Source organism: Callospermophilus lateralis, chromosome 10 (assembly GCF_048772815.1).
Source record: "Callospermophilus lateralis isolate mCalLat2 chromosome 10, mCalLat2.hap1, whole genome shotgun sequence".
In the NCBI taxonomy this organism is placed as follows: domain Eukaryota; kingdom Metazoa; phylum Chordata; class Mammalia; order Rodentia; family Sciuridae; genus Callospermophilus; species Callospermophilus lateralis.
In genome coordinates, this window is record NC_135314.1 from 11,756,482 (window position 1) to 11,997,120 (window position 240,639).

Here is a 240,639-nt window from a genome sequence, read left to right on the forward strand (position 1 = left end):
GTTCTCAAGGTCTCATCAATCTCTCACTCACGGTGAGCCCCCTGTAAGCATCTGTTAAGTGTCAGTCACCCACAAGGAGGGACTATGATGAGTTAGTAGAAACCACATATTTTAATTTATTTTAGGAATTCTCAGCCTCAAGAATCTATGGAAATCTCTTGGGAAGTTTTTTTAAAAAAAAAATCTTGCTGTTTGGGTTCCAACCCTGGAGATTCCAAATTAATTGGTCTGGAATATGACCTGGGTTTTGTTTTCATTCTGTTTTGTTTTTAAAGCTCCCCAGTGAATCTCACATGCAGCCAAACTGAGAACCACTGCTTTAGCTGTTAGCAGACTTGTATGGATTCAGCTGAACCATATAAAACAGGCCTACAAAAGTGGCAGCTCCATATGGTTAAACTCAATATTTCTCTTGAAGCTTTGCTTCTCTTGAATTCGTTTCTGTGTTTGGTTATTGAAATAAAAACACCTGCACACAAATAAAGCCCAGGCCGTCCTGATTTAAGATGCCGGATGAGACGGATCTAAAGAACAGCTGGTCCCAGGTGAGGAGAAACTGCCTTTGAGGATGGCGCTGGCCCTCATGGAGGTCTTGAGAGGCTTGCGCCCCAGTTTGGGCCAAATCGCAAAACTATTCCATGTCTGAGAGCAAATAGGAGATGCTGATATGAAGGCTTCTCAATTCAACTTCTCTTAGAGGAAAGGCTTAACTGGATTCATGGGTAAAATTCTCTGCTTACATGAAAATGAGTGCTCTACAAATCATCACTTCCCCATTGTTAACTGGAACTCAGCTCCAGCAGGGCCCCTGAAGAACCGCTGAAGAGGAAGGAGAAAGGATGACGAAGGAGGGCCAAGACCTAAAATAAGCCACAGGGGAGAAATCAAGCTTCATGCTTCACCTTCTCTCTACGGTTCAGGTCTTGCTTGGGAGGATGCGAAGTGCGAGAACCATCCAGGAGAACGACCTCACTTTGAACACCAACTCCAAGTTCAGGAGGCACAGTCCCTACCTACCCTGAAGCTCAAAAATCGATCATGCACACTCACAGGATTCACTGGAAGCTGTGATACGCGTGTTTATTGGCTACTACAGGGAAAGGGTGCACATGAGACTTAGCCTAGGGAAGAGGTCAGAATCCAGGAGTGTTCCAAATGTGGGACATCACTGTCCCCTCTTCTTGGGAGTCAAGGCAGCATTACTCCCCCAGCCCTGATGTGGGACAGTATTCAGGAGTATTGCCAATGAGGACTCTTCCCTGAACATCAGCATCCAGAGTTGATTTGGGGGCTCCATCACTTAAACATGGTGGGCCACCCTGTATGGCTAACCTCAGACTCCAGTTCGTCCACGGGTTATCTAATATGGGATGAACCCCAAAACCCAAATCGCCACCCTAAATCATGACTTTGGTAAAGCTCAAAACTCTAGGCAAACAAAGATATTCCATAAAATGAAATCCCAAGGACTTAGAGATCACTTCCCAGAAGCCAGTGGCAAAAGTCAGATCTCTCTTTAGGCAAGGTTGAAATTTCACTACACCGTAGTTGAGATTTCCTTCTCCCGTCACAGAAACCCCATCTACTTCTCTTCACTTGGTCTTGTCAGTGCAGGCTAACTCAATCCCTCAACCCCTGTGTCTTTTTTAGGTCAGATTCTGTTATAGTCTGTATCTGGAATGTCCCCCAAAGACCCTGTGTTAAAGCCTTGGTCCTCAGCTTGGTTCTGTTGGAAAGTGATAGAAATTTTAAGGGGTGGGGGCTACAGGGAGATCTTTTGATTACTGGGGCTGTGCCCTTGAAGGGGATAGTGGGGCCCCTCCCGTTCCTCTTCCTTTTTTTGCATCCTGGTCATGAGGTCAATGGCTTTGCTCCACCCCATCCTCCCTGTTATCATGTGCTGCCCGACCACAGGCCCCAAAACACTGGGGGTCAAGTTACCATGGACTGAACCCTCCAAAACCATGAGCCAAATGTCTCTTTATGAGTTGATTGTCTTACATATTTGTTGCTAATAAAGATGCCACCTCCAAATTCTAATCTTAGTAAGTCCTGAATCTGTGGGCCCGTGGATGTGAGCAGAGGCTGGAAAGAATTGAAATTTTTGCACCTTGCAAAACCTCCCATGTATGTGATGTCTAGATGCCTTAATCTTAGGAATTTGTCACCTAAAGTGAAGGTCACCATCAGGTATAACATGAATTTGTCCAATACTTGAAGGATATTCGTTTCTGCAATAGAAGACAAGGAAGAAAATGAGTTGTGTGAAATTGATAAAAGGGAAGTACAGAGAGTAAGTTAGCAAGTAGCTTTTGAGAGATGAGCAGAAGTCATGAGAAATGTTAAGCACAGACAAGAGGTTGGCAGCTGTCTTAGTCTGTTTTCTGATGCTATTAACACAATACCACAAAACAGGAAAGTTATAAAGAAAAGAGGTTGGTCTACAGTCAAGGAGCCACATCTGGGGACGGCCTTCTTGGTGGCAGAGTCCAAGGTGGTGTTGGGCATCACAGCAAGGGTCAGGGAGCAGAGAGAGAGAGAGAGAATCTGGCCACACTGACTTTTATAGCAGGCTCATTCTCAAGATAACCATTAATCCATGGAACAAGTTAATTGCATAATGGATCATTCTATTCATGAGGGACAGTACTAATCATGGCTCAAAAGTCCCACCTGGATCTACTTCTTAATAGCTCATAATGGGGATTAAATTTCAACATGACAGGGTTGGAGGTAGAGCTCCATGGTAAAGCACATGCTTAGCAAGTGTAAAGTCATGGGTTGAATCCCCAGCACCAAAGAAATAATAAATTCAACGTGACTGTGGGAGTGTACTAACCATAGTGGCAACCTGTATGAGATGTATATAGTTAAATAAAATGAACTAGCAAGAAAAAATGGACTATCTACTTCTATATTGAAAGGAACAGAAAGACCAAGTTACAAGTCACGTATCATGCCACCTCCCAGCTGATGGTTTGCCATCCTTATGTTGGGCACCCATTGGTGGAGCTCAGTATGGCACATTTTGGATCCATTCTGAATCCCATGTGCTTTGCCCAAGAAATGCAGATAAAATCTTCAGTTGTTCAGTCAGCTAGTTGGCAGATTACTACTTTTCCCTTAATAATTCCCCTTCATTTTGTTTGTTTGTTTGTTTGTTCTAGGGATCAAAATCCAGGGATGGTCTACCACTTGCTGAGCCACATTTAAACATTTTTAAAGTTAAAAAAAATTATTATAAAAGTTTATTTTGTTTTTGAGACAGGGTTTCACTAAATTTCCCAGGCTGTTCTCAAAATTGCAATCCTCCTGCCTCAGCCTTCTGAACCCCTGGGTCTACAGGCCTGTGCCACCATGTTCCTCTAGTCCCCGTAATACTAAAATGACCCTAGGAGAGAGTGAAGGAAATAGATGTGGAATGAAGGTCCTTGGAGCATTGTAAATGACCTCACCAAATCATTCCAGGAATGGGGATCAAAACCAATAGCGCAAGCCCTTGGGAGGGTTTTAAACAACTGGGGGAAGTTATCTCTGCTTGAGCCAATAAGACACTCATAACTCTCTGGTGGACCTGAAGATGTAAAGGATTCTGATTTCAGGTTTGTTTTCTTATGATTGTGAAATAACACTTTTTTTTTTTTTTAAAGAGAGAGTGAGAGAGGGAGGGAGAGAGAAAGAATTTTAATATTCATTTTTTAGTTATCGGCGGACACAACATCCTTGTTTGTATGTGGTGCTGAGGATCGAACCCGGGCCGCACGCATGCCAGGCGAGCGCGCTACCACTTGAGCCACATCCCCAGCCCTAAGTAACACTGTTATACCAACAAAAGTTGCAGGTATTTGTAAAATTAATAAAAGCACAATAGTTAGGATTTGACAAAATCATGACCCAACACAGTCTTGTGAGATGACAACCCCTTGCTTTGCCTTCCATCATTTGGAGGTTTCCTGTGGAGAAACCAGAGTTGACAACTAGCACTGTTTTGCCTAAGGAAATTATCCAGTCCCTGGACTCTCTCTCTCGGACTCCACCAACCCCACACCCCAACCCTGACCTGCTGTCGGCGTGTCCTCCACATTCTGAACAATAGGACCAATAAGCTCTCAGAACCCGGGTTCCTTTCTTGCTAGCACCTTTTCTTCTCTCCCCAACAGAGAAAATTGGGATTTGGAGGTACAGCTCAGAGTCTGGTTCCCCATGAAATGAAGTTGAAATGGCATCATTAAGACATATCCAGAAGGGAATGTTCACATGACCTCATTACCGACTCTTGTTGAAGGACAGATTTTATTCTGCATGCTGGAAGGGATTTCCTATTCCCTCTCTTCCTCAGGCTCCTCTGACTCCACTAGGAAAGACATGTCAGTCAACGCTTGAAGCTTCTGTGTGGCAGAACACCATAAGGCATTTCCTTGTGCTTTGGACTGTCTGTATTCTACCTCCAGAAGTGATAGCTCTGTAAGACGTCGGGGTACAGGAGGGGTGAGGGCCACCCTTCCATAGATCTCATAGAAATGGAGCAATAGTTCTGAACACGAAGAGAGGAAAATTCCTGCATTGTCATCATTTGGGTTTTCCCAACCATTTTCTGGGCAGAATTAGTGCAGGATGGTTTCTAGAATTTCACTGGTCAACAGTATCATGACAGGCAGTGAAGTTTACCCAAACTTGCAAACCACAGAGCAGGACCATGTGAAACAGAAACCCTGGCCAAACCTCTCAGCTTGGGCTTCTTTTATAAACTGTGGTGGTATATTTTGCCTCAAGCCTTTGAAACTTACAAGCTGGGGTTTGTGGCCCGCACGGAGGTCCAAAAACACTGACTTGCCTTGAAATTCCCGACTGTGTCCGCCCAGGAGCTGTTCTGGCACCACATGGACAGGGACAGGCTGGGCGTCAGAGCTTCCTGCCTGCAGGTGACGGTGTCTGGCACCTGCCTCTCATTCATAGTCCCTGAGCTTTGCCATCATGGTTCCTCCAGGAATGTCCCCACCAGGGACTCTGAGAGGGCAATACCCAGGACACCCCACCACTCACCCTTCTGACTGTGAACCCACTGCGGTCAGCAGCCCAAGAGAGGTCGGACTGGTGGAAAAGCCCTGGGAGCCTGGAGACTCCTGAGCCCCTCCCAGGTGAGGGTACCCCATCATCCGTGTCAGTAGTGACAGTAACCCCATCTACAGCGCTACCCAGGAGGGCTGCCTTCTAGGATCCCGCATCTGGCTAATGTGTCTGTGGCCACAGGCACTGGTCACAGCCACTTTCAGTGCTAAAAGACAGAAAATCCCTCCGGCAAACTGAGACAAGGTGGTCATCCTACCCAGGTGTCCCTGAGACCTCCATCGTTCTTCCTGTAAAACCTCAGGTGTCAATACCTGGAGCCCTCCTTTCACCAGGGCAGGGCCAGTGCTCTTTGCATCATCTCCAAAGAACACCCATCAGCCCTGGGCTGCAGGCTGCCCCAGCAGATGTGAACTCCCAGGACTATTAGTTCCAGGCTCTTGAAGGTGAGCCAGGTCCAAAGCAGGCTTCAGAAGAGGGTCCCAGGTAGAGGCAGGTGGAGGGAAAGCACACAGGAGCTGGGCAAGCACACACCGATCAGGAAAGGGAACTCGGGGATCTGGGCAGAGCACCAGGGTGTCCCCTGGGGCTATTATCCTCTCATTTTGCAGACAGTGAGGTGCAGAGAGAGTAAGTTGCCGAAGGGTAAAGAGTTTTCATTTTGCACACCCTGACTTCAAACATCTGGCCTCAGAACTGTGAAAGAAGAAACCCCTGCTGCTCTGGACCCCCCCAGCGTGTGGTGCTGAGTTACAGCCCCAGGGACCTGACAGAAGGGATCTGGGACTGGGGGTTGGAGGGTGTGGCTATGAGGTCCCTGGGCAGCTGGGGTGTCCTGAGGTCCAACCCAGTCCCTACTGGCACAACTCTCCCATCATCCATGGTTAGCTTGAGCCTCATTCCCTAAGCAAACCCCAAATTGCTATCTTCCTTTTTGAGCCTCAAGAACACATAATAGAAACCAGGGCTCCCTCTCGTCTCCTTTCCTGGCACTGCCGAGTCTGGCGGCTTATTGTGTCAACAAGCTAAAGGAGACTTGTGTTCCCAGCACTCCAGGAAGTCTCTGCACCATCCCAGGTCAGGCTTGCGAGTTGCCCAGGACACAGTAAACCCCGTGACATGCTGGGCTCCCAACCCAGTTCAGTGAATGCCACTAGGCCATTTTAGGGACTCCTCTCTGGTCGCCATGACATCATTGTTAGGAGGGAAGCCATGGTCCCTCTGGGAATATGAGGCTACCAGATAAATAGTACTCCTGGAGAGGTTTTAGTGTCAGGGCCAAATGCTTTTGTTATGTATATATGTCTTGTTTAGCAAGTAAAGATGGGGGCAACAAGGATCGCATGTGCAAATATGCCTTTTTAAAAGTCTTGAAATAAGGATATTCTTGATGTCTGTTATACGATATTTGCATAAGAAGTTACCCCTGGGCACACCTATAATGATGGTTGTTATTTTAAAAAAGTAACAAGTGTTGGTGAGGATATGAATGAATTTGGAATTCTTGTACATTGCTAGTGGAGATATAAAATGGTGCAACTGTTGTGGAAAACGCTAGGTTCATGCCTGTAGTCCCCGCCAAGGTTGAGGCAGGAGGATTACAAATTCAAGACCAAGTCTGGGCAACTCAGCAATACCGTGCGTCAAAACAAAATGAAGGGGAAAAAAATGGCTCAGGATGTAGATCAGCAGTAGAGTGCTTGGCCACCAAGGGTAAGGTCCTGGGTTCAATCCCAGTACTCTAATAAATAAATAAATAAATGTGGGGGGAGCTGGGATGTAGCTCAAAGGTAGAGCAACCCTTGTTCAAGCCCCAGTAGAGTGGATTAAAAACCAATCAACCAACCAACCAAACCCAAGCAAACAAACTAACCCCTAACAATTACCAGATGATCCCGCATTTCTGCTTCTAGGTACATGATGAAGAGAAATAAAAGCAGGGATGCAGACATGTATTTGCACATCAAAATTCATAACAGTGTTATTCACAAAAACCAAAAGATGGAAGCAGCCCAAGAGTCCATCAACAGATGAATGGGTAAACAAATGCAGTATATCTATATGGTGGGCTATTATTCTGCTATAAAAAGGCAGGCTGGCGTGTGCGAGGCCCTGGATTCAATCCACAGCACTGAAGGAGGGAAGAAAAATGAATGAAATGTTGATGCAGGCCACAACATGGGGTGGATCTGGAAGACATTCCTGATATTATGCTAAGTATAATAAACCAGTCACAAGAGGACAAACCCCACATGGTTCCACTGACACAAGATGTCTTGAGTGGCCAGTTCACAGAGACAGAAGGTAAAATGGTGGTTGCCAGGGCCTGGTGGGAGGGAGCTTGGCCAGTTGTTTGAGTTTTGCAAGATGAAGAGTTCTATACCTGCATGGAGGTAACGGTTGTACAACAAAAGGGAATGTCATAACCTAAAAATGGTTGAAATGGCACATTTTATGTTATACATATACAGATACAATTTTAAAAAAAAACTCAAAAATGGGGAATCTGGGGAATGGTACATGGGAATTTGCTGTACTCATTTTGTAATTGGAATTTGAGTCTAAAATTATTCCAAGATAAAATTAAAAAACAAACGGAGGGAAAAAAAACGGAGGAACTATACAAAGGGGTAAAAAATGTATTTATAAACACACTAGAAAAAATTAGGAGAATACTCTAAATGTTTTAGTTCATGGGGTTTGGGGTACCTTTTTTTTCTTCTTCTACTTTTCTGAGGACTTGCAGAATAAGTCCTATTACCACAATGGGGTGGGAGTGAGGGCTTACTTTCCTACAGTTCCCTGTACTTTTCTTGTAACATATAGACAGTGATTTGGACAGTGATCCTAAGCCTGACTCCCTAGCAACATGGAGGAAGAGTCCGCAGCCTTCCTTATCAGGACTGTCCCACTTGTGCATGTCAAGAGGTGAGTTGTTGCTTCTCTGGCCTTCCCGGGAGGCAGGACATGAGACTGGCAAACAATTAGCTGTGCCCTTTCCTCTCTGAACCAGCAAATTCTTTAGCAATGTTGGTACATATCTAGCCCAGCCATAGGACAGAGCTTAAAACCAAAAACAGGTGTCTAGTTATGCAGTATCTAGCAAATATTTGCAAAGCACCTAATATGCTCCAGGCACAGCTAGACACTGGGAATGCAATATGAGAAAGATATTCCTAAACTCGCAAAGCACATAACGGGGGGTGAGGCTGCTCTCCTTACAAGAACACCAGTGCTATTGGATTAGGGCCCCACCCTCAAGAACTCATTAAGTCTTGATTGCCTGCTCAAAGAACCCGTTTCTGAATATAGTTACATGGGAGATTAGGACTTCTACAGAGAAAGGGAATTCTGTGTCTTCTACATAGAATTCAGGCCATAACAGATGGGAGTCCAGCGAAAGAAATGAAAAAAATGTCCATTACATTTGGCAATGAGGAAGTTTCTAGTGATGCTCGAGAATAATTTCAATGAAGTGATAGAAGAAGAATCCAGAATGCAACATTACAAGATGAACCGGACAACATTAAGAAATGGAGGTAGCGATTTTGATTTCAATAAGCTTCAATTCAACATTTCCAGTAAGTTTGGGTAGGTAAAGATGACAAGGGAAGAACAGAGTAGATTCTAGCCAACCGTGTTGGGTCAGGCTAGGGTAGTACTGGATTAGCTTATATCCTTTATGAAGGCTCATGAAATACAACTTGGTAGAGGTTTCTGGGGTGTCTCCTTGATGGATCACATGCAGTCCATCTAAGGACAGAATAAATATTTCTAACTCTTTGTACCACGACTGTTTGTCCCATCCACTGCAGTGACTTTCTGTGCCCCCAAAGGGGTATTCTACGAGGCTTGTGGAAATCAAAGACTGATCTGAAGAGGAATTGTGCAGAGGCTAGACAGGGGGCATGTGGCTTCACACCTCTGTAAAAATGAGAGCTATTTCAAGAGCAAAGGCTCTCCAATTTTATATAAACTAAAACACTGGGAACCAAGATATGTGACATGTTAAAATGGAATATTTGGAGAAAACGCCAAGAATAGACGGCCAAGACAAGCGTGATGGTGGCTGTCACAGAAAGTTTAAGAAAGGAAGGATAGGGCTATCAGTGAAGCACAAAGGACCTTCCCTGTCACTCACAAGAGCAGGGGAGATGTTGAAAAGTTCAGCCTGTGGGACGGTGAGTTTCACGCTTGGAGGCTGATATGTTACATTTAGATGGAAGAAAACTTGAACACCAGGGAAATGTCTGTGAACATTTGCCAAAGATTTTGAATGATGAACTTCAACCAAGAAGCCTTGGCATTTGCTCTGGTTCTTTGAGGGAGATTTAAATATAAAAATAAATAAATAAATAAATAAATAAATAAATAAATAAATAAAAAGCACACGCATTTTTGAGGAAAAAAAATAGTCACTGATCATGGAACATGGTGTTTCTATTATAACCCAGAAAAAAAGCTTCATGATTGGTAGCAGAAAACTTCCACATTGAGACTTAGAAAAAAAGTACCCATTTCAAAACCGAAAGTGCAGAGAATGCTAATTTGTTTTCTTAACATCAGTGACATTGTTCATGCTCAGTTCATTTCACAAAAGCTAGAGCTGATCAGATTATTTTATGCATAAATACTAAAGTGATTAGTAAATGTTAAGTACCTTTCAAAGAACTCCTGCTATGATTCCTTTCTCAGGAATGAGAATACATTGGCCTGCCACTAACTTTCTGTCACACAATTTTTGGTGAAATAAATGATTTAAAGCACTCAATCACCAGTCTATTTTGCCAGATACAGTTCCAAATGACCTGCAGTCATTACTAGGTATTTTAAATGCACCCACAAAGGAATGGGATTTGCAACTACTGGTAAATGTCAAAAGAACATGGTGGACTAGAATTCTTTGGAGAAATGGTTGGTTCCAGGGCCGGGGCAAGGAAAATATTAGATGAGCCTGGAGCATCTGGTAGTTTTAGGAGTTAAGGAAGTGCTCAAAAAGCAAAGGGGAGGAAAGCGTGTCATAGGGACCCTTAGACAGCTGGAAAGAGAGGCTCACATGCTGAGTGATATCATGCACCTGCCCCATACTCCCCGGTATTATATCCTTTATGAAGGCTCATGAAATACAACTTGGTAGAGGTTGTGTGATGTGGCATTCCTTACAAACGCGCACAGCTCCAGTCTACTCATGATGACGATAACAGACAACCCCAGGCGGGGGACATCCAATAAACAGAACACAAGCCAGTTCTTCTCAAGACCCTCAGGAAAAACAGTACAAGACCCACCGACTGTCCCAGACCACAAAACATAGGAAGAAGACATGACAATCAACTGCAATGGGGTGTCCTGGATTAGATCCCGGGGCAGGAAAATCTCATGACATTCAAATAAAGTCTGGAGTTGCGTGCACACTAATGCCCAATGTCATTTGTTTGTTTGTTTGTTTTTGACAAATGTTACCATGGTTGGGTGAGATGTCAACAATGGAGGAAACTGGGGGAGAGGTATTCAAGAACTCTTTGAACTTTCTGCAACTTTTCTGTAAAACTAAAATTATTCCAAAATAAAAAGTTCATTTAAAAAAAAAGGTGAATTCTGTGTCAGCTTTCCACTAGTATAGCACCTGAGAGCATCAACTTATGAAGAGAAAACAGTTATTCGTGGCTCACAGTTTTGGGGGTTTCAGTCCATGACTGATTGATCCTGTGGCTTTGGGCCTGTGGAAGCAGATCATGATGGGATTGTGAGCTGAGTAAACCTTTCTCCTTGTGACTGGGAAGCTAAAGAGGAAGAGGAAGGGACCAGCACATCCCACAGACCCCCTTTAGGTCAAGGGATAACCCCCCAATGACCTAAAGATTTTCCACTAGGCCCCATCTGCTAAAACTTTCACGACCTCCCAGTGGTGCCAAGGCTGGGGACCAAGCCTTTACCTAGAGGTCTTTGGGGCCATTCAAGATCCAAACCACAGCAAACTCCAAGGTCAAAACAGAATCCCACAAGAGCATTTTGAAAGATGGTAGTAGCAGGAAAACAGGAGCTCAGTCTCAAGGGGATGAACTCAACTCTAATTCCTGTTCTTGTGCTGTTGTTGTGCGATTGGTCCTTCAAGAAAAAGGGGACTTTGTAACTCCTTAATACCAATCAAGGCTGAGAACTCAGATTTCTGACTCTACACAACAGCATAATGTGGCCGCACAGTGCAATAAGTAGAATTTCCATAGCACTCTCCTGTACTAGAAAGTTGAGCCTGGTATAAACTATTTAATTCTCACTTATACTCTTTCTCCAATCCCCACGTGGCAGAGGGGTCCTGATTTGATGTCTTCCACTGCACGATGCTAAATGGCAACAGTGGAAAGAGAGTGGGTGTCAGGCCTTCCATCTGGAGGTTATAGGAAGACCTTTGCTAGCCTTTCATCTTTGGAAAGAGGGTGGTGGAAGAACTGAGAGGAAATATGAATGGCCTAGATATGGGGGTGATTTGGGAAATATGAATGGGCTAGATTTGGGTCAGATGGAATCTGTGATGCTCTTCACCATATGAAGGGGCTCAGAAGAGAGTCTCTGGGGAAATGAGATCACTGGTCTTAGACATACTGCCTTCAATGTGGACTTTCTAATAAACGTGCCTAATGCCGCAGGGTCCATTCTGTTTTGAAGATACAGTTTTGGGGTCAGCAACGTGTTGATAATCTGGGCTTTGCAAAGGAATCACAAATAACCTTAAGATTTTATAAACCCTCGGTATAGCACTTCCACAGTTAAGTGACCCTCAGTTGTTTCTCTGTTCATTTCTAAAAGTCTGTCAGGAGATCATCAGACCCTGAACTCCAGCGTTCGCCTTCCCTGGCCTGCCAAACCCTCTGCGTGGTCACATGTGGATTCTTCTCCCATTTCAAAAGACCCTAAAGTTTCCACCCAAAAGACCACTTCCTAAAATCTACTCCCTGGACATCTCAAGACTTCACTGAGTTAAATCCCCCACCATGCCCAAGGTGCCATGCCAGGTCCCAACCTGGGTAACTTTCCGACTTGGTGACAGTAGAAGGGCCCTTTACCACTGGGAGTGGGTTGAATAGTGTCTCCCCCAAAATTCATGTCCATCAGAAAGTGGCCTTGTTTGGACACAGTGTCACCGCAGATGCAATTAGTAAAGATGAGGTCATACTGGAGGAGGGTGGCCAATGTCCATCGATGAGTGTCATTAGACACACACCGGGGAAAACGCAGCGTGAAGATGGAGGCAGAGAAAGCCAAGCACCACTGGGAACCACAGAAGCAGGAAGTAGAGAGGAAGGAAGCTCCCCCAGGAACCCCAGAGACAGGGTGGCCCTGCTGGCATTTTGCTTTCAGACTTCTGGTCCCTAGAACGCAGGGGAATAAATTTCTGTGTTAAGCCACCAAGTTTATGGTGATTTGTTAGGGCAGACCCAGGACACAAATACAAGGGAGACATCCTGCCACTCCTGGAGGCACTAAATACACATGCAGACAACAGCCAGGCCATATAATGTGACACGGGGACTCTGATCCTTAGCCCTGCAGCCCTGAGCCAAACCTTTGCAGCAGTTGTCCTGGAACAGTCAGGACTTGGTCAAGGACCATCAGCTTCCCTAAGTTTTACCCTCCTGCTTTCCAATCAGAAAGAAGCCAAATAAGTTCCCCAAACTAGTCACACACAATGTCCTGCTTCTGGCCAGGTTGCCTCTAGGCTCCTCCTGTCAGCAGCCCCCCCTCAGAGCACACTCTTCCTCTACACAATGACACTGGGACAATGATACAGGCTTTACCATCCACAGCTGCCACACTCCTTCCGTCTGCCCTCGTGTCTCCGCCAAATGCAGGTGACGGTGACGGTGGCCGACTCCCTTGCACAGTCAGGTCTGAGTGAACTCCTGTCTGTTCTCAGGGGATGGGGCTTCATTATTTCTACACCTGGGGTTTGTGGGTGTGTTACGTTGCCAGGGCCGCTCTAGTTAAATACTACAGATGAGGTGGCTTAAATGACAAATTTTTTTTCTCACTGTTCTGAGGATGAGAAGTCCAAGATCCAGACGTTGCTGGTCGGGTTCCTTCTGAGTCTCTCTCCTTGGCGGGCAGATGGCAGCCTTCTCACTGGGTCTTCACATGGGCCCTATTCTCTGACCTTGAATCCCTCATGTGGATCTCTGTCCATCCAAATTTCCTGTCATAGGGATGCCAGTTGGGCTACTTTAGGACCTACCCTAAGGGCCTCATTTTAATTTAGTCACATCTTTAAAGGACCTACCTCTAAACAAAGTCAGAAGCAGGAGGGGATGGGGTTTCAATATGAATTTGGGGAGACAAACTTCAGGCTAGAAACAGTGGGAAGTGACTAGGTCAGTTTGGGTAAGAGGGCGTTGCGTGAATGCCGTCTGGATTGGTTCCATGCCTCCTCGTGAAAACTCATTGTCCAGCTGATGTGGACGCAGGTGGTCCGTGCACAGACAGCTGGGAGCTTGGGCTGACAAGACTGAAATTGAGGATGACACACTCTTTCAAAGTCAGTTTCCTTTTGCTTTACCGTGGAGCTTGGGTCTCCAGACACCAGCCTGATGAACAACTTGGTATGTGGAGGGAGTGGCAAGGTGACAGTTCTGGCTTATCTGATGGTCAGCCTCATCTGGCCAAATCCCTATAGGCTCATCAAAGGAAAACAATCAAATGGATATACATGCGCTTAATAGAAGCTTTACCATACAACTGAGGTCCCTGATTCCTTAATTCTAGGGCAGTGAAGGGACCTATGTTAGAAGGATCTGTAAAGGATCTTAGTACCCAAAGTCAGGCCTTCCTTCTTTAAAAGAAATCACATATTTGAAAACTTATGCTCTGGATTAGGGGAGTATATTCTTTTCCCTTAACTACCCCTCCAGAAATCCACAAATGTAAGCCATATAATTCCTTTTTGACATTTACTCTCAGTCCATTCATGTATCCACCTATCAGTCCATTCATCTACCCAATTATCTATCCATCCACCCATCCAACCATCTCTCCATCTATCACCTACCCAACCATCCCTCCATCCCTCCATCCACCCACTCACCCAACATCCCTCCAGCTGTACACCCACTCAACCATCCCTCTATCCATCCACCCACTCACCCAACCATTCCTCCAGGTAGCCACCCACCCAACCATTCACCCATCCATCCACCTACGGATACATCCATCCATTACCCACCCAACCATCCCACCATCCATTCACCCACCCACCCTTCCATCCACCCATCATCCACCCAACCATTCATCCACTCACCCAACCATTTGTTCATCTATCCACCCACCCAAACATCCATTCACCCACCCACCCACCCACCCATCCATCCATCCATCCACCTACTCATATATCCATCTGACCATCCACCAGGGACTCCTTTAATTCTAGGTTCTCCTGGGTTAGTAAGAGGAAAACTGAGCTTGCAGGCAGATGTTGCCATCAACAAACCATGAATTTTTCAGTGTATCATTTCTCCATTCAAGGCCTCAAATGCAGCCTCAGTAAATGAGGGCAGTTGCACCTGGCCCCTGCTTCTTCAAATTATTCCCCCAAAGTTCCAAAGCAGATAGGATGGTGAGGGTTGTACTCACAAAACTCACACTGATTTTACACCAGTATGTGTGACCCATTAGCTTTAAGGCAAATGGTTTTGTGGTTAAATTAGCAGAGTTACAAAAATCATGCCAAGGAGCTGCACTGGGCTTCTCCAAACTCCTGGGGACCTAGGCCCAGAGGCGAGTAAATTCCAAAGTCCCTGTGATTCTCCGACCTGGGCCAGACTCATGTAATTGAAGTGGCCGTGGGTGGGAGGGACATTGAATAGGCTATTTGGAACGCTGTGACTCAGATGACACAATTCATCTTTCAGCAGAGGGGGGCGACTGTCCAGCCCGCAGCCCCACGTCACACAGTTGAGAGTAAGTCACACAGTTGTGAGTAATGGTCATAAGTCTGGGAGTATCATTGGGCTCCACATCCACCCTAGGTTTCCCCTGGTTCCCCAGGACGCTCCCTTTTCATATGCAAATGAGCCATTTTGTTGTTGTTTTCTTTTCTTTCTTTCTTTTTTTTAAGAATCCATTCTCAAAAGAGGAAATGGGCTTGAGGTGAAAAAGAACTCAAAAAAACTGAACTGTATGGACAAGGCAGGAATGAATCTGAGAGTGTGAACTCAGTGGCAAAGGCAGACTCGTGAACCCTCCTGAAGCCTTGCCATGCCAGCGGATGGCTGGAAATCCACCTCTGTGGTCTGAGTGTGTTCCCTAGTGGGTATGTTGAAGTTTAGTTTCACTGTGAGGCATTAGGAGTGGGGGAAGCTTAATCCAACTATGGTATTTAGAGATGGGATCCTTAGGAGGTGACTTAAACTAGATAAGGCCATTGGGGTGCAGCCCCATGGGTGACTACTCTTGGTTTTATAGAAAGAGAGGCCAAGGATGTAGGAACACATGCACACTCCCTGTCTCTCACCACGTGATGCCTTGTGCCACCTTGACACTCTGCCAACAAGAAGCTTGTTTTGGCCTTGGGCCAGAACCCTGAGCTAAATAAATTTCTTTTCTTTATAAAGTTAACCCACCTTAGGTATTTCATTATAGTAATGAAAAACAGACCAATACATCTACCCAAAGCAACACAAGGAGGAGTGTTAAAGAGATAAGCCAGGCTCTCTGCCCACCTCCACTTTCACTTAAGTCAAATCATTTTGCCAAACTCCTGACCTGTTCATTACTATTATTAACAGACCCTTCTGAGAGTCCAGAGAGCCAGCCCATGGTCCCAGACACAACAAAAAGAGTTTTATTTCTCTCTGTCTCCAAGTGGTGAATTCCTAAAGTGATCATTTGTTCTGTGTGTTCACTGTGAGTCCTAGACAGAATTTGCTAAGTGGAGAAAATATGACACTCTACAGAGTTCTTGTGAAGATTAAATCAGGGTTAGCAAATCATAGCCTGGGAGTTGTAGAAGTCTGCTGTGGTCTGTTTTAATATGTCTACCAAAGATAAGAATGGATTTCACATTTTTAAGTGGCTGTAATACAAAAACTAAACTGGAAAAAAAAAAAACCAAACAGGGATATGCAACAGTCTGCTTGGTGATCCTCTAGTCACTAACTGGTTCTCTGCAGAAGAAGTTTGCAGATCTCGGGGTCAAAGGAGGAAATATTCTTGAAAATAACTGGCACACTAAGCTTAGCACTCAGGGAACAAAAATAAAAAGTCACTCCCCAAATAGGAAACTTTCTAAGAGTAATTTAGTTGTCAGAAAAGGATAAATGTATTCAGCAGATCAAACTTCTAAGGTATGTGGACTGTGTAAATATTACTCTTTGGCCTCCCCCCAGGACAGCCTGCTAGGGCTGCCATGACAAAATACCAGAGTCTGGGCGGCTTGGACAACAGAAATGTACTTTCTCACGGTTCTGGAGGCTGCCAATCACATCGGGTGCTGGCAGAGAGTCTCCCGAGGCCTCTCTCCTCAGTTGGCAGACGGCTGGCTGCCTTCCCCCTCTGCCCCACTGGTCTCTCCAGCGCCCTCTTAAATCCTCTTAATGCACACTGCTCAGATCAGATTAGGTTCCCCCCAAACAGCCTCACTTTAACGTGGCTGTTTAAATGCCCCATCTCCAAATACAGTGACGTTCTGAGGTCCTGGGAGATAGGACTTCAATGTATAAACCTGGGGAGGACACAACTCAGCCCAAAACACGCCCCTTAAACGAGACATTACAATTTCCCAACGCTAATCCCCTTATTTAGGAAAAGCGGCACCCACCAAGAGATGCTATAAATGGTGTCTCCGTGGGGCAAGGCCAGTCTAGTTGTAGGGTACCTTTAAATGTCAGGTATTTGTACCTTCCCTAAAGTGACAGAAGTATTATCTGTATCCCAAATAGCCATTTGCTTTCCCCATTTCCTAGCCCCTTGCTCAATGAGCTGAGAGGAAGTGATAGGCCCCTCACAGAGCACTCAAGGGCTGGTGGGAAACTCCCCAACTCTCCCTTTCTTGCTATAGCAGCCATAGGAGCTTCATTTTAAGTGGCTGGCGCCACAAACCGGAAGCCGCCAGGATCCCTGAGTCACCACATGGAAGGGGGCTGCTTTGGAGTCAGTGAGCCTCATAAAAACTTCAGTAGGAAATAAATCTTCCTTGGGAAGGTCACAGAGATTCGGGGTTAAATATGTCACCCAAGTGAAGCCTGGTTGCCAGAGGGGAGGAGAGAAATGAAGGGGTCACGGTCGTGGGAAGGAGACCTGCCACGAATCCATCACCCGTTTCAGACAAGAAGCCTTGTTCCGGTGATAGGATGGCAATCTACCCTTCTCCAGCTGACTGCGGCCACAGGGCTAGGAAAAAACGAATTTTTGTCACCAGATAGAGTTTAAATATAAGATAAAGCCTTTGCTTTCAAAATAGCTTTCAGGTCATTTTCTGAGTAAGGAATGCAAGCAGCCGAGGCCCTCGAATCGGAGCTATTAATTTTTTCACCAATAGGTAACAGTTTCCTGGCATTGTCCTTTCCACAATGTGCCATGTTGTCAGCGTGAACCAGTCTACTCCAGTTGATCCCCAAGGCTGCTCCACATCAAGCTATTCTATGCCCCCAGATGTGGGTCCCCAAATGCCTTATCATCTGAACACCAGCTCCGATGTGGATACTTGGTGGGGGGTGCAAAGCCTGAGATGCTCCTCACCTTCTCTCAAAGACCTCTGCTCCACCTCCCCAACTCCCCCTTCCTGGATGCCCACAGGCAGCAAATCCCAGGCATAACCGTGCGTTGTGGAAACACATCCGCAGAAAAGAAGAACAAATATGTGCCCCATTTGTCTTTGGAACCAGATGTCTGAAAAGCTCCCTTGACAAAAAAGCTGCCACAAATAATACACTCATTTACTACTCAGGAAACACGCTCCTTTCATTGAAAAGTGATGACATTAAATTGAACCAGCTCCCAGTACTGCTCTGAATGATTCTGACTGTGCCTATGGCACACGAAGGATCCTACAAAGAAAACAAACAAAATAACAGATTTCCAGACCCACCCCCCCCCTAAAAAATACATCAGTCTTGTGTCCTTTCTGAATTTGTCTAGCTTTGTGATATGGCTGTATGCAAAATGTTTTATCGATTTCACCCAGTGAAACCCAATAGACTTAGAATGGCTAAAGTAGTAACAAGCTATCAAGAGGCTGCTGCTTTCCTGGGAGCTCTATCAAGGAAGACAGAGTCCAGTAAGAAAGCTATTTCCAGCTTCGATACCTGGTGATGGAGGGTGGAAAGAGTGGGATGTTCAAGAATCTTCACAATTAGGACAGTTATTCTCAAATTGTGCAGAATCACAAGAAGCTGCACAATTTTGCACATAACTTAAAAATGAGGACTGGATCCTTGTAGAACCTCAGAAATTCTGTTGGAATGACAGCTTCATCTGCTGTCAACTTTACCCTCTAAACATAGTGGCCACATATAAATTTCTCTGTTCTTTGAGAGAGGAATATATGTTCCAGACCAGCTCTGATGCTAGCTCACTTGGGAACTCTGGGTGTCTTAAAACTACTGGAGGCCCTCTCCACTTTCTAAACATGCTATCCACTAAGCCTCATTTCATCACTGTAAAAGGGGTACGAGGCTTAAGCAAGCTGGTACGTATGAAAAATGTCTTGCGCACAGTTAGGAATGAAGCAATGATTGGGACAATCCACCCAGCTAATCTAGAACCCCCTCAATCCCATCCCGTCATTCCCCACCCCAACCTTGAGCCAGGCCTGAAGGAAGGACAATATCCAGAAGCAATATTCACAGACATCATTCTGCAAGTGCTGTTTTCTGAGTCTCCATGGGAAATCTTGACCCCTCAACACTGTAAAATGCGGATTCATCCTGAGCTGCCATTTGCAGTGTGTCAGTGACAGAGGCTTTTGTAGACATACCTGGTGCAGGTGAAATGTGGCTGGAACACTGAAGTAGAAAATGCCCAGGATGATTCTGTTCTTTACAATCTTCTTATTTTAAGATGTATGAGCAAATAAAGAAGCCGTCATAGTGAGGAAAAAATGTATTTCACAGTCATTATAAAAGTACATATACTTAACAATGGTGACATAAACTTACTTATGACCAAATCATACAATTACAATGGACTTTTCCTCCAAGACTTTGTGACCAGTTGACAGTTCAGTCATTCCCATCAGTAGCTACTGAAATCACAGGCACAGACTGAGGGGGGACAGTCATGGGTCAAACAGACAACACACTTTGTACTTACCAAAGGGATAGTCAAGTTTTCCATATAAATATAATAAAATAATAAAGAATTTAACATTTCTTCTTTCACTTGGTTTCATAGATTTGCCGGGTGCTCACACACACACCAAAAAAATACAGCTATTCCCTTTCCTCTCACTGGGTTCAGAGTAAACCTGAGTTCAGAGTCCAAGTTACCAGCGGCAACGCGATTCAGCTAGCGGTAGACATCTGCGGCCTTTCTTGAAGTGCGAGAAGAATGAGAATCGTGTTTCTCACACACTAACAACGACACAAAAGCACACACACGTGCGAGGAAAGTAAAATGCAAGAAAGAGACATAGGGGCTACAACAAGTTCACAACACACAGGTCGGTGTCCCGCCATCTTGCAGAGCAAAGCGGTTGCAGCTGGAAGCCATCTTTAAAAAAGGATCCTTCACCATCAGAAAGTCCACTTTTCATGTCAGATGGCTGGAGGTTCTGCCAGATGATTCTTTTCTTCTCTCCACTTATAAAGTTCTATTTTCAATGTGAAGTTTGGAACCTGAAGCACATAAAGGGATAACACCAGCAGCCAGGATCCTGACCTCTTCCTAACACGCCCTAGAGCTGGGGGGAGCCCCACGAGAGGGATTAGGCAGCCCTGGGTCTTGCCTAGGTCTGCCCAGACTGGGGCATCTCAGTGGCTTCCAGCAACAGCCAATGTCTGTTTTCTCCTTGCTCAGTAAGAGTCACGAGGGGCCAAAGGAAGTCTCCACCAGGAAACAAGAAAATGGTACAGGTCAATCTCACCACTCTCTGGCTCAGGGTTAGCTGCAGGAAAATGAAGGCTGGCTCTGCGACTCTCAAGGGACTGGCCTATCTTGGAATCACTGGAATCAATGGACTGAGATGACTACCAGGAGGTGGCCAAGCAGTGGTCGATGGTCACTTTTCGCACTAGTCGAAAGTCAGAGACTCTAGGCTGTTCTGTAACCCTGTCTTCTAAACTAACTGCTACTCAGCCTGGGCTGACTTTCCCTTACAATTCTGCCCACGACTGAGTCCCCTGCCAAGTGCCAGGACCCAGTTCCCACGTGGAGACAGCTTCCATCAGGCTCCAGCTGGACATGGTCAGACAACACCGGGGGGGGGGGGGGGGGCACAAAATGCACACACACAGGGACGGCACAGTCACGAGACGGGAAACGCGTCTTTGGTTTGATCCTTGGCAAAAGGTGTGAAAACACAACACGAACTGACACCCTGTTGGAGGGATGCTGCTTCCCTCAAGGAAGAAGCTGTCCTGTGTGTGAGCGGGCTCCTGAAAGCCCCTTCGCAGCTCACAGCAAACCAGCTCAGCTCTAACCCGCACAAGTTTTCTGGGCAACCTAAAAACTGGTACCTTCTTGTTGAATTCTGCCACCACATCCTTTCTCTGTCTCTAAAGAACCAACTGTCACCGTGTTCTACGCCTTCCGGAAGGATCAAGGTTCTGTGGATGCGAGGGGATGAAGACAGGCTGGCTGGGTCCTGCCCCCCCTTGCAGGCCATCGCAGTCCCACACCACAGAAGACACCGCCCCAGCCAGCCTTCCACGCTGAATCCTCTCATGAAGACACATTAACTTGGTGGAACTGCTTGTCATCTCCCCATCTGGGCTTTTAAAAATTAGGCAATATTGACTTATCAACATGATATAAAGAAAAATCTCTTTGGACAAGATCATTCAACCATGAGAAAATTTTGACCAAATAAAATATTAAAACCTGCTTAAAAACTCTGCTTGGGAATGAGTGTTTCTGTCAGTCTTTTCCTTCTAGGTTCCATCCTTATCTGAGGCTCTGCCCCGTCTTCCTCTGAGGTTCCTAGGGCCCAGTGCTCCTGGTCACAGCTTCTGCTAGGTTGTAGGGATTGGATGCTAGGAACAGGTTCTGGATGAATGACCTTGTGACACTGGTCCCCGTGAGACTGTGACCCACAGCTGAACAGAGAGCAATCCACTGGGAGGCATGCACGTAGCACAGAGTGAAGAGAGATCTGGTAACAGTCTTTAGATCTGAGTGGCCCAGAAGGTCAGAGTGTGGTTTTCGCCCCGGGTCCCAGCAGGGGTTCACAGAGGAGGCTTGGTGAGTGGGCGGGAGGAAGGAGGGTCCGAGACTGGAATTGGAACGGGCTGCCTCTGTAGCTGACCCTCCCAGGGATTTCTCGCACCCCGGGGGGTCCCTAAGCAAGGCTGGGTGGTGCAGGCTTTGGGTCTGTGGATTTCGGCTGATCCACAGGTGAGACACTGCAGGGCAGAGCGGATGAGGCCGTGGAGGACGCTTCTGCGAGGTCCTGGTTCAGACGTGTGGAGCCCTGTTCCATTGCTTTCCTTACAGAGGCTCAGAATCTCACGGACCCGGGTTAACACTGGCCCTTGACCCCGTCAGCCATGTCAAAAGAAAGACTCGTGGGGGCTGAGGGCTGCAGCGGGGGCATGCTGGCCTCCAGGGGCCTCTCTGCACAAGGCTGCAGGCTCTGGTGCCGCTTCCTCAGCATCTGTCCAATGCCCATCATGGGGAACCTGCCCCGGCTCTTCACACAGTTGGGGCTCCCCAGAGGCTGAGTGTGACCGTTGCTGGGAACTGGAGGTGGGGAATACACGCCCTCCTCCTTGGGTGGGTTGTTCTTATCTTCATGAGCAAAGGAGACCAGAGTGTGATGCAAAGGAGTCTGCAGAGGTGACGTGCTGGCAGACAGCAGCCCTGGGGACAGAGCCCTCTCACTGGAATTCCTGCGAGCCAGGCTCACAGGTGAGTTCAGAATCCTATAGTGATGGGAAGGGGACAGCAGTTCTATGTGGTCCTCACGGTCCACAGACTCGAAGGAGCGCACCATGTCCAGCATCAGGGGATCTTCCTTTGGCGGGATGCTGGCGCTCCCAGGCCCTTGCTGATGGGGCTCCGGCTTCTTTAAAATCCTGGGGGTTCTGGGGGGTGGGATGGGGATGAACTCCATGGAGGAGGAAGCCACACAATTGGAATCAGTGGTTTTGCGGAAAATGTTTCGACAGCCGAAGGAATCTGCACACCCAGAAAACAAAACCATTAAGACAGCCACAGAGACGCGGCCCCTCGCCCGCCTGCACTGCCCCCCAGTCTGGCTGAGACGCTGAGTGCGTGGGGGGCAGGAGGAAGCAGGAAGCAAAGGACTCAGCCTCGGCATCTGATCGTCCCACAGAGGCCGTGACAGTCCTTCTAGGAGGCAGGAAACAGACGGTTGGTGACGGAGGCCCCAGCTTAACACCTTGCTCCCCTTTTGGTGGCTTAAAATTCTAGACCCTGTCAAAGGGCCTCTGAATAAAAAAGGTGCACCAGCCTGACGGGACAAGCCTGCAACTTGTGGAAACACAGGAGGCGTGGCTCACTGAGCACCACAAACCTGGTCCTCAGACACTGACACGGGAAGGACGATTTCCCTCTGTATATTTTTAGAAACTTTATCATGTAGAAAATATACAGCAGAAAATGTATCATCTCAGCCACCTTTTAGATACAGTTCAGTAAGGTTAAGGAAGGACACTCGCATTGTTGTGCCACCAATCCCCATGCGCCATTTTCACCTTGCAGATCTAATCCTCTGTGCCCAGGGTGAACGGGGACTCCCATTCTCTCCTCCACCCCTGGTAACCATCCTACCATCTGCCTCTGCACACCTGACCACTCAGGAATCTCCTGTGCGGAGCATCTGTTCCCCTGTGACTGGCTCACTCCACTCAGCCTCATGTCCTCAGGGGCCACCCACGCTGCAGCATGTGTCAGGACTTCCCTCCTCCACGGCTCCCTCATGGCTCTGATCCCCACGAAGCCTCAGCCCATTCTGAACGGGGTAGTTCATCCACCAGCCAGTCCCCGCATTTTCCATCTCAAGTGGGCACAGGCTATGCCAGAGAAGAGAGGGAACCCTCACCCCCCAGAGCTGGAGCCGAGGGAAATAAAGCCAAGTTCCTGCTCCGTGTTAGCGCCTCTCTTCTACGTGACCGTCTGCAGGCTCTGCGAGGCCTAGCTGCAGGTGCCAGCTGCTGCCCACGGGGAGGACGTGGGGAGCAGCGGAGGGCACTGTATTCCTCCTTGCCTCCCATAAATAAACCCACAGACACCAAAATAAATCTCCTCCTAGATGCACGCGGCCCTGAGGCCCGTCAGCAGGAAGGAGTCAGGTTTTGTTCATCACGGAGGCCTCCAGTGCTACCAGCTGGCCCGAGAACACGGCCTCCCTGCAAGGCGTGCTGCCGCTCTGCACCAAGAAGGCAGGCGGCTTTGGGCGGAGCCAGGACAGTGGCTGCTGTCATCCATGAGTCCCACTACTGCCCAGCAAGCCATCTGAGTTGACCTCAGCTGGCTATGGCCCTCGCTGGATTTTGGTTTCTTCACATTTGAAACAAAAGGATTCGACAGTGTGACCTCTATACCCTCTTGGTGACAAGAACCTCTCCTTTCCCTCATGGCTGGGAGTCAGGAGGCCCCTGGCTCCTGTGTCCCTGCTCTTAGCATCTCCCAGTGTGTTAAGCCCACACCTGGTGAGCTCTCCTACTTCCTCCCACGCCCATCCTAAAGGTTGCAGACCCACATTTATTATTTATCTGCAATGGGCTGGATTCCGAATCAAGCAGAGGCCTACACGTGTATCTCACTTTATCTACCTGGTAGCTCTAACAGGTGGGAGCTGTTACAGGGAAGGGCACCAGTGAGGATCCAGGGTCTGTGAGCAGCAGAGCTGGGCTCTGAACTCGGGTCCGAGCATCCTACCTCTACCAGGAGCCCAGACTTGGTCACACTGCCATGCCTCCCTGGGGCCACTTTTCTGATAGAGGTTCCAACAAAACCATGTCCCAGTCTAGGCTTCCGCCCACCACTCTCTGCTCCATCTCTGTTCTTGCACCCTGATCTCTGCTCCTGCAGCCCAGTCTCTTCTGCAATACTATGCACCATCCCTGGCTCCAGACACCATGTGTTCTCCACAGCCCCTCTTCTGACCAGCATTCCTATTCCTACACCCCATTCTCTACTCCTTAATACCTTATAGCCTCACCTCTCGTCCCACAGAACCATACATCCCAATCTCCACTCCTAGAATACCTTGACCCTAATCTCTGCCCCTGTAGCCCCATGTACCCCGCTCTCTGTGCCCACGATACCACACCCTCAGACATCTGCTCTCACAATACCATACCCCAGCCTCTGCTCCTGCAATACCATTTGCCCCAATCTCTGTTTCTATATTGGCCCAAACCCTGTTCTCCCAATCCTTCCTGTACGGGTGGCTAATCCCCCACGGCTTGGCCCTCGACAGTTCTCCCGTGGCCTCAAACATGGGACAGCTGCTTTCCCAAGGGCACAATAATCATCTCTGTCCTGGGCCTGCACCGCCACCCCGTGAGGGGAGCACTGGGGACCCACAGCTCCACATGAGTGCCGAGAGGGGCCCCAGCCGAGCTACCTTTGTCGGGGAAGCCAGACTTGGAAGCCTTGCGGTCCTTGAGCAGCGCCTTGGTGTTCTGGATCTGCGTGATGAGCGAGGCGGAAGGCTGTCTGTACGAGGGCGGGTTCTTGTCCATCTTCTTGGCAAATGGCCGGTGAAGAAAATCCCCTCGTTTTTCTTGCTCTTTGGGCTTTTTGTCCTTCAAATCAGAAGCAAACGCACATGCTCAGACGCACAATGGGATTCCTCTTTGGAAAACCAACCAAGGAGACTGGAGACTCTCCAGCTCTTCCCGCTGTGTGCTCTCAAGCGCATGTTGAATGGGGGAAGGACTGAGGCCCAGGACCAGCGGATACCGGGGCCAGCGTCCCTCCGCCTGGGCAACAAAGGCCCTCGCCTGTCTCCAGCTCCCTGGTGTCCCAGCGAGGGTGGGGCCCCACTTAGGAGGCCTGTTACCGACACAAGCTGAAGGAGCCAGAGCGAAGCAGGTCAGGACTTGTGGGAACCTCCCGTCTGCATTTAAAGTGGCGCCCGGGGATTCTGCACACAGGGGCAGCTTTGCAGGTTGAGGTACACTGCTTCCATCTTAATACCAGGTCCTGTTTATTCATCAAGCCAAGGAGGCCCTCAGGACAACGGGGCAACCATGCAGCCTCATGGGGTCCTGGGGCGGGGGGCTCTGGCCCTTTGCGCCCTCAAGCCTATGAGCACTTGCTTGAGAATCTAAAACTTGCGTGTGCATCACCAGTTTTTGCTCTCCATTTTACCCATATGCAACTAGATTATCATCCTTCCGATGGGAGAGAATTTGACTACTTGATGTATCTTTAGCTCCACAACCGCGGCCATAAAACTAGGCACTTAGAGAAAGCATAATAAATAGTTATTGAAATTTTTTTGAAAAAGGTCAGCAGAGGCTGAGCTGATTAAAATTAATCAAGTTCAAGTTTCTGGGAAGGATGATGCCACTAAGAAGAAGCCTGATGTTTACTGTTAAACACACAGTGGCATCCCTGACCTCGCCCCGGGTGAGGGAAAAAGACATATTGCCACGTTTTTGCCTCCAACTTCAAGAGCATTTGCAATTCAAGAGAGCTCATCTATTTTTCATTTCTGTTACTGAAAAGCTTCTCAAGGAAACTTCTGCACTTTTATAAAAGTGCCTTTCCAATACGGACTTTTAGCGCCTTTGCAGAGCAGGGCTCATTACATCAAGTTTTTCGTGGGAAAGAACAGCAGGGGACAAAGGCAAGTGGGGACGTGGAACCTTCAGAGCCCCTTGGAGGGACAGGAGATCCCTAAGGATCTAACCCTTAGCCAAAGTTGCTTGTCCCCAATGGAGGGGCAAGGTGGGACCAAAGGAGAGCTGAAACTTCTTCAGCACCGTAACTGTCACCACCAGCCTTGGATGGGGACACACACACACAGCCGTGTGCTGCACCAATGAGCAGACTGTTAGCCCCTTTAGAAACAAGGAAATGGCCTGGGTGGCTAAATGATTCACCAAGAGCAGGCTGAACACGGAGATTGCTAAAACCCTGAAGTGGGCGCGGTGATGGCCTCACTCCACACAGCCTGCAAGTCCTGGGGTGGGTCGGGCGATGCCAGGGTGCAGAGAAAGCCGCATGCAGCGGTGCACAGAGGCAGGCAGCCAGCTCCCGAGAGCCACACGCATGCCGGGAGAGGCATGTGCTCTGGGTCTCCATCTGGTGCTATGGTTTGAATGTCCCCTCCATACCCATGCTCAAATTTAATTGCCACTGTTCTCAGTAGTAAGAGGTGGGACCTTTAAAAGGTGACCCGGTCAGAGGCACTATCCTCCTGCCTGGATTACAGTTGTGACTGCAGGAGTGGGTTAATTATGGCTGCAGCAGGTTAGTTAACCTGCGAGTGGGTTAGTTATCACAGGAGTGGCGTCTGTCGCAGGAGTGGGCTCCTAATGAAGGATGAGTGCATTCAGCTGTTTTCCTCTTGTCTCTCGGAAACACTTCCTAATCACGTGACGCCCTCCACGCGGCACAGTGTGGCGCAGAGGCCCTCACCAGATGCTGGACCAAGCTCTGAGACCCCAACCTCCAGAAATGTAAGGAATACATCTCTGTTCTTTAACAACGACCAAGTCTCAGGTATTCTGTCATAGCAGCAGAAAATGGATTAAGATACGGGGGAAGCTACCAAGGGGACCATCGCAATTTTTAATTGTTTTCTGCTCCTTTGTTTCCATGAAACAAGCGCAGGCCTCCTCTAAGACAGAGGAGAACAACCTTTCACACACACATCCCTGCCCAGGATCCAAGGGGACACGACTGGTCCGACCTGAAAAGTCGGGCAGAACTTCTTCCTTTTGCTCTGCTCTCTCTGTTTTTATACGAAACGCAGCATTTCTACTTTAAGAAGGAAAAAAACCCAAATGTACTTTTGTGATATGTTTTTGAAACAATACTTGATAGAAGAGATCCAACTACATTCACCCTTTTGGGGACTGTTTGTTAAAATGATCAGCAAAGCCTCCCTCAAGCTGTTCTGTGTCCCCACGACTAAGAGCTGCTGGCGGTGACAGGGGTCCACTTCAGCTCCTTTCCAACCCTCCTGGGGTCTCCTCAATCACAGCATTTATGGGGTCAGCATCGCCATCCGGATCGAGTTCAGTAGCACCGAGAGGCATCCAAGGCGTGAGAGTTTGCTGTGGAGGGAGACCAAGGTTGGCCTGGGAGACCAAAGTTCTCCTGTAACCAAGGGATGTGTGACCACAAGCAGAAAGACCTCTACAGCAGCAGAAGGAAGGGCAACTTCACTGCTGGACAGAAAACGGCTAAGGCCACTCTTGCTGCACTTGACCCCAGGACCCTGGCATGTCCTCTCCAAACCCCCGGAACATCCTACCCCAGGCTAAACAAAATCAGTGATTTCATGGTCACTGGTTTCTAGGAAAAAGTGAGGAAGAATTCACTGCTGACCACTCCCCGAGGGGGACAAACCCTGCATCAGCCCACGCAGAAGGGTCAACTGCCCAGAGTCAACGTGTTTGTTTATAACCAGCTGAGCCCACTGCCCTCCGAGCAGGTTACCAAATGCAACGAGCGCCCAATTATACCTTTGCATCTGCATGGCCTACTTTCTCCTGAAGAAACTTCCTGGGGAGCAGGATGCTAAACTGCCTTATGTAACAGGAAAAGATCTTTAGAGGGACTAATTACACTCCCCCTTTCACATGCATGCTCCCTACCCAGCAGTGCTGCAGCCTGGGGTGACCTGGCTTCCCTCCATTCTCCCTGGACTTGCTCCCCAGCACCCACGTGGGCCTGGGGGCCGGCAAAGGGCTTCAAGCTCTTGGCTCTGAGAACATCTTCTTTGCACCCCCATGGCAGATCAGAGAAGCCCCAGATGCAAGCCACACACAATACAGCTTCTCACTTTCTAGACACTGTTTGCACCCTCTAGAAATGTGCATGGACATCTACGAAACTGAATGATTGGGAAATATGGGCCCATAAAGGATCATCTGTCCCTGACTCCTTTAGTGTCTTGTATTATTTCATGGGGGAAAGGAAATGGGGGTGATGGTCCCCTGGGCTTCTAGAGGAAGACCTGTGTGGGCTCAAGCGGCCAGTGAGAGGAGGAGGCCCAGTCCTCCGCCTCTGAGGTCTGAGCTCCAGAGAGGTGGCCCCCCTTGGACTCTTCCCCTACAGCTGTGCCACTGGGGGCGTGACAGCCATTTTGTAATGACTCCAGGTTCCGGGAACTCCCAGGATCCCCGCCATGGCGGCAGCTGGGCGGTCTGGAAATCTAGAACCTATCCCTGGTCCTCTCTATAATCTGCTGGGTGACCCTGGGGCAAGTCACTTCACCTTGAAGGAAGTGTTTCCCGGTCTGCAACAGAATGTGTGGTCCCGCCCCGCTCGGTGAGAATAAGAATCCCGCTACCCCTGCTTCACTGTCTGAGCAGCAAAGGCACCGACTTGACTTACAAAGGATGGATGCCCTCACCCCAGGCTGGGGAGGAGCTGCTGCCCGGGAAACTGAAAACAGGCTACGACAGCGCTTCTGGCAGCAGCGCCCTGTGGGTTGAAGCCGGCCAAAGCTGCCTTCCTGAGTGACTAGGGTCCAGCTCACCAGGGGCTTTTCTGGAGCTTTCTGTCGGACAGCCTCAACCAGCTGTTGGGAGCAACAGAACCAGGTGTGACCACTACCACCTGGGATGGCCCAGGGGCCCACGTGGCATTGGCTGGTTGGTTTTGGTTCCTTGCTGCCCATCACATAATGGAAAGCATGGTTTTGCCACAGGGAAAAAAAAAAGCAAGAGTGAATTCATAAAAGGGACTTGGGGCATAAATCAGGCCACGGAGCCAGGAAACGCTGGACGGTTGCAAACCCCACTCCATATACAGTAAACAGGCATGAACAGCTGGGTGTGTGGTCATGCAAGACAATGAAACTATCTCAGCTCAGCATAGAAAGCACCCATCTAATCTGAGGGGACTCAGATACACCCACCCACAACAGGTCAATCCAGGATAAGGACAGGCATGCAGAGTGTCTGCTGCCCTGGGCAGAGACCGAGCAATCCGTAGGGACCCTTATGTGATGGTTAATTTCATGTGCTAACTTGGCTAAGTCAAGTTTGGTACCCAGCTATTCAGTCAAATACCAGACTGGATGTTCCTGCGACGGCAGTTTTAAAGATGTGTTAACACTCAAATCAGCAGATATTAAGCAAAGAGATCATCCTCCATAATGTGAGTGGGTCTCATCCAATCAGTTGAAGGTCTTAAGAAAATAAAAAAAAGAGGTCCTCTGGAAAAAGAAATTCTGTTTCTAGATGCCTTGAAACTCAGCACCAACTCTCCTAGGTCTCAGGCCTGTTGACCCGCTCTGCAGATATCAAACTGGCCAGGCCAGAATCACAGGAGTCAACTCCTTAAAATACATCTCAATTTCTCTCTCTCTCCGCCTCCCTCCCTCCCTCTCTCTCCCGCTCCCTCCATCTCTATCTCTATCTCTCTCCCCAAGTGTGTGTGTGTGTGTGTGTGTGTGTGTGTGTGAGAGAGAGAGAGAGAGAGAGAGAGAGAGAGAGAGAGAAGATATGTCTGCCTCTCAGGGGACCTTGACTAATTACTCAGAACCCACCGTGCTCTTACCTGCACAGTATGGAATTCAAGGTCTCTGGCCCAGGTGTCCAGGGAGGCCTGTAAAAAGCAGCATTTTTTCAGGAATTGAAGCAGCTGTATCTGCTATTTATTCCCTAAACCCTCCCCGCTACGACTTCCCCTGTAGCTCTGATTGAATATCATTCATTTCAACGTTTATAGAAAAAAAAAATTTAAATCTCTAAGTCACAGCGGCAGTAGGCAGCAGATGTCCTAATTCACGTGCTGGAAAAATTGTTTAGGTAAACTTTTTTTTTTTTACATTTTTTATACGATTTTTATTAAATTTAGAAATTGTCAAACAGCTCGGGTTTGGATCTTAGCCCTGTCATACTTCATCTGTATGACGTTAGTCAAGTTTCTTTCTTTTTAAAAAAATTTTTTTTTATTAGTTACACATGACAGTACAGTGAGGTCGACTTTTTATTAAAAGCTGAGAAGAGGAACAAAAGAGGGCTCTGAAAAGAGGTAAGCAGCTCGTTTCTTAAACAGCAAAAACACCCCCAGGACTGGTGGCCAGGTCGAGAACCAGAACCCAGCCAGGAGCTGGGAGGGTCTCCCCATGTCTTCTCCCAGCCTCTCTGTCCCCAGAAGGAACTACCAACCTGAGCTCCAACAGCGCAGCTTGTTTGACCTGGTTCCGAACTTTACTTTAAGAAGTTACATAGACTTACGTGAACACGAAGTGAACGTTTAATTATTCACCTTTAAACTTAGAGTGCATGCTGAAAGTTCAATCACGCGCTCTCAAAATCTACATGTCGACGTTCTCACCCCCAGGACCCCAGAATTTGGTCTTATTGGGACATAGGACTTTTATAGAGATAATCAAGCTAAAATGATGCCATCTGAGTCAGGTCCTCATAAGAAGAGGAGGACCCCATGGGAGAGACCATGGTGGCCACGTACGATCCAAGGAATGCCCCAGATGGCCAGCAGGTCTTGGAGCTGGACCGAAGGAGAGAGGCCCAGAGCCGATCCCCCTGACAGCCCTCAGGAGGAACCAACCCAGCCGACACCTTGATCCTGGCCTCCCAGCCTTGATCCTGGCCTCCCAGCCTCTACAACGAGAGGCAATACACTTCCGCCCCGTGGAGGTCTTTGTCACAGCAGCTGGATCGCAATAAGCCCTTCCCCTCCCTCCTGCACAATCTTTCTTCCAAAACCCCAGTGTCGCATGGTAGAGAAGACCTACTTCTGTTTCACGTTTTCTATAAAAGCAACACTTCCTTTTTTTTTTTTTTTTTTTTTTAAACAAGACTGACTTTGGGCTGTACACAGCTTTAACAGCCAGTGGGAAAAGAATGCTGCCTGCAGCCCCACCTCAACCTGAGTTCTGTCCTCCACAGCCCCCTTTTGAGAAAGAGGGTCCCTCAGGCACACACACACACACACGTGTTTTTCAGGTGAAATACGCGTCCCACTTTTACAAATACCATCTCTGCCTTCCACAAGAAGGAGAAACAGAAGGGTAAGTCTTCACATCACAGCACTGGACTCCCAAGGGTGAAGTTTTTTTAAATTCAATTCAGCTCATTTGTCTCCTAGGAGAAAAAGAACTGGAAGGAATAGGAAAGAAGAGGCCATTCTTGTACTCAGGACAGGGACAGAGCCTGATGACAGCCTTGGGGGACATGGACCCTGAGTCACACCCCAGTCACCCGCACACGACCGGCAACTTCTGTCCACCGCGCTCCCTGTCCCCATCCCCAAACCCCCCCATGCAGGGTCACCCCTCCTCCTGGGCCAGCCAATGGCAACTAACTGGTGGGAGCCCGCGGCTGTGCGTGGCTTTACCGGGAAGGCTGGGTCCTCTCAGACCTTCTGAACGCTTTTTCTAACAAGCCCCATTCCACTTTCTAGGCTCCAACCGAGACAAGTTGTGCCGTCTAGTAATAGCCTGTAATCTAATTAGCAGAAGTATCGCTGCCGTTTGGAGAAAACAAATGGATCACAGAAAATTGAAATGCTGTTTGCCCATTAGTGTTCCTATTTAAATCCTAACCGTTCAATATTTCAACAAATGTTTAAAACGTTCAGCATGAGTCTCTGGGCCAAGTGAAATAATCATCAGAGAAAAAGGATCTGAATGAAAGAAGGGGCCATTTCCCATCAGGATTCTGGCACTTTCAGACAAACGCTGGGGCTGAGGATGGCGCCAAGGGCGTCGGCAAGGACACGTAGATTGGACACTTGCTGCAGCTGTTTGCATTGTTATCTGAATTAAACACAAACCAACAGGCCGGGAAGCTTACCAGTTGATTCTGCATCCCCCGGACTCCAGCTTGAGAGCCACACTCAGTGCGGGTGACCAGGAGAGGCCCCACCCTGCCTCAAGACACGGCCTCTGGTGGTGATAATGCCTCATGGGCCACACCTTCCCCCTCACTTCAATCCCCGGGGTGTCCCACCTAAAACCTTCCACCTGCACCAGATGCTGCCCCCAGTCCTATCCATTTCCCAAGACCTGGGACAAGGCTCACTGGATTCTCTGATCTATTCATTTATCGAGTATTTATTGAGCACCTACTAGATGCCAGGCAACATGTAGATGCCAGAGATACTGACCTGATCCTTGTTTTATGGAACTCAGTCCAGAGTGGGACACAGACATTGACCAAATAATCCCCAAACAAATGAAAAACTGCTCATGTGAACAGCCAAATGCAGAATGTGGCATGACAGCGGCCGAGGAGGGTGGACAGAGATCAGGGGACGACAGGGGTCTGTGGGGAGCTGAACTCATGTTGGGGTCTGAGGACACATGGACGCTGGCTGGGAAAGAGGGGTGGGGAGAAACTTCTAGAAGAGGGAACAGTGTGTGCACAGCCCTGGCGGGCAGAGGAAGCACAGCAAGCCTGAAGGGCCAGGGCGGTAGGCACAGAGCAAGCATCAGGGCTGGGCACGCGCAGGGCATGGGGCTGGGACATCAGGCAGAAGCTGACCCACACAGATGGCCCCGCCAAGGGTCCACCTTCCAGGAGAAGGACCCCCTCGGGCTTCAAGAGGGGGTGACATGATTGACATGATGCCAGCAGAGGGTGAAAGCTCACTCTGGCTGCTGGGTGGGTAAGAGGGTGGGGGGCAGCCATCGGGGAACCCAGGGAGGAGACTGCAGCGGGACAGGGCAGAGGCTGGGACCAGGCGGGGGACAGGGACAAGAAAGCAGAGGAGAGACTTAGGAGCCCAATCAGCCGAGGGGCTGGCTCTGGGGATAAGGAAAAGAAGAGAAAGCTTGAAGAAGGACTCTCAGGCTTCTGCCCCATGTCCCTGGGGAGGACAGGGCTGCCGTGAGGATGAGTGAGGACAGCTTGCTTCTGGGCACGCTAGATTTGAATCATCTTCACTCAGGCAAGAGAGGTCACGTGTAGTAGAAACTGGCCAGGGGGCTGGGGCTCGGGTCCCCACACATCCCTGCTGGCCTGCTTTCCGCCTGACGGCCACGTGGGAGCTGGTGGCCCAGCCCCTGCCAGGCAGGACCCACCCTCCAAAAGCTCCTCTCCACCCCATGGTCCTGTGCCCCACAGCTGGTCTCAGATGAAGAGGCATCAGCCCAGGGACAAGGCTTGCCCTGGCCCCGCCTCCGGCCCTGCATGTCCTTCCACCAAGGCCACGCTCGTTCTCTCTGACCCAGAGCCCGAGGCGCACCGTCTCACCACCCCTAACCCACGCCCTCACTCTCCTCCTCCTCCACTTCCACAGGGCTGGCCATCCCCACACCCTAGGACGTTAACTGCCCGGCCAGCTCTGCTCAGGTCTGCACGCCACGGTCTCCCTGGCATGGGTCCCCCCTGCCTCTCCTCCCTGGCCATGCTCCTTCCCTCTGCCCCTCACTCTCTATAGGAAGGGCAGCCATACCATCGCCCCTCGCCTGGCACCTGGGGATGAGCCCTGTCCCAAGCTCCCACCACTTCACACAGGATCATCTCATCCTGGGCACAGCTAGACCCAGTGAACCCCAGGGAGAATCCTTCGCAGGCAGTGTGCGGGACTCGGGGGACCAGGAAAACTTTACGCAGAGAAAGGAATGGGAAGTGGCCGGGGCAAGGAAGAGCCCTTTTTGATGTCTCCTCCCATGAGGGAATTCCTGAGTGTCCCAGGACAGGTTCCTGTGACGGGGACACAGGGGACATGGCAGAGGTTTCAGACAGAGAGAGTGGGAGTGGGTTCCCTGGGAAAAAAACTGAGAAAGAAGAGCCCACTTGACGGAGACAAGAGGGAGGCCCATGCTCCTGGCCTTGGGTCTGGGATCCCCAGGCCCAATCTTACAAATGTGGCGGGGGGGCGGGGGGGGGGGTTGGAGGTTGTAACCTTTTGCCGTGGGACACTAATTTTCACTGTGAAATTAACCGTTGGGGTTTCCCCTCGGGTATGTTCTCCACGGCATCAGGTCACCACAGAGCTGACTGGACAAGCTTGCTGTCCTCCGGAACGTTCCCTGCTCCTCGTCTTGCTCTCTCCTGGCATCCAGCTATATCCTGGGCACCTGTCTTTTTTGTTTGTTTGTTTGTTTTTTCCTTTTGGAGGGACGACAAGGGTTTCCAACCTTGACTGCTCATGGAATCTTTCAGGGAGCTTTAAAATACATTGACCCAAGATGAGATGTAATTTTCTGCAGCGGGGCCCGGGCACCTGGATGTTTAAATGATCCCTGTGACTCTGACATGTGGCCACAGGGAGGACTGCAGCACGCGGCCTGGGCCGTGGTACGCCAGCAAACGAATTCCCAAGGGCTCAGTTGCAAGGTGTCCGTCTCTTGGTACCTCTTGTCCCACAGTAACCAGCTTCCTGTCCACCCTCCCCTCTTCCTCAGAGCGTCCGGACTTGCTTCTGGGCCACTCACCTCATACGGCTCCTTGGGGCCCCTGCACTTCTCGATCTGGTAGAGCTGGGTCTTGTAGCACACACTGTCCTGGACGTCCGATTTCTAGCAGAGGGAAGAAAAGCAGGGCTTAAGTCTGAGAAATGGAAACGCCCATTAAGCAGTCATTCATTTTTAAACACAGAGCTTGTCTGGGACAGTGCCAGAAAGTGTTGGTAAGCCTCGGCAAGGTGCAGTCTCATCCGAGGACGCAGCATGGAGGGGACCGGACCCAGAGTCTGGCAGCTGCTTTTATTATGGGCTCCGAAGCAAAGGGCCGGTGACCCTCCAGTCACTACCCACTGCTGGGCTTGGGTTCTTTCATCTGAGTAACAGCGATTGCTCTAGGCTGGAAAGCAGAAGCCAAACGGGTGAGCGGGCAAAACAACTTGTCTTTTGGAAAGCACTGAATGGAGTCTGAATCTCACTCGTCTGCTTACTTTAGCACAGCATACCCCTCCAAAGGGAAGCCACCGCGATTCATCCTGTGCCTTAAGGAAGAAGATGGATAACTGCACCTAAGATGATAAAGGTGGGATTTTGTCTGGAGACAGAGAAAATGAAGTGACTGATTAACTAATCAATCAATCAATATGAAAGTGGAGAAGGCAGAAGAATGATGGCATGGATCAGGGGTGGGAAGACAATCAAGAGTGCCCTTACAGACTCTCTAGCTTCCTCGTTTTAAAAAGAGGAAGCCAAGAGAAAATAAAGAAAAGGCAAAATAATTAAGGTATCATATTCCACTTTTTAGTTCAGTGGATTAGATTTTAAAAATTATATGTGGATGGTTAGTAATTGGCTGATAAGGTTAGTAACTGGGATGGTGCATACGGTGCAATTAGATTAGCCACCTCTGGAAATCCCTGAGCAGGCCAGCCGTAGTTGTCTGTGGAGATTAATTCACTTTGGATTAAAAACAGCCACTTGCCTACAGTTTGGATTATCAGACCAGGCATGCCCTACAACTGAAGGGTTAAATGTGAAACCAACACAAAAAAAAAATGAAAACCTTCTCCTGTTTGAACTGTCAGCTGAGTTTCCAGGGAATGTTCTCAGCAGACAAAACTATGCCCAGCAACACTTGACACTCCAAGTCTAGACAAAGCAGAGGGACAGAAGCGTAGCAAAAAGCTAAACACCCAAACGAATCAAGAGCTTTCAGCAAAACAGCTTCTTGCTTCAGATGAACCATGTAATTGTTTCACAAGTGCACAAATGACCGAATTTTTTTTTTTTTTATCTGAAAATGTGAAAGTAGCCACAGAAAACTATTTTGAAAATGAACACCTCTCCCGTCTTTCTTGGTAAAGCACTCAAAAAGCAGAATGTTTGGATCTGTTAACTTAGGTAAGCAGCAGTCATCCCATAAAAGATGAAATCATGAACTTTATAATATGGCTAGTTTCATGAAAATACTTCTTGATTTTTGAGTAACACTTGTCTCTTGAAAAAGAAAATCAGTGTGTTAACTCTTCTCTTGCTTGAGAACTATTTGAAAACTTGGCTTCCACCCTCTCTAGCATGGTGGTCTCCAAAGAGTATGACCGAGAGCCCTTAGGAGTGGAAAAAGTATACAGAGGGACGTAGATAATATGCACATTCAGCCATCAATCATAAGCAAGGATCACTGTACTAATATATCATCAGTATTATAAAATATGCAATAGGAATTTAAAAGGATAAGATAAAAGAAATTTGCAGCATATGATTTAGCTTCAGGTCCCGTGTCTTTTAAACTGCTCATGATGAGAATAGAGGAACACTGTGTGGTACAGAGATCTTTTTAATCTCTCCTTATCACCTAGTAAAATCCTAAATATAAAATAATAAACTATGGTATGACCTGTGAAAATTCATGTGCTAAAAGTTTGTTTCCCCACGTGGTCAAGTTAAGAGGTGGTGGAACCTTAAAGAGGCAGGGCCTAGTGCATGATAATTAGGTCACTGGAGACTGTCTCATGGAGTGAAGCAGTACTCTAGGGAGCAGGCTGTTACAAAGTGAGGCCACTCCAAACACTTGGCTTTTATGCATGTGGTCACTTCTCTTTCCTATTCTCTGCCATATTGTGATACAGCCAGGGAGTCCTTACCAGAGACCAAGCAGATGGAGCTGCCTAATCTTGAACATTGAGCTTCCAAAACCATGAACTAAATAAACATCTTTTCTTTATGAAGTACCCAGCCTCGGGTAGTTTGTCACAGCAACAGAAAATGGACTGATACATGCACTAAGTGTCAAAAGTCCTGTTTTTCTGGGTTTGACACCTCTCCTACAGTAGTTTTCCTATGAGTGATGCAACAACACTGAAATGCAACCTCAAACAAAGCCACAAATCTATTCCCAGTGGAATAGATTCTCTGCTTACACAGAGCATATTTTACACCCATAAAACATCATTCTCATTTTGAAATGCCTTTCACTGTAGAGAATGTTTCTTCTCTTTCTTTTGGTGGTTCATCAAAAAAAAAAAAATCTGTGGATAATTCCCTACGGAAGCAAAATCTGAAGCTGAATCAGCTTGGAAACATCTGTACTTTCATCCAACTGTTCAACAAACCTTCTGTACAGCTCCTTCATATATCAAGCCATGTTTTCTAGTCCTCCCAAATCTATCCGCTAATGAGACAAACTGACCCTCTTGCCTTATGGATAGTATTTTGGTCATTTGTGCCATGGCAGGGAGAATATGGATTCCCCAGCTACAGATGGATTTTCATCTTTTGCTCTAATATTCAAAAAGGTTTCTAAACCTTGGAAGAATTTTGTGACATTATTGGGCTATCATGTGACTTTCAATAGCACTGAGAAAGCTCTAAAGGTTTATTCTTACCATCTAGATTCTAAATGGTGTCCCAATAGAGACAACTGCACTCTATTAGATCTCCAGGTGCCACATACACAGGATCAAGGAAATCCTTCATGAAAGCAAATATTCCATCAAATCTTAGATGGGCTTCCTACCAATTCTGAATTTCTTTACTGACCTCCTATTAGATCTGGTCTGCACTAACCCAGCTGAATAGAAGCAGGGGTAGTCTGGTACAGGATCTTTATTGTCTTAGATCCATTTTAGGTGTAGAATTAGTTTAAGTCATTGTCAACTTGGAAAGAGATGATTTAGTCAAAACTAGATGCTGAAGCATGTCAGCTCTTCTTCCCAGGCACAAAATGAACTGCTTGTGGCCAGAATGGTACAGGACACCAAATGCACTTGACATATGACACCAGGCATGAACTTTCTGATACCCAGACTGCACGAAGATACAGGGTCAAGCTAGTGAAGCTCAATTTCATTCTTATTTTCTGGAGAAGTAAGTGTAAGTACAGGCATCCCTCAGTGTCCTCGGGCAGTAGGTTCCAGGACTCCCACCCCCACCCCCAGTGGATACAAAAGCTGCCAATGCTTACGTAAAACAATGTAGAATATGCATTTAACCTATGCACACCCTCTCTTCTACTTTGAATCTCTAGATTACTTGGGGTACCTACAAGATAAATGCTATGTAACTAGTTGTCATACTGTATTGTTTAGGGGGATAATGAAAAGGAAAAAAATTTGTATGTTTTCATTAGAATTTTCTGCCCAGGGTTGGTCAAATCTGCAGAACCCTCCACATACAGAGGGCTGTCAGGGCTTTCTCAAATACCATGCTGTATGGATGAATGCCCAAGAGGGTCCTCTCCCCAACTTTAATGATCAGAGAAGCCCTCAACAGCTCTAATCCGGGGAACCTTATTGGGGCAGAAGAAAAACAGGCAACTGAGAAGTTGAAAGAAAACAGACTGGAACCCCTCACCATTCTGCCCAGGCTTAATTCTGTGGAAGAATCTTGGAAAAACATCTCAGGTTAAAAGCGCTACCTGACAAGCAGGGTTTGCTACCCCTTTGTCCCTCCGTCTAGAAACCCAGCTTTGCATCAGGTGAAGTTAGTAGCTGGGATCAAGTGTCAGCAACTGGGCAACGCTGGACAGAAACAAACCTCCCCCAGGGTCCCACTTACCCCTGACAAATAGCGCTCGAGTTTCTTGTTTAACAGGAAGTAGATGGCCAGGATGTGGCAGGCACGGTTGGACAGCACCGTGTTGATCACGTCACTGTTCTTGTAGCCCAGCTTCTCCGTCATGTGAAGCACCACGCTGGGGCTCAGGTCCTCCAGAGAAATCCTGCGAGGCACAGACACAAGCGGTCACCTCTCCACAGGGTGGCTCACAAACAAGGTGGCCCAGCTGGCCCCAAAGGCCCCCTGTGGACAATCAGGTCTATTCGTTCATTCAACCACCTGACTGTGAAAAATTCCATGCATCCAGGAAAGTGAAGGGAACAGTATGCAGTCAGCCCGCCAGATCCAGGGCTTCCCCACCCGTGAGGTTCAACCAACACAGATGGAAAATATGTTTTAAATTTCTCTGTACTGAACGTGAACCAACGTTTTTCTTCTAATGATTCCCTAAACAAAGGCAATACTGTAACTATTCACATAGCATTTATGTTGTATTTGGTATTATAAGTAATCTATAGGTGTTTCAAATATATAAGAGGATGTGCATAGATTATATACAAAAACTATAGTATTTTACTGTGTGTAGGCATTTGTTGATTTTTTGTTGTCCTGAGGCAGGATCCTAGAACCAGTCCCCCAGATACATAGGGATGACCATAATTGCCTCATGTCATACCATCACCTGGATGTAACAATCACCATTTCACTACACTTGCTTCATTCACTTGTTGTTTTTTTTTTTGCCAAAGTATTTTAAAATTATGGGCACCATAACATTGTATTTTTAAACCCTTCAGTGTATGTCTTTGAACCTCCCCTAGACTATCCCCTATAAAATCACGCTCCCTTAGTATCATCTTAATAATTCCTTAATATCCAAATCACACTCATATTCTCCAACTGCCTCCCAAGTCTCTCTACAAATAGACATTTTCCATAAAGTGTATTCCTTGCCCATGGGTGGAGCCCACACGCAACCTGGTCTTTGGGATGGGAAATAAAGGTATTCAGAAGCTGGCCCACACCACGGTCAGGGGCCAGCAAAGGCTCACAAGTTCACAGCGGGGAACTTGGGGCTCAGCTGGGAAGTGGGGTGCTCTCAGAGGAAGACAAGCCGAAGCTTCATCACAGGCCTATTGTGAAAAACTCATTAAGTCAGAAGGCTTAAGAAATCCTTAATGATTTACTTAATCATTCATTCACTCATCCACCCACCAAATCCCTGTCTCGTGGAGCTGACGGTCCAGTAGGAGAGAGAGAATGTAACTTGATTCAGTCCTCTTGACGGTTCTGTGAGTAGATTCCATCATCAGGCCCATTTTACAGAGAAGAAAACCAAAGCCCACAGCAGTGAAGTAATTTTCCCAGAGTCACTCAACAGCCCCAGAGTTATGACCTGGGCAGCCTGCTGGGTCTGGTGGCTAAACCTCTACACTCACTGCCTCTCAACGACACAAGAATGGCTACAGAGCACAAGAAATCAGGCTGAGGGTCCTAAGGCACTGTGTGCAGGTAGTGCGGGGTGCATCATCCTAAATCTCTGGAGAGACACAAATAGGGCCCTCCGTGAGCAGAAGGCTAAAGCAAATGGCCGGAGAGCCCCATAACTGCCACCAGAGGGTCTGAAGACATTTCTGATGGACCCTCAGAGGAACCCCACAGTGCAACCTATAATTGTAAAAAGCAGGGGCCCCACTTGCCCAGTCCACATGGCCAGCTGGCACAGTGCGGAGGGTAAAACTGCCTCCTGACCATCATTTACCATCTGTAGGTGTGACCCACCTCAGCTCTCCTCTCACTAGATGGGAGTAGGTACTGCCTCATCCCAGACAAAAACAAAAAAACAAAACAAAACAGACCCAAAGAACAATGAAACCCTTCTCCTCACTCCTGTTTGCTATAAAATCACAAACTCTAGGTAATGGCCAGGAAGGAAGCTGAAACGACTAGCTGTAAAAAAAAGATATTAATAACGTTAGTTCAAATATATAAAACTACTTGTGGTTGGCTAAACCACTCAACGCGCAGGGTGAAGATTGTTTGAAAATGCACGGTAGGGGCAGGGGGGTGTGGTCCTGCTCCTGGCCAATCAGATCACAGCGACACCTGCGTGGCTCTGCTCCTGGCCAATCCGACCGCATCCACACTCACACGGTCCCACCCTCTAGTCCAGGGCACGTTCCTGGGAGGTGGTGAGGCGCCACTGCCCGGGGAATGGGGGATAGTGTGGCGAGGGATGTTCTTGGGGCAGATACTCCATGGCTCCCTTTATATCAATGGTCTTCAAAAACAGGAGAAGCCTGCCAAAACAGGCTGTCAACAGTTTCTTGACTGCAAGTAATACATATTTAAAACATTTTCCAATAAATAATGTATATATTTGGCATTCTCCAATATCTGTTATTGAATTTGTATCATCTCTGAATGTTTGGATGACACAGAGAATAGCAAACCGTTCCAGAATGTGAGGCATAATTTAAACTAAGTACATCTCATTAAATCTGGTTTTATACCATTTTGGACTAATCTATATCACCCATCACCTCCTTTCCTCCCACCCATCTCCAGAGCCAAAGGAGAGGTGCGGAGCTGTCCAGGACCCTGTGGGGAGGCAGCAAGAGGCAGCAAGGTGGGCTTAAAAAATGTCTGTGCTAGACCGAAGGGGCAGCCAGGCTCCCCACAAACATGTATGGACTGATTGGCATGAACATTTATTATAAAAAATTCACTTCCAGAGTTATTTTCCTCTTTCCTTTAAGAGATCAATTCAGAAGTCCAAATAACTTTATAGGAGAAGGTTTCACAGAAGAGCGATACAAAACCTGGGACCTTCATTTCCTAAAGGAAAACACTGACAATGTCTAAAATAATCAAATCTGGGGCTAGGAATGTTGGGAAACTGTAAACCATACTTTATAAATAGTCCTTTCTTTAATTGTATGTTCTTTCTCCTTTTATCTATGTGTTAGTAAAACAAGAAAAGTAAGTATCAAAAATATATTTTCGCCTTAAAGATAAACATTTTTCAAAATAAAGACTATAAATAACATGGACCTCCCCCAAACCGTTTGGAATTCTGGCTTCCTGTCTTAAAAATTGAGCACTGATTTGACTCTAGTATAAAATGAGTAATGGGCCTTACATAAACAGAAGACACTGAGCTGTGGGGGCAGGGGGTGGTTTATATATGAGATCTTAACCATGTTTACAACCTACCTAACCAATTACATGTTCCATCTCTGTGTTTCTGACCAAGTTCAAATGAAAAAAAAAAAATTTAAAAATATCAATCTGGCAAAACCCGTATAGGAACTTGAACTTAAGTTTTAATCTACCAAATCCTGTTTACAAATGTGAGAAAGCTCCAAAATAAGACACCACATCATGACCCTCTGTCAACAAAGATGTGGCCAACAAGGAGGAGGCTGGCTGGATTTCTAATACCAACCCCACCCCGTCCACAGCTGAGGAGCTGGTGGATGGATTATGCTCATTTAGGTGGTGATTACATTAGCTTAATGGCTCATCTGGCTGCCACCAATGCCCCCTCCTTTAACAGAAAGCACACCTGAGTGCTGCTATCCATTGGTAATGAGGCCTGGCCCCTCAGCTCTGCTTTCTGTCACGTTAGGGTAATATTTCTGGTGTGTGTTTCAGATACTGGCCCAAATTGAGCAGGTGTTGGAAAACAGCAATCTATTTTCAGGTTCCCTTGGTAACCTAAGTAATCTAGACTTTGTCTAAATTACCGCCCATGAGCCAAATGCTAGAATTCTAGATGGCAACTGTGCAAAACCACCTCCTCCCTGACCACAGCAAGTGTAAATTTGGCCAAGTAGTATGGACAAAGTGGTGTGAAGGGGTCCACCCGCCCCCGCTTCAGTTCTTCTAGACCTACTCAGCATTTCAGCTCTGATAAGACCTGAAGCGTGTTTTCAGAATTTTCTAGGCATTTTGGAACTATGACCACAGAGGACACCTTTTTCCTTCCCTGCCCTGTCAGTCCCCCCTCGATCAGCAATCCTCTGGTCCCCATGCAAGTGTGGTCAAATGTGTAGGCCTCCCTAGGTCTGAAAGAAGAGCAGTTCTCAGACCTGGAAGGAATCGGGCTGGGTGGTCTCCAGGTCTGCTCTAAAGTAGCCGAGGTGAGGGTCCCCTCCCTCCCTTGCTCACATTGGTTAATACTATGTCAGATGAGTAGGAAAAAAAAGTGTCAGGACATGCTTTCTTGTACTTGTTTTCAAAACTGTACTCAGCACCCCAGCATGGAGAAGCCTGAGCCTCACAAAACGCCTCCGAGTGTTCCTGGCTGTGGATCCCTGTCCATAACTCTCCTTAATAGGCCCTCCTCATGGATACTGATAGGTCAAGCCTGACAGGAAGTCCACAGGGAAACCCAGCAGGAAGTGAGTGACCCCTACCCCCTCTTCTTCCTGATCCCCAGTGCATTAAGGTGGAGTCTCAGGTCTGTAAGAAACATCAAGGATAAAGAGGCCTCTGAGGGGTGGTTTGAAGGAAAGTTCCCCAGGAATCTGCCTCATGTTAGCAGGAGAGCTCGGGGGTGGATCAAACAGGCTCACAGGCTCACAGACGCACAGACAGGCACACAAACACACACACACAGACCCAGGCAGGCAGACACACACACACACACACACACACACACACAAATAGACACACGTCACAGTTTGTCTACATGGTCCCTTCAAGGGAACTAAAAAGCAGCACCCCTCAGGGAAGACACAGGCCCTTAAAGAAAGGCCAGGAGAGGGGAGCAACGCCTGGATTTCAGCTCCACTTGCCCCTCTGAACAACCACCCATGCTGGCCCCGTCTTCTTCCTCTTGTGCACCGAAAAGGCGGCTCTGCTTTGAATCCTGTGCGACCTGCTGTCCAGAGGACTACCCAGGGCTTGAAGGACAGGCCCTGCCTCTCCCGAGGAGTCCCTGTGTGTGCACTAAATTACCTGTTGGGGTAGGTGACGTTGCAGGGCACTTTGCCCGTGTAATTCTCATTGAGCCAGCGATTGGCCAGTGCTTGCTGAATATTTGGCCTCTTCACGGGGTCTGGTTCCAGGAGAGAGCGCAGGAAATTGATGGCTCCTGGAAGACATTTGGCAAAGAACATGCTAGTTACAGGCTGAACGCAGATGCAGACACCATGAGCGTCACATCAGGAGACCCACCAGCTCTCCTGTCCCTCCCAGGCCACTGCTGCTGGGATCTTTGTGTCTCCAGGGAGCGCTTTGACTCAATCATTCACAGAGTATGAGTTCCGCCCCACCTCCCCTCTGATAAAACCCCATTCAGAAGATGGGGTTTTATTTTATTTTATTATTATTATTTTTTGGTACCAAAGGTTGAACCTAGAGGCACTTTACCACTTAGCCTCATCCCCAGCCTTTTTTGTATTTTATTTAGAGACAGGGTCTCGCTAAATTACTGAGGCTGGCTTCAAATTCGTGATTCTCCTGCCTCAGCCTCCCAAGCTGCTGGGATTACATGTACACACCACTGTGCCCGACCCAGATAGGGTTTTAAACCCCACTCCTTCTCTCTCTCTCTCTCTCTCTCTCTCTCTCTCTCTCTCTCTCTCTCTCTCTAAAAAGGGATGCAACTTGTACATGACAGCAAGAACCAGTCTGGTTTCCCTAAGTTGTGTGCTTCCCAGCACAACCAGTGGTCTTTTACTGTTGTTTAGAATAAACCAAGAAAGTGTGTATTTACACACTTGAAGGACGAAAGAAAGCAAACAGAAAATGCCTGCTCTCCAGGCCAGTTACTCAACCCTGGAAGGAAGCCAGAGGGACAGGAGAGGCCTAATTAGACCCCAGACTTGGCCTTTACCATGGGGCAGGCATCCAGCTCTCAGAAGCCCAAGGAGGTTCTTTCTGGTCCTTTTTTTTTTTTTAATATTTATTTTTTAGTTATAGGTGGACACAAAATTTTTATTTTTATGCGGTGCTGAGGATCGGTGCCTCACGGGTGGTAGGTGAGCGCTCTACCTCTGAGCCCCAGCCCCAGCCCGGGTCCTTTCTTTTAAACAGTTCTCCACGGCTGCCCACTTCTCCCCAGACTCTCTGAACAGATGACGCAGTACCCGGACTGGACAGAGTTCATGCCCACCAAGTCAAGCTCTTCAGGCTGATGTGACACCAGAGAGCCACATGTGCTGGCTAAAGTGCTAAGTCAACTCTGTAATGGCGACTCGCATCTTAAATTCCTAATTTGTGTACAGAGCCCCAGCAAGCACCATGCTGACCAGGTGGACTCCCTCCTTTTGGTGCATGGGCAGAGTGTATGCCAATGAAGTTTCTCCTTATTTTTTGGCCTCAAGGGTTTGCCGCAGTCACATTAGTCATGCCGAGCATGATGCGTGCGGACAGGATATAAAAAACTGTTGACAAAACTATAAAATCCCAACAACCCCTTTTCCTTCTATCGCAGGCAAAAGTCATCTTTTAAAATGCGCTGGGTCTGCCTTCGCTGAACAGTCACAGAACACCTGCTATCTGCGGAGCTCTAGAGATCAGAAGCTAGTTCATCTCCAAGCAGAGCATTTGCATCCTTTGAGATTATAACAAGGGAGATAACTACATGGCATAAATATATGCACATCAAGGTCACGGACTGCAAAACTGTTCAGCTTGAAAACAGGCGGGGTGTCCACCTGTGGTCAGAGAATGCCAGGGATCACTGCAAAATGATGATTCTCTGACTTGCTTGAGTTCTGGGATTACGATATTTTCTTATTCTATATTTCTTATTTTAGGGAGCATTATTGTAATGTCTTGCAATATAAAAATATTCTTTTATGTAGCCGTGTACATGCTATCCAATTTCCAACATCCCAAATAGTAAGTCCCAGAAAAATAATCTGAATTTACTTGGTCTCCAAATTTTTCTATCTTTTCCTCCAAAGTTATTTTCCAGTTTTCTAGGAGGGCCCCACTTTACAAGGAAAAGTCATAAAAAAAATTCTCATTTCCTTACCAGCTCTATGTTTTCATTTTAATGCTGTTCTTAAAATGTATTAAGGAATATTTAATGCCTGTAATCCCAGTGGCTTGGGAGGCTGAGGCAGGAGGATCACAAGTTCAAAGCCAGCCTCAGCAACAGCAAGGCACTAAGTGACTCAGTGAGACCCTGTCTCTGAATACAAAATAGGATGGGGATGAGGCTCAGCAGTTGAGTGCCCTTGAGTTCAATCCCTGGTATCTCCCCCCAAATAAGGCCATCATGAGGGGCCACCTGTGATACAACAATCAATTCAATGGAACTCTCTCTTGCTAGGTCATGCCCCAGGTGACTCCTCCAGGGAGGGTTCCCAAGTAGCTACCAAGGTCACCAGAAGGTCATGTCCCTTTTAGAATGAAGCAGGTAAGAACATATGTTAGACACCAGAATAATCACGAGGAATGTTTAATGTCCTAAAGGTGACAGCTGGATCTCCAAATAAAATGTTCCTAAAATGTTCTTCGGTGCAAACAGCTCTCTAAAAGAGGAGGTTCCTCTTTTGGGACCTTCCTTCTCCCTTCCTTTAGCACCCCTCCATTGCCCAGTCATCTGGATCTTAACCAGGGGTACCTACTGGTCAAAGGATCAAGATACGGGCTTGATGAAGGGAACCGGGGAGCTGTTGAGTAGGATGATTTCTGAGACGTCTCTGTTGCTTACCCTTCAAAGGACCTGAGCAACCCTCCCAGACGACGGCCGGGCCTTTGCAGAGGGTGATTAACCAGAAAAGCTAAGGATAAACTGGGTGTGCGTGTTTGTTCTATTTTCACAGCCAAGCGCTCTGCATCTTCCCAAACTGCTGATGAGCCCAAGTAATTTTAGTTCAAATCTCTGCTGACGAATTTTATTCCCTTGGACGTCACAGACATTGCATTGCTATCCTAAAAGGACTTTGAGCGCATCCTTCGACCTCTTTGGAGTCTGTGTTAGGTCTTGAATTATCTCTAGGTCTCTGGGGCAAAAGGGATTAAAAATATTCCCCACCGTCCCAGAAAGCCACAGTGAGCCTGGCCTCATGCCACCTCTATCCCTTGTACCCTTCGTCTCTCCATTCAGGCTGGGAGAGTTGGGAAGAACCACAGGGCTCCGTCACCCTCAACACAGCACAAGCCACATGCTGTTGTGGTGTGGAACCCTCTTTCCTTCTGGAGCCGTCACTGTGCCTAGGCAAAGGGCTGCGAGAGGAAGGAAGCCGTCAGACTCAGGACACAAGCGGAGCGGAGCCCCATCTCCAGGGCTGCTGCCCCCTCACCTCCCTGGAGAAGGGATTCTTTGGGTCTGACAGCCAGGTCTTCTTAGAAACCCTAACCAGCACGGGCTCACCCTCACCCATGCCAACACTTCTCCAGCTTCGCTTCGGTGATTCCGTGGCACAGAACCCTCTGACTCTGGAGTGACTCTTGGGCTGTATTGTAAATGGGGTGCAACGATCAAAGAGCAAAGAGGCAAAATTTCTAAGCCGTGAAAGGCAGCCACTGCTCTACCATACACAAGGGCCAATGCGTGGAAAGAGGAAATCATCTAGAAGAGAGAACTGGAAGGGCCCGGAAGCTTGAGTGTCCACTGAGGTGACAGAAATGAGGGGCAGTTTCCATGGACTTGCAAGGGTAACAGTGCTGATTCCACTCAGATTTCAAAACTCCTTTAAGCTGATGCTAAAAAGATGACGAGGACAAAATAGATATGATCATTACAACTGGGAGTGACAGAACTGTCAAATTAATAAAAATGTGTGTTACTGAGGCACGATCAAATTGACGTATTTTCCATCTGGATTGACATTATTCAAAGCATAAAGACCTACAGGCACTAGATACTAGTAAATCTTGGGGAAGGGAGGCATCTTATACTCAGTAAAATAAGGAAATGAAAATAGCACAATACGGTGGCAAAATCTAGAAGCCAGGCAGGCAGATGTAATCGCCCTGAGACTCAGCTTCCTCGTTGGTAAATTGGGAATGGTGGTACTTACCACAGAGGTTGAGTGGGGAAAAAAAAAAAAAGTGAAAAACACCTACGCACGGTTATTCCATAAACAGCGACTACTCTTTTTTAGGGTAAACTGGTCTTCCTGGAAGTTACAGGTACAGGCGAGCTGGGCTGGTTGGAAGGGAGAGGAGATAAACCAGGTGGGGTGCAATGGGTTGGAAAAACAGGGACGATGAGGACAGCAGCTGATGCCCAAAGCCCGAGTCCTTCAGTCCATAAACAATAGATGATGCCCGGGGCTGCCTAGCAGCTGGCGCTGGACCCTTCTGCAAAGGGCCAGTTCCCGGCCCTGAGTAGTCAAATGAATGAGCAGGCTGTCTGCCCAGGCCGCACATGCACTTTAACTCCAGAGGCAGGAGCATAGAGTCCCTGAGCATCAACCGTGGGCAAACCTTACACCTGACACCTGGCCTAGAGGATTAAGCCCTGGTTGAGGAGAGTTCCTTATGTATACCAATAGTTTTAAAAGCAGAAAAGGGAAACCAGACTCCTTAACTGGAAAATCAGATCTAGAAATGCAATTCATGCTTGACAAGTCAAAAAAATAAAGTCCTGTAGAAACATGAGGCTCTTTAACAGGCACGCTCACGAGCTGTGCCCAGGGTCCAAGTAAAAAGCTCTCTGCTCAAAGCAGGAGCCATGTGAAGTCACAAAGTCAGACACCAATTCCAGTGACCCTGAAAGCACTTGGAAAGGTTTCAATATTCCCTCTCTGCAATTACCTCTAGACTGTTTCTTAACATTTCAAAGTGTGCATTTTTTTACTTTTTTAAAGAAAAATTTAATTTTCCCAATTAAAAAAAAAAAAAGATACTTAGAAACCAGCCTTACTAGGTGGGCAAGGGTATTGGGAGGGAAAACATGGCACGTCTCTGAAGCAATGAGACTGATTCTCTTGTGCTCTTAACCCACTTGCCTTTGTGTGGCTGCCCAGCCCAGGACCATGATGAAAGCAGGCTGAACTGCCAGTCCTCCTGCCACAGTCTGTGTGTGTCTCACACTAAGGCACCTGGCAAATTTCTTTGGCTTCCCACCTTCAATACACATGGTACAGTGGCACTGTTCCACCTCATTTCCTAAGTGAAGTTATGTGCCATGCTTTACAAAGCTAAGAGGTTTAAGTGGAAGGGACACACTGTAGGAGATTTCATTGCTGGTGAAATACCTTTGGTGAAACACCTCTTTCCCTGCTTCCCTCTGTGTGGACCAGCAATCTTGGAATGGCAGCTGTTCCACTAGCCTGGGGCTATAGGAGGGCAGAGCCCTTCAATCTTTGATCCAACTCTTAACAGATATATAGCATGAGTGGATATAAACCTTCATGATCTCAAGTCTCTAAGAACAGGAGTGGGAGGTGATTGTTAATGAAGCTTAACCTGGCCTATCCTGACTAATACAGTGAGAAGACAGCAGATCAGCAGTTCTCCAGCTACTCAGGCTCTCAGTGGGATTCAGAGTGAGCACCACCTGCCTTTTCCAGGCATGCAGTGCAAACACATTGCTACTGTACTGTGTTATGGTCAAAGCAAGTTCCAAAACATCTGAGTCACTTCCGAATCGCCCTGAGAGATGGCAACATTCGTTGACTATACAATGCTGCTATAAATGGAGGTTGAAAGAGGGAATACAAAATGGTGCAGCTACTCTGAACATGAGAGTGGCAGTTTTTTTACAAAACTAAACATGTGCTTACTATCTGACTCAAAAATTTCAGTTTTAGGCATTTGCCCCAGAGAAGGGAAATCATAACCACACAAACATCTGCATGTGAATGTTTACAGCAGCTTCCCTCATAACTGCCCCAAACTGTAAATGACCCAATGGTCCTTCAGTGGGTGACTGTTAACAACCTTGATAGATCTATGCCAGGGACACTACTCGGCATCAGAAAGAAACAAGGTCCTGATGCATGCAACAACTTGGATGGACCTCAAAGGAATTATGCTTAGTGAACAAAAAGTCACATATGTATACACATGTACACGCACACATATACACATGCATAAACACACGCACGTGTATGGCATTTTCGAAATGACAAAGTTACAGATATGGAGAACAGGACAGTGGTTGGCAGGGAGAATGGGAGGGAGGATCAGTGACTATAGAGGGAACCCACAGGGGATTCTTGAGATGGAACTGCGCTGTCTCTTCACTGTGGTGGCCATAATATGAACCTACCTCTGTGATGAAATTGCACAGAACTAACAACGCACCAACACGAACATGAAAACCTGTGAAACCTGTGGAATCTGAATAAGGTCGACAGATTTTATCAAGGTTAGTTTCCTGGTAGTGATATCATGCTACCACTATCCAAGGTTCTGCCACTGGAGGAAACTGAATGAAGGCTACTTGAACCTCTCCGTGTTATTCTTACAATTGTGAATCTGGAATAATGCCACAAAGAAAATTATTATTTTTAAATATTCTTATTAGCTATTGATGGACCTTTACTTTATTTATTTATTTACATGCAGGGTTGAGAATCAACCACAGTGCCTCACACCATACATGCTAGGCAAGCACTCTACCACTAAGCCACAAACTCAGCTCACACAAGGAAAAGTATTTTTTAGAAATCTTATTAATAAAAACTATCCCCTTTACTCTCTATCCCCTTATGCTGATTTTATGTTAAAGCACTTACACTACCAAATATTGCAATTTAAATGTCTATGTGTGTGTGTATATGTATGTATATGTATGTATGTATGTATGTTTATTTATTTATTGGCCTTACTCATTGAAATCAGTATAAGTTCAATAAGGGCAGAGACTTTGTTTCTTGTGTTACTGGCACCTAGAACATGCCCAGCTCACAACTGGTGCATAATACATGTTCACACAAAAAAAGTGAATCAATGAAATATGCACTGAATGAATGAATGAGAATTCCCCATGGTGCTTCGCAGCACTTTCCAAATTTCTGAAAGCTGTAAAAGTACACATAATTATTCCTTCACCATTTTGCACATTTTCTACCTCTAAGAGTTAACAGCTCTCAAAGCAGAAATGTTTCTTTTCGAAGACAGAACTGGACCATATCTTCCCAAGGATGGAAGGCCTCCTTTACTAGCTTGCAACCTCCAGGGATTCCACCCTGCCTCACGAAGGTGACAGTGTGGCCTGAGTTCATGATTGCATACAAGAACTCACTTCAGGGCTGGGGTGCAGCTCAGGGCTAGAGCACTCGCCTAGCCTAGACAAGGTCCTGGTTCAAGCCCCTGTATCACACACACACACAAAAAAATTCTTTTTTTTTTTTAATTGGATTTTAATTTATTTTTATTTTTATTTTTTTAAAGGACCTTTGAGAACTCATTTCAGCTTTGATTCCACTGGGCAAGCATAAATTCAAGGTCAGCTTCATGGATGCTTTATAAACTCAAGAAAAAAAAAACACCGAACAGTAGTAAAATAAATGCTATTTTAACCATGGATCACAATTGAATTTCAAAAATTACTTTGAGGCAGGGTGGGGGTTGGGGGTGTCACAACGTCCTCCCAATGAAGCTGTGTTGATTCCAAGGGAACAATCAAAGGATCACCAGAGCCAAGCTTAGGTCAGGAACTTGATATAAACTTTGAACCAAACAAAAGAACAATTTGTCCTAACTCACAGGCTCAGAAACCAAACCTTAATACGAACTGGTTACAGAAATGTGAACCAGCCGAAGTCTGAGAGTGCTTCTCCAACACACCTGATGAGTCAGTCTAATGAAGTCACTGAACCCATCCACATACATTAAGAGCTTTTGAACAGGCTCAAAAACTCCCATAACAAAACAACGTGAATGAAACTAAGAACAGACTGTGGAAAACATAATAGAAATGGGACGATGACAGACCCTCTTCTTCAAGCCAACGTGATGATATGGAGAGTTTTAAAACAACGAAGCCTGCAATTACTTTCCAAGTGGAGAACAGAAGATTCTTTGGATATGGGTGTCTTGTTTAGAAGGAAGGAGTTAGGGCTTTGGAATTCTAACAGAAATGGAGATGATAACAGGTGAGATGAGAATACGGGCTGCTCAGGGAGGGGTACCCCAGCCTTCCCTGGAGACTAAACAGTTCACATTTCTGGGAAGACACTTACACTCCCCAGACAGCCATGACAGCACCCCTGCAAGACAAAATGCCGCTTCACCAATGGACTCCGGCCAGTCAGAACCAAGGTCCTGCAACCCAGAGCTGCAGGTGAGTTACCTGTGGAGAGCTGGGTGGGGAGGGGGTTCATCTCCTTGTCCACCATCTTCTGGTACAAAGCCCTCAGGCTGAACGGCTCCACCGTGAAAGGCAGGGTCCCCGTCAACATGGCGTACATGTTCACACCTCTGAAAAGAGACACCAAAGCGTGAGGCCAGGGCAAGGCCCCAGGTGAGGAGGACAAAGAGGACACAGGCTTAGTCCATGCTTCCATGCTGTTGCTTCCACAGTTCTCCTTCCCGGTCATCTTTCTAGAACCCGCAGCACCACGTCAAAGCACCCACACTGTGGGGCTCTGGGAAGGACAGGACTCCAGAGACGAGCAGGAGCATAAAGAACTTCCAGACCCGCCTCCTCAGGAGGGGAAACCACATCCCACTCTACTCTCTGTCATGAATGGATTGAGCATCCCTAATGGGAACCCCGCCCCAAATTCTCCAAACTCAGAAACTTTACCGAGCCCCAATTTGTCACCCCAAGTGGAAACCCTACCTCTGATCTCATGTGAAAGGTCAACCAGAACACACGTGTGGCATAGTTACCTTCAGTGGACATGAAACATCCATTCAGTGATTCGACTTGGGCCTTATCCCCAACATATCTCATTATGTACATGCAAAGATTCTTAAATCTGGAAAATATGCCAAATCCCCCAGATTCAGGTCTCAAGCATTTCAGAAGTGGTCCTGCCATGATGCAATTGTTCAAGTGTGGTTTACAAGGTGGAATCTACAAGTGGCCGGGCAGACCAAAACATCCAGGGTAAGACCTGCCTGTGAGCACCCAGATCCATGAGCTCACCAGGTTACCAACCAGCCCTTTGAAACCAGGTTAACAATCAGCTCTCGAAAAACCAGGGTGTTGCTCTTCTCTTGAATTTTTCTTTGGTTTCTCACTAGAGGAAACTCCTTTCCACCCCCATTCTTATTTCATTCCTTATTGTGAGACCATGTCACCCAGCCCTGGCCCAAAACCTCAGCTACAGTTAAAACACCTTCGGAGTAGGCCTAACTGCTGATATCCACAGCCAATCTAGAGAACAGCAGCATCTTCTCAGAGGGTTTCTATCTTCCTGATGTGCAAGCCTAATATCATTTTGATGAGATTTCCTGAAGGGGATGAAAAGCCTGCCTGCCAAGAGGTCTCCACCATTCAAAAGCACCCAGGGGAATATGTTTTAAAAACAGGCAATAGGATTGCCAGTCAAAACAAATCCGATGAGACTGATTGAAATTAAGACCCTTGAGGCCTAATTCCACAGAGGCGCCTCTGAATTATGGCATTCCAGATAATGACAGGTACCGGAGCCCACGGGCTCTGACTAGAAATCATTCTCAAATTTCAGACACACAGTAAAAGGCAGTTCCTGCTCTGAACTCACAGCGGAGTGTTCATTCCTCAAATTCCTGCTGGATGCCTCTCTGCCCACACAGGGTTACAGGTACCCGAGAAGGATGTCGCCATCTTGGATTTGGAGTTGGGGAGAAGCAGGCACTTGGATACACAGATAACTAAGCACATCCTTTCAAGTGCACAGGAAATAAGAAAATGCTGAAGTGAGCTGCGTTTGACGGCCACTAGCAGTAGTTCAGTGAAGGGAGAGGAAGGATAGACCCACAGGCACCGGAAGACAGGGAGGCCTCCTGGGTGGTGAGTACTGAGGGTACGAGCTTCTATTTGTAAATATCTCTGGCTGCTTGGAGGTGAAGAGGGGGAGAGGAATGGCATAAATCAAGAAATGGAGATGAGGACAGACAAGGCAGCTATTTACAGCAGCAATGCTCATTGCGGGTTCAACGAATCTCATTGCCCAGGATATGCACAGATGCAAAATGAACACAAATGAGGGCCAACGTGGGGAGTAGCCCTCTCCTGTAAATGGATTAAAGGGGTTCAGAATGGGGAGCAGGAGACTGGCCACAGAGGCAGTGAATCACCATTGATGTCAGAATGAAAACAATGGCACAGAATAGACAGAGGAAGCAAATCAGCAGCATCTAAAGGGGACATGCAAAACCGCCATCATGGAACACCAGCTACGGTGGCCCCAGAGGGACAAAGGAGGAGGGTGAGAGAGCAATTTTGGGGGCGGAGGGAAGGAGCGTTAGGGTTGGAAACACGTTCGAGAACCTACTATACAATGCTGCATTTAAGATAGGTTTGAGATAAAAACCAAACACCTTTACCTTGAAGGATTTTTGGAGATTTTGATAAGAGAAAAAACTTAGCAGAAAAATGCTAAAATTTATAAGTAGGAAGAGGTTTTAATGGACGTAACTCTCTAGCACATCCCAGAAAGTTGATGGGAAGCACTGAACAGCCTCAAGGGCAAGCCCCCACCCTCCCTAAGGCATCCTGATCCACTTGGGACAGCTCTGCAGGAGGAAGGGCTTCCAACCCTAGGCCATGGTCGACATCTCCCATGCTTCATTTCTGGAACAAGATCAGCTGCTCCTCCGTGGTCAGCACTTGACACAAAAGCTGGAATCATGACCTCCCCACCTCAGGCCCTTTGCCTGTGCTTCATGTACCACGGCTTAGAGTCCCATCAAAAACCTGGCTCTCTGCCCTGTAAACACACCAGCTGGTTCATGTACTTAATGAATTTTAAAGTTTTCATGCTATAGAACAAATTCCTAATATGGCAACAGAATTTGATTGAATTGAACTTAAGGGCAAAAAATAAAAATAAAATCGAAATGTTTTTAAAGGGTTCTACCGCTGCTCACTCGTGTGCATCTCGTCTCCAACCTTCACACTAAAGCTGAAGAGGCTGGTGGTACTTAGATCAGTGTCTTATAATGTCCCACCCATACAGTGCTTCTGAAATTGAGGTACACAGGCATGTTCTCTAGGGTTCAACAGTTCTTATTTTGATGATGTACACGCGCACGTACACACAGACACACACACACACACACACACACACACACACACATATAAACATTTTGTAAACCAAAACCAGGGCGCCAACAGGACCATCACATAACCAAGACCCTCCCCTGTACACAGAACTTCAGTGCTGTTTTGGCAAGGCTGTTTAAAGATGCACAATTTTTACCAAGACATATCCCTTTCATGGTCACAGCCTAATGGGAACAGAGCAGAAGTGAGCCTCCTGAGCTTATATCTGTGGAAAAGAAATATATATTCCTGGCAGCTGGAATAGTGCAGCGGTTCCCAAAGGGTGTCCCCCAATTCTGCAGCATCAGCAAGAGCTTGTGGTGTAACCTTCCAGGTGCTTCTGTTGCACACTCAGGTTTGAAAGCCATCGGAAGTTGAAAAGTGGCGGAGAACTGAGGCCAGCAGGAAGACTGCACTCAACAACTCAGCTCCGCGGACCATCCACCACTGCGTTTCATTAGTGTTGCTTATTTGGAAAACTTGGGGGTTCTTTTAGTCCGAGTCATATTTAACTTGTGAATTTTGGTTTGGGCAGAGGAGTGTGATTCTGGATTCATGAACTTGTAAGTAACAATTAAATAAAAATAACTTAAATCGACAGGTGAGGTGATCAAGAACGTTATTCCTTTAAAAAAAGAGTGTGCACTACTCAAGTTTGAAGACCTTTTATGAGCCCTTTTGTCTTTAGGGGTCACATGACTTCCTGTCATGGGTGGAGTGGATCCAACCTGCAGGATGCTGTGGCCAGGGGGCAGGAACCCAGTTGAAGGGGTTGGGGGAGTGTATGGAGCCCACTCTAAAGCTCCATGAAAGTTTCTTTAAGGAGACCTGGAGGTGCCAAACTGCTTTCCTCCTTGTCACTGAATGGCTTCTAAAGATGACTGAAGCTCCAGTCATTGCCTACGACAGTTGTCTTTGCCTCTCCGTTGTCTGGCTTGGGCCACAGATAAAGATGACAGATGCTGTCTTAAAAGATGGCTCCAGGGAGCTCCATGGTCCAACCAGGGTCCAGCAAGTGGTTTCTATAGAAACACTTGATGACCAAATGGACACTAGAATTCCACTTCTCTTAGAGGAGTCAATCATCATATATCCTTAAAAAGAATTTTCTTATCCCAGAGTCTTTCATTTAAAATACGGGAATAACAATGGCACCTACCTCCCAGGTCAAATGGAGGTCAAACAAAGGAAACCACAGAGAGAGAACCAAACGCTGAGCCTGGTAAAAATTAAGTGATCTGTGGCTTCATTTTAGAAAAATCTTTTAAAAAACAACAGGAAACATTATATTTGTGTCCTGTAGCCAAATAATAATGGAAACCTACATTAGTAGTCAGAAAGCTCCAGATGTCAAAAAGGAAACCACCAGACTGGGCATCTGAATTCCTCTCCCCTGGAGTTTCAAACATGTTTCGTGTCTGGATAAAGAGAAATGTAGTCCCTTTGACGTTTGACAAGTGTGCAGAAATACCAAGGGGAAACATGGAACGCAGTTGATAAACCTCTGTAATCCCATAGAATTAGGAGGAGTTTCCAAACATGTTCAGAATTTCCTGACGGGTCTTTGAAATACGGCTCGGGGCTTCCTAGGTTCTCTGTGGCAGACATGGGACTCTTAAGAATTGAAGATAGTTTTGAAGAAAGGAATAATTAGAGACAGGAATGAGGGAGATCAACCAGCTAACACTACTAGCGTGTTTCCAAGCAGAAAGAAATATCGGTGAGTCATTGTTGGATGGGGAAAAAAAACCCAAAGGAGACCGGACAGTGGAACCCTCTGATGTTGAAGGAGGAAGAAAGAGTGAGGTTAAGGGATGAAGGAAGGAAAGGGACCCATGAAGCACAAATGTGGAACATTTGAAGTTAAGTCAGAAGCTAAATGGTGGTCCTAGTGTTTAGTCGAGACACAAAGACATCTCCTGAAGGAAAATCTGGGGTAAAACTGCCATCCCAGAGAGGAAAGACATAGACTCGCTGCTCCCCGGATAAGTCTCCAGAAACTTTACCCAGATGCAAGGGACATAACAACCGGCAGCACTGCACTGGAAGGAACAGATCCCGTGTCCTCACAGGGTACACAGGAAGGAGTCTCACAACCACCCAGAGAGAGCTGGAGTGCAGCTAAGAGAAGCTCCCAGATACGTACACCTTGCTTCTTCCTTGAGTCTTCCGGGAAGGAACCTCCTTGGAAAAATGAGAATACACTCCACCTGAAAGCAGTGTCCTTCCATTCTTCACTATCAATTTTCAATAATACAACTTTCAATTTAAGGTCTTATAAGAAGAAGAGGAACAGATCCATCTCTTTAGATAATCTCACTCTTCAAGCCTGCTCCATAAATGCTCTATGGATTTTCTTGTGAGTTTCAAGACTTGTGTTTCCATTTCTTTCCCCCTTCACCTCTTCTATTTGAAATGCTCATGTGAGCTGCAAAAAGGGAGGGGAGGCTTGGATTTCATAACTTTGAAAGCTCAAAAGCTTTCAAACTTTTTATAACTTTTAAAAGTCAAAAGCCCTGAACTTTCCAAAAGCAGCATAAGTCCCTTTCCACCTCCTTCTCCATCCATCCTTCATTTTGAGGGAGTGTGAAAAAAAAAAAAAAAATCCTTCTACACCTGATTCCTGCTAACAGCTGGTGGTACCTGATAGTACTTTTACCAAGCACTGAGTCTGAGGCCTGAAACAAATTCTCTCACTCTGCATCCTGGGTGTCCAGTTCTTCTGGAGATGGGACACCTGGGAACAAACAAGATGGCGCCTCTCGGTCAATGTATCTACTCAAAGACGTGGGAGACTGGCAGAGATTTTTTTCTCACTCAGCGAAAATAAATTCAGTAAGCGGAGGAGGTGATTTGGGTGTGCCATGCATGACTCTCCATGAGGCACTCTGCCTTCACACGATGCTCCACCCATTCCAGAAACCCCCCAGGATAGCAAAGAGCAGCTCTGATGTATGAAATGTTGCAGTTTCCATTCTTTGGGACAGAATGACAGTCCATTGTCCTTACCCTAAGAGGCTCACAGATGTTCTTAAACAAGCCTTATAATATTCCTAACACAAAGTTGATTTTGATTCTTTTCAACCAAAAAGTATATCTGCATTAATTTTTTTTTAAATTAGCATATATACCATTCTAGAAAAGGATCAATTAGCAACAGTAAAGATTTGATGCACCAGTATGAACATCTTGGTTTTGTGGGTAAAGTCTCAATGGAGATTTTAGATAGTGTATATGTGTGTGTGTGTGTGTGTGTGTGTGTGTGTATTTTAGTTATCCGAAGTAAAGGAAAAAAGTGAGTAATTTTAAGGATATTTTTTATGGTCCTGAAAATAATGGAAAACCTCTAAGGAAGAGCACATTTCCATTTCCCCAGTTAACTCCTGCTTCACCTGAAGTGTTCCAGGGACCCTACGTGTGGGAAAGAGCGTCCCCAGGTTCCCCGGCATAGCAGGCTGGTTTTCCTCCTGAGTCAGTGTTCCACTTAGGTCTTAGAATAAGCCCCTGTCAGCCACTAGAATCTAACACCTCTGTACAGGGGAATTTTGATCTTGGAAGGGAACTCTTCATTCTGTTGTTGCTTCAGAGCAATGAAAAGAGAAGATATTTCATAACCACAGTGTCTAACCCAGGGAGAAAATCGGCTCAAAATTTTTGCTTTTGTCTTAAATAGGCTTTTAAATTAAATTCTCTTTGGGTTTTCCATTTGCAATTCTGTCGGCAAAGCTGTGGGCACCAAATGGTAAGCCTAACCTGTATCTCAGACACAATACCCCAAGGCAGTGGAAAATCAACCTCTTAAAGAGGCTCTGAAGTCCTGATTCTCACCAAGATGAAGCGCACTGGTAGTCGGATGTCCCGTAACCTTCTGGCACACGCTGTACCCTCTACTTGGAAGGCATCCCCTCTCCTTCTCCACCTGGCCAGCTCCACTCATCCCACAGAGGCAGATGACTCCCCTCAGCAGTACACCTGTGTTGGCTCCTCTGCTCCGCCTGACACACTGTATTTGTATACAGTTAAGATTCACAAGCAAGTAGCTACCTCAGATAGCTTGGATGATATTATGGCTTGAATAAATGTCCCCCAAATGTCCATGTGCTAAACATTTGGTCCCCAGGGTGGTATTATTGGGAGGTGACCTTGAGGAGGTACTAATGTCATTGCCGGTACATCCTTGAAGAAGACTGTGAGACTCTGTCCCTTCCTCTTTTCTCTTTGCTCCCTGGCTTATGAAGTCAGCAGTCTTGCTCTGCCACATGCGCCCACAGTAATCTGCTGCATCGCTACTGCCCAAAGCCACAGAGCCCATCAATCATAGCCTGGAGCCTCCAAAAGTGTGAGCCGAAATTAACCTTTCCTCTTTATAAGTTAATGATCTCAGATATTTTGTTATAGTATAAAAAGCTGACTAGCACAGGCTGCTATAACAAAATGCCACAGGTTGGCTGGCTCAAACAACAGACATCTGTTTTCTCATAATTCTGGAAGCTGTAAGCACAAGATCAGGGTACCAGCAAGGTTGGGTTCTGGAAAGAACCCTCTTCCTAGTCTGCTGGATTCTTGTGAGAATGGTCTTCCTAGCTGTCTGTCCCCTCATAAGGCACAGAGAATACAAGCTCTCTGGTGTCTCTTATAAGGACTAATTCCATCATGGCGCCCCACCTCATGACCTCATCTAAACCTAATTAACTATCTAGGGCCCCATCTCCAATATCACCACATTGAGGGTTATGGGTTCAGTATACAAATCGGGAGTAGAGGGTACAACTCAGTTCATAGAAGGTAGATAAGTGTTCACAATGCAGGTGCACACACACACACGCACACACACACACATGCAAAGCTACAGTTTGGGGCCACACCTCAACAAGGAGTGAGGTCTACCTCTCTTCCTGACTTAAAGCCTACTCATGCAACTGGCTTGGCCAAATGGGACATTAGCAAACATGAGAGATTCACCTGGAAAGGTCTCGTGCCCTTGAGTTTGCCCTCTCACATAAATGCAATTCTACATATTTTCTGCTTTCATGTGTGCCTCCACAAACTGGAAAACCACGTGGTATTTTGCCACTTGTCTAGGGCTTTTGCATACACGACTGTATTTCACCAGGACTAAGAATGTGACCTCTTAGAGCTTTTCTGGGCACCCGCAGCTGCACGTCACCTTCTTGGAGGAAAAACAATGCAATAAAGCAGGGTCAGAAATGTCCAGCTGCCCCAGGAGTGACCCCACCATGCCAGGAGCCAGGGTGGGGGGAGGGGAGTGAGCTGCTCCCTTGCTGGAAGCAACAGACCCCAGAGCGTCTAGGTATCCAGGTCTGGTATCATCTCTGTCCCTCTCAGCCGATGCCACCATTCCTTCTAGGTAGTGTCACTGTTTCTGCTTAATGGACAGAGACAGAGAAGGTGGCAAGGGGCCACGTGGGTTGGAAAGAGCCTTCACGGAGGAGCAGGCTGCTTTCTTTTAATCATGGGCCTGAAGCGGAGAAACACAGTGTCTGTGGTTACTAAAAATGAACTCTTTTCCCTGGTCAAGCCACCTGGCAGGAGGAGCAAGAACAAAGTCTGACCTTTCTGCTGCTGGGGCTTTTCATCTCCCGTTGTCTCCCTCCAGACAGATAACTGATTCACTTCCATGTCGCAGTGAGCGGAGGAGACAGAAGTCCCAGGCTGAGCACAAAGCCTGCTGTGCCTCTCGTCGGGAGGCCCAGCCTGGGTGCCTCCTGCGGCCCTTCCTCCTGCTCGCATTCTAGACTTGGGGGAGATGCCTGCTTCACCTGACACGGTCTAGAAAAGGTCCTCTTCCTCAGGCTGAGCCTCTTCAGTCTGAGGATTAGAGACCACACAGCAGGGACCGTCCCCTTAGGTCCCCTGCTCCCTGACCTACCAACTTCTCTTTCTCTTTGGTCATCAGGTCTCTCTGTCCCCAGTCACATGACACCTTTGGAGGCTCTGTTGGAATCTCAGGTTCCCAGAGTCCCATCTCTTTATTTACTCAGGCACAAATTCTCCCCTCCACGGTCTTCTACTGAGCATAAAGAGTTCCCCAACTGTTCCCAAACCGTCCCCTCTGACTGGCGGAGACAGACCTTCATTGTCAAACAGGAAATGACAGGCAGGGACAGGTGTCAAAGAGGAAATGAACGGGGTGAGGAGAGCCCGGGGTCCTCCAGCAGGGCGCTGGAGAGTGTGGCAGCGGGGCTGTTGGATTATGGCTGGAATGCAGGGACAGGTGGGCCATTTGAAGAGCTAGGAACAGCAGATTAGGCACAGGAAAGAGCAGGTGCAAACCCCAGAGGTGGACAAGGTGAAAGGGTGGTGGGAATGTCTGAGGAATCCTGGGTGGAGGGCGAGGTAGGGCTCAGAGAGGCCGGAGAAGCAGGCAGAAGTGAGATGAGGCTTTATGCTCGGAAAGTCACAGCTGGATCTTAAGTAGGACCCAAGTGGCTCGTGCAACCAGAGAGTGAGGCCCGTGAGTGCAGGACCTGGTCTTCTTCTCTCCCCAGCATCTTAACGGATTTAGGTAATGGCCATTCTGGCAGTTTATGCAGAAAAGACTAGAAGGAACAGAGAAGAAAAGCCAGGTTCCAAAGAATCACTGATGACATGTTCCAGAACCTTTCCTAAACACATTCTCAGCAAATACCAAAGAATTATCTCATCGGAGAAGAACAGCAGAGACAGCAGCGGGGAGCACTGACTTGTACACCCTCCATCACTCACATGGACCAGACATCGATTTTGGGGCCGTATTTCTTCCTGGCCAGCAGTTCTGGTGCGGCGTAGGCGGGGCTGCCACACTGCGTGCTGAACGGGTCGGAGTAGCCCAGGATCCCCGCGCAGTTGCTCAAACCAAAGTCTGCAAAGAGGAGAGAATAGAATCGCCTCTGCATTAGCAAAATGTGGACATGGGGTGGGGGCGGGGGGAAATAATTGAATAAATAGCAGGAAAGGAAACAGTCTCTGAGGCTAACGTGTCACTTAGCATCCCACAAGGAAAGCCGGCAGCTGCACACCACAACCTCTGGATAAGGAGACTCAAGGCAAAGGAGCGTCAGGTGGCGGTTCCCTTGCTGAGCTGAACATTTTCCACCCTTCCTACCATAAAATCCAGATACAGTTCACAGCGTGTGGAACCAAAACATATTTCCAACAAGTCTTGCAAATGAGTCATCGGGGAAAGCAGAGGTGTGCTTTCTAGGACTAAGGCAGGAAGCGAGAACAGGCCGAGAGGCTGCAGTCCACGTTCTGGCTTCCGAGGGGCCAAGCCGGGGAAGGCTGGAGGAGGACGGGCTTTCTCTGGCTGGTCATTGGCGTCACCCTCGGTGACATGCGATCCCGCCATTGACGGCTGACTTCAGCAGAATGTTTCATTTCATAAGTCTTTTTGTAAATTCCTCCCTAATGTATGTGGCACCTACAGGGATCTGAAGAGGGGGAAAAAAAATGGAGCCAGCAATTAAGCCAGCGCTCCACGTTGGCTGGGAAAAGGATGCTGTCCAGATGTGATGCAAACTAGACCCAGTGACCTCACGGCATGGCTTTGTTCTTGGATGAGGTGGGGAACTGGGCCGAGCAGAGGCAAGCCCAGGGCATTTGATGCAACTCTGGGTCTATTACGCCTTCTGAGCCTTGTTGACTTTTGATCTTCAAGATAGACAACTGCCAGGTAATTAGAGAGCTGTTAGTGTCATGCCCTCGCCTGATCTTTCCTCAATCTTTGTTTTGATCTCAGAATTAAGATCACAGTTCCTCCTTTGAACTTCAGTCTAAATATTTCGGCCCTACCCCCCCGAGACACAGGACTGCCGGCTGCAGGGCTCCACGAGAGTCTGGCTCCGGGTCTGGAACAAAACCCTGGTACTTTCTCAACTGGCACCGAGTTTCATGCCTGTGTTCCCCCTACATGCCGCAACGTGCCTCCACCGGCAAAGAGGCGGCGATGAAGAAAGCCGTAGGAAAGCTCTGGGAAGGAGACTCCGCACAGGGGAGCCCTCCAAGATCCCCCCACCCTGTGAATCAAGATCCCCCCACCCTGAAAAGTCCCCCGGCTGCCACTGGATTCCGCTGTGCAATGAACCAGCCTTTGTAGAAAGAACCCCACCCAATCAGGGCTCCAAGACTCTGACAGGCCCTGGAGACCATCCCCTGGCTCCCACAGAGGAAGAGCGTACAACAGGAACCGGCCAAGGAACCAACCAGGGAGGCTGCGTGTTTGAACGCTTAGGTCCTTGGTGTCAACTGGCTCCAGTTTGAGTTTTCTGTCCTACCCTCCTCCTGCTGCCTTTCTTGGTTCCCTTGGTCTTTCCACCCACACCCACACCCTGCCCCACTTCCTTTCCAGCAGCCCCAACAACACCAGGAGACACCACAGGCAGAAAAGCCCCTCAGGAGGCACCGAGGGTCCCTGGGTCCCCATCTTAGGAGGAGCGGTCTGTTACAAAAGAGCCTGATAGACCCTGTTTTCAGATCCTGGTGTCCTAGACTATAATACCTCTGAAACAGTAGAAGGGTGTTTTTCATTTTGGTTTTGTTCTTTTATGGTTTTGGTTCAGTTTTGGGTACTGGGGATTGAATCTAGCTAGGGGCACTTTATTCCTGAACGACATCCCCAGCCCTTTTTATTTTTTATTTTGAGATGGGGTTAGTGCGGAAGCTACCCTCAAACTTGCAATTCTCCTGTCTCAGCCTCCAGAGTTACTGGGATTACAGGCATGCAACACCACACCAGGCAAGAAGAGTAAGTATTTTTCTAAGAAGAAAAATCATATCGTGTTTAGCACTGGAGGATTCTTTCATTGCCAAAGGGCATCTACTATAGAAATACCATCACAGAATAAAGATGGTAGTCTTACTGGGGGTGACATTTTAAGGAAAGCTTCATGAACTGTTACATTAAAGGCCCAATCTCATAGGCGACTCAGAAAATCTCTCCCTAAATTTCAGAGATTAAAGCAAAAGCCTGGGTTTCTAATCAGCAGGGTTCCCGGAGCAAAAGGCTGCCTCTTTCATTCAGTTCACTTCTTAACACCCCTGATCTGGGGATATAAAAAAGGGTGGGAAAGACCAGATAAGAGACCAGATCACCCTGCATTGTCCAGGCAAGTTAAAAGTCTGGCTTTATCTTAAGCAGTTTCAAGAAGATAAATTAGCAGAGGGTTTGGGGAGTAGAGGGAAGGAACAGAACCTGCCTTTTAAGTGACTTGTGTTGGTCTGGCTAAAAGTTGATTTAACTAAAATGCATTGCAGAGGAATAGCAAGCGTGTTTCACATTTGTAACTGAAATTATTAAAATTTTACACATATGCCTATAATTAGAATCCTGAAGCTAAAGAGAAGTCCGCCTCCCTCCCGGTAATGTCACCCAGGTCTGCCTCAATTAGATTTGGTAAATACATAAGCCAATTATCACTTGATTTCCTGAGAACTGCAAATTGAATCTCAAAAGAGCACCCGAGTGAATGCTGCTTTGAAATATGTACAAAACTGTTCCGAGCTGTGGCTCCCCATTTTAAGATTAAACTAAACTCACAAACATCAGGCTGCTTTTTTTTTTTTTTTTTTGGAAGGGGAAAAGTCCTGATTACCTCAAATGCTACTCCTGATAATTCTAGTTAATTTGAAACATGGCTTAACTAGATTTATTTAAACCAAATTCTTTCAAAGAAAGAGAAACTTACCAACTACCCAGAGGAAATGATAATAGCTATAATCACCTTTGAAAAACAAGCAGGTAATTCCTGTGAAGGAAAGAGGTTCAAAGAGCTTTCAGACACAAAAAAGGCAGCCGGGGAGACTTTGATCTGCACTGCCCAACCCAGAGGCAAGAAAATCCACCAGACCCTGGGCCTTCTTCCCTCAGGAGGGCGGAAGTGCAGATTGTGCTAAACAGAATGCAATTTCCAGCTGCCCCACCGTCTCTTTCATTTATAGGTGAACATCGGGGCTCTTTAGCTGATCATGGGAGAACTGGGAGCTAATGGAAGAGTTCTAACAGGGAGACCCAGTTTTCAAAGCCTCCTTTCTAGCCATGCTGGAATCCTGGCTTCTAACATCTGGCCATTCTTCCAAGCACTGGGCCTATTTCCTCCTGTTGAGCTGAATTAAGTTTGGCTTAAAGCTTGTGTGCGCATATTTTAAGTTTGGCCTAAAGGCTTCCCGTAGATAGTGAGGTGTAACCTAAAGACTGTAAACAAACTGCAACCTACTCTTCTAAAAGGAGCTGAGTCTTAGCCACTCACACGCCGCCAACTGTTCAAGCCTCCTTCAGGTAAGACAGTTGCGAGCTCTACAACCAATCAGGCTCTCATACCTCACTTCCATTTTCTGCATGTCACTTCCTTTTCTCTAGCTGTAAATACAACCATTTTGGGTTGGGACTGCTGCCCAATCAAACAGATTGCAAAAACAGACAGATGAGATCTGGAAAACCATATTCACTTTATTTTTGTTTATTCCAATGACCTGGAATACATGCTTACGTTCCCATCCAGTGGTTGCCAGCGGAGAGGTGATACCTCTGAAGGATCCGAGTAAAGTGGTTCCTGGTCTCCAAAAAGCAACTCACTAAAATGGGAACTGCCGGCTCTAATTTAGGTACATAATTGCTTCATATTACTGTACAGGTTTCCTCTAAGAGGTTTTATTATCCAGCCAATCTGCAAGCTACTTGTAAATGCATTTGCAATTTACGCTGATTGGTTCTTCCAGAAACATCAGAGCAACCTTCTAATCAATAAAAAGGTCTGTGCTTTTCAACATTGCTTATCCCACGGGGTGGTTTTTTTACATGGTCATCTAGGGCTATTACTTGAGGAGAAGAAAGAGGGGGCAAAGTGAAGGAAAGACACAGAACAAGCAGTGTTCAATTGGGATCTGGAAACTACCCACAGGTAGACTGCTCCTCACTTGGTTCACCAGCCTGGTGTACGTGATGCTCAGCAATGCCCAGTGGAAGTGACTCAATCTTTTACCGTAATCTAAATCCAGCATTTACCAAGCCTGTTTTCTTCACAATCTCTGCTGTTACAATAACTCTGTACTCTCACCTCCACATTTTCCAAAATACAGGTCAGCCTTCCAGAAAACCTTTTTAAACATCTTCTTTCCTCCATTCCTTACCTCCCTCCAGGAGGGTCCTTTGTTTAGGGCTGAGGGTCCCCAAGAGCAGGATCAGAACAATATCCTGCAGACATTTGGCCTTGTCTTATTTCACTGTTTCTGTTTGGTCCTCAGGAAAATTAAATGCAATAATAAAACAACTTAACAAAATGAAAATCCTTAGGATGGTTTATGAATCTGCTAAGAATAGATGCTTTCAAATGCTTTGGGGAAAAAGGATTGGTTTCCTTTTAACTGTCAATCTCCTAATAACGGGTATATCCATCAACCACTATCAATGGTGCTCAATCCCCCAGCCAAGAGGGCTGGAGTCCCTGCAGCCTCTGCCTGCTTCTGTTGGAGCTGGCTGTGATCCCACGGTATCAAAAAAGTCATTTCAGTGATATATTCTGGAGAGTCTTGAGATGATTTTCAACATTTGCTTAACAAAAATCTTAGGTACAAAAATACCAAAATTCACAAAGTTTTATTTATCCTTCTCTTTCCTCTTAACATAAAGCTTTCTCAAGCCATTGGGGTGGGCGAAATTACTTGAGGTGGGAAAAGAGAAAACAGAGGAAAAAAGATGGTGCTAACATCTGGAGGCAAAAGTAAACAAGAGCAGCCACACCAGCAAACCACCTAAATAAACAAACAAACGTGCCTCAACTCTTCTAGAGAAAGAGCAAATTCCCTTGTGGTTCCTGAATTATGAACCAGTGCTGACTCGCACTGTCCTGGAGTCTCCTTGCAATTGGTACAGATTCTAATCACCCATCTGCACGGCCACCACTGTATCATGGGGCTTGGAGGCTTGCATAAAGATTATATCAAAAGAGAAGCAAGTTTCACCTCGGGTTATCTTGGAAATCCCTAGATTTAATGAAAAGTGGAATGAAACATGGCAAAGGCATAGGCTACATTTCTGAGCCAAACTAATTTCAATTTTTTTTTTAATATTTTTTTAGTTGTAGATGGACACAATATCTTTATTTTATTTATTTATTTTTTATGTGATGCTGAGGATCGAACCCAGTGTCTCACACATGCGAGGCAAGCGCTCTGCCACTGAGCTACAACCCCAGCCCCCTTTCAACTGTTTTCAAGATGCTTGCTTATTAATCTGAATAAAAATAACATTCATAAAAGTTCAGCTCCATCTCAATTTCAGAAGAGGCTGAACTTTGAATAATCCAAAGAAACACATGGCCAACAAATACTTATTTGGGACGACGAAATTCATTTTCACAACACAAATTACAGTATTTTTATCTTACTAATTATGTTTAAACTATTATTTAAATGAATCATTGAATTACTATAAAATTAATTTTCATTTTCAAAACTATTATTAAATATTAAACATAAAAGAAGGTAATCTAGAATTCTTGCCTAGGGATTACACATAGAACATGAATAATTTTCAAAGTTGAGCATTCACAACACAACCCTTAAAAGATAATGTTGCTTAAAAAAAAAAAAAAAGCCATACCAATCAGCTTGATATTATTGTCTTCATCTAGAAGCAAATTTTCTATCTTCAAGTCTCTGAAATAAACAAACCACACAATATTTCAGATAAGCATTTGAAATAGTGGAAAGACATTTTGCTTCTGAAGGGCAATGAACTGTTTTAGGGTTCCTTCCAACCAACCCATAAAGCTTTCTGCCAAAACTCACTCACTCAGGTAAATATTTATAAGACATGACACAATTCATTGCCACTGACTATAAAAGCTAAAAAGAAATCATGAAGTTTCCAGAAGTAGGGCCTCAACTAGAACCTGGAAGCTAAATACAACCAGAATGAGTAGAAACCAGAACGCACCATTCCAGACACCATTCCAGACAGGGGCTATCTGAGCAGTTAGGGGAATAAAAACGTGGCCGTGGGTCTGTGACAGTGAGCAATCTTAGCCAGAGGCAGGAATAAATTTGGAGAAGCAGGTACATCATCATCATCATCATCATCACAATAATAAAAAAAAATGATAGAAAGCTGACTGATCAGTATGACAACCGCCCTGATTAGAGCCTAAGTGTCAGGACAAATTGGCAAGTGAAACTAGATTAATATTAATCTATTTAGCAAGTCGATATTATCACGGGGCAGAATAATGGAGTCCAGAGAGATCAGCGCTCTAATCCCTGGTGTTCTGCCTGAGGATATGTCAAACCTGACATGGTCAAAGGCAACTGAGTTTGCAGACAGAATAAAGATTGTTCATCAGAGCTGTGGCCCACACCTGTAATCCCAGCTATTGGGGAAACTGAGGCAGGAGGATTGCAAATTCAAGACCAGCCTCAGCAATTTAGCAAGACCCTGTCTCAAAATTAAAAAATGAAAAGGGGCTGGGGTGTGGCTCAGTGGGTAAGGGCCTCTGGGTTCAATCCTGGTACCAAAAAAAAAAAAAAAAAAAAAAAAAAAAAAATATATATATATATATATATATATATATATATATATATATATATATGTCAATTATAAACTCTGGCACCTTAAACTGTAGCCTACCAACTCAGACACACCCTGAATGTTAATGATGTAAGAATATTTTTCTCTTTCATAACACACATACGCACACATTCTCTTGCCCCATTGTTTTGAAACAGTCCACTCTTGGTCCAGCTTTTGTTTTTACATTTGAATAGTGGCGGGGGGGGGGGGGGACTCCTTTTCTTCATATCTCTGTTGTATCATCATCATGATAAAATGAAAATGGCAGCTGATATGCGGCTTCAGTGTCTAGAAACCAAAGAGAATAGTAACTAGGGCTGTCTGTGGTAAACAGGACAAACGGTGTCCCATTTAATAGGGACAGTTGCTCAGAGGCCGGTCCCAGTACTGCCAGCTTATCCCACTTTAAAAGAGAAGCCAGATTTGTGGATTTGGTTTCAATTTTTAAATCTTGGCAACAAACTCACACTTAAAACAATAACAACACTATGTGAGCCAACCTCGCAGGCAAGATGTGGCCTGCCAAATACCAATTTCCAACCTGCACATGGGTAGAAGCTGAAGTTTTGAAAGGACTTGTGGTTGCCCAGGAAGAGGAGAAAGAATGAGAGAAAAAGGACCAAAACCCACAGGTGACCTGGAGGGCAGGGCCATCCACAGCCAGGGAGGCAGGACAGCAGCTGGCCAGGCTGTTCTGGAAGGAACCATCAAGGGTGGGATTTCAAGACAGGAAGAGGATTTAAGGAGTCAAATGGGGGAAAAAACTAAGCTCTACAAAGTGTCCAATGGATTTGAAATTAGAAGGCTGCCTTGGGTTGGATACGTGGACGAGAGGAAAGATCTCTGTTAAAAATGCCCGGCTCAGGATTATAATGGATTATTCCCATCTAATTGCACTCACAAGTGGAAAGGACTGTCTACTTCACCAGCTTCAAGGAAAACAGTACACAGTGTACATCAAAACCACGGCTGCCTTTAAAAGGTGTCACAAATGTCCAAATACAATGTGACTCAAATATAAAGTGACCCCTATTCCTTCCAATAGGAAGACCTTGCCCCCTAGAATGTGGTGGAGGGTGGGTTGGAAAACAGAGATACATAATTTTAGGAATGGAATGAAATCATCAGAGGACTATTGCTATTATTTATGAAGCTACACCATCATATTCAGATTATTTGCTATTAGCAGAATTTAATTTTCAAAATACTATTTCCATATACCCTCATGTTTCATGAAATAATGTTATTCAGATTTGTCAAGGCAGAATAAAAGTGGCTCCCTGTCACTGGACGATGTTTCTGGTGGAAAGTGGATCTTTCTCTTGACTAGAAGTTTGCAATAAAGCATTTCTGGAGTCTGAGTCTGATACACTTGCTAGAAATCTGATCCCAGTCCTTAAACGGCCACTTAAATTGGATGTAAATGAACCACTCAGGGAAATGTCGTTATAGCAGGGTCTCAAACCATTGCCACTGTGAGGCCCTAACCTCTAGAAGTTGTGATTAAAGTCACCCAGTGCCTCTCTTCCTACCAGATTTCTCGGGTGACATCTAGAGCATCCAAAGTCATCAAAGAATCCAATTAAGGCTGATGTGTCTTCTCCAACTAGTACTGCATAATAAGTTCATGATAAAATAATATGAGAGCTGGACGTGGTGGCTCACGCCTGTAATCCCAGCAATTTGGGAGGTTGAGGCAGGAGGATGGCCTTAGCAACTTAGTAAGGCCCTAAGCAACTCGGTGAGACCCTGACTCCAGTAAAATATTTTAAAAGGGTTGGGGATGTGGCTTGGTGGCTAAAAGCCTCAGGGTTCAATCCCTGGTACCAAATAAATGAATGAATGAATGAATTAATTAATAATATAAGAGGTTCATGAGCAGGCTTCCTCTTTCCCAAAGATAATTAAGACATGATAGAAGCCTGGCTTCTACTCAAACAGTAACTTTAAAACACACACACACACACACACACACACACACACACACACACAAAGTGTCGGCCCAAACTGTAATTCTGTGAAAACTGATTATATAGCAGCAGCCCTGTTTAAGTCTGAAGGGAGACTACAGTATGTTTTGAGTGAAATTTAACCTCTTTGCCTGGGATGAAGAGAAGGCACACTAAGTCACAAGGAAAAATTTGGTTCAAAAGAAACAGGGAGGAGAAAAACATCTTAAAGAGAATAGGTAAACGCAAGTAATTGCCAAGAATAATCAAAGTCAGCTGGGTCATTCTGGGGCGGCAAAAAGTCCAGAGAACCAGAACAATGATCAGAAGAATGGTATGAATGGGAAACTCAAAAGAAGAGATAAGGCAGCAACAACAGGAAAAGCACCCATTTTTAAAATCCAGGAAAGGTCGTAAACCAGAGGAGAATGTATAAAAACATGATTATTAGTCAAAAATGAGAAAAATAAAATCAGTTCAAAGCCACTACCTTCCCACTCGGCTTCCCAAAGTAACCAACCCCAACCCCTAGGAAAAAGTGGAGAGAACAAGCCCGGGTAACCTGGGCACTTACCCAAGTCCCACCGTGTCCAGGAGTCTAAGGTTTCCAATCACCTGTCTGACTGCCTGAGGCTAGTTTATGGGAAAGGGCAATCAGTGGGCGAAACCTGCCCTGGTCAAAGAAGCCCTCCACCTGCCTCCTTGGCTTGCTTTATCTCCACCTCCACGATTACAAATGTTTTTAAAGTAGCTTTTAGAAATTTTTCCCTTTTGTAAGAAATTCATGTGAAGAATGCTGTGGCTACCACCAGATGCCCCTAGGCTGTCCACCGTGGGGCATCCTTAGTGCCTGAAGTTATTACCTGAGTCTCTTCAGCACAGTGGGCCACCCAGACCCTCTGCCCAGCTATTCAACAATGATCAAATGATCCCAAGGGATCACATAATAAGAGACATCTTGAATACAAAAGGAAATTATTCATCATGTTTCGGTGTTAGTGTATTACAATATACCTTTAAAAAATACTAGCAGGACTCTATTATCTAGGAAACTGGCTCCATCAGAAAACCTGCTGCGGTCCAAGTGGAAAGTGTGGTATTTCCTCTAGCTCCATCCCAAGGGCAAAATATTTGGCTCTGTTATGTGTCAGATCTGCTCTGTGGGACAGAAGGCAGGGATGGCAGACTAGTGCACGCTCCGTGATAGGGGCTGGGAGGAGCGCCCATGTCACACCAATCTTCCGATCAACCGCTCTGCAGAGGGGAGAGAGACCTAGGAGGCTCTTCCTTCAGTCTTGCAATCTGAGGAGTCCCTCCCCATGGGAGATGGACGTGAAGCTCAGGGTGAATTTCTAACTGGAAACAAAGGGAAGGGCCCCAGGATGGGTGAAAAATAGCTTTTTCTTGGCCCTACAGGCTTCAAAAGAGGAGCAAGTTTTATTTCACTTAATACAACGTCCTCCAGATTCATGCATATTGCCACCAATGACAGGAGTCCATTCTTCCTGCGGTCGAGTCGTGTCCTGATATGTACATGTACCTTTTCCTTACTCATTCATCTGTTGATGGACGCCTCGGTTGCTTCCCCAGCTGTGGCCAGTGCCACAGTAAACATGGGAGTGCTGGCATCTCCTCGACACGACGCCAGTTAACAATAATTTGCTGCAGATTTCAAAATACCCAGAAGACAGGATTTTGAATGTTCTTACCACAGGAAATGAGAAATGTGGAGGTGATGGATATGGTGGCTACACTCATCTGATCTTTCCACACTGCACATGTGTCCAAACAGCACACTGCACCCCAATAAATAGGTACAATTATGTGCTGATTAAAAATAAATGTAAATAAAGAAAAATGAAGAACTTTGAAAACTTAAAACAAGAAAGGGGGTGGGGCGGGCCACAGGGGAAGGCGGCTTCAGGAGGCGGGTCTGTAGGACAGCACTGGAGGGGACCAGGTGGCATCAGAAAAAGGAAAGTACCAGGGCACACAGAGGGAGAAGCCCCTGGAGCACCCTTTTGGCAAAGCACAGGAGGGAGCCCAGCAGGAAGAGGTGGCCAGACAGTGGACACCAGAACAGAAAAGGCTTCTAGCTCCTCTGCTAATTGGCGGGTTCCGGGGAGAGATGCCCCTAGGAAGACCTAACATTGAGTTGAGGAATGTGGGGGGTCCAGAGATGCAGAGAGGACCCAAGGGCAGAGGGCTCTTCCACACCCACCCAGGCACCACCTAATCTTTGTCCCTTTGTTCTTTTGAAAGAACTAGCACCAACAGGTCACCACTAACCACTGGAAGTTCACCCACAGGCTGGTAGGTGACCTTCCTCTCTCCTCCACCCACCCAGTTCTGCCCACCTTTCTTTAAAGATGGTCATCTCAAAGGTTTGGAGAAAGGCCACCTTGACCTCCAGTGGTTGCCCTCCCCGGGTAGACAGAGGGGTATAAGAGGATTCAGGGAATACTCTTGCTCTAACCAACACCGGGTCCTGGTGGATCGTGCAGGGAGGCACCTGCTCACATCCTGCAGAGCAGAGGCAGCCAGAGCTATGCTGGGGAGGGGAGCAGCTGGGGCAGAGAATGTGCACGTGTCTGCTGGGTACACACCTGAGTGTGTGAGTGCACACAGTAGGTGCAAGCCCACATTCATGTGGGTGTGCATGTCTGTGAGTGTGCATGTGGGGAAGAGCATGAGTGTGCATGTATGTGTGTGAGTGCACACATTTTGTGAATACACACGTGTGCTGCTTGCATACGCGCATGTTGGAATCCCTTGTGGCAGTGTGGCAACACAGTGAATATGGTTTTGTGTGTGTGTGCGCGTGTGTGTGCGTGTTCATCACGCACATTTAGGACAGTGAGATGGGAATGAGGGAGATTTCTCCAGGGCCTTCGCATGCTGTGCCCAACCCAGCTATGAGGGTCAGGCCAGGCCCCCATCAAACAGGAGGCCTAGACTCAGGGACAAGAAGAGCCCAGGGAGCCCCCAAAGTTGATACTCCAGATGAAAGTAAAGAAGTGAGTGACAGAACACCACGGCAGCAGCCAGGACCCCAGGACCAGCGAGAAGACCTGGGGAGCAGAGCATCCCTGGAACCCGGGAGCAGAGCAGAGACGTGGACCAAGACACAGCCGCCTGGGGAGTGAACAGGTCGGCTTAGGCCGCCTCCTCGGCCTGGGCAGCGCACCCACCCCGCGAAGGTCATCCAGACTCCTGAGTCCGACTATTCCTTGAAACTTGGCATCATACCAAGGACCCCATGCGGGGCTGTGGTGGAGGAAAAGGATGTCTGCCTAGGTGTCCTTCCAGGAGGACATGAGCACCAATGGTGACGGACAGACGAGAGGCTGGTGGTCAGGGTTCTAGGATGACATGCACGAGGCCCCGGGCACCCCGGCGGGGGGTGGGGGGGGTGGGATTCTAGGATGAGGTGGGGAGGGAAGTCTCCAGAATCCAGGTACAGAGGGATTAACTTGGCAATACACCAACCGGGCTGGGGGCACAGCCCTCCAGGGGAAGGTCCGACGGGTGGGCCCACCGAGGGCTAGACCAAACACACAGATCACGTTTGGGTGGTGGGGGGCGAGTTTTGCCTGTGCGGAGGCTACAAGATGGATTTTAGTTAAAAGCTAAGAATAAAGCATTCGAGAAAAGCCTGTAACTCCCCAAAGCAGAAGACATTTAGTAGTGAATGAGAGGGATTTTTTAGGTCTTATCTTCAAAAGCACTGTATTACAACCAAGTGATTTGTAAATCTTTTCTTTGTTTACAATATGGTAAATTCTTGTGTTGGTAAAACACAAGAATAATTTGCTAAGCACGGACCTGATTTTATTTATTCAAAGCAAAACCTTTATTTGGTTCCTAAAGTGTTCTAGAAACAAGTTCTGTCTATAAAATCAAAGTGCGAGTCACTAAAGAGATGCCACTCTGTAGACTGTGACCTGAAAAACAAACTAAGTGGCACTAAGTCAGTGAAGAAACGCCCTTGAAATTCCAAGGAGAATATGGAATATCCCGGAAAGAACCTGGGTCTGGCTACCAGAAAGCCTCTATCCCTGTACCAACTCCGACACTGGCTGTATTTATGCGATTTTCCTTCCTTCATTTCACAAAGTCTTACCAGTGCCCGCTGGGCTTGGCCCTGGGCTAAACAACGGGCAGGAGACAACAACCAGGTTAGTACCACCTGAGAGATATTTAGAAGGCAATGGGAGGGTGCCCTGGGGGCACATGGCCAGGGCCCAGCCTGGAGGGCTTCCTGGAGAAGGTGAGCTTGGAGCTGGAACCTGGAAGACAAGCAGAATTCAACCAACGAAGATGGCCAGGTGGGCAGAAGCAGAGGACGACTGTGGGTCCTGGGAGCACCCAGGACGCACAGCAGGAGCTGGATCAATAATATTACAGCGAACCCCACCCTTGCGGAGAGTCTGGGTTTGAGAACCAGCACCTCCAGATGCGTGCTTGCTCTTAGCAGGAGGCCCAGGATCCCAAGCAGCTCCTGGAGGTGAGCAGAAACTATTCCCCTCTCATCTGCCTTCCCCTCCCTCCCTTTGTGGGGAGAGGGGGAGGCTCCTAAAAGTTAAAAGAAAACTCTTAATCCCCTCCCAGCACAGGTCATGCCTGCTCCTTGTCCTCCCAAGTGTGGGGACTTTTTCCAACATTGATGAATGAGTAAGGTCACAGCCCTGGGGGACAGTGGCGCTGACACACACCCAAGCCAGTCACCGGCTCCCTTTGATCAGAGGTCCCTTTCTCCTAGTCCGGAGGCGCCCTGGCTTGTCTCTTCCTGCTTAGGGACAAGGGTATTGTATTACCCTGCAATGTTTTGTCTGTACAGTTTGATTGGACTTTGTCATTTCGAATGAACAGATGAATCTCAAATTAGCTCTTAGCAGAATCAGCGGGTCTTATTGATTCATGGTAAGAGTCAACTCTCTGTATACAATAGGCAAATCATCAGATCTGGGCATCCTGCCGGGAGAGCACGCTGGATGGGAAGGAAAAAAAAATAAACAAACTCTTTATATTGTAAATGTGTAGTATCTCCGGCGGTCCTGAAACTGGAGTGATCCCGTGAAAGTTCCTAAGAGCCTCCCCCCAAGCAAAAGATGCAGACTCCAGACAAGTCCAGGTTCCTGTGAAGCTGGGAATCTGCTTTATGCGGCTTAGTTTCCTTGTTTCCAAGTCTACCTGTAATAGTCACGTGACTTTTAAAGATGTGCTTCTTTTAAACGATATTGAGAACTTCTGGGTAGATAATTAAATATTTAGATTTAATGTCAGAAGAAATGAGGGCTCTGCCAGTATTAGGCTGATTAGGAACTAACAGCACACACAGTATCAGCCTAATCAAGAACTGAGTTTTAAAGCATCCTCTAACACTCAGAACCAAAAGCCCTTTACGTGACTGCATGTACGTAGCCAGAAAAAAAACTCATTCCAAGGGGTTAGGGATGTGGCTTGGTTGGAGAGCATTTGCCTAGCATGCACAAGGCCCTGGGTTCCATCCCTGCCGCTGGAAACAAAAAACAAAACAAAACAAAAAAAATCATTCTAGCTCCTTTTGAATAATCCAATCTATTTGCTCAGAAATTTTCCCACCAGGGACTCCAGGGTTTCTCTGAAATGCTAGGCTCTCTTATTCATTTGAAAAAATCTAACCTCAAAATAATTTATGAAATTCATTCCTCCTCTGCAGCACAAAGAAAATTCCCCATCACTGGAGAAGGCTACAGTTAAAAAAAAAAATACCAGCAGCCAGCCAAATCACAATCTCCGCTAGTCAAGATCTTCAGATGAAGCTACCCATGAAGTATCCTATGAAAACATTTTAATGCAATGTCTCAGCTACCTGATCACCTATGTCCAGGTGCTATACACACATTAACATGATTTCTACAGAGAAAAGCAAAGAAATCCTCCTAAATCTATATTTATCTAGATTCCAATCTCTTCTAACTTTAAAAGATCTGAGCCCTCGCCATTATTGGATTATGAATATATTTCCAAGGAGAGAGAGTAAGAAGGAGAAGCTGGAGATGAAAGAAAAAGCGCCCTGTCTTTGCTATCAAAACATTATTAAATTCATTCCTTTGACATTCTGACAGTAATTGCACTGAGAAGGATTGGATTTTGTTAAAATTACTTTAAAAGGGTTGTTGAGAATTTCCTGCGGGAGAAAACCAGAGTGCAATGCCGGCTTTCACCTGGTTTTGCTTTGCTGTCCTCAACATCCTGAGAAACTCCTCTCTCATCTTATTTTTGACAGCACAAAGCCCTTGGAAAAACACCCCAAGTCCCACCGAAAGCTCTGCCACTTGCCCCCCTGCTCCACCCCGCTTCTATTTTCTGCTGTGACCCACAGAGTCAATATTCCAGGCTGATTCATTCATGAGGTTTCTGGCTTTGTCATCTTAATAAACAAAGACAGTGCCAGGCACCCTCACGACCATCATTTTCCTGATAATGGCAGAGCCGTGACACCACAGGCCACAAGAGGGTATTGTGGGGAAGAGCCAAAAATAGTGTTCTTCACCTCCAGTTTCTGAGTGTTCCCTGCCTCGCTGATGGAAACACAAAGACTTGTAATAAAGCATGATGATACCATGACAGCCTGGGAGACTAAGAATATGTCTGGGGAGAGGGTCTCGCACCTCAGTGAGGAGGAAGTGACTAATGGGAACAGTGCCCAGCCCAGGCTGGCTCTGGGAAAGCCCTGAGCAATGGATATCCCCACAGCGCCCCTGGGTTTAGACTCCCCAGGGCTCCCAAGGAGGAGACAGCCCTCTCCATCTGCAAAGCTCCTACAGAGCTCCTACAGAGAGCTCTATTAAGTAAAGGTCTCTAGCTGCTTTCCTCACTGATCAGAAAATAAATGACTTTTGGACAGAGAGGAGGTACCATTAGATGTTCAATTTTTTTTTTTTTTTTTTTTTTTTTTGGTACTGGGGATTGAACTCAGGGGCACTCAAACACTGAGCCATATCCCCAGCCTTATTTTGTATTTTATTTAGAGACAAGGTCTCACTGAGTTGCTTAGTGCCTCACCAAGGCTGGCTTTGAACTCGTGATCCTCCTGCCTCAGCCTCCTGAGGTGCTGAGATTATAGGAGTGCACCACTGTGCCCGGCTTAGATGTGCACTTTTTTAAAAATACATGTTTCCTCAAAAGGCAAAACTGAGAGTTGTTGTATGGCCCAGCAATTCCACCCTAAGCATGTAATTCTCCAAAAGAAACAAGAGAAGTGAAAACATGTGTTCACCCAAAAACTTGTCCATAAACACTCATCTAAGCATGATTCCTAACAGCCAAAAAAAACTGGAATGACCCAAATGTCTATCAGTTGATGAAGAGATTCACAAACTGTGGTATATCCATATAGCGGCATGTTATTCAGCCATAAAAAGGAAGGAAGTACTGATACTTGATATGACAGAATCTGAAAAACATCATGCTAAGCAAAAGACCTTAATCACAAAAGACCATATATTATATGATTCCATTTATATGAAAAATCCAGAATAGGCCGATCCATAGAGACATAAAGTCAACTAATGGTTGCCAAGAGATGGCACAAGGAAGCATGGGGAGTGTCTAATGGGAACAGGGTTTCTTTGTGGGGGTAATAACTGTGGTAATGATTGAATAACTCTAGATACACTAAAAACGTTGGATTATACACTTTCCTAAAGTGGATCTTAGAGAATGTGAGTTGTATCTCCATTTAAAAATATTCAAATAAGTGTGTGCATGCATACTTCCTGCCATCAGCTGACTTTTTAAATGAGAATTAATTAAACACGATTTTTTTATTTTTATCTGTAATTATTGATTTTTCTCAATAATTACAATTATCATTGTAATTATTGATTATAATTCCATGAAGAAAGAACTGTGCATTCATGGGTGGAGCCAACAGTTTCTTAGAAACTTTTTTAACTTTTTAAAATTTATTTTATTGTCGTACTAAACGTAAGCACCCACCACCAGCAGCACAAGGTCATTTTCATTCGCTTTCTTGGAAGCCTCCTCCCCGGAGGGAACAAGTTGGCTAAGCAAGTTCGATTTTCATAATTATTCACAAGATTGGTTTGATTTATGGGGAACACCCCTTGATTTCGAGGGCAAGTCCATCTGAAAGCAAATAAGACCATGAAAGCCCTTTCCCTAGCTGACAAAACATCTATCACTGAGTTTTCTTTCAGGCCCCTCTACGGTTGGTCTCATGACTCATAAATGACAAGAGCAGCAGCTAACGTTTATACAGTACTAACCGTGCACCGAACACCGTTCAAGCTCTTTCTACATAAGAACTCACTGACCACCACATCAATGGAAAGTGAAGTATTATTATTCTCATTTTACAGATGAAGAGACTGAAGTTCAGAGCGGTTAAGTAATTTGTGCAAGGTCAAACAACCATTCAAAGGCAGCGCCAGGATACAAGAAAAGGTACTCTGACTTTGGACTCTCTTTGAACCCCCATACTGGCATGAACTCAACTCATAAAACAATCCAATGGAAGAAAAATTGCAAAACAGGATGTGGCCGCTTAGCATTTCTTGGAGCGTCCACTCAGCACAGATCCAGCGATCTCAGCCCCTCGGGGACCTTACCTGTGGACTACCCCAGCCCGGTGCAGGTGTTCCACTGCAGAGATGAGCTGCCGGATGTATCTGCGGGCCTCGGACTCCTCCAGCCGCTTCTTCTCGTAGATCTTGTGCATCAGGTTGCCGCCTGGGCACAGCTCCATGACCAGGTAGTAGCTGTTTTCTGTCTCTAAGATATCAAGGAGCTGCGTGATGTTGGGGTGGCGAATCATCTGCTGGATCTGCCCCTCTCGCCGCAGATTTTTGGTGACATAGGTGTCCTTTTTAGCTCTCTTCTTATCGATGACTTTTATGGCCACCTGAGGACAAACCAAGAGCATGGGTGTTAACAGACGCTGCGGGCAAAGGAGACTGCTCGACTACTCTCGCCGGGTCTCTAGGGAAACACAAGCTACTTCTCTGCACCAGGAGAAACACTGGATCCCAAACCATCAGGACTGGGGTCCCACTCATCGGGGGAACACCTGCCTAGCATGCGCAGCCCTGTGATCAATCCCTAGCACATGTGAATTGATTAATTAATTAAATGGCATCAGAGGGAAAAAAGGAGATCATCAGGGGAAAAAAAGATCCATTTATTAAAGGAGAGAAGGGAATTACTTAAGCAAACTCGAACGGTAGCCTGGAAGGATCGGGAAAGGGTTGATGTCGAATTTCGCTGTCTGCAGGGAGGGTATCAGGAGCTAGATACCAACTTCTCCTGGAGCAAAGGTCCCCACTACTTCTCAGGACTCTCCACCATCCCCCCGGGTCTAGTTCCCCCCACTCCAGCCCACTTCAGAAACACCTAACTCTGCCCCCGGTTTCCAGTTCTAGGTGCGGTTAGGCAGCAGCAGGAGGTGCTGCCCAAGGATGCAGCTCTGGCCTCCTGGCCTTCTCTGAGCCCTGCACCCGCAGGCTGTCCCTGGCCTCACCCACTGACCTCTCTCCCTTGATGAGTCACCTAGGGTGAACCCACGCCCAGTCAGGCCCAGCCTCACAGCTCAGCCTCCCGTAGGAAGCTGCTCTGGCGCGGTTTCCCCACCAGGAAGTCGTCCTAAACGGTGGGAGGCAGGGACAGAGGCAAGGAGAAGGACGGGGAGGGAAGACGTCTTTTCTACCCCAACTCCCCTTGTTCCTTTTGGGGTATCACCTCTTCACCCTCCAGGCCCAAGACATCCTGCTGTTCCTCTCCCATGTGACCAGCCACTGACACAATGCCAATTCCTCCATACCCACTTCCTTTCTGTTGAATGGGCACCTTGCCTCCCCGTGCTGGGGTCACTGCATCCAAGGGACCCTCAGGGCCACTGCATCCAAGGAACCCTCAGGGCCACTGCATCTAAGGGATGCCCAGGGCCACTGTGTCTAAGGGAATCCTAGGGCCACTGCATCCAAGGGACAGCCAGGGCCCTTGTGTCCAAAGGACGCCCAGGGTCCCTGTGTCCAAGGGAATCCTAGGGCCACTGTGTCTAAGGGATGCCCAGAGCCCTTGTGTCCAAGGGACCCCCAGGACCATTGTGTCTAGGAATGCCCAGGGCCCTTGTGTCTAAGGGATGCCCAGGGTCTCTGTTCAAGGGACAGCCGGGGCCACTATGTCTAAGAGAACTCTGGGGCCATTGCATCCAGGGATGCCCAGGGTCCCTGTGTCTACTTCATACTTCATACTGCTAAAAGAGTAGGTTTCAAATGTTCTCAACACACACACAAAAAAAATAATAATGAGGAGGAGGAGGATGATGATGATGATGATATGAGGTGAAGGTCATGTTAATGAGCTTGATTGCGGTAACCACTTCACAATGTCTACACATATCAAAGCATCACACGACTCGCAGGAAATATATGCACTTTTACCTGTTAATTAAATCTTGATAAAGCTGTCAAATAGACTTTGAAAAAGAAAATGGAAAAGAAAAAAAGTACAAATCAGAGGCAAACTTTAAGTCAAATAAGCTAATAAAGTTTGGCCATCACCCATCAGCCTGGACTAGCACATCGATGTCCTTCCTCTTTTCGGTGACCCATCCCGGCCTCCTGAACTCACCCTGCCCTCTGCCTCCAAATCAGTGGGCCTGGAACCTGCTTTCAGGCTGAAACACTTCAGGGCTCTCTGCGGCCCCAGGAGCACCCCGCCTCTCCACAGTCAGCACCGTCATGGACCCACTGGGTCTCCAGGTTGTCTGCAGCGGGGGGGTCTCGTGCTCCCCCGGGACACGTCCGTCATTCTCCAGGTCCTCTTGCCACCTGTTTGCCCACTGCCCCGCACACAGACATTTCAAGATGCACAGCACTAGCCACTTTAACACAGGGCCCAGGGGCCCACTCCCCCCACCACAGTACACAATAGGTGACCAACAGCTTGCTAAGGGTTGGATCCAGCAGAGCAAAAACAGCTATAAACAGCTTCGCCTTTTCTCTTCCGGAGAACAAAGTTTCATCTTAATAGGGAACCTCAGGCCCTTAATCCAAAGACCTAAAAACAGCCAAGCCCAAGGACAATCAGCAGAGGGAAACAGACAAGCTACGGAGCCCCTCTCTGCATGCACCACACAGAGGGGCACCTGCAACACCCCAAGTCCCTGAGGCCAACACTTCCAGCCCACAGAAGTTAAAGTCACACTCCAGCCGCAGATGGGCCCCAACTCGCTGCATGAATGCTAGATAAAAGAAGCCTCATAAACTTCACTTCTTCCTGTAGCCCCCGCCCCATACACACACACAAGTATATTTTGCCATCATCTTAGCGGGGTGGAGAGAAAGATGCTGAAGAGTACAATTAAGTTCTGTCTCTGCTTGACTCTGTGTTGCAATGTTTTAAAAATTACACCCCTTGGCAATGAAATCTTACAAAGTACTACGCCAGGCGGGAATACAATCCACCTTTTTTAACAGAGCACACAATTATTGTCAGGGTAATTTATTTAGCTCGTTAATTGCCTGTACTAGGTTGAATAATGGCCATCCAAAGATAGGAAGTGCTAATCCCTGGAATGTATCAGTGGGACTTTATTTGGGAAAAGAGGTCTTGCAGATGCAGGTTTCAGTGAAGGACTTCCAGATAAGATTAAATTGGATTCCCCGGGTGGGTTCTACATGTCCTCACAAGTGTCCGCACAAAATAGAGGCAGAGGGAGACCTTGTACAAACAGAGGAGAAGGCCATTTGAAGACAGAGACAAAGACTGGTGTGGCCACAAGCCCAGAAATGCCAGCTGCCGCCGGAAGCTGAGAGGGCAAAGTCTACGTCCCCCTGAAGTCTCCGCAGGGAGCGTGGTCCTGTGCACATCTTGGTTTTGGCCCAATGCGGTGATTTTGGACTTCCTGACTCCGGACTATGAGAGAGTAACTATGCCACCAAGTTGATGGTAACATGCCACAGCTGTCCCAGGAAACTAACATACCAGGCGGGGGCCCCACCATGATTTGATAGCCAGGTCCCAAGTTCTACTGGTCGAGAGGCCCCCAGGGAAAACCCTGAACTGGCAGCCACTCCCCGGGAGGAGGTGTCACCTAAGCTCCTTCTCCATTGTCAAAAACCAGTTGGGCACCTACTTGTTTCCATCCACCTCTACACTCAGGAGCTGGACACCCGGTGAAAACACAAGGGCACTTTGATGACACAGCACCGCTTATCACCTTCATCTACAACAACTGAAAGTGGGGGGCAGGGGGGATAAGTGGGAAACTAAGGAAAAGGCCACCAATGGCCGGCCAAGGGAGACAGGGAACTTAATTTGACAGCAGTCAGGTGTGCAGGCAACACAGTCCAACACTGATTCTATCAGGGTAAAAGCCCAGAACAAAGAGGGGACTGAAATAGGCTGTGGACAGGAGAGTTTTTAAAAGGAAAAATAAATCTGCTCTCAAATGGCAGTAAAATAAGCAAGTTTAGCATGTTTCAGACAACAGGAGAGAGAACACCTGTGGTTGATGCCAATTCTGCAGATTCCCTGACGTGGTGGGGGACTGTCACGGGCAATGCTGTCTAGGAACTCCAGTCTGGTCTGGTGGGTGTGAGTGTGTGTGTGTACCAAAGGGAGGGGGCTCAGGGCAATGTCTAAGCCTCAATGCCATCCTGTGCACACCTAGCAGAACAATTTCCTGTGAAATTATAACTCTGGCTCTTCAATGGATCCAAGCTACAAAGACTCCCAGAATTCTACAGTGGAATCTGTTTTCAAGATTGCCCCCAAACACCCAAAAAAAACTAAGTAGCAATGTCTTGCATGGCTCTGACATGTGACAGGAGAAAACAACAGATTATTCGCCAACTTCGTTCATTAATTAAGGAATAGGATGTCTCATAATATGGCAACTGTCCACCATGGTGCCCCTTTCTCCATAAAAAAAAAAAAAAAAAAAAGCCTTCCAATGATGAATAAAACCAGCAAAATCAACTTTTAAATAAATTGGCTAAGCTCATAAGGAAGAAATGGAAATCCTCCAAAGCTTAAAAAAAAGAGTAGAACTCCATCACTAGGCAGCAGCCACAGGGTGGAGAAATAAAAGATATGAGAGATGTCACAACCCAGAGGAAGGAAAGGAGCAGAGACGATGGAATGGGAGCATCGCTCTATCAAAGGAGACGAGGAAGAAAGGATGCACAGGGTCCCAATCCACGAGGACAGGGGCCAGAGGAAAACAAACGGCTTCATGCTCCAAGGCTTTGTCACACACTAGGAGAAAAAAATGAGGAACACGCAAAATCCCCGGGAAGCAGAACTGGCACACACTTCCATAAACCAACTGGTCCCCAAGACGATGCACATAAAGCTCTGAGTACAGGGTCTGGCACATGGTAACTGCGCCTTAAATGGATGCCATTATTGTCATTGCTTTTGTACTTTCAATGAATCAAGTGTACAGAAAGTGGAAAGGCATCCAAGCTTGAGTCAGCCGAGGAAAAATGGAACATTTCCTTGACTCACAGTTGTAGCATATGAAACAAGAACCTGAACCACATTCCAGTGTTTTGTTTTGTTTTTTTACTCTGGAGTAAAAGTGCATTTAAATCCCACAACAGTGGTCTCCTATCCGTCCAGTCTCCCATCTTCTTTAAATATTGACTTAACAGAATCCTAGTTAACAGGATTTCAAATTCATCCTTTTGCCCTGGATCACCCTTCCTTGCCTTTAAAATTCATTACTCTGAGCCACACCGAGAATTGTCAATGTGTCCAATCTCCAAAATGAACAGTCAGATGTAAAACGAACCTTCCGTATGACTGAGAGGAAGAAAAGAGTCCTGATCAAAGAGACTCCTTTTTAATATCTCAAAAATACACATGCGTGTTTTACGCATTATACAATGTATGCTGCACTTCAGAAAGCTCATCCTTTCATCAAAGCACTTTTATACCATAATGTTTTAAATAATCAAAATGCACAGGGAATGGGAGGTCCTGCTCAACTGATTTTTTTTTTTCTCTACATGGAAAGGAGCCAAAAAAAGAACTTTCTTTCCAGAACACTTTGGTTTCTTAATGACTAGTGTGTACTAAACTGAAAAGAATCTCCCCCCTTCTTCAACAAACTTTTATTAAACACTTAAGGTACACCCAATCCTGTTCTAGGTAACAAGTATGTGCTAGGAAAACACATGGCTCTTCAGGACCATTTGTGGGGGATGATTCTGATTCTTTGTAGTGGTTCAAGATTACTATTTCTTTTCAAATAAATTGTGTCTCCCTTAAAATGCATATATTGAAGCCCTAACCCCATGTGACTGTATTTGGAGATAGGGCCTTTAAAGAAGCAATTAATGTACATTATGTGCTAAGGGAGGGTCCTAATCCAGCTAGAAGATGGCCACTTGAATGCTAAGGAAAGGAGTCTTAGGAAAAACTAGCCCTTCCAGCACCTGGATCTCAGACACCCAGCCTCCAGGACCACAAGAAAACAAATGCCTGCTGTTTAAGCCACTCAATCTATATGTGTTACCAAGCAGACTGATGGACCATCCAAGCATCTTATGATTCTACAGGATTACCTACAGGAACGGGAACAAGGGGCTGGCCATCACTCACTGAGGGCTGGGGTCAGACGTCATGGTCCCACTCCCGACCTCATCCTGCTGTCCCCACTGCAGCAAGTCCAGGGTGTCCCAGCAAAACAACACGGCGCAACAGCCTGGTTGCTGGGTCTGTCCCAGGCCTCTTCCCTCCTCCCATCAGGGAGGTGCCTGTCCACCTCCTCCACTGCCCTGACTCCCAACACCATCAAACACCTGTCCTGCTCACACCTCTTTCCTGAGCTCCAACATGCCTGTGGCCATGTCCCCCCATGCCTCACAAGGGCCGCAGGAAGGGCATGCTCAGTGGGTCCTACGTGCTGCCCTCCTCAACCCCAACCCCTCCTCTCCTCTACCACCCCATCCCGGGTCGCCCCTGTCCCCTCCACCTCCTAACCACCCCTCTCCTGTTCCTTCCTTACTGCTGCGCAGACTTGGGCTATACCCCTCTATTGTCCTCTGACTCCCACCCACCCCTGCCTGGAATTCCCTTCCACAAGGGCTCCCAACTCCCACTCCTTCTCTCTGGCCTCGGGTTACATGTTGCTTCCCCCTGCAACTCCTCCCCCACTGTCACATCCATCACCCACACGTGACTGTTTGTGACACCCTCCCCTGTACTTTCCAAAAGGCAGGAATTGCATCTGGCCTCCCAGCACCTAGCAGGTCAAGAGCAAAGAGGGAGGGAAGGAATGAATGACCAAGTAGAAAAAGCTACCAGTCCCCCAGGGGGTCAGTGTAAGTTCCTGGACATCTCTACCTTACTTAGGTCCTCAGCTTCCTCGAACACAAGATAGGTAGACCAAAGATTCCCTTCCACCTCTGAAACGCTCAAATGTCAATGCACCTGTGGACATGGATTGAGCTAGTGAGTGAGCGTGATGCAGAGTTTACAGAGCCCCCTCCGAAATACGCCACTTTCTGAGAGAGCTTTACAACCGTGTGGCCCACCCAGCATCCACAATCCTCTTACCCTCTTCTGTTTTTCCCCATCCCTCGCCAGATTATAGTAAGGATTTTTCTCTCACAGCACAGATTTCTCCCCACTCCAGACCCCACCCCACTCCACTCAGACTCTGGGGTCAGGCCTGTTGGATTCAGTCCTTCTTGCCCTTTAAGGCATTTATTCTTTCCCTAGAACACACTTCCAGACTCCCCTTCTGGCACCAGTCCTGGTGATATTCCAAAAGGTGGCTCACCCTCAGATGCCGAGTGCCTGGCCGTGTCAGGACAGAGATGGAGCTCAGTGAACACACTCTGGATGATGACAGAGCCAATGCATACAGGTGACGGGAAGAGGAGAGGAAGGAAGGTGGAGGAAGAGAGGAAGGGTGGAGGGTGGATGGGTGGATGGATGGACAGATGGATGGCTCCACTCCTGCTCTTCCCCAATTATGTGGGTGTCTGATGGGTTCCACACTGGACTTGACAGCAGCCATTGGCTAAATGCCAACTCTAGAAAGTGGATAAGAGGAGCCTGCATGGCTCTGGGTGAGTCTGAGCCGAGAAAGAAAATTTAAGATCGCTGCCAAGTTCAAGCCTTTCAACTGTAGGAAGCAGTTTCTCGCTTCCTAAAGAAGCTGGCTAAGAGCTGGGGGTTAGGGGAGAGCTTACATGGCCCGTGTTAAAGCAGGCTGCCTGGGGACCCAGGGTTCCATGGCCAAGGGACCCTCATTCTTCACCCTTAACCCCTCCTGCCCCTCTAAAGTCCCTCCCACTCCAACGGCTAAATCTGGGTGGAGCTCCTGCCTGATACACTTTCTCCCTCCCAAACTTGTCTGAACCATCTGCCACCTTCTCCAGAGCAGCTAATCTAGGAGGTTCCCCAGATCCCTGAAAACACACCCAAGACTCCCCATTTCTCCCAGAGGAAGAGCCAAAGTCCTGAAGATGCTGTCCGATCCCCTCACTGTTTCTGTCCTCCTCCCCTCCAGCTCTCCCTGATGACCTCCTCACTGGCCCTCGGGTGACACAGGTGCATTGCCACCTGGAGCCTCAGCCACACACTGTCACTCACCTGCAAGACTCTGTGGAAATGTCCCCTCTCAGAGGCTTCCCAGGCCCTACTTCCAACCACATAACCTGCGCTCACAGTCCCCTGGTTCTAGTCTCTTTTCCCAGAGTCACTTAGCACCTCTAAGATCCTTCAGAACTCAATGACCGGATGTGGGGGTCTTTCTGACCCCAGGAAGGAAGGGATGGTCCTGTCCTCTTTACTGATGGTGTTCTTGGCGTCCTGAACAGCACCACACAAGGAATATTTCTTGAATGAATGAAAGAATCCGAGTATACTTGGATTAAAAAAAGATTCTATTAACTAGAACTTGTCTGGGCTGAGTTATATCCCCTACCAAATTTATAGGTGAAACTCCTAACCCTCAACGTGAATGTATTTGAAAAAAGCATCTGAAAAGAACTAAGGTTAAATAAGGTCTTAATTAAGGTCACGTAAGAGTGAGTCCCCCATCCCACAGGACGGGTGACTTTGTAAGAAGAGAGTCACCAGTGGTGTGCACGCAGAGATAAGGCCATGCCGGGACACAGCAAGAAGATGAATACATGCAGGACAAAGAGGGGCCTCGGGAGACAGCAAGCCTGCTGGCATCTTGATCTGGGACTTGAGCCTCCAGACTGTGAGAAAATAAATAAACTCCTGTGGTTTACAACGGCAGAGTCTCTGGTATCTTGTTACGGCAGCCTGAGCAGACTAACAAAGTTATTCGTATAGCTTGCTTAGTAAATCTCATTATAAACAGGAAAATCTGGTTGACGAGGCTGGGTGAAATGGATTGGGCAGGGTGGGCAATAAGGGAAGCCCCCAAAGCCAGGAAGAAAATGTAAGAGACCAAGGGCTCTGCGCTGCAGCCTAAGCCCGAGTTCAGTGTAAAAGGGCTGAAAACTGTGCTAATTAGCGTGACCCGGTGGGACGTTTTGAAAATAAATTGGTTTCACGCCTTCTTCCAAAGAAGATGTGCGCAAATGCATCGGGGTGGAACGTGCCCCTGTGTGGATGATACTTATTTAACAGGAAGCAGAAAATATCCTTTGCTGGCTTCATAATTAATTTCGGTGTTGCTCCGATTCGCAGAGAAACGATGGTAGACAGCAAACACACGGGGCTGTCTGTTATAGGGACCCATTAATTGCTGCTATTTATATAGTCAAGCTCATCTGTTTCTGACCCCTGGCTCCCCACGGGCCACCTTCCTGCTGAGAGCTCAAATCTCTCCTTCTGTAAATGAGGAAGGGAGAAAGTATCCTTTCCCCATTTTTGGAAAAGAAGGGAAAAAAGCTTTCTTCCCCAGTTGCAATCACAGAGCTGATTAGGACCCATCTTGTCCACATTGACATAACCTGGTGCTGGGGAAAGCCGGCTCTCGGGGCAGGGCTGGGAAACCCTCCCACGCCCACCCTGTGGAGTTCTGAGTCGACTTTCCCAGGGACACTCTGGGCCTGCCCGGCTCCAGCTCCAAGTCACTAAACAAATCACCCTGGAAACACATCCTGCTGGTGGGAAACTAGGATTCCGTTCCTGCAGGAGAGGAGAGAATGTGAAAGGGAGCAGGTAGGAGCCCAGTTGACATCCCAGGGAGGTCTGCAGGTCGCTGGAACTCTTACCAGAAAGCCCGCGATGACTCGGATACAACATGTTTCTTCCTTCGTCGTCGTCAACACAGATTTACGATCCAGAAGGAAAAAGTGAGGCCAAGTAAAACCCAAATTGCTTCCCGGTCAGAGTTCACCAAAACTCAGTAATCTCAATGGAAGATGAGGTACTAATTAAAACAGGCAATGCAAACCTTCTTTTTCTTTGGCTTTTGGAATAGCGCAAAAGGCCCAGAAGACAGTAGATTTCAAGCTTCCAGAGACCCTGTGTAATCCACGTTAGGAAGGCTCCACCACGCCTGGTCTCTGAAGCCAACTGATTCATGTATTAGCTAAAAATCAGAACAAATCTCTTAAAATTCCCATTTGCTCCTCCAGCAGCTCTTTCTGCGCCACTTTTTCCCAACTGGGCCCCATTTCTAATTCTCCAAAGTCGGTCAGTGACAAGGGGCTGGAAGCACCTACTTACATACTCTAAAAGCACACAGAGCCAAGGAATCCAAAAGATAAGGGGTTGGTTTTGCATGACTGCCCCCCACCAGCCACAGTGAACTCAGAGAGGCAGCCCCACTGTGTGGGGGACACCCCAAGCCGGCAGCCCACACCCCAGCCCTCCCTACCCACCTGCAGCTCAGGCCTGGCCATCCCCACCTGGTACCTTCGTCCCCTCCCCTCCTCATAGCCTGCCCTCCAGGTAGCCCTCTCCCCTTTCCCTTCCCTCTCAAGCCAAGGCCCCAGCTGGTGCTAGCAAATCTGAAGGCCAGATTCCTTGAGGAGACATAAAGGTCCTTCGTGATCTGGCTCCAGGCCCTCTCCCCTCCCCCTCTACTTTTCTTGTTCTGGAAACAGATTCTGTTCGGATTACCTTATATTCTATCCGTTTTTACTTTACTCCTGTTGCTATTGGTCAAACCCTTATCATTCTTTAATGATATGCTTTTATATGAGTCCCAGAAGACACTCCTTACTTTTCTGTTCATCATGAGTTTTTTTTTTTTTTTTTTTTACTTTTTTACTTCAGTTTTAAAAAAATGCATAACATAAAAGTTACCATCTTCAGCAACTTCACTAGTGTTAACTAGGGCTCACCTTGTTATAACACCACCCCAAATTTCAATGTACCCTGTTATGGTTTAGATATGAGGTGTCCCCCAAAAGCCAACTGTGGGACACACAAGAATGTTCAGAGGTGAAATGATTGGATTCCAAGAGTTTTTAATCTGTGGATTAATCCACCTATTTGGATTAACTGGGTGGTAACTGTAGGCATGTAGGGAGTGGCTGGAGGAGGTAGGTCCTTGGAGGTGCGCCCTTGGGGTATATATTTTTTGCTGGTTTAGAGGAGTGCTCTCTGCTTCCTGCCTGCCATGTCCTGAGCTGTTTTCCTCCTTCACACCCTCCGCCATGATGTTCTGCTTCACCTCCGGCCCAGAACTATGGAGTCAGTTACTGATCAGGAGGAATCACTATCACCTCTGAGCAACCCGACGTTCCTCCATCAGAATGATACATGAGAAGCCCCTGGAGTTCCAGGTACAACATTTGGATTAAGATTGAAATCATGGGGCTGGGGAGATGGCTCAGCGGTAGAGCGCTTGCCTAGCACATGCGGGACCCTGGGTTTGATCCTCAGCACCACATAAAAATAAATAAAATAAAGGTATTGTGTGCAACTACATCTAAAAAATAAAGTATTAAAAAAAAAAAAGATTGAAATCATGGCTAGGCACCGTGGTGCACGCCTATAATATTAGCAACTCAGGAGGCTGAGACAGGAGGATGGCAAGTTCAAAGCCAGCCTCAGCAAAAGCAAGGCACTAAGCAACGCAGTGAGACCCTGCGAGGCTGGACCTATCTCTAAACAAAGTATAAAATAGGGCTGGGAATGTGGCTCAGTGGTAAGTGTTCCTGAGTTTAATCCCCAGTACCAAAAAGAAAAAAGAAAAAAAAAAAAAAAAAAAAATATATATATATATATATATTTTAAAATCATAGCTCAGCCACATGTCCAGTGCTGTCTGATCAAAATATGCCTGCCACATATATAATTTTACATTTTCTAGTAGCCACATAAAAAAGGTAAAGAGAAACAGATGAAGTCAATTAACATATTTTCTGTAACCTAATTTATCCAAAACATGATCATCTCAGCATGTGATTTTATAAGCTCTTTTTCGTACTAGGTCTTTGAAGTTTGATGTGCATTTATATACCTGCAGCAAATTTTTTCCCCCAGTGCTAGGGATCAAACCCAGGACTGTGCACACATTAGGCAAGTGTCCTACAACTGAGCTGCATCCCCAAGCCCACATCTTTTACATTTAGGCACACTCTAAGTTTTCAACAGCCACCTGAGGCAAGAAGTGAATGTAAGTAGAGAGCTAAGTTCTAGCCACATGGCTTTATCCAGATCACTTACCCCCTAAGTGCTGGGACCCAGCACACTACCTGCCTAATACCTCACACTCAACTTAAAAGTCCAGTAAAGCAATGAAGATGTGTTCCATTTTCTTATCATGTGACGTTGCCAATCATACACGTTTGTAGCAAAAATTAAATCATGCCTTTTAGAACCCACCTGCCGTCAGAGTTCCAGTGCTGAGAAATCCCTACCAAGAAACTTCACCTCAATCAAACCTCAGGTTGTTCATCACAACCTGGGGATTAAAAATGGCAGCCAAGGTGAATCACACAAGGCGCTTAGCACACGGGGACCTTCTGACAGCACAGTGGGATCATGATACCGTGGGTATCAGCAGATGGTGCTAAGAGGGAAGGAAGGAAAGAAAGAGAGAGGAGGAGGAAAGGAAGGGAGGTGGTGCTGCGAGGCTGGACCGACAAAAACCTGGAGGAGGGACAGATGTGGTGGCTCCAGAAAAGGAAAGCTGGAATAACAGTTGTGCACTACACTGAGCACAGGAGTCCTTCCCATGGCGCCTGACCCCAGTCCTGAGCCACTGGCTGCCCTTCACAGGAGGTCCTCAGCACACCTCTGCAGGTGCTCCACTATGCCACAGGAACAGGAGAATTCCCTCCCCTCCGCCTAAATCCCACGCTCCGTGTCAGGGCCAGCCTCCCTGCTGTGTTCATCAGAAAAGGAAAACCAGGCCTTTTTTCCACTCAGCTCTGATTTATTCATGTGCCTTTATTGTGTCAGTCTGAATAAAGCAGAATTTGTGTTCCTTGCAGGACTCCATGAATCCTCCGGGCCTCCTTTCCGCTTGATGGGAATTCAGAAGCTCTGCTTCCACGAACAGCAGATAATGGCTCTCAGGAAGAGCATGGAATGCACAAGCAGATAACAAAGGCACTCAGTGGGAGGTGGGCATGTGCTCGCACTTGTGTGTGCACAGGGCAGGGGAGAGGGGGGTGCCCGGAGAATGCCTGAGATCCCGACTCAGGCCCTGATTCCTTCTTCTTCTTTTAACCCAGGTTGCTCTTTCGGTCACTTTCATTAGTATCTCCCATGTATTCGGTGGCTAGGGCCGCCACGACAAAGGTGCACACACTGGGTGGCTAAACGCACAGAAATCCACGGTTCCACAAATCTGAAGGCAGAATGTCTGAGAACAAGACGCCAATGGAGTTGGTTTCTTCTGAGGCCTCTCCTTGGCTTGTAGCATCTTCTCGCCACGCTGTCACGTGGACTTCTGTGTGTGTCTGTCCCAGATTTCCTCTTATGAAGACACCCATCATGGGATCAGGGCCCAATCTCACAACTTCATTTAAATTTACTTAATTCTTTCAAGAGCATATCTCCAAACACAGTCACATCTTGTGGTTCCCAGGGTTAGGACTTCAAGGTATGAATTGGGGGGGGGGGGGGGTGGACACAATTCAGCCCATAACCTCCAGTTAAACTTGTCAATGACTTTAGTGATAAGAAAGGAAGCAACAGATTCTACAGGACAGAAGCCCAAGCACCTACAGAAAGTCATGTGACTTGAGCAAACTCAGCTCCAACGAGTTGTCAAGAAATCTCCAAGCAAACACAACACCCGGGGCTTTTCTGTCCCACGTTTTCCCAGCTTGTGAATCTCAACAAACTTACTATTTTAAGTTATTAATTTTTTCCACAAATAAATGTATCTTTTGTATCTCAACTCTGCACAAGTATGCTTCCAGCTCATCTTTGAAAAAGGAAGCCACCGTCTCTTGATTTGCCTTCATCACATGAGTTTTCCTTTTCTCAGCTGCTTTTAGTGATGCTCAAAGCTTAGGAAACATCAGATAAATGCCCTTTTTACTCTTTACCATACAAAATTTAGTAAAAACATAAAGACACTGAAAGGGACCAAAAGAGTAGACTCCAAAAGGAGATTTCCTTAAAGCAAATCCATGTCGAAAAGAATCTTGGATTTCACATTTGAACATTAAAAGGCAATTCATTGGTATACGGCCATGATTTGAATACTGGACAGACACAAGCTGATAAGAGGAAGAAACAATTTTAACCATTGAAGCAGTTAAAAAAAAAAAAAAAAAAAACAAACTAGTACCAAATCCCATAAAGAGGCCTTTAAAACCCTTTCAGTAAGTTCAGTAAGGAAACCATTGAATGAGAAATGCATAGTCTCCACCCAAAAAAAGCAACCAGATAAGCAATTTTTTTTCAACTGACTTTGTTTAGTTTTCTTAAATGGTAGATGACTTAAGAGTAACATCACCTAAATCAGCTAGCAGAAAACAAAAAGAGGGAAACCAACCATGTTAAACCAATATTGTTCATCCTATTAGACACAATCTGAGAATGTTTTAGGAAGATTAACTTGAAACAGTGCACTTACATTCTCCAAACACCTCTGAATCTCATCTCATTGAACATGCAGAAGAGAACAATCCCTCTGAAAACGTGACCATTTTAGGAAGGACTAGTGCTTTTAGTGATGCTGTTAGTGTTAGATGCTTTTAGTGTTGTTCATTTGTTTGGTTGGTTTTGGGGTTTTTTTTTCCCCAATAATGGGAGGGGCAAGCTTTATCTAATGGAGGTCTGGAAACTCACATAGCGTCACACAAGGCACCATGGCTACTCCGAGACTGAAACACATATAATTCTATCCAAGATATTAATGTTCAGAACTCTTTTTAAAATGTTAGAATTCTAATTCAACATTTAATCAACCACCTCCCTATAAAGGTAATTTTTTTTTTTCAAGAATAAACTAACCTGAGTGGGCAAGAATTAATTTCAACTCAATAGTATTTTCAGTGCTTAGAAAACTTTTTAAAACTATTCCTATGGTTAAAAAACTAGTAAAAAGATATGAAATAAAAACAGACAACAACATGAATATGTATATAGTCAAGTCCGATGAAAGGATCATTTCAAGAAAGCAGACTATCCCAGACTTCAAAGGGATGTTTCCCATTTAAAAGAATGTGATCACCAACTATGAAAACACATTTTAAATTCTGAGATTTCTAAAAAATTCTTAGTGGAGGAATAGCTGTGATTAGAGTTTTTCTTCTCATTCTGTGATCTCCTATCCTACTGGGTCCCACTCTGCGAATTTGGGTCAAGCATCAGTTATCCGTTTCTTTCATCACAATTAGTGGAGCTTTGTTATGTCAAAATAAGGTTGGAAAGATTTTAATGTTGCTTTCATGGGAAATAAGATGTACTGGTTGCAAATCCAACCTCTCCCTCTCCATCAAAGAAATAAAGAAAGAAAAATTAGATACTTTGATTTATAAGGTTTTTTCAAAAAATGGATCAGTAGTATGGATCTCATGATACTGAACACATTTTTATTTTCATCATCGCATAAACAATATAATTAAGCACCATCCATGGTACAGATCAATGAATCAATCAAGCAATAAAACTTAAACTTAGTAAATAGTCCTTCATATCCCTGGATTCCACCTCCAAATAGTAAACCAATTTGAGATAGAAAATACTATGTGTGTTGTGTTGGTGGGGGTGGGGAGGATTCTAGAAAGTTCCAAAAAGCAAAACTTGAATTCTCTTCACACCGAGCACTACAATAAACCCATGAGAATGACATGCAGCCACTCCCTGCTGTGGTCTCCCACCATTGAGTCCCATCCCTGGCCCAGAGTCTCATTCACATCCTCTGTAGTTAAGACTACAGCTGCTCTACACTGAACATGTAGAAACTTTGTTTTCTATGTCTTTATCTCCCAATAATACAGTACAACAATTACTTATAGAGCATTGACATTGTATTAGGTATTTTGAGTAATCTAGAGATGATCTAAAGTATAAGGGAGGGTGTGTGGTGTAGATTATATGCAAATCCTATGCCATTTGACATCAAAGACATGAGCATCCACAGACTTTGGTATCCACTAGGGTCAGAGAGGTCCTAGAACCAATGCTTTATGAATACCGAGGGATGACTGTATTCAAACTGGTCTAACTTATCTGGTGGAGCTGTCAATGGGCATGACATTGATTTGGACACTTCTTTGTCAACCACATAGCATGAAAACAAAAAGAAGCACATTGGGGCCACACTCATCATACCCTGTAAAGCTCAAATTGAGACTGGTCCCACTTAGTAAGCATTTGACAAGCAAGACCCATTTTATATGTCTCATGTCAACTCTGTGCCACCTAATGAAGATTCTAGTACTTTCCCTCTTTGGTTTACACAGAGCAAGAAACTTGCCCTAGGGTCGCCCAGTTGGGACATGACTGGGCCTGAATTTGACTCTCAACGCATGGCCAAGCTGATTCACATCTAGCAGTGTGATCGGATCTGGGTCAGGCCTGAGCTGGACATCCCAGGGGCCCTAGGTCATTGTAGGTAGTTACATCGGATAATTCAGTGTAAGCAGGGAAAAACAGCACTAACTTCAAAAGCATAATTCCCAAACCCATATACACTGCATCCTACGAGATAACCTCTGCTATCTGTTTTAATCACTCGTTATCAGAACTTGGTTTACAGAGGAAGAGACAGCTTGGGTGGGTCAGAGCCCACAGAAAAGGGCAACTGACAAACTTAGATGTTAGCTGAAACAGATGTGTCTGATGCTCAGTCCTTAAGTCTGAGATCCTGAAATTTCCTTCCAAGAGGGCCTGCTGTTCTCGGCTGCTGGAAGAGCAGGCTGACCACTGCCTATACCCTCTGTCCAGGCCTGTCACTCTTGGTCACCAGCCTGGGGCCTCCACATCCAGAACTGCCGGCTATGTACCAGCAGCCAGATATATAATCCCCAGGTTGTCTTCCCAAGGAGCGGAGGATGGGTGGATGGAGATGGTCACCCCGTTCCCCTCACCTCCGAGGGAGTATCCCTCTGACCTGAGGAACTTCAGTAACCTGCACAAATCACCCAGCAGACACTCCCAGATCCTCAGGAGAGCCCTGGCCAGTACTTGCTATGGGTTCAATAGTGTCTCCTGAAAGAGCTCCTGTTGAAGTACAGCCCCCAGAACCTCAGAATGTGACTCTATTTGCAAACAGGGCGACTGCAGACAATTAGTGAAGATGAGGTCATTAGGGCGGAGCCCAATCCAGTATGACTGGTGTCCTTACAAAAAGAGGAAATTTACATGCTGATGCACAGGGAGAACTCTGGGAAGCCTGAAGTTCTGCTGCCATGTCGAGGAACCATGGGAAGCTGGGAGAGGGGCCCAGGATGGATGCTTCCCTGCACCTTCAGAGGCACGTGGCCCTATCACCACCTCCATCTGGGACTTCTAGGCTCCAGAGCTGTGTGACTGTACATTTCTGTTGTTCTAAGCCACCGGCGTCTTGGTGCATTGTTAATGGCAGTGCCTGGAATCTAATACAGCTCTTGAGGATTATGGCAGCTGGTCTGTCCTGAAACCTGTCTGGGAAATTCTTTCCAACCCCTCTGCATCCAGGCCATCAGGAAGTTAAAAAATAAACCACAATAACCCCTGGACTGACTTGGGTACAGGCTGATTAACTTAGGTTGCCCTGTGCACACAGGGCTCAGGAGAGCTTTATTATGAGAGGCAAACTCAAAGAGGAAACCTTTGGACCATGATGAAACCTCAAAAGTGCAGCCAGATCTTCCACATAGATCTTCCTACCCCGAGACTGTCTAAGTAGCCACTGTCGGTGAGAAATCATGACAGGCACAGCACCGTTGTGCTCTGGATCATTGTGGTGGTTTTGCTTGTTTGTTTTAATTACTGAGAGTGGTTTTACCCTAACCAATCCTACAATTTAGTGAGGAAGTCAACAACACTCATTAATGCCCAGATGCCACGAGGAACGCGAGCGGGGATGCAGGAGGCAGAGCAAGGAGACGGACAAAGTGCTCCAGGCTGGGCGGACGGGGGCAGGCTCTGTGGCCCACACGGCATTTCAGCAGACAGGGCTGGAAAGGCACAGCAGAGAGCAGAGGCAGCCATGGGTCCCCACAGAGAACGGAGAACCCAGCTCGCGGGCCCCAAGCCAACGGCGCTGGGGGAGAAACCCTGAAGTAGCACAGGCACTGCCTCGGGAGCCCCGGACACAGGACTCATCCCGACTTTGCTCTGTCGATTATCAGGGAACTGGTCCTGGTTTTCTTAGGAGGACTGTGGAATGACAAAGGTTTGTTCTAGACAAGATGGATTCTGCCATGAGGAACTAGGGGAGAGGGTGAAGGAGAGTAAACCAGACCATGGCAGAGTCACTGAGCAACAGGAGAGAAATCCAAAGAGAGCCAGAGGTGGAACTCCCAGAGGCCTGGGGAGGATGGAGGAAGTGAGACAGTGCGGCCTGGAGAAGCAGAAAATGGCCAAGAGGGAAATGGGGAGATGGAATGCTCAGGGGTAAGGACAACGGATTGGATTCAGAGCATACTGTGGGATGAACTGGGTTCCCCCCAACATATATGACCAAGTCCTAACCCCCAGGACCTCCAAATGTGACCTCACTTGTAAATAGGGTTGCAGATATAATCAGTTAAGAGAGGTCATTTAGGTGGACCCCTAATCTGATGTGGCTGGAGGAGATGCAGAGGAAAGGCCGCGTGCAGATGGAGGCAGAGATAGAGTGACGAGGGTCTCGATCTGCTTTCTGTTGCTGTAATACACTGCGTAATTTAGAAAGGGAAGAAATTCATTTAGCTCGTGGTTCCTAGAGAAATCCAAGAGCAAGGAGCCGGCTTCTGCCTGGCTTCTGGTGAGGGCCTTGTACTATGTCATAACATGGCAGAAAATCAGGAGGGCCAGCAGAGGAGTGCAGAAGACAAACAGAGGGCCGCACCCCACTGCTAACCACCTGGGTCCCCTGTGAACAGCATCATCCATTCATGAGGGCGGAGTCCCATGACTGAACACCTGGAGTCCCACCTCTCAGTACTGTGCATTGGGGACTAATTTTCCAGGATGTGAGTTCCAAGGAACACACGCAAACCACCCCCTGTAGCTAACACCGAAGGCGACCAAAGGCTACATACACAGGCCACCCCTAGAAGCCAGGCAAAAAGCCTCCCTCTAGGTTCAGAGGGGGCGCAGCTTAATTTCCCACTTCTGGCCTTCAAAACGGTGAGCGAACGTCTCCACCATCTCCATGGCCTTAAGCCCAACCATACCCCTCATCTGTTGGACTCTCTCACAGTGGCCCCAGGAAATTAATACAGAATGTAGTGAGGTCATCGCCAGCCTTGACTTTTAAAATCCTTTCCTCCATGGAGCCAAGGACCGAATGAGCTTTTTTCCTCTTATACTTAAATACTTGTTGGGAACCATGCAAGGGGGTGATAACAGGAGCCAATTGGAATCATTAAAACTGATTCCACAATAACATACATTAGAAATGCTCATAACACTAAACCACAAAAGACAAGAGGCTCACCAATGGTATTCTTTTTATTTTTAAATTTTTTTAGTTGTAGATGGACACAAATATTTACTTATTTATTTATTTTATTTTTTTTGTGGTACTGAGGATCGAACCTAGTGCCTCACACGTGCAAGGCAGGCACTCTACCCCTGAGCCCCAGCCCCAGCCCATAAACGGTATTCTTTATGAGGCTCCTCACAAACTATTTAGGCAGGTCAATGGGAAGCTTCATGGATGGTGAAGGCTCCACTTAAATATCAGATCTCTTAGTTTTTACAAAACCTGTCTTTTCTCAAACTTTCCAAATACTTCACTTCAGGCAGAGGCAGTCTGACATTAGTCATCCTCGCCTTACTTCTGGAATACAGGGAACAGAGGGCAACTCAGCTACCTAGGGGTCCAGGCGCAGCTCTTTCCCCAAGTCCAAGGAATATCAATGCCCGGACAGGACAGTTAGGCGGTATCCACAGTTGTACGTCCACAATTCAACCAATCATGGATGGAAAATCTCACATCTGTACTGAATAAGGCCAGATTTTTTTCCTTGTTATTATTCCTTAAAAAATACAACTATTTACAAAGCATTTAAATTGTATTAAAAGCTATCTAGAGATGATTTGAAGTATGTAAAAGGATGAGCACAGGTTATATACAAATGCAACACTATTTTGCTGTATTTAAGGGACTTGAACATGTGCAGACGTTGGTATCTAAGGGGATCTTGGAACTAACCCTCTGCAGATACCAAGGAACAACTGGGTATCTCTGGGCCCTAAGACCCCATCCCTTCCACTGCCCCTGGACTTTGCCTGTCTCTTGCTCTTTGATTTGAGGGGCTGATAATCCTTCTTGGAGATAGTAAGAAAAAACACAGCATAATGCTATGGGTTGAATTGTGTCCCTCATCCAAAAACAGACACAGGGGTCCTACTCTCCACTATCTGTGAATATGCCCTTATTTGGAAATAGGGTCTTTTCAAATGATCTAGTTAAGATGAAGTCATCAGAACAGGCCTTAATCCAATGTAACTGTTATAAAAGGCAGATACAGAAGGCAACATGTCAGAAGGCAACATGAAGACTCAGGCAGAATGCCATGCCAAGCCAAGGAACATCTGAGGCCACCAGAAGCTGGGAGAGAGGCCGGGAGAGACTCTTCCTCCCAATCTTCAGGAGGAGCCAACCATGCAAACCCCTGATCTTAGACTTCTGGACTCCAAACTGGGAGACAATCAATTTCTGTTGTTTAAGCCACACAGTCAGTGGTAGCTGGTTACAGGAACCCCAGAGAATGATCACCCATGACACCATGCTACTGGTAATGACAACTTTATTTAGTGTGAACACTTCAGGAGCCACATAGCATAGCCTTTTAGATTCATGCAAATTCTATGCAAACTAATCACATGTAAATATCCCATAAACAATTAACATCAATGCCTTTATGGGCCATTCTAATAATTTCGTATATCTAAAATGTGTCCCTTAAGAAATTCCAATAAACTTAAAACACTTCTTTTTCCTTTTTCTTTTTCTGATGGTTATAGAAATATGCCAGAGAAATCAAGAAACTACTTCTGGAACTAAATATTTTCAAGGAGGAATTTTGTGCCCCCCATCCCCCTTCCACTTAATCAGACAGCACAGGGCACCACACCACACAGCAAACCAGCAGTCTGCCAGCAAGATCCACTCCTGACTCCAAGGAGGTTGCTTCCGGTACAGGTGTCCTGGGTCTAGACATAATATGGTTCAGTACAAAGCAAAAATGAACGAGCAAGGGCGTGAGAGGCAGACCCCAGGTTCTTTCCCACAGGAAAAAGTCACTGAAGAAGGAAAAGGATCTCACAAGAGGTCTTAATAATTAACTGCAGTTTCCCAGCCTCATTCTGGAAGCCTTCGCCTGAGCATTCAGTACACCCCGAGAATTTGGATTTATAAACGTGGCATTGGCTTGTTTGGTGCTTGCCATCACAAAGCACCAAAGACAGGGTGGTTTATGCAACAGAAATGTATTTCCTCATCCTTCTGGAGATCAGAAGCCCACGATCAAGACATGGACAGCACTGGTTTCTCCTGAGGCCTCTCCTGGGCTTGCAGATGGCCTCCTTCTCCATGTGTCTTCATAGGAACGCTCCACCCCCACTGCCCCCATGTGTGGCCAAATTTCCTCTTCTTACAGGAACAACAGTCATATCAGATTAAGGCCCATACATATGACCTCACTTCATCTTAATTACCTCTTTAAAGACTGTATCTACAAAAAAAAAAAAAAATCACATTCCAAGGTCCTGGGAGGTAGGACTTCAACTTTTGCATTTTAGGGGGACACAATTTAGCAAGGCAAACACCTTGACAAATGCAAGACTTGTTAGGTCTAGGGTGACCCTGGCTCCACCGGGGCCTCCATGTGCATATGCTCAGAATGACAGCGTCTCTGGGGTCACTGCAATAAACTAAGTACCAGCCGAGGAGTCTTTCTAGAAGCGGAAGCCATGCTGAGCAGCTATTTTTAAAAGGTTACTTTTGCCTAGGCACCAGAGAGGCATGGCCCACCCAGCTGTTTGTTATAAATCATAAGTTCCTTTCCTAATGCTGAAATTTTTCCTCTGTCACAGAGAGATGGATGTGCCTCTCAGATTACACACAGAGAAACCCAAAACTGCCACATTCCTTTCCCAGAGAGAAAAAAAAAAAAAATCCCTGTTCAAAGGCTCTGACTTTTCATTCTCTCCATTTGCATGTAATTGTCACAGGTCCCATATTAAATTGTCACACTATTTGCTCATCCAAGAAAGAAATAGCACAGAGGGGGGCCCATGAGCAATCGGCACTTTGAGATTTTTTCTCCCTGAACTTGTAGCCAGGGGTCTCTCAGGCCAGATTGAACAGCTGCTTCAGCTCTTAACACACAGGAAGTCTGAGCCCTGGGCCCTGCATCAGGTTGAGTGATGGCTCCGGAGACAGAAGGTGATAGGTCTTGAGGGTCCAGTGCAGGGCATTTCCCCAAGACCCTAATTGTTATATGTGCCGCAAGATGTCTTGTGTCTCGCTGGTAGCGACTGACACAGACACAGTGAATTTATTTCTCACCCAGATCCTTCATCTTGCTTTTCTCCTTCTCTTCCAAAGCAAGCAGCAAAGCAGACTGCCAAAGACAGACCAGGACCAGTTTTGCAGATTTTTACTTGAGATTTCCTGAAGTCCTGGAGTATTTAATCTGTCACCCTAGTAGGAAACATTTCCTTTTGCACTGTGACAGCATGAGTTCTGTCTGTGATTCATGCCCAGCTCCCATTCTACAAGGCAGGTTCCAATGAGAACACATCTGATTTTTGGACCTATTTATAGAGTCTTTGGTGCTTTAGATGCCAGCACCCATTGGAAAAATACTACTGGGCACAGAAACCCAGACTCCTCTTGGCTTGCCAGCTTCTATGCCTGGAGGAAAGGGCAGATTTTCCTCCTGAAATGGGGCTGCTTGCTAAACCATGCACCATACAACTGGATCCACTCAAAGAAGACGCTTTCTCCAACTGGTCCATCCAGAAGAGGAGACTTCTAATTGGTCCACTTGAGGATATATCTTCTTTTAATTGGCCTATTCAGAAGGGATGCCTTTTTCTAATTGGTCTTCCCAGGGTGATGCCCTTTCTAATTGGTTTGCCTAGGTATAGCTTTACTGATCTGTACCAAAGGTTATCAGCAGCTCCCCAAGAAGAAGGCAATCACGTTTGAATGAAAAATAAATTGTCATCTTGATAGTCAGGGAAAGGTAATATGTTTTGGTACTCTTTTGGTTTTTGTTGTTTCTTTCTGCAGTGCTGGGGATGGAATCCGGGCCCTCGCTCATGCAAAGCATGTGCTGGGCCACTGAGCTACATCCCCAGTCCTGTTTTAGTTTGTTTTAAAACTAGTTATAACTGGGAAATTTCCCAGGAAGGAGAAGCCTGACCTCACAGTCCATTTAGCAAATGGCTTTAGATTAAGAAATAAACTTTAAGATGACCTTTACAGAAACAGAAAGAGTTTCCCAAGAGGGTAGAGGGAATGACACGGAAAAGGATGGAGTCATCAGTGTTTCTCTCTTTTTCCCTTTCCTGCCTTCCTTTCCCTTCCCCTAGGCCTGGGATGCCCTTCCCTCTGCAACAAAGAAGTCTCAGACATGCTTTCTTTCAGTTTGACATTTAATACTTTAAACTCCAGAATTAGTTCTAACTCAAGAAGCATTCCTGTCCCACGGGCAACAGGAAACAATCGCTATCCACATCATACAACAATTGGCAGCCAAATGTAGCTGAAAAGGTTCAGGAATAAAGTAGCCTTGCGGGATGGGAGGCTTGGGGACACGGTAGCAATTGAAACACAGAAAATCTGGCCATCGTAATGCAAGACAAAATTCTCTCCACCCAGTCCCAACCTCTAAAGAGATCTTAGATCACTCAAACTTAGATCACGCGAATCAAAGGTTAGATAACAGCTAGGTACCCCCAAAATCATAAACGTGGAGGAAATCGTACCTCTGAGGACGGTAAAATGTTTTTCTGACTGTGGAGCAAAGAGGCAGCTACCAAAACAAGAACATGGGGAAGGAAGCTGTCCAAACCATACCAATTTGGGAACTCGTGGAGCATCACCTCTAAGTGTATTCTTTCTTCCACTGTGAAAATGACTCTGCCATCCAAGGGCAAGTAGGGCTAAGAAGACAAGGAGGAGGTGAGGCCGCTAAGTGTTCAGTTATCATAGCCTCCCAGCACTATGTCGTCAACCCCAGAAATGTCAGGGACAGCGAGAAGCCAAGAGGCAGAGGGCAGGCTGGTTGGAGGAATAATTTCTAGGAGCCAAAGAAGCTGCCAAGGCAGCTCCATGGCAGAGGCAGACAGGAGGGAAGTGGAATCTGAGGAATGCAGACACCTGGCCCCTCTGGGGGTCCCCAGAAGCCTTCCCGGCCTCAGGGGGGTCATTAAAGCAGAAGGGCCCCATCAGCTTCCTCCCCTTTATCCCGAAAGTGAGACTCCATCACCCCTGATAAACTGCAGATCTGTTTCTTGCTATGTGAAAGAGCCTGATTTACACCTTTAAAATTTAAACATAGCTGTGAGATTAAGAGAATAACCCACTGCCATTTGTTCACTAAAACAATAATGAATGTTTTCAAGCTAACTCTGTGTGTGTGCTTTGTTTTTTAACCAAATACCCACTGAATATCCATAATTAACACCACTGTGAAGATACAGCAACTAAAGTGAAGAGTATTTGAAGTCAAACCTGGTGGGGCATCTCTGTAATCTTAGCCACTGAGGCTGAAGCAGGAGGATTCACAAGCTCTAGGCCAACCTGAGCAACTTAGAGAGACCCTGACTCAAAACAGAAATTAAATAAATAAAGAGTCGGAGGTGCTAAAGTGCCTCCGAGTTCAATCCCCAATGCAAAAAAAAGAGTTTTGAATGCTGTGCCCAAGATTATCCAAATACTAAGGAGCAAAAAGATGGGAACCAAAGCTGTCATCCCTAAAGCCTATATTTTAGTACATGTCACCATTATGCAATAGATTAGAGAACACAGGCAAAAGTCCCTACTCTACTGGTTTAACAGTAACTTCAAAGAATGAAATGCTATCAAAATCAAATTTTTAAAGACTATAAAGGAACATGGGGAAATGTTCTATTATCAGTGAAATAAAGAATACTTGCAATACAATGTGAACAGTGTATTCCAATTTTGGAGCATATGAATTCAAAGGAGGAAAAGGGAAAACCAAGTGATCTACAACGGAATGTGTGATTACGGATGATTTTTATTTTCTTATTTGTGTTCCTGTTTATTTTCCACAAGGAACAGGGATTTAGGGGAGGGGTCCTGTTTAATTCACCAGAAAGAAAAATTAACATTTTTTGTAAGTCATCTAACACAGAGAGGGAGACAATAGTGAAGCAGGATGGGTAAAGCGCACGGCAAGCAAAGAGTAGGTGTAAGGGGTATTTTTAAAAAGCACATTACAATTACCAAATATTAGGCCTCATGGAACAAATATTAGCCCAGGATTCATTTGAATGTGTTAAAAACCTCAACTATTCTAAAATGCACCTGTGACTGAATTGATTAAAGGAATTTTATATTGCTAAATACTTGGTAAAAAATACTTTTTTAAACATTATTTTAAAACATTTAGGTGGCGGGCACTCAGTGGAAGAACGCAGGTGGGGCATATACAAGGCTTTGGGTTCTACCTATACCACAGCAAAGGGAAAAAAAATCACAGTTGATCATAAGAACAACACTGATATATTGGACAATTTATCTGTGCTTAAGTACATATGCTGCTGAATAATAAATCCCTTCAAAATCTGGAAGACATTCTTCATCTGATTATTAGAATTTTAAAAAAAAAATGTTTTTATTCCAAACACTCTTAGGTACTTTATCAGCTGCTTTAATGGCCCTCTATGATTTAAAAAAAAAAAACAATACTTCAACACTCAATTCCTGATCTAAGAAAAAGCATCTCAGAGTAATGAATTAGATAGAAGCACAATAGTCACATAGCACTTGCCCTCCAGAGGGAAATTCAAGTTTTATTACATCAAATTGGCCTTGAAACTGCAACTACTGCTCACAAATGTTAGTTTTTAATAGAATAAAATGTCATCCTATGGGAATGACACATTACAAACCTGCAGAAGTGTTTTCAAAACAAGCTTTCTTTATTCGTATTATTAAATGTAAATGTTCAACGGAGAACTGAGTCATAGACTAGTTTCTCTAATTAAATTTTTAATCTGGAACAAAGAATGCACTTGGAAAGCTAGACTTCTATATCAGAGCAGCAGGAATTCCAATGAATACCCCGATTACATAAGTGATAACACTTATCTTCATCCATTTGGCTTCACTGAAGCAGGGCTCAGATAAAACACTAAAATATTCAGATCCCAGACTCTACAGCCAACTTTCCTAAAGTTTTACTCTCACCCCAGGCACTTCCTCATTCCATTTGTCTCTGATGTCCCCTCTCAGCTCAAATGAGAACTATGCAAAGGCTTGAAAAAGCTGGTCTAGTTCCAGATGGTCTGTATATTAAACTAGGAGACGCACCAGGTATTCTATTTTGCTTTTAATGAACATTCTGTGTCCATTCTTGTAGAGAAGGGTTGAACAAACAGACTCGAAGGGCCTGTGCACTGTGCTACTTAAGACACACACACTTGCACTTAAAGACACACACTTACCACTGAATTCAAAAACCTCTCTCCTATCCTAGGTTTTTCTCCCTCAATGAAAAAGAAAAACTAAATTTAGACTGAACGCTAACTTGAGCAACTCAGTCTCCCCTGCTTCCTTCATTGAGAAAGTCTCCTGCAACAAACTTATGGCATGATAAACTTTGCATGGTATTCTGTAACTTATATTTAATAGTATACATACAAGTGCATATGCATTTGTGCATACATATGCTACACACAGATACCTTTGTGGGTGTGTAGCCAGAGAAATACATATTGGCTCAAGCTCTTCATCTCATAGTAAACACACAGAAGTAAATAAATAGCAGACCAGAACTGCAGGTGCAGGAAAGTGTCTCTCAGTCCCCAGACCATGTGGAGGTTACTGCCTACAACACCCATCCCAGCAGTCATGTCCAGGGCTTTGAGCTTTCATTCATCACTGATTAGTGACCTAATTAGCTGCTTACTAATTCTTTCATTTGGAAACTCTTTGTTAAGACTCCAAATACTCAATCTGGTTTTGCCATTATCTGTTGGTTTTCCTAAAATGTGGGGCTTTCTGTATTAAACTTGAGATAGTCCTGGGCAAATCAGGACACTGGTCAATCTATTCTGCAAAATAAGGACAACAGGACCTACCACAAAAGGCTGTGTGAGGCATATATTGTCTTTTGCAGCCAAACATCCAGGACAAGGCCCAGCAGATGATATGCAACCTATAAATGTTAATCATTATTCTTGTTATCAGTGCTGTTACCGCCTCATGGTCAAAGAAAAGAACATGAGCTCATTTCTTCATGGAAGGTTTTCCTTGGTTCAGTGTTTGGAGATCCTGCTCCAGGAAGATGAATCTGGACTTTCTCCTATCATCCCTCACTGAGACAGCAGACTCTGTGGGGACACTCTGAGCTTGGTGGACACCCATTCTTGCTGCACACAGAGCTCTGGCAAAGAGCAGATGACCAAGAGAAAGGCCTTATGGAACAAAAATGTCCAAACAGGGTCAGGAAGATGGCCTGACAACTTACCCAAAGCCATGAGGTAGGATGTAAGACAATTAGAACACAAGCAGGGGATTATAGCAGAGGTACCACAGGCAGGGGGATCAAAATGGATCCAATGGCTCAGAAAATGGGCAAGAGAAGCAAGCAGGATTATAAAATGTTTTGGCAGGAACTTGGCTTTGGAGACTAATAAACTTATAAAAAAATATATAGTCAAAGAGACAGACGCCAAACCTACATATATCTCCATGGGAAACATCCAAAGAAATGTATGTTTGCAAATAGCAGCTTCTCCCATCTGTTGCAGTGTTGGTACATTTCTCAGGAAAGAGCTGAGAGTCTATTAGCAGTCCTGTGACACTGCAAAATATTTGTCTGCTTCTTGTTGATCACCTGTCACTCAGATCCTCAGGTGCCTACCTTAACAAATCTGCGCAGAAAGCATGGTTATTTCCAGGACAACATTTTCTACAGAGCCCCAGCCAAGCAACCCATTCAACCTCAGGCACTCGTTCCCAGAAGCAGCAAGGAGCAAGAGAAACAGAAAGCGCCTGCAGATCCATAGCCTGCCAATTTGTATATTGCCATCCAGGAGGCTGTACGCATGTCCTGGAAGATGGAAGGTTTTTCTTAGATCCATCCCAAAACTATTTACCATACGCCTTCTCTGTGCCAGGCACTACTCTAGGTACCAGGGATAGAGCAGTGGTCCACGTTCATCAGGTTTACAGTCTAGTGGGGGGATGAACGAAAAGCACATCGACCCAGAAATACATACTGTGTTAGTCAGCTTTTGTGTCGCTGTGACCAAAAATATCTGACGAGAACAACTTAGAGGAGAAAAAGTTTATTTGGGGCTCACGGTTTCAGGGGTCTCAGTCCACAGGCGGCCAGTCCATGGCTCTGGGCCCAAAGGGAGGTAGCACATCATGGGGGAAAGGACCCAGCAGAGGAAAGCTGCTCCCTCAAGGCAGCGAGGAAGCACAGAAAAGGAGGGGGAAGGGGCCACAAGGAAGATGCACCTTTCCAGGGCACTCCCCAATGCCCCCACCTCCTCCAGCCACGCCCCACCCCTCCAGCCACGCCCCACCCCTCCAGCCACGCCCCACCCCTCCAGCCACGCCCCACCCCTCCAGCCACGCCCCACCCCTCCAGCCACGCCCCACCCCTCCAGCCACGCCCCACCCCTCCAGCCACGCCCCACCTGCCTAAAATCACCACCCAGTCCATTCAAACTAGGATGAACTGATTAGGTCACAACTCTCACAATCCAACCATTTCTCCTCTGGATATTCCTGCATTCACACAGGAGCTTTTGGGGGGACAACTCATATCCAAACCATAAAATATACACAGGGTCAAGTGAAGGTAAGAGTCAAATTGTGCCCCCTCAATTCATAAATAGGAATCCTCGCCCTCCATACCTCAGAATGACTTTATTTGGAAACAGAGTCTTTATAGAAGTTACCAAGTTGAAGTGAGGTCATTAGGGTGGGCCCTGATGTAGCAGGACTAGTGTCCTCATACAAGGGGACACTTGTTTCTGCCCGTGTCTTCTCACATTTTCTTCCCTGGAGGCCTGTCTGACTCTGTCATAAGTCACCATTGAGAATCGGAAGAGGTTGGAACCACCCTCCTTCAAGGCTTTCAGAGGATGGGCCCTCCGCCCACAACCTTGACCTTGGACTTCTAACCCCCAGGGAACCCACAGCCTCTGCTGTTGCAGACACCCTGTCTGAGGCAGTTAGTTACAAGCAGCCCAAGCAGCAGTGAGAAACGCTCTGAGGAGAGCAGGGGTGACAGAGGACACGGGCATTTTAGGGACAGCTGTCAGAGTGAGGCCCGGCTGATGCTGATTCCGACCAGCAGACCCAGTGATTTCCCCACCACTGCTGCTCCCCGGAGGACTCTTGGCAGGAAGAACTCAGAGTGCCAAGGCATATTTTAACACGCGTGCGCACGGCTGACTTAGTGCATTCAGTGTCCAAGTCCCATGGTGGTTCTTGCTCCTTAAAAAGTCACTTCCCTCTACATTCCCCCTTTTTCTTTGTCTTTGTCCCTTTGGGATGTTATAGCAAAATACCATAGAGTGAGTGGCTTGGCAATAGCAGAAATTTCTCTCTCACAGTTCTGGATGCTGTGAGGTCCAAGATCAAGGCTTTGGAAGATCTGGTGTCTGTTTCCTGGCTCATAGAAATGGTTTCTTGTTTTGTCCACACACAGTGGAGGGACACTAATTACAGATAGGAAGCAGATCTAATTACCCACCAAAGGCCCCATCTCCAAAGACCATCACATCTCCAAACAACCAAAGCAACAGTCCACCATAAACTGTATTGCCTTTTTCATGAAGAAGTGATGAAACATAGATGCCTCTTTGGCTTATCCCAGCTCGGGTCAAATATGCCAATGTCCACTCTTGATCATGCCTCTCCCCTGAAAGCCAATCATGGCAGGGCTGGGGCAATGATCAGAAATGCTTAGTTTAGGGTCCTGCTTGTACCACCAACCCACTTAACCTGAATATGATCTGCAACTTTAGCCAATGACACTGATGCTAACAAATCAAAGAGACTCAAACCATTGTCCCAGTAACCCACAAACCTCTCTGCAGTCAGTACAGCTGACAATGAAGCAGTAGCTCTTAACATTTGGGAAGCAAGTAATTCCTCATAAATCCTCTCCCCAGAAATATGATTACATGTACAATCTTTAGAGGTTCATGGACACCCAACTCATCAATGGTCCTTTCTAGTTAGTATAATCCTAGGAAGTAACCTCTGCAGATACCAAGAACCACCAAGATACAAAGACAAAGAATAAATGAGGAACAGGGAAAGATGAAGCAGCCTGCAAACCATATCTCTCAAAGAGAACTAATTTCCTTAATATACAAAGAGGCCTGACAAATCACTAAGAAAAAGACCAAACACCCAAGAGAAAAAATGAGGACTAAACATGAAAAGTGAACAGAAATGAAATGTAAATTGCCAAGGACATGTAGAAAATATACTCAATTCCCTTGTAAATAAGAGAAACTATAAACAAGATACCATGTTTAATCTACCACATTGGAAAAGATCAAAAAGTATAAAAATATCCTGTGCTCGCAAAAATGCACAAAAAAAGCAGACACCCCTAAAACAAGTTGTTGGGAGTATAAATTGGGACATCCTCTATGGGAGACAATTTGGCACTATTTATCAGACATATGATTTGGCCTAATACTAAGATATACAGAAAATACCCCTCAGATATACTGAAAATATTTACAAAATAACAAATGGGCATAGATATATATATCAGAGCATAATGTAGAAATAACAACCCCCAAAATGTTTAAAATCTAAATATCCATTAACATGGAATGGTTAAGTCAGTATATTATCTCCATATACTGAATATTATGTAGCATTTAAAAAGAATGAGGCAATTCTGTAGTAGTTCTAGAGAAGATGTATTGCTAAGTTTAAAAAAAAAAAAAAAGTGGTACTGAAGAGCATGTACAGTGTAAAGACACATCTGTCCACACCCACACGTTTACAGATATGCACATGGGCATGTGTGTATATGGAGCACTTCCAGAAGGGTGCATGAGAAACTAGAACTGGGGTCACCTCTGGGGACACAGGACCTGGGAACAGAGGCGCATATATAAGAGGCAGCTATTTCTCACGGAGAGCTCCCGCAAAGACTTTGAATTCCAGACCATGAATCTGTATGACCTACCCAAAACGTCACCAAATGCATCATAAAAACACACACAAAAAATGATCTCAAAACAAAAGGAACCCAGGAATTAGAACTGCGTGCTAGGGCAGAGTGGGCACAGTAAGGCCATAAGAGGACATCAAAGGTGGTTCCGCCCTGAGCCATCTCGGTGTCCATCAGAAGGTTTGAATTGGTATCTAGTTGTCAAAACCCATTTCCCACCACCCCCTCAATGACTTTGGCCCAACTCATGATGAGGGGGAGAAGGGTCCCTCCCACGGAAGGCGATACCATCTCTGAATCAGGCACACAGGTGACAAGTCAGCCAGGCTCTGTTGCCACAAAGTTCTGCAGAGAAAACACACAGAGCAAAGGGAGACTTCAACCTACAAGGACCAAAGAACACAAGTCTCAAACACTGAAACTGACGAGAAAGGAGAGGCCAAGTTTAGATCAGAGTGTGTGGAACGCGGAGCCTGCCCATCAGCCACCTTACTGGAGTAGGAAGTGAGGAAACTGCCCGGCTGTGCTGGAGATGAAGAGCCTGGCTCCACCCAGTCCCTCTCAGCAGGCGGTAGATGACTCCCCCAGCTTCCTACTCTCAGCTGTGAGACCTTCCCAGGAACTGCCCTTAACATCTCTCCTGTCCAGGGTTATGCTGCCTTCTCAGGGCCTGATCCCTGAATTGTAATAGAGGTCCAACTTGGACCAGGGCCAGCTGGGCTCTAGGGCTCACCACGGCATACGCAGAGCTTTGCTCCAGGATGCATGAGCGTATGGCTTCTCCTTCTGCACACTGCTGCTCTGTCCCTTCCACCCCTCCCCCACACCCTCTCCCTCACAGGTATTGGCCCTGCTGTGTACTCCCTGAAAGCACATTCATCTCCTTCCCAAGGTCAGTTTGCCAGGAAGTCACCTGCAACACCATTCTAATGATCTAAGGGGTCGTGGGCTGAGGCTGAACTGTGCTCCCCGCTGGCCCCAAGAGATATCTTCAAGTACCTGTGCATGCGATCTTATTTGCAAATAGGATCTTTGTGCATTTAATCAAGTTAAGATGAGATGATACTAGATGAGGGTAGACCCTAAATCCTATGGCTGGTGTCCTTATAAGGAGATGGATAAGGAAATTTGGAAACAGAGGAGATACCCAGAGGGAAAACCATAGGAGATAACACAGATTGGAGCACTGAAGCTACTAACGAGGGATTCCAAGGACTGCTAACAAGCACCAGAAGCCAGAAGAGGCAAGGAAGGATTCTCCCCTAGAGCAGTTTCAAGGCATTCATTGTGGACTTCTGGCCTCCAGAACTCTGAGTATAAATTTCTGCTGTTTAAACCTCTGTTGGTGAACATTTGTTATAGTCATCCTAGCAAACTAACAAAGAAGAAAGTCAGAGAGTAAATCTACTCAGAGCATCTGTTATGGTTTAGATATGAGGTGTCCCCCAAAAGCCCAGGTATGAGATAATGCAAGAAAGTTTAGAGGTGAAATGATTGGGTTATGAGAATTTTAACCTACCCAGTGCATTAAGTTAGCTAGGTGGTTACTGTAGACAGGTAAGATTTGGCTGGAGGAGGTAGGTCACTAGGGGCATGCCTTTGGGGGTATATATGATGACCCTGGTGAGCAAAGCTCTTGCTGCTTCTTGATTGCCATGTCCTGAGCTGCTTTCCTCCACTACACCCATCCGCCAGAATGTTCTGCCTCACCTCGAGCCCAGAGCAACAGTCGGCCATCTTTGGACTGAGATCTCTGAAACCATGAGCCAAACAAACTTTTCCTCTTCTAACTGTTCTTGTCAAGCCTTTTTGGTCACAGTGACACAAGGCTAACCAAAATAGCATTCCTCTCCTTAGGCAATGCAAGTTGAAACACCAGCAAATTGGTTCTCACCTGCCCAGGGTTGCTGCCAGCATCTAAGGAGAAACTGCAAGGCGCATTCTGAATAAGCCGTAAAACTCAATACCACTGGATGATACAGGAAAGGTGAAAGCTCTCTCCGGTTTGCCAAGGCATCAAACTGCACAGGTAGCATTCAGGCCATGAGTTACTCCCTCCTTCCTCCTAGGACCTTACCAGTCAGTAGCACCCCCATCAGAGAGCATGAAATTCAACGCAGGTCAGCACTTGAAAGTGGCCAGCGCCCTCGCTGAGCAAATGAAGTGTCTGCAGCACTTAGGTAAAACAAGTCTTGTCTACTGGGTTGCAATTAGCCGAGACAGCAAGTCTCTAGGTTTCCATGAATAACCGAGACAGGGTGTATATTCCAAGGGAAATGATACTTCAAGTCAAAACTGCCTTCCTACAGAGAACACTCAGCCTGCCCATCTCTTTGGGTGGGCATGTCTGGCCACTCCCAACCCCTCCTGGGAGGGTAAGCTCTGGGATGGATGATTGCCACGCTGCTCAGGGACAATGGGCAGCATGCACAATTCTCTATTCTTGCAGACCCGAGTCTGATTGTTAGGTACAGGAACCAACTCCTGCAGAGAAAATGTAGGGTTGTACTCCTCTTCGTGGGCACCGTTCTGCACTGTTACACTGACTCGAAGCACCCTTTGAAGTCCCTGGGACCTGTATCAATGAACACTAGGAACCCAGCTCTATGTGCCAATTTCCACCATTCCCAAGTACTTCAAAAAGATGAGGCAGGCAGAAAGTTCAAAAGAATGTGCCCGCAACTGCAGCATGCAATCTGGGAAATTATAGGCACTGCCTTGTCACCCAGGACACACTGAGCAGGTGCTTTTGCAAACGCCTCCTTCTTGCCAAGAAGTCCCTGCTGAGGATTAATAGGAATTTCCAGTTCTCTAAGCATTTCTTGTTCCCAGAGCTATTACCCCTTAAATTTCTAGCACTTAAAAAGAAATACAGGATTTAACACCTGTTTGTTTCAGAAATACTTGCTAAAAACAGATCTGCCAAAAGGCCAACTCTAAAATTAGTCATATTTCCTGCTCCACAAAACATAGTAAATTGTATTTTTAGTAACTCCTTCACTCCAGGTATCTGTCACTGTCATGCTCTATGCCTGATTATTGGCGACTTACTAAGCGCACAATCCTTATTTTTAGCCCCAAATAGATAATGAAGTGATAAATAGGCTTTTTTTTTCTTTATCCAAAGGTTAGAACAAGATATTTAAACATCCTAACAGTCATTATGTACCCAATTTTGTCTCTTAATCTCAAAAGAAGGTAATGAGTGACTCTGGTTGCCCTTATAATGAGTTTTGCCTGCCTTTCAAATCAGCTCTATTCTTGATACACATTTACACTTTGCTCAATAATGCTTGTCTAACTATATTTTATCAATTTTGTCAAATGTGATAATAATCTATTATGGGCCAGAGACTGTGCATTAAGTGTCAGTTACCAATACCAGCGGCAGGAAGCACACGTGCTCCAGGATTTCCCAAGTCCTTACTCCATGTTCCTGCTCTGCAACTTGGTTCTGTCTCAAAGTCATTGAGATACTTTTCAGAATCTAATTCTATGATCATTTTTTCCTCGTCTATACATCAACTCAGTTCAGCCCTGAATAAGAATGTACCAATTAACAATTTCATAAGCTCCAGCGAATATTCATTTTTAAAGCCAGATTTACAGAGGTTACATTAACTCAAAACCAGAGGGGGCAAAATCAGGTCTCAGCCTAAAGCCATCCTTTCTTTTCAAGCAGTAAAAGGGCCATCTAGATTCAAATTACTTCCAAACAAAGGACTTCAGAGGACAGAGCAGGTAACTGTCCTGCAAGCACCAGTAGCAACAGAGGCCTCTGCATAAGATAGGATCAAAGCCTGAAAGAAAGTCAGGAAAAAGTGGTCCCTTTGTCATCCAAACTCACAGTAATTCCAGGCAAAACACAGAGAATTTAACTCACAGCGTTTTGGAAATGTGCTTCACACTAAAAACGCACAAGAACATCACCACCATCACCACCTCCCCAGATGCCTTCGACCACCAGTACTCCAGATTTTGGCAGAAATCACCCAACACAAAGTACACAGTTTGAGATCTCAGCTACGAAACAGGTGAAACCCAGGGCACCCCCTCATCTTTTCTTTCCCTATCCTGTTCCATGAACTGATTTTCCAAGATAAGCCGCCCTGAATCCTTCCATTTGGGGTGGGTGAGGAGGATACATCTATTTCTAAATCATGTTCATGATTTCATTTCCCTTTCCATATAGCCTGTTTCCTTTAAAAAAGAAGTAGAAGCCAGGCACGTGGCGCATGCCTGTAATCCCAGCAGCTCAGAGGCTGAGGCAGGAGGATCGCGAGTTCAAAGCCAGCCTCAGCAAAAGCGAGGCGCCAAGCAACTCAGTGAGACCCTGTCTCTAAATAAAATACAAAATAGGGCTGGGGATGTGCCTCAATGGTTGAGTGTCCCTGCGTTCAATCCCTGGTACCCCTTCCCCCCAGAAAAGGAGAAAAGTACTTTATCTAAAAAGTATGCACCCCAAGAAAGGAGGGAAAAAATAGGGGAAGGGGGTTGCCTTCCAGGTTCCCTTCATATCAAGGTCTGCCACTGATTGATCTGCTCACTTTAGTACAGCTTCCCAGCTGAAGCCTGCTCCTTCTAAAAAGGACTTGTGGTTGCAAACAGCCTGAGGTTGCTTTCACCTTTGTTTTGGTCCGAACATAGTAAGGCAATACCCAAAACAAGAGTGGGAATGGAGACTCATTAACTCTGTGATCCTTCCCAAGCAGAGTCAGGCATGCAAGAGCTCCGTGCCCACACACACACACACACAAAACCACCACACATTTTAATCTCTACAATCTGCTAAACTCCACATCTATTAGTTAAGCATTAAAGGTGCTGAATTTGGGAGATAAATGCTATGAATGACACCATTGTTTCTTTAAAGCCAGCAACAGAGTGTGCTAAAATCCAGATTTCTCCTAATGCTTACTTACAGCCACGGAAGCACTGGTTCTCACGCTGGAGAGAAACAGAACTGGAAAACCAAGTTTTTCAACATAAACATCCCTCCCTGGCCTCTGCCTCCCCACTAGGAACCACTGTCCTTAACTAGATCAAATCAATTGGTCCAGGGAAAAAATTTCACATCCAAATAATACCTCCTCTCATTGCAAAGATGAAGTGAGAATCATCAATTAAGAAAGATAAAATGGGAGGGGGAGGAGCGGAACACTGGGGGTGTCACCCAGCTCCTCATTTGGAACTCATTTGGGCATTCCAGGGGGCCCAGCAATGGGCTCCAGAACCCAATCACTCGGAGCAGCAGAGTAGCGGCTGAGCTCTGAATACATCCCCAGGCAGTTCAGCAAGGCCAAGAGCTTTATGTTATGAAGCAAAAATGTACCGATGAGGAGCAGAGGCACAGCCCAACAAGGGAAAGTGGAGAGGAGCCAGGGAAGCTGTGGGCAGGGCAGGGAGATGAGTGTACTCCCAAAGTGAACTCGTAATGTGTGCCACTACCTGGTTTGCATGGGACTCACCTCTTTTTTGCTACATTTAGAGAGGAAACATCAGGACCAGACAGAATCCTATACGTTCCAAATGAGATAAAATGCTGCCACCCATTTACACAGGGACAGAAGTGAGCTCACCAATTAGCATGACATCCATGTGCCCTGAACAGACCCACCATATGTAAGGAGGACAGCCCACTCAAACCAAGAAGTAAGGTGTTCCTTGCTCCCTTTGGACTAGAATGAAATTCGGAGGGCTTTGGTTTTTTGGTTTTGCTTTTTTATTTTTTTCTTTGAAAATTACTGTAGTGAGTTCATACTGGACCCTCACATTTGCATAGAAGTCCAGAAGCACCTTTTAAAACTCCTCATTCTTACCCCACTCACCCAAAATAAAGGGGTTCCCCCAATCGAAATGGCTACAGAGGTAAAACGCCAATTTACAGGGATGAGTGGGGTGTGCACTCAAATGCAAGGGGCTCCAGGACAAGGTGGGGAGTAGGGAGGGAAACTAAAGGTGAGGAGCGGCCAGGGCAGGAAGGCAGGCAGGGCAGCTTGCCTGGCCACCAGGTTCACAGCAGTCTGGATGGAGGATCCACTTCTGACGCCAGAAGGGTTTGGCTCTCTGGCTACTTGCCCAGTTAGGAAGCCCTGAGCTTCCCTCCTCCCTCCAAGAGGGGCTGCTCCCCTTTAGTGTGAGCAAGGCCCAGCCTGGGGGGAATCTTGAGTCTTAGATGACATAAGCTGGGCAGCCTGGAATAGCTCCAAGTCTGGGACAAGTCCCTGCCTGGCCTCACAGCCAGGGCTGACCCAGCCTCAAAACTAAGTGGTCTCTAGGGTTTCCTCTAGAGTTACACCTGGCCTGGAAAGGGACCACCTCATCCCACTCTGACTTGGCCAGCGAGGTGTCCCTCCGTGTCTTGAGGAGGGCTTCCTTTACTTGCCCCTTTCCTAGAAAGATAAGAACCCAACTCCCAACCTCTAAAGTCTGGAGGGCGTCTGTGTGGATCTATACCTGCAAGAAGCAGGGATGGGAGGGATCCAGGGGTTGAGGGAAGGAAGGAGGAGAGGCAGTGGTCGGGCTGAGAACTGACTGGTGCTCATGGGATGCAGATGGAGAGACGTGCAGGTTGAGGAACAGACTGGTGGAGTGTAGGGAGGGTACGTGAACTCTTCTGTGCACAAAAATCCCCTAGCTGCCCCAGCCCAGAGGTGAAGAGGATATCTGTAGGGTTTCAGCCTTTCCCCAGCTCCTCCCCAGAGCCTAGAAAGGGATCAAACCCTAAGCCACCCCTAAGGCCGGCTAATCGGCCCTTCTGCCTCGCACGCAGGTCCTCTAGCTCTTCTTCTTGCCTCTCCAAGGATCTGTCTCCCCTACCCACAGACAGCGCAGAGTCCCCGAACTCCTGCGCCCTGACCCCCCTGCTCTGGTGTCCGCCAGGTGGCGCCTTTCGAAAAGCAAAAAGAATATGTGGGACCACTTCGCGGTGAGTCGGTCGCCACCCCCCACCCGGCCCCAGGAAAATGACCCCAGACCACCCATCAGTAGGTGCCAGATGACCCCCTACGGAGAGGGCTGAGTGCGCGTTTAGCTCGACCCCTCTTTTGGCCAGAGAGAAAAGCCAGGTGGAGAGGGGGGCGCCTGGCCCGGGACGATGCTTTGGTACTCCCGGTGCCATGCTCTCTGCAGGGTCCGGCCGTCCGCTCCCTCCCGGAGCCCGTAACCCGCGGGCCAGAGGCCGGCGCCCAGGAAGCTCACCTTCTCTCCGGTCAGCACGTGCAGCCCCTCGCGCACCTTGGCGAAGGAGCCCTCGCCCAGCTTCCTGCTGCCGATGAGGTAGTTGCCCACGCGTTTGTGGTGCTGGAAGTCGCGGAGCCGCTCGCGGGGCACGCCGCTCACCCAGGCCGGCAGGAAACTTCCCTCACAGGCCGCCGCCGGCCTGGCCGCCTCCTCCGCGCCGCCGCCACTACCCGGCGCCGCCGGCTCGCCCAGGAGCCCATCTCCCGCCGCCGCCGGCATCCCGCCTGCCCGCAGCCCGCGCCGCTCGGACTAGGCTCCCGCTCGTGCAGCTCCTCCTGCTCCGGCTCCCAAGCTGCCCCAGCTCCTCCCGCCGCCACCCCAACCACGGCCCCGCCCGGCCCGGGTCTCGGTGCCCAGCTCCTGGGGCCGCCGCGCTCACGCCCCCCGCGCCACCGAGAGCCGCGCGCAGACAATAGCGGCCGCCCAGGCGACGGGGCGATCCGGGACCCGCCCCCAAGAAGTTCTTCCTCCGAGGGTCGCCCGGGCTCCTTTCAGGACCCGCGATCCCGCCCCCGATACCGTCCGGGGGGTTGATGACAGTCCCCCTTCTCGGGTTCGCAGGGATCTGCACGCCAGGGAAGAGGTGCGGTCGGTGCCTGGGTCCCGGAGCCCGGGCGCCGCCTCCGCCTCCGCCCTCGCAGCAGCCGTCTGGCCCTCGCAGGCTCGGGTCCGGCTGGCTTGCTCCTAGCCGTGCGCTGGGCAGACGCTCCCGCCCGAGAGGAACTCGCGGCGGGCTGCAAGCGCCCTCTGGAAGGCAGTAGAAGAAAGCCCCATTCAGTTTGAATTTGCAGAAATTTAATCCGGTCGCGGGCGGCGGGAACAGATGCGAGCTCCACTCCGCAGCCTGTGCACTTTCAAATCCCTCGTAGCCCCTCCTTCCCCGCGCGCAACAGCCAAACTCGCCCGGAGCTGGAAAGGGGAGGGGAGGGAGCGGCGAAGTGGGCGGCGGAGCCACCTGAGCGCCAGACTGGGGGACCCTGCGCGGCCTCGGAGACGCGCGCTCCCGGACCGCCCAAGTCAGGCAGTCTCCGTCTCTGCGGCTTACCCAGATTCTGGGTTTGGGTTTTCTGGACCTTTGGGCAGTGAAATACCCCCCACCAGCCGCACCCACCCGGGGCGTGGGGAAAGAAGGGAGGGAGGGAGGGAGAAGCTCCCGAACCCTGTGAACTGTGGATTGGGTTGAGTGCTCAGCTCAGAGCCTGGCGCACGATAGGACCCGCTGGACCCTGGATGGATGGCTAGATGGATGGGTCCAAGAAAGGATGGGGGAGGTGGCAGGACGAGTGCCCCTGTTCACACGCAGACCCGATTGCTGTATTGGAGGAGGAGCAGCCGCCAGCGTAATAGTAGCGGCTGCAACGTAGGAATCAGGGCGGCTGCTGCCTCTGCGTGTACGTTTACACCTTCTTTGCCTCGGGTTGAAATGCTGCCTTTGAGTACAGGTTGAGCTGGACGTGCGCACGCCGCACCTCGGAGCTTTTGTTCTATGAGCGCTGGGGCTATGTTCATCTCGCATAAACAATTGCAGCTGCTCTGACGACGCAGATCTCCTCCTCAGGATCTCCAACATCTTCCTGAACCGAAAAATGAGGAATTCTCTAAGGGAGAAGCTGCAGAGTAGGTAGGAGGGAGGCACTTGTAAAATGCTACCTGTTGAGGTGCCCGCGTTTAATGCAAACTTAACCTCCGATTTGGTCCTAACAAAGTTCCTTTCATTGTTTACTCCTCAGTAAACAAGTATGACATCAGTCCACCTCAGTGCTGGAAAACTGGGGGAGGGGCATACAGCTGTCGTTAATCCAGGCTTGGGGGCTCCCAGACCATCTCAAAAGTAACCCAGAGAAACACCAATTTTCTATTTTAAATAGATATGATTTCGAATATGGTACTTTGAACCACTCGTGCCACATATCACCAACCTTGTTATTATGATGGAGCATTTTGTGGTTTCTGTTGGTTCGCTCGGTTGTTCCCATTTTCCTATATTAAAGATACACTTTAATTTTTTCTCTTGCTGTGCTTAAGGGACTTTTTTTTTTTTTTAAAAATCCCTGGTCTACACCTACAATTTCTGCAGGCTTTCGCGTTTCTAATTTAGTAATCAGATTTTAAGAGGACAAGCAATGTGGGAGAGAGATGGTGACCAGCCAGTGCCGGCAGAGTAGATGCTCAACAAATGTTTAATGAATGAGGAATATGCGGGTTACTTTAGGATCAAAATCATTCTAAATCTTCCATCAGAAAAGGTTTTGGAGTCTCTCCAATGTTGTATTAATTTTGAAAGAATTTAATTTTATGACATAAACTCTTTATGAAAATTTAGAGATTTATTTATTAAAGTTTAAAGGCAAATTTCAGAGATTGTTCATCGAAGTGTCTTTATGGCAAAAGCAAAACAAAACTCCCTGCACATTGTGGAAGACACGATGAAATAGAGATCTTCTTTCCTAAAATGTTTCAATTATCCTTTCAAGGTGGAGGTCAGGAAAGGGGTGAAAAGGAGAGAAAATCCAGGCCTATTAAATATTTTTCAAGCCTGCTGCTTGGGTTTGATTCAAGTTCACTGCTAATTCCATCAACTGGGATGGATGCCAAAGAGAAGTCCAAATCCTACCCTGCCTAGGCTTAGCAACTGCATTTTGAACTACAGGTCCTGATCTCCGAAATGGGCATGTTTAAGAAGGACTGACTCCGGAATTGGTACACAGAACATTGCCTTGCCCTAATATTAGAGATGCAGGAAATATCTGATTGACTAGAACTAGCCCAAACTCAATTCTGGCTTTCTTCACCTTTGGGATCTCTCTGGGCATTACATACCAGCTATCTTCGTGCAGGTTTGGATTTCTCTACTTCCACACCTTTACCCATGCTATACTCACCACCAGTCTGCTGTCTCTGACCCATTCTCACCTGGCACAGGTATTCCCTGTCCCTCCTCTCCAACCAATGAGCTGCAAGAAACTAATCACCCTTTTCTTACTCCATAGCTTGCATTTCACCTGCTTCTCGTGTCTCGCATAGTATTTATTATGAATGTCTTTCTTCACTTTTACAATAATTAAGGGCATGGGGCTATGTGTGATTTTATTTTTATTTGCCCTACAATGCCTAAATCACAGTGCCTGAGACATGGTCATTATTCAATCAATATTTGTTGAATGAATGAAAACAATCATTTACTAACTCTCAAGTGAAGTTTTCTTGCTTGTGGTAGCAAGACCCCATCTATCCTGGGGGAGACATTACTAATAACTCTAAGAGCATCTTTAGTTACGTTGTTGGTTGTCTTTGGGGACCAACAAATATAATCATTTGTCAAAGAAGGGCCAGTCTCCAACTTGAATGAGTTAACCCTTTAAAAAACATGACCAATCAGAGAGGGCCGCAGAACCTGGAAAAGCTGACTCGGTTGACTTGGACCAGCTGCTTCCATCTTCCTCTTCTCCTTCCACATCTCCTTCCATATGGCTGAAGGGCTGTCTGTGTGTTCCCACAGAACGCCAGCTAGAAGACCCAGCTGGAAGCAGTCAGAGACAATTAGAAGTAATCAGGCTGGCACGGCCAGGAAATGAGAGTTGGCTAGAAGGGGTTAGGCTGGCAGAAGCTGCCTGGTAATTGGCTAAGGAACAGACAGAAACCAAAGACAGCAGGCATGAGAAAAAAGCACCCGGATGACATCCTGAGCACTCTGTACGTTCATTCTCCTAAATAAAGCATCCGTCTCATAGAACAGACTCTGGACTCGAACCCATGTCCCCAGAGCTCATGTCCACCATGATTCCTATCGCGAGACCCAGCAGTGGAATGTGCACAGCGCTGAGGCTGAGGAAGATAGGATTCCTCATTCATAAAGTATATGTAGGCAGCCTGTCATGTTGGGGAACAGGCTGTCACCAGTACCCTGCAATGAAGCACTTCTCAAAAATGAATCATGACAACGCATCTCTCTGTGCCTCAGTTTCATTAATCTGCTGAAATATCAGGGGATTGTGGGGATTAAGTGAGATCATGCATCTAAAGTGTTTAGTTCACTTCTTCCATCCATACTACTATCATCGTCACAACACAGAAGTCCCTGAAGAATGTCCCAGAAGTCCCTGTTACTAATAAATTGCAAACATGACCTCCAGGATGGATTTCTTCCTGAATCCAGAGTCCTGTGGCTAAGTTTCTTCATTGTCTGATTTCACGTAGGAACACACACACACACACACACACACACACACACACACCCTACTTCTTGCTCCTGTCCTGGCGCTTCACCCAAGTTCACCAAAAATCTAGCAGTCATCCTTTGCTCCCTCATCCATCAGCAAATCCTACGTCTCATGACTCCACTTGTATCACACTATTCAAGTCACCGTCCTCTCACCTCCTAATCAATGTCCCTTGCTTCCTCCACAACAAGCCAAAACCACCCCTTAAAATTGGGAAACAGATCACATTATCTCCCTGCCCCCTTAACTGTACAGTTGACCCCTGCGGAAAAGATACCCCAATTGCATTATCCTGCTGGGGCCCCTGCCTCCCTCCAGTTTTTCACATTCTGAGAGCAAATCAACCACCCGCCTGCTTCTCCTGAGAGCTACCAAGCGCTTCCCTACTCAGAGCCTTGGGCCTTGCTGCCCGTGTGTTGTTGAGCCTTGGACCTGTGTCTCCATCAGCTCAGGCTTCCATAACAGAATAACTAGACTAGGCAGCCTTAGGATACTGATGCCTTCCTGAGTCATGAGGGTACCATTCTTATGACCTCAACTAATCCTAGTTACCTCCACAAAATCTCACCTCCAAAAACCATCACATTGCAGATTAAGGCTTAAACATATGAATTTGGAGTGTGGGGATACAAATATTGAGTCCATATACTCTGCCAGCAACACAGTTCTTGTACACCTTCTGAAGTTCCTCCCTTCACACAGGTCCTGGTCTCTCCATCAGAAGTTGGGAGACTGTCCTGGGTTTCCTGGTCACCACTCTGTATCCCACACCCTGCTCATTCTGCCATTGCTATTCATCCTTAGGCACTAGAAGAATGCACATCAGCTGTCTATGTATTCACTGTTGCTCCTTCTTGGATTTAAGGTACAAGAAGGCAGGGACTTATATCCCAGCACCTGTGCCTGTGTGGCACATTGTAGATGCTCAGCTCCAGCAAATGTGAAGCGATGCCCATAGCTGCCCCCAAGGAAAGCACCGCTCACCATGGTTGTACCTCCTTTGGTCCCCCAGAGCTGAATGGAATGGCTATTTCAGGAAGAAGAGTGTACCCCCACATTCCACTATAGGGCAGCCTAGGGCTTTAGGACTTCACATCTTGGTGTTTGGTCCCTGACTCCAAATCCCTGGTAGAGGCTATTGAGGAAGAATAAAATCTAGAATATTCTATGGGGAAGACACCATCACACAATCTCCCCTGCATGCATTTCTCCTCTGGAAGCATCAACTCCAACGTCTTCCCCTGGCTCTACAAGGTCCCAGGATCTGCACCCCACTTGCTTCTCTCCCCCATCGTGGTTCTCCCCTCCCCTACCCCACCCACTCTACTCCAGCCACACTGGCTGCTCCCCCAGTGGGTGCATTACATATTCACATCCTTAGAGTATCTTTCCTCCAAATAACTATAGTGCTACTCTCTCACCAATTTCTAGTCTTTACTTGTATGTTACCTTCTCTGTGTGCCTTTTCTCTGACCTTTGCTCTACAATGCAAATATCCCCAGACTTCTCCCCACCCCCTGCACCCCACCTTCCACTTCCCCTTGGTTGCTTTGTTTTTCTTCATGGCACTTACAGCCATCTCACAAATCAGATAGTTTGTTTATTTTGATTATTGTTTGTCTTCTTTTCCAGAATGTCCATGAGGGCTGGGATTTTGGTTATGTGCACCATGCATGGTGCTGACCCCTGGGAGGAATTCAATGCAAAGTTGTGGTGGTTATGAATTTGTAATTCACCACAGTGAATGAGAAGGCAAAAGACAGAAACACAACAAAACTGGGTCCTGCCAGAGAAGTATGCAACCTAAGGGCAAACTGGAAAATAGTATTCATGCCACAAAGGTGCGACTCCATCGCAAGATCTATATTTATAGGAAGTTTGTAGGAAGGGAAGGCTTAGTGTTAGCCCTAAGCTTATTGGTGGTGGCTGGCAGGGTGCTGTCCATTTCTTACTGGGACTGGGCACAGCCTGCAGTAGCTGACCTGGAGAGTCAGCACACCCACCGGGCAACTCTACCATGTGACCCGCAGACCCACTCCCCATTCCCTATTCAGGGAAGGCACCCCAGCTGACCGGATCACAGCAGCCTGCCTAGCACAGATAGACGGATGCGGACAAGAGGCAGGCGCCCCCTGCTGGTAGACTCCTCCACCGCACAGAGAGGCAGGCCCAGGAACCACGAAGCAGGTCTTATGCTCAGATCAGAACCTCGCTCACCAATTGGCCCCACCGCCCTGGGCAGGGTGCTCACCATCTCTGAGCGTCTTCTTTCTTCATCTGGAAAGGGAAGAACTTTCCTGTCATTCTGAAGTCCCAGGATGGTTGCCAGGGACTGAGGCAAATCTATGTAAATATACTATAAAAATAGAAGCTATTTTGGTTATTGTTCTTAGCACAACAGTCTTACATCAGAGTGGAAAGCGTCTACGTCGTAAATCAGAAAATGAAACATTTAACATAAAACAGAGGGGGCTGGGGTTGTGGCTCAGTGGTAGAGCGCTCGCCTCGCATGTGCCAGCTGGGTTTGATCCTCAGCACCACATACAAATAAATAATAAAATAAAGGTATTGTTTTCAACTACAACTAAGAAAAAAAATTAAAGAATAAAAATAAAATAAAACAGACATGGCTGTCCAGCGCCTATTTGGTGGGGGCTTTCTGGTGAGCGTTATGCTTTGTGCCCACAGCCACATGCGTGCCTCCACCCGAATCCCTGACTTTGCAGGTTTTCCCCTTTCAGGCCCATGATCCTCTGGACAAGCCATTTGTTGCTGTTGTTCATTCTGCGTGTGTAGAAAGGTAGAAGGTAGATCTATCTATGATGGATGATTGACAGATGATAAGTGATTGACAAAGAGGTTAATAGATGATTATAGAATCATAGATATAATAGGTGATATATAGACAATTGGTAGATTAGAGAGAGAGACACAGACCAATAGATAGATGACAGATGAAAATAGATGATAAGTATAAAGACAGAAAGTTAGATGGTACTTAGTAGCTATATAGATAGATGGGAAAATAGATAAATAGATGGGTGATGATAAACTAGAACAAGAAGGAAGGAAGAGAGAGAGACTGGGAGGGAGGGCGGGAGTGGGTATTCTGTACCTACACCAGGAAGATGACCCAGTGCACACGGAAGCTCCATCCACAGGGCTTCCCCCACTGTCTTTAAGGCCCACCCCAGTGCAGCTGTAGTGCAGGCACTGTGGCTCTTACCCACACACACCACCCGAGATCCAAGCTCGGGCCTCTTCCACCTCATCAGTGGGTCATCAGTGGCTCTTCCTGGATGCAGCCACAAGACTGAGCTGAGGGACAGCCCCTGGGGCAGCAGTGGCAGGGGCTGGGCAGCCTGGGCTGGCTGCTTGGGCATCTGACTTGGCCCTCGGGTCCTGCTCAGGCCTCACCTTGGCGTCTTTCTGTCTTGGCAGTGGATGCTACTGAGCATTCCCAGCCTCACAACCTGGTGAGTCTGAAGGACCCAGCCCGTACTGAGCAGGAAGAGTGGCTACTTGGTGTTCATTGCCACCTGCTCCCTTTCTACCAGAGGCCAGTGGCAGAACACCGACAGCTCTTCCCTGAAGAGTGTGAGGTTTTCCACTTTAGGTGGCAGGACCTTGCTGCAGAACCTTAGGGATCTGCTCTGATTCTCCCAGTGAGGCTTACAGTAAGCCACACCTGGCAGCTTTTCCATGCCACTGATGTCACTAATTACCCAAGGTCTGCGGAATCGTTTGGCCCAAGCAGCGGGGCTGTTTGCACAATAGCCTGGATCCTCAACAGATCTCTCTCTTCTGCACCTTACCACTGGCAGCCTTCTTCGTATCCCAGTCGATGGGTCAAAAGAGTATTCTCAAATATAAAATAGGTGCTCCCAGAAACGAGGAGACCTACCAATGTTGTGCTTCCTTCTTCATCATGGGAACTGCAAGATGCAATCATTTGTGCTTGACCTTGAAGTGAATGCCCAGCTTGCCTTAGAACACTAGACTCATAGGGCTGAAGTGGCAGGATTCAGAGCCCATGTGTCTCTCTAAAACCTCCAGTCCACTGGCTGCTGCTTGCTCATCCATCCCATTGACGTGAGGCATTGAAACAGGGGACCAGGTGATGTCCTACAGGATGCCCAGTTGGTCTTTGGACTATACATGAGAGAGGGAAGATACTATTATCTGATCTGAGTGATGGCAAACTTAATTTTTCTCCTTTCTGATGATACTAGAAAAGGAAGCATTCACCAGATTGATAGTCACATACCACATATTAAAGTCTGCATTCACCTATTTTAGTCACAGTGCTGCTTTGGCAGTTGTGATTTGGGCTACTTCTATTGGAATTTGCAATTGTCACTGTCATTGTCCTGGATCCAGCGTTTTTTGCAGAGGCCAGACTGCTGAATGACATAGAGATATGCTGGGAATAATCACACCTGTATTCTTCAAGTATTTAAGCGTGGTACTAATCTCTGGCATTTCTCGTGCAATTGTCTTTCAGTTTTAGGGTCTTCCACTTGGCCTTCCCCCCTATAATATCTTTTACTCCAGATAATCAATGCAGCAATTGTAACAGGTACCAGATATGTCCATTCCATTTGTGTATTAATCAGGGTTCTGTAGAGGAACAAAATCATCAGGAAGTATAATTATAAAAAGGGGATTTATTAGGTTGGCTTATGTAACCAGAAGCTGGAGAGTCCACAGTGGCCATCTGCAGGCTGGAGAGCTGGAGGAACTAGTAGCTGCACAGTACAGAAGGCTGAAGCCCCAGAACAAGAGGGATCAATGGTGCTACCCTAGAGTGAGACAGAAGGCTTCTGGAGAATCGCTGGCAGAGTCCACCTTGGAAGAATGAAGAAGCAAGAGTCCAATATCCTCAAATGATCACAGCAGCAATCAAGAACCCGAGAAGAATCAAGCTTGCATCTGCTGCTGCTTCCTTGTTATTCCAACTTTTATTCCACCCAAGCCATCGTCCTATTGGACGGTGCTTCTCATGCTTAGGGAGGGTCTCCATTTCAGTTGGCTATCCCACATGCCAATCACTCCTAGACACACCCTCATTGACACACCCATAAACCTCTTGATCATCAGCATCTCTTAAGCAATCAAGTTGACAATTCAAAATGACCATTACAAATTGTATATTTGGAAACTGTGGGGAAAACCACCCCATGAATCCATAGATTCAGTGGCCTTGACCTGGGTTGAAACTCCATTGATATTCTCACCTTTATCCACCCCCACTTCATCAGGGGATTCATGATGAGGTTTCAGGTCTTTGGGTATCAATTCAGGCCTAATAGTCATTGAAGTGTTTGGGTATTTCCCTATATTAATTATTTATCAATGTATAACAAATTATCTCCAAATATAGGAGCTTCAAATAGCGATAAACATTTATTATCTTCACAGAGTTTCTATGGGTCAGGAATTTGGGAATGACTTTCCTGGGTTGTTCTGCTCAGGGATCTCTCATGAGATTGCTGCCAGTTGAAGTCTTACTGAGGTTCAATGATCCCATTCCAAGGGTTGGCACAGCAACTCCACGCTGGCTGCTGCCAGGAGACCAGAACACTTGAACCGTCGGAAAGGCTGATGTGCATGTCCTTATGAGATGTCCATTGGCCTTTCCCAGATGCACTGATCTTTAAGAAAGAGCAAGGGAGAAGCCATCATGTATTTATGGCTTAGTATTAGAAGGCACAATCCCTTGCTTCCACATTGTCTGTTGGTGACACAGCTCGGCCTTATTTAGCCTGGACAAGGACCACACAGAGGTGTGCAGTCTAGAAGGTTAGAACCACAGATTCCATCTTGAAAGTCAGCTGCCACACACCTTTCTCTTTTGTATTCTCCAAGTGAGTGGCCACAGGTCCCTCTGGGGACAGATTGGCTGGATCTTTACTGTACACGCTGTAATATGGTAAACTCCTGCTTCCTGAAGACCTGGCCTTTCCCTCAGTCACCAGTTGACAGGCTGAAAAACTAGTGTAAGTCTGGAAGTGGAGCAAAGGATCATGGTTTGGTGGTTGGCCAGCTGCCCTCGGCCTCCTGATCATTCATCCTTGACGTCTTCTATTTGCATAAATGAAATGATGTCCTTGTTTGCTTGCCATCTGTCTTGCCCCTCACATCACATTCCACAGGGCTCTGTGGGGAGCCCTCCCCGGCCGCCTCTCCACTTTGGTTTCCCTCACAATAACTGACCTTCTTGGCTTCTGGTAGCCAAGGACTGCACCTGGTCTCTGTTAGTTCACAATCCCATGAAACTTATTGATGCCTAATCCAATAAGCCAATTCTGCAATGGCATGTCCTCCTGCAGCCCTGGAACTGCCACCACAGAGCTTCTCATTGCAGTAGTGTCCTCTCACCAGCACCCTCCTCAGTGCTAAGAAAATGGAAGGTCCTCGGCATGTTTATGTGGAATGTAACTCATTGCTGCTGTAATGTCAATGTTTGTCTCCCCTCCAAAATGCATGTTGAAACCCAGTCCCCAATGCAGCAGCAGTAAGAGGTGGAGCCTGCAGGAGGTGATGACTCTGTGCCCTCGTGGATGGATAAGATCTTTTTATCCTTCTTAAGTCAATCTCTCAGAGATGAGAGCTTTGAGGAAAGAGTAGGAGGGGCTGCCCTCCCCAGGGAAGATGGAGCTTGTGCAAATGGTGAGAAATAGTTCTGGGAGGGAAATGAAGCAAGGAGTCAAGCCCACACCAGAGAAGATGAGTGAGTGCTCCAAGGAAACGTGGACATGAAAAGTAAGATAAATGTGGAAACCAAATCCTCTGTTTAGAGCAAAAGCACACTATTCAAAATACAAACCCATCTCAGAATCAGTAAAGGTATCCACATTTAAGGTCCAACCAACAGACATCAGAATGCATTACAGAAAATTCAGAGTCCCGCCTCGTGTCAAAAATGGAATAAAAGATTTCAATGAGGTCCACCTTAATTAAAATCAAAATTGTAGCTTTTGGTGATGCAGTGTACAGTACAAAAGAAAAAAAGCATAAAAATGAAGTTTGACACCAACCAATGGTGTGTATTTACCTCCAAGAGAAACTGAAGATGGCCAGGCACCTTGGTAAAAGCCACTCGGTGGAAATATGTTCAAAAGAAATAACTTAAGGGCTGGGGTTGTGGCTCAGTGGTAGAGCACTTGCCTAGCATGTGTGAGGCACTGAGTTCGATTCTCAGCACCACATATAAATTAATGAAATAAAGGTCCATCAACAACTAAAAAACAAAATTAAAAAAAAAAGAAATAACTTAATCCTCAGGAAAAAAGGAATGTAGGAAAGAAATGTTTTTGTGAATTGAGATAGTGGACTATTTCCATTTTGATTTGCTTAAGATATCCACGTTCCGGGGCTGGGGATGTGGCTCAAGCCGTAGCGCGCTCGCCTGGCATGCGTGCGGCCCGGGTTCGATCCTCAGCACCACATACAGACAAAGATGTTGTGTCCGCCAAAAACTAAAAAATAAATATTAAAGTTCTCTCTCTTAAAAAAAAAAAAAAAGATATCCACGTTCCTCTGAACTTTCAGAAATTTTAATTAATAATTCAGACATCTAAAGAGCATTTTTTACAATTTCTTTGGACTCTAAGCACTGACATGAACCTGAGCGTGAACACTGGAATTCTTCAGAGCCGGGGGAGATGCTGAGACAGTGTCTCATGCCACCATGACTTATGAATTGAGCCTATTAATAGGAGTCAGATTCTTTCCTAAGGGACTCTGGCCCCACAAAAAGAGAGAGAGGAGGGGGAAAAGGGAGAAAGAGAATAAGAGAGACACTTCTCAGTTCTCTCTGTTGTCCTTCAAAATCCAGATGCCCTACGCACCCTACCAGTCAACCTGACCCATCATGTTCAAAGTGCACAATCCCCGAATAATTGAAGCCCTCAAAATCCTAGTTGAAATGAAGTACAGATACCTTGATATAACAGAAATTTGCTTGCTCTAAGAAAAAAAAAAAGTATTGCCAAATCTGTTGAGTAAACTTGTACATCCTATTGCACATCTGAAAAAAAAATCCAATTGAGTTAAGAAGGATAAAAGGATCTTAAATCACTAGTTATTTCATCTTTTCAAACTTTCAAAGTCTTCATGTGCCAATTTTCATCTTCTTCCAGATCCCAGAGAGAGAGTGCCAATGTCCCCCAGGTGCTAGGGGAGAAAACAAAGAAGCCAGGTTTGAGCCCATGGTCACCGACTCAAGTAGACAAAGCTGTGGCTTGAACAAGATCAAAGCTGTTCCAAAGAATTCCTCACAATGCCAGCTCACTTAACTAATGCAGGAAAGAGACAGGAAAAAGTCAAGAACTTGAAAAGTCAAGAGCAAAGATCTAATGAGTGTTCATTTCAGGCTGCCATCAGTAATAGCAACAGTGTCATTAAAGATGAACCCTGCTCCAAGATGCTGCTACAATACTACAGAAGAAAATCACTATAAATCATGTTTGTTTCTTATTAAATCACTTGAAGCCTTTGGCATTTTGCTCTACTGATATTGACTCTAAAGAGAATAGATAGACATATTAAAGACACGTACATACATAGTTGTTATATGGTTATCTTCCTGAAGTAGCCATCACACTGAAAAGACTAAATATTAAATGCCATGAAACCAAACATGGAATGTGTATTTTTAAGTATGTGGAATTTAAAACAAAAAGTTAGAAATTATACAAAAACCATACATTGTAAATCAGATTTATTATATGTATCATATTATATTGTATTATATCATACCATGCTTCTTTACAAGTTTAGTTAGACTATAAAAATTAGCTTGTGCATCAGTTCAACACCCATCATTAATATAACTAAAGTTGTGCAAAAATGCAAAGACAATGAATTAGTCTGCTTTCTGTTACTATGACAAAATGCCTGAGGCTGAGTTCTGTAACAAAAAGAGGTTTATTTAGCTCACAGTTTGGAGGCTGAACGTTTAAGATCAAGTTACATTAGTTCAATCTCTGGTGAGGGCCTTCTAGCTGTACCACAGAAATGCAGACTACCACACTGGATCCCATGAGAAAGGGAGAAAGTAGTCACATGGTAAGACAGGAAGCAAGACAGATTCAAGGGCTAGGCTCACTTACTGTATAACAACTTTCTCTCAGGGTCACTAACCAGGGTTCAGTGTCCCCAGTGACCTGACTCTCCTCCACTAGGGCTCATGCTTAAAGATTCCACCACCTCAACACTGCTACACTAGAGACTGCGCTTCCAGTACATGAACTCCACTATCCCAGGCCATAGCAAATAGGATGCTCCCTAATAAAACTAAAACCTAAAGGATGCCATTGTATGTAGTATATAGAGATGAAGTATGGCATCCCCGTATTGCTCTAAAACTTGAAATTTTCTCTTTATGTACCTCTAGCCTCCTGATTTTTGTTCAAGCAAGTTTCCAAGTCACGGGTAATGTGCTACAGTCACGACTCTCACTGTGCAATGTTCTCTGCTCCTTGGAACCGAGATGAATTGGTTTGCAGTTGGGATTCAATTACAATGGACACATTTCATTTTTGAATCTGAACATTTTTGCCATGATGTGATATTTTTAGAAAGCCTCCTGATATTTTTCAGAAGCACTCTGATTTTATTGAAATACCAACTATAACAAAGCAAAATCCATAAAGGTGAATATTTAGAATACATTTATTCTTTATTGTTTTAAGGAAAATAAATATAAGATATACAAGGAGAATTTTGTTGAATGTTCAACTTTGGTTCCTCAGAAATGAGAAACTCACACTGTATTAAAAAAATATAAGATTTTATAAATCTTCCTTAACCCAGCAACCTTATTTCTGGGTATTTATCTTTAAAAGAATTCCTTCAAAAGTGTGCAAAGAGCCAGGAGCAGTGGAACACATCTGTAATCCCAGTAGCTCAGGAGGCTGAAACAAGAGGATCACAAGTTCAAAGCCAGCCTCGGCAGCTTAGCAAGACCCTAAGCAACTTAGCAAGCTCTGTTTCCAAATAAAAAATACAAAGGGGCTGGTGATGTGGCTCGGTGATTCAATGCCCCTGCATTCACTTCTTGGTACCAAAAAAAAAAAAAAAAAAGTACAAAGACATGCACACAAATACAACAGGTCCCCTTGTCAATTTCTGAGGTTTCAGGCTCCCATAGTCAATGGCAATCTGAAAATATTAAATGGAAATGATTCAGAATCACCCAGAGCAGTTCATCCTCCTTTTGATGCCTGGTCAGAAAATCAGTCATAGCCTGTCACCAAGCCTATGTCATATTCCTCAATATCACTCATTGTGTAAGCACTGTATCAGCTCAAATCATTCCAGTACAGTAAGGTTTTGAGGGAGGAAGACCACATTCACATAGCTTTTATTATATGGGAGGTGAATCAAAGGGGTGAATCAAAAGAGAGTGTCTTAGTCAGTTTGAGCTGCAGTAACAAAAAAATTCCCAGACTGGGTGCCTTAAACAATATTTATTTCTCACCAGTTCTGGAGGCTAGGATTCCAGGATCAAGCCACTGGCTATTTCAGTGTCTGGTGAGGGTCTCCTTCCTATGGTGGCACCTTTCTCTGCATGTCTTCAAATGGCCCAAGAGATGTCTCCAAACTCCCTTCTAAGGACACTAATTCCACTCCCGAGTGGCCTACACTCATAACCTAATCATGTCCCAAAGCCTTCATCCTATACCATCATGTGGGGTGAGGAGATCAAAATGAGTTTGGGAGGAGACAGTCAGCCTGTTTGGGAGTAATGGGAAAATGGTGACCAGGGGCTCCAAGTTTGGAACTCGGGCAGCCTTATGCACCAGGTGCCCTAAGAGAAGCCGTCCGAAGGAGGAATGGAGTTTTGAACAGGGGACATAGAGGTGAAAGGAGACGAGGTAGACACAGCCAAAAGGCTCTGGGGTTGGGGGTGTAGCTCCATGGTAGAGCCCTCGTCCAGCATGCACGAGGCTTTGGTCACACAAAACTGGAACTCAGAAGAGTGGCTGAAGGTATCCATTTGGACGTTCACAGCTCGGGACCTTGAGGAGACCACCCGGGGACCGGGCATTTAGCAGCAAAGAGGAACACTCAGAATAATCCTTCCAAATGTCCTGCTGTGTGCCTCTAATTTCCAAGTTCTCTGTGGTCATCATATATCACAGTTTGAATCAGGGGAAGGAAAAAAAAAAAAAAAGAAGTCCAAAATGTCATCTAAAAAATGAAAGGACATCACATGGAGGTCCCTTCCCATCGCAAACAGAAGGCACGCTAGGAAGGGAAATGCATGGTGATTCAATGGAAAGAGGCCAAGTTACAAAAGGTGGGGCAGGACTGGAGGAGGCAGGGGAGAGGAAGTGGTGCTGAGGATTGAACCTGGTGCCTCGAACATGCCAGGCGAGTGAGCTACCACTTGAGCCACATTCCCAGCCCCATACAATCTCCACTCTTGTATACGTCCTATCTTTTCATGTGTTCTCACCTTGAGACAACCATTCTCCAATCCTCCATGGTGCCTCCACACAGAATGTGAACCACGGCACCTGCTCTTGTTGGGGAGTCAACTGAAATAGGACCAAAACAGTTTCATTCGTCACTTCCTGCCATGCCCAAGTGTATGGGGATCTGCTATTTGACACAATGGGCACTTAAATTAGAAGGGAAGGGGTTGGGGATACAGCTCAGTTGGTGGAGCGCTTGCCTTGCATGCACAAGGCCCTGAGTTCAATCCCCAGCACCACAAGTAATGATAATAACAACAATAATAAATCAGAAGGGAAAGACCAGCCATTCAATGAATGATGGTGGGACATGCATATATCAACTGACGGCTGAGTAACTCCTGATTTCACACCACTAGTACAGATAAGTACTATCTCTGTCTAGTACAGATAAGTCCATGAGGATCCAAATCATCAGTACTAGGGATGAGACCTGGGGTGCCCTGCCACCGAGCCACACTCCTAGAGCTTCTTCTCTAATTATATGTTTATTTTATTTTGAGACAGGGTCTCTTTAAGTTGTCAGGGCTGGCCTTGAACTTGTGATCCTCCTGCCTTAGCCTCCAAAGTCCTGGGGATTACAGATGTGTGTCACCACTCCCAGCTATTCCCCCAAACATTTTTTAAAAGTATGAACTAGAAATAGAAGGTCATGTGTATATCCTCAGCTTTCTTAGAAGACCAAAATGACTGGGGAATGTGACTCGGTGGTCCAGTGCTTGCCTAGTATGCGCAAGGCCCTGGGTTCAGCCCCAAGGACTGTACGAAGTGGGTGGGGGAGAAAGCAAAAACCACACACACACAAACTGTCCATCTGTGGAGGCCTCGAGAATGTGCCTCATCGTAGACTTCCAAAGACGGGCAAGGAGAGGTACTGAGGAATGGAACTGATCAAATCAGGCTATGTGCACACGTGGATGACGTAGCACAGTCTCACTATGATGTGCAATTATAATGCACCAATTAAAAAACTTAAAATCCCTGCAAACTTAATCCCATTTCACTGCCTGCTTCCTCGAGGACCCACAGGCTTACACGGCCACGAGAGAGGGCCGACGACACAGGCAGCAAACCCGTAATTTAAGACTCCTTTATCGGCAGTCGGTTGGGCAAAGAGGATGATGTCTGGGTTGGAAGGCGCAGCAAGTTTGACCCCCCTGTCACAAGTAATGGCTCAGTTGCTAAAGGTGACCAGTGGTGGCCTGGGAAAAGGTCCAGCGGGAGGGAATGCAATGGCAGGTGTGATGGCGTGGGTGTTTGAAAGAGCAGGGGCAGGAGGAAAACAAGGCCTAGAACGACAGCCAGGTTGGCTGAGTAATGCTGTCCCGCTGACACCCTGTGGAAAGATCATGAAAGACTGATGGCAGATCACCAGCAGTAAATGGCCCAGGATGGGAGCCAGGAGATCTGGATAGGAGCTCACAAAGAGACCCTATCAGCGGCAAAGGAAAAACGAGCCCAGGCCAGCGGTAGACTGACTTCTGTTGCAGGTAGCTCCAGAGATGTTTGAAAGTTCAGCCAACACAGGTGGAGAAAATCTGGATGTAGTCTACCCAGCCTGGAGCATAAACTTGAAGAGGCAAGAAGAGACAGAATGCACATAATATTCCAGGGACTCCTGGATCCAGCCATACCTAAAGCCAAATCCACCTCCAAGCTTTTCAGCTCCGAGAACCAGCATCATTCCCTTTTGCTAAGGTTGGCTTGAGTGGAGTTTTCTTGACTCATGCTGCAGAATCCAACCTCAGCTTTCCCTTCTGTATTGTATTCTTTTTTTTTTTTTTTTTTTTTTTTTTTTTTTGCACAAGAAGCATCTTTCCTTTATGCAACTCAGCTACTCCAAAAATTTCACATGCTTTCTTTCATGCTTTTTGCAGCAAAAGGGGAAATGATGGATTCCCAGAAGGAAGGATTCCACGAGCTGGTCTTGTTTCCATCAAGAAAATCCTCGTGGTAGTCTGGAATCCATTTCATTCCTTCATGCTCTGCGCCCCCTTGGAGGCTTCCCGTTGGCGGGCAATTTGTTTTACATAGGACGGCTCCAGATTACTTTTAAAGCCCCATTTTATACAATCTGGCTCTGGAACTAAGCTCTTCAACTCCTGGGGGGTTTATAGCCTGACTTTCTGCTGATGCGAATTTCTTCTTAATCCTTAGAAGCTCCAGATCTTTTTCCTTCTAACATTTCACAACACATTTCAAACAGGCAGAATAGATACAAGGTTGGAGACCTGGTGGTTGTGCTCTCCTTACCCAAGGGTGGGGAATGTCCAAGGGTAGCTGCGACTTAGGTGTGGCAGTAAAAGTCTTGAGATTATTTTAAGGTCATTTCAGTTCTTTCGGTGCCATAAAAAGCACTCAATCACATATATCTACCCCGAGAGCCTAACTTTATAAAGTTGGACTCAGATAATGCTTTGGGACTTGAGGATTTATTGCTTAGAGATGTTTAATCGACAAATATTTACAAAGTGCTATGGCACTTTGCGTTACTGTTACCAAATATTTGCTGCCCCCTCCCTGTGGAAAGACTATGAATCTCTCTGTGCCGGGGATATCAGGGGAAACCACTTAGCTTATTGATCCAATGAGGAGTCAGTAACAATGACATGTGTAACTCTCAGGCAGAAGTTGTAAGCGCCAGTGTGAAATTCCCCATGTCCTTGTGCCAAGGACAAGCACCGTTCCAGGTAAAGGCTGACTTCCGCGTCTTGAGCCCCCAAGTTCCATAGAACATGAAGTGGAGCCAGAGAAAATGCACAAAGGATTTAGGAGTGTGTTATTCTGTGTTCTTTGTTGCTGCAACAGAAACAGAACCAGGGTATTTATAATGATCTGAAGTGTATTTAGCTCATGGTCCGGAGGCTGGGAAGTTCAAGGTCAAGGTGTTCCATCTGGTGAGGGCCTTTCAGCTTGATCATGCCAGGGTGGAAGAATAGGTGAGCACGTGCAAAAGAACAAAGTGCAGCGGTCCACATCTGTAATCCCAGCTATTCAGGAGGCTGAGGCAGGAGGATCGCAAGTTGGAGGCCGCCTCTGTAACTTAGCAAGACCCTGTCCCAAAATTAAAAAAAAAAAAAAAATACATGAAAAGACTCAAATGTAGCTCAGGGGTAGAGTGCCCCTGGGTTCAATCCCTAGTACCGGGGTAACAGGGGAGGGAGGGGGTTGGCAGAGAAGAAAGCAGAGCATAAGGGATCGATCTTACTTTATAAAAGCCCACTCTCATGATAACTGACCCACTCTCCCAACGACGCCATGATTCCATTCATGAGGGTGGAACCCCCGTGACTAATCACTTCCTAAAAGTTACCTCATCACTCTTAGGATGGCAATTAGATTTCAAAAGAGTTGAAACATTCAAACATTTAGATCACAGCAATGAGCATGGATGGTCATAAGTCTCTGAGGTTTGGAGGTATTTGTTACAGCAGCTGAAGTCAGCCTGCCCTGAATAACACCCAGGTGCTATCAGCATGCTGGCCTGCAATTCATTTGCCATTGCACCTATTCGATCATGGCCCCCAAAGAGCTTTGCTTAATATAAACTCCTTTTTAAATTCAGGCTTCGCATATGCCACAAAAGCTTTCAGACTTTCCTTCAGCATCAGAATCCCCCTTACGCAGAACTCAACTATAATGCAGACACCAGCAGATCTGGTGAAAGGAGTGAGGACAAGAAACTTGGCAGATCCATCTCCCCAAGGACCATACACAGCCCAGTGCCAGACATCTGGCCAGCACTCAGTGAATATTTGTTGAATAAATAAACAGATATGTTGTTTCTTGCAGAATTCTTTGAGGACCCTCTGAACAAAAACCTGGAGTTCCACAGGAGAGAATTTAAAATTTCCTTTCGTGACAGGAAGGTCCCTGTAGGTCACAGAGGTGGCTGTCATATTCATAGGTAGAGAGCAAGAGGACAAGTGCAGAGACTGTAAAGATTCAGGTCTTTTTCCAACCTATTGTTCCTACATCTCTGCACCCACTGGTCTATCGGAGATGTTAATGGTTATCACTAAAATGGTTTTGTTCAGTGTTTCCTTAGACGTCTTTTCCCAAGGCCCAGCCAACTGTGGAGGCGCTGATGGATACAGAAGGGGGAAAGGGCAAGGTATCTAATAATTGACACGTTGGATAATTAGTCCTAAAGCAACCATTCAACCCTCTGCATCTAGATTGTAAGGGAAGATGCTGAAACACTGGTAAGAACTGGCAGAAAATTTTACTTTCAATGTGAAAAGAATTTCTGTCCTTCCCATCTCCCCTTAACTGTGACCTGCTAAATATAAGCCCAAGACTCCTGTTGTTTGTGTATTTATTCTTGGCGGTGCTGGGGATTGAACCCAGGGCCTGGTGCATGCAAGGTGAGCACTTCTACCAGCTGAGCTCTATCCCCAGCCCTCAAGATTCCCATTTTTCTTACTTTTAAAATAATAACAAGGGTGGGGGATTCTGCCCGCGAGATGGCAGACTCAGGTAAGAGATGACCTCAAAAACCCCCTCATCAAACTTCTTGACACACTGTCTTAAATAGGGCCTTTCAAAAATTCTTTGAAAATGTATAGTTGAGCTCACGTGAAAGAAAGAAGAAATCCCAAAGGCAGCCACAGGAGGAGACGGCTGGGAGCTGGCCTGAGAGCTGACGCTGCAGGCCCCGGTAGAGGCCGCTGGGCCTCAGTGCTCTTGTGGAGACGGTTGTCCAGGTCCTGGGCCAGACGAAGATGGAAGAACTAACGCTGGCAGGTGGAGCTGCACTGTCAGAGAGAGGGAGGAGGAGGAGGGAGCTCTTGGGGACCCATTTCACAAGGACTCAACTCTCACTCATTGGGACTCCACCCCCATGTCCTAGATGGCCTCCCCAGGGCCCCACCTCCAAAGACCATCTCATTGGGAATTAAGCTCCAACAGGAATAGGGAGTGGGCGGCAAACAACATTCAGTCCATAACCAGCACAGTAGAAAAAAAATTTACCTCTTGACCCAAAGAGCAGTTTGAAAAGGAAGCTCATACTACCACCGGAGCATGACTCTACTCACTGGGGCATTTCTTTCCTTGTTGGTAGTTTTACTCTCAGGATGGCCGTCGCTAGTGCTCCTGTTACAAAGTCTGTGGTTCCGAGTAGGCCACGCCTAGCCCTATTTTTCCCACCAGGCTTTCTTGTCTTTAGTGTGCAATTTCCTGAACGTAAGACCTGATTTTTACTTAATGCCTATTTGGTACCAGAGGTTTAGCTTGGTGTGCTAGGAGGAAAACAGATGGCTGGCACAGGCCATAGTACTGATTTTTCCTTTCCAGGCCAGAGATGGAACCAAAGCATCATAAATCCTGGCAATCATCCCACCCTGAGTATACTCCAGCCCTAGGCCTCGCTACTAAAGCCCGTGCAGCCTAAGAAAATAACAGTTCCTAAAAGGTGTCAAGGTCCACCAGGGAGGGGAAAAGTACAAGGGAAACTCAGCTGATTTGGAATTTCAGGCTAATGCTTTTAAAAGAAGTATAAGCATCTACTAGTTATTTGGGAAGAAAGGTTAATGTTACTATTACAACATCACTGACAGTTTTTAGGATTTGTTGACTTTATTTGCAGCCTCTTGGATTTCATCTGGACTTCCATTTTCATGTCCTCCCATGTGTTTATTTTAGTGAATAAGTATTCTCCATTATTCATTGTTAGTCTTTGTAGGGTTTAAGTAGTCCTAGAAAAAAAATCCAAGTGAGCACTCCGCTTATGGGGAATGTCTGCATGGATAACACATGGTAAATGTAAATCTCCCTCAAACGTCTCTGCTATTAAAAGGGCCACAATCATAGCCATTGGAGAGGACAGAGTGTCTTAGTCTTAGCATCAGAACTCTGTGAGATGGATCCAAAGAACTGCCAATCAATAAATGGCACCCCAAATGTAAAAGTGGTGAAGATGATAAACGTTTATACAGAATCATTGGATTGAATCTTCCAGGGACACATGACATCTGCAGATCAGATACTCATTTCAGATCATGACACACCTCCTGTTCGTGTAAAAAAAATGGCCAGTTTAGCGGCTCTTAATCATGTCAAAGTTTATTTTGACCCAGTGTTTTCTGTTTTCAGATTTTATTTAAAAGTAATAGTCAAGGGGGGGGGGGGAACTATTTCCAAGAACACATAACATATACTTATATTGCAGTATTCTTTGAAAATTTCAAGGACTTTCTCTTATTAAACCACAGAGAGACATCTCTGTGAAAGGCAGTGTAAGGATCGATGGAAACCACTCCCCCACAAAAGCAACAAGAGCACTGGCAAAAACCGTCAAAATCAAATTTTCAGAAGCTTAGAAATTAAGCAAAGTTTTGCAACAATCCTTCAAGAAAACACAACAGTTTTGTGTGGGCAGGGGAAGTACTAGGGATTGAATTTAAGGACACTCTACCACTGAGCTATATCACCAGCACTTTTTATTTTTTTGTTTTGAGACAAGTTGCTGTAGCTGGCTTCAGACTTGGAATCTCCCTCCCTCGGCCTCCTGAGTAACAGGCTTGTGCCACTGTAATGACTAAAACATAACAATGATAAACATACATGCACCTAACAACAGAACCCCAAAATATGGGAAGCAAAAACAGGGAAAATAAGAGATGAGGAAACGGAAGACTTGAACAACATCACGCCACAGTTAGACGTCACAGACATCAATAGACACCAACGAGAGAACACCACACGTTCTTCTTGGGTGCACATGGCAAATTCTCCAGGAAAGACAACATGTTAGGCTACAAAACAGACCTCATATGCCTAAAAGGATGGAAATCATACAAGTCTGTTTTCTAACCACAACATGATGAGCTTAGACATCAATTACAGAAGGGAATGGGGAATTCACAAAAAATGTGAAAGTTTAACTACGCATTCCTACTGAATCAATGGCTCAAAGGAGAATTCCCACAGGAAATTTGAAAATGCTTTCAGGTAAATAAAAATAATATCCACCAAGCAAAGAGAGGAGTTATAAATTAATTCTAGTTTTCCAAAAAACAATAGCTGGGCTGAGCCTGTGGCTCCGTGGTAGAGCACTTGCCTAGCATGCGTGATGCCCTGGGTTCGATCCTCAGCACCGCATAAAAATAAAATAAAGATGTCGTGTCCACCGAAAACAGCAAATAAATAAATATTAAAAATAAGTTAGAATTAGAATCTGAATGGTCAAGGCCATGATCGCTACCTAAAAAAAAAAAAAAAAAAAAAAAGGGCAATAGCTGAGGTTTCTAAATTTTGTTTCAATTTTTAGGATTCTTTTTCTTCAAGACACATTGCTATTGATTCTCTTCAACTCACATTGATACTGATCTTCAAAGAGCAATCATTGAGGCCACCACTCTGTGGTAATACTAAATTGGGAAGGGATCTACTAGTCTTTAGGGCTGCCATATGAAACCGAGGCATCAGTAGAGGGGGAGATCCAACCCCTAGCATCCCTCTGGGAGAGAAGAGCAGAAACACCCCAAGTTCACCCCTTACTTCTGCCAGTGCCTTCCCCTGGCCCAACCCCAAGGAAGGCAGCAGTAAAGGAAATGCTGTAGTCCATCGAGAGGAACCTCCCGGACACCACGTGGGGCAGGCGGCTGGACACTGGCACTGCAGAGAGAAGTGGAGAATGCCCAGCAACCAAGCTGACGTCCTGCCAAGTGAGAGGAGGATCCACGTTGCCCAACTTGGGACTGGTTCTCCGTCTGGGGAGGACGGGGTGGAGCCCCTTCATTTGCTGTCACATGAAGACACCAAGGGCTGTGACTCGGGTGCTCTCAGGAAAACAAGGAACTCGCCCGGCAGAGCGCGGCAGATGCCACGGGAGCATTCTCTTGGATCTCAGTGTTGTTTTTTTTTGTCATCTCAGACAACTGGCTGCAACCCCAAACTGAGAATGAAGTGGATTGTGAAGGGCCCTGGATCCTGATCCATGGGAGGTCGAAAATCCAGTGAAAGGTTAAACACAGGGACCCAGGAATCGCTGCCCTCCTTGGCCCGGCCTCTGGGTTGGGGTGGGGGCTGACAGGGCAGTTGTAGAACTGGGAGTGACAGTTCCAAGGCCAGTCCCAGGCTCACGTCCTTCCGGGTCCTCTCTGCTGAGCTCAGGCGACTGGAGGCATGGGCCATGGGGAGGCCAGGCTTCCTTCTGCACACTCTAGTGGCAGATCTGAACACAACTCTGGGAACAGCTTTGGTCGGTGGACTTGGCCCTGTCCAGCACTAGCCTGCTGGGTGTGAGTACCCAACAGCCTGGGAACAGCCGACGTCTCTCATTTCTAGAAATTACAGGTCGGACACAGGGTGGGAGCAGGCCAGGTTTTCGGTCATTAAGCTACCTTTCTTCTCACTCCAACCTAGAGACTCAGAGCATCTTAGCGCCGGAAGGAATCCTAGAGAAGATAAGTCCCTGACATCTGAGAGGCCCTGATTATAGACCAGGCCTTCATCATCTAAGGGTTTCCCATGAAATAATCACCCAGAATCTCCTTTTTGCTGATAAGAAAGTGCAGCGCATGGTGGTTACGTGAATTTGTCCCGGGTCGTTCAGCTGGTAGGTGTTTGATTCCAGACCAAGCGGGGAGCCCTAGCTTCCCACACTGCGCCATATTGCCTGAGACCAAGACAAGCCGTGGAGGACCAGGAAGAAGGGAGTTGCTTGGCATCACTCACACAGCTGCTCACTGAGAAAGCCAGAATCAGAGAGCCTTCTGACTCCTCGACCTCGACCTTTTCTTCCCATTTTGACTTGGAAGCCAAAAGCTGCCTAAGGAAGAGGAGAGACATCTCATGGAGGTCTGTGTTCATCCAAGCCCGTGGCTCCATTTCCTTCCCCCTTTCCCTCTTTGGGGATGCGGGAGCAACGCTGACACGGTTAGCTCCCCACGCTCTTCCCGTCCTGGAGGGCATGGTACAGAGCCACAGGAGCACGCACCAACAGAAACAGTGTGCAAATCTGGATGTGAGGAAAACTCATTTGATTCTCCATCTGTCTCCCCGTTTAATTACTTAGCCATAAATTAGCACTTTTTACTAGCTGTGTTCTGCAAATGTGATCAATTCACTGACTTTAATGTCAAAAAAGGAATATCTTTTTATTTCAAGTATTTAGCCTTTTAATTTACATTCACATTTTGAAATATAAATTAACTGTTGAAATCTACCCAAATATAGCACTGGGGAATTTTTTTTTTTTCCTATTTGTCTTCTCTTTAATGACATTTCTTTGATTGAATCATTGATGAGATCCTTTTTTTTTTTTTTTTTCCTTTTTGAAACATGGCTTTTCCCCCCAAAGGGCAAGAAAAGAAAGTGATTCAACATTTAAAGGATGTAATTAGGAAACATCATGAGCAGTGTGGGCTCAGGGCCTTAAAGAAACAGAGCCCAAATCCCTGCTCACGTTGACTTGCAGCCTGACACCTCCCCTACACTAGCCTAACCAGACTTGGATGAATGCAAGAGGCCAGCACCTTCGCAGCCCTCTGGTGCACACACTGTGTCCTGAAGAAGGCAACTTTTTAGTTTGTCTGTTGGTGACACCACCCCATTTATTTTATTGGGTACCCACCCTCCAGACTCAAGAGGGAAATACAGACGACAAAACAACTTCTGATATTCTTAGAAGATCAAGGATAAGAACAGACCCAAGACAGGAAGAAAACGTTTAAGGAAATATAATGAACTCGTGTCTATGCACATAGTACTATACCGGGATTCTTTTTCTCTTCTTCCCTTGACTACATAATCCCAGTTTTATTCAGGAAGATAACGTGCCCACCTCCAGGCAGTGGATCAGGATCAATTGAATCCACTTGTGACCATCCTGTCCCCTAAAGTCAGATTTTTCTCAACAACGCATAGCTGTGGGGTAGTATTCTAACAACAAGGAGTATAACAGGGAGTCCCGGGAGGCGGGGGCTCCAGGAAAGCACCCATCTCCTGGATGCAAGCTCCGGAGTATTCTCCCATCCTTTTCTGTTATGAATGTAGACGGGATGTTTGGAGTGGTGAAGCCATCTTGAGATCATGAGTTGAAAACAAAAAAGAATTTCAAGGATGCCAGCCCTGAAACTTTGAGTGGCGGAATTAATGCCAAAAGCCACCTACCTTTGGACTCATTGTGTGAGAAAAATAAATCTGTTACATGCAACTAAACGTATTCCATATATATATGTGTGTATATATTAAGTATATACATATAGATGAACTAGAAACATTTAGCACAAAAGTACTAAAATATATCTACAAAAGAGGAAATTACTGGAAAGCTAAAACTTAGTTCAATGTCTGCTTCCCAACTGAGCCTCCAAATACCCAGCTGGCCCAATTTCAGGTCCTCGGTTGGGTGCTGATTCAACAACCCACTAAGACAGAGGAATCTAAAGTGTGCTCTCTGGACTGAAACAAACGCAAGAAAGAGGTATGCTGGTGTGTTGCATGATGTGCTCAGCTAGTTCTGGGAGACAAAAAAAAAAAGGCACTGAGTGTCTGAATGATTTCATTGCTTTGAACTCAACATAAAGAGAGTGATGAGCAAAATAGGGTTTAGCTATGCAGTAGAATATTACTAAGCCATCAAAAATGAAGTTGTGCTACATGCTTCAACAGAGCTGAATCTTAAACCATCCCAAATTAAATCAGCCAGACACAATAGGACAAAGGCTATATATGATTCCACTTAAACGAAATACCTCGAATAGATCATTGAGAGAGACAGAAAGTAGATATAGGTTACTGGGCTCTTGGGACAGGGAAGAAAAGGAGCTACTGCTTAGTAGGTACAAAATTTCTGTTGAGGTGACGAAAACATTTTGGAACCACAGTTGCACAAAACTGAATATACTCAATGCCACTTTGAAATGAATAAAATGGAAAACTTGTTGTTACATATATTTTACCACAAAAAAAAAATTTCAAATAGCAAGAGCTGGGGCCCTTGGCCCTGGTGGAAGGTGTCCCACTCATCCTTTTGGTCTGGTCTGCAGAAGCACTGGAAGATTCCTTGCAGAGTCTGGGATCACACGCCCAGCAACCAAGAATTGAATATTTTAAGGTTGCTCCCTGGGGAAGTGGTTGTGGGTTTCCCCTCTTTTTAATTAGTGATCCACAATTGTTTCACACTGATGTTTTCCAATTGCTTTTTTTTTTTTTCTTTTTGACTCACTGTGCGTAACAGAAAATAAACTCCATAAAATGGAATGGAGTGTCCATACCCCAAACTTTTCTTTGATAGAGTTATTTTGATCAAAGAGGGCAGGAGAACTCTGCTTCAGTACGTACAGGGAGAGAGGATCTGTTGCCTTCCCCTTTGAGATAGGTGGAGCTTGCTATGTTCGACCCCCCTGCTGCTTCCTGCCTCCTGACAGAGGATCTCAATCCCCGTCCTGTGCTGGATCTCTGCAGACTCACCACTTTACTGCTGCTAGTCCAAGAGCGGTGTGTCCAACAGCCTTACTGGGGGGTCCCGTCGCTGTTCTGAAAAGTTGCTTACTTACTCCTGCCCCGATCAAGGTAGCAAATAGCTCAGGGTTTCCATTCGAGCTTTGGCAGCAAGATTGTCTTCTGATGTGTAATTAAAGAAAAAATCATCCTGACATTACATTAAAATGGTAAAGATGAGTTAACTTCGGACGCTCGTAATTGATGTCAAGATTACTGCAAGTCAGTGGGGGAAATGAAGTCCAACTCCAATAAAAGAGTTGCCTGGGGACTAACAACCAACTAGCCCAGGGAGCAGGCCGTGGGTGGGAACTTCCCAGGAGGGGACTTTGAGGACAGGAGACTTTCAGCCCCACTTGACAGGATTCTTGCTGAAGGCAGGCCAGGACCATCGGATATGGGGAGTGAGGAACTCTGCTGAAACTGACTTGATCAGGATTCTTGCTGCCATGGAGTTAGACAAGGGTGGCTAGAGCAGGAGCCGAGGCCCAAGGCTGGCTGAGAAGAGGGCTCGCGGGAGCCTGACGAAAGTTTGACCACAGAGAGTCTTTGTCATGATCCAGGGATCTCATGGCTTACCCCCTTGATTGCTCAATGTATCCTTTATCCAGGTCTGACACCCGCACTGCCCTTGAGGTGGTGGGCTGTTGCCCCAGGAGACAGTTCCCCACATTCTTAGGTCCACCTGTAATCTGTTGGTTGTCACCTTTCTCATTAGCCCATTAGCTGTCATTTTGCCCTTCTCGGCATAATTCACCTTTCCAGTTTCCAGGCTCCTGTGAACTAGGGATCCAGGCTGCGGGGTTTGATTCTATCCAACCAGAAATCAAACGAATTCAAGTTCCCCTTAGGAGACTAGTAGTACCTACCCTCGCTGCTTGTGATTTCTTCCCTACCCCACTCTTTCTGGGGGAAAAAAGAAAAAACATGAAAGGCAAATTAACACAGTTAAGCGCTGTCTTCAAGGAATAAGAGCAGCGTATACCAGGCTCAGAAATGGAAATTTCATAGCGTAGCAAGAAATTCAACCCAGGCTTGCAGGACTCTTACAAGAAATCAGTTCCAAAGATGGTAAAGAGGCAGGCCCCTTAAGCCTGCCCAATTGGATCATGGAGATGTGACCGGACACTGCTGCTGTAGGCCACATCTGTCCCCAGAGGACCATGAAAGTGCCAGCATGATCTCCTCCTGAGCAGATTGGAGCTGCAGACTCTACTACGAGTCGGGGGCGGGGGGTCCCATCCGTCAGGCGTGTAACTGAAGCTCCGTCTTCATCCTCGAGGCCAATCTGGTAACGAACACAAGATCTGGAGAAAAAGGGAAAAGAAGGTTCGTTGCTTTACTGGCAAAGAAGAAACAGGGGGGACTCCTGTCCCAAAGGCTGTGATTCTGCCTCTCCTCAGGAACAAGGGGCTTTTATAAAGGTGGATTCCGAGAAAATGAGATTAGGGAGGAGAGAGCAGGAAGGAGATCAGGGAAAAGAAGATCAGGGAAGAGAAGTTTAGAGAAAAGACTCTCAGAGGAGAGCAGAAAGGAGAAGGTTAGGGAAAAGAGGATCAGGGAGAAGAAGACTGGGGAAAAGGAAAAACATGTGAGTTTCAAAGCCACAAGGGATCAAAGCATCAAGTGAACCCCCGTTACAGATGCATCAAGCATAAATTTTTGCACCAACAGAAATGTGTGTGATTATACATAAAATATCATTATAATTTTAATAGAAAATAAGGGGAAAGCTGAAGGGAAAGCGGGGAATGAGAGATGGGTAAGGCAGAAATGAAAGACGGAGACCAGGCAGAGAGACACACGAACAGGCTGGAGTTGTGGCACTTTATGGGGAGGCTCAGGAATCAGAGCCCTGGGGTCCTAATGCAGGCGGTTAAGGTTGGGTTGGTAGGAAGGAGTGGGAGCCTTTCTCAGAAATGCCCTTGGGTAGGAAAAAGTGAATTTTGTTCCTTAAAATGGCAGCTATTACTTAAGACGGCTGTCTAGATGCTGAGCAAGGACTTTATAAAAGCAAAGTGACTTTTTAAGGACTCCAGGTCTCTCTCTAAGTGTCCTGAAACATTTACCTCATCACAGGTATGAATTAGCCCAACCAAAGGAGAGAATCAACTCCTGACTTCGGCCAACAAAGATAATGCTTTTTAAAATGTTTTAAAGTTAAAATTATATTTATTTTTTAAACTACTGTAACAGTGTCCACTTTATGCTTTATGCTTGCTGCTCTGCCACTGCAACTGAGAAACTGATGTGACTCCATTTTTGAAAAACCAGCCTCTACCTCAGAGCAGGGTCTGTCCAAAGGGGTAGAGGGGATGACCCCTGTCCCTGGAAAACAGCTATCCTGTGTGAGTCATTAGTTGTACCAAATGTCCTTAACTCAGCAAATGCAAGTTCCTGAAAAGACCAAAAGAATGCTTGAGGCCTAATCCAGACCATAGCAACAACCAATCAGAGTGAGACAGAGAAGGTACCTGAAATGCCAGGTGACCCTCCCAGTAGTTTTGGTGATTGATAACATGATTAGGAAACCCTGCAAATTTAGCATATAGACTCTTGCAACCCCTCTTGGCCTAAACCAATCAGTTCAAACGTATCCACCACTTGAACTAACCAATCACCCTTACCCTACTTATTCCCGCCAGTGAATGTCCCAATCAATGTTAAGAGTTGTTGTTTGATTTTCCCACGGTGTGAAATGATTTGCTGTGTGATATTGTGACGCATAGAGTATCCCCCCAAAAAACTTATAAATCCTCACTGAATTAAGGGTCAGGACACACTCCTCAGGACCGCTGCGTTGGAAACGGTTGTGAGTTCAGGCTCGAGCTTGCAATAAAGACTCTTGTGTGATTGCATCGGATTCAGCTCCTGGAGGTCTATTGGGATCCCATGAATCTGGCATTTCACAACTTAATTTTAAAATGGATGGTTCTTTCTCTTCCTAGCTCCCCTTTCCTTCCTAATCTCTCCATTCCTGATCTCAAGGGAAACATGTTTATCTTTCTTCCCCATTTTGGGCAGATTTATCTGTCCTTGAGTGTGGAGAGCCACAGCCGAAGGGGCCCCAGCAAACTTCCAGCTGATTGGCTCACTTTGGCCTCAGCAAACTTCCAGCTTCCAGCTGATTGGCTCCTCTGCGGTGATGCTCATTGGGCTGTTTTCCCGCCCTTTCAGACCACGGAACTGCTCATAGGGGGATTCTTTTGGCTCCGCCCACACGACCCAGCCAATCAGCCTCAAGAGCAGGAGGAGTGTGGGGTTGAGAGGCTCCCAGGAAGCCCGTGGTGGCAGTTGGGCTCTGAGGGAATTCCTGAAGAGCTTGTGTGGTGCTCTGTGTGTGTGTGTGTGTGTGTGTGTGTGTTCTAAGAATAAAGTTTGTTTCTGCTTGATACATGGCTCGTGAATTGTGCCCAGCCAGACTGCGGCACTTGAGCACACACCCACTATAGGGTCTTGATTTAACATCTGAGCAGCATCTTAAAAGTTAACCACCATCATAAGAGATAAGTTTCACTTTCCTGGACTTCCTCTAACCTGAACTCCCCCCACCACCATTAGTGACCTCCCCCATGGTACCATAACCCTACCAATCCCAGAAGGACAGGACCCTTTGCTCTGGAAAACCCCGTGGTGCCATTGACTTAAGCCAGTCCCATGCTATTCCCACCCACCTAGCTCTGACGCAAGCACCCCCAGTCTATCCCACAGCGCCACAGCTATGACTCCAAACCCCTACCCCACCAAAACTGAACCCCTGAACATCTTGGGGCCTCTCTCCTGTCCATAGACAGATGGCCTTTATTTGTCAGCTTTGACAAACTTTCGTGTAGATCTCTGCCTGGTCTCCGTCCTTCATTTCTTGCTCACCCACCTCTTGCTTTCACCCACCACAGGAATGAAGTAATCCAGATTTGGGGTTGGTACCAGAAGGTCTCAGAAATGACTGTTTCCCAAATTAACCAGTGAATTACAACTCCAACAGAGCATGTGTGGCCTTCGAGTCACCTCTTTAAAAGCCCTCTGTTCCTGCTGATGGGCAGAATCACAGCTTCTGGAACAGGAAGGAGTCCCCTGTGTCTCTCCTTTGCTAGCAAAGCAATAAACCTTCTTTTTCTTTTTTCTCAAAACCGTGTTCTTGTTATTGGATTGACATCAGGGACAAGGACCGAGCTTTTGGCAACACTACTAGGGTCTAAAATAAGAATAAAGAGACCGAATGAGGGACAAAGGAGCTTTTCTGTGAATAAAGAAAGTAAACTTCAGGGCATGGGTTCTTTTGACGTTGAGTTTTCCTGACACGTGAACTTTTTTGCTTTCTGCCAGGCTTCTGGGTGAATTCCAAATGGCTGAGGTCATTGGGTAATAAGTTGCTCCCTTTAAAAGGATCACTATAAATAATTTGCATTTATAGATTGTTGCTTTGTTCTGAAACAGATTTTTTTTTTTCTGTTACCCTGGTAAAATAGAAACACTGAATTACACAAACGTGATAAAAGCGATTTCCTTCTGCCAGGTCAGGGGTTTCCACTGAGGGGAAACCAGCAGCCCTCTGCATGCGCTGGAAGTATGACAAGGGTTCACTTGATGCTTCGACTATATCCCTTGTGGCTTTGAAACTTATATATATTTTTTTTCCTTTTTCCCAACCTTCTCCCTGATCTTCTCCTCCCTGATCTTTTCCTTCCTGATCTCTCCCCCGAAACTCATTTTCTCTGAATCACCTCCATAAAAGCCCCTTGTTCCTGCGGCTAGGCAGAATCACAGCCTTTGGGACAGGAGTCCCCTGTGTTTCTTCTTTGCTAACAAAGCAAAAAAACCATCTCTTTCCTTTTTCTCAAAAACTGTGTCCCCATTATTGGGTTGGCATTGGGGACGAGGACTGATCTTTTGGCCACAAGAGGACCCGCTTCCTGTCTTTCCAGTCCTTACCTCGGGGGAGCAGAGGGCTTCCCTGTTCGGTCCCTGAAGGTGGAAGCCCTGTGGGCTCACACTAACCCCGTGTTTTCCAATCATTTTGGGCTCTAAATCTTTAACAAGTATGTGTGCAATCAAAACTAAAAATCTATCAAATAACTAACTCCCTTTACCCTTTGTGTCACTTTGCTAAAACTGCCACAAGAAAGCACCACACACAGCCTGGGTGGCTTGAACGACAGAGCAGCTTGTCCCACGATTCTGGAGTCTTAAGATCAAGGTGTCAGCAGGGTGCATGTCTCCAAGGCCTCTGTCCTTGACTGGTAGATGGCCGCCTTCTCCCTCTGCCTTCACGTGCTCTTGTCCTTTATGAACATCTGTGAACATGGGTTAGGACGTCAGCCTATGAATTGGGCAGAGAAGACATGGCTCAACCCATAACACCTTATGCACATACACCATGCAGTCTGGTGTTGTCTAGTTGGTTCTGACTACTCAGATCAGAGGACCTCACGCATTTGGCTCCTTCTCTACTGACACCCTAAATCCAAGATGGCCAACTCTCAGACCCTGGTTCCAGAGTTGAATGTCAGCCTTGTGTCCCGTGATCTCTCCAGTAACAGATTATTAGCGGGGTTAGACAGTACCTTCTTGAAGGAAATTCAATTTCCCATTCACACAAATTCCACCATAAATCAGAAATTTTGTTCTCTGTGAGTTTGCTTCATAGCTAACCCTCTTCCCCATGCGTCAGAGAGCTGTGTCTCATGTTATATAAAGGCGTGTCTATAATTAGTGTTTCTAATTTGAATTATTTTTTTAAAGGATTGTTAACATCCTTACCTTTTTTTCAGTTTAATTCCTAGTGAATTAATTATAAGTGAATTTCTCTTGTGCATAATTAGATAGATTTTTTTTTTCTTTTGGAAAAGAAAAAGTCTTTAAAGTATTTTTAATAAAGACAAGCCAGTTATTAGTTATGAATTTCAATTCTTGCCACCTACATCTCAGTGTTCAGCAAAATGTCTTATGTTGAGGACATCACATTATCTGCTTTCCAACAATGGGACAAAGCTAAAGACACTCGCAGATTCCCTGGGGGGAATTATGTCCACAGAAGAGCAAAGAGTAGATCTGAGGGTCAGAAACCTCTGGGTTAAGAAGAAGGGAAGACTCAGAGGCAGCAGGGGAAAGCCATGTGCCCGCAACAGCCTAAAAAGGAGCCCTTCTCTGCATAAGAGAGAAATGTGGACCCCTTGATGTCCTGAACATCCACAGACACGGTCATCGAAACACACGTTAGGGTATTTCTGAATTTCTGATTCAAGAAGTGAGGTGCGAGTGTAACAGGGTTCACTTAATGCTCTGACTATATCCCTTAGGGCTTTGAAACTTATTTTTTTTTTCTTTTTTCCAATCTTCTTCTCCCTGATCATCTCCTCCCTGATCTCATTTTCTCTGAATCACCTTTCTAACCCCCCTGTTTCCCATGATGGGCAGAATCACAGCTTTCGGGGTAGGAGTCCCCGGTGTTTCTCCTTTGCTAGCAAAGCAATAAACCTTCTTTTTTCCTTTTTCTCAAAACCATGTCCTTGTTATTGGATTGGAACTGGGAACAAGGACTGAGCTTTTGGCAATAAGTGGAGAATTTGGGGAAGAAGAAAAAGCACCCTTGATTTTAGAAGGGAAAGGACACCTGGCGGAGAAGAGAACTTCCGCCACTCTTCCTCTAGCTGCACCTGCTGTCCCCTGCGTCTTCCTCTCTCCCCATCTTTCCACCACATTCTGCAGCATGACTCCTTTCTTACCCTCTTTATCCTTCGCTGCCATTCTCTCATCCCACCACCCCATTTCCAAAGTCCTCTTTTTGTCCCTCTCCCATAGGGGTCACCCCCAAAACCAGCTTCAAGGCCCCCAAACTCATCCTTTCACCTCTGCACCCTGACGTGGAATATAGGGAACAAAAGGCTCTTGATCTTTTCAAGGATTCAAGATTTGATAGTATTCATACTGCTACGCTATGCCTTATAAGATTTGATAGTCTATAATTGGAGATAGGCATTGATCAGTTTTTGCAGGGTAACAAGAAAAACCCAAATCTCAGTCTTCCAACATCAACCCTTTATCTCCTGCTCTTGTTTCATGAGGGTTACAGGTGAGCCGTGGCTTTGCTCTAGGTGATAGAAGGTCTCCAAGTCCACCACAGCTGTCTTTCACTCTGGGAGACCCAGAATGAAGGAACAGCCCTTAGCCTCATGATGTTCTTTTGCAAAAAGCAGGGGCACAAGGGGCCAGGCAGAACTCACAGTTGTGTATTTAAGCTTGTGCTCTGATGGAGCCTTAACTGGGTTTGCTCACATTGCACTGACTAGAGTGAAACACGGGGCTAAGTCTGACAACATACTCCACCTCCAAGGAGGGAACAAACCACTGCGGCCAAAATTGCCACCCACCATAAATGCGTAGGCTCAAACGTGAGCAAGCGTCTAGCAGCTAATGATCTATGAAGAGAGACTTTCACCAATACGGGCAGTACTTTGTCTCAAATTTTTTTTGTTTTCTGGCTGAGGGATGTAGAATCCTTTCCTAACATGTATGAGGCCCTGGGTTCCATCCCCAGCAACACACACACACACACACACACACACACACACACACTCACAGCAGTTATTTTCTGGGTAAAATCGTTGATTATAGCTGTTATAAAATGTGGTGAATATGGGGAGGGGGCCAAAAGAATAAATAAGAATACAAAAAATACCTACAGCATTCCTGCCTATTACAACCCACTGGATAATTTACTACATCTCCTTCAAGGATTTTATCTACAGGTGGGTGTGAGTGGGAGGTAGTGGCTGAATTATGATTATACTTCAAAATCTTACAATTGCTTTTCTTCAAACTGTGTAGCTCTCTCTGGATCAGTAAGTTTATCACAAATCTTATGTAACATAAATGTGTGATACTTGCTTTTACAGTGTCAAAGAACATTTTACTTCATATCTTCCCATTATTAAGGGTTTTAATCTGCCTCTGAATTTTTATGCTCCTATCAATATTTCTGTAATGACCATCCCTACAAATGCATTTTTATGGTACTGGTGAGTATTTCCTATGGATCGGATTGGCTGAGTTCTAATTGATATACAGTATGCCACATAAATTTAAAGTGTGTAGTTTGACATGCTGACACACGTGTACATGCATAAAAACATCCACATAATCAATTATGGATAACGAACACATCCATCTTCTTGAAAATTTCCTCGTGCCCTCCCTCTTTCTTCCCCATCCTGCTCAACCCATTAGACAGCTTTCTGTTGCTATAATTGTTCTTCTAGAATATTACAACAAATGGAATCATATCTCATCTACCATGTTATTGCAGGTGTCAGTTCAATACCTCTCCCTTTTATTATGCAATAATATTCTCTTGCTTATCCAGTCATCTGTCCATGAACATTTCTGTTGTTTCCAGCTTGGGGCTACTACAATTTTTCTCTTATGTTTTATTCTGAAAGTTTATAACTTTGCATTTAGGTCTGCGATCCATTCAGTTATTTTTGTACATGATATAATGTGTTGATTAGAGTTAATATTTTTGCATGTGGGTGTACAATTATTCCAGCACCATCTATGAAAAAAACTTATCTTTTCTCCACTGAATTGCCTTTGTACCTTTGTCAAATATCAGCTGTCTACATATAAGTGACCTATTTCTGGACTTTCCAGTCTATTTATCTGTGTGGGAATGCTACAATGTGTCTTGGTTACTGTAACTTTGTAATCAGTTTAAAGTCAGTTGGTATAAGTTCTCCAGCTTCCCTCTTATTTTTCAAAGTCATTCTGGGTTCTTTGCATTTGCATATGAATTTTAGGAATTAAAAGTTAGTAGTTTCTATCCCAAAAGAAGCCTGCTGTGATTTTGATTGAAATTGCATTATAACTGTAGATTAATTTGGAGATAATTAACATCCTAACAACATTAAGTCTTTCAACCTATAAACATGATATATCTCCCTATTTATTTAGGTCTCTAATTTATTTGGGCAATGTTATATGGTTTTCGGTGTCAGGTTTTTTACAACTTCAACTGTTGTAAATTGTATATTCCAAAGTTGTATAGTTGTACCTTCCAAATTAAATATTGTAAATTGTATATTCTAAAGTTTTCAATATCTGTTTGTAGATAATGTGTGGAAATGCTATTAGCTTTTGTATATTAATCTTATATCCTGCAACCATGTTAACCTCACTCATTAGTTTCAGAATCTTTCCTATAGATTTCATAGAATTTTATTCAGAGGACATGTCATCTGCAAATAAAGTCAGATTTACTTCTTACTGAATAGTGTAGGTGAGATTTCTTTCTTTCCTACATTATTTTTCTGGCTAGAAACTCCAGTATAATGTTTGATAGAATGGCATGAACCCTTATTGTATACCAGATATTCAGAGTCAAGCGTTCTACGTTCCTCAATATATAAGATGTCAGTTACAGGTTCCATAGATGCCCTTTATCAGGTTGGTAGAATTTTCTTCTATTTCTGGGCTGCTGAGAGTTTCTGTTAGAAATTTGGAAGTTGAATTTTTCAATATGCTTGTTCTTTATCTATTAACATGATTATATGGTCTCCTTTTTAAATTTATTTTTTATGCATTCTGTTAATATGGATTCTGTTAATGTGAGTTGTTATTTTTATTTGTTCCTCTCATTTTGTTGATTTTCTTCTGGTTGTTTTGAATATTCTATGTTCATTTCTTATTCTCTTACTCATCATAGAAGCTTGATGGTTTACTGTATTGATAATGTTTAATTTTTTCCTATTTATTTGTATGTCTTCTCTTCCAGTAAGATTTATTCTTTCATGTGCCTCTCTTGTATTTATTTTTCTTTGTCTTCTGGGGTAACAGTCCCTTAAATATCTTCTTGATGCTGGTGAATTCCCTTAGTTTATGCTTACCTTGAAGGTCTTTATTTCTTATTTGATTCTGAAAGTTAAGCTTGCTGGGTATAGCAATCTTGTTTGGCAGTTATTTTCTTTCAAGACTTGAACTACATTGTTCCACACCCTCCTGGTCTTTACAATTTCTGCTTAGAAATATGTTTTTAGTCTAATGGATTTGCCTTAAAGGTGACTTTGCATTTCTGTATTGCGGTTTTTAATATTCTTTCTTTGTACTTTAATATTGGCAATTTAACTATAATATGTCATAGAGAGTTTCTTTTCTATTCATGTCTATTTAGAATTCTTAACACTTCCTGTACTTAAATGTCCATGACTTTCCCAAGATTCAGGAAATTTTCTGCTATTATTTCATTGAATAGGTTTTCTATGCCTTCAGCCTAGAGTTCTCCCCAGGCATCCCAAAAATATGTATGCTTCATCTTTTAATGATGTCCAAAATCTCATATGCTCTGTTCATCCTTTTTTTTCTGGCTGAATGTAACATTTCATCAGAGTTGTCTTCAAACTATGATATTTTTCTTCTACTTGAGCTAGTCTGATGGTGAGAATTTCAACTGAGTTTTTAAATCTGTCTTACTGAACTTTTCATTTCCGAGATATTTGTCTGATTCTTTTTCAAATTGTCTATCTCGTTACTGGACTTACTGGATTTCTCATTCATATCTTGAATTCTCTTTCTTAATTCATGTTTATATGTATTCTCTTGGAATTCATTGAGCTTTTTTTAAAAACCACTCTTTCTGAGCTATTTATTCAGCATTTCGTCCTGTTCCATGTCTTTGGGTTCTCTTACTGCAGAATTATGAACTTTTGGAAGGTGTCAGACTGCCTTGTTTTTTCATGTTCCTTGTGCCTCTGGGTTGAGATTGGAGCACCTGCTGAGATGGCTATCTCTTCAACTTTTGTGTGAGACCTCACACAAGCAAACTTCTCTCTCTCTCTCTCTTTTTTTTTTAATTTGTAAACATTTAATACAAAAGCTATTAGTATTTCATCCAATCTCTGAAGCAAACTTCTCTTGATGACAGGTCTTGAGGTGCCAGTTTGTGGTGTAGAACTGAGTTCAGTTCCAATCTGACTTCATAGAGGAATCCCCTGTGGCCGACATTTGTGGTCTGACATGATGTAAACCATCTCAGAACCTGAGTGACCCACCTTCTCTGTGGTTTTCTAAGAGTGGAGTCATTTCGGCCAGGGAAGGAGGCATGCTGTGGACAGAAGAGTATGTGGGGTGCTGTCCACAGTGGGACTGGAAGCCCCTGTCCCGGGATGGGGACCTTCCACAGGCCCTGTTGGTATTGGCGGTTACTTGAAAACAATTCTGACACTGACCGTCTGGCTGGTGGTGAGGGAGGTGCTGCTGTCTGTTTCCACACTGACACCCTTCCTGGTGCTTCGGGTGGCGAGGTGGGGGCCGGGATCACCGCTCCCCCGTGTAGTGCTCACACCTCGTCTTGTCATTGACAGGTGATCTGGCAGTTTTCACAGCAGCTGTGTCATTGCTCTTTGCTGTCACTGGGAGAATGACTGTCCAGGAGTGGGTGACCGAGCTCCCTGGCGGTTTCCGTCTGGGAATAGGTCTTTGACTGGTGGCTTTTGTTCCCCCTATTTTTTAAGTTGAGGTATCCACAGAGGTTCCAGAGGGACTGAAGTCAGGCGCAGGTCCTCTGGGCTGGCCTGGGAATGTAGATCAGTGCTGAGCACCTGCCCAAAGTGCACGCGGTCAGGCTCAATCCCCAGCACGACGGAGGGAGAGAGAGGAGAGAGAAAGGGAGAAGAAAGAACAATATAAAAAGACTTAAAATTGTAAAATGAAAACAAAAAAAGCCAGCATGCCTGTAACCCCATCAGCTGTGGAGGCTGAGGCAGGAGGATCGCGAGTTCCACGCAGCTCAGCAAAAACAAGGCGCTAAGCAACTCAGTGAGACCCTGTCTCTAAATAAAATACAAAATAGGGCTGGGGATGTGGCTCAGTGGTCAAGTGCCCCTGAGCTCAATCCCCAGTACGCCCCCCATCAAAAAGAAGAAGAAGAGGAGGAGGAGGAGGAGGGAAAGAAGCCAAATGAGGGGAGGGGGAACAAAGGAAAGAAAATGAAAGACTAAAAAGAGGAAAAAAATAGAAAGCAACAACAATAAAAGTGTATAAATAAAAAAAATAAAAATGTTCTCCCTATCAGGACACCCAAATGATGGAAAGGAGAGTGGATGATCACAGCCCACAGCAATTGAAACCTCTCTCCCGATTTCTCAGGCTGTGCACCCCACAGAGAGCAGAGGCTAGGGGTTATTCACCCTGATTCTTTACAATGTGACGAGCTAGAGTGATCTGTGGCTGAAGCTAGCTGGGATTCCTGTTGATGGTGCCTTAGAACAAGGTGCATAATGCCGAGCAAAGATTTCCTCCCTGTCTGTGTGGGCTGTGCATTCCAAGTACAGGGCAAGTGCTGGCACTGTGGGGCCTAGGTCACTCCCAGGAGTGAAGAGAGGGATGGAGCCCAGAGATCTGAGCTGGGAGATGGGCGGGGGCGGGGCACCGAGTTCTGAGCAATCTCCTCCCACAGCCCTGGTGTTCCTATACTGGGCTCCCACTGCAAAGTCTCACGCCATTGTTCACTCCCCCAGACTCGCATAGCTGGTTTCCTGGACGCCTGATTTTAAAGGGAAGTGCCTTCTGCTCCCTTCTCCTTCACAGTCCAAGTTCCCACCCAGAGAACCCCAGCAGGATTGCCAAGGTGTCACTGACTCACCAGGTGGCCACCCACTAAGCCATTGCAGGAAACTTCTGCAGGGTGTGAGACAGGAAAATGCAAGGGTTCCTCACCCCCCAGAGGAGAGGGCTCAGGCCACAGGACTAGTCAACACCACTGCCTGCCCCGGCTCTGGGAGCAGGTACTAGGATGTGCAGAGAAAGGTCCCTGAGCCACTTTGCTTTGCAGTTCCCATGCCTCTGGGCTGTTTAGACGGAATGTCCACCAGGTACTGAGTCCCATGCTGGGACCCCCCCTCTTCACCCAAACTGCACCAGATGGGATTCTCCCTCCCCAGCCATGAGGTCTGCAGTCAGGACCTGGGCACTCTGTCCTTCCACTACCCCATGACTCCAAATCCCTGGGTTTCTCTAGGTCACTTTCTTCCTCCTGTTAATCCCAGTGCTCCTCACAGACAGCTACACACCTGTTTCTTTGGTTCTGTCTCAGGGCTGGGCGCCTCTGATCTGCCATCTTGAATCTCGCCTATCCAATACTATCTCCTCAATAATTTTGCTGCTCAAACTATTCAATTTTGGCTTTTAGGTGCTCTTCCCACAGATTCCTGTATCCCTCTGACACACCCACACCATCGTGGGGATTTACTTGTGGTAGTGTTGGGGTATTTATGCTGATGGTGTATCTTCCTCCCTTCTGCTTGTCATGATCGTTCAGCTAAAATTTTGGGGCCAACAGAGGTGAGGCAGAGAATCTCACCACCCCGCTGGTACAAAGACCTCTACACAGGTGTGGCTGTATACTGGACTGATAGTCAGTGACGGGTAAGATCCAATTACAATGGTACCAACCTAAGATAACGGGTAAGGACCATATGTACTATTGGACAACCTAAGGCAGGCACGGTCCCTAAGCCACAGGCTTGTTGTTTAAACAGAGAGGGGGAGATGTTGAGAGCCACAGCCGAAGGGGCCCCAGCAAGCTTTCAGACTGCCAGCTGATGATTGGCTCACAGCAGCCCCAGCAACATCTAGCTGATTGGCTCCTCTGCGGTGATGCTCATTGGACTGTTTCCCTGCCCTTTCAGGCCACGGAGCTGCTCATTGGGGGACTTTTTTGGCTCCGCCCACGCGACCCAGCCAATCGGCCTCAAGAGCAGGAGGATTGTGGGAGGTGGAGAGGTTGGTGGTTGGGGGGAGTGGCTTGTGGGAAGCCGGTGGTGGCAGTTGGGCTCTGAGGGTTTTTCCTGAGGAGCTGTTTTGTTTGGCGTGTGTGGTTCTAAAAATAAAGTTAGTTTCTTTTGAAAAAAGATGGTAGCCCGTTACGGAGAGCCTGGGGACACTTGGGGGTAAGTGACGAAAAAAAGCTGCCCGTCCATAGATAGGACGGGAGCAATCTGCTCGTCCCTAGACAGATAGGGCGAGAGGAAAAATGGCCATTTTGAGAAAATGGAGAAGATTGATACAGTATGTTTGTGTTTTGTTTTGTCTTGAAATGTTGTATTGTCTTTGTGACGAAAATTTGGAAGGGGTGAGAAGTAAATTACTAAGGGAAGAAGGCACCCCAGTGGAACCAAGAATAGTTAGGGCATGTGTTGATAAAAGCCCAGGAACTCTAGTCAGAAAGAAAAAGAAAGTTCAGAAGAAGGAAGATTATCAGGAAAAAAAGTTGCAGCAAAAGGCTATTACTGAGTACTTTTCGTTACCGGAGGGTGCGTGAATCGGTGCAGAGGCTGCCATGTGCAGGAGCGGATCATGGCGCAGCAAGGAATTTCCAAGCGGTGGCAGCCGGCTCTTCCCCGCCCCCTTCCCCGGGGACCAGGAAGGCTTGTTTCAAATATAAAAAAAACCCTTGAGATAATATACTAAATTGTTTGGAAGGTTGTTTTCTTAGTGGAATGCTACAGGATTTTCTTTAGCATCATCGCTGGAGTTCCTGCCTTCATCCCAGTGCCAATGGAAACGAGGGTGGAAGAATTTCCAGTGTTGCTGAAAACCGGACGAGACTTCAGCTGAGAACCGGACGAGACTTCAGATCAAGCTAGCTGCCTGCAGAACTTACCTGGACTGTGATTTAAGCTAGCTGCCTGCAGTACTTACCTGGACTGTGATTTACCTGGACTGTGAGTTAAACTATTGAGACACTGTTTTACCTGGACTGAGATAACAAACTGTAATCTACAACAAATTGTAACTCGGTATCTTTGCTAACGATGTCATTGCTGGTATAATTTTTCCAAGGGCTTCTTGCATGGAGCCATCAATTGGCTTGGTAGTGTGGCATTTTGTATCCTCCCCTTCTGCTTGTAGCAAATTATTTATGGTGTTTGTGTAAAAACTACTATGGTCATTATTTAAATTAAACAAAAGGGGGAAATGTTAGAGTCTGTAAACAAGTCAGGATGGCACCTGGCAAAATGCCAGAGGGAGTGGCTTGTGAAGTAACGCCAGCAAGCCATTAAGTGTGGAGATTCCTTATTGGTTGACTGCTGTATCTAGTTTATGCTAATTAGATAAGCTGTGTGGAATGTATAAATACCACTCCTGTCCTACAATAAATGGCTTCCACTCCTGCTGTATCAATCTACACAAGTTGTTCACCCACCCCCACCCCCACCCCCACCCCCGTTATTTTGCTGCAGCCGGCCTGCGGCAGTTTTTGTGAGTTTTTTTTTAAGCACTTCTGCACTTCTTTGGTTTCTGGCTCCACAAAATGCTTCAGGCTCACCTTGTGTATCTCTTAGCCCAGTCTCTTGTTCTTTCTTTCCTTCTCTCTCTCTCTTTCTCTGTCTCTCCCTCTCCCTCCCTCTGTTATGGTTTGGATGTGAGGTGTCCCTGAAAAGCTCATGTGTGAGACAATGCAAGAGAAGAAATGATTGGATCATAGCCTTGACCTAATCAGCGAACTGATCCCTCATGGGATTAACCAAGTGGTAACGGAAGGTGGGTAAGGCATGGCTGAAGGAGATGGATCATTGGGGCATACATTTTGTATCTGGAGAATAGAGTCTCTTTCTGGTTTCTGATCGTCATGTGAGCTACTCCCTCCTCCACACTCTTCTACCGTGATGTTCAGCCTCACCTGGAGCCCCAGGGAATAGAGCCAGCTGTCTATGGACTTAGATCTCTGAAACCATGAGCCCATAGATAAGCTTTTCTTCCTCTAAAGTTGTTCTTGTTAGGTCTTTCAGTCACAGCAGCAAAAAGGTTGACTGAAACACCCTCCCTCTCCCTCTCTCTGGTTAATAAGTTAATAAATTCAAAAGGGAAATACTTCCAGAGTTGGTTAATATGAAAGCCAAGTTCCAAAGCCAAGAACCCACAATTTTTGGCATGGGGGGGGATTGAACCTGGGAGCACATTTCTACTGAGCTACATCCCCAGCTCTTCTTATTTTTTTTAACTTTAAAATAGAGTCTCACTGGCCTCAAACTTGATATCCTCCTGCCTCAGCCTCCTCAGTTGCTGAGATTGCAGTTGTGCACCACCAGACCTGGCTGGGATCCACCCTTAGTGTGTTAGCTTCTCCTTTTGAGTAGGCTACTCTCATGGTCCCTACCAGGTGGCCATAGTTCCAGACATTGCCCTCACACATGCACAGTAGAATCTAAAATAAATAAATAAATAAAAGGAACACACCCCTGGCCTTTCAAAAGCTAAGGAAAATTCCCCATTAGACCCTTTTTAGATTTCCCCTCTCATCTCATTGGCCAAAACTGTGTCACGTGCCCATTCATAAACCAACCCCTAGAGAGATTAGTTCATTTCATGTTGCTATACCAACAAAATACCTGAGGTCAGGTGACTTATAAAGAAAAGAAGGTTTTTGTTTTGTTTTCTAGCTCACAGTTGGAGGCTAAAAGTCCAAGATTGGCAGCCACATCTGGTGGCCTCTGAAGAGGATCCCAGGGCTGTGTCTTGACATGGCAGATGGCATCATGGATGTGCAGGGAGTAAAAGAAGATGAATTCACATGGGGAGAGAAGAAACAAGAGCGCGGGGGCGGGGATGGGGGCAGGGGCACTCTCACAGGAACTAACCTGCTCCCACAAGAACCCAAGAACCGCATGAGTCCCCGCAGGGACGGCGCCCTCCAGGTCTAAGGTCCCATCGCCCATCGCCAGTACACCGAGGACCAAGCCTCCAGCCTGAGACCCATGGGAAACAGCTCAGACGACATCCAAACCTCAGCAGAGGGGAACCAAGACTCCCCACCTGGGTCTGGAGGCTCACCCTGAGGACAGCACCATCCTCTGAAGTGCATTTAAAAACGGGATTCTGGGGCTGGGGATATGGCTCAAGCGGCAACGCGCTCACCTGGCATGCGTGGGGCGCTGGGTTCGATCCTCAACACCACATAAAATAAAGGTGTTGTGTCCACCGAAAACTGAAAAATAAATATTAAAAAATTTAATAAAAAATAAAAACAGGATTGCATTCGCCTGAAGCCAGGGAGGCATCAGGGGACAGCGGGGACCCAGCAGCATCTGCATCGCTCAGGAGACAAGGGACGGCTCAGGACATCTTCACAGCCAGGAGAGGCTGGCGAGGCAGGCAGAGGAGGGGGAGGCTGGGGCTTGGCTGAGGACCACCTGTGGGTGCACGGCAGGCACCAAGCTCTCCTTCCTCCTGTCTCCTGTTCGTCCACGTCGTGGCCACTTTACTCCTGCAGCGGCCCCCCTGGTCTGAGTGTTTTCTGACATCTCTTGCTTTCCATCTCTTTTTCTCCTCAAAGGATCATCCAACCTTCTAGGTCACCAACCTCCTTTCAAGGTGCCAAACAAAATGATAAGCCAAGTCAGTGTCTGTGGTGTCCTCCTGAGCCCAGTGGCAGAGCTCAGTCTCTGTCCTTCAACATCTTTGATAGTTTGATGGGAGCACAATGAGAATCAACAAAGGGCAAGTTTCTCTGTTTACAAAAAGAAAAAAGAAAAGAAAAGAAAATGGTCATTGAACATGTGGGCTTGGTGTAGGCTATAGAAAAGGAGGAGGTTAACAGAGTACCATGGGAGGGAAGGGCAGAAAAGAAAAGGTGACTGTGTCTTCAAGGTTCATAGTCCATGAAACAATCAGAAAACAAAGCAATGCCCCCACCACGGCCCTACATTCCACAAAGCTTCACCTCTGCTTCCTGCCTCCTCCCCGCTGGGTCTATTATGGAGCTAGCATGTGGTCAGCTAGAGTTAGTGGGAAAGTCTACACTCCTGGTTTCCTTTCTTCCACATTTTAAGAGGTCCAGACAGGAGTCTTTGCTGTTATTAGTTCATCTGCTCATGCTCATCCTCCATTTGTTGGGACTTTTGTCTTTGCAGTTTCATGGTCACAAGCTGGCTGCCGTATCTCCAGGAATCATGACTGCGTTCAAAGTCAGGATGCAGCAAGGCAGCTAGATAATGAAGGACCTCCCCTTACTGTTCTCGTCTTTCATTGGGGGGGGATCAAAAAATATCTTTCATAAACCCTCAAAAGACCTCCCTTTTGTATCACTGATCAAAACCTGGTCACGGGCCTGCACCAACTATAAAGGGTAGGACCAGGAAGTGTGAATACCAAGAAAACAGTATTAGCTCAGCCATGAATGGCTTAAACCAATCACAGCTCATCCCTAGGAGTGGGACACGTGGCTGCCCATCTTCCTATCCCTTTCAAAAAATCAGTTGTTTGCAAGAAAGTAAGCAGAGAAGTGGCAGGTGCCCCGGACGCCCCAGATCCTTCGTATATGTGCCTTTTACCCTCTTCATTTCGCCGGTGGGAACCTCACCCACCCTCTTTTCTTACCCAGGATCAATTTGCACATCCAAACCCTAGCTCACCCTCATCTTGCTGCCTTTGGGACACTCCTGAGACCTACAGCCTCACCCCAAGTGTAGGGCTCGGCTAAGCAACTCCCGGCCTGGCGGAGAAGCTGAGGCCCCAGGGTCTGCTTTCCTGGGTCTGTATCCCGACCCTGCCCCTGTCCAGTTACAGCCCTTGAGGAATTGGTGTGACCCTCCCGGAGTGAGGACTCCTCCATTCCCTCCTTGTCCCCTAAGCATGAATATAGTGGTGGGCCTGAAGCCGTATCTCAGCTTTAAAGGGATGGGTGGGTGGGTGGGCTGATGATAGCTACCCCACAGAATCACCAAGAAGATAAAATGAGATAATGTGTGGAAAAGACAGAAGGACGCCTGGCATATAGTAAGTGCTCATCAGATGCAGGGAGAAACTGATCGTATCACCCCCTGCTTCAAAACCTTCAAGTGCCTGAGTTACCCTTAGGGGAAAGGATCAAGTCCAAACTACTCCAACAACCTGGGCTTTGCCCACTTCTTGGGACTCCCTTCTTGATCCATCATGGAGTCTCCCCCCTGGGCTTCTGCACACCTGCTCCTCCCCCTGGAAACGATGACACCCATTCACCCTCCTTGGCCTCCTCTAGGAGTCCCTTTCCCCCAGAATCCTTCTTCTGTCTTCTCTCAGGTTGGGCCAGGTAAGGTTCCCAGGTAGATGGGAAGTCGGGAGCCTAAACACCTGAGAAGGACACCTTCAGGGAGACTTTTCGGAGCTGGGATACAGAAGGCATCCTCTCAGGTCTGGCCCCGGGGCCCTGGGCTGAGCCCCCGAGAAATGCAACATGGCTTATCCTGGGAAGGTGTCGGAGGGAGGGCAGCAGATGGGACCACATATGGAGTCCAGAGAGCCAAGAAGGGACAGGTCCCTCAAGGAACCAAGCTCAGAAAGAATTTGGAAAGGCCCCATAGTGACCTGGGAACCTCCAAGGCACCAGGAGTTGTGGCTGCCATCTCCTGAGGTCCCTCATGTTGTGATGAGGACGCGTCTTGTACCCCTTGCCCGCCCAGGCTAAGCTGATGACCTTCCCTCCCTTCCAGCCCTCTCTTGAGGCCCTCCCCATCTCTGTCCAGGTGTCTCCCAACCCAGACTCTCGGGTTCTGCGAGCCTTGCAAGGCTGACTGTGAGCGGGGAGTCTCACCCTCTCACCCCAGCACCTGCACCCGCTACTGCCCCACTGCGTGTGCCAGACACTGTCGTCCACTCCGGAGGCTACTCCCCACCTCTGGCCCCTCCCTGCCCCCTGCCCTCCTGCACACAGAGCCTGGATCCCTTCCTTCACCTTGGCTTTCCTTAAGTACCGGTGTCTCAAACCCGGAGCCCTGGACCCTGCACGCCCTGTCCACACACGTTCTGTCCTCTCTCTCCCGTGGCCTTCCCCCTAGACCTTTTCTTTCACTTATTTAAAAACCTGTCATACCTTAAAAGAGTGTTCCTAACAGCTCTACGAATTGTGGCAAAGCTGCACCCGTGAAACCGCCCCACACAGGAAGCCATCCAAGGTGTCAGGTTTGTTTGCCATTCATTCATTCTCTGCTCCCACACTTCATAGAGGCCCGTTCCTTGCTCCCTGGGGCTAATGCTCCCTGACGTCTTCATGATCATTCACTTTGAGGTTTCTTTGAGGTTTTCCCACCTCTGCCTAACGACATATTGTTCAGTGTTGCCAGATCCTGAGTTTTCTACAGACCGAATCATTCTATATTTATTTTGCTGTGATTAGATTCTCCCTTTTTTTGACAGCTTATTTGGGACATAATTCACGGACCATACAATGCACCCACTTAAATCATACAGTTCACCGGCTTTGGTATATTTAGTGCAACCTTCACCACAATCTAATTTTAGAAAACATCGCTTCACCTCCACCCCCATAAAAGCCCTGCTCTCTCTCCAGTCACTCCCCATCTGCCAGCCCCAGGCACCCAGGAATGCACCTTCTCTGGAGATTTGCCTATTCTGTTCTCTTTCATACCAATGGAATGCACCCATTTGGCCTTCTCTGTACTCCAGGCTCTCACCAAGCCATCATTCTCCCTATTCTGCCTGGAGAGCCCCCCAGACACTACTGCCCACCCAGATCTTAGAGCTCCTCCGTGGCCCAGCACCAGGCACGTCTCTTCCATGAAATGTCCCTCTTTTCCACTCTACGCCCATGTGATTTCTTCCCTCATCAAATCCTCAAAACATGCTGTGCAACTTTACCCCACAGGGTCCCACCGTACTGTTTTCTCAGTAAAGTGTCAGAGCCTCTCCTGGCATTGATCTGTAGTGTTCTCCAGAGCCTTCTTTGTGCCTGGCACAGAGCAGGTGTCTGACGGTGTGTGAGGAGAGGATAAGAGACATGCTATTCTGCTTAGATCATTGTTACTTGTGCATATAGTCATGATGCACAACAAATGGGAGGAATTTGCCAGATGTGTCTTACTCTGTTTTGTGCTACTGTAACAGAGAACCTGAGACTAGGTGATTTATAGACAAGAGAAATTTATTAATTACTGTTCTGGAGACTAGGAGGTCCAAGATGAAGGAACTGGTCTCTGGCATCTTCTTGCCACATCGTAGCATGGTAGAAGGCATCACATACCAGAAGAACCAAGAGAAGGGGAGAGGGGGAGAGAGAGAGAGAGAGAGAGAGAGAGAGAGAGAGAGAGAGAGAGAGAGAAAGAGAGATAGAGAGAGAGAGACAGAGAGAGCAGGAATTGCAACTGGCAGCCTTGAGCTCTCTTACAGTTACATCAATCCATGGTGAGGGTAGAGCCTTGTCACCTACACACCTTCCAACTGGACCCACCTCCCAACTCTGGCACACTGGGGATTAAGTTTCCAACTCATGCTTTTGTGGGAGCACATTCCAATCAAGCAGGATTTAATCAAACATCGTGTTTTGTTTCCCTAAAAGGGCCTGTTTTGCCCACTCTGTGGGGCTGGAACTTCCTTCTGCTGGATGAGATGTCAGGAAGGTCCACTGGCTTCCTGAAGGTTCTCAGATGATGCCTTCACTACACCCATGCTATAGAGGCATCAAAACTCCACTCTGAAGGCCAAGCCTCTCCCTTGGTCAGCCTCCGTCTCTTTCTGGGCTGTTGTCCTGGGGGCTCAAGGTTGGCTTTTTCTCTCTTTCTCCCACTTTCCCAACCACACTTTCTGCCCTCTTCAGGGAGCTGCAAAAGCTTAGCGGCCCTCTATGTCATTTTCCCCGGGTGTGGCTCACGGAGAAAACCAGCTCCTTCCCTCAACCTCCCTTCCCACCCCCCATGATGGAATAGCTCTCCCCTGCCATGGCCCCTATTCAGGCAAACATCCGTCTAGTGAGTACTTAAGAGCTCTCCTTGGTCCCTGGTCACCTTGCAGTACCACTGGCTTTGTTCTGTTCATCCAGTTATGGAACCTGGAAGCTCATCTCATGGAAAACCAGAGTCTGAGAGGGAAGAGTGGAGAGGAGGGAGCTCTGCTCATGAATCAGCTCCTCAACGCTGAGGGGTTGAGGGTCACAGGTACAGGAAGGGAATGACAGGGAACAAGAGGCCCAGAATGGAGATCTTCCAGGAACTCGAGAGCCAGCTCTTGCCACTGCTTGCAGGATCTGGTGTTTCCGGTCATGGTGGCTGGCAGATGTCTTTAGCCTGGAAGCGGGAGGAGAGAGGCTAATGAGGTCTAGGTCAAGTCTTATAGCCTTGGACAAAACACTTCTCAAGTGATCAACGTGTCTGCCTGCAGAACCGAGTCGAACCTGACCCAGGGGTTATGGCAGCGAAGGAGACAGACAGGATACGGAGGCAGAGATGCCAAGCCTGTTGGTCCTGTGTCTGTCATCCATCAGGCATCTGCAGGTCCAAGTGAAAAGTCCGTGTTTTCAGAACAAGTGGCCTCAGATCCCTGAAATGTCACCTAGGCAACCATGATCATAGCCCCCACATCAGAGGTGTCACCTGTGGCAAAGTCAGTGGGAGACTGTGTATTGCCTAGCCATGGGACCTCCAAAATTAGTGAGGGGTGTGGACTTCCTGCTGTACCCAAGGTTTCTGCTTCCATGAATTCAACTGGCCACAGAACAAAAGTATTTGAAAAAATAATTGCATCAGCACTGAATATGTATGGACGTTTTCCCTGTCATTACTCCCTAAACAATACCGTCAAACAACTATTTTACATGGCATTTACATTGTATTAGGTTTTATGAGTAACCTAGGGATGATTTAAGTATGTGGGAGGATTGTGTAGGTTATATGCAAATACTACACCACTTTTTATAAAGGATTTGATCATCTGCAGGGTTTGGTCTCCATGGGGGTCCTGAGACAACATTAGTAATGTTATACCAACAGAACCTATAATGCTGAGAAGACACAGAATAGAAATAATGAGGCTTAAGAGGTGGGGAAAGGGTCACTCTTGCTGCATCTAGGTGCTAGACAACTCTGTTCCTGAAAATCAGATTTGTCACAAACTACCTCTTTGGGATGAAGGTGACACATCGGTCCCTTTGTTTTGCCCAATCAAGGCAGATGCTCAGGTCTTGGGCTCTAGAAGCAAAAGGGATGCAAGTTCTCTTTCAGTAATGAGAGGACATGGTACAAAGGTTGTCCATCTACAAGGAAGAGAGCCTTCATCAGGAACCAAATAGGCTGGCACCTTGACCTTGGGCTTCTCAGCCTCCAGAATCGTTAGAAAATAAATGGCTATGATTATTTTGTTATAGCAGCTGAAGCAGACTAATACAGCTAATAAGAAGAATAAATGAAGAGTTACCTTCTATTATTTTAACCACAGACTCTCCCCCACACCAGGGAATTGTGCCTTACAGAATCTGCTAGACCTCCTCTGTCTTACTTTCCTGTCACAGATGTGCTCTCAGATTCTTACCTATTCCAGGTGTCCAGCACCATCTGCATGGTGTTCCCAGTCACTTTGGGGGGTTTGGGGGGACTTCAAAACTGGCTTTGACTTTTGTTAATAAATCTGATGTTTCTTTTTTTCTGCCCTAGAAGTTCCTTGTCCTTTTATTGTGATTTCTTGTGTAAATCAGCCCTTGCCAATATCTCCCTCATCCCAGGTCTTTGCCAGCATCACCCAATTACAACCAGATTATTCTACCCTGAAGAGAGGCCGCCTCCTTGGAAGCCTGAACCCAGCCCAAGCTGCTTTCTTCGTGCAAAGCCGGAACTCTTCGAATTCCGCTCGGGTTATGTAATTGTAATTTCCTGGGGCTTTCTCCTAAAATGTTGATGACATAGTACCTTCAAGTATACATAATTCTCAAAACTTGCATTAGTTGAAACACGCATTAGATTGAAATAGAAATGTGATCCACTGTGACTCAGGCATTTCATTTTGGGGTTCAGCTGTTGTTCTCCTCTGCTCATAAGTAAGTAAACCTATTGGGTCAACAGAGAAAATGCCTGGTGGAGAAATGAAATTTTCTCACCCCTGTTGCTGACATTTCAGTAAGCCTTTCCCAACCCACCCTCGCACTCATTGTGTGAAGGAGACTGAGAGCTGGAGGAATTGCAGAACCCAAGGAGCCAAAGACAGCGAAGGAATGTGCCCAGATCACCTAAGGAAAAAAAATCTGAACTGGGCTTTGGAGGAGGAAACCCTGGAGACACATACACGTTCTATAACTACGCCATTCAGTACTCCAGTCTCCAGCCAATGTGACTCTTTAAGTTAAACACAATTGGAAATGTGGCTCCTCCATCACATGGGTCACAGCTAAAGCACTTACAAGTGGCCTGTGGCTAGTAGCTACGGTGGACAGTGGAGACAGAACATGTCCGTCAGGACAGAGAGATTTGACAGGCAGTGCCCATCCATAACACAAATGCTTATAAGGAAGACCACGTGTGATGTTCCTGCTTTTTAAATGAGTGTTGGGAACATATGGAATGGACTTTGCTGACCGAGTTGATGGCAAAATAAGTTTTTCCAAAGAGGATCATTCCACTGGCACATTCCTGCAATCTCAGCGGCTCAGGAGGCAGAGGCAGAAGATCACGAGTTCAAAGCCGCCTCAGCAACTCACTGAAGCCCTAAGCAACTCAGCAAGACCTGATTTTGAAATAAAATATTAAAAAGGGCTGGGGATGTGGCTCAGTGGGTAAGTGCCCCCTGGGTTAAATCCCGGTACCAAAAAAAAAGAGAGGATCATTCCTAGGTTCTTTGCCAACACCAGTAAAAGAAAGGATGAAGGACAGAGAGGAAAGGAAGAATGATCAGATGGTTATCAGCATCAAAGGAGATCAATGGAATCTATCATTCCTAAGGCAAAAGGAAATGGGTGGCCAGAGGCCAATTTGTCCGGAGCCCCATCAGGAGACGGCCAACATCGTCCTATGTGAGGAATGCCTGCGTGACCACACACACAGGCCAGGGGCCGTGCAAGTTAAGTTGTGCCATGGAATCCACAAGTCGCTGGTTCCAGTACCCCTGTGGATACCAAAATCTGTGGATGCTCAAGTCCCTCATATAAATAGTATAGCATTTGCACTATGACCTACACAGTCTGCCCGTGTGCTTTTAAGTCTCCTCTAGATGACTTGTAAGACCTAATGCAATATGAATGCTATGCAAATGGTTGTTATGCTGCATTGTTTAGGGGATAATGAAAGGAAAGAAAGTCTGTGCATATTCAGTACAGACAGATTTTTCATTGTCATTGGATCTGGGGATGCAGAACTGTAAGACACACGGGGGCAGTCTGTATTTGGTGTGACTATTTAAAAGACCTAATATCAGAGAGCAGAATGATGTAGCTTTTAAATAGCTCCTAACCCTTACTTATACATCTCTCCCTTCTAAGACCACACTGCTCCAGCTGTGCGGTATTCTACAAGGGCACCCCTTTGCACTTGTCAAAACCTGTCGGGAGAGAAACCTCAAGAATGCATCCTTCTAAGGGGTCTTTGGTGTTCCAGTTCTGGCTCATGGGAGCAGCTGGACACCCACCTCTCCAGTTCTTTCTTCTCCTCTCTAGGTTTTTCAGCCTTTGCTTTACCTAGTAAGACTCCATCCCTTCCCCACTAATAAGTAGTAAATGGCTAGTATGTGTTCGCTGCCATATTGATTTTTCAAGGGCTCAACTTCCTGGGCTCTCTAAGATATGAAGAAAATCCATCGGACCTGTGTCATGGGTCGCTCCAAGTGCAGCATGATCCAGAAAAGCTCTGACATTGTGCAGGCCAGCTCATCTGAGCATGACCCTAGGAGGAACTGTCTTCATCAGTGCTTTCGCATTCCTGAGATCCTAGGCCAGGAGCATCTGGAAGCCCAGGATTTCTATGTCTCTGGTCGGCACCAGCCTCCGGGTCAACTGCTTCCATCAGCTCCTCAGACTGGCAGGATGCCTCAGGCTAGTTTTTGTTAGCATCAAAATGAGCCTGTTATCCCCTCTGCCTCTCACTCTAACCAGCAGAGAGAAGCCAGCCCACGAGTGGAAACACCTCCCATCGAGCCTGTGCCTATTGCCTGGCTTCTGCCCCTTCTCAAGTTCCCCAGCACTGTCACCCACCCTCTTACCAGAACAAGGAGCAAGGAGATGTCTTGTGCACCCACCAAGGCCCAGAGCACAACTGTCCACACTTGAGATCCCTCCACAAGGCCATGCGCATACACACACAGACACCATTTCCCCACACATGTATACACATGCATACATATGCCCATTCCACACACATGACATACACATACACAAATAAACACAAACTCATGTACATACACATGTTCACATATGTACCACCTCATGTACACACACACATGACATACACACACACAGATACACATACACAAACTCACATACACACACATTCACATATGTACCCACCTCATGTACACACACACACACACATGACATACACACTCACACACACAAGTACACAACATATACATGCTTTTAAGAGTCTGGCCACCCTCTGATGGTTTTGCCTGGCTAAGCTGTAAGCTGCCCATGAGTAGAAGCAGGGTCAGAGGTGGGGCCAAGTGCTCCCCTTGGTCAGGGAGGGAGGGGCCTGTGCTAACACCCTGCTCTGTGCCCCTCCCACCAGCATTAGGAGGCCTGAACTCAGCAAGAGGGTGGGCTGCTTGCTGTCCAGGGTTCTCAGCTGTCCTGTGACATTAGCATATCTCTCATTGAAAGATGGGAGATATCTTAGCATGTAGTACTGTAAGGTCTATGATCATACATGCATGGCATATAAAAGACACATGAGCTATGAACCGGACGGTGGCAGCCTTCCAACAAGACAACAGCACACTGTTTGCAAGTCAGGCAGTGGCCCAGACCTCGGGCTGGTTTGAAATCACATTCACACATGTGGTTAAACATGGTGGCCTCTTCAGTTCCAGTGAACAGCTCATACTGAAATCTGCAGGAATCTAGCTATTTGAAGAAACGAGGGCTGACGGAACTCAGAAATGTGTTTTTTCTTTCTCTAAAGTGGTACTAACTGGCTAATAATACCTGGGCTTGGGGATGTGCTGCAGACACCCAAAGGCTTCTGCAAACATGAGCTAATTAACCCGGACTCCGAGGTGGGGGCGCGTCTGAACTGTTTCCACTTCAACTTGCAGAACCACTTAGCTCGGTGGCACTTCTTGTAGCAACATGCCAAGTGATTGCTAAAAACATGCTGTTTAAAATACCTGGATCTAAACTAACAGTGCTGGGGATTCTGGGGCTGCTCATGCATGAGAATTAGAATGCTCCCTCTCTCTCCAAGCTCTCGGCTGCTATAGATTCTTCTAGATTTGAACACCCACTCAGATGTCTCCCTCTCCCACAGAGCCTTCCTCAGCTTTGGTGGCTCCCAAGTAGATCCTTCTCTATGGTGGCCGACTTTTCCAGTTAGCCCAGGCCTGCTTCAGATTTAACACTGAAAGTCCCAATCCCAGTCAACCCCTGAGTCCTGGTCAGGCCAGGAAGGTCATCACCCTCAGATGGTCACCACCCTGACGCTGTCAACTACAGAATCTGTAGCATGTGATTACATTACTGTAATAATACATTGTGCATGCTATGGAGAAGTATCGCCCGGTGACTCAACAAGCTGAATTTGTCTCAAGATCATAAACTGCTCAAGATTAAAGACCCTTCTTAATCTCCTGGGATCATCTAATTTGGGCACTAGGAATTACACATGAACTTCACTTCTCTCAACAGCAGGTCTCTGCTATGTCACAATTCAAAACAAGACTCTTCCATGCTTTGCCTTCTGAAGGTGGAATGCAACCTTCCTACCAACTGGTGTCTTGAGCTCTCCAAAGTCAAAGGACCAGAATGAGAAGGACTCTGCGTTGCCCTAACTGGTAAGAGCCCTCGGCAGGCAACTGTCCCAAGTAGGTCCCCAGGAAGTCTGCTTATCTGTAGGTGCTGGAGCCACGCCCAGAACTTCCAGTTCAAACTTCAGCAACCTGGTGATTCTGATTCAAGTGGATCTCAAAAACTAGAGTCTAAAGCTGGGTGTGTTTGCAGACACCTGTAATTCCAGTGGCTTGGGAGGCTGAGGCAGGAGGATTGTGAGTTCAAAGCCAGCCTCAGCAAAAGCAAGGCACTAAGCAACTCAGTGAGACCCTGTCTCTAAATAAAATACAAAATAGGGCTTTGGGTGTGGCTCAGTGGTCAAGTGCCCCTGAGTTCAATCCCTGGTACAAAAAAAAAAAAAAAATAGACTCTATAAATCCTTTAATCCACTCCAGGTGGTACTAGCTATTGGTTGCCAATTTAAAAAGCCATTTCACAGTAGAAATTCATTTTTTAAAAAAAAGATAAATATTTACCTTAAACATGTTATTTTAATGTAAAACATTTTTTTTTTTTTTGGCATAAGCATAAGACCTTTCTTTGGGTTTCCTGATTGGATTTCTTTGTTGCTGTCAGTTTATTTTTTCTTGTATACATTTCCAGTTTTGACTTCTTTCAAGTGGAACACGAATCTAAGAACACTTATGAAGTATTCTGAGACTGAAATCCTTCCGGAGCCTCACGATATTTTTTTTTTTCAATCTTTTAAAAGTTGTCTCAAACCCACCAGGTTAAGCATAACTTACACTTGTTGGGTCTTATCAATATGTTTGATTTCATTCTCTTTGTGATAGAGTATATCTTTGGTGGGGAGAACTGGGGGTTGAACTCAGGGGCATTTAACCACTGAATTACATTCCCAGCACTTTATATTTTTAATTTTGATATAGAATCTCATTAAGTTGCTTAAGGGCCTCACTAAGTTGTAGAGACTGGCATTGAACTTGCAATCCTCCTGCCTTAGCCTCCCCAATTGCTTGGATTACCAAGCATGTGCCACCATGCTGGCCAAGATTTTTTAATTTTTTTATTTTTGCATACATAATAAATTACATGGGAAAAGGGGATCTTTGTTTCTTTGTTCACTTATTTATTTGAGGTGTAAAGACCAGGGCCTGGCACATTGCAAATGTTCAATTTGATAAATAAAGTGGTTCATGGAATTTTTAAATGATTTAATTAATTAATAAGCACAAATGGCATGAAGAGGCCAGGAGGCTCACACAGTTGACTCCTGGTGCACATAGCAGGTGAGTACCCAGGTGTTCCTGTTGTCCAGGGCTGCAAGCAGCAACTCACTGTCAGCATCATTTAGCACCTTAATCCCTCTCCTGTGTTTTGGAGGGGTTGAAGGGTGTGCATTAGTCTGCTAAATCAATGAGGTGGAGTTTTGCTAGGAGACAGTTCTTCTCCTAATAAGAAGCCTGGGTTTTGCTGGGGATGGTGGCATGTGCCTGTGATCCCAGCTACTCAGATTGAGGCAGGACTTCAAGTTCAAGGTCAACCTGGGTAACTTAGCTAGACCTGTCTCAGAGGAGAAGGAGGAGGAGGGGAAGGGAATGCAGGGGAAGGAGGTAGAAGAGGAAATGGAGACGGAGAAGAAGACTAGATCAATGCAGGGGAATAGCAAGAGTTAGAGGATGCCTTCTGGGAGCACCTCCCATTTCTATTTCTGGTGATGCCCTGTATGGGATTCCAGGGCCAGAGGAGCAAGGTCAAGACCAACAGATTCCCTATAAACTCCAAGTTACCATCCTGCCTTCCTGCATTGCCAAGAGGCTCTCCTTTCAAAGAAATCATTTGATTTCAACCTGTTCTGATAGCTAGAGCCAGCAGGCAGTGTCTCCCCTCAAGAGATAAGATACCCCACCGCCATTTCAAAAGAAAAAAATCCACCCACCGCTTGATGTTATTTATTCATGTCCTTCTTTGCCAAGAATTCATTTGAATAAAATCATTTGAAACCACACCCAGCATGATGTCAATGAGGCAGACTGCCTGCTGTAGACCCAGCCTCACACCAGACACTGAAACCTTTATACCTTGGGAATGAACTCTACAGGGTTTCATGACAACTCAACAAGATAGCACACATGAGGCATCTTAACTGATGCATAAAGAATCTTTGTGGATGATGAAAAGTGACTATAATATGAGTTGAAGCTTTTAAAAATAATCATTCATTTAGACATTCATTTATTAATGTGAAGACAGCAGCAAATAAAACAAATGACATTTCTGACTTCCTAGAATCTATGTTCCTGGAAGATAAATATTCATTACAGGACATAGGAAAAGAAACCTGCCTATATTTTAATCTTTTGGTGTTGTTGTATTGTTTCTGAGCTATTGGATTACATTTTATTTTTATTTTTTAAATTTTCTGCATTTTTTGAAAAGGAGTGAGGGGACATATATAAAAGATATTTTGACAATCCAGAGCCTAAGTCCCCTTCCTATAACTGGGGGCAATCATCCTTAGGAAGCTTGTCTACCCATCCACCCAATACAGAGGCTGAAAATGCCAAGATATCTGCTTTCAGCTAGCATACATGCTAGCTAGCCCTAGGTCACTTGGCTCTCATATTGTCATTGCACTTTGCTTTAAGAGCAAGTGAGGCATACAAACAGGGATGAGAGTGAATCCTTCATGACAGTGGAAACAAAGTTCTGATGGGTGCAGTGATGCATGCTTATAATATCAGTTAGCTCAGGAGGCTGAGGCAAGAGAATTGCAAGTTCAAGGCCAGTCTCAGCAACTTAGTGAGGCCCTAAGTAACTTAGTGAGATCTTGTCTCAAAACAAAAAACAAGAAAGACTAGGGATGAGGCTCAATGGTAAAGCAACCCTGGGTTAAATCTCCAGTACGAAAAAGAGAAAAAAGAAAGACAGAGTCCCGCCCAGGGGTTTCAGGATGTGAGTGGCAGTAGTTGCAGCGAGATCATAGAGGCCAAGCGACCGCATAATTCAGGCTTCTCGCGATGAAGTAACTAGAATTTTCTGCCATAACAAAAGCAGATAACCACAGAGTTCCCTCATCAAGTGGCACAGGTAGTCAGGTGAGGGCTTGAACAGGCTATGAAGACGCCAGCTGTTTCATGAGCAGGGGGTTCACCCTGCCACTCTACCATCCTTCCCTCCAGTGACACCTACACCCTCATGGGGGACTTCCCTGTGCAGGGAAAAGTCAAGCCTGGCTTCAGAGGGACCTGTTCACTGTGCTTGCACCAGCCAGGAACAGACTACTGGCTCTGTGTCCTCATTCTGGAATGGCCCTAAGGGCTGTGGGTAAGGGACATCATTCTGGAGGATAGAACCTGGACATTCTGTTGTCCAGTCTAGAAGGATGGTGAGATGGCTGAGGTAAAGCATTTTCAGATTCTTGGACAGAGGGCTGTGGCTAATATTTAGATAGCTGGTCATGACCTTGGAAGGAACAAGATTGGAAAAGTAGCAACAGAGACGACTAGGAAGGAGATATGTGAATGGACATCTAGAAAAATGTCTGAAGTACATATTCACCAAAAGACTTTCACTCCAAGTGGGAAGAGTGAGGAAGAAATGAGCAGATACAATGATCAGTCCTGTAGCTCTCAGGCAGCCTCCCCAGCTGCCCAGGTGATCGTCCATTGGATTCATGCACAAAGTGGCTGTGGAGGCTGGAGCGGAACCTACTCATGAAACGAAGCTGTGGACTTGCCTTCATCATGGCTAACCTGGCTACTTCCAGTGCTGAAGCTCCACTTGCAAGAAGCTCCTTCCCTGGAGGCAACAGCCTGACCCCTGGTGGCAGACTGGCAGTATTGAACTCCCCTTCATCTTGAAGTATCAGCATTTGTCCCCATGGAGAGAGCTGGACACTTATGATCTTGTTTTCTCACCAACCGTGCTTCGGTCAACAACACCAACCTTGTTGCTTCTACCCAAGGAACACACATTACAGAAAAGAACCAAGTCTGTGGGCTGCTGCAGGTGTCATTTACTGATCCTACATGATCGTCACCCAGAATAGCTGGGCAAACACACACACAAAAGAAGATGCAATGATGGTTTTGATTGTCCCTGATTTCAAGGGGGACATAGGGCTGCTGCTATGAACTGAGGCCAATCTGGAGATGAAGGAAACCAGGGGATTCCTGTGCTATATCCTAAGTGCCACCATATTCAGTGGCAAACGTTAGTGGAGAAATGCAGAAACCCTCTTCAGGCATGACCAGCAAGATCTCAGAATGCTTGGTCTTCTTGGGGGTTTTTGTGTGTTCATTTGGTGCTGGGGATTGAATCTAGGCCACACGCATTCTTGGCAAGTGTTCTGCCACTGAGCTATACCCACTCCCCTCCAAGAACTCCTGCAATGAAGATTTGTATCATCCGATCAGATGCAGAACCCCAACCAGATAAGGTGTTGGCTGACTTCAAATGACATACGGTAGTGGAGAAGGGAAGATAATATCTAACAAAATTTATTTGTTTATTTAGTTTGTGATGCTGGGAATGGAACCCAGGGCCTTGTGCATGTAAGATGAGCACTCTATCAACTGAGCTATATCCCCAGCCCAATATTTATCAAATTTAACCTCTTGACCAGATATGGAAATAAGCACTATTTTTCCTTGCTGAAATATATATGCTAACATTTTAACCATTTCCCCCCCTTTCTTCTCCCTTTATCTCACAATTTTATAAGGGATATATGGTAATGATTACCTGTATAAATTTCCCCAGAGGTTACAGAGCATCGGGATGGAATCAGGAGGGAACCGATGAAGAATTGTCCTGGCCCAGCAATCCTGAACCCCAAGATGGACACCCAACAATGGAATTTTGATCCAATTCTACTTTAAGAGCTGAGAGCATGTTTCCAATGGTACGAATGATGGTCGTCTTGTATTAGGGGGAAGCATGAGTGTAGGACAGGCAGGACCTGTATATAATGACAGAGGACCACCGAAGGGCTCACTCTAAAGGGCAACTGTCCAGCCTAATTCTTCTACTTTATGAGTCTCTGAAGGGTGCGAAGGCAGCCACCTATGATAGACTTGGACTCGGTTCCTGGGACGAGACACATCCACGTGGACTTCAAATGAGCAGCCACTGTTGCCATCGAGACAGAATGGCAGAGGACTCGGCACGTGTGCGTCAAGATGGCAGGAGGACTGAGATAAAGGAAGACGTTGCACCAGAGCCGGCAGAGGGGTGTGATCAGAGGCCTCCAGCTCCTCAGCTGCGCTGGCCACCTGGCCACGCAGGGTGGGTTGGGGCACCCATGCCCTCACTGGGGTGGGATTGTAGGCATTTCCCACTTTGCCTTCCAGCTCTGCCTCCTTCAGCCCTCCTGATTCTTCTATGAGCTCCCTATTATGGAAAACTGCTATTCTGCTGAAGTCAGACAGTCATTTTATCTCACGGTCGCCTCACCGTACTGTGGGATAAGGAAATGCCCGTTCTGGAACCTGACCTGACCTGACCCACACCTCGGGTCTGACATCCATGACGAGGCTGCCTTGGACTAAACCTCTTTCCCTTCTTTCTCTTTCCACCCTTCAACAATCCGTTTTGATTCTGATTCTTGTTTAATCCTTCCAGGGGATTATTCAACCCCAGGGCATTGGGGACCCCAGTCTCTCTCTGTTTGGGAAGAAAAGGACTTCTAGACTTTGACAGACCCTCTTTGACATGGAGGAAAAGGCTCACGAAGTTTTGTTTCTGTGCTTCTAAGTTTCTGCCAAAGGTCCTCCCTTTTTGGAGAAGCCTCACATTCTTTCTTATTACAAAATTTTGCTCTGTTTTTATTCTTTTTTTCCCATTATCTGATGGCCTGACTTCATGGCTCTCATTTTTGATACTAAACAGGGACCAGTCATCTTCCTGCTACCAATTCCAGTGTCCAAACCCTTGTTGCATGGCTCCCAGAGCCCTCAGTAAGCATGATGGCCTCTCTCGGTGGGTATATTTTCAGGGCCCTAGGAGTTAGCCTCGCTGTTTCTGTTTAGGCAGGAGGTGGTGTGAGGGACACTATCTAAGGCTGCATCAAACATATTGGTTAATCCACCTGAACAAGAGCCCCAGGATGAGTCATAGCAAGTGACCTCAAGCCGCATGCCCTCTCTTTCTGAAAAATCCAGATGCCCCTTCACTGCAGCCAAGGTCAGCAGCTTTGCCTTCTCCAGATAAGCACAACTAGGTATTCTGAGACTCCACCATGACTACTAGGGATCCTTCTACCATTTCCCCCAAGGCCATTTGGAATCCTCATGCAAACAGGACTGGTAGTAACTCACTCTTGTATGCCAGTGTCCCCAAGGTGGACAGATGGGTTAGGTCTACTTTATTCTCCAGCTGGGTGACCCACTGTTCCACTCTGCTTCATAACTATCCTGGATCTAGCACTGACAGTCCTACATGCCAGGAAAATCCTCAGTCCCAGGTACACCAGGACAGTTGGTCACCTTAGCAAAGTGAAAAGCAGAAATGTCCAGAAGTTACAGTCAGCAGAGAGTTAAGTAAAATGATTTGATGGCCTTGTGTTAGGATGAAGGCATCTTCTCTCTCTGTAGCTACACCCAGCACATTTCCTTAGACCCACCAGTATGGGAAAGCCATTCTGTTCCCTTTTCATTGTAACTTGAAAATATTCATAGGAGTCCTGGAGCCTGCTTTCTTCCAACCACATGACCGCAGAGTGAAGCGACCCCTGCTTAGCTCCTTCCATCTTTTCATCCCCCTCGTCATCATTTAGCTGATCTCCTCTGGACCTCCTCCAATTTATCTGCATCTTCTTGATATCAGGACTGTCCAGATTGAATGCTACGCACATTTATGTAGTTTTCCCTCCTGTCTCATTATACGCCTTGGGCAGAAAATGCAGCAAAACCACCGTGTAAGCATCTGATCCAACAATTGTAATTGCTTTTCAGACACATGCACATACACGACGTTAGTCAAGAGAATTCAATGCCTTCTGAAGGTCAAAAACACACATCTCTTTTGGTTGGAAAAGACAGGGAAATAATGTATCATGTAACAGTGATGAGCGGGCCAGCAACACAAGCAAGCAGTGCGCAGAGTTCAGAGGATGCTGGTGGGGGGCTAGCTCCACCCCCATGAGCTGGGAGACCTTGGAGGAGAACTTTCTCCAGCCTGGCTCTCCGTTTCCTTGTGAATGAAAAATGAATGGGTTAGAGAGTTCATCACAGCAGCCCCTTCCATCACTGCTATTTGGGAAAAGACAAGTCCCGACTGCTTCAGGCATCTCAACCAGAGAATCTCAATGACAGTGAGCTTCAAACAGAGTCATCGAGGACTTCTACTTTATAAAAGGCCTTCTAGTGATTACAGTGGTGACTGTGGTGGGCAGAATATTGTCCTCCTGCTAATCACAAGAACCTATGAATGTGGTAGGTTGCAATTCAAAAGAAAATTCAGGCTGCAGATGGAATTAAAGTTTCTAATTAAGTTGAATTTAAGATAAAGAGATTATGTTGCATTGTCCAGGCAGGTAGTGTGATCACAAGAATTCTTAAAAGTGGAAGAGAGAGGTAGAAGAGCAGATCAGAATATTCAAAAGGAGAAGGACTCCACCTACTGTTGCTCTTTTATCTGGTTTCTGTTGCTATAATAGAATGTCTGAGAATAGATAACTTATAAGGAAAAGAAGTTTATTTTGGCTTATGTTTCTGGAGGCTGAGAAGCCCAAGATAGGGTACTATCATCTGCTTGGCTTCTGGTGAGAACCTCATGCCAATTCCAAGGATGCAGAAAGTGGAAGGGCAAGTGGCAGGTTCAAAAGAGAGGGAAGGAGGCTGAACTCCTGCACCAGCAGGAGAAAGGCATTGATTCATTGATGAGGGCTCAGTCCCCATGATCCAAACACCCACAGGCCCCACCTCCAACACTGTTGCAGGGCCACCAAATCAAGAGCAGCCTTTAAGCAAGTCATGGTGCTAACTGAAGATGGAGGCAGGGGCCACAAGCCGAGGAATGTGGGCAGCCTCTAGAAGCTGGAAAAGGCAAGAAAACAGATTCTTTCCTAGAGCCTCCAAAAAGAACACAGCCCAGCTCACAAATTGATTTTAGCCCAGTGAGCCCCATTTAGATCTCTAACCTCCCAAACTGCAAGATAACAAATGTGTGTTGCTGCAAGCCACAAAATGTGTGGTAATTTTGTTACAGCAGCAACAAGAAACAAATACATTGACCTCCATAGCTAATGTACAGGCATTTATACTCTCTTACATTACACACTTTCTCTCTCTCTCTCTCTCTCTCTCTCTCTCTCTCTCTCACACACACACACACACACACACACGTAGTCACACACATACTCACTTGCACATGCTGCCCACACTCCCTCCTCACACACATGTTACTTTACATACATGCTCACACATATGCCACTAGGAACTAATCCACTCAACTTCCCTGGATATCATGGAAGCATACCTCAGGACTTCTCAGTGTCCCCACAAGAAAATTCTGAACCTCTACAAACTATGCCAAGACATACACAGCACTGAAACCAGCGACGGAACATTGAGGGGGCTCATTTGTCACCTCTCTGCTGTGATCTCAGCCCTGGGGCAACCCTGTGAAGCCCCTCCCCTTGAGTCATGCAGACTTGGCCCTTCCCCGTGGGAGACCCTCTGCTCCTCACTCAGGCCTGGCTGAGATCCCATCCTGGCCTCAAGGCGATCCTGGTTTTCCATCCCACTCTGCACAGCCAACTCTTAGACTGAGAGGATGGCCATGACCACACACCTGATCCTTTACTCTCAATCATGTCCCTTCCCTCCTTCAGAACACATCTGAAATGCCTTTGGTGAGGGCCAGACCTGACACCTTCTTCCACTCCCTCAACACTGGAGCACTCTTGGCATTGCAGTTGACGGAGCTCATGGCGGGCAGCCGTGGAGGGGTCTAAGGGGAAAGTCCTGGCCAGAGTCAAGAAAGAGGCCAAAGGGCCCATCATGACTGTGCTATTATTGTATTAAGGTCACTTAATTACAAAACATGTCACTTCCACAACAATGTTAGACGGCTCATCTCTCAGTCTCACCAGAAGTGTTTCCCTGATCTTTGGCGTCTCTGGGTTCAGCAAGAAGAATTTCTGTGCCCCCAGGAAATTAAAAGCTCCTTAGGAACATGAGTTGGGTTTCTGTTTATTTCTGATGTGCCCCACACCTAGTAGAATGCACCGTGCCCTGGGGTGCCCAGTTACTGTGGGTTGACCTACTGTTGCCCTCGGGTGAAGGAAGGGAGACTCCATCCCGGCCCCGCAGACCGCCAGCCCACCAAGGAAGGAGACTGCGAGCGGCTGCCCTGGAGCCCTCTTCATGCCACCAGAGCCGCTTTGGAAATCGACGCCTGGATTTGTAAAACGATTTTTATCATGCCATAAGATAATTACTGGCATGATCACATCTTTATGCTGTGAGCGTGTTTTTAAAGCAGAAGGAACTTCATGTGAGGGCTACGGGCCTCCTTCTCCTATTTAGAAGGCAAGCCTTGTGAGCTGGCTTGTGTCCTCCCCAAATTCCCAGGCCGGAGCCCTAATTCCCAGTGCCTCCGAAGGTGACTGCACGGGAGACAGGATCTCGGAAGAGACGAATAAGTTAAAATGAGGTCAGTGGGGGTGGACCTGATGCAATAGGACAGATGTCCTTTTAGGAACAGATGAGGACCTGGACACACCAAGAGGGATCCTCTAAAGACCCACAGAGGAAGTGGCCATCTACCAGCAAGGAGAGAAGCCCCAGAAGAAACCAGCTGTCTTGGACAGCATTTTCATCACTGTGTCCAAACGACCTGACAAGAACCATTTAAAGGAGGAAAAGTTTATTTGGGCCCACGGTTCCAGGGGTTTAATCTATGGTTGGCTGACACATAGCTTTGAGCCCAGGGTGAAGTAAGACATCACGGCGGAAGAGCGTGGCAGAGAAAAGCAGCTCAGGACACGGTGACCAGGAAGCAAAGAGAGAGTTCCGCTCACCAGGGACAAAATGAAAATCCCAAAGGCATGCTCCCGGTGACTTTCTTCCCCCAGCCACGTCCTACACCCAATTAATCCACCAATGGATCAATCCACTGATCAGGTCATGATCTGATCATTTCATAATCATTTCTCATAATCTGATCATTTCCTCTCTGAAAATCCTTGCATTGTTTCACACACGAGCTTTTGGGGGACACCTCATATCCACACCATACCACCAACCGTGCAGACACCTTGATCTTGGACTGCCAGCCTCCAGAATTGTGAAATAACACATTTATGTTGTTTAAACCACCCAGTCTGTGGTACTTGGTTATGGCCACCCTTGTAAACTAGCGCAACAAATATAGACATTAGTTTTGTTTCCTTTAAATGTTTGGGAAAAGTATATCAACTCTGAAATTTACATAGTCAATGCATGATTATTTGGGAAAAAATTCAAAAGAGAAATTTAGTGAATGCAACTTTGTTGTTGGTGCATGTGCTTTCAGAGATTTTTTCCAAACAAAAACAAAAATAAACACATGCATGTAAAATATAGAAGTTTTGAATTGAATGATAATATACATGTAGTCTATAATCAGCTTTTTCACTAAGCATGCCAGTTTATTCCTTCATCTTAGTAATTATAAATTTAATTTTAATGGCTGCATAGTTTCCTAGAATAAAATGTAATTAAATTCCCAAATCATTCCTCTGTTCTTTAATGTCTAGATTTTTTGTTGTTGTTCTTTAACATCTAGATGATTTTTGTTGTTGTTGTTCTGATAATGTATCCTTCATTCACCTTCGCACATTTTCCCCATAGTTTCCTTAGAAGAAATCCCTAGAAGAACACTCTTTCAAAAAGGATCTAAGTTCTTCACTGTATTCACAGCCCCTCAAACCTTTGGCATAAAAGAGAAGCTAATAACTATTTGTTGAATTAATCAGTATTGACAAAGGAAGAAGATGTAGTCGCAGGATATCATTTCTAAGTCTATTTTAGAGGCCATACAATTAAGATTAATTTAAAAAACTAAAATCCTTTGTGAGTAGGGATAGAAATGAAGACTCATCCATGCCTTGAACTCATGGGTGTCAATTGGTGACTCTTACCTGAACCATAGTGCTGCCTTTTCCAGGTGACATGTCTCCCCCAAATCTATGCTTTTGGCAATGTGTGGACCTAGAGAGAGTGGAAGAGTGGAAGTGGATTGGCCTGTGTCAGTTACCACTATCAGAAAAACAATGGGGCTGGAGGTCTACTCACTGGCAGAGCAAAGCCCTGGGTTCAATCTCTTGCACTAAAAAAAAAAAAAAAAAATTATCAACCACAACAGAAACAATAATGACAAAAAACTAAAAACATAGATTTACACATACTCATCCCACCCAGCTCAGCTTTTCACACCAAACCGGCACACAGTGCCTCCAACACCCACATCAATAGAAATAAGAAAAGCAACCCATTGTCTATATCAGTGAACCCTCTTTAAAGATAAAATACCTGAACCACGTATTTTACCATCCTGATGGCCACACATCTGTATAAGTGCTCATGCCTGACTACATGGAGACATCCATAAGAAGTCACATGCCTGCCTTTACCTGTCAACTCCCTGTGAACCTGACAGTGGCCAGTGCATGCCAACCAGCAACTCAAATCCCATAACAGAATTGTCTTTGATGAGGCAGTTTTCAGAAACGTGAACACAACATTGTTTCAATTTATCTGGCAGTTATACACCTGGAATATTAAAAGTGAACCAATACAATTTGCATTAAACCTGATTTCAATATTACATAATGTAACAAGCAGATGAAAACATCACATGATATCCCATAAATATGTATGACTTTAATGTTTTATACAGTGAATAAAAATAAATTTAAGTTAATAAGATAATTTGTTAAATAGAAAATGGAGCTCAGGTCTGGCATGAGATTATTATCATTAGGTTTTTCATCTACATGAATGACCAACAAAACATTCAAAAATAATGCAGGCTAGGAGACAATTCCTCATCATGAGGGAAAACCCCACATGTTGCAGGACGGCTAGCAATCTGGGGTTTGACCTAGTAAGTGCCAGGCACGGCCCCAACACTGTGCTTACCAAAAAGTACCCCACAGGTTTCCAAACACTCTGGGGATAGAATTGTTTCCACGAGGCATCACTGCACATTTATCCTTACAATGGGATGCCTAAACTGTGAATGGAGAGCGATGAAAGAAGAACGAAGAACATCTTCATTGATGTTGAATATATTAAACTCCACCCGAATTCACATTTAATATATTTTATGTTTAATTGACACATGGTAATTGTACCTGTGTCCAGTGTGACATTTCCATCTGTGTGTATAATGCGTAGTGATTAGACAAGAATAGACGGTATACCCATCACCTCAAGAAAACATTTCTCTGCTTTGGGAGGATTCAAAATCACCTCTATTAGTAATTTTAAAACATTCAATTAATTGCTGTCAACCACAGTTCACGGCCCGGTGCTGTGGAACATGAGACGTTACTCTTCCATTCCGACTGTGCCTGCACCCGAGATTGTCTCCAGCCCCCTCTATTCCACCAAATTGGTTTTATCTCAAATGCCATTGATTGCCAGAAGCTCACTGAAGGGCCCTGTTGGGAAGGTTCTCTCTCTGCCTTTGTCTTAGCAAGGACAATCGCCCTCTCGATGCCAGTGGTGAGCAGGAGCGGAGGAAAGGGTGGCCTGCATGCCGGTGTTTGCAGAGTCAGCAATCTTGTTCTGCACGTCTTTCACCTATGTCTGAAGTCTAAAATCAAAATCGCTTTCAGGCAGGAAAAAAAATGCAACTGATTCATATCAAGTTTCATTTTCCCACAGTTTGCAAAATATTTTAGAATGTAGAACAAAGGGGGAAATACTGGATTCAAATATTCAAAATCATGTGCATTTCACTGAACAAGAGAAACTCACTGACAGAGAAATAAAGCAAAAATCAACCATCTAGCAGATACATAAAGGCTGGTTTCTGTCAGGAGCAGTATGGGAAAATTTACATATATAAAGCTCAAAATTTTAAGAATTGGGTAAATTCTTGCCTTTATCTTTAACTTTGGCAATGTTTCTTTTCCATGGCCTGCCCCCTGGTGGAGACATCAGTAAACTGCAAACTTACCTAAAATTGAATTCAATGCTATTAGAATCCAATACCAGCTCTAAGACCTTCTGAAGAAAGGTGGGAAAATGATGTGGCTACTGCTGGTGGTTGGTGATGATGATATTGTTGGTGGTAATAATGGTGATGATGAAGGTGATAGTGATGGTGGTAGTAACGGTAATGGTGTTGGTGATGATAGTGATGATAATGGTAGTGGTAGTGATAGTGATGATGGTTGTAGTTATGATGGTGGTGATGGTGATGATGGTGATGATGGTGATGGTGGTGGTGGTGGTGATGATGGTGATGGTAGTGGTTGTTGTTGGTGGTGATGATGGTGATGGTGGTGGTGGAGGTGATGGTGGTGGTGGTGGTGGAGGTGATGGTAGTGGTGGTGGTGATGATGGTGATGGTGGTGGTGGTGGTGATGATGGTAGTGATGATAATGGTCATGGTGGTGGTGGTGGTGATGATGATGGTGATGATGGTGGTGGTGGTGATGGTGGTGGTGGTGGTGATGATGGTGATGGTAGTGGTTGTTGGTGGTGGTGATGATGGTGATGGTGGTGGTGGTGGTGGAGGTGATGGTAGTGGTGGTGGTGATGATGGTGATGGTGGTGGTGGTGGTGATGATGGTAGTGATGATAATGGTAGTGTGGTGGTGGTGGTGGTGATGATGATGGTGATGATGGTGGTGGTGGTGGTGGTGATGGTGGTGATGATAATGAGCTGACACAGCTTTATGGGGTAGGCATTTTTTTTGATGGCTATTTTTACACACAAAAACCTGAGCACAGAGAAATTTAGCACTTGCCTGTGGTAACACAGCTACTAAGCAGAAAGAAACAAAGAGGTTCCCACCATCCTGCTCTAAAATATGAATTAAACGAATTCTCCTAATAATTTGTTCCTAAATAGAGTTCATTAATGCTCTTTCTCAACGGAAAAGTACAACTGAGGGGATTTAAGATTATCCAACATTCATACATGTGTATAAATTACCTTCATCAAACATTATTGCCTAGATTTACCAGTTCTCACTGGAGACGGGCAGGGAGAGGGAAGCAAGGCTGGGGAGGGAGTTTCTGTGTTTGGAGGGCTGGTCTCTGACATAAGGTAGATGTGTTTAATCAGGAGGAGGATGTCTGAAGGCAGGAGGGTCCCAAGCAGTCTTATTTGCCCTGTTACTTTTCCAGAAGACTTCAAAAGGCATGTAAGGTCTTGGGTGAGTTTTCACAGGGACAGTGGATTCTCTCCTTAAAAGGCTGAGATGGATCTTCCCAAAGACCATGCATTGGTTAAACAGAACTCAAGAGTTCTGTTTGAGCCCCATTAATTTGAAGTCACAATCATGACAGTTCAACCACCCAGTAATTGCAATTTCCTCCCAAATAAACAATACAGGCATTCAGGAAGAAGCTTGGAAAGTTTTATTTATTCATGGATTATATTTAACATAACAGACGGGAAAGTGGAGAGGATGCGGGGGGAAAGAAGTGGGGATTGGTTTTATCTATCATGATTTCCTCTGCGTTTGTCAGAGGAGATGCTAAGCAAATGTTTGGAGATAAATAACTATGGAAATGAACATATGAAATGTGTCAGGGGCATCCCTACAGCAAGAATTCTGATTCAACATTGGTAATCCATCATCAGTTTCTTGGTTTCCATGGATAATTCATCCAGAGTCATATCTAGTGTGGATTTTCCCCCAGGTTCTAAAATCACCAAGAGGAGTCATCAATGTTGAATGGAAGGACAACATTAAGGGGTTGTAAATGATATCTCTACTAAAACTTGTGCTTTTGCTTATGTTTTAAAACCTTTCCTTCATTCTTTTCCTATATTGTTTAATGCCAAAAAGGTAATGGTGCGCCACCTTGGTGGTTCTACTAATGGAGTTGTATCACAAGATGGGATTTGAACGTCACTGGTTTGTTGCATGGTGTGGTTGGTGACAATTATTTCATAGATAGTTCAGGTAGGGAGGGTTTAGATTTGGAGATCAGCGAGGGCCTTTCTGAGGTGACATCTAAGCTAAGAATTGACTGCATCAAGGAAGCCAGCCATGGAAAGATGAGGAACCGACATGTGTAGTGTCCACAATGTGGACAGAAAGGGTGGGAATGGGGTACAGGAAGGAGAGTGGTAGGGGGGGGAGTTCATGAAGGTCAGAAGGGACCTGACAAGGTGGCTCCTTCAAAGCCTGGGCCAGGATCTGGATTTTTATTTTATGTAATGGACACGCCCCAGGGGGCACAGAACAAGGGAGTGTCACGATTTGATTCCTTTTAAAAGAGCACTCTGGCTGTCTGAGAAATGGGTTGAAGGGGGAAGACAGGACCACTAGGGGGCTCCTGGCAGGGGTCGGCCTGGCAATCACGGCGGCTTCCGTCAGGTTAGAAGCTGAGAAGACAGAGCAAGGAGGACAGGGTCAGGATGAGCCTTGGAAGGAGAGGGGGCAGGTCTTGCTTTCAATTAGCAAAATGGGGAGAAGAACAGAATCCTGGATTGGTTCTGGGTGAGCCCCATTAATTTTGAGGTGCCTATTGAACCTTAGGGAGGGGCTTCACGCCTAGCATTAGAGATGCAGGTCTGAAATTCTAGAGAGAGGACAGGCTGGAGGAACCCTGCTCCCTGCAAGTTGGGAGCAAACAACAAGCACTTGCACCGCACTTCACAGCTGGTGGCACTTCACAGCTGGTGGCATTTCACAGCTGGTGGCACCTCTGTGCGCCTCCGTGCATTCATCTTCCAGCAATCTCAAGGGGCAGTTACTGCTCCTGCGGGTTGACTGATTAATGATAATATTTTCCATTTGTATCTCCCTTTAGGGTTGCTCTGACATTTTCCCCAGACTCTCCGTCTCATTTTGCTCCTTTTAACAGCACCAGGAAATTGTGTCCATTAGCACAGCAACTAGTCCTGTCAAAATTCATACCTATCAAGGCACAGAGGTGGTGACATGTGGTTTGCACACCTGTGGTAATGCTCTAATGCAGGCACAGTCGTGTGCTACGTACATAAGAGCCCTCTGCTGTCCAGAGTGGTTTGTCCATTAACTCAGATTTTTCCACTGAACCAAATAAAATATTGAATCAGTATTTAGCCGGTATGCTTTCCTGATGTCTGGGTAGAGTGGCATTTAAACTGGGCCTGAAAGGACCTAGATACCCAAAAGGAAGGGTTTAGGTTGTTTTAGTCAGCCTTTTTGCTACTGTGACCAAAAAACCTGACAAGAACAATTTTAGAGAAGGAAAAGTTTATTTGGGGGCTCACGGTTTCAGAGGTTTCCATCTATAGATGGCCAGCTCCATCACTGGGTGCCAGAGGTGAGGTAAATACCATGATGGAAGCGGGTGGTGGAGGAAAGCAGCTCAGGACGCAGCACCAGGAAGGAGAGAGAGACAGAGAGACTCCTCTCACCACAGACAAAATATATGTCCCAAAGGCACGTCTCTCCATGACCCCCATGACCCACTTCCTCCAGCCACACCCCACCTGCCTACAGTCACCACCCAGTCGATCTCTGTCTGTGGATTAGGTCTAGGCTCTCATAACCCAACCATTTCACCTCTAAATTCCTTGCATTGTCTCACACATGAGCTTTTGGGGTGGGGGAGCATCTCATATCTAAACCATAATATAGGGAGAACCTCGGTGACGGAGAGATTACAGAAAGAAGTGACAAAAGGTGTGCCAGGTAGAAGGGACACATTAAAACCAAGAGCCTCTTAGAGCTGGAGGGGGCCCAGCTGAAGGCCCTAGCACCAGCCAAACCTGGCCTTCAGCGGGCTGGCTGGGAGGACCCCAGAGGGCTCATCAACTGGACAATAACAGAGACGATGAGACCTGAGCTTTGAGGATGATCCAGGAGGCATGCAGAGCCCCGCTGAAGGGAGGGAGGGGCAGGAGGAAGGAGAGTCATCTGGGGTCCTCTTGCAACCACCCACAGAAACCACCAGGTTCTCAGCTGGTGCTGACGTCGTGGAAAAGAAAACAGGACAGTGTTGAGAAGAAGGAAGGAAGAAGGGAGATGGCTGGGAGAATAGAGGAACTGCACACAGAAGCCTCGAAAAAATCCATTTCTCAACAACACTAATGCCTCTTTCCTCACTCGTAGGCCTGGCTGGCTAACCACCTAGACTCAGGAGCATTATGAACCCATTAGGGGACATTTAAAACTGTCTGAGAGCATCTGTGGTTGGTAAAACGGCTTAGGGTGGTTCCTGGCATCTATGAGGTAGGAACCAGGGATGGCAAACACCCTGAAGTATTTAAGCAAGTCCCATTCCATGCAGAATTGAGTGCAAACACTCAAAGTACAGGTTTGTACTTTCTCTACAATGACAAAGACCCACCATTGAAGTCACTGCCATGATCCGCCCCTATATCCCAGCTTGATGAATGGGCTTCTGCAATGTTCTCTGAGCCTGTCCTTGTCTCCATCTTGGGTCTTGCATCCGTATTCTTCAAGGTCTTGGTTCTGTCTTAGTTTTACTGCATTTGTGTTAGTTCATTGTCTCTTACTATAACAAAATACCTGAGACAAGAGAGAGAGGTTTATTTTAGCTCACGGTTTCAGAGGTTTTAGTCCATGATAAGTTGACCCCATTGGTTTTTGGGCCTGTGGCAAGGATCATCATGGCAGGAGTACATGGTGGAGCAAATCTGCTTACCTCATGATTGAGGTATAAAACAAAGAAGAAGAGACTGGGTTCCTGCAATTCCTCAGAGGCCACACTCCCATGACCTAAAATCTCTCAGTAGGCACCACCTCCTCAAGTATCTGCCACCTCCCAAAGCCACCCCCCTGGGAAACAAACTCAAACCACCACCCCAGGGAACAAACCTTTAACACATAGGTCTTTGGAGGATATTTAAGATTCAAATTACAACACCCGCCTTTCCTAAGGATCAGAGTCCTGTTCCACGGGCTTCCCTAAGACTGCTGCTGGACTACCCACCCTTTGGGCACATAGACATCTGCCCCTGATTTCCAGTAGCCATTCTTTGCACGCCCACTGGATGTGCCGACCCTTAGATGACACTAAATTCCTTAGCACTTGCCAGGGACCTGCCTCATCCTGGCCATTGGTCTGGTTCTAGATCCCAGACACTTCCAGTCTGCCCCACTCTCTAACAGTTACTGAGAAGAACAAGATTCACGTCAAGGAGTGCAAATATGTTCCACATGCCAGCCAACATGTCCTCTGGAATGACAATCCACCACCCATCGGAGCACTCCAAGAGGGGGTGACTACAGCTAAACCCCCTTCCTTTCAAACTTCCCTGCAGCTTTTCTTGACTTAGGACTTTCAGGGAAACATGGTGAATTTGGGGGACACAGCTGACTCTGTATACATCAGGTTTCCTGGTCACGCAATCACTTCCCTACCTCATTCCTCAAACTCTTCCTAAAAATAGCAGAATGTGGTAGACAGACTCAGCTCCCAAAGATGCTAATGCCCTTACCCTCAGAACCTGTGGATATGTTCCCTTACCTGGCAAAGAGACTTCGCAGAAGGGGTTACAATCAAGGATGTTGGGGTAGGGAGGTGATCCTGGATTATCCAGTTGAGCCCAATTTAATCCCGTGTGTCCTTAAGAGGCATGGCGGTCAGGATGTTGAAGGTGGAGAAAGGAGCAGGAGCTGAGGTCTCCAGAGGCTGGAGAGAAGGAAGAATCTGTTCTGCATCTTCCTCACAGAGGGAGTTCAGCTCCGTGAGGCCCACATCAGACTTCCGACCTCCAAGGCTGTCAGATAATGAGCTGGGGCTGGTTTAAGCCATGGCATTTGTGATAATTTGTTATAGCAGCAATAGAGCATTAACGCAGGAGGAAGAATAGAGAGATGAATTACATTTTGGATTATATTAATGGCTTATAGTTATATGGCATTAATTTGGTATAAATGGGGAAATCTTAGAGGGTATAAAGGAATGAGATTGAACAAGGAAGATGCTCCCTTCAGTTTAACAACCCAAGAGAGGGATCAAGTGGAACATAGTTCACCAACCCTCAAAACTGTTTTCCACACACGTGTGCACAATGCCATCTTCTCCTGAGCTCTTTAGACAAGAGCACAGTGGTTCTCAGAGGCAGACAAGGCAGTAGACAGGCAAGTTCTCTGAGTCCACAGAGGCTGAAGTTAAATTCACCTGCTGGGGTGGTGATGCATTTTGGTCTTAGGCAACACAGCCTGTTGGAGGGTTTGGGGGTGGGGAGATTGAACCCCAAGTCACTAAAGGTCTTTCTCCCCTGCTCCAGGCAGAAGTTCTAAGCCTCTGTCCTTCACATGGGTGAGAAACAGCACCTCTTGCAAAGTTGGATGTGCCCAGAGACCCCCAAACACAAGGCTTTGAAGGCCCAAGTTCCTGCGCCAATACTTTGGTAGTCTTAGATCTCTAAAATTACTCGCTCCTTTCTCCATGTTTTAGGAACTTACCAAGGACCATAGTCACACCTGGGGATGAAAGGAGGCATAAGGAGCCCAGGATTTAGTCCCTGCCCACCAGGAATTTAACATCTCATTGAGGAATAGAGACCAGATCACAAAACTTTCTTCCCACTTCCCAGAGACATCCTTAAACCAAACTGGGCATATATAAATCAGAGCCAGGTTGCTTGACACAACTAGAAAGGCTGTAGGATTGGGGAAGAGGATGGTGATGCTCTGAGAGTGAGTGCTACGATTCAGAGTTTGCCCACTTATTTGACCCTTGTTTAAGTAGAAGTTCGTGGTAGTGATACTCTGTAGTTCATACCTGGAAAGACCGTTCCCATCCAAGAAGCACACACGGGAAGGCCTGGCGGGAAGGTCTTGAAGTGGTGAGAGGAAAGGCACCAGCAGACAGAGGGAAAGCCAGAGGACGACCCGTCCAGCATTCACACTCTCCCATCAGACCACACAGGCACAGGCGCCTGCCCCTAGCAGCCGCGAACTTGACCTGTTCAGTTCACCTCTCTGGGCCTCAGTGTCTGCACACATAAAATACGAATGATGGTAGTTAGTTCCTGTCTTGCAGAGTTGTTATTAGAATTAAATATGGTGGGATAACGTAAGGCACTTAGGACAGTCCCTGACACAATGCAAGGTTAGTGTGGCTGATGTTAGGAGTCTGGAGGGGACAGAATGTGAAGGGCCTTTAAGTTAGGCAGGAAAGTGTGGTGCTCTGGGAAAGGGTCGAGTCCCACAGAGGTGGTTTAATTGTGTGTTTTTCCAATACTAATTAATCCGTACAAAATCAAGAACAAATGTATATACGTATGTCTGCATATATAGATATTCCTACACACTACATATATAGGCACATTGTGTGTGTGTGTGTGTGTGTGTGTGTGTGTGTGTGTGTGTGCTGTTAGATGCAAAAGTTAAAGAGTAATAACAGAACTAATCCTAATGGACCAACGACTCAGTTCAAGAAATCAAACATCACCCAAGCAGCAGAAGCCCTCCCTGGCCTCTGGCCCTCCCTCCCTGTCCAAGGAGACCAATCCTTCTGTTTGGGCACTTAGCCCTCCCTCCTTTATTTCAGTAGTTTCACTCCAAGTTTCACTCCATTCGTATGCTCCCTGGAGGTACTCTTAGTTTGTGGATTTCTGAGCATTATATGAATGGAGTCCCACTGTGCTTGTTTCTCTGAGACTTTCTCTTTTTGTTGAACTTCAGGTGCTGAAGATACCTATAGTGAGGTGTTGACCCCGGCTCATTCATCTTCACGGCTCCTCAGCCCTGCAGTCTGCACTGCGATCACGTCCCACACTTCTTCATCCACTTGCTAACCAAAAAGGACTGGGGATGTGGCTCAGTGGTCCAATGCCCCTGGTCCAATCCCTGGTGCCAAAAAACTAAAAAAAAAAAAAAAAACAAACCCTGAGTTCAATTCCCAGCAGAAAGAAAGAAAGAACGAAAGAAAGAAAAGAGCCAGGTGCAGTGTCCATGGCTCATGCTTGTAATCCCAGCAGCTCGGGAGGCTGAGGCAGGAGAATCGCAAGTTCAAAGCCAGCCTCAGCAACTCAGCGAGGCCCTAAGAAACTTAGTGAGACCCTGTCTCTAAACAAAATATTAAAAAAAAAAGGAAGGCTGGGGATGTCTCAGTGGTTAAGCACCCTTGGGTTCAATTCCAGGTAACAAAAAAAAAAAAAAGAAAGAAAGAAAGAAAGAAAGGAAAGGAAAGAGTTGGCTGGAGACATAGCTCAATTGGTAGCGTGCTTGCCTCATATGCACAAGGCCCTGGGTTCAATCCTCAGCACCACAAAAAAAAGGGAATGAAAAGAAAGAAAAGAAGCCTCCAAGGGAGTTATGTGTGTGGCCTGGTACCTGCACAGGGGCTTCCAGGTGGCAGTGTGCTCCAGCTGTCCTAGATGCTCACAAGCTGTTTCTGAAATGATTGGATTAACTTGTTGCCCCGCCCCCCCCATCTATATGAACATCCCCTTTCTTCATATCTTTCACCTTGAATCTGCTTGGCCATAGTCGAGGGGAGAAGCCCCTTGCCAGGTTAACATAGATACCAGAGACCTTCCTAGAGAGGCCCCCAGATCTAGCAGGGAGCATGTTTCTGGGGGGAAAGAACCCCTACGGTTATGAGTTGGTTTACACCAACCCCGCTCACAGTGCTTAGAAGGCACCTAAGAGTCAATGACTTGGGAATTGCAACATGTTCCCTTGATTCGGTGGAAAGGAGCTAGCTCTGGGAAAGGTACCACACACTTCAAACCCAATTCCCCTTGTCTGTAAATTGGGCGTCATTATCTGCCCTGGTAGAATTGTTGTGTGGCATAGCAGGTAATGAACGGAAATGGGCCCTTGGCACCTATAAAACTAGAATAAATGTTGAGCTTCTTATGAGCAAGAACAGGTGACGCACCTGTTCTTCATATCAGGCTGGAGGCAGGACTGAACACAACCAGCCCGTATGGTGCTTCCTGCTGACAGCTTGAAACTAAGTTTGAAACCGTTTGTTTTGTATCAGCAGGACTTTCCCCAAACCACTGGCTTCCTTTACCTCCTACACAAGTCAACAAGACGGCCCCGGGGAGAAGGGCAGAAAGGGCAGACAGGTTTCCTGAGAGGCCACATCTCCCCCTGCAGACCTGGCCAGCCCCCTGCACCAAGGACATGGCCTCATCCTCATCGGCCCTCAGGTCTTTTTGACAAAGGGCTGAGGATATCAGATCTTCTCCCTCATGGAGTACCAACCGCTCTGAGAAATGTGGACCCCCAGCAGGAACTGATTTCAGGAATTGCTATAATGCCCCCCTTTAGCGAGGAAAAGAAATGTGTTCATGAACAACCCTTGTAAATCCGTGGGAATCCAAGTGCAGAGGTGGATGTTCTGATAAGGTCTATCTTGGATGCTTTTACAGAAAGTCTTTAATCTGCAGACAACAGCAGAGCATACATGAGAACCCAGAGCTGTGACTTCAGGAAGCTCTGTCCCCAGCCAGCTCAAGCCACTATAACGAAGTCCCAAAGGCTGGCCATGAAACAATAGAAACTTGTTCCTCACAGTTCCAGAGGCTGGAAGTCCACGATCAGAGTGCCAGTACGTTCTAGTTCTGGTGGTGACTCTTCCAAGTCACAGCCAACCACTCACGATAGGCCCTCGTGGTGGAAAGAGGAAGAAGGATGAGAGAGCTCGGTGGGGTCCCTTTTATAAGGGTGCAAATCTCATTCATGGGGTTTCCACTTTTAGGACCTATTACCTCCAAAAGGCCACCACCTCCTAATACTGTCACGTTGGGGATTAGAATTTGGCCGGGTGGGATGGAGCGGGTGGGGTAAGGGAACACATCCAGTCCATAACACCCTCCCACCCACGGGCACAAGGAGAGCTGGGCCAGCAGGTGCTCTGCAGCAGTGTTCCCATGCCCCCAAACACCAGGAATGACCAAAACATCCGTCAGTCCTCAGTCCGTAACCAGGGAACGCTTCCACGGAGCAGCCATCACCAGCACAGGTGGTGGTACGGCTGGGGCCTCCCAGCAGAAGAGGCAGCAATGGGCAGGGTTCTCAGGGGAAGGGCAAATGGCAGCTTCACATTTGAGGGCCACCATGGCTGTGGCTGTCACCTTAGCTCAGAGGGAATATTCAGCTTAACCCGGGTCAGGGACAAGTCTCCCCTCCAGCCACCGTGCCACACACGAGGAGTCAAGTTTCACCCAGATGTCCAGTGTGGTTGGGTGTCCACGGCTGGTCCTTCCTCCCCTGCCTGGCTGGAGAACTCTGCTCCCCTTCGCTGCTCCTCTCAGCCCATAGACCTTCTGCACCCCCGCCTCCTGGTGGACACCTCTCCCCAGCACCCAGGTGTGCCTCTCCTGTGGATCAGAGACTGTCTCTGGGAGAAGCATCCATTCCCATCCATGGACTCTGAGATTCTGACCCATTCCTGTGTGACCTGGGGCAGCCTCAGCAGAGGGAAAGCAAGGTACACGGGAAGCCAACTGCCTCTCTGCTCTGAGAGGTAAGCTGGGTCCCCAGGGTGGAGCTATTGGAAGGTGGTGGGAGCTTTCAGAGGTGGGGCCTAATGAGAAGGCCTCAGATGATGGGAACAGGTCCTCAAAGGTGATTGTGGGACCCTGGCCCCTTCCTCTTTCTCTAGCTTCCTAGCAATGAGGAGACTGATTTTGCTCTGCCCTATGCTCTCACCATGATGTGCTATCTCATCACAAGCCCAGAGCAGCAGGATCAAAATAAACCTCTTCTCTTTATAAGTTAATTATCACATGCATTTTGTTGTAGTCATAGAACGATGACTAACACATGGACAGATGACTTATGCACAAGAGATGCATTCTAAGATCCCCAGAAGGTGCCTGAGACTGTAGCTATTACCAAATCCTATATATACTGTATCTCTTCTTGTGTATACACATCTATGATAAAGTTCAGTTATAAATTAGATACAGTAAAAGATTAATAGCAATAACTAAAAATAAAATAGAACAATTGTAACATGTATTGTAATAAAATTGCCAGCATTACTACTTTTGCACTTTGGGACCATTATTAAGCAAAATAAGGATTACTTGAATATAATAAGCATTGTGATACCCGGACAATTGATATAATAACTGAGACAGCTACCGACTAACAGGTGAGTAGTACATACAGTGTGGATATGCTGGTGTACATCTGCAGTGAGAGGGAGAGAGAAAAGAGGGATAGGGCTGCTGTTGGTGATGACATGCTTCCTGGTGTACAGGAAAAAATGAACCAAGGCTGGGGGTTCAGGTCAATGGTAGAGCATTTGCTCAACATGCATGATTCCCATCACCACAAGAAAAGTGGGGTGAGGCATGGAGGGAGGGATAGGATGAATCACTGAGTTACTTTGAAATAATTATTGATCATCTAGATGATTTGATTTTTGAAGTCCACACATATTGTAGCTAATGGATGAGGATCATATCTTTCTAAGTTTTTCAGAAATAAATGAAAACCTGGGGTCCTACTTGAGACTTCACGAGTCTGATGTGTCCTTTCTACTGGTCCATGGTGTCTCCCCCTCCCTGGGACAGACCTCCACCAGTCCTAACACTGCTGGACTGGGGAAGAGCCCAGCAGCTACTGCTTGGCCTCTGTTGTCCAGAACCAGGCCAGCAAGGCCCCGGCACAAGCTGCTGGCGCTGGGCGCTCTCCAGCAGGGATTGGGCTGGTCTCCTCCACAGCGTCTTTGCTGGAGAAAACTCTTCCCTTGGGTCCTGCACTTCTGCCCCTCACCTCCCTTTCCTTCTCAATGCATCTATCCAACCAAAAATTCTCTGTGAAATTGTGGGTAAGGGGAAAAAAAAAGAAGCTGAGGGAAAAGTAGAACTTTGAGATATGGGGGAACAAGAGTCCAAGGAGAGTCCCAGGAGCCAGGAGCAGTTCCCAGAGTTTACAGTTCCAACACGTCTGACATCACTTTGGCTCCCATCTCTTGGTTCCTTCGCCCCTCCACTCATTCATCCCATACTGTGTCAGTCAAGATGCACACGGCACACCATGCAGAATGGAGCTCATATACCCGTGGAGGAGACAGACTTCAAACAGTCCCATTCACAACAGAAGGTCCAGAGGCTGGAAGCACTACAGGGAAAATAATTTGGACAAGGAAGGAAGAAAGCCTGGAGTGTGGCTGGCCCCCATCATAGAAGACCTCTGAGAGGGCAAAATGGCAGCAGAGGCTTGAACAAAGGGAAGGGTGTTTCCAAGGCAGAACCCAGCACCTGCTATGAACTCCAAGAGGCTGGAGATGTTACTTAGGAGACACAAGCCCCTGGGTTTGATCCAAGGCACGGCAGGAAAAAAAAAAAAAAAAATCTAAGCACATCAGTGTTTCTGGTCCATGAGTGCAAAGAAAGAGTTAAAGAAAATAAGAAGAAATAGCAAAGCGTGGACCATGGAACCCTTGTGGAGCAAGAACTCCAGATTCTTTTGTTTTTAAATGAGAGGGCAATCCATTGAAGAGTTTTGAGCAGAAGAATGGCAAAGCCTGACTTTTCTTTTAAACCTAGTATGAGCCCAGCATGGTGGCCCATACCTGTAATCCCAGCAACTCGGGAAGCTGAGGCAGGAGGATCCTGAGTTCCAAGCCAGCCTCAGCAACGGTGAGGTGCTAAGCAACTCAGTGAGACCCTGTCTCTAAAAAAAAAAATACAAAAGAAAAAAAAAAAAAAAGGACTGCGGATGTGGCTCAGTGGTTGATTGCCCCTAAATTCAGTCCCTAGTACCCCCTCCCCCCCAAGAAAATCCCTAATGTGAGCCCATCCACACCCAGTCAGCTGACTGCTCTTTTCAGTACCTGAGTCGCAGACCTCTGGAGCAGGCCCTGCTCCCAGTCCTCTCCCTGGAGCCGAGTCTTCTTTCCATCTCGCCCAGCTGTTGGCCCCATTTTCTAGGGTGTCCACTCACACCTCCTGCCCGCAGAGCCGCCAGCTCCACTATGTACTTCCTCATTTCTTCAGCCTCCCATCTGTCAACTGCAGGCCCCGGAGACAGCCAGCCAACAGCTCAAAACGCATGTTTGCATCTCACCTGCACCCGTAGAAAGAAAAGGAGGGGACGGCTGTCATAAACAAAGAACTGTAGGTTAAGAAGCGTTAAAGCAAAGAGAAGGAAAGAATCATCCAGACCTAACTAAATACAGATCCTACCGCGGGCAGGGCCTCCATGCTGAGGTGTGCACACTGACAGCAGGTGTTCGGTTTTGCTCAACGCAATGACCCAAGACTCTTTGTGAACAAGTTTAGTTTGCTTTGTACTGTGGTGCTGGGGATCAAACCTAGGCCCTTGCTCTTTCCAGTCATTTTCAAGTCTCGCAATGAGAGGGTCCTTATGAAAAGAGCCCTCTACATTGCTTTGAAGCAATGAGGACCTGGGAAGCAGGCAGGGGAAGCAGCTCACCAAGTTCTCATGGTTGCTAAGTGCCACGGCCACGGCCAGGGCTCCATCCCCAGGACTCCCATCAAGGCCTTTTCCAGCATCCCCACATTCCCTCTCAGCAAAGGCATATAAAAACTTGGCAATAATAGAATAAGTTTGAACAATACTTCTACCTAATGCAAATTAAAAAGCTGATTTGAGGAACAGAAACTTGGTGCATGTTGGCCCACCCACAAATAACACCAAAGAGAAAGTTGAATACCTAAAATAGACAACATCGCATGAGATCGCTCTCCTGAGACATGCAAGCATCCTTTCTCCTCTGAAAATTCTGAGAGGTTGCCTGTCAAAAATCCTATAGTCAGCCTTGGAATTTTGACATCTAATGTGAGCTTCTCCGGTACACCATTAAAATAAGCAATATTTGCAGTGGGTGATTGTTTGCAAAACATTATGATCACCCAGCCCCCTCTATTATCTTTATCCCCATTCCTCAGGCAAGGACACTGAGGCTCAGGGAGATTAAATGACTTCTTAAAATCACACGATTGAGCCTTGAACCCCAGAATGCTGCTTCTTTTTATACAGGATAGTAGAAACTCAAGCTTGAGTGAGATGATGATGCAGACTTGAATTCTGACCTTGCCACATACTTATTCCCCGTTCTTGGGCAACTTACTGCACAGAGCCTCAGCTGATTCATCTATAAAATAGCAAGAGTAAAATCTGCATGGCAGCTGCCATGGAGATTCATGGAGAGAATGTATGAAAAAGTCCCAGTTTGGTTCCTAACACAAAACAGGCGCTCAGACAAGTGGTTTTTGTTATTACTAATATATGTGACTTCTTTTTATTATTCTCATTCACAGCTTGTCTAGATTTTTATTACCCAACACACAGCTTAAAGACGCAGAGAGTTCCTCCTTTCCTCTGGTCTCACTCCCTGACTCGTTGTTTTGGGTTCTTATTAAGAAATATCATGGCCTGATGCTGTGGTTTGTCCCCCAAAGACTTGTGTGCTGAAAGCTGGCTCTCCAGTGTGGTGGTATTGAGAGGTGGTAGAACCTTTAAGAGTTGGGGCCTAGTAGAAGGTAAGATCACAGGACACCACTCCTGAAAGAGACTAATGCAGGTCTCATGGGACTGGACTTTTTCTCCTGAGAATGAGTGTTATAAGGGAGGCTGACACCGTCTCTGAATCCCTTTCCCATGTGTACCATTTGCCACTCATGTACACTTTTCTGCCATCATGATGTCATACCATGAGGGCTTCACCAGAGCTAAGCTGATGCCAACACTGTGCTCTTGAACTTCCAGAACTATGAACCAAATAAAAGACTTTTTTTTTTTTTTATAAAGCTCCCATCCTCTGGAATTTTATTATAGCAACAGAACCCAGATCCTGGTTTAAGCAGAGATTCACTTACCAAAAGAATCAGTTGAAGCCAGGCGTGGTGGCACACGCTTTTAATCCCATCGGCTCAGGAGGCTGAGGCAGGAGGATCACGAATTCAAAGCCAGCCTCAGCAAAAGCAAGGCACTAAGCAGCTTAGTGAGGCCCTGTCTCTAAACAAAATACAAAATACGGCTGGGCATGTGGCTTAGTGGTTGAGTGCCCCAGGTTCCATCCCCAGTACCAAAAAAAAAAAAAAGAAAGAAAGAAAGAAAGAAAAAGAATCAGTTCATAGGTTCATAGGCTCACCAGAAAGTAAATATGAAAGACAAGAGAGCCAGCACTTCATTTATTCATGCAATAAATAGTAATAAAGTGGCTGCTATAAGCCAGGTTTCAGTGAGACCAATGGCTGACTCGGTAGGCAGGGCCCTTATAGTTATGGAGAAGACAAACATCAAGCAAGTCACTGGCAGCACCACCATGACTCAGACATCTCTGGTCCCCTAGATCATCGGGGGCTCAAAATAAGCAAATTGAAGCTGCCCTCTGCTTCCTCTATCTCTCTGCACAATCATCTCCAACTGAGTGAGCATTCAACCTAAGCAGAGAAAATAAGTCTTTAGTGATTCCTAACACAACTGCTCCCATTTCATTGCTGAGAATCATCACAGGGTCACACCAGGAGGACCGGAGAAATGATCCTTAACAGGGAGTCACTTTCCATCACTAGGTAGGGACAGCATGGATTTGTGGGGATCAAATGACCACTTCTGCTACACCAGAAAGAAGGCCAACCAGTAACCACATTTATGGAAAATGGCACAGGAAGGCTGGAAACAGAGATGGGAAGGAGAGGAAAAGGCCCACCAGGTGATATTCACAATCTTTGTTTCCCACAAAATAAGTTAAAAATGAAAACCCCCTGAACAGACACATCATAATTAAAATCGTAATCCACCAAATATGAGTCATAAAAGCTTATGCATCCAACCCCTTAGTCTCACAACCTTAGTCTCACAGTCTATAAGGACAACCCTGATGGCTACGCTAGGAGATGCTGACCAGTCCTCACCTAGAGTGAGTTTAAACATTTCTCAGAAACTGGCTGATCAAATATGATAAAAATGAATGAGGCTCAGCAAGCCCTAATAGCATTAATGTTTATAATCTAAAAAATATACATAGGAAAACAAGTTTTGCCCCACAAGAATTACATATTGTTTCAAACTCCATGAGACATTTCCTAAATATATTAAGCCACAGAAAGAATCACAACAAATTCCCAAGAGTAAGACGCTGACAGTACATATTTATGAACTATAATGGAATAGAATTAGAAAAAACCATGAAAGGTCGATAACTAACCAAAATCTACCCTCTTGGATGTTTTTAAGCATTCTACAAAATAAATCTTAGGTTTGAAAGGAAATAAAAAGAAATTCTAAACACCTTAGAACAGAATCACAATAACAGCAATACATACATATCAAAACCCATGGGATAGATGAACACGGCGTTCAGAGAGAAAATATACAGGTTTATGTGCGTGTGGTAGAAAATCAGAAAAGTTGAGGATACATGAATCCACCAAGCTTTTAACTCAGGAAGGTAGAAGGGTGGGGATGGGGGAGACAAAATAAATCTGAAGAAAGCTGAAGGAAGGAATTAAGAGAGAGAGAGAGTAATATTAATAAAAATGGGAAATGAAAAGACAATAGATTGAGGGATTAAATTGGTTCTTGGAAAGAACCAGTGGTACAGCAAACGTACGGCATGCCTGTCAAGAAGAAAGGAGAGGAAAAAAGACAAAGTTGTGAGTCAAAAACTGTAAGAATGTTTATCTTTATGGCAACAGCTTAAAAATCCTCAATAAAACAAACTGTTTTACTGGGAAAATATTAATTATATAAAGATTCATTTGAGGAAAAGTAGGAAATTTTAACAGAATCATAACTATAACAAAAATAAGAGATACTTAAAGATCTACCTCTAAAATGGGCAGCCAGTCCAGAGGGCATTTCTAGTAGATTCTACCAGGTTTTTAGAAAAGAAATATACACACACACACACACACACACACACACACACATTGTCTCAGAGCCTAGGAAAAGATGGGGAGTCTATCTAGCTCATTTTCTCCCCTCATAGGATCAGCACAATACTAATAATATATTGAAAAACCAGCCTCTACCTCAGAGCAAAGCCTGTCCAAGGAAGGGACATCACCTTTGTCCTTGGAAAGACCCACAGAGCACTCCTAGGCACATTCCCACCCTGCTAAGTTGTTTATCTATAGGAGAGATCTGCTGTGCCAGGTGTCCCTGACTCAGTCAGGCTAGGTGGGGATCCATAGCAGCCCCCTAGCAGCCACTAATCAGCATGAGACAGGGAAATACCTGGGATGCCAGATAACCCTCCCAGCAGTTTATGGTGGTTGATAACAAGTTGGGAAACCATGTAGTTTAGCATGTACACCCCTCTTGGCTTAAACCAATCAGTTCAAACGAATACCCCTTTTGTACTGACCAATCACCCCTAGACAACTTGTTCCCACCAGTGAATGTGCTAATCATGTTTTAGAGTTGTTATTTGATTTTCCCGAAGTGTGTGATGATTTGGTATGATGTATGTGAAGTCCCTGCCCTCTCCAAAGAATGTATAAAACTGCTGCAAACCCTGGGCTGGGGGCCTCTCAGCGTCACCAGTTGCTGTGTGTGTGCGCGGAGGACCCAGCTAGCTCGCAATAAACACCTCTTTGCTGCTTACATCGATCTTGGGTCTCTGGTGGTCTTTGGGGGTCCTGAATTCGAGCATAACAGTATATGTAACCATATTTATTGACCTCCACACATACATACAACATATATATATGCCATATCGATATACCACATATACATAAAAAGATGCAGAATTTTATATCTAGAAGTGTCGTGAAGAAATAACAGAAGAGATCATTCTAAGAATATAAAGATGTTTCAATATTAAGAACCTACTAAAGAGATTAGCATAGAAAAACTGTATGATTGAATTAATGGATATTTTAGAGGCATTTGCTCAAATAATCCACTTACAATAGCAAATCAGGAAACATTTTAAAATAATAAAAGATATTTGTAGCCTGAGTATTATTTTATGGGTCAAATATTACAAACTCCTTCCACAAAAGCTAGAAAAAAAGGAAATGAAGGGGCAAAGTGACATTGGTGGGTATAGGGGGAATACTGTCTCGTGGTCCATAAAACAGGAGGGTAACTATGATTGACATTAATTAATTAATTATAGATTCAAAAATTGCTGGCACGGGCGGTTGCGGTGGCACATGCCTGTAATCCCAGTGACTGGGGCGGCTGAGGCAGGAGGATTGTGAGTTCAAAGCCAGCCTCAACAATGGCAAAGCACTAAGCAACTCAGAGAGACCCTGTGTCTAAATAAAATACAAAATATGGCTGGGGATGTGGCTCAGTGGTCAAGTGCCACTGAGTTCTGTAAGGGTCCGGCGAAACGTCGGAGAAAGAGACCACAAGAGACCAGCCTCATGCAACACGCAGGGGAAGTTTATTAGGATCCGGTTCAGCGCGCTGAGGCTCCAGGCAGGCTCACTCAAAAAAAGGGAGAGCAGCCCAGAGCCCCCAGCAGAGCTTAAGTACAATTTTTGGGGAGGGCGGGGGGGGGGGCGGGCTTTGCATACATCAGAACAAATCATCATGGGGCGCGGGAAAATTGAACAACAACTCTGAGACCTGATTAGTACATTCATTGGCAGGAACAGATTGGTCAGTGGTGATTGGTTATTCCTAAACGGGGTACACATTCAAACTGATTGGTTCGGGCCCTGTATGCTCGAGGCCATGAATCAGCAAAATAGCCTAGTAGGGCGTTGTCTTAACTGCCTCAGGGTGTAGCAGAGGAATTTAACAATACCTGATCCTTCACTTTTTAACTTCAATTTCTTTTACCCTTACAGTTCAGTCCCTCTGGAGGTCAACATCTATCCCTTGTAAAAACTTATGAAGTTGGCACTGTTATCATTAACCCCATTTGACGGATGGGAAAGCAGAGACATGGCTGTTTGGCAACTTGCCCCATTTAGTGCTTAAAGCTAATAAATACATGGTAGCATCAGGATTCACACCAAGCAGCTCCAGGGTCTTTGCTCATAACCACTACAGTACTGTGTGCTTAAGCTAATACCCTGAATCTGGGGGTGAGAGGGGAGACCAATCTGCCAGCGATGCATGCTGGACTAAAAACGGTGTCACTAAAAGAAAAAAACATGGGTTTTTGTTTGTTTGTGTGTTTGTTTTAAGCTTTTCTTGAGACCAGGAAAGGGGGAAAGGCTTGAAAACACACACACACACACACACACACACACTCACAATCTGCTTAGAAACATCTGTTTTTATTAAACATCTGTTGTGCTGCTTCCTAAAATTAGACTTAACCCACAGAGCTAAAGGAAGCAGTGTTCTCCTCTGCTCATTGCCTTCAGTCTGCAGACCTGTGCGCTACATTAGTGTCTCACTCCACAGAACCACTGTATCATAGTCCTACTGCAGGAACCTTGTCTTACCCTGTCGCTAACACTCTGATTGCCCAGTTAGAAACCTAGGAGCAGACACGTAGACGTGTTGTTTAATGATTTACCTACATGATTGTTACTATTCCCTCTGAGCTTCTTTGTCTGCAGCTCGATTCATTTCTTTCACCAGAGGTCCTAGATCTCTTCCTGTTCCCCTAACCTGCCTCTAGACCTGCCTGATGGTCTCTGAGAAAACCAGTTAGTGCTGGTCTAGTCCAGCTGCTTCCTAAGCACACTTACTCATGAGTGTGGAGACATCTCCTCTGTCCCTCCTGGGGGCTTGAGATCACCCAGAAGTGACTTCACCTGGCACAACCAGTTCCTTTCCTCCTGGAACCTATTTCCCCACCGGGCAACATCTTGTGCTTCTGATTTAAGACTTTGCTCGCCTCTTCCAGGAAGCCCTCCTGAGTGACGCCATCACCCAGAGCAGAAGCTCCCTTAGCATGTCACATGTTACAATTTTCTTTTTTTCAACTTTGTCAGGGGTTGGGGTTATGGCTCAATGGTAAAGCGCTTGCCTCACATGCATGAGGCACTGGGTTCGATCCTCAGCACCATATAAAAATAAATAAAATACAATTTAATAAATAAATAAATAGATTTGTCAGGCTCAGCTAAAATTGCAAACCCCACAAGGGCAGGAATGCTGAGCCCTTCAGATCCATATCTTTGTTGCCCTTGGATTAAGAAGTTTATGCTTCAAATTTAACAATTTGTCATAGAAAGTCACAATGATTTCAAAGCTATTAAAAAGATATCCCCTCGTCTTTTTTAAAATGGAGCTTAAAATTTTTAATTTCCATACTATTAAACTTTCAGTAGAAACATCTTAGAAACAATGCATAAATTTTCTAGTAGGAAAATTATAAGTACTATTTATAAAGAACTAATAAAATAAGAAACTCCTTTTATTTGCAATATATTGGGGCATTTCCTTAAAAGCTTCATAATGAAAAACTCAAAAACTAAATCAGGATGCAGAAAGGGGTTGGAACAGCTTTTAGGTGATGATATCTCTTTAATAAAGTGAGTACTAGAGAAAAAATATTCCAGCGAATAAGTTTTAAAGAAAAATCCTCGAATTTATACTTTGTGTGGGGGCAGGGGAGAGGGAGTTCTGAATGATTCTGATAAATGGATGGAGGAAATATCAGGTATTAAATCTTACCCAAGTTGGGATGGCAGTAATGTGGCTTTGCGAAAGAAGTCAATGAAAAGGTCATAGATAATAAGCACAAAAGCTGTCAATCTGAAAAGTAACAGACATTACGGATTTATGAACATATATCATTGCATTAGAAAATGATATGAATTATGTCCATGGCAGACAGATTCTAAGAGTCATAAGAATTATAGGAGAATCCTAGGATAATTTCAAGAAGCTTTAAAGACAAATTGCCTAAAATGATCTGTGTAGGCAGGGACTCTGGGGAAAGCCATTCACTGCCAGAACTAGATGTGCCATAGATACCTCTGAGGCAGCCACTGTCTCGTAGATCATTTCAAAATATAAAACATCAGAACATTAAAAATACACAATGATACTGCTCTGCACGGGGCACTCACACTGCTGGTATCTATACGGCAGGCTCTTGTCATGTGTCCTGAACTATTTTCCAGAAAAAAAAAAATCATAATGGATTTGACCTGATCCATCCTTAATTTAAAAAGTGCATTATTTCCTTTCTGTTGAAGACAAGTATGTCTCTAAAATACATGTATCTTAAGCAGGGGTCTGCAAACTACGTGCAAAAAGACAGATAATAACTATTTTAGGCTTTACAGCCCATATCTTCTCTTCGTAACTAAATAACTCTGCCACTGAAGCATATGAAACTATTAAAAGGAGAAAGACTATATTTCAATAAAACTTTATTTTTGAAACAGGGTGGTGGGCTGGATTTGGCCATAGTTTTGCCAATGACTAATCTAAAATCCTTTACAAAAAAAATAACACCACATTCCACCATAACACATTCTTTCATGCATAGCAGGTAAGAATAAAATAAATCAAGAAGTCATGAGTTTTAGAAGAGAAATATTTGAAAGTAAAAATTCACCACAGTGATGGTGAAAGCAACAGGGAGTAAGAGCATATTTATTTATTGTTTTAAAAACATTTAATAAGGCTTACTAAGAGCTAGATCCTAGTAGGAACATTGTAAATATGATCTCAAGTGATTCTCAGAACAGACCTATGCTATTATTATCCCCATCTTACTGAAAAGGCAAGTGAGGTATGGCAAGGCCAAGAAACCGCCCCAAGGTCAGAGGAAAGACAGATACATCAAGTTAGATTCACATAGAAATATCACAACTTGGGGCTGGGGATGTGGCTCAAGCGGTAGCGCGCTCACCTGGCATGCGTGCGGCCCAGGTTCGATCCTCAGCACCACATACAAACAAAGATGTTGTGTCCGCCGAAAACTAAAAAATAAATATTAAAAAAAAAATTCTAAAAAAAAAATAAAAGAAATATCACAACTCTCCTCCTGCCACTAACTAGCTGTCAACTGGTACAAAGTTGTGCCCAAAATGCTGTCCTCAGCTACAGAGCACCTGGGTGTCTCGGGTATGATCGTGCATGTGAAAGTGCTTTGCTACCTCTGTTCACCCTCATGAATGTTAGTTATCACAAACTCTCAGTTATCTACCTATACATAAAGAATACTAATCAGGAAGCTGCAGGATATGAAGAAGCACATGGCTGGATCTTTTTTCTTTTTTTAATATGAAAATCAGCCACTGTTATAGGAAATGAAGTGTTCATATAAGTACTAAAATTCATTAGTGATAGGTGTGGCCCTCTAACCCTCTGGAATTCAGAGTTTGAATATTAAATGTCACTCAAAAGTCTGTCTGATGAAGAGTTGGTCCCCAGGAGCTGTTAAGAGATGTTAAGAGACGGTGGGCTTTGGGTCATTGAAGGCAGGCTCTTGAAGGGAATACTGGGACGCTGTCCCTTTCCTCTTCCTGTCTATCACTTCCTGACCATGGAGGAGTGGCTATGTGTCACCATATGCTTTCATCATGCAGGCCCAACACAACAGTGAAAACTGAACACGGACTGCAATCACCAAAACTATGAGTCTAAATAAACCTCTTCTCTTTATAAGGTGGTTATCTTGGGTATTTGTGACCGTATTGGAAATCTGAGGAACACAGGGACAAATATAAAGCTGACCTCTTCACTGCCCTGGGCTTCATGATGATTTTTCACATGTAGGAATTAATTTGATACTTATGAAAATTATTTCGCAGGACTGGAAACCTAAGATTCAGTAAAGCAAATTCACCCACCTAAGATCTTATTCTAATTCTCCAGGCTCTTTTCAAAGCCTTATAGTAATAAAGCAGCTCAATAGAAAGGAAAGAGTGGGAGAGGCATAAATAATTTACTTGTATAAATATTTTCTAAATACTTAATAATGCCTCGGGTATTTATGTTATGTGTAATTGCATTGCAATATACTATACTCAAAAATTTTGGTAACTAAAAACATATATAATTATAAAATAACTAAAAATTTATAGTTATAAAAACTATATATATTTTTAGTCATAGTTGGACATAATATCTCTATCTTATTTATTTTTTTTAATGAGGTGCTGAGGATTGAACCCAGCATCTCGCACGTGCTAGGCAAGTGCTCTACTGCTGAGCCACAACCCCAGCCCCTAAAAACTATATTTTAATCCTTCTTTCAATCAATATTCATTTCCTTTCTTATTAATAATTATATTTATTGTGTTGTCATCTTAATCCATCTTCTAGACACTCCCATCTTACAGGATAGTAATAATTATAATAAAGGAATATCACTTTCGGATATTCCTTCAGAGTTTGAATATTAAATGTCACCCAAAAGTCTGTATGATGAAGAGTTGGTCTATTAGGAGCCATAAACACAGAAAATCCTGTATTAAATCAGTTAGGATGATCTCAGTTACAAAAAACAAAAATTCCCAACTCAAATTGGCTTATACAATGAGTACACTGGCTCTCCTAACCGTAAATCTGCAAATAAATCAGTCTTCAGGGTTGGTTTAATCCAGAAGATTATATCAGTCTGGTTATTTCAGTAATCTCTTCCCTCCCCAGCATCCTGTGGCCAATCTCATCCTCATAATGGTATCAAAATGGCTCCAGGTATCACACACAGTAGATACTACTATCATCTTTCTCTAGCTCTCCAGAGCATGAGAAACAGTTTTAGAATACTCAAGAATCTTGCATATCTCTTTAGACCAAAGTGTTTTGAATGTCTAAGGTCAGAGGGATGTCAAGTGGTAAATGGTTTGATCTGATTTTCTAAACAAATCATGAGCAAAGGGGATTAAGTTATTTAAACTCCATTTAAATAAAGTATGGGCTGCCTTCAGAGATGGGATTAATCTTTTAAACCTCATGCTTATTAGACAACAGAAGAGGGTAAAATGGCATCAGGGAAAAGCATTTGTCATTGTTTTCAGCTAAACATCCTTGAAAACTTCTTCCTATGTTTGGAATAGAAATTTGGATTTATTTCCCAGAACATAAATCCTGGTGGAAGGCAGACTCTATTTCCCATATTGAGAACTGGAAATGCCAGATTTGTGGCCTCTCCCCAGGCTCTATGGTAGCAAGGTGTGGACTTGACCCCACCACCATCCTCAAATCCTCAAACTGCCTGGAGTGATTCAAGGAAACAGACCAGAACAGGGTCTCTGGGGCCCTTCATCATGGTTAATTGGCCTTGGAGTGTACCACTGAGTTACATCCCCAGCCCCTTTTTAAAATTTTATTTTGAGTCAGGGTCTCACTGAATTGCTGAAGCTGGCCTCTAACTTGCAATCTTTCTGCCTCAGCCTCTTGGGTAGCTGGGGTTACAGGTGAACACCACCGTTGACTATGGAGTTTCTAGAACCAAAATCATTAAGGCACCCACTCAGATGTGATAACAAAGGCATGGACTGAGCCATTGGGATAGAGAGATTCTCAATCCCAAAACCTTAATTAGATCTGAAGAACACTACAATAAGATCACAAATAGATATTGGGAATCCTGAATCCACAGGGACTTTACCTCCGAGCTATGTCCCCAGCCCTTTTTGTTTTTTATACTGAGATAGGATCTCACAAAATAGCTTAGTAAGGCAGGTCTCAAATTTGCAATCCTCCCACCTCCTCTTCTCAAGTCACTAGAATTACAGGTATGTGCCATCAAGCCCAGAGTAAAACATCATCTTGATCTTCCCTCAAAATAGCTACCTTTGTTAATCTGTGCAAATGTGAATCAGAGAAAGGGCAGCAACTAGATTTCGGGAGGATTATTGGGAAATGGATCCATTACTAATGCTAATTCTCCATGGTGCCCTAATGCCTTCTACTAGTCAGAGAAGATATTTATGGCAAGTTGTCCTTACTGGACTCAAAGAGCTCCAAATCTGAATTTATTTCCCCCATTTTTTTTTTATACCAGGGATTGAACCCAGGAGCACTTAACCTCTGAGCCACACTCCCAGCCATTTTTTGTATATTTTATTTAGAGACAGGGTCTCACTGAGTAGCTTAGGGCCTCACTAAGTTGCTGAGGCTGGCTTTGAACTCAGGATCATCCTAAGCTGCTGGTATTACAGGCATGAGCTACTGTGCCTGGCCTATCTCCCAACTCTTAAGGGTCTAAGTGGAACAGATACATACACAACAGACAGCAAAATGGCTCTTTTCTCCACAAAGAAAGGGTCATGGTGACAGAAAAGGCCAAGTGTAAACTCAAGGAGCTCTTCGTATGTATGACAAGTGACACATGTGACACATGGCGAGTGAAACTATGTCCCTGGGAGAATGTGCAATATAATGGACCTGAAGGATCAAAAGGTGATGATCACTATCACATTCCCCTTTAACTCTCTGGTTTGGCTACTGGAGAAAGAGGAATGACTATGTCATCATAAACTTAATCAGTGACATCTGCTCATCCGGATGGCTTCATGTGACAAGAGTGAATATATAGAGCCCCTAGAACTTGGATTGCATCTGTGGATTTGCCAAAGGCTTTGTTTTCTCTGTTCCAACACAGAAAGAACACCAGAAGCAGATTGTTGCTTGTCTGTCTGTCTGTCTATTTTACCTGGCCAGGACCATAGTACACCTTTTTCTTAACTCAATATCATGTTACCTCCCTGGTGCTGGGCTAGTTTGGTCTATGGGAAGCTTCTCTCGTATGATATCAAGCTGACAGAATCCAGGGTGCTGAGCTGGCAGACACCCAGGATATCTGGGTAAGACAGTTCACATCAAAGAGTAGAAGACATACCTCATGTACCCATAGCAGGTTTGGGACAGAGGTGGGGGAAGGTGTCCAGTGATCTGCACAGGTAGGGTTCTCTTCAAAATGAAAACCAAGTTGCTCTACCAGGCAGCCCCCATCACCAGGAGTCAGTGTGTGGCCTACACCAGATGTTAGCTACTTGTAATACATCTGGGTGTGCTGTCTGACTCAGCCAGTGATTCACCAGACCCTCAGCGAGGAGTACTAGAAGGCCCAAGCAACTCTGCTGCTCAGAACTTATGATCCAGCTGATTCGAAGAAGCCTGAAGCAGGACGTGAAAAGGATTCTGTGGTAGGTCCTGATAGCAGAAGCAAAGTAGACAGCCAGCCCTCGCATTCTTGGGGCATTCAAAACCTCTCTGCAACAGTAACCCATCATTGAACTAACTCTTGGGTTACTGTGCTTCCATGCAGTATGACAGACAGTTGGCCCTCTATATTCATAGATTCAACCAGCGGTTGATTGAAAATACCTTTAAAAAAAAAAAAGGTGCATCTGTTAACACATACAGATTTGTTTCATTGTCACTATCCTCTAATTAATACAATATACTACTTATTTAGGCATCATTTACATTGTATTAGGTATTATAAACAATCTAGAGGTCACTTAAAGTTTACTGGAGGAGGTGCTTAGGTTATAAGCAAATACCATGCCATTTTATATAATGGACTTAATCACCCATGGACTTTCTAAGGGGAGTCTTGAAACCAATCCCCTTAAATGCTGAAGGAATAGTTAGTGATTTAGAGTTCAGGCTCTGGGTTTGGATCTCATCTTCGCCACTCACTACCTCTGAGACTTTGAGCCATCACCTATCTTTCCTTTGTCTCAGTTTCCCTTCTGTAAATACAAGCCTTCCTAGTAAGGGCTTGTTGGGAGGCTTAGTGTGCTAATGCATGAAAATTGCTTGGTATGGTGTCTGGAACATTTAAGTACTTAATAGTAGTTATTGGATCCAGTGTGTTGAACAAGCATAAATTGTGTCCCCCCAAAAACCTTACTCCTGTGTGATTCCCTGCAGCCTTTCAACCTCTCTTCAGGGGACACAGTCTTTTCTTGAGCCTGGATGAAACTCTAGCTTTTTCCAAAGCTTTTCTACTCCTTCCTAGGTAATAGATGAGCCACATTAAGCCACCATTTCAATTGAGTAGTTAGAATATGAGGATGCCCAACTCAACAGTGTTGAATCTTCTCCCTTCTCCAGCTCTTAGCCTGGGAGCCTGCAGTAGGGGCCTCCTCTCTCCTGCTCAAGTCTCCTACAACTCGACAGGCCCTTTAGGTGCAGACACATTGTGGGGAGGGGAGGGGTAAAGACTTGGCTGGTGGCTTCATGCTGAGTCTGGGGCTGGCATGTGGTTAAGCCTCACTCTTTTGTTGAGCTCTGCAGGAGTTCTTTTCTGGATCCTTTTCTCATTCACTTCTTTTGACTACATAGAATGTATCCGTTCTGGGTGGTCTCCAGTAATTCCGCTTGAGCAGTATCCACCCTAATCTCTATCCTATCCACCCTATCTCCAGGTGGCCACTTCAATAAAAGGAACCACATTCCTGTGCTTTCTCTCAAACTTGACCCTGAGTGATCCTAGGCAAATGTTTACCATCACTTCCTGACTCACTCTGGATCCTGATGTCACAGCATTGGTTCTGGGGTCCAAGCAGACAATTGGAACACCTTGACTCTTGGGTTTCTGCAAAGTCCAAACAATTAAAAGTAGCAAGATAGCAAAGGAGGTCTTTGGGGGACCCCTTCCCTTACCATCAGGCTTTTTTGCACAGGACTCAGATCCCAGCCCGTGGCCACATCCTTAGCTACCCATCTATATCGCTCACCTTCTGGGGACACATTTCAAAACTCCCAGTGACCCCTGAAGTCTTCTTCATGAGGCATGAAATCAGAACAGGAATCAACAAGCTTTTTCTGAAAAGAGTCAAGAAGTAAATATTTTGGGCTTTGTGGGCCCTAGGTCTTTGTTGCAACTACTCAACTCTGCCATTGTAGCTTAAAAGTAGTCATACGCTGAATTCACATAACAGTCTCTCAATAAAATCTTATTTGTGGAAACAGGCTGTGATCAGATTTAGCCTAAATCTTGCTGACCCGTGGGTTAGCAATAGCATCTCCAGCCCTCACTTCATTCCCCAAATAGGGAAAAGGGTGGGAGTTTGAGACAGGTAACTACTGTCTCCAAACTTCTCTTATGACCCATCTTCTTATATCTAATTATCCTTCTCCCTCTCTCTCTCCCTCCCTCTCTCCTTTGATAAGTTTCATCACCTTAGAGTGGGAAGAACTGTGAAACACCTTCTCAGGCATTTTCCTTGAAAATCTGGATTCATGGATTTTCCCTATAATCATTTTTGTGGTCATCGATAAATCAGCATCCTCAAACATGAGGCAGGAAGAGTTTAAATGTTTTGAACGTGTGCGGAGGTTGCAGAAAGCAGAGGACCATCCAGCAGAGAGCTGAAAGCTTTGCCTTAAAATCACAGGATTGAATTGGGCATAGTTCCTTTCTCCAAAAGGGGTGGACATTGTTCTCCATTCTATCCTAGACTATTTTGCTTTCTTGAACAAAGTAAGTGGCACATACTGTTATGTTCCTGGTTAACGGGAGTCTGACATTTGAGCACTCTTTACTTGCAATAAAACTGATGACTCTAGGGGTTTCAGAGGTGCCCAGAACCAGTATGCTTTAAACTGCCTTTGTGACTTCTTGTGTCTGCTTTCTATAGATTTTTTTTGTCATGCCCTTCATTGTCAGCCTGTCAGTGGCCACCTCCTGTTGCTGTCAGATTGCCTGTCTCTAATGACCTCTTCTACTATTTTGCTACTTTTAATGTGCTTGGATTAAAAAAAAAAAACACTCAAGGTGTTAGAATTGTCATGTAATTTTATCAGGAGTAAGTGCTGAATGACCATCCTGTGGGTGGCATGCATAATCTTAATGTGTGGTCAAGACATTCATTCTGACTGCTTACAGAACTGTTTCTATTTACACTTGGCCCTCCATCCAATGATTCAACCACCCTGGATCAAAACTATTCCAAAAACTTACATCTATACTGAAAATATACAGACTTGTTTTCTTATTATTATTCCCTAAATAATATAGCACAAGTGTTTATGTTGCATGGACATTGTATTGGACATTTTAGGTAAGCTAGAGATGATTTAAAGTATTCTGGAGGATTAGCTAGGTTATATGCAAATACTACACCATTTTTCAAGGGGAACTTGAGCATCCTTGTATTTTGGTATCCTTGGACAGTCCTGGAATCAATCCCCTATAGACACTGAAGGATGTACCTACATATATATGTATATATATATTTTTTTATTTCTTAGGTATAGATGGACTCAACACAATGCCTTTATTTTTATGTGGTGCTGAGGATCGAACCCAGGTCCCGCTGGTGCAAGGCAAGCACTCTACCACTAAGCCACAATCCCAGCCCCATGTATATTGTTTTAATGGGACATCTATTTTTTTCTTTTTTTGTTTGTTTTTAATGAGACACGTACGGTGGCTGCCTTGCATCTTATTTATTCACTCATCTTTTCTTGCACAGGTGCTCATCTATGGTTCTGAATGACCTTTATTTTGGGTGTGTAAGGGTCCGCCTAAACGTCAGAGGAAGAGACCACCAAGAGACTGACTCATGCAATTGCAGAAGGGGGTTTATTGGGGATCCATTCCAACGCGCTGGGGCTCCCGGCCCACTCAAGAAGGGCAAGCAGCCAAGAGCCCCAGGCAGGGGTTGAGCAGCGCTTAAGTACACTTCTTGGGGAGGGCGGGGGGGGGGGGGGGGGGGGGGGGGGGCTTTGCATACATCAGAACAAATCAACATGAGGCGCGGGAAAATTGAACAACAACTCTGAGACATGATTAGTACATTCATTGGTGGGAACAGATTGGGGGGGGGTGATTAGTCACTCCTAAGCGGGGTACACATTCAAACTGATTGGTTTTAGGGCCTAAATGCCTAAATGACATGCTGCACAAGGCCCTAGGCTATTAATCAGCGTAATGGCCAGTAGGGCGTTGTCTTAACTGTCTCAGGAATTTCAGGTTCTGGGTGTAGCAGAGGAACTTAACAATACAATGCCCGGTCTTTTATACTTTAATTCAGGCTTTGCAGCTAAGAAACTTTACCCTTTCAGGTGGTGTTGGAATTCTTTTTTTTATCTTTTCCTTTATTTAGATATTAACATGAATACACAAATGTATGTAAATGTATAAATGTGATGTACATTTTTAAAGTACTTCTCCCCTCAGTTCTTCTTGCCTTCCATTCTGCTGTCACAAGCTCAGCACCCCTTTCCTGTGACACGGCATGTGCTAACCACTGAGTATAGACCTTTGCATGCTTGCTGCATGCTTATATAATCAAACAACACACACACACACACACACACACACACACACACACACACACACAGGATTTTATGGCCTTTAATCTTTGTTGCCCATGAAACACCCATACCTCAACTCCCTTCCTCTCCACCTTCCTCTCCACTTTCTTGGTTACAGAATTTATTCGTTTGGATATTTGGCAAAGATTTCTTCCTCTCTAAAGGAAAGTCACCCACATGGTAGCCCTAGTGGAGGAAACCTGGTTGGCTTTAAGTAATCAATTCCTTTCTTCTTTTTGTTGGTTTAGAGAGGAGCATGTGGCCCATTTCTGGTCGATAAGAGGCAGGGAGAACTGTGTGAAGAAATTTCTGGAAGAGCCTCCTTTCTTCGAATAAGGAAAAGCCTCAGCAGGTACCGCTTTAAAATAGATGTGATGCCTGGAACTGCAGCAATCATGAATCTTGTAACTGTGAAATGACAAGAAGTTGAAAAACCAAAAAGCTTTTAAAAAGTGAAGCAGCAAGAAAGAGCGAGGCTTAGTCCTCTGAGGCACCTCGGAGCCAATGCTGGAGACCACCTCCTCTACACTTTTTATTGAATGAGAAAAACAAATGCCTGCTGAAGCTGCTGATGGCTAGGTTGTTTTTACTTGCTGCTGTCAGCATTCCTACTCTACAGATGGTGTGATGCTTTGAACTAGGTTACTGCAAGGAACAGACTCTAATGGAGAGGACTAGGTAGGACAAAAGGCAGTGACAGTAATCACCCCAGGTCTGTGATTTGATGATGGCAAAATATTTGGTAAAAGTGTGACTTGTTATATTGATACATTCTGTGCTATTAGGAGAAATGGCAGGAAATTTCAGAACACTGATGTTGACGAATTATTATGGCTCTTAGCAAAGTCCCATAGACAAAGTGAAGAATAATGAATTTCCTCCCAAACCCATTGAGGCTTTATTCCCTTTAATAATAGAACTTGATGAGGTTCAGCAAGATACATGGCCAACCCAGTCAAAAAATACATTTCCTTGGCTCCCCTGAAGATCGGAATGGTCATGTGAGTAAATTCCAACTGAGATGTGAGCCAACAAGAACTTCTCAACATCCAGTGACATCCTACAAGGAGACTGCTTGCCTCTACTTCCCCTTTTCCTCTTCTACTGGCTAGGAAATCATGACAAGTAGCATGGGTCACCCTGGAGTTCACATGTTGAGAATGGGAGAGTCATCTCACCAGCCTGAAAACACTCATTTCTTAATTACCTAAGAAAAATGCTATGTTCCTATCAATCAACAACTACATGAAAAAATGCTCACTATCTCTAGCAGTTAGAGAAATGCAAATTAAAACTACTCTAAGATACCATCTCATTCCAATAAGAATGGCAGCCATTATGAAGTCAAACAACAATAAGTGCTGGCAAGGATGGGGGGGGCGGAGGTACACTCATACATTGCTGGGGGGACTGCAAATTGGTGTAGCCAATTTGGAAAGCAGTATGGAGGTTCCTTGGAAAGCTGGGAATGGAACCACCATTTGACCTAGCTATTCCCCTTCTTGGACTATACCCAAAAGACCTAAAAAGAGCATACTACAGGGACACAGCCACATCAATGTTTATAGTGCACAATTCACAATAGCTAAAATGTGGAACCAACCTAGATGCCCTTCAGTAGATGACTGGATTAAAAAAATGAGGGATTTATACAAAATGGAATATTACTCAGCATTAAACAAATAATAAGATCATGGCATTTGCAGGCAAATGGATGGCATTAGAGCAGATTATGCTAAGTGAAGTTAGTCAATCCCTAAAAAACAAATGCCAAATGTCTTCTCTGATATAAGGGGGGTGACTCAAAATGGGATAGGGAGGAAGAGCATGAGAAGAAGACTACCACTAATTAGGGAAGAGAGGTGGGAGGGAAAAAGAGGGAGAAGGAGAGTTGCACGGAAGATGGAAGGAGAACCTCATTGTTATACAGAATACATATATGATGTTGTGATGAGAAAAAGAAAAAAAAAGTGTGTCACATTAGACTGGATACAGAGAAAGGATGGGAGAGGAGGGGAGGAGTAGGGGGGATAGGAGGGCAGCAGAATAAAATAGACAATATGATTGATGTATGTACATTCCATGTATGTATTATATGCAAAACACATTCTGCTGTCATGTATGACTAAAAAAAATAAAAATAAATCATATGGTTAAAAAAAATGCTATGTTCCTGTTAGGGTTAAGGTGAAGCCAGAATTAAGCCTTCAGAGCCCTTCCTCCATCCTTAAACCCATCCCTGCTCCAACCTATAGCTAAGGTAACCAGTCCCAGAGATTGTCCCACCCTACAGGGAATTCTAAAAGTTGTTAATTACTGGGCTGGGTTTGTGGCTCCAGGGTATGGTGCGTCCTTTCCAGGCCTGAGGCACCTTAGCCCCACATTGAAAAAATAAATAAAACAAAGATATTGTCCCTCTAGACTAAAAAAAAAATTTATTGTTAATTACATTAATTGCCTTGGCATGCTTCTCTAATGTTAAACTTCAACACGTGAGGAAGCAGGACTCCTTACGGGTAACCAGTGGTATCTAAGAGAGGGTCTCTTTGTCATAGCAGCTTAGCCTACATCCTAACTTATCAAGCAAGGAGACCTTGACTTTGTCATGCCTGGTGTGACAGTTGATGGGCGTGGTAATCACCTTTGCTAAATTGCATGATTCTTCTCTGATCTAACAGAGTCCCACAATTTGAAGACTGACCAGGTCAATAAGGACGATTTTTTTCCCAGCTTCAACTGAAGCAAACACAAGGGCAAGCAGGAAAGTGATTGCCTAAACAGAACCCCGAGGCAGCAATAGTAAACCTTGGCTTCCTGTTGGAATCCCCTGGGGGTGGGGGCGAGGTGGTAAAAATTACGGACACAAGGATTATTGAGAGTAACTGGACTGAGGTGTGCCTTCTGTCTAGCTTTTTAATTCTCCTGTGCAACCTAGTTTGCAATCCACCATCTCAACACCTCAAGGCAGTTCCTATGCCTCAAAGTTGCATGAATAAAAGGAGAACTACAAAATCTGTGTATTCCTCAGAAGGAGTGTTCTCCCTATTGGAAAATGGAGTAGGAAGAACCTCCCAAGAGAAGAACCAGTGGCCTCCAGATCAGCTAAGCATGACAATAACATCATACCAAACTAGGGAGTCATCACCACTCCCGTCCAGCAGGTTTAAGGTGCACCAGGGACCAGTGACCACTGGAATTTCCATTTCTCAAATGGGACCTTTAAATGCACCTATTCAGTTCCTTTCCCATCATTCTATATGTGAGTTTTGGGGGCAGATGCCTTATCTTTTAGCTATGTCCTCAGGTCAAGAGGAAATAGGTGAACTTGATGGAAATGACACACATTAAAGGCTGACACATGTGGATAGGTGTTTTGGAGTTGTGTCCTCAGTAAAAAGCTGTGTCCCTGTGAGCACAGGAATGGGGAGATAGCTGGTGTCGCTTCCTGCTACAAGGGTATGTTGGAGACAGGCAGGATCAGCCTATCGTCTCCGAGGCACCAGCTGTCAGAACCATCCTCCGACAGAGGTAGTGAAGCACAGTAGACCAGCTAGTGTCTCCAGGGCTGAGCGAGAGGGTAAGTGAGACCCAGCCTGCCACCCAACCTGGCCCACAATCACACTGAGTAGGGAGATGAGTCAACCATGAAGGTGCAACAATTTCAACTTTATTGTGTCAGGGACAAGGTTATATAGTGATAGGAGGGAGTAAGAAGAGACAGTAGCAAGAACCAATAAGAGGGGGCTGGGGATGTGGCTCAAGCGATAGCACGCTCGCTTGGCATGCATGCGACCCAGGTTCGATCCTCAGCACCACATACAAACAAAGATGTTGTGTCCGCCAAAAAAAACTAAAAAAAAAATAAAATTTAAAATTTAAAAAAAAAAAAAAGAACCAATAAGAGGCAGTCACTATCACTAAGGGGCCTAGGCAGATTTCAGATTAAACCATTAGGCGGGGCTAAAGTCAAAAGCCAGCGCGTGGGCTAAAAGCCCACAAACGCCAATCCAGCCAGGTCACATATATGGAAATGCTAATCCATGAGGCCGCCTCACCCAACACCCAATAATGGTCGCGGTCCCAAGGGAGGTAAAAGGTCCCAACAAGCTGGTAGTTGAAGTGAGTTCAATAGAGAGAATTAAAAAAAAAAAAAATTTTATTCTAATTTGTAATATATGATAGCAGAATGCATTATACTTCATATTACACATATAAAACATGACTTTTCTTATCTCTGGTTGTAGACAAAGTATATTCACACCATTCGTGTCTTCATACATGTACCTAGGGTAATGATGTCCATCTCATTCCACCCTCATTTCTACCCCCATGCCCCGGCCCTTCTCCTCCCACCCCTTTGCCCTATCTAGAGTTTAATCTAATCTTCCTATGCTTCCCCTCCCAACCCCACTATGAATCAGCCTCCTTATTTCAGAAAAAACATTCAGTATTTGTTTTTTGGGGATTGGTTAACTTCACTTAGGATTATATTCTCCAACACCATCCATTTACTTGTAAAAGCCATGATTTTATTCTCTTTTATATCTGAGTAATATTCCATTGTGTATAAATGCCACATTTTCTTTATCCATTCATCTACTGAAGGGCATCTAAGTTGGTTCCACAGTTTAGCTATTGTGAACTGTGCTGCAATAAACATTGATGTGGCTGTGTCCCTGTAGTGTGCTGTTTTTAAGTCCTTTGAGTACAGGCCATAGAGTGGGATAGCTGGGTCAAATGGTGGTTCCATTCCCAGTTTTCCAAGGAATCTCCATACTGCTTTCCATACTAGCTGCACCATTTTGCAGTCCCATCAGCAATGTATGAGTGTGCCTCCCTCCTGCCCCCAACCCCACATCTCCCCGCTTCCCCTTCCCCATCCCCCCTCCCCCACATTCTCGACAACACTTACTGTGGTTTGTATTCTTAATAGCTGCCATTCTGACTGGAGTTGCTGATGATATGATTCTATACCTAGAAGATCAAAAAATTCCACCAGAAATCTTCTAGAACTAGTAAATGAATTCAGCAAAGTAGCAGGATAGAAAATCAACACCTATAAATCAAAGGCATTGTAAGGTCCTTGCTTAGCATCTGGATGGCCATCTTAAGTGACAGCCACCATCTTAGGAATAAGTTTCCCTTTCCCGCTCAAGGGCATTTCTGAGAAAGGCTCATCACTCCCACATACCAAACCAGACCTTCACCACAGGCATTAGGACCTGCCTAGCTCTTATCCCTGAGCCTGCCCCATAAAAGTCACAAAACCCAAGCCTGTGTTGCCTCTCTTCATTTATGGAGAGATGACCTTTATCTGTGTCTCCTCTGACAAATAAACTCTCGTGTGCATCTCCGCCTGGTCTCTGGCTTTCATTTCTTGCTCTCCCATCTCCCGGTTCCTCACTTTCCTTTCAGGCATTTCTGTATATCAGTGACAAAGCCTCTGAAAGGGAAATGAGGAAAACTACTCCATTTATAATAGCCTCAAAAAACAAACAAACAAACAAACAAACTTGGGAATCATCCTAACAAATTAGTTGAAAGACCCCTACAATGAAAACTATAGAATGCTAAAGAAAGAAATCAAAGAAGACCGTAGAAAATGGAAAGATCTCCCTTGTTCTTGGATAGGCAGAATCAATATTGTCAAAATGACCATACTACCAAAAGCATTATACAGATTTAATGCAATTCCAATAAAAATCCGAATGACATTCCTCATAGAAATAGAAAAGGCAGTCATGAAATTCATCTGGAAAAATAAGAGAACCAGAATAGTCAAAGCAATCCTTAGCAAAAAGAGTGAAGCAGGTGGTATCACTATACCAGATGTTAAACTATACTACAGAGCAATAGTAACAAAAACAGCATGGTATTGGCACCAAAATAGACTGGTAGACCATTGTACAGAATAGAGGACACAGAGATTAAACCACATAATTACAGTTATCTTATATTAGACAAAGGGGCCAAAAACACACGTTGGAAAAAAGATAGCCTCTTCAACAAACGGTGCTGGGAAAACTGGAAATCCCTATGCAACAAAATGAAATTAAACCCCTGTCTCTCACCATGCACAAAACTCAACTCAAAGTGAATCAAGGACCTAGGATTTAAACCAGAGACCCTGCATCTAATAGAAGAAAAAGTAGGCCCTAAGCTCTGTCACATCAGATTAGGCCCCTACTTCCTTAATAAAACTCCTATAGCACAAGAATTAAAATCAAGAATTAATAAATAGGATAAATTCAAACTAAAAAGCTTCTTCTCAGCAAAAGAAACAATTAGTGAGCTGAATAGAAAGCCTAAGCTTGGGTGCAAATTTTTACCACTTACATATGAGATAGAGCACTAATTTCTAGGGAATATAAAGAACTCAAAGAGCTAAACACCAAAAAATAAATAAATAAATATCCCAATAAATAAATGGGCCAAAGAACTGAACAGACACTTCTCAGAAGGTGATACACAATCAATGAATATGAAAAAATGTTCCATATGTCTAGCAATTAGAGAAATGCAAATCAAAACTACTCTAAGATTTCCTCTCACTCCAGTCAGAATGACAGCTATTAAGAATAGAAAGAATTTTTAAGAAAGGAGAAACAGGAGCCTGTATTGAAAGGAAAGCAAGGAATCAGGTGAGTGAAAAATGAAAGACGAAGACCAGGCAGAGATATACATGAGAGTTTATTTGTCAGAGCTGACAAATAAAGGCACATCTCTCCATAGAGGGAGAGAGGAAAAACAGGCCTAGGGTTCAGGACTTTTATGGGGCAGGCTCAGGGATTAGAGCCCAGCATGTGAAGGGTTGGATGCGTATGAGGGAGTGGGGAGTGTTGAGAGCCACGGCCAGGTCAAGATGGTGCCTGGCAGAAGGAGTGGTCCCTGCTGCCTCCGGTGTCCGCTATTTTTGAGTTTGCATGGGTTGGTTGAGTTCCGGTTGGGCTCTCGCGGAGTTCCTAGAGAGTTCAGGTGGGTGGAGTTCGCGGGTTGAGTTCCAGTTGAGTGCTCTCAAAGTTCCCGAAGTTCCGATAGAGCTCTTGGAAGTTCTTGGAGAGTTCCCGTGGGCTGTGTGCAGCGTGGAATCTAAAAATAAAGTTTATTCCTGCTTGAATCTTCAAGTGGCTTGTGATTTGTGCCCAGCCAGACTGCAGCATACGGTGGCCTGTGCGGGTAAACTGGTAAAGGTAAGCTGCTGGTCCCTGAGGGCAGTGCCAGAGGATGGGTGACCATTTAAAGATTCTTCTTTCATTTTGTTTCGCTTTTGTTTTAAGTTGCCTGTCCCTGGAGATGGGTGGAACGGAAGAAAAACCATTCATATCTGAGGAAAAACTATTTGCATCTGAGGAACAGATAGGGAGAAAGGAAGGATGGACATTTCAGGAGGATAGAAAGGCTGATATAATGAATTTTTGTTCCATTTTTGTTTCATTTTGTCTGTTTTCTAATGCATTATCTTAGTGAGGGGTATCTTTGTCATGGAAATATGGAATTAAAAATTAATAAGAACAAAACTGAAAGGGCATTAAGTAAAGTGCTGGAGGAAGGAGGCATCTCAGTAAAGTCAAGAACAGTTAGGGCATACGTTAAGACAATACAAAGGTGTAGCCCATGGTTCATTAAAGAGGGGTTGTTAAATATATCACAATGGAACCATCATGGTGAAGATTTTAAAAAGATACAAAAGGAAAGCCCAGGAACTCTGCCAGTTGGCACATTACCATTATGGACATTGGTACGATCTTGTTTGCTTAGTCTAGGAGAAGACATATTAGATCAAGTAAAAGAGGAAGTCTCTGGAGTTAGTCAGACAAAGGAAAAAAGTTTAGAGGAGGAAGGGCTATCAGGGGAGAAATTACAATGGGAGGTTGCTACTAACTCCTTTCTATCACTGGGGGGGGGGGGTGCGTGGGTGTCCAACCAACAGCTCCGCCTATGGAGACAACATATACTGAGTGGCCCTCAACCCCCGTAGTTGATAGATGGGATCCTGAGTCAGGATCTCAAAGATTAGCATGCCCTGTATTTGAGACGGCAGGAGGGCAGCGAATTCACCGTGCTTTAGATTTCAAAACAGTGAAGCAGCTGAAAGAGGCTGTAACAACCTATGGTCCTCAAGTACCCTTCACTGTAAGTATGGTCGAATCCATTACCAACTTAAATATGACGCCAGCAGATTGGGCTAGTATGTGCAAAGCTGTGCTAAATGGAGGACAATATCTGTTATGGAAGGTTGCCAATCAGGAATTTTGCACGGAGACGGCTAGGCGAAATGCAGCGGCCGGTTATCCTCAGAGAAATCTAGATATGTTGTTAGGAGAGGGACCTTATGAGGGTCAGCAGCAACAAATTGGATATGATCCTGGTACATATTCACAAATTGCTGCAGATGCAGTTAGGGCATGGAAGACTTTAGAAGGACATGGAGATTTACAAGGTCAATTATCTAAGGTAATAAAAGGAGCTAATGAATCTTACGCTGAATTTGTAGATAGGCTTATACAAACAGCTACCAGAATCTTTGGGGATATAGAACAAACGAGGCCATTAATAAAGCAACTAGCCTATGAACAAGCAAATAGATGGTGCAGGGAGGCCATTAGACCATGGAAACATGGAGATTTAAACACATATATTAAATTATGTAGAGACATTAATGAACAAGGGCAAGTCTTGGCAGCTACAGTACAACAGGCTTTAGGTGTCAGGCCAAAAACATGCTACAATTGTGAACAAACAGGACATTTTAAAAGGAGTTGCCCCATAGGAGGAGGGTTTAACAAAACTAGGTATCAAAGGGGTAGAATACCAGGTATTTGCCCACGATGCCATAGAGGGAGACATTGGGCTAATGAATGCCATTCTCAAACCACTTTAGAGGGAACTCCGTTATCAAAAAACGGACAAGAAACAGGTGTTTACCCACGATATTGTGGAGAAAAACATTGGGCTCCATTGCCAAAAACGGACATGGGGGCCCCATGCTCTGGGGCCCACAACCACAAATATACGGGGCAATGGAGGAACCCAGCAGCACCATCAGGATAGTGCCCAGGACACATTATCCATTAGATCCCTCACTAGACAAACCAGAGGGAGCACAGGATTGGACATCTGTGCCTTTGCCAGAGCAGTACTAACTCCAGAGATGGGAGACCAAATCATTCCCACAGGGGTAAAAGGGCCTCTTCCCCAAGGAACAGTAGGTTTATTATTGGGACGCAGTTCTTCTACTGTAAATGGACTTATGATAAGTCCTGGGGTAATTGATCCCGATTATGAAGGTGAAATAAAAATTATAGCCAATTCTCCAAGGAGCATATCAGTAATTTCACCAGGAGATAGAATAGCACAGTTATTAATAATACCCAGCCTACATGATAAATTTTCCAGTCATACTATAGAAAGAAATTCCAGGGGATTAGGCTCCACAGGTGTAGATTGGGCTATGCTGTCTTTAAATTTAGATTCTCGCCCAATGCTAAAACTAAATATTCAAGGACACAAATTTAATGGGCTACTGGATACAGGTGCAGACCTTAGCATTATCTCTCGTCAAGAATGTCCAAAACATTGGCCATTACAACAAGCCACTCAAACACATCGAGGCCTAGGAGTGGCAACTAATCCCCACAGAAGTGCAATGATATTAGATTGGAAGGATCCTGAAGGATGTGAAGGAATTATACAGTCATATGTATTGGATCATCTTCCTATAAATTTATGGGGACGAGATGTTCTAGATCAATTAGGTCTAACATTAACAAATAACATCAATTCAAATGCGCCCACTATTATGGCTATACAAGGTGTTTTTTTGTTGTTGTTGTTGTTTTTCTGTTTTGTTCCTTTGAAAGGACACTAAAGTTTATTCAACCCGTTGGAAAGGATTAAGTCCAATGTCAATAGAGATCTTTTATTGCCTCAGTGAAATATCAAATTGACTCCAGGACGTGTTTCTGTGACTGGACAACTCTTAGATCTTATTCATCAGCCTGCTGAACTGTTCCTTTTTCAGAAACATAAATACCATCCAAAAATTTTCTGATATCCTTGTTTTTCACTGTTGTGGCTTGCCGAATTAAAGCGGCTGAATTTGAAACAAGTTCAATATCATTTCCTTCAAGGATTAATTCATCTTTCTGAGCTTGAGACACTGAACAAGCAACACCTGTCCTCATCCGAACCCTGCGGATGTATTTTTCACCCAAGAAATTTCGGATTTCAACAAGAGACCCATTCTCCTGAATAACAACGTTGATGGGGAAGTGAGCATACACAGACCTCATCTTGTAACGGAAGCCCAGTGTAACACCCTTGATCATGTTCTGTACATGACTACAGATGGTGCGAACAGTGGCCAGTTCCTTTCTATTTCCCCACCATTTGTCAACCCGTAGCCTCTTCTTTTTCTTTCCAAGGAGGCTGAGTTCCACATTGATATGATTGAAATCCCTCCGGAGGGTTCCTCTTGGGCCCTTCACAATAACTGTGAGTCCCTTCAGAGTAATGTCGACATTTTCTGGAATGTCGACAGTCTGATTGCTGAGAATGGTCTTCATTCTCGCAGTAGATACCTATACAAGGTTTTAAGAAAGAAAAAGGATTAGGAGAACAGGACAAGGTATAGTGGCACCAATACAAAAATAGATCAAAAAACAGATAGACATGGATTGGGTTTTCAGGAGGGGTCACTGAGACAATAAAAATTACTTGGAAATCAGAAAGGCCAGTATGGGTTCCTCAGTGGCCCCTGACTAAAGAAAAGATACAAGCAGCCCATGACCTGGTCAAACAACAATTAGCGGAGGGACATATACAACCATCCATATCTCCCCATAATACTCCCATTTTTGTCATCAAAAAAAAAATCTGGTAAATGGAGATTATTGCAAGATAAAGAGTCATTAATAATGAGATGGTTATTATGGAACCTGCTCAATCGGGGAATCCCCAATTGTCTGCTTTGCCAAAAACCTGGTATGTTTTAGTTATAGATATTAGAGATTGTTTTCTTTTCAATTCCAGTTCATCCTGAGGATAGTCCACGTTTTGCAATTACTATCCCTGTGCTGAATCATGAAGGTCCCAATCAGAGATATGAATGGAAAGTACTCCCTCAAGGAATGGCTAACAGCCCAACTATGTGTCAAATTTATGTTAACAAAGCAATCCAGCCACTTAGAAATCAAAATCCTAAACTACAAATATTTCATTATATGGACGACGTATTATTAGCACACAAAGATAAAAACACATTGCTAGAATGTTATGCCACACTTACAAATTTATTAAAAAATTATAATCTAGAGATAGCAATAGATAAAGTACAATTAAATTTTCCAATTAATTATTTAGGAGGTCTATTATCCTCGACCATGGTCCGTCCACCAAAAATTCAAATACGAGTAGATCAACTCAAATCACTTAACGACTTTCAAAAGTTACTAGGAGACATAAATTGGATAAGGCCTTATCTAGGCATACCAACAGGAGAGTTGGGACGTTTATTTGATATCCTAAAAGGTCCATCAGATCCAAATTCACTCCGCATGTTAACGCCTGAAGCAAGAAAGACATTAAAAAAACATTGAAACATATATGGAAAATATGCATTTGGATCAAATTGATATAACTTTGCCTTTATTATTTATTGTACTACCAACAAAAAAATATTCCTACAGGAGTATTTTGGCAAGAAGGTCCATTGTTATGGATACATTTATCTTATTCACCTAACACTATTCTTACTAGGTATCCTGAGGCTGTAGGACAATTAATACTCAAAGGAATAAAAGCAACAAAGGGAGTATTTAGAATTTCTCCCAATAAAATTATTACTCCATATACTATGGATCAAATTGATGAGTTAGCTAATGAGTTAAATACTTGGGCAATAATCATGTGCAAATCTAATGTTTCATTTGATAACCACTTACCATCTAATCCTTTGTTGTCTTTTTGGTCTTCGCATGTAGTTTTTCCAAAAATGACAAGAAAAACACCTATCATGAATGCTCCAAATATATTCACTGATGGGTCAAATAATGGTAGAGCAATAGTAGTTACCCCTGATCAAACTTTTACATTTTTAGTACCCAAACAATCAGCTCAAAAGGTAGAGCTTAATGCAGTATTACAAGCCTTTGTGATGTTCAAAGATTCTGTATTTAATTTATTTTCCAATAGTCAGTATATAGTTAATGCTATAGTATCCCTTGAAGATGCTGGTAGGATTTCCCCTTCCTCTACTGTTTTCTCTTTGTTTCCCACTATACAAAGTCTAATCTGGGAAAGAAAAGATCCATTCTTTATATGACATATCAGGGCACATACAGGATTGCTTGGAGCCCTTAGTTTGGGCATTGATTTAGCAGATAAAATTACACATGACATACATATTTTTTCTACACTAGAAGTAGCTACAAATTTTCATAAATCCTTCCATGTCAATGCAAATACTTTAAAAAAGTGTTTTAAAATAACTAAGGAACAAGCTAGCAAATAATAAAACAATGTCAAAATTGTGTGACCTTTTTACCACAAGTTAATCTTGGAGTCAATTCTAGAGGACTGATACGTAACCATATTTGGCAGATGGAAGTCACACACTTGCCAGAATTTGGAAAATTAAAATATTTGCATGTTACAGTTGATACTTCTTCTGGATTTTTGATGGGCTCCCTTCATGCCGGAGAAAAAACTAAAGATATATAGCTCATTGCTTACAAAAGTTTGCCGTTGTGGGCATTCCAAAACAGTTAAAAACAGATAATGGCCCTGGCTATACTTCTAACTCTTTTAAACAATTTTGCTCATCATTTGGCATTACTCATATAACAGGAATCCCATACAATCCACAGGGACAAGGCATAGTTGAAAGAGCTCATCAAACTATTAAAATGTTCTATTAAAGCAAAAAGAGGGAATTGGGAAGGGGTATATATTCCCCAATGATAAACTTAAAATAACCCTTTTTACTCTAAACTTTTTAAATTTGGATTCATCAGGGCTTAGAGCTGCAGAAAGGCACATGTGTCCAAAAAATGTACATAAGCCCAAGATATTTTGGAAGGATATTCTAACAGGACAATAGAAAGGTCCTGACCCAGTGATTGTCTGGAGTTGGGGTTCTGTTTGTGTGTTTCCACAGGGAGAACAGCAGCCGATTTGGATCCCAGAGAGACTAATTAAAGGATTTCTACAGACCAAAAAGAAGATGATTTGGCTCAAATCCATAACAGCTGATATCCAGAACTCCAGTTTGGCTATCCTTACATTTGCGACACTGGTTCTCCCACACCAGGAGGTTAATGAATAATGAACACCATTAAGGCCTATTTCAAATGTAAGAAACTTTGGGGCTTGCTTGTGGGAATACATTCAGACCCACATGCAAGTTACAGGAAAAGGGATGGGATATCAAAAGAAGAGTCAAACCCAGGTGGTAACCAGGATGCTTTTTTCAATATCTATTTTATTATTGCCCTTTACCACATCATGAAGTTTTGTTTTGTTTTTTTGAGCTCATATAGACCTAGGTTAATGTTTTTCTGATCAGTTTTGTTTTTTGACTGTGGAGTTTTTGAGCATTGCAATGGGGATTTCACCTGTAAAAAGCTACAAGGCCTTTACTATTATGTTATGTGTTGTATGTATTGTGTTATGTGTGCACACTTATGTTTTGTGGTGCATGTCTGTATGTGCGTATATCCATATATCATATATGAGGAGCACTCATGAAAAAATGAATCCAAATATTTTTTTTATTATTCACATGATTTAAATGGTTTAATTTAAATTGGGTAAACAGCTGTTGAGGATTGTTTTAAAATGCGAACAAAAAAGGAGGTTAATAGATCTGTTTGTTTACTTTCACCTTTCCTTTTCATTATATCTAATTCTATTCAGGATACTAAATTGTTTAGAAAATTGCTTTCTTTTAGTGCCTGATGGAATGTTACATAATTTTTTTCTTTAGCCATCACTGCCAGAATTCCTATCTTCATCCCAGTGCCGGTGAAGACAAAGATAAAACCAAACTACAGCTTCTGCGATGGCTATCACAACAAACTGTATAAACTGATGCATCAATGAATGGTGTAACTCAACAGGTAATGCTCAATCAAGGACTCAATTTACTTTGGGAGGAAAAGGACATATTGGGGCTGGGGATGTGGCTCAAGCAGTAGCGCGCTCGCCTGGCATGCGTGCGGCCCGGGTTTGATCCTCAGCACTACATACAAACAAAGACGTTATATCCGCCAATAACTAAAAAATAAATATTGAAATTCTCTCTCTCTCTCTCTCTCTCTCTCTCTCTCTCTGTCTGTCTCTCTCCCCTCTCTCACTCTCTCTAAAAAAAAAAAAAAAAAAAAAAAAAAAAAAAAAAAGGACATATTAATGGATTCCTCTGCTTTGAACTACCTGCAAAACTTGCCTGGGTTGTGTATCACTTGTATGCATTGTGAATTATCTGTTGGTGCAGCGAATTGTGGTAGTGCCGGGGTATCTTTGCTGATAGTGTCATCGATGGTACAATTTTTCCAAAAGGAGCCTGTCAATGGCTTAATATCGTGGCATTATGTATCCTCCCCTTTCTGCTTGTAGCAGGTTGTTTATGTGTTTGTGTAAAAACCACTATCCACAAGTATGGCTAAATGCTGGGCCAGTAGTCAATGACAGGTAAGATCCAATTGCAATGGTACCAACCTAAGACAGGAGGCTAACGCCTTGAGGTCAGCTCATCCGATAATGGGTAAGAACCATATGTAGTATTGGACAACCTAAGATAGGCATGATCCCTAAGCCACATACTTGTTGTTTAATTAAACAAAAGGGAGGAGATGTTGAGAGCCACAGCCAGGTCAAGATTGTCCCTGGCATTTTGCCAGAAGGAGCGGTTCCTGCTGCCTCGGGTGCCCGCTATTTTTGAGCTCTTGAGGAGTTCCTAGAGAGTTCGCGTTTGTGGAGTTCGCGGGTTGAGTTCCGGTTGAATGCTTGCAAAGTTCCCGAAGTTCTGGTGGAGCTCTCAGGGAGTTTCTGGAGAGTTCGCATGGGCGGCATGCCGCGTGGGTTCTAAAAATAAAGTTCATTCCTGCTTGAACCTTCAAGTAGCTTGTGATTTGTGCCCAGCCAGACTGCGGCAGGTGAGCCTTTCTCAGAAATGCTCTTGGGTGGGACAGTAAAATTTTTCTAAAAATGGCAGCTGTCACTTAAAGATGGCTGCCCAGATGCTAAGCAAGGATCTTATAGAAAGAAAGGCTGAAATCTAGTGTTCAAGTAGAGGGACAAATTCTTAGAACAGCACAGGTAGTTTACTTATGGTAACAGGAAAGGAAGTACAGTCTATGTAGAGAGGCTGGTAAGTAGGGGGGCATATTGATGTGAGTCTGAAGGAGTTTTCCAGATGCTTCCATTTCTCAGTGACATGGAAGCAAAGTTGTTATTTGAAAGTGGGAACAGAGGAGGTGTTGGAAATGTGAAAAGAGAGAAATAGACATTAAAATAGAAAGGGAGACCAAGTGAACAGGGAAAATGTACTGCCGGGTTTCTGTTCTCGCGACTAAAAGGCTCAGGGGTCACTCCAGTTCACGTGGGCTAACTGGGCTGCACAAAACAACTACACAAGAGACACAAATACCTTTTTCTTTGGGGTTGCTGTGATGGCTCCTCTGACCTTAAGGGTCCGCAGAAAGAGAGAGAGAGCGAGAGCACGCGCTGACCCCTTTTATTGAGGAGAAGCTATTCAAATGAGGCAAGGGGTCAGGTTTCAGGGGGCTGAGTATCTTCATGATGTCCACGGTCAGCAGGTTGATTGACAGCTGGGTAGGCCACACCCAAGGGCACAGTAAGAGAAGGGGACACACACAAGGCACTTCCATGGAAGATTCTATCCTAAACAGGGCAAAGGGTTATATTACAAAGGAACAGGTGACCATAGGCACACCCATGCATGACACACCGACCCTCGTACCCAACAAGGTTACCACATTTCTGCGACTGAGGGCCTCAGCACCCAGCCGGGGAGTGTAACTCAGTCACGTGTAAGGTTGGCCTCCCACAGTGTACTATGATTACTGGTTACATGATGGACTCCTATGAGATTCATTGTTATGAATACTAAGAGTCAGAAATCACAACCAAAATACCAATGTACTATGAAAGGTTTTTTTGTTATTGTTATTGTTTCTCCAAAATTGGCAGGCTGAAGCTAAATTCTATAAGGAGATGCAAAGGAATGAGAATAACCATGATTATATTGAAGAAAAACAAAGTTGGAGGACTTAAACTTCCTGATTTCAAAATTTACCACGAAGTTACAGCAACCAAGACAAGGTGGAATTAGTGATCAAAGAAATAGAATGATGAACTCAGAAATATACCTGAATATATGCAGCCTCTTAATTTTTGACAACAATGCCAAGGCAATTCAGTGGGATGGGCAGGGAAGTTTTCCAATAAAGAAGGGTGGAATAACTTTTTAAAAAATGAACCTTGAAATCCATTTCTCACATATACAAAAAAATTACTTGAAATGTACCACAGACCTAAATAGGAGCATTAAAACTGTAAAATTTCTAAAAGGAAACACCGAGAATATGTTTATAATCTCAGTACTGGTAAAGATTTTTGAGATCACAAAAAGTCTCCAGTTATAAAAGAAAAAATATTACTTCATAATAATTAAAAACATTGTGAATGTCTGCTTCTATTCATGAGGTCCACAATTACCCTATCATCATGGGGAAAAACTAGATAATTGAAAAACATATGGGAAACAAAAATTTCCTAACATTGGACAAAAAGTAAATTATTGACAAATATAAGAATTATCAGACTTCTCATGACAATCTATGCAAGCTAGAAGACAATGGAATGACATATTTCAAGTGGTAGGGGCCAAATCCCATAGACCCAGAATTCTAAATCTATTGAAAATATCTTTCAAAAATAAATATGAGGGCTGGGGTTGTGGATCAGAGGTAGAGTGCTTGCCTTATACGTGTCAGGCACTGGGTTAGATTCCTGGCGTCACATATAAATAAGCAAATAAAGGTCCATCACAACTAAAAAATATTTTTAAAAATTATTCCAATTTAAAAAAAAGATGAAATGTAGACTTTTTCAACTAAAGGCTGAATGTTTTATCTGATCAGTGGATGCTGATCTATGATGGGGGGGAATGGGAAGAATGGAGGAACTTTGGATTGGGCAAAGGAGAGGGTTATGGAGATAGGAATGAGATATACATCATTACCCTAGGATCAGGTATGATTGCACTAATGGTGCGCCTTTACACTGTGTACAACCAGAGAACTGAAATGTTGTGTTCTGTTTTTGTACAATGAATTGAAATGCATTCTGCTATCATGTACAACTGAGTAAAAAAAAAAAGAAATATAGACTTTTTCAGATGAACAAGGGCAGAGAGACTTCACTAAACTGAGGACACACTAAAAGAAATATTAAAGGATCTTCTCTTTGGATAAGGAAATTGCCAACTGATAGAAATTTGAATATATTCTAAAGAATGAAGGGTACTGGATTATGCAATATATAGAAAAATATAAGAAGCATTTTCTTGTTTTAAAAACATATGTTTAATAGAAAGTGACTGCCTAAAGCAAAAACATAAAACACATATGTAGAAGTAAAATCCAGAACAATAGTAAGCACAAAAATTGGAGAGGAATCAGATGCACATTTTAAGGATCATATACTATATATGAAGTAGCAGAAATTTATTTGAAAGTGGACTGTGATAACTTAAAGATGTGTGTAAAACCTGGGGGCCACCACTAAAAATCAGGTCCACCTAGTAAGTTATTAGAAGAGATCAAATAAAATACTAAACTATGCCAAAGAAGCAAATGAGAGGAAAAAACAGTAAAGAGCACATGAGACAAACAGAAAACAAGTAGCAAAATGGTAGATGTAAGCCAAATAGATTGATGACTACAGGAAATGTATATGGTCTAAACAATTCAAATAAAAGAATTGCTAGACTGGGTGCAATGGTGCACACCTGTAATCCCAGGGGCGTGGGAGGCTGAGGAAGGAGGATCACGAGTTCAAAGCCAGCCTCAGCAATGGCGAGGTGCTAAGCAACTCAATGAGACCCTGCCTCTAAATAAAATACAAAGTAGGGCTGGGGATGTAGCTTAGTAGTTGAGTGCCCCTAAATTCACTCCCCAATATCCAAAAAAAGAAAAAAGAATTGTCAGATTAGAGTAAAATGGAAGTCCCAATTATATGCTGTCTGCAAAATAAATAAATAAATAATATATATATATGTGAGAGGTTAAGAGAAGGAGAATGGGGCTGGGGATATGGGGATATAGCTCAGTTGATAGTTTGCCTTGCATGCACAAGGCCCTGGGTTCAATCCTCAGTACGACACACACACACAAAAAACAAAACAAAACAAAACAAAACAAAAAAACAGTGGAAGCATGGAAAAGGATACGCTGTTCAAACAGTAACCATAAGAAAACCAGAATGGCTATATCAATATCAGATAAAACAGATTTCAAGACAAGGAATATTTCCAGAGATAAAGAGAATTTTTTTAGAATGATAAGAAGGCCAATTCATCAAGGAGAAATAATAATTCTAAATTTTATGTTCCTAATAAAAAATGTTTCAAAATGCTGACAAAATTGAAGGAGAAATAAACAAATGCACAAGCACATTTGATGTTAAATCTTCTCTTCAAATAGTTGACATATTAAGTAGGCAGAAAATGAATACAGAGTACACTTAAAGAGTATTATTAATCAACCTGATCTAAGCAATACTGATAGACCAACCTAATACTAACAGAACATACCTAAATTTAAAGTTCACGTGGACTAATCATTTAGATAGATCATAGGCTGAACTATAAAACAAGTCTCAATAAATTTAAAGGTACTAAAATCATACAAAGTATCATCTCTGGCTACAGTGGAATTATATCAGTGATCAATCAAAAACAGATATTTTCATATACTTGGAATTGAAACAATATACCTCTAAATAACTCATGGATAAAAGATAAACTTGCAAAGAAAATTACAAAATACTTTGAACTAAATGAAAATGAAAACACAATATATTAAAATTGAGAAGTAAATTTAAAGTATTAAATGCTTATATTACCAAAAAAAAAAAACTTAAATCAATGATCCAAGCTTCCACTTTAAGAAACTAGAAAAAAGCAAGTTAAATACAAAGCAAACAGAAAAAAGGAACTAACAGAAAGTAAAAAAAAAAAAAAAAAAAAAAATCAATGAAGTACAAAGTACACAAATAATGAAGCAAATCTATGAAATTAAAAGCTTTTTTCCTTAAAGAAAAAAAAAAGATGAATCTCTAGCTAGACTAAATAAGAAAAAAAGAAGATATAAATTACTAATATTAGGGGCTGGGGATATAGGTCAGTTGGTAAAGTGCTTGCCTTGCATGCACAAGGCCCTGGGTTCAATTCCCAGCACCAAAAAAAAAAAGAAAAAAAAAAAAAGAAAAAGAAAAGAAATTATTATTAATATCAGGAATGAAAGATGTCACCACAGGCATTAAAAAGATAAGAGAATATCATGAAATATCATTGGTTATTCCAGTAAACTGATAAACTTTAAACAGATTCATCAAAAGATACAAAGTAGGCTGGGGATATAGCTCAGTAAAGTGTTTGCCTCCTATGCACAAGGCCTTGGGTCAACCCCCAGTCCCCCCCCCCCCACACACAAAGATACAAAGTATCAAAATTAACTAAAAAAATAGAAACCTGAGGAGTTTTTGTTAGGTTTTTTTTGTTGCTATAACAAATAACCTTGGATAAAGTAACTTAAAAAGGAGGAAAGGTTTATTTTGGCTCATGGTTTCAGAGATTTCAGTCCATGATCACTGGGCCCTGTTGTCTTCAGGCCTGTGGTAAGGCAGTTCATCATGTCAGGAGTATACAGCAAAGAAAGCTACTTGCTTCAAGGTGAGTAGGAAACATGGTTGGTGGGAAACCGAACAAGGAAGAGAAGGCACCAGGGTCCCAATATCTCTTTCAAGGGCACATACTTCATGACCTAACTTCCTTGCTCTAGGCCCTGCCTCCTAAAGTTCCACCACCTCCCAATGGTGGCACAAACTGGCAACCAAGCTGGCAACCAAGCCTTTTGGGGACACTTACCCTAACCACAAGAGGAGCTCCGTATCAGTTTTTACAGTTGAATTACTAATAAAGATCTTCTCATAACGGAAAGTTTAGGTCCAGGTGGCTTTACTGATAAATTCTAACAAAATCATAAGAAAGAAATAATATCAATTCTACACAAACTGTTTTAGAAAACAGAAAGAAGGAAATGCTTCCCAAATCATTTAATGAAAATAAGCTATGATTATAAGAGGAAACTGCAAGCCAGCACTGCTCACACATGAGCCTAGAAGGAAACACTCTTTACCAAATCTTTGCAAACTAAATCCAGCAATATATAAAAAGAATAACAATACCCATGACCAAGTGGCTTTATTCCAGGAATAACAGGGTGGTTTGACATTAGAAAACGAATTCCTAGGGGGGAATTCATGAAAATAGAAGGGCAATCAGGAGAGTAGAGGAAGGGGATCATAGGAGAGAGGAGGGAAGGAAAGGGGGAAGTATATGGTCAGGCACGGGGGCACATGCAGGTAATTTCAGCAGCTCAGGAGGCTGAGGTAGGAGGATTGTGAGTTCAAAGCCAGCCTCAGCAATTTAGTGAGGCCCTAAGCAACTCAGTGAGACCCTGTCTCTAAATAAAATACAAAAATGTGGCTCAGTGGTCAAGTGCCCCTGAGTTCAATCCCTGGTACCAAAAATAAATAAATTGATTAATTAATAAAATAAAATAAACAAGTAGATTCTAAAATGTATATAGAAATGCAAAGATTGTAGAACAGTTTTAAAAGAAGGATATTACTGGAGACTTACAATAATTTACTTGAATTACTTAAGAAATTAAGATGGTCTAATATTTATATGCAAGATAGACATATAGATGACTGGGACTAAATATAAAAATAGCTTCATAGTTATATAGTCAGCTGATTTTCAACAACGAAATGATATTTTTCAATAATGCTGAATGTCCTATTGAAAAACAAATGAACCTTGACATTTACCTCATATCATACACATAAACTAACTCAAAATGTATCACAAACCTAAACATAAATGCTAAACTATAAAGAGTCAAGAAGAAGAAAACAGAATAGTTTAGTACTCTTAGGGGTAGGCAAAAATTATTCAGTTGGACAGAAAATAACAAACCATAAAAGAAAAACATTGATGTTATATTCATTAACATTAAAATTTGTTTTTCAAAAGAAAAATGAAAGACACACTACAGACTAGGAGAAAATAGTCACAATATGCATATCTGACAAAGGACCTGAATCTAGAATATGTAAAGCATTCATACAATTCAATAAGACAAATGATGCAATATCAGGTACTGTACTCTTGAAGACAAGGTTCCGTGAGGAAGGAACTTACCTGTTTTGGTTTACACTGGTACCTAAACATCCAGCACAATGCCTGTTTATAGTATATGTTCATTTTGACTTGGTGAATAAACAAAAGGGAAAATGTTGGATTCAGGAGAGACTGATTTGTTTACTTCTTTTTTGCTGTGCTGGGGATCAAAGTCAGAGCCTCATGCATACTTGGCAAGTGCTGTACTACTAACCTACATCTCCAGCCCTGAGACTTGGTTTTAATGACTTCAATTTTGAAAACAGAATACTGAGTTTCTATTGATAAGATAGGAAATGACTGAGAGAGGTAGTTTCCCTTTATTAGTTATTCAGATGTTCACTTTATAATCAAAGCTAAGATTAGCAACCCAGAACACTTGAGGTCTGCTGCATATTTACCTATATTGTTGCTCTTTTTAAGGAGTTTCCTCTTTTTGACCATAAAAGCAATACATGTTGGGCTGGGGGTATACCTCAGAACACAAGCTTAGCAAGTACAAGGCCCTGGGTTTGATTCCCAACACACACACACACACACACACACACACACACACACACACGGGAAGATATATCTTCCGTAGAACTTCTAGAAATGTTGAAAAATTAAGAAGAAAACAAAAAATCCCTAAAATCCCAGTGTCTACTGAGTTCTTCCTTCTTGGAGTTTCTGTTTTCTTCACCGTCTATTGTTCTATTTTAGTACCAACAGCGGTTGGTGCAGAAAGGACTCAGGTGGGACCTGCTTGGGACAAGGTGTTAGAGAACCCATTTTCTTTTGAAGCCTTATCTATAAATATTTCCTTGGGCTTTTCAGGAGGTGATTTCTATCCTACTCCCTACACCTATGGAGTATGGCCAGTCTTTCCTTCAGGACAATGAGTTGACATGCGAAGGGCATGGAACTAAGGAGAATATAACTTCCTGAATGACATCTTTTCTGTCATTTAAATACTGATTTCACCTACTCTTTTAGAAACACAAGTTTGTTTAGAATGGTTTTTCAGAGCCATTTTTGCACCCACATTATGAACAAATGGATCTATGTTCCTCGAGAGAAGGGTAGTTGCGAGTGGATGATTGATTATTATCAGTTACATCTATTCATGCTGCTCTGGCACTTTCTTTTCTTTCTTTCTTTTTTTAATGGCTGCATCTCTGTTTGCTCAAGGTCTGTTCACAAAAGACAGTCCCCATAATTTTTTGTCATTTTCCAAAAATTTCTTAGTGGAAGATTTGCATCGTCTGCCTGGAGAGACAGAGATGGAAGTCTAGCAGTATCTGTGCAAATGGCTGCCAGATGTCCCAGAGCAGATAGAGGTGCTGCTGTCTTCAGAATGAAAAATGCTAGAAAATGTTGCCAAAGCACCCAAAGTCTAGCTGATAAAACACATCTCCCAAGAACTTGTTAAAGACCTAGAAAACACTGTTAATCTAAAAACCAAACAACTCTTCCCAGAAACGAGCCTCCTACATCTCAGTTTTCTACCCCAACACATGAATCTTCTTTATTATACTTTCAAATCTCATTAGGATGGTACACAGAAAATACCCCTTTGGACCATTTATTCCCTCCTTCAATAACCATTATAGAGCACAATAGCTATAATGCATCAAATCCCAAACACATCACATCCAAAGATGAACTTGTCACCCCCCCAACACACACTCTTTGATTCCAACTCAAGACTTCATCCTTTCTTAGCCATATTCATCTCCCTAATGCACAAGATGAGAGACAATTGCTTGTGTGAAAGGGAGAGAAAGAATCCTGTTCAACTTGGGAGCCTATCTTTAAGGTCTTCCACTGTTTACAGAAAGGTGGAGGCAGGGCAGGAGAATAGTGTTGGAATAATGCAGATTTTTTCAGACAACAATGCAAGGTGAGTGACAATATAGTTGGGTCATGAAAGCATACAGTGGGAGATTTTGAGACTGGATGGAAAGAAGGCCAGGAAGATTTTCTGCACAATGACTGGACCAAGTACATGATTCATGAATGAAATGGGTCTACCTATGGGCTGGGGATGTGACTCAAGCGGTAGTGCGCTCACCTGGCATGCATGCGGCCCAGGTTTGATCCTCAGCACCACATACCACATACAAAGATGTTGTGTCTGCCAAAAACTAAGAAATAAATATTAAAAAAATTCTCTCTCTCTAAACAAAACAAAACAAAACAAAACAAAAAAACGTGCCTACCTACCTACATGGAGGAGCAGGGATGGGTTTTACATAAGAGCAGAGGCCCTGTTTTGTCAATTTCTAAATGTACCCAGGGAATAACAACATTTGGGTTGTGTCCTGGCACTAAGGTGGAAACAGAGTGTGGGGATCTTGATTATTTGGCAGATGGTGAATGTCTAGAAAAACCAAGTCTAGGAATATAGAAATCTATTAATGCCTGCACTTCTTAATGCAATGTTGGTGATTTTGTGAATGGACAGCTCTTACAGAGGCAAAATGGATTTAGAAAATATTATGGTAGATCAGCTGAGAGATAAAAAAGAAAAGCTGTAATATTAAGTGCTATAAAGTAGATAATGGGTGAACCTAAAAATAAAACTTGGGATTTATTTTGTTTGTTCTTTTAACAAATAACTGAATACATTTCTCTTGTCTTAAACAAAGCCAAGTGCAGTGGTACACACTTGTAATCCAGATACTTGGGAGACTGAGGTAGGAAGATCCTAAGTTCAAGACCAGCCTGGACAACTTGGCAAGAAACTCTATCTCAAAATAAAAGTGTAAAATGGGTTGGTGGTATAGCTCAGTGGTAGATTGTTTAGCTAGAATGCATAAGGCCATGGGTTCCGTCCCCAGTACCATGGGGATGGAAAAGAAAAAGAAACAAGGAAACTTTTATCCTGGAGTTTTTCCTGGTATTCTCACAACTTGCCTGGAAAATTTATCCTGCCTGTCTTCCCCTCTGCAATCCACAGAAAAACTGGGCTTCTGCCTTCACCATTCCAGCTGAGGTGCAGGATAAGCTTCCAGATGCTCAATCTATCAGTTTTTAATTTTTAATATTTAAAAAATTTTAATAGGCATATTCTTGGTGGACATATTTATGGGGTACAGTATGACATTCCACTTCATGTATACATGTATAAAATGTGTGATAAAGTCAAGATAATTGGTGTATCCATCACTGCCAACTTTTATCATTTCTTTGCGTTGGGAATATTCAATACTCTTTACTAGTTATTTTGAGATGTACAATTAATTGCTGTCATCCAACAGATACACTTTCCATTTCTTACCCCTCTGTACCTTCAGCACTGGACAGGGACGATCGTTTTTCCAGAGCCCTTTCTCTACCTCTTCTTACCCTCAACCACTTACTCCTTTAACACCTGTATTCCTTTTTTTTGTTTGTTTTAGCTCCTCCAGAAGCTGTGCACTAATGACTCCCAGATTTCCATCTCCTCTTAGCCAGCTCTCCTGACTCTATAGTTTACCCAACTGCCTCCTAGACATCT

At 45.2% G+C, this 240,639-nt stretch overlaps 1 protein-coding gene and 1 pseudogene across 1 annotated transcript; both read right to left on the reverse strand.

Moving 5' to 3' along the window:
- Positions 1–21,730: 21,730 nt before the first annotated feature.
- Hunk (hormonally up-regulated Neu-associated kinase) lies at positions 21,731–117,814 on the reverse strand. The gene is made up of 11 exons (XM_076868565.2): positions 117,554–117,814; positions 79,046–79,338; positions 67,513–67,568; positions 61,644–61,779; positions 52,014–52,141; positions 43,766–43,901; positions 38,801–38,963; positions 34,778–34,861; positions 29,926–29,973; positions 24,806–24,986; positions 21,731–22,389 (listed from the first exon to the last, which is right to left on the reverse strand). The coding sequence occupies exons 1-11, from the start codon at positions 117,812–117,814 to the stop codon at positions 21,731–21,733; spliced, it is 2,145 nt and encodes a 714-aa protein (XP_076724680.2).
- A 107,714-nt stretch (positions 117,815–225,528) lies between these two features.
- On the reverse strand, positions 225,529–226,243 carry LOC143408393 (large ribosomal subunit protein uL6 pseudogene; annotated as a pseudogene).
- Between the last annotated feature and the right edge of the window lie 14,396 nt (positions 226,244–240,639).

Bases quoted from the DNA above. Each gene is read 5' to 3' on its own strand.
- Hunk (XM_076868565.2), bottom strand. From the start codon at position 117,814: ATGCCGGCGGCGGCGGGAGATGGGCTCCTGGGCGAGCCGGCGGCGCCG. The intron at 24,987-29,925 runs GTAAGAGCACGG...TCTGATTTGAAG, and splicing joins TTGAATTCCATACTGTGCAG to GACAAAAAGCCCAAAGAGCA. The intron at 22,390-24,805 runs GTAGCTCGGCTG...CTGGGTGTGCAG, and splicing joins GTCTGGCTTCCCCGACAAAG to ATTCCTTCGGCTGTCGAAAC.